The 288358-nt window shown below is 44.5% G+C and overlaps 5 protein-coding genes and 1 pseudogene across 8 annotated transcripts; 3 read left to right on the forward strand and 3 right to left on the reverse strand.

The window, feature by feature from the left end:
• Positions 1-876: 876 nt before the first annotated feature.
• Positions 877-54690, reverse strand: NKAIN1 (sodium/potassium transporting ATPase interacting 1). Of its 2 annotated transcripts, XM_049878551.1 has the most exons (7): positions 54274-54690; positions 7082-7219; positions 4637-4717; positions 2775-2972; positions 1960-2020; positions 1235-1316; positions 877-1077 (listed from the first exon to the last, which is right to left on the reverse strand). In XM_049878551.1, the coding sequence occupies exons 1-7, from the start codon at positions 54325-54327 to the stop codon at positions 1068-1070; spliced, it is 624 nt and encodes a 207-aa protein (XP_049734508.1). In that variant the 5' UTR covers positions 54328-54690; the 3' UTR covers positions 877-1067. The 2 variants fall into 2 exon arrangements, with proteins under 2 accessions (XP_049734508.1, XP_049734509.1); XM_049878552.1 differs by lacking the exons at positions 7082-7219; positions 54274-54690 and adding an exon at positions 6898-6955 and having other exon boundaries at positions 2775-2988.
• Positions 54691-67612: 12922 nt separating this feature from the next.
• On the reverse strand, positions 67613-111865 carry SNRNP40 (small nuclear ribonucleoprotein U5 subunit 40). The gene is made up of 10 exons (XM_049878553.1): positions 111686-111865; positions 106270-106399; positions 105455-105548; positions 104155-104320; positions 84723-84845; positions 76674-76794; positions 74789-74871; positions 73839-73900; positions 69060-69163; positions 67613-68098 (listed from the first exon to the last, which is right to left on the reverse strand). Exons 1-10 carry the CDS (start codon positions 111818-111820, stop codon positions 68049-68051), a joined length of 1068 nt encoding a protein of 355 aa, XP_049734510.1. The 5' UTR covers positions 111821-111865; the 3' UTR covers positions 67613-68048.
• Positions 111866-112066: 201 nt separating this feature from the next.
• Positions 112067-204457, forward strand: ZCCHC17 (zinc finger CCHC-type containing 17). 2 transcript variants are annotated; one of them, XM_049878554.1, is made up of 8 exons: positions 112067-112140; positions 122799-122922; positions 149043-149100; positions 164701-164801; positions 166144-166235; positions 183919-184019; positions 185809-185963; positions 203511-204457. In XM_049878554.1, the coding sequence occupies exons 2-8, from the start codon at positions 122857-122859 to the stop codon at positions 203670-203672; spliced, it is 735 nt and encodes a 244-aa protein (XP_049734511.1). In that variant the 5' UTR covers positions 112067-112140; positions 122799-122856; the 3' UTR covers positions 203673-204457. The 2 variants fall into 2 exon arrangements, with proteins under 2 accessions (XP_049734511.1, XP_049734512.1); XM_049878555.1 differs by lacking the exons at positions 112067-112140; positions 149043-149100 and having other exon boundaries at positions 122836-122922.
• Positions 204458-205045: 588 nt separating this feature from the next.
• Positions 205046-213715, reverse strand: FABP3 (fatty acid binding protein 3). 2 transcript variants are annotated; one of them, XM_049878558.1, is made up of 4 exons: positions 213442-213715; positions 208832-209004; positions 206843-206944; positions 205046-205414 (listed from the first exon to the last, which is right to left on the reverse strand). In XM_049878558.1, the coding sequence occupies exons 1-4, from the start codon at positions 213512-213514 to the stop codon at positions 205361-205363; spliced, it is 402 nt and encodes a 133-aa protein (XP_049734515.1). In that variant the 5' UTR covers positions 213515-213715; the 3' UTR covers positions 205046-205360. The 2 variants fall into 2 exon arrangements, with proteins under 2 accessions (XP_049734515.1, XP_049734514.1); XM_049878557.1 differs by lacking the exon at positions 205046-205414 and having other exon boundaries at positions 206580-206944.
• A 35069-nt stretch (positions 213716-248784) lies between these two features.
• Positions 248785-249505, forward strand: LOC126071690 (ubiquitin-40S ribosomal protein S27a-like; annotated as a pseudogene).
• Positions 249506-260039: 10534 nt separating this feature from the next.
• SERINC2 (serine incorporator 2) lies at positions 260040-281482 on the forward strand. Its single transcript, XM_049878559.1, has 10 exons — positions 260040-260155; positions 266711-266872; positions 267934-268124; positions 268596-268675; positions 269110-269247; positions 270746-270915; positions 272564-272654; positions 272975-273116; positions 279053-279253; positions 280937-281482. The coding sequence occupies exons 1-10, from the start codon at positions 260117-260119 to the stop codon at positions 281070-281072; spliced, it is 1350 nt and encodes a 449-aa protein (XP_049734516.1). The 5' UTR covers positions 260040-260116; the 3' UTR covers positions 281073-281482.
• The last annotated feature ends 6876 nt before the right edge of the window (positions 281483-288358 follow it).

Below are 288358 nucleotides of genomic sequence, written 5' to 3' on the forward strand. Positions count from 1 at the left end.
ATGGTGTTGCTGAAGGGTAGGGGATCATAGATGCAGCCGATCCAGCCTCAGGGACCTGAAGGGGGTGGGGCAGTTGGGTTGTGGCCTCCCCTTTACTAGAGGAGAGAGCTTGAAAGCTTTGCCAAAGGTGGTCAGAGGCTGAGTCTAAGAAGGCTTCCCTGTGGGTTAGGCTGAATTCAGGGCTTTGGGCTCCGTCCTTCTGGTTCCCAAAAAGAGAACGGGTATATTGCTTTAAGAGAGACATTGGCAAGTGGTGTTGGTGGTGTGTGTGTGTGTGTTGGAGATTACATGGGTTCTAGAGTGTCCAAGCTAGAAGGGGGTTGGAAATGGAATTCAGAGACCATCCTCTGGTGTTTGGAGTCTGAAACAACACAAAGTACACTGTGTTCAAGGCCTGGGTCCACCAAATGCCTAACTGTGTGGCCTCAAGCCAACTGTTTCACATCCCTAGACCTCAGTTTTCACATATGCAAAACGGGAATAATTCCAGCCTAGCCCAAGGAATTGAGAGCCAAATGAGAAGGTCAGACAGAGTTCTACCTGCTAAGGGATTATTTAAATTATTCAAGGTGGAAAACTGAGGCCCAGGGAGGACAAACGCTTTGTCAGATGTCACACAGAGAGTCAGGGATGGAGTTGCAGTTAGAACCTAGGACTCCTGCTCTTAGTTCACGGTGTCTTTTCCCAGGGCTGGTGAATGTATGTGCTGAGCCTGTCTTTCCTGCTGTTTGTCTCTGGACAGAAAGCAGGATGTGGGGTGAAGGGTGAAAGGGAGACGCAGGAGGAGGGGGGAGGAAGGCCCCAGAGCACGCCGGGGCTGTGATAAAAAAATACAAACCCCGCGACACCCCTCCCCCGCCCCGCCCCACCCCTGAAGTCCGGGCTGCAAAGAGCCAAGTCCAAGTCCAAGACAGCTTCTCTGGCTGCAAACCCAGGTCGAGCCGGCTCAAGCTGTAGTCGTTCCGCCAGCCGCCAGGGGACGCGCCTGCCCATCTTGGCCCGAGCTAGCGGTCCGCTGTCAGTCCAGCCGCCAAGGGCGTGGCGCCGGGGAGGGCGCGGGGCAGAAGCTACCCTGACCTGGAGGAAACAAAGGCGGGTTGGGGGTTACGGAGTAGAGTCCAAAGGTACGGAGGCGGAGAGACCCGACTGCCTTCTCTCCTCCTCCCTCCGCTTCTTTCCCCCAACACTAACATCCCAGGCCCCCCACCTACCCTGCTAGGAGCCGTTGACTCACGTGTATAGAGGCTGCAGTTGTAAATGCGACGTCTTCTGGGGCGCCTGGTAACCGTAGGAGTCAAAGCCACCGATGAAGTCAACTGCGGATGGGGAAGTGGGGCATGATTAGGGGTGTGTCTGGGGGGAAGGTAAGGTATAGGAATCTGGGTCCTGATAGGGAAGACAGAAGGTGCAGGACCCCTATCCCCTGGAACAGAAGCCAGAGAAGCCAGGGGTGGCGTGGCTCTGAGGGCCAGACCCCAAACAGGGCCTTATAAGCGAGGCTTTGAGGCCAGATCCTGAGGGATGAGCCTATGAGGGCCGGGACTCCGAGGAGCCGAACCACGTGTGGGTCAACGCCCTGAGAGGGTGGAGTCTGAAGGGCGGGACGGGCTTATCAGGGAGAAGGCCCTTGGGGGCGGGGTGGAGAGAGATTGGAAAGGGGCTGGCCAGGCAGAGGTGGGGTTTGCAGAGCCCCTCAGACGGGCAGAGCCTAAGTGGGGAGGATATGGGGCGGTATTGGGGCCATGGAAGGGGTCCCTGGACGTTGGGCCCTAGCCCACAATGGGCTGGCTATGCAGAGTTCCACTCACTCCTGCCACCTTTGGTCTCCCCACAGAGGGTCCCCTGGGCCAACCACGGGTCCCTCCCGCCGCAGCCCGTTCGGGCCCCTGTCCAAGGTGCTGAAGGCGCTAGGTGGCGGGCTGCCAAGCCTCCCCATTTCCCTAGGGGCTCCACACTCACAGCTGTCCTCCTCCTCCAGGAACACTTTGCTCACGTAGCAGGCGAACACGAAGCCGAACAGCTGGGGGGAGGGACAGCACGTCAAGGGGGGTAAGGAGAAGAAAGCCTCTCCTTGACTCCTGCCAGGTCCTTTCCACCTGGCTGGGGGACGGGGTGTCAGGATGAAGGCAAACCCCTAACAACTTCAAGTTAGACGACTGCACCTTAAAGTCAAACATACCTGGTTCCATTCTCTGTTCTGAGAGTGTAAATTTGGACAGGTAATTACTTCACCTTCTTGGGCCTCAGCTTTCCAGATGGACTTGGGCAATATGGCATTGGGTTGCTGAGAGGATTATGTGGCATTATGTGTATAAAGTGCCCAGAACAGGGCTGGCCCAGGGTACCTCTTCTAGAAACATGAACTATTATTATTTTGGAACCATTTTCACATTTTACAGGCACTTCCTTATTTTATTCTGAAAACTCATATGAGATGGGTATTGTCATTCCTCTTTCCAAACAAGGAAACAAACTTGGAGAGGGCAAGTGACTTGTCCAAGGTCACACCTCAGGAGTACTGGAGATTCAAACCCAGGAATGACTCATTATTGGATGCATCATCCTATTCCTTCATCTCCTCACTCCCTGCATGGGCACTGCAGCAGGGGTGAAGGGAGGTGGTACAAGGTATGGACACAGGCCTGGGCAGGACAGGAGGGCTGGAAGGCCCAGATTCATCCCTTTCTTAACCAGAGCTTGACAAAGGGCCTGGAGTGGGAGCTTCCACCTCTGGGGGGTGTGTTTGTGTGAGATAGCAGGACAGGAGGACTCACTGCCAGGAAGATCTGCAGGGCACTGCTGAGTGCCTCAATGTAGGGATAGTCAAGCAGGCAGCCAGTGACGGAGATGACATGGTGGTCCTCCATGGCCAGGCGGGAGTTCAGGACAGGTGTCACCAGGCAGCCTGGACCGTTCTCCATCCACCAGGAACGGTGCAGGGATGTGTTGAAGGTCATGATGAAGTCCCGGTCCTGGGGGCAGAGGGGCCTGGGATACTGAGCAAGGAGGAGAGAGGGATACTCCCCAGGTTTCGGGAGACCCTCTGTAAGGCCTACTTCACACCTGGACTGTTACAGCAGGCTTCTTGCCTGGCCTGATTGTGAAGGGCAGGGAAGTCTGCATCTGTAAGTCCAAATTTGGCCAGTAGGTGGCGCTCGATGACCGTGTAGGCATCATTTTTCTATCGCTGGGAAGGAAGGGGCAGGCGCTAACCTACAGGGATCCCCGAATTTCAGGGCTGGATGGGGCATTAACAGTGACAGGGTCAAATTTCCCACTCACTGGTGTAATCTTCAGTATAGGCCCTTTCACGGCTCATTTCGCCTCTCTACTGCTCTCCCTGCGTTTGACACTGGGCAAACACCTCATTTCTTTGATCCTGGGTCTCTCCATTTATTAAATGGAGATGCGGCTAACTTAAACCAAAAGTTCTTAACCAGGGGTGTGTGTCCATTTATTCATCAATTCACTCACTCACTCAGCTAACAAATATTCACTGTGTGCTGATCAGTTGCCAACCACTTAGTGTATGATATCATTTCACCCTCTTAGCAACCACATAAAGTTGGGGTTGAAATTATCTCCACTTGATAGATGAATAAACAGAAGCTCAGAGAGGTTAAGCCACTTGCCCAGGAAGGAAATGTTAGAGCTAGGATTTGAATCTAGCAGGGTCAGACTACAACGCCAATGCTCTTACTCACATATTTTTGCCTCCCTTAACTCTGAAAAGCTCTCCTGGGCTTGTTCTTCTCCAAGCTAAATTCTCTCTGTCTTCAATAGTTCTTCATGTGGTATAAACCAAACCCATCGCTGTCGACTTTGATTCATAGCAGCCGGACAGGACAGAGTGGAACCACCCCACAGCCTTTTCAAGGCTGTGATCTTTACAGAAGCAGACTGCCACATCTTTCGCCCGCGGAGCGACTGCTGGGTTCACACCAACAATCTTTTGGTTAGGAGCTCAGTGCTTAACCACGGTGCACCATGGTTCCTTCCCCATGACACAAAACCAAACTCGTTGCCCTTGAGTCGATTCCAACTCATAGCAAACCTGCAGGACAGAATAGAACTGCCCTATAGAGTTTCCAAGGAGTGGCTGGTAGATTTGAACTGCTGACCTTTTTGGTTAGCAGCCGAGCTCTTAACCACTGTGTCACCAGGGCTTCCCATACGACAGTCTGCTCAATTTTCCCTGAACAAATGCTAATTAGTCTCTTACCCTTTCACAAACTATTGATCAGAAGTGGACCCAGTTCTCTGTGGTCGAAGCAATAAAAGTGCTGTGGCACCTTTGCATCCCTTGCTCTGAACATTCTATCTCTATTAATGGGAACTAAAGGTAGCTTTCTGGGCCACCACATACTCTTGGTTTTCACTGAGCTTGTGGTCAATTGGGACCCCTGGTCCATCTTCACACAAACTTCTCTTCAGCCTTATCTGCTCCATCATTTGTTTTAAAGAAATGAACAGGAGGCCAGAAACAAAATGTTAGGCTCAGGGCTGGGGAGCACAGATTGGGTGTGTAGAGGGAAGCCTCTCCAACAGGTGATGCCCAAACCCACAGCACACTTGGAACCCTTGGGGTAGGGAATGGAAAGCTCTATCCTATGGTACCGAGAGGTCTGAAGCTTACCTGGGACAGCTGTCCAACCTCCAGGTAGAAACAGATGATAAATGCATTCCAGCCAACCCAGAGCACCAGCCAGGCTGCATACTGGGAAAAGCAGAGGTGGGATCAGGGTAGGGCCTGGGGTAATGGGGATGGGGTGCATCAATGGAGATGGAGCTCAAGGACTGAGGAGACTTTTGCAGGGGAATGATGACAAGACCTCACTTAGACTGCACTTCATAGTTTGCAAATCATTTTTACACCCACTCAGTCCTTCTAACAGCCCTGCCAGGTAGGCACTGTCCTTTCTTTAGAGATAAGTCACTGAAGTCCAGAGAGGTTTAGGTTGTCCAAGATCACACAACTGGGAAGTGTTTAGAGCTGGTGGCTAATGCTATTCACCCTGCAGAGAACACTACCCACTGGAGCACCAGTCTCTAGAACATAGCAGAATCACCTGGGGAGTTTGTTAAAAATCCATATTCTTGGGTCCCACCGCCAGACTTACGGCTTTTGAATCTCTAGCATGGAGCACGGGAGTTTTTAAAACCATCCCTAGTGGACTGTGGTGTGGATGACACTTTCAGAAACATGTTCCAGATGGTTAGAGGGCAAGGACCTTGCCTGCCTTATTCAGCACACAGCAGACACCCAGGAATAGATGGGTCGCTCAATAGCTATACGAAGTGCCTTGGAAAGTGTTGCATGTTAGGCCACAGCTGGTGGCTGAAAGTGGGATGTCAGAAAGCCTGAGGCGGAGGACAGAAATTTTCTAGAGGGGGAGGAAGGAATGGGAGACCTCGTCACTGCCTAGGAAGAAGCCTTGATTCTTGGAAGTGGTTGTGATCCTTTGGGAGAAGGTAAGTAGAAGCAGAAGTTTAAGGATGCTGGGAGCTCCAGGTTAAAACAGACAGGAAGTTATCTCACAGCCTGGTGCCCGAGTATAAACGTACAGCATCATCTCACACATGGCTGTGGCTGGTAAAGCCTGGGTATAAGGGATGAGGGAGGTGGAGGCAGGGCAATGGGTGGGGCCTGGAGAAAGGCTGGGGTGAGCAGACCATGCTGAGGCTACAAAGATGGAAAGGAAGTCACAGCCTGGGCCCTGGAAGCTCTCACTATGTCACTCCCTTCCCTCCCCTCCTTGCTCTAGAAACTATACCTGAGTGACCCAGGCCAGTTGCTGCAGCCCCAGCAATCCTTCCATCTGGTCGGCTGGAGAGGACAGGGACGGAAAGGTCTGGGAATGGCCCTTCAGTTCTCCCACATCCCAGATGTGGCCAGTTCTGGGGAGGAGAGCACCCCACCCATGGCAAAGGGCTAGGGAGGAAGAGGTCAGAGTAGCTTCGGGGGCTGGTTATTTCCACTCAAGTCCTGTGCCTGTGACTCCAGTGGCTGTCACCTGGCAGACAGTGATGTTCACAGTGGTGCCTAGGGCTTACCTGCGAACCAGAGAGAAGGGTTCTCTTATCTTAGGTGAGACAGGGCTTTGGAAGGGCCCTGTTCACCTGGCCCCTTGGAGCTTGGCCTGTGGGAGGTGGGGGGAAGCCCTAGAATGAGTATGAGTGGGCTCTGGTGACAGCATGACATTGGGTGTCATTGTTATTATGGGTGTCAAACATTTACGTAGTAAATCTACCCAAAATGCCTTTTCCCTCAAGAGAGGATCATTGAGGAATAACAGGAGCCATAGGTGACTTTAGCTGAAAACAGGAGCTTGACAGAGACCATGGGTGCCACGGCTTGGAGTGAGGAAGAAAAGCGAGGGCGCTGGGGACAAAATCTGACTCCTGGGATTGGAGTGCAGGTAGACACTGACCTCAAAGCCACACTAGCCACTCTAGACCAGATCCTCAATGAACATTAGCCAGCAGGGACAGACACTAAGTCATCCTGAATGGTCAAATCCATCATGGTAACCAGCTGACAAGAATATGCTTCTGAGAAACTAAAGATGAAGCTCATCACTGGTTCGCCTCTCACCCTGGCTTACTGGGGCAGCATGGTGATGTGGCAAGAGCTTTCCCTCTGGATCTGATGCTCTAATTCTGGCTCTGCCGCTTACTGGCTGTGTGACTTTAGGAAACCTCATGGCCTTTCTGAGCCTCAGTTTTCTCATCTGGAAAATGGAGTGGTAAGACATACCTCACAGGGCTGTTGTAAAGATGAGAAAGCATACAAAACTCTTAGCAGCATGCCTGGCACATGGTAGGCACTCACTAAATTATACATCTTGTTAATAGCCGGATTGTTTCCCTAGGAAATTCTTTAGGAAAAATACCAACCTTGTCTCTGCTGAGCAAAGATGCATTGGGGTTTGGGCATCCACCCCACCAGCTGGGCTGGAGCCAAGACAGAGCAGGAGTCTGGGTGCCTGGGGTCGGGGGCAGTTCTGGCTAGAGGAGCAGGGCGGGGTGGGTAGGAATGAGGAGAAGAGGCCAGCTTAGGGAGGAATTCGGTGAGCCGTACCAGAATGAGGTACCGGGAGCGGTACTGCACTGTGCCAAAGATGCCCAGGATGACTGCCATGATGTGTAGGAAGTTGGCTAGGATGGGGGCCCACTGGTAGCCCAGGAAGTCAAAGATCTGCCGCTCCAGTGCAGCCACCTGTGGGGAGAGAGTAGGCTGAGGTCTTGGTCACAGGGACCCCTCCTTGACCCTGTGGAGCAGGTAACATCAGTTACCACAGTGATGAGGAGCCATGGTCTGATTGTACCCAAGTCCCAAAGCTATCCCAGCCTCTGAGTACCAAAGGGATGCTGGCAGGTGGGGGCAAACCTGGGGTGGGGGGAGTGGTACAAAGTCCTGGTCATCACTTTGGGACAGACTAAAGAGATTTGTAGCCAGGGTTTAGAACACCTTCCTCTCCTCCAAGGAGGCCCTCCTCACTACCAGCTCAAGCTCTTGCACCTTCCATATGCAGCTGTCAGCCAGTGGAGTTAGGATCCAGACTCTCCTAGCCCAAGCTCAAGAGCTGAGTCCTGGCCCTGGAGGGCCCAGAGAAGTCCCTGAACCTAAGCCACCTCTTCCAAGGACCCTTTTCTGGAGGTTGCCCTGGCCCATGAATTCTTTCCATGATCCAAGGGTCACAGAGAAAGGGCTTTTCTTCACTCCCCTTCTAGGAGGGAGCTGCAGTAGATTGCAAAATTCTTCAGTCTTCGTTTCCCCATTTCCATGCTCTTTGGTAGTAAGTACTCTTCTATGCTAACTCTGTGCTTGGTCATGTGACTTGCTTTGCTTAATGGAACTTCAGTAAAGACGATGCAAGTGAAAGCTTGAAAAATGCTTGTGTATTGGAGCTTGCCCACTTGCTTCACTTACAACACAGAGACCACTTTGTGAACAAGCCAAGCTAACCTACTGGAGGATGAGAGGCTGCATGGAAGAGAGAACCAAGGCATCCCAGCTGACAGCCAGTCAACCATCAGATATGGGAGTGAGGTAATCCTAGATCATTCAGAAACCAGCCACAGACTAGAAGATTCTCCCAGCTGACCCACAGAATTATGAGCTAAATAAAACGGTTGTTTTAAACCACTAAGTTGTGCAGTGATTTGTTCTGCAGCACAAGCTGACTGATAAGGGAGTCAATCAACACCCCTTCCAAGCAGCCCATTGGTACAAACTTTCAGCTGACGCGTTTAGGAACAAAGGTGCCAAGGATACTCATTGTTTTTGACTGCTCAACACCCTGTCTTCTGGTGACAAAATGCACCTCTGTTTAGGAGATCCACCTCGCACACACTCCGTCCACGTGCCTGGGGTGGGACTGACTCCGTTTCTAGTTTCTGGGGGTGGCATGGAATCCTGGCCTCGCCAAATAATCAAAGATATTGGCCCTGAGAGTCACCCTAGATATCTGCTGGGGCAATCAGGAAAGAGATGTTCTCTAACTGCTGGGATACCTGAATGGGTATGCTGTCAGCTTGAAGCTGTTGGTGGCTGTCTTTGCCACTTCAGGGGGGCAGCCTGCCTGAGGAGGAAGCCACAACTAAGGGACAGAGAGAGAGAGTGAGGGAGCAAGAGTGAACAAGTTAGAGGAGTGTCTTTATGACATTGTTTTAGGTCCTGGATCTCGCCATGCTTAAAGCTAGTTCTCTCCACTTTTACTTCTGATTTCTGTCACTTCCAAACAAGAATCCTGACTAAAATAGAAGGACAGAGAAGAAAGTCTGGCTGGGGAAGGAGGGGGAAGGTTCCGATGAAGTCAGAAGGTCCCAGAAGCCTTTTTCCCGGCAGGGAGGCAGGAGGTAGAGCTGATGCTGCTGCACAGATGGCAAAGCTTGGGCAGAGACCAAGGAAGCTACAGACTTGGGCAAGGGGGGTGAGGGGAGCCTGGTGGTGCCAAACCCAATCCTGGCATCTACCCAGCTGGCGTCAGCCTGTCTTTTGCTAGTGACTCTCCTCCTCGGCCTCTGCAGATTGTAAAGAGCTTTCCAAGTTCACCTCTCACTGGATATTCCTTGGCAGAAAGGCAGGGTTAGGATCATTATCTTATTTTGAAGAGAAAATGAGGCTCAGAGAGGGGAAGTGACCTGCCCAAGGTCACACAGCAGGTTGGTGGCAGAGCGAGGCAGTCATTCTTCCTTTCTCTGCCACCTGTCCCATCTTGGCACAGATGTACCACCTTTCCCAGTTGGCATTGGCCTAGGAGTCAGAAGTGTGGGTTCTAGTATAAGGTCTACCACTGGCTCCTTGGTGACTTTAAGCAGGCCACCTTCCCTCTGGGTCTCAGGTTCCTCTTTCATACATAGAGGGCACTGGACCAGATGATCTCCAAGGGCCCTTCCAGCTTTGATGGCAATGGCCTGCTGACCCTGGGGGAGAAACTCCCCAGGCTGGCTAAGGGCTCACTGCCAAGGTCTCTGTGCACTGCTCCCTCTCCTGAAGGCTCCTCCTTCACTTCTGTTCTTTCCCCTTCTACCCTGACCCTAAAGCCACAGGAGCTCTGGTGGTCTGGGGTCCAGCTTGATGCTCTTGCTCAGTTGGCACCTGATCTGGGGGAGGAGGTCCCCATCAGAGGATGGAGAAGCAGACTGTGACAGAGATGCTCAGGTTCACAGTGTAGCTGGGGGGGCACCCCACCAGATATGCACACCTAATACATGACATCACCACTACCTTCCCCCGCCCCACTCAAGACCCTTCTCCGTTCCCCACGACCTCACTGACAGGCTGAGCAGCGTGGATAGTTTTTTAAAAAGGAAACTTTGGAGTCACTTAAACCCCAAGTTCAAATTCCAGCTCTGTTGTGTGACTTGGGGCAAGTCACTTTCCCTTTCTGAGCTTATTTGACTATAAACCCATTGCGGTCCAGGTGATTCCAACTCACAGCGACCCTATAGGCCAGAGTAGAACTGCCCCACAGGGTTTCCAAGGAGCGGCTGGTGGATTCGCACTGTCAACTTTTTGGTTAGCAGCTGAGCTCTTAACCACTGTGGCACCAGGGCTCAATGACTATAAATAGGGAAGATTATCCCTTTCCTGAGAAGTTGTTGTGAGACTATGGTGACATCACATAAACTAGCAGACAATTAGATTTAATAAAAACAAAAACAAAACAAAACTCACTTTCGTCAAGTTGATTTTGACTCATAGCAACCCTATAGGACAGAGTAGAAGAGTTCCATAGGGTTTTCAAGGCTGTACTCTTCATGGAAGCAGACTGCCATATTTTTCTCCTGCAGAGTAGCTGGCTGGTGGTTCAAACCGCAAACCTTTTGGTTAACGGCTGAGCACTTTAACCACTGTGCCACCAGGGATCCTTAGGCTTAGTAAATGGAGGCTAATTATTGGAAACCCTGGTGGCATAGTGGTTAAGAGCTACAGCTGCTAACCAAAAGGTCAGCAGCTCAAATCCACCTGGTCCTTCTTGGAAACCAGACGGGGCAGTTATACTGTCCTATAGGGTCGCTATGAGTCAGAATCAACTCAATGGCAATGGGTTCATTTCTTTTCATTCAATTAATAGCAGGCTTATCTAAGCTCCTTAGTTTGGCACTGAAAGCCTGCTAGGATCTGGCTCAATCCCTTACTCTGTCAGCTCCTGTCCCCAAGCAGCTGAAACGACACTTGACGTCCCACCTGCCTTTCCCTTTCCTTTTCTCCAAGTACTCCTTGGTCTCCACAGTGCAGCTCAATCTCTCCTTTTCTAGGAGGGCCTCTCTGACTGCTCTGGCCCAAAGGGATCTCTCCTTCCACTGAACATGGAGCACAGGCTGTCCGTGTGATGCTAAGGGTATCGAGCAGCCATCCTGCCATCCAGCCATCCCTCCAGCTCCCATTGACCAATGATTCATTCACGCCCCACCCACTGCCATTTATCCATCCATCAGTCCAACATCTGACATTCTCTCACCCACCAGAGGTCCTCATTTATGCATTTACAGAATGTTTGGTGTCAGGCTCTGAGCTGGCCCTGGGATGCTGAAGCAGTAAGTAAGTCCTGGTCCCCGCCCTTTGGGAACTCAGAGTCTAGTAGAGGAGATGGGTGGGACAAACCAGTGCAGTCGATGCTCTACCCAGGCCTGCACAATGCTGTCTCTCTCTCTCCAATGGTGAGTGCAGAGATAGGTTTTAAATATATCTTTTTTAAAAATTGAGATTCAGTGTCTTATACGTAACCTCAGTTCCAAAGTTATCGGTATTTTCAGTTAGAAAACGAAGTCAACTATCTCAGGGCTTCTGCAGATAATTAACAAATAAGGATAAACACAGAATATTCTTTGCATGTTGCACCCGAAGAAGTGGCTTTCCTTGCAGCCTTCCTGAGTGACTCTGTTTCTCTTCTCTCATCCCGTTTTTCTAGGGCCCAAAGGTGGGGCTGGTGCTCCCTGGGGTCCCAAGCTGCTTGCAGAACTGTACAGCCCTGTGTCCCTGAGGCTTCGGCCCTGTGGTTATACCACCCTCTTCCCTGCTGCTCTCGGCATCCTCTGGCTTCCAGGTCATGCCTCTCTTTGAAAATGGGTTTGGCCCCTATATTATCCTGGTTGACTTCCACATCAAGGAGCCACCCCATCCGGCACCTTGACCTCCCGGTCTCAAAAACTCCTTCTCTACCATGACCTTCCCCTCTATTCCTCCTTATCGGTGGCCATCTCCTGGGCTGTGTCATCAACCGTAGCTGCTCTGCCTCCAAACCCTCAGTTCGATAGGCCCCTCTCCGACCACCCCAGCTCACTTGCCAGCATCCTTCATGATGATGGCTATAGTCTTGGGCATCAGGTTCCCCACCTCCGCCCCTCTGCTTTTTCTCATTCTGCAGACCTCTCCTTTCTTCACATCCCAACTCACCCTGCTGGAATCCCAGGACCCCTTACTTCAGGAGTGCCCTGAGCTTTGTCCAGAGCCTAAACTCCCTTGTGCCTCTGCCTTTTCATCACATCTGTCAGGAAAACCCACACCTGGATAAATCCAATTGTTTGTTTTCCCAGTGCCTGCAAAGAAGCCAAGTGTTGCTGGAGAAAGTCACTTCACGGGGTGGACTGAGTCCCCATAAACCCATAATTATTGACTTCAAGAGGATCCCCAATATCCTACCAGGTTTCTTTGGGAAACTCACTCTCTTAATGGCTATTTCAGATCTTCTCATTGTCCTCAATCCTCCCCCGCTCCAGCCACTGATGACCTAGTCTCCCTCCCAAAACATTTGTTGCTGTTGCTAAATGCCATTGAGTAGGCCCCCAACTCATAGCCACCCCATGCACAATTAGATCAAACCGTTGTGATCCACAGGGTTTTCATTGGCTGATTTTTTTGAAAGTAGATTGCCAGGTCATTCTTCCTAGTCCATCTTAGTCTAGAAGCTTTGCTGAAATCTGTTCAGCATCTTAGCAACATACAACAAGCTTCTGCTGACAGATGGGTGGTGGATGCACATGAGATATAAGGCGCGTTGGCTGGGAATTGAACCCGGGTCTCCAGCATGGAAGACGCTCTTTCCTCCTGTCTTCTCAGGAGCTCACACTATCTACCAACCCTTCTCTACTATAAGCCCAACTTCTCCCTCTTCCTGGGATCCTTTCTTCTGGCCCTAAACACCCACAAGAGTCTCCCACTTAAAAAAAAAAAAAAAAAGCCCTTCATTCCCCTTCAGCTAATGTTTTACTTCTCTCAACACTCTCACATCTAAAACTGTAAAAGGTCTCCAGAACTTCACCTGCCACTCACTCTGCCCACTATAATGTGGTTTTCTGCTCGGCCACTGAAACGGTCCTTGGTGAGGTCACCAGCGACCTCCCAGTCACTAATCCAGCAGATAAGTTTCAGTCCTCATTTCCTTGTCTCACCTGACCTCGGGTGCTCTCTCCCCTGCTGGCAACACTGTCTTCTTCAGCTTCTGGAGGCAGGATGGCCCAATGGGCAATAGACTCCATCTGCCTGGGTTAGAATCCTGGTGCCACTGGCTATTATACAACTCTGGACAAGTCATTTAACCTCCCTGTGCCTCAGTTTCCTTGCCAACAAAATGGGGATGATTCGCAGTGCCTCCTTGTTATGGATTGAATTGTGTCTCCCCAAAATGTGTGTCAACTTAGCTAGGCCATGATTCTCAGTATTGTCTGGTTGTCCTTCATTTTGCAATCTGATGGAATTATGCTATGTGTTATAAATCCTAACTTCTATGATGTTAATGAGGCAGGAATGAGGCAGGATTAGAGGCAGTTATATTAATAAGGCAGGACACAATCTATAGGGTTAGGCTGTATCTTGAGTCAATCTCTTTTGAGATACAAAAGAGAGACTCGAGCAGAGAGGAGTAGGACTTCATACCACCAAGAAAGAAGAACCAGGAGCAAAGCATGTCCTTTGGACCCAAGGTCCCTGAGCCAAGAAACTCCTAGACACAAGGGAAGATTGATGACAAGGACCTTCCCCCAGGGCCAACAGAGAGAGAAAGGCTTCCCCGGGAGCTAGTGCCCTGAACTCAGACGTCTAGCCTCCTAGACTGTTAGAGAATAAATTTCTGTTTGTTAAAGCCATCCACTTGTGGAATTTCTGTTATAGCAGCACTAGATGACTGAGATACTCCCTCATAGGGTTATTAGGAGAGTCAGCCTGATATAAAATTTTATTCCTCCGCAGCACTCCCTGACTTCCCCTCCCTACTCAACTTTTTTCCATGGCCTCCGTCATTGACTAACGTGCCACCTATGCTGTATTTCCCATCTGTCTCCTGCATTAGAAGGCAGGCTCCTTGAGGGCAGGGAGTCCTGCCTACGCTGCTAACTGCTGTATTTCCCGTGGCGAGAGCAGTGCTCGGCACACTGCAGGTGCTAAAAACTAAACTCATTCTCTGCCCTCCCTGGCCCCTCTTGTGATTCTGGTGCAGCTCAACCTTGGCTGCAGCCCAGGGCCCTAAATATTAGAGTCCCTCAAAGCCACATCCTGGCCCCTTCATGTTCCACACATCCCAGGAAATGCATCCTAGGAAACCTGGCCACTTGCTCGCTCATGCTTCAGCCTCAAGCCCCTGTATAACCAACTACCCAGTTGGATGTCATAAACTCAATACTCCCAAACCTGGTCGATTTCCATGTTTTGGGCCCACATCCACCTTGTTGTATGAGCTAGAAAACCACACCTAAACTTTAGGTCCTGGTCTCCTCCCTGCTCCCTTACCCCCATGACCAGTCTGTCATCAAGCCCTGGCTCTTTGATCTTCTAAATCTCACACCTGGCCACTTTTCTCCATCCACCTTCATCCTCGCCTGGCTGACTGCAATGCCTGCCTCCTCCCCCCAGTCCACTTCAGCCTAACCAGCCCCTCTCCTCTCCAGAGTGAGGCCTCCATGGGGCTCCCCTGCTACCCCTCCCCCTGCCTTCAGCTCCCTGCCCCCACCCCTTATTATTTATTTATCGGGTAGCTGCCAGCTGAGGGGGATGCGGTTGCCATGGGAACCTTCAGCCCCGAGTCAGGGCTGCCTCTGTTCTCAGTAGGATGCTCTTGTCTGTCTAGACGCCAACCCCAGGAGCCCAACACAAGGTGGGGGGCGGGGGGGGTAAGGGATGAACAATGCAGATGGGACCACCCCAGCTCCAGGAAGCTGGCTGTGGAGAGGGCGGGGAGGGGGCTGGGCTCAGGGCCATGGAACCCATCAGAAGGCTCTTGTACCCAAGCCCTTGCCAGTCAGTTCTACAAGTCAACTACTTCCCTGGCCCAAATTCCAGCCATGTCACCGTGGGACCTTAGACACAGAAGTCAGGCTGCCTGGGGAATGGCAAAGGTGGTGCCTCTGAAGTATCTGGAGAAGGGTTGAGTCCAGCCTGGTACCAGACCTCTTCTTGGCTTCAGTTCACAGAGGGATGAGGCAGGAAGAACTCCGGGGCCAGTGAATCACTAACTCACTTGTGTGACCTTGGACAAGTAACTTCCCATCTCTGAGCCTCGGTTTCCTCACTGGTAACACATGCTGAAGATTCAGACTATGTGTGTAGGACCCTCGGCCTGGTGTTGCACACAGTCCATGCTCAGTATACAGTAGCAGCCTTTCTATACCCTCAAACCCAAGCCCCTCTTTCCCAATGGATTTCTGAGGCAGCTGACAAAATTCAACTCGACTCAGCCCCTCATCCGTGAAATGAGGCGGTGGGACCGGAGCCACAGACAGGAGAGCCAGAAGGGCCCCTGGAGATCAGCTGGTCCAACCCCCTCATTAAGGAGGTGAGCAAACCAACAGACAGCTGAGGGGGGCAGTGACTTGTATGAGGGGAGAGTCTTCTCCCCCTCCTGAGCTCTTCTCCCATCTTCGGGTCCTACCTGAGGTGAATGCCCTCAGAGCTGAGCACAAGTTGAAATAAACATCGAAGTATAGATTAAAAGGGGCAGTGGTCTTTGGCAGGGTCAGGGGAGATGGGCCTACTAGGGACTCAATTCAGTGAACAAATATTTCTTGAGCACCTACTATGTGCCAAGCCCTGGGCCAGGTGCAGGGTATATGGTGATGAACAAGCTGCCATGGCTCCTGCCTCAGAGAACTCAAGAGTGGAGACAGATACCAAGATCCTCTGGGAGCTGATGATGGGGGCAGCTTTGCCAGGTTCCCAACCCACTGCTCACAGTGACCAACAGACATACAGACACACACACCACACACACACACACACACACACAGTTCTCTCTCCCTCCCCGCTTCCTATGGCTTCCCTGGGTCTTCTGCCTCCCTCTGTCCCAGCCCAGGTCCCACTGTAGGGAATTATTTGAGGTCTCGGGCTGGGATCTTGTCAGACTGTCCTCTGTGCCCAGCACTGAGCCATGAGAGCTGGAATACAGTTGCTGCTGAATAACTGTATGGGAAGAATGAATGAATGATGTATTATCCACAGGTACTAACATGGGAAAATGGCTGAGTCTCTGTTAAGTGAAAAAAACAAGCCGCAGAACAGTACGATTCCATATGTGTAAAAAAAAGCCCCAAAGACACCGAGGGCGTATGACTGTTTATAAGCGTGGAATGAAGAGCCTGGGAAGCACATGACAAACGATTATAAGAAGCTGTCTCTGGGGAGTGGGGATGCGAAGATGAGAGACTTTTAAATAGACACATTTCTGTATTTCTGAAAATTTGGAACAACAAAGTTAGATTTTTTTTTAAAGTTAAGAAAAAATGCTCAAAATTTTTGATTCATAGTTGGGACTACATGAGTGAGCACTAGGGCAGCTCAGGGGGTCTGAGGTCCCCTCCTTCTCCAACGCTTATACAGTGTGTGACCCTAGGCAAGTCTCTCCTATACTGGGCCTCAGTGTTCTCATCTGCACAATGGGGCCTCTGCAGCTCCCAATAACTATGTAGGCTTGCAGTTGCTTCAGCCTGCAGGGGAACCGACCTCGGGGGCCCACTGACCTCTGCTGAGGGCTTAACGGCCCTTCTCCAGGAACACGTTCTGTGGTCCCTGGTCTGGCCTATCCTCAGTTCTGCCTGGGTCATCACAGACCTGCCTCCCCCTGCCTGACTATACCAAGATCTGTCACCTTTCCTCCTCCAGGGTCTGCCAGCCAGGGGCACCCTTTCCCCATGATCCTAGTGTGGCCACCTTGATATGAAGGTCACTCTTTTGCAGAGGAAGCTCAGGCGGTCACCTGAGTTTCCTGAAGTCGCACAGACAGGAAATGGGAGAGCGGGGATCTGAGTCCTTGCCTCTACACCCACTGTTCTTCCCACGCCCCAGATGCTTGCAGACATAGGGGAGAGGAAGGGGCAGAACCTGCTCTGGGTCAAAGGGCCTCTCATGAGTCACCCAGCCCAACCTCCTGTGGGCAGTGACGTCACAGCTCACATGTATTAATCTCCTCTTCCGTGCCAGACACTGTTCTGTGAACTCCATTGTGAACACACCGGACCCAGTTCCTGTCCTCATGGGGATGAGAGTCTTCCCTCCTCAGTGCAAACACCATTAACATCTATCGCAGCCCAGAGGAAAGGCAGGAAGAGGAAGTTCTATCCCATTAAAAAACAAAACAATCCCAGAAGGAGGTTAATAACCTCTCTCGATGAGTCAAAGAGTTCCTGGGTGGTGCAAATGGCTAAACTCAGAGATGTCAAAAGGTTGGAGGTTTGAGTTCACCCAGCGGTACCTTGGAAGAAAGTCCTGGCGATTTACTTCAGAAAGATCACAGCTACTGAAAATCCCATGGAACACAGTTCTACTCTGACACACGTGGGGTCACCATGAGTCTGAACCAACTCAATGGCAACTGGTTTGGTTTTTGGTTTTCTTAATGGGTCAGAATTTTAGACTCATTAAACACTTCTTGTGTGTTAAACCACACACTCAAGTCACATCTCTTAATCCTACCTCCACTGAGAGAGAAGGAAACTGAGGCTCAGACAAGTGAAGGCATTTGCCCAAGAGGACACAGACGAGCTGAGACTTCAACGCTATCTGTTTGTGGGCCAAGCACGTGGCTCTGAGCCTGTTTGTGTACCCCCACATTTGGGGGTCTCCCCCTTTGCAGCCCTGTTGGAAAGCACCTCTGCTCTGCGGTGGTACTCTCCTCCCCAGTCCTGCTCCCTTCTCCTCAGGACAGGCCCCCATGTCCCCAACCCCCCAGGCTGCCATCTGTCTCTTAGACAAGAAGTCTGTCCTCACACCCTCCTGCCTCGGCTGGGCCTAGGGAGCAGCTGGTCACTACCTTCCTGATAATTAGCCTTCAGAGACCATAGCTTGGAGCTATCCTGTTCTTGGCAGGGCTTGGAACCAGTTTGTTCCCAGGTTTGAACATCTGCTTAAAATTTGCATCTCTAGCAAGTTCCCAAGTGATGCTAACTAATGCTGCTGGTTAGGCACTAATTCTGAGAACCACTAGTAGAACAGTGGTTCTCAAAATTTACTATACATAAGAAATCACCTAGAGACCTTGTTAAAATGCAGATTCTGATCTGGTATATCTGGGGGTGGAAGGGCACATTCTCAGCAGGGGTTAGAACCAGAATGAACCGGTTCAAAGCCCTGGTTCTTGGAGCTGCTCTGTTCAGGGAGCCCCAGGACCATGTCAGCAGCCGGCCCTAGCCAGCCCTGGACCTGTCAGGAGGCAGCGGTGGAGCCAGCCTCTGTCCCCATGGCAATCCACCCCACCTCAGCTAGATGACTACTGACCCATCCACAATCCTTCCCCAGCTGCAGGGCTCCCCAGGCCCCTTCTGGACAGATCTATCCCTCTATCCCTCAGAGGTGGCAGCTCCATTAGAAAAATGCTTGCCCCATAGTGGTCTAATTAGCATATATCTACATTAATTTGCATAAACCCTGGGCCAAGCAGCCCAGGGCACCACCAAGGGGAAGTCTAAAAAAAAATCAAAGGGCCCCCTCACCCCACCTGGTCCAAACCCATGGATGCCTCGGTGACTCTCTAGGACTCAGTTCCCTCCTCTGTAGAATGGGGACAAGGATGCCTGTTTCATGGTGATGTTGAGAGAATGGAGGGGTCTTCTAGATCATTGCCAAGCCCAGACCTTATTCCCCACCCTTCACCCCATCTCCACTCTCGGAGTTTCTTGTTTTATGCCTCTGGGGCAAGCCCCTATTACAGGTTCAGAAAAGTCCGAAGGAGCCAGCAGAGCCTGTTCCTTGGATCTGGGGCTACTATGCCACCTGCCTCCCACCAGGCCTTTCCTCTCCCTGATTTCTGGGTCTGGCGGGTAGTGGATTAGAAGCTTGAGAAGACTTGTATCAACACCACCTCCGATATGCCTAGCCCTTGTGCTGGGGCATCACCAGTGAGCAGAGGCATCCGACCTGGCTCTGGCCCCAGCACCACCTGGCTCCTGTCCACCATTTGGAAAACCATGAGAGGCAGTTTAAGGTAGTAGGGTAAAGGGCATGCTCTGGAGTCAGGCTGTTTGGGTTTAGGTCCTGGCTTTGCCACTCACCAGCTATGTAACCTTGGGTTTTATCGTCTATAAGCCTTGGTCTCCCCATCTGCAAAATGGGGATAACAATAATCTCCACACTTCCTGGATTTGTTGGGAAAATTAAATGAGATAATGTATATAATTGCTATTACTATGTTAGCTATTACTATTAAAATAATGACGTTGTTGTTGTGTGCCGTCAAGTCAATTCTGACTCATAGCCAGTCCACAGGACAGAGTAGAACTGTCCCATAGGGTTTCCAAGGAGTGGCTCGTGGAAGGCTGGTGGCCTTTTGGTTAGCAGCCTGAGCTCTTAACCACTGCGCCATCAGGGCTCCATTAAAATAATGATAGTAATGAGAAAAAAACAGACCACCTGGAGGGTCAAGGAAGGCTTCATGGAGGAGGTAATATTTAAATTTGGCCTTGAATTGACTATAATAATGAAACACTGGAGATACTATGGATGTCCCTCAGAAAAGGACACAATAAATTATGGTACCACCACACCCTGGAATACAATGGCAGCCATTACAACATGATGTGGAAAGAGGGCCAGGCTATGTGGGGTGGATGGCCAGGCTGCAGAACCACCCTCCTGTCAGCTTGTCGTACTGTGGAGGCTTGCATGCTGCTGTGATGCTAGAAGCTATGCCACTGGTATTTCATGGTAGACAGGTTTCAGTGAAGCTTCCAGACTAAGACGGACTAGGAAGAAAGGTCTGGCAATCTAGTTCCAAAAATTAGCCAGTGAAAACCCTATGGGTCACAACAGAACATTATCTGATATAGTGCTGGAAGTTATGAGCCCCTAGACTGGAAGGCACTACACAGTGAACTCAAACATGCCAAGGATCATGAAGATGGTGCTGGACCGGGCAACATTTCATTATGTAGTACATACGGTCACCGTGAGTCAGAGACAGCTTGACCACAACTAACAGCTACAAGAGCAGAACCACTAGATAGTACAATCCTATTTTTGTGAAGACAAAGAAAAAAGAATCATCAAACTGTTAACTCTGGGGGGCGGGATTATGGTAGCCTTTGAGAGTCAACCAGATACATTTCTGTAATGTTTTTACACTGAGGAACAATAGTTTTAAAAGGAAGATAAGGATGTTAAAAGAAAAAAATGGTCTGCGACAAATGAGTTAGGTAAAACCCCTGACATGAGGGTGGAGTGAACAACCGTCCTGGGTTGCCCGGCCTGAGGGTCTCCCAGTACGTAGGACTTTCAAGGCTAAAACCAGGAAAGTCCCAGGTAAACCAGGACAAGCTGGCCGCTGTAGGTGTGGGAAGTACAGGTGACTTAGGGGCCTGGGGCAGCTCTGGATGAAGTGAGGGGTGGCAGGTGGGGAAGAGATGCAGCCAGGCCTCAGTACCAAGGCTTTATCCTGGTGGCCCATAGAAGCCAAGGAAGATTCCAGCAGGCTGACATGGAAACTGGGTGCTTTGGACACAGTCCTCTCCAGCTGGGCGAGGAGGATGGGCTGGAGGTGGGTGATCAGGTAGAGATGCTGAGGTCTTGGCAAGCTGAGGACAAGGAACAGAACCCCTTCTCCATTCTCGGTGTACCACTCTCCCAGGACTCCCATCCACTCTGCCTCTGTCCACGTCCTCATGTCTAAACTGTTAGGGCAACTCCAGTTCCATCCCCCCAGATGCCAGGACCCCCAGCAGGCTCTGGAGTGGGCACTAAAGGACTGGGAAGTGGGTGTCCTCCAAAGAGAAGTGCTTAGGACAGGGGTGGAGGGGAGGACAATCCAGGTAGGGAAAAGACAGCAAAAACAAGGCTCTCCCAGGAGACGCCAGCTGCAGACAAACGAACATTTGGGTAAATAAAATGGTGATTAATCAGATTCCCCGATTAAGTACAATGAACAATGCCATATAATTAAGCCAAAAACTCATGGCAGAAAGCACTTTAGTGGAGCAGACACTTAGGAAGGGAGAGTTAATTAAGACAGTTTTAAGAATTTCCGGAGTGGCTAGAAAGGTGGAGGTGGGTGGGGAAGACCAGGCTGACAAAAACAAAAGGGAGTTAACATCTACCTGGCAAGAGACTGAGGCTAGAGAGCCCAGGGGTTATCAGCTCAGGCCCTGGAGTCAGGCAGGCCTGGAATTGAGAGCCCGCTCTCACTTACAAGCAGTGGCATACAGGAAAGTCACCTCCAGGAGCCTCAGTTTCCTTATCTGTAAAATGGGAATAATAATAACATCTTCTGAGGTTGTGTGAGGACTCAACGAGGTAATGTAAGTAAAGGACTTTGCATACAGTAACGTTCAACAAATTACCACTGATTGGGTGTATCGCTTTCCCTCTCTAGACCTGAATAATGTCTGGATAATAATGTCCTGACTTCTTCACAGAGAAGCTGCAGAGTCACTAAGATTACAATCATGAAAGCAATTTATATACTATAATCTAAGCTTTGGAAACCCTGGTGGTCTGGTGGTTAAGAGCTACGGCTGCTAACCAAAAGGTCAGCAGTTCGAATCCACCAGGTACTTCTTAGAAACCCTATGGGGCAGTTCTACTCTATCCTATATGGTCGCTATGAGTCGGAACTGACTTGATGACAAAGGGTAACGATAATGTTATTTTTACATTGCAACATGCTGTGCCCCTAGCAGCCATTACTAGGATAATTACTAAGTCCTTGGCTCCATACCTAGGTCAGTGTCTTGTTTGTTCCCTGAAGGCTGAACTGTATAGTGGTTAAAAGTGAGGTCTAGGAGCCAGACTACCTAGATTTGCATTCTGGCTTTAACACTTATAAGCTGTGTGACCTTTAGCAAATCATTTAACCTCTCTGTGCTTCAGTTTCCCCATCTGTAAAATGGGGCTGATGATAAGAATATCCATCTGATAGGGTTGTCAAGCCAACCCATTGCCATAGAGTCGATTCGGACTCATAGCGGCCCTATAGGACAGAGTAGAACTGCCTCATACGGTTTCCAAGGAGCACCTGGTGGACTCAAACTGTCAACGTTTTGGTTAGCAGCCGTAGCACTTAATCGCTATGCCACCAGGGTTTCCCATAGGGTTGTCAGGAGGATTTAATAAGTGAATATGCGTAAAATGTGCAGAACACTGCCTGGCTCACAGCCACACAAGTGTTAGCTGTGATAATTGTTATCTACGGCTGAAGGAGAAGGGGCCACAGTTGTCCTCATGTGCAGGTCACTTTGAGGCCAGGTAGCACTTTCCCCATCCATCTCCATCTACCCAGCAGCTTTCTGCCCCAGCCTGCCCCCTCGCTCTACCCTTGTTCTTTTTTTTTTTTTTGGTAAAAATATACACAGCAAAAAATCCACCATTTCAACAATTTCTACATGTACAATTCAGTGACAACGATTACATTCTCAAGCTGTACAACCATTCTTGCTATCCTTTTCCAAATTATTTTCCACCACCATTAACTTAAACTTACTGCCCCCTAAGCTTATCATCTAACCTTTGGAGTTGCTGTTGTCAACTGGATCGGACAAACATAGTTCTTTAAAAGAGCACAATGCTCAAGGCAAACATTCTTTACTAAGTAAGCTGATCTACTGTTTGATTCGAAACCCTGGTGCCGTAGTGGTTAAGTGCTATGGCTCCTAACCATAAAGGTCAGCAGTTCAAATCCACCAGGTTTTTTACTGTTTGGTTCAAAGAAGGTTTCAGGGGATGGTTTTGGTTTGAGGTTTAAGGTTTAAAAATTATCTCAGGGTAATAGTTTTGGGGGTTCATCCAGCCGTCATGGCTACAGAAAATCTAGATTCCATTGAGAATTTGAAATTTTGATCCTTATTGTACCCCCCTTTAGATCAGGATTCTTCTATAGAATCTTTGATCAAAACGTTCGGTAATAGTAGTCAGGCTTCATCCAGTTCTTCCAGTCCTATGGCATGGGAGGCAATTGTTCATGGAGGCAACCAGACACACGTTCCATCTCCTCCTCTGATTCCTAACTCTCCTTTCTTTGCTCCTCCAGGTAAATGGAGACTAACTGTTGTAGCTTGGATGGCCCGCTTGTAAGTTTCGAAGACCCCAGGCACTATGCAACGAGCTAGGATCTACCCTTGTTTTTCTCATTTACCCACCAAGCATTCATGCACACTGACTCTGTTCCTCTGGGTGCATGGAGGGAACAGTCCCTGGCCTGTCTTCAAGGTGCTTCCAGTTCTGGTATACAGACAACTGACCTCAAGTGGAACTGACACGGCCTCCCTACCAGTCACGCACGCTGAGCCGTCCTGAACCAGCGCTTTATGTCCATTCCTTTATTTGCATCTCTCAACTCTAGGTTAGGTGTCATTTTACATATGTGGAGGCTCAGGGAGGTGATGTAACAGGCCTAGGGTCACCCAGGAAGTAAGTGGGAGAGTCAGGATTCGAACACAGACTTGCTGGGCTCCAAAGCCTGTTCTCTTCCCACTGCCCTCGATGCTTCTCCACTAGCACTTCTGGTCCACGAATGGCTGCCAGGCCCCCAAAGCATCACTCACGTGCCTGACTCTTCACGCTGCTAAAGCCCACAGCCTTCTAATGGATTCACTAGTGCCACCGATGATGGCTGAGACGGGTTCTGTTCAAACCCCAGCTCCATCATTTATCAGCCGTGTGACCTCCGGCAAGTGTCTAAACCTCCTTAAGCCTCCGTTTCCTCATCTATAAAAATGGAAAAGAATAAAACCGACCTCTCGGCATTGTTGTAAGATTAAAGGACACAAAGCATGATGCCTGGCACTGGAGAAGCACCCAATAAATGCCATTCTTTCTTCTCCTCTGAGTCCAATTCTTCCATTCCTCCTCCCCCCGCTTCCCGTGCTGGCTTCTGGATGTGTTCTAGTCTAGCTCTGCCTCTGCTGAGGCTTTCTCACTCCCAGCTTCCTTTTGTGAAGGTTTATTTCATTCTGTCTAGAGGCCTTTCTTCCTTGCTAATAAGACACAGAAAGTCCTTTCTGCAACAGTTTTGCTCTCCCCTCAAGCAGGGCAGCCGGCCTGTCTTCACAGTGCCTCTGGGGTGAGGGCCCCAGCCAGGGAGACACCAAAGCTCACAGGACCCCTATAGTTAACCCAAGGTTCACCCACAGGCCTTTGTGGGGGCCCCTGGAAACTGCAGGTGTTAAGCGCACTGTTAGCCGGGCCATAGGGCACTCTCAAAATGCTCCCTTGAAGCTGCTCCGATGTTTCCTCCTCAGGAGCCCCAGCTGACCCAGCCTTAGAGAGTGGTCAGCCCTCGTCTGTAGCAGAGCAGCTTCAACAAATACCAGACAAGATGCCTCTAGACAAAAGCCTCCCGACTTCCAGTGCCTCCTCCCCACTCTCGTTGTTCCCATTTCTTACTCAGGTCTGGCATGGGTCTCTGACACCCTGTCTGACTTAGAGAATTATGATTTAAGACCTTGGGCAAATCTTTTGATCTTTCAGGGCCTCGGGTTCCTCATCTGTGGATTGTAACCCCTACCCTTCTTGCCTCCCAGGTGGTGGGGTGGATCCAATGGGAACCATGAAGCTCTCTACAGGGAAAGAAGGGTGAGAATGGTTGCGCAACTTGGAGAATGTAATCAAAGTCACTGGATTGTACATGTAGAAACTGTTGAATTGGTATATGTTTTGCTGTGTATATTTTTAACAACAACAAAACAAATAAAATTAAATTAAAAACAAACAAACAAAAAAAGCTCTCTACAGAGAGACCCTCAGGGCTCTCACAGGAAGCCTGTCCAGCCTGGGCCAAGAGAAGCAGCAACAGAGTGCAGGTCTACCCCCTCCCATATGGACATCTCCAGAAGCAGACTCCACCTCCAGGGAGTCCACTGCAGAGAGGAATCTCTTAGAAGTCTGTTTCTTTCCCCCCTTCCTTTTTTATTGTTGTAAAATATATATATAACACAACATTAGCCAATTTAATGTTTTTCATGTGTACAACTTAGTGACCTCAATTACATTAATCACGTTGCGTACCCATCGTCAATATCCGTTGCCACATTTTCCATCTCCATCAGCAGAACCTCAGTGTTTCCTAAACAATGACTCCCCTCCCCCTCCTCTCACCCCTGCTAACCACTAACAAACTTTGGTCTCTATACGTTTCCTTATTCTGGCTATTTCATATGAGTGACAGCCTATAATATTTGTCCTTTGGTGACTGACTCCTGGAAGTCTGTTTTAACTTAAGGAATTGGCTTCTGGCATTCCACTCTGAAACAGCGCCTTCTCCTTGGTTCATCCTCCCCCAAATCAGGATAGAATTGATGCTCTGCAGACAGGCATTTTATCTTTATCCTGTGCCTTAGCATCCCCTACTCCCAGCCCGGCAGGCACTAGAACTGCAGTCTAAGAAGCCAACCAGCAGACCGGGTGTGAATCCTGAGCCCAGCACTAGCCACAGGTCACACAACTAGTAAACCCACTCAACGTAGCTGAGCCTGTTTCCTCATCTGAAAATGGGATAATTTATAATAGAGCCTAGTCTATGGGTCAGGCTAGGATTAAGGCTAAGAGTGATCGAGGAGAAAGGGCCCAAGCCTGAGATTAAGAACATGGGCAGCTAGAATCCTTGTACAAAGGGTTTTGGGAAGGTTGGGCTCTAATCTACCATCATTAGTCCTTTTCCTTCTTATCTCCTTTATTCAACCAATAAATATTTATTGAACGCCTGGCACAATGCTAGGCTTTGGAGATAACGTGGTGAGCAAAAGCAAAGCTGACACAGTCCCTTTCGTGACATAAACACTCAACAAACTAGGGTTAGACGAGAACTTCCTCAACCAAATTAAGGGCATCTATGAAAAATCCACAGCTAATACCATACTTAATGGTGAAAGAATAAATGCTTTCCTCCTAAGATCATGAACAAGACAAGGATGTCAGTGCTTGCCACTTCTATCCAACATTGTGCTGGAGGATCTAGCCAGGACAACTAAGCAAAAAAAAGAAATAAAAGGTATCTGTGCTTGGTAAAGTAGAGGGTCAGCGAAAAAGAGGAAAACCCTCAAAGAGATGGATTGATACAGTGGCTGCAACAATGGGCTCAAGCATAACAAGGATTGTGAGGATGGTGGAGGACTGGGCAGTGTTTCATTCTGTTGTACATAGGGTCGCTATGAGTTGGGACCGACTTGATGGCAACTAACAACAACAACAACAACATGTTGGAAAGGAAGAAGTAAAACTATCTCTATTCACTGAAGACATGATCTTACACATAGATCATGAAATTCTAAAGAATTTCCACACACACACACACAAAACTATTAGAGCCAGAAAAACAAATTCTGCAAGGTTCTAAATACAAGATCAATATACAAATATTGGACGTATTTCTGTATACTAGCAATGAACAATCCAAACAGGAAGTTAAGAAAATAATTCCATTTGCAATAGCATCAAAAAGAATAAAACTTTTAGGAATAAATTTAATTAAAAAGTATAAGGTGTATACAGTGAAAACTACAAAACATTGTTGAAAGAAATTAAAGAAGATCTTAATAAATGGAGGAGTCCGGGGTGGTACTAATGGTTAAGCACTCAACTACTAGCCAAAAGGTTGACTGAGCCTACCCAGAGGCACCTCAGAAGACAGGACGGGCTATCTCCTTCTGAAAGGTCACCATCCTGAAAACCCTATGGAGCAGTCCTACTCCGTACACATGGGGTCATTATTAGCCCAAATCAACTCAATGGCAACTAACGACAACAAATAAATAGAAATATATCACATGTTCATGAATTACAAGACTTAATATTGTTAATATGGCAATACTTGCCCAAATTATTTACAGATTCAACACAATACCTATCAAAATTCCAGCTACCAAATTCATAAGGAAATGTAAGGGAACCCAGAATAGCCAAAACAATCCTGAAAAAGGACAGAGTTGGAGGACTCACACTTCTGACTTCAAAACTTACTAAAAATTTACAGTAATCAAGGTAGTGTGGTATTCACACACAGACAGGTAGGTAGATGAAATAGAATTGAGAGTACAGAAACAAACGCATATATCTACGCTCAATTGGCTTTCAACAAGAGTGTTAACATCATTTAACTTTTTTTAAAAGTCTTTCTCCAAACGGTGCTGGCACCACTTCACACCAAATACAAAAATTAACTCAAAATGGATCAATGACCTAAATGTAAGAATCAAAACCGTAAAACTCTTAGCAGAAAACATAGGGGTAAAGTTTCAAGGCCTTGTTTTTGACAACGGATTCTTAGATATGACACCAAAAGCATGAGCAACAAAAGAAAAAATAAACTGGACTTCGTCAAAATTAAAGACTTCTGTGCATCAAAGGACACTATCAACGAAGTAAAAAGATAACCCATTGAATGAGAACAAATATTTGCAAATTATTATCTGATAAGCGACTAGTATGTGGAACATATAAAGACTCTTACCACTCAACAATAAAAAAGATAAAAATCCAATTAAAAAATGAGCAAAAATTTGAACAGAAATTTTTCCAAAGATGAACCATAAGCATACTAAAAGAGGTTCAGCATCAGTAGGGAAATGCAAATCAAAGCCACTATGAGCTACCACTTCGCACCCACTAGGATCGCTATAAGCAAGTGTTGTGAGGATGTGGAGAACCTGGAACCCTCACGCCTTGCTGGTGGGAGTGCAAAATGGTGCAGCTGCTCTGGAAAACAGTTTGGCTGTGCCTCAAAAAATTAAACATAGAGTTACCATATGTCCAACAATTTCACTCTTAGGAATATACCCAAGAGAATTGAAAACAGGTGTTCAAACAAAAACTTATACACAAATGTCCACAGATACATTATTCATAACAGTCAAAAAGTAGAAACAGCCCAAATATTTGTCAATGGATACATAAAATATGGTATATCCATACAATGGAATATTATCCATCCCTAAAAAGGAATGAAGTACTGATACATGCTACAACGTGGATGAATCTTGAAAAGTGAGAGAAGCTAGTCACATAGATTGTATGATCTGATTTATACGAAATGTCCAGAATAGGCAAATCTATAGAGACAAAGGAGCCCTGGTGGCGCAGTAGTTAAGAGCTTGGCTGCTAAACAAAATATCGGCAGTTTGAATCCACCAGCTGCTTGCTGAAAACCCTATGGGGCAGTTCTACTCTGTCCCATAGGGTCGCTATGAGTTGGAATGGACTCAACAGCAATGAGTTTGGGGTTTTTTTTTTTTTTGGTATAGAGACAAAAAGTGATTTCCAGGAGCTGGACAGAGGGGCAGATAAGGAGTGACTGTTAACTAGTGTGGGGTTTCTTTCTGGGGTGATGAAAATGTTCTGGAATTAGACAATGGTGATGGTTGCACAACCTTCAGGAGCTGGACAGAGGGGGAGATAAGGAGTGACTGTTAACTAGTGTGGGGTTTCTTTCTGGGGTGATGAAAATGTTCTGGAATTAGACAATGGCGATGGTTGCACAACCTTATGAATATGCTAAAAACCAATGAACTGTACACTTTAAAGTGGTGAATTTTATGGTATGTGAATTATACCTCAACTAAAGAGAAGAAGAAACAAAAACAAAACAGCAACAAGAAAAAACAAGAAAACCCAGACATAGCACCTGCCCTCGTGGAGCTTACATTCAGTGCGGAGGGAAAGACACTAATCAAACAGAGCCCAAACACATACATGCACACAAGCTTACCACTGTGCTAAGTGCTCTGAAGGAGGGTGGCAAGATGGGAGTGGTCAGGAAAGACCTCCCTGAGAAAGTGATGCTTAAGCTAAAATCTGAAGGCCGAGGGGTCAACAAGGAAAGGAGAAGAGAGAAGATTCAGGCAGAGGAAAGAATGTGTACAGAAGCTCCATGGCGGGCAGGAGCTGGGCAAGTAGAAGTGACTAGAAAAGATCAATGTGCCCAGATCAGGGGAGCCCCTGAGTGGTGCAAATGGTTAACTGCTTGGCTACTAACCAATAGGTGGAGGTTCCAGTCCACCCAGAGTTGCACCTAAGAAGAAAGGCCCAGCAATCTACTTTCAAAAAATCAGCCATTGAAAACTCTATGGAACCAGAGGCTCCATCAGCCCGAGACCAGAAGAACTAGATGGTGCCCAGTTACCACCAATGACCGCCCTGACAGGGAACACAACAGGGAGTCCTGATGGAGCAGGAGAAAAGTGGGGTGCAGAACTCAAATTCTAGTAAAAAGACCAGACTTAATGGTCTGATTGAAACTGAAGGACCCCGGAAGACATGGCCTCCAGACTCTCTGTTAGCCCAGGACTGAAACCATTCCCAAAGCCAACTCTTCAGACAAAGATTAGACTGGACTATAAGACATAAAATGATACTTGTGAAGAGTCTGCTTCTTAGCTCAAGTAGATACATGAGAGACTACATGGGCAGCTCCTGTCCAGAGGCGAGATGAGAAGGCAGAAAGGGATAGGAGCTGGTTGAATGGACACGGAAAATCTGGAGTAGAAAGGAGGAGTGTACTGACATGTTATAGGGACAGCAATCAGGGCCACATAACAACGTGTGTATAAATTTTTGTATGAGAAACTAACTTGAGCTGTAAACTTTCACTTAAACCATAATAATAATAATAAAAAGAAAACCTGTGGGGAACAGTTCTACTCTGACACACACGCATGGCGTCTCCAGGAGTCAGAATCAACTTGATCATGGCTGTTGGTTTATTTATTTCTTTATTTAGCCTAGAGCAGCAGTGAGAGATAGTGGAGAACCAAAGGGAAGGGCTGAGAAGGGCTACTGTACCCTGTGGCCCAATACAAACATGTCAGGCCTGAGACTGAGCAGGAAAGCAGCCTGAGGCTGAGGAGGGGGCACCAGGCACCCTGAGTGCCTCCTTGGGCCAAGCGTCATGCTGGTAGCCCCTGCAGGGATCAAGGGCTTTTGGTCCACTTCTGGAAGGCATGAAGGGGGTAGGGAAGCCTCATTTTGGTTGAGGCCACTCTACATGCAACCCAATGGAGGGAGGAAGAAATCCAATGCCCTGACTTTTTAGTGGCGCCTCCTGTACTGATGCTCCCAAGAAGGAAATACTGATTAAAAACCAGCCTCACTGCCATGGCAACAGCAAGCACTCTGATGCCCCTCCTTCTGACTACAAAAAAAAAAAAAAAAACCAGGTGGAAAAATCTGCCTAGCAACAGCAGTGGGCGTCAGGAACCAGTGGGCAAAGGTGCACAACAGCCCCTCCCCACCAGGACCTGGGGATCCCCCTTCCCATTAACAGCCCCAGCCTTGGCTCCCATCCCAGTTTCACCACTTCTTCCAACAGCCACCAACAACTGAATAGCCGTTCACAGCTCAGATTGTGATTTATGCCACCACCCCGTGATGTGGGATTTCTAGCTCCACTGGACAGAGGAGGACACTGAGGCTTATAGAAGTGCTGTACCCTCCCCTTTGCACTGCCCCGATTCTCTCCTAAGGCTGTTTATTTGCACACTTCCAGCTCTGATTCATTCCTGGGGCTCCTGGGACCAGCAAGGAGGAGGCAGAAGTAAGCCTCAGGAAATGTCAGTGGCATGAAGGAATAAATGAATGGAGGGGGTGTAACTCTCCCCACCCCCTTCCCCAGTAATCTTCCAGTTCTGGCGGGTTGGGTGCTCTGTTCTGGTCTGGCCCAAGAAAGCATTTTGGAGGGGTCATTTCCAGCTGAAGCGGTACGAAGGGACTGCTGGAGAGGCCCTGCCCAGGACTCAGCCCTGGCCCTGAAGAGGGGGTATTTCCAGGCGACCAGGCTGAAGGGTTTCCCTTCAAAAGGCCTGGCTCTAAATTTCAATAAAAGTATTAATAACAATGGCCAATGTTTTATGTGCACTTACTCTGTGCATCGGAATCGACTCGACGGCACTGGGTTTTTGGTTACTCTGTGCCAGGCTTTGCGCCAACCGCCTTGCATGCACCGTCTCATCTAGCCCTCTCAACTACGGATAACGGAAGGGTCATCACCCCACTTCTACAGACAGGCGCTCAGGCACAGGGAGACTGAGTCCCTTGCCTGGAATCTCAAGCTGGAGGGAGCAGATCTTAACCAGATCTCTGCAGGCCCCTCTGCAGCCTCAGGAGGAGCTGTTTCTTCTCCCCCACCTCCTACCCACACCCCCCCACCCCAGGCAGGTTGGGAGGATTAAAGGCGAGGGCAGGGGAGCAAGTAGGAGGAACTCGAGTAGTGGTGCCCCCTTCTGCAATCACTTCCTGGCCCTGGGCCAGAAGGCAGCTGGTGGAAACTTGCTAAAGAATGAGATGAGCTATCTGCACCCAAGAGCTAGGGTGGAGGGAGGGCCCCATCCTGAGGACTAGGCTGCCCAGATATCCAGGCCCAGGGCTTACAGGAGGAAGGAACAGGAACAATGGGTTAAGTGCCTACTCTGTGTATATGCAGAGCATAGGGCTTTATACCAAAACCAAACCAAACCAAACCCACTGCTGTCGGGTCGATTCTGACTCACAGCAACCCTACAGGACAGAGTAGAACTGCCCCATAGGGTTTCCAAGGAGCGCCTGCTGACTTTGAACTGCCGACCCTTTGGTTAGCAGCCATAGCACTTAACTACTACACCACCAGGGTTTCTATAGGGCTTTACAGGTAGAATTTTATTTGATCCCAGGATGACACTAACCCATTCAGACTCATAGTGGCCCTATAGGACAGAGTCAAACTGCCCCATAGGGTTTCCAAGGCTGTAATCTTTATGGAAGCAGACTGCCACATCTTTCTCCTGCAGCGCACCTGGGGGGTTCAAACCGCTGACCTTTTGGTTAGCACCCGAGTGCTTTAACCACTGTGCCACCAGGGCTCCTTCAGGATGATGTTAACCCGTTGCCATTGAGTAGATTCTGACTCCTAGCGACCCTATAAGACAGAACAGAACTGCCCCATAGGGTTTTCAAAGAGCAGATGATGGATTTGAGCCGTGGACCTTTTGGTTAGCAACCGAGCTCTTAACCACTGCTCCACCAGGGCTCCGAGGACAACGCTAAGATGTGATAATAGCTAATACTTGTACGCCAATGATCATGCATAGGCTTAACATGCTTTAAGTCACTTAATCCTCCCAGAAACCTGCCAGGTAGAGACCAAGGTCATCCCCACTTTGCACATGGGCAAACTGAAGCACAGAGAAGTACCTGCCCAAGGTCACATGGCTGGTCAGGATTTGAACTCAGGTCCCCTAGCTCCAGACAGCATGTGTTCAAAAGACTGACAATGATGCTAGAGGTGGTGTCCCCATCTGCCAGAGGAGGAAAGTGACCCCTTGTTTGAGGTCACACAGCTTATAAGCCATGTCAGAGCTTGGTTTGAGCCCCATCTCCTGGGAACAGGCACCCTTGTCGCTGCTCCCAGGGAATCCCCAGGCAGAATAAAGGCACGTGCTGCTGGGGAACACGGAGACCATCAGGCAAGGCTCTTGCTGCAGACTCTTGCCCATGGCAGCCCAGAACTGAGCAGAGAGGAGCTGACAACTTCCACCCACCTGGGGGAGCTTATTTATGTTCAGGTATTTTTTTTTTTTTTTGTCTGGCAGCATCTGAAATCACACACTGAACCACAATTCCTCCCAGAAATGGCATCAGCCTGCTTGCTGGGGGCAGTCCACGAAGGGCCCAGACGCCAGGCTCACTGTCTTCTCCTGGGCAGTGAGGAAAGGAGATGGACTGAACCCAGTGGGTCCCACTGTCTCCCTGGGCCTCAGCGTACCCATCTGTACAAAGGGCTGGACGGATGGTTTCTGGGAACCTCCCAGCTCCAGCATTCCAGGAGGCCTCCTTTGGCAGTCATGACTATTCCTGCTGGATGCCTTCTCAACACACCTCTCCCCAAGGAGCCTACTAATGATGTGTCGTAACCCTAATTACAACAGCTACCATTTTCTGACGTGAACCGAGTGCCAGTGTGCCATGCCCAGTGCTTTTTGTGGGTTCTCTCACTGAATTCGCTTGGCAGCCCTAAGCAGCAGATGTGATCATTGCCACTTTACAGACTGCCCACACTCCTGGAGAGCAGCAGAAACAGAACTCCAAACTCCTCAGTTTCCTCTTCTGCAAAACGGAAGGCAATCTCACTATCACCTGGTACAGCTGGGACGGTGAGCGTTGATCACGTGTGTCAAGCATTTTGTCAAAGCAGGCCTTGAAAAACTGCCCGCTACCTCCCCACGTCCCTGCTGCCTCTTCCATCAGGCCAGGGGTGCTGACTAGCCCAGCCTGTCATGCTATGATTCACAGGCTGGCCCCAGACAGCTTCTCACTTCAGTGAGGATCCCTGCGTTCCTCCCTGGTGGCCTATCTTGGGGATGACAGTTAGTGGCAGCTTGGGGACGGCAGCTCACTCAGATCTCTCACTGGGCTGCTGACCAGCAGACAGGCAGTGACAGGCTGGAGCAGCTGGCATCACCCTCCAGGCAGATCAGGCACCCCAGGAGCGGCTGCCTGTGCACCACCCCCAAGTCCAGACTCTTCTCTAATGTTGGGGAGGGGGAACCTTAGAGATTGGGGCCAGAGTGCAAATGGGGTCCTACACACTATGGATCTAAATATTTAAAAGTTACAAAGCAAGCTAACAAACTAATAAATAGGTTCTGTCTTCCTACCTAGACACTAATGGTCTGGAAAGCCAGGCTTGAATTTAAATTTCTCCAACTCCTCAGAAGCCTGCACAGAATGACAGCAGCGTGTGGGGGAAAGCCAGCCCTAGCTAGCAGCCTGCCCTCCTTCTCTTCCCATATTGGGCAGCTTCCGGAAACCGAAGGCCTTGTGCACAGGTCTGAACACCTTAAGACACATGAGTAAGCAACATCCACACCTGCCCCCCCTCCTCAGTCAACCCTCCTCTATCTTTGGATCTGGGGTGCACACATACCCCAGCACCAGACTGTACTCTGGAGAAGCCTCGCTGGTACTGAAAGTGGGTTTGGGACTATTTGGACAAGGGATCTGGGATCCTGGGTATCCAGTGTGGGGTCTAACGTGGGATTTAGCACCAGGAAATCCAAGTTCAAATCCCAGTTCTGTCACATGCCCTCTCTGTAACTCTGGCCCAGTGAATTCCCCTCTAGAGTCCCATCTCCTCATCTGTAAAAGAGAGGCGACAGTTTCTGCCAAGCAGGGTTATCATGAAGAAGAAACATGATAAAGTCTGTGAAAAGGTTTGTGCCTGGCTAATGCAAACTGATAAAAATCCTCTATTTCTTCATCTTTAGCCCTAGTGGTTGGTGCGTAAATTCGAATAATAGTCATATTAACTGGTCTTCCTTGTAGGTGTATGGATATTATCCTATCACTGACAGCGTTGTACTTCAGGGTAGATTTTGAAACGTTCTTTTTGACAACGAATGCAACACCATTCCTCTTCAAGTTGTTATTCCCAGCATAGTAGACTATATGATTGTCTGATTCAAAATGGCCAATACCAGTCCATTTCAGCTCACTAATGCCTAAGATATTGATGTTTATGCGTTCCATTTCATTTTTGACGATTTCCAATTTTCCTAGATTCATACTTCATACATTCCAGGTTCTGATTATTAATAGATGTTTGCAGCTGTTTCTTCTCATTTCAAAGTGTTGAAGAGCAAAGATGTCACCCTGAAGACTAAGGTGCGCCTGACCCAAGCCATGGTATTTTCAATCGCATCATATGCGTGTGAAAGCTGGACAATGAATAAGGAAGACCGAAGAAGAGTTGAAGCCTTTGAATTGTGGTGTTGGTGAAGAATATTGAGTATACCACGGACTGCCAGAAGAAGGAACAAGTCTGTCTTGGAAGAAGTGTGGCCAGAATGCTCCTTAGAGGCAAGGATGGCGAGACTGGGTCTTACATACTTTGGACGTGTTCTCAGGAGGGATCAGTCCCTGGAGAAGGACATCATGCTTGGCAGAGTACAGGGTCAGCAGAAAAGAGGAAGACCCTCAACGAGGTGGATTGACACAGTGGCTGCAACAAAGAGCTCAAGCGTAACGACGACTGTAAGGCTGGCTCAGGACCGGGCAGTGTTTTGTTCTGTTGTGCATAGGGTCGCTATGAGTCGGAACCGACTGGACGGCGCCTAACAACAACAATGCAAACTGTTCCATTTCACTTTTACTGCCACCTCTAAGAAGCCCTGTCCATCACACCGGGCAGATCCCACAGTCTTCTTTTCCTGTATTTCACTGTTAGTTGCCGTCAAGTTGGCTCCAACTGAGGGGACAAAACATTGCCCAGTTCTGCATCATCCTCACGGTTGCTGGTATGCTCCAGTCCATTGTCGCAGCCACTGTGTATTTTGAGTGCCTTCCGGGGCTAAACTTCTAGCACTATATTGAACAATATTCTGTGGTGATCCACAGGGTTTTCACTGGCTAATTTTCAAAAGTAGATCACTAGACCTTTCTTCCTTGTCTGTCTTAGTCTGAAACCACTGGTGAAACCTGTCGACCATAGGTGACCCTGCTGGTATGTGAAATACTGGTGGCATAGCTTCCAGCATCATAGCAATACTCAAGGCACCACAGTATGACAAACTGACAGACAGGTGGTGGTGTTCCAGTATAGCACTCCCCATATCCTGACAGGATGAGTTACTGTCAGCCTCCCCTTGGTAGCATGTGAGCCCCACGTGGGCAAGGACTTTGCCACTGCCACTGCTGTATTCCTAGTGCCTAACACAGTGTCTATCTGACTGGCCGAATAAAATATGAAGCTTTGTTATTATTTGTCTGGGCTTTCTACCTGCTTGTGGGATTCATTCCAGCCTCACACATTCACTGAGTGTCTTCTAGGGGCAGGTCAGGGTAGTTCAGACATCTTTCCAGGCCTCAAGTTACTCACGGGTTAGGGGGAGGGATTAGATGTGGAAATAGGAACAGAATTAACAGAAGTGTGATACCTGCCATGATGGAGGCACGTGGGGCAAGGCGCTATAAGAACCCGGAGGACAGAGTCAGTGTGTGGTGGGGACATTCCAAAGAGGAAACAATGGAGTAGCTGGCCTCAAGGAGATAAAAGGAGTCCCTGGGTGGCATAAACAGTTTAGCGCTCAACTACTAGGCAAAAGGTTGGTGGTTCAAACCCACCCAGAGGTGCCTTTGAAGACAGGCTTGGTGATCTGCTTCCGGAAGGTCACAGCCTTGAAAACTCTATGGAGTACAGTCCTACCCTGCACACACGGTCACCGTGAGTTCGAATCGACTTGACGGCAACTAACGACAACAAGGAGATGAAGGGAGTCCCTGGGTGGTGCAAATGGTTAACGCACTCAGCTACTGACCAAAAGGTTGGAGGTTCGAGTCTACCCAGAGGTACCTAGGAAGGAAGGCCTGGTGATCTACTGAAAAATCAGTCATTGAAAACTCTACAGAACACAGTTCTACCCTGACACACATGGGGTCACCATGAGTTGGATTCAACTCGGTGGGCAACTTGTTTTTTGGTTTTAAGGAGCTAATGAAAGAAAGGAGCTCCAGGGGCAAGAATAGCAAATGTAAAGGCGTAGCATGTAAAAGGCCTGGTACGCTCAGGTCAACGTGGCTGGAGCATAGGGACATGTAAGAGACGGGAGCTGATGCTGACAGGTAAGCCTGCATCAGCTTTCAGGGTCCCATTAGTCTAGATCAGCAATCCTTGGAGTGTGGCCTCCAGACCAGCAGCATCAGGGTCACCTTGGAACTTAACAGAATGCAAATTCTCAGGCCCCCCACCCAAAAACCCATTGCTGTCGCACCAGACCTACTAAATCAGACACTCTGGGGTAGGCCCAGAAATCTGTCTTTTAACAAGCCTCCAAAGGATTCTGACGTTGGCTAAAGTTTGAGAACCACTGCTTCACACCAAAGGCAATACAGAGCCATGGACTGGTTTTAAACAGTGGGAGGCAGGATCAGAGCCACACAGGATTAAGATCACTAATCACCAGGTGAAGAGGATGGCTCCAGCGTGGGGAAGGTTTGGTAACATACTCACGCTAGAAAGTTGGCCCCACGTGGACCCTCACCCGCAGGTGGACAGAGCTGCTGTGTGCTGCAGGAGAATAATGTATCTTCATGTGATAGGGAAGGGGCCACTGAGAAGTCAGAGGCCCCTGCTGAGCACAAAGCTTGTTGCCAGGGTGACCACCTGTCATTCAGAGGAAGGGGGTAGGGCCCTTCAGAAGGTCAATGAAGGGGAGCTGGTTGCCATGGCAATATCCCCTCAGGTGGGACAGGGTAGTGAAGCAGGAGAGCCTAGTTGTCCCCAGGCACCCCACTCCATTCCCAGCAGGAGGCACCACTGACTTACAGTCCCAAGTTCCCCCTCTGACCTTATCCAGCCCATCATCCCCTCCTCTGTCCATCTGGGCCCAGGCTGCAGCTTCCTCCCCTCCCCATCCAGAAGCCACACTTCTTATCACTCAGCCTAAGGGCTGGGGGACTGTCTCCTTGGTTACAGCCTAGGCTCTTGTATCCAGAGTAGCCCTCTCTCAAGAGGCCAGAGACCTTTATCTGCCAAGCCTTCACCTTCCTTTGCCGGTGCTGGGTCTGGGGGCTGCTGGCAGTGACCCAGGCCAGTGGCAGGGCTTCCCCACTCGATCTTCAGTGGCACAGGGTGAGAAGAGGAATAGGAAGACTCAGGGTGCTACTGTCAACCAGGTCTGTGTTTCTGGAAGGGTACATTAAACAGCTTTCAAAGCCCCCCAACCAGGAAGCTCAAAACAACTGCGGCCCAACTGGGATCTCAGGAGAGGGGAAAGCAAGGGGGCAAATCAAGCTCTCAAACCTGGTAAAGAGCAAAGTGCAAGGGTTCTGGGTTCCAGGAGGCCTGGGTTCTAGTCCTGCATCAACAGTGTTTTATCTTGGGCAGGTCTGTCACTTCCTGAGCCTCAGCTTCCTCATCTGTACATTGGAGATAATCTTAGTACCCACTTCCTAGGGTTACTGCAAGGATGAAGTGAGGAAACGCATTTGAAGTGAGAAGCACAGTGCCTGGCACCTTCCTGTGTCTTCTCATCCCTTTCGTCAGAGTGGGGAGGGAGGGATTGCCCACCCTTGACGGTGGCCTCTCTTTACTGGTGGTACACCAGGTGAGGAAGAGCAGCAGCTCTGGGGTCAGAAATGCTCTCTAAACACTGACTGCTGGTCCTGTTATTATTACTATTAATCACCTGGAAATGAATGGAGTCTTGCCTGGCACACTGCTTCCTCTGGGTAATTTACGTTTCCTATTGTCATACTCTTCATTTGCTATAATCTGCTAAATGGATGGTTTCTAGAAAGCAGAAGTCATATTGTGCTTCTTCCTTCTTCCGCAATGCCTGGCCCAGTCCCTAGCAGGGAGCACCCAAGAAGCTCAACATGGAAGGGACATGCAGGAGCAGATTATCCAATAGGCAAGGTAAGCACTGTGCTTACCTTGCTTACCAGGTCATCTGTAGTGAACAATTTCACATTTTTTCACCACATCAAAGATTCTGCTTTCAGGTATGGCTGGCATCTGTCTCTCTCCCAGCCCCACAGCACCTTCCTACAGAATCAAAGCTTCTTTTCAAATTTACAATCCCTGCCAGGGGCGGATGACCCAGTAAGCACAGGTAAGCACAGGCTTACTTGTGCTTACTGACTAATCTGTAGTGAACACTTTCACTACAGATGATCTGGTAAGCAAGGTAAACACCATGCTTACCGTGCCTATTAGATAATCCTCCCCCAAGGACTTGCAAATCATCCACTCTACCTCTGTACGCAGGACAGAAAGCTCTCCTTCCAGCCTTACCAAGCTGTTGAATGCCTCCAGGGACGAGGCACTTATTTCCCGCCAAGGCTGGTCCAGGTCTCCAGAGAGGCCTAGCTCCATGGGGCAAGCAGGCGCTGAATGGGCAGCTGTAGGGGTTGAGGCTACGGGGAACTCCCAGGGCTATCCCCCCCACACCCCAGCAGCCCCCCTTCCCTCCCGCTGAGAGCTGATAATAGAAATGGTTCTAATTATGCTCTAATTGCTTTCTTCCAGGCAGTTTCTCTGGAGCCAAGGAGTTCAGAGTTCATGAATAAATGAAGAGGGAGGAAGTGGGAAGGGATGTTTATTGATCCACAAATCTCTGTGTGCCAGTGTCTGCCCCACAAATGCTTGGGCATGCAGCTGCGTGCAGTTTTGCATACACACGCCACGGCCCCCAAACATCTCTCTCCAGCAAGCAGGTCGGGTGTAAAAGGAAGGTGGAAAGAAGCAAGAAGTGTCCTAAACTGGCGTTGGGTCCCAACTGTCCCCCTGACTGGCACTGTGGCCTTGGACTAATCATAGGCCGTTTCTGGGCCTCAGCTTTCCACCTATAGAGTGTGGGGGTGAGACTGATGTCAGACAGCCCCCGCTTGCAGAATTCAGACTTGTGGCATGTCATCCTAAGGAGACTTCTAGACAGAACCCTGAGCTGTGCCGGGTAGGCACTGTCTCCCGATTGTCCCCTCCATCCAGATACCTGATTCCCTAAGAGAAACCGGCAGAGTGGCTGGAGGCTCCAGGGACATAGCAGGAGGAACACCCACACTTGGGTGACATCTCCACACTGGTGGGAGACCTGGTGAGGAGGCACAGGGGCTCTGGAGTCAGATGTCTCCTCTGCCACTTACCATCTGTGAGGCCCTGGGCAAGGCACTTAAGCTTCTGAGCCTCAGTCACTTCATCTGTTAAGTGGGAATCACAGATTATGTGTTACGAAGTTTCAGCCAAGGCACATAATGGCCTTCGCTGAGTGCTTGGCACACAGTAAGCATTTGATAAGTGGTAGTTGTTATTGTGGAGTCCCTGGTTGGTGCAAATGGTCAACATACTCAGTTGCTAACTAAAAGGTTGGTAGTTTGAGACCACCCAGAGGCACCTTGGAAGAAAGGCCTCACAATCTACTTCCAAAATATTACAGCCAGTGAAAACCTTATGGAGCACAGTTCTACTCTGTACACATGGGATTACCATGAATCGGCTGGAGCCAATTCAACTGCAACTGACTTGGTTTGAAGTTGTTTCTATTAATATTTCCAACAACCTTGCAAGGTACACACTGTTGTCTTCTTTACTGAGAAAGAAAAACCAAGGCAACTTCCCCAAGATCATGCATTGAGCTGCAGAATTTGAAACCAGGCCCATCTGGCTCTACAGTCTCTGTGCCCCAGTCTTGCTTCTCCACTAAGTCTGATTCACATGTGTCCCCAGGACTGGCACACAGTTGTTGTTGTTAGATGCCATCGAGTCGGTTCACTCACAGCGCCCCTATGTGCAACAGAAAGAAACATTGTCCAGTTCTGAGTCATCCTCACAATCGCTGCTAGGTTTGAACTCATTGTTGCAGCCACTGTCAATCCATCTCATTGGGGGTCTTTCTCTTTTTCACTGACCCTCTATTTTACCAAGCATGATGTCTTTCTCCAGGGACTGGTCTCTCTTCATAACCTGTCATATGTACATGAGACAAAGTCTTGCCATCTTTGCTTCTAAGGAGCATTCTGGCTGTTTTTCTTTCAAGACAGATTTTTCCTTCCTCTGGCAGTCCATGGTATATTAAATATTCTTCATCAACACCATAACTCAAAGGCATCAATTCTTCTTTGGGTTTCCTTATTCATTGTCCAGCTTTCACATGCATATGAGGTGACTGAAAATACCATGGCTTGGGTCAGGTGTATCTTAGGCCTCAAAGTGACATCTTTGCTTTTTAACACTTTATAAAGAGGTCTTTTGCCACAGATTGGCCCAGCAATGCATCTTTTGATTACTTGACTGCCACTTCCACAGATGTTGATTGTGGATCCAAGTAAAATGAAATCCTTGACAACATCAATCTTTTCTCCATTTATCATGATGTTGCTTATTGGTCCAGTTGTGGGGATTTTTGTTTTCTTTATGTTGAGGCACAATCGATGCTGGAGGCTGTAGTCTTTGATCTTCATCAGTAAGTTCTTCAAGTCCTCTTCAATTTCAGCAAGAAGGTTGTGTCATCTGTATATTGCAGGTTGTTAATGAATCTTCCACCAACCCTGATGCTACATTCTTCTTCATATAGTCCAGTGTCTTAGAGAAGCAAAACCAGTAAAGCATATAAATATATATACACCGAGATTTATATCAAGAAATGGCTCATGAAATTGTAGAGGCTGGAAAGTGCTAAGTCCGTTGATCAGAATAGAGGCTTCTCCTGATTCACATAGCCACATGGGCTGCTGAACCCAAGATCGGCAGATCACAGAGCAGGACTCTTGCTCACAGGCTGCTAAGACCAAGAAATTCCAAGATCAGCAGGCAACACAGCAGGTGAGCTGTTAGATCAAGTCCCAAGAACCAGAGGGCAGATGAACAGGAACCAGCTACAGAATCCAAAGTGGGCAAAAGCCCCCAAGCCTGGCCAGAAGGTTCACTCCTCCAAGGAAACTCCCTTTCAACTGATTGGCTACTCACAGCAGATCTCATCATGGAGGCAATCACATTATATCAAATCTCATCATGGAAGTGATCACATCAGCATACTACTGCCAAACTGCATCATAACTGCCAAACCACTGAGAATCATGGCCCAGCCAAGTTGACACACAACCTTAATGATCACAATCCAGTTTCTCGGATTATTTGCTCAGCATACAGACTAAGCGTGATGAAAGGATACAACCTTGATGCACACCTTTCCTAGCTTTAAACCACGCAGTATCCCCTTGTTCTGTTCAAAAGGCTGCCTCTTAGTCTACGTACAGGTTCCGCTTGAGCACAATTAAGAGTTCTGGAATTCCCATTCTTTGCGATGTTATCCATAATTTGTTGTGACCCACACAGTTGAATGCCTTTGCATAGTTAATAAAACGCAGGCAAACATCTTTCTGATAGTCTCTGCTTTCAGCCAGGATCCATCTGACATCAGCAATGATGTTCCTTGTTCCATGTCCCGTTCTGAATCCAGCTTGAACTTCTGGCAATTCCCTCTCGATGTACTGCTGCAACCACTTTTGAATGATCTTCAGCAAAATTTTACTTGTGTGTGATATTAATGATATTGTTTGAAACTTTTCGCATTCTGTTGGATCCCCTTCCTTTGGAATGGGTACAAATATGGATCTCTTCTAGTTAGCCAGGTACCTGATTTCCAAATTTCTTGACATAGATGAGTGAGTACCTCCAGCGCTGCATCCATTTGTCCAAACATCTCAATTGGTATCCCATCAATTCCTAGAGCCTTGTTTTCCACCATTCCCTTCAGTGCAGCTTGGACTTCTTCAGTACTATCAGTTCTTGATCATATGCTACCTCCTGAAATGGCTGAACGTTAACCAATTCTTTCTGGTACAGTAACTCTGTGTATTCTTTCCATCCTCTTTTGATGCTTCCCATGTCATTCAATATTTTCCCCATAGAATCCTCCAATATTGCAACTTGAGGCTTGAATTTTTTCTTCAGTTCTTTCCGCTTGAGAAATGCTGAGCGTGTTCTTCCCTTTTGGTTTTCTAACTCCAGGTCTTTGCACATGTCATTAGAGTACTTGGTCTTCTTGACCCGCCCTTTGAAATCTTCTGTTCAGCTCTTTGACTTCATCATTTCTTCCTTTTCGCTTTAGCTACTCTATGTTCAAGAGCAAGTTTCAGAGTTTCTTCTGACATCCATTTTTGTCTTTTCTTTCTTTCCTATCTTTTTAATGACCTTTTGCTTTCTTCATGTATGATGTCCTTGACATCACTCCACAACTCATCTGGTCTTCAGTCATTAGAGTTCAATGCATCAAATTTACTCTTGAGATGGTCTCTAAATTCAAGTGGGATATATTCAAGGTCATACTTTGACTCTCGTGGACTTCTTCTAATTTTCTTCAGCTTCAACTTGAACTTGCATGTAAACAATTGATGGTCTGTTCTGCACTCAGCCCCTGGCCTTATTCTGACTAATGATATTGGGCTTTTCCATCGCCTCTTTCCACAGATGTAGTCGATTTGATTGTTTACAGAGAGAGAAACCAAGTCAAATTGCCTAAGATCATCCATTAAGTGGCAGGATTTGAAACCAGACCCATTTGACTCTGAAGCCTCTGTGCTCATCTTGCTTCTACACTGAGTCTGATCCATACATGGCCCCAGGACTGGTACACAGTAAGTCTCCATAAATACTATGTGGGATGACAGAGAAATGGAGCAAAAAATGAGTGTAAAAATAGGCCCTGCTTCAGGTGGCGTAGTGGTTAAGTGCTACAGCTGCTAACCAAGAGGTCGGCAGTTCAAATCCGCCAGGCGCTCCTTGGAAACTCTACAGGGCAGTTCTGCTCTGTCCTATAGGGTCACTATGAGTTGGAATCGACTTGACGGCAGTGGGTTTTTGGTTTGGGTCAGGGACTATGGTGTCAGTGGGCTGACGGAGGGAGAACAGGACTAAGATTTCCTTCAAAGCCAAAGGGAAGTGCTAGGTTTGAGGGACCCCTGGGCTCCTTGCCTTCTCAGCGGCCAGGGCCAGTCTTCCTCCCGTGATACGTAAGGATGATGAGATCCTTGGTACATGCTCACTGAAGGAAATCTTTTTACCCCTTCATGACTTCAACTAAGAAGCCAAAGTTAGGAATCCTGGCTTTTGGCATCAGCTGTCTTGCTATGTAACTTGGGGCAAGTGGCTTCTGCTCTCTGAGATCAGAGTCCCATCTAGGAAATGCGGACAACAATGTTCTACCCTTAAGGCATTGCAAGGATGATAAGTGATGGCACATGTGAAGCCATATGGCATAGAGATTAGCGGGGGAGGTCTCCGAAATCAGACTGTCTGGGTTTGTATTCCAGCTCTGCCACTGCCTAACATAATTGCTCTCAGTCTCAGATTCTGAGAAAATGGGAATTCTGTAAAATGGGGATAATAACTGTACCTACCATACAATGGTGTATTAAGGATGAATGAATGAATGACCACAGGTAAAGCACTTATAACAATATGAGGCATATCATAAATGCTCAATAAATCTCTCTTAGATTACACCACATATAGAGACTCTGCAGGCCATTTTACATACGGGGAAACAGAGCATCAGAGTGGGGCTGGGATTTGCCCAAGGTCACAGGGCCAGTTTATGGCAAACCCAGGCCTATCTGGGAGCCAGGGGTATGCAGGGTCCCTGCTTGAGGAGGTCTCAGCTTCCCCAGTATGAGATGCTTGAATGGATAACCATGAGACCATTCACAGCACCTCTACCATCGTGTTCATGGCTTGAGGACTGTGGGGGTCGAAGCCCCCTTCCCCACCTTCCTGGTAGCTCCAAAACTGTCCAGAACCAATGGGACTCCCAGTGGGGTGTGTCAGAAGGCAGGGAGGCTGGCCCATGTTCCTGGTCCTTCCACTCGAGGGCTGGATGCAAAAGCCTCAGAAACAATCCAGGGGCCCGGGACCAGTACATCATTTATCAGTCCTGCATGGTGGTAGCAGGCTTGTCTCCATGGCAACAGTGCAGTGTGAAGGCATCCTAGCATCATTAGGGAGCGCGCTGAGTAGTATAAACAGAGGCTGCAGTAGATTACACGCCTATTATGAGCAGTCTCGGGCTCTGAGCACTGGTAATTATGCCTAATTGTGCATTTAATTGTGTAATTGAAAACCCACATCTCTGGTTCAGGCTGGGGCTGCAGAACCTCATTCTTCCCCAAAATAAAATTCAGGGCTGTCTTCTCTTCTAGGGCAAGAGATGGCCAGAGCAGGCAAAGGGGTAAAATGCCTATAGGCTCCCATTTTCCCCAGATCCTGTGTCAGGAGCTCAGCCAGGCTCTGTGATTTGGGGCAGTGGGCAGGCAAAGATCATGGAATGTTAGCTCTGAAAGGGCTGTCCACCAATTCTTCAGTGGGCAGCAAGGAGAGTGAGGCTGGAGACCAGGAGAGCCTGGCCAAGGTCACATAGCATTTTGGGAGCTGGGCTGGGCTCCAAGGCCAGCACTGGCATGGGTTTTGAAGCCAGACAGACTGGAGTTCAAAGCATCGGTCTGTGCTTGCCAGCCTTTGAGTTGAGTTAATGTGTGCCTCAAGTTTCCTTATATATAAAATGGGATCATAATAGGATCTAAACCAAAAAAAAAAAAACAACCCAGTGCCTTCGAGTTGATTGCGACTCATAGCAACCCTATAGGAGAGTAGAACTGCTCCACAGAGTTTCCAAGGAGCGCCTGGTGGATTCAAACTGCCAACCTTTTGGTTAGGAGCTGCAGCACTTAACTATTACGCCACCAGTAGTGATTAGGAATCTATTTCTGTGTAGAGGCTGCATGACCACTTGACCGTGTGATGGGTTTAATGGTGATCCAGTTTCCTGGAAGCCACAAGATGTTCGGTCTAGGTTCTGAAAGAAGATTACCAATAGCACTAAATGGAATCTACTGTGAATAATGAAAACAAGGAGTGTTTCTGAGCCTTCTTAATAGGATCTACAAGGCTCAAAAATGAACTGGATCACCATTAAACCCATCACATGGTCAAGTGGTCATGCAGCCTCTACACAGAAATAGATTCCTAATCACTACTGGTGGCGTAGTAGTTAAGTGCTGCAGCTCCTAACCAAAAGGTTGGCAGTTTGAATCCACCAGGCGCTCCTTGGAAGCTCTGTGGAGCAGTTCTACTCTTGTTCTATAGGGTCACTATGAGTCTCAATCAAATCGATGGCAAGAGATTTGGTTTTTGATTTTTTAATTACTACCAGGGACAAGGAACTCACCACTTGGTTATCGTCCCCACCCCTGAAGAGCCTCTGTAGACAGGCAGTTTGAAAGCCACTGATGGAGGTCAACACCTCTCCCACCTAATTTTAGACTGGAGAAAATGAGGCTCAGAGAGGACGGGGCCAGTAAGTGACTGCCATAACCCTGGGATTCTGACTGGCAGCTGAGGGCATATTTTGTACCTTAAGGAGACTCAGCACTTAGAACTGGGCCCAGCACATTATGGGTACTTCCTAACTCTGACTTATGGGTTGTTGTTGGATGTGTTGATTCTGACTCATAGTGACCCTATATGACAGAGTAGAGCTGCCCCATAGGGTTTCCTAGGCTATAATCTTTACAGAAGGAGCCCTGGTGGTACAGTGGTTAAAGCACTCGGTTGTTAACTGAAAGGTCAGAGGTTTGAACTTACCAGTTGCTATGCAGGCGAAAGATGAGCCAGTCTGCTTCCATAAAGATTAGTATAGCCTTGGAAACCCTATGGGGCAGTTCTACTTTATCCTATAGGGTTGCTATGAGTCTGAATCAACTCGACAGCCATGCGTAATCTTTATGGGAGCAGACTGCCAGGTCTTTTCTCCCTTGGAGCCACTGGGTGGGTTAAACAGCCAACCTTTTGGTTAGCAGCCAAGCACTTAACCATTGTGTGACCAAGGCTCCTTTTGGATTATAGGTCAGCTGATGGCAATTCTTACACCCTAACCCAAGAGTATTTAGTCTTTCTGGAGTTCAGGAGGCTGACCTGTGGTGGATTAGGTGTTAATGACTTGTGAGAACCCCTTGGTTCTGAACTTCTGTGGTCAGCAACTTGATTTTATAATCCAATATGTCATGTGGGTATTTGGTATGGAGATGGTACGGACGCTTACACAGAAAGAGGAAAGAAGTCACCTGAGTCTCTGACACCTGGCACCCAGGTGTAAAGCCTTGAGGAGGCCATCAGAGGCAGGGGTCTCCTTTCCTCAGGGGCAAATACCTCCATCAGTCACTTCTGCCCGCAGCAAGGTGGGCCAATGGCAGCAACTCTGATCTCTACCTGGGAAGGGTGAGAGGTCTTCGCTGACTCAGAGCTGGAAGGGACCCTTGAGACAGTGAGTCTGACTCTCCGCCTTTACAGAGGGGGACACCAAGGCCCAGAGAAAGCCACGCCTTCCTCTTGGGTTCCCTCTCAGTGCCAGGCCCTGTGCTCAAAGCTCTCCCTGCATCATCACATCACCCTCGCCACAGTTCCATGAGGTGGGTGCTTTTATCCCCATTTTACAGAAGAGAAGACAGAGGTACCACAAGGCTAAGGTCACAAAGAATACGCAGAATCGCCGCTCCAATTCGGGCCTTCCCCTGGTTCAGAAAGGGGACACGTCCCATTTCCTAACCCTCTGGATGCAGATTTGTGGAATGTCCTGTCTCGTTTCCCAGGCATTCAGGAAGGGAAAGGGCTTGAACCTTTTGTTAGCTCCTACCAGCATATTTTATCTCAAAGGAGCCTCCCAACAGCTCTCTGAGGCTGATTGCTATCTCGATTTTAGAAATGGGCAAGTGGACACTCAGAGAGGTTAAGCCTCTTGTCCAAGGTCACCCAGCTACAAAGTGGCAAAGTTGGAATTCAAACTCCAGCCTGACTCCAAAGCCCAAGCTCTTCCCACTCTACCTCCCTGCCTCTTGATTTGCCAGCTGCCCAAGGTAACGCATTAAAGCCTGCCATAACAGTTAAGAACCCCTCTAAAAACCTCAGCACTCCTCCTGCGCCACTGGAGGAGCACGTATCTTGGGGAGGCTTGCTTTGCTGCCTGAGGCTCTCTCTGCCTCCCAATCACCATCCCTCTCCAGGTCAGGGCAGGGGACGATGATGACATTGGGACTGGGCTCCATGGCCTGGAACTAGCTTTTAAAACCACACCTCTGGTCCTAGCCTATCATCCTCTGGTCACCCACCTCTTCCAAAGATCAGAGCAGACCATCTCCACTTGGTCCAGATTTCACAACAATCATTCTCAAATCCTTTCTCTTTGATCATTCTCCTGAAGCCCAGAATGCGTCTTCTGTTTCCTTGGTAACAAGTCACTTCACTCCTCTGAGCCTTGGTATGCCCATCAATAAATGGGTATATACACCATGCCCACCTCATAGGGTTGTTATGAGGATTGAGAAGTCCTCAATACAGGTTTGTTTCTTTCCTGGATAACTTTCGCCTCAACCTGAATCATGGCTCCCTTAAGTTCGATACAGGGTTTGGGGTAGGAAGAGATAGTTGGGGGTGGGGGAGAGGGGCTCATAAGATCTGGTATCTAGTAACAACCCCTTATAGCCAAGGAAAGACTTAGATCCCCACAGCATCCCCACAACCGAATGGGGTATAGAATGCAGGGTATAGGCTGTGCAGTCCCAGATCTGGGTTTGAAACCTCATTCTGCATACACTATATACGTGGACATGGATAAGTGAGATAGTAACAACAGACAAAGTATATAAAGCACCTAGCAAAGTGCCTGGCTCCTAGTAGACAGCAAACCAAAGGAAGTTATTATTGCTAACATTCCCCACCAAACCTCACATTTTCCAGATAAAGAACTAAGGCTCTAAGTGTTTATGGGAATGACCCCGGTCACTAAAATCCTTAATCCAGGCAGAGATGCAGGCTAAAGTGACTTGTCCAATTCTCCAGGCAAATAACCACAGCTAGCCACAAGGGGCCCAATCACTAGAAAAGGACATCACGTTTGGTAGAGGGCCAACGAAAATGAGAAAAACCTTCAGTGAGATGGAGTGACCCAATAGCTGCAACGATGGACTCACATACACCAATGATCATGAAGATAGCAGGACCAGGAAATGTTTCATCCTGTTATACATAAGGTTGCCATGAGTCAGAGCAGCTCCCAACAACAGCCACAGGGAACCCTTCCCTGGACCAGGCACTGTGCTCGGCACTGTCTGGCCGTCATCTCATCGAGCCCCCCAACTACCATAAGGCAGGAGCTGCTGTTCCGATGTATTTATAGGCAAGGACTTGGAGGCTCAGACAGGGTAAGGGACTTTTCGGAAGTTGTAAAGCAAGGCAGCAACACCTGTCTGATCGAAGACAGTGCTCCTAACCCCCATGCCAGATCTCAGAGCAGCTGCCAATTCTGGGGCAGTTACTTAAAAAACAACCCACCCCTGCAAAGAGCAGAAGCAGTGCTATCCCTCTACCACTCCCCTGGACCCTCTTCTCCACCCCACCTTGCTCTGCCTACCTCTTAAGGACCATGAGGGCTATGCTTGGCCTCAGTCTGTCCATCCGCAAAAGGGAGCTGGTCACTCCAGGCCCACGGTGTCCATAGGGGTGTGAGGATGAAAAGGGGTCAGTGCCCTGGCTAGCGTTATCCTCCTGACTCTAAAGGGTCTGGGATGGGCGTTTTATAATCACCCTGGCCCAAGGACCTCAACCATCCAGAGCACAGCGAGACCCTCCCGAGGAAACCGAGAGCTTGCAGACACAGCTGCTTGGGAGTGCAGGCCGCCCCAGCTGTCTCCTTCCAGTCTTCGCCATCACTACTGCTAATAACGACATCAATCAGGTTGACCACGTTTCACACCATTACTTGCAGCTCAGCCGGAAGCGACATATTTCCCCCCTCACCCACCACCTTCCACAAAGCAAAGAGCTTTCCAGAAGGGAAGAGAAGGAAACCAATGTTTTCTGAGTGACTACTACATGCGCTTTTGAATGATCTTCAGCAAAATTTTACTTGCATGTGATGTTAATGAATTGTTCGATAATTTCCGCATTATACGCTTTGGACTTGTTGTCAAGAGGGATCAGTCCCTGGAGAAGGACATCATGCTTGGTAAAGTACAGTGTCAGCAGAAAAGAGGAAGACCCTCAATGAGATGGATTGACTCAGTGGCTGCAACAATGGGCTCAAGCATAACAACAATAGTGAGGATGGCGCAGGACCAGGCAGGGTTTCATTCTGTGGTACGTAGGGTCGTGAGGAGTCGGAACCAACGTGATGGCACCTAACAGCAATGACATGGAGGCGCCTGGCTGCAGAAAGCCAGGTGCTCTGTGAGGCAGGGATGATGCTTCCTCTTTTGCAGAGGAAGAAATGGGTCCAGAGGCCTGAATGCACATGTCCAAGGTCACACACACAGTCAGGACAAGAACAATCGTGGCAGTGATGTGTCACCGAGTGCTAAACTGGCTCACAGTGCCAGGCACTGCCCATGATTCTACTGAAATATTATCACTTTCACTTTCAGATGAGGAAACTGAGGCTTGGAGTGGTGAACAGGCCTGTCTGAGGTCACATACTGGTTAATGGTGAGCAGCAGAGAGCTCAGGGAAGAGAGGGTGGCTCTCTGTGCAGACAAAGCATGCTTGCACCCTGGTTCTGTCACTGACTAGCTTAGTGACCTTGGTCAGACCTCGTCCTCTCACCGAGCCTCAGTTTCCTCACCTGAAAAAGGGGATAATAAAAGCATCTCTCCTGTTGTGTGGAATAACAATAATAATAAGGAGAAGGATAAAAACGGTAAAATAGCTAAGGTTTACTGATCACTTAACATACACCAGGCACTTTGCCAAGCGCCCTTCACATGTAAGCTCATTTGGTTAAATGAGGTGATGCATATCAAGAGCTTAGCACAGGACTCCAGAAAGGCAGTGATAATGATGATGGTGAAGAAATTCACGGTGCTTCCCTTGGGCAAACCTCAGGTCGCCCTCTTACAGGAAGAACAGAGTGGCCTGTGAGGTTTCAGGAAGAAGGCGGACCAGGAAGGAAGGGCTGGGTTTGGGCAGGGGAGGGAAAAGGGAAACACATACTAATTAGAGAGTGAACATGGTTAATAATGTTGCCAAGATGATGCAGCAAATAGAACCCAGGAAACCAAGGAACCCAAGGGGTTCTACAGAACGGAACCAGAGATGCACCGGAGCCTCCATGCCAGCTCCAACACCATTCCAGAGTCCTAGGAGGGCAGAGCTGGCAGGGCTTTAGAGAGCCAGACCAATGGTTCTTCCCAATTTACAGACGGAAAAGTTGAGGTCTCCACTAGGGAAAGGTCCCTGGGTGGCACAAATGGTTTGCTCTTGGCTATTAATTGAAGAGTTGTTAGTTCAAATTCACCCAGAAGCACCATGAAAGAAAGGCCTGGCGATCTGCTTCTGTAAGATTACAGCCAAGAAAACCCTATGGAGCAGTTCTACTCTGTAACACTCGAGGTTGTCACAAGTCCGAATCAACTTGACAGCTCTGGGTGTTTTGGTTTACACTGGGGAAGAGGCTTGCCCAAGTTCATAGGAGTCGGTTTCAGAGCTGGGTTTGAATCCAGGCCTCCTGCCTCTCAGTTCAGTGCCCAACTACCACTGCGTCCCACAAAGGAGTGTGCAGGGGGCACCTAGATATGTCTAGGCCACAGTTCCAGGACAGCATCCCAGGGTATAAAACCATTAAGAAAATGACGATAAAAAGCAAGAGTTTATCTAGCACTCACTGTGCCTGGCACAGTGCTAAAATTCACTACATGCATTTAATCCTCACAACAACCCTAAGAATTAGAAATTGTTTTGATAAACAGTCTGGTAGTCTCTGTTTAACAGACGACAAAACTGTGGCTTGCACAGCTAGGAAGTGACAGAGCTGGGACTTGAACCTAGGTCTGTTCTGTCAGACTCCAGAACCCTACCTACTTGTCTACCTGAATGGCAAAACCTCCCACTGCTTCCCGCCCCCAGCATAGCCTTACCCCCTACTCTGCCACACAAAGCATGTCTATCCCAACTACAAAAGATTGTTTAGAATTGGCCTGTTTATGCTTCAGGTGGACACTTGAGACAATGTTGGCATCTCCTGCCTGGAGGGGAGATGCGAGGGTAAAGGGGCTTACAAGCTGGCAAAATGGGCACGAAAAGAGAGAGTGGAAGGAGGGAGCGGGCTGTCTCATGGGGGGGAAGTAATTGGAGTATGTAGCAAGTTGTGTACGGGTTTTCGTGTGAGAGACTGACTTGATTTGTAAACCTTCACTTAAAGCGCAATAAAAATTATTAAAAAAAAAATTGGCCTGTTTTACTTTCACGATCAAACCCCATTCAATAAAGAAAAGTGACACCGTTCCTCCTCTTTTTCAATTTTCGACTGGAAGACATTTAACAGCCTCTTCCCTCTCCTGTCCCTTTATGCTGGATGAGAAAACTGAGGCTCTCTTCTCGCCTCAGGCTGATGAATTCCACATCCCAGTAGCACATTACAGTTTCAGGAGCTGCCAGGCAGCAGAGGCTCCTGGGAGTTAGAGACAGATGGAGGAACCCACTCCACCATCAGCCCCAGCTTAAGAACCCTGGGCAAGTTACTTTGCCTCATCTATAAAATGCCAGTAATAACAATAATAGCTTTATAGCGTTATTATAAAGTCCCTGGGTGGCGCAAACAGTTTGTGCTCAGATGCTAACCTAAAGGCTGGTAGTTCAAACCCACACAGCAGCGCTGTGGAAGAAAGGTCTGGGAATTTGGTTCTGTAAAGGTTACGGCCAAGAAAAGCCAATGGAACTCAGGTCTACTGTGTAACACATGGGGTCGCCATGAGACAGAATCGACTCGATGACAGTGAGTTTGATTTTATTTGGTTATGAGGCTTAAATGAGTTAAAACATACAGAAAGCACTTACAAGAACACCTGGTGCCCAGTATGTGTTCTCCACAGCTAACCACGGTGACTATCATGAACAGAGAATGAGCAAGGGAACAAACTGTTAACAGCACTTATCTTCGGGGAGTAGGGACAGAGCATAAAGGGAAGGAACCTTACTTTATCTTCTGCTATCTGATGATTTATTGATTTATTCATTTTTACCATACAGGTGTATAACTTTCCTAATTAAAAGAAAAAAAACCTAGTTAAAATTTAAAAATAAAGAAACACAGAAAAAGAACCTGTAAGGTATTCTCTGAAAGGCTTCAACATTTCTTGGCATTTTATGTTATCAAAGTAGATAAAGAAGGGTGTTTCTATGATGAGCCAGGAGTTGCCAAATAACTGATTCATTCATTTATTCTACAAATATTAATGGAGGCCAGGCACTGTTCCAGCTGCTGGGGATTACACAGGGAACAAAACAGACAATCTTGGCCCTTCTGGAGTTTTCATTCTACCTGGACTTAATTTTCCAAGGAGTGCCTGGCGGATTTGAACTGCCGACCCTTTGGTTAGCAGCCGTAGCACTTAACCACTACGCTTAATTACTCCCCTCTGCAACCCTCAGGATTGAGCATTTTACAGAGAGGCAGACTGAGGCGGCCTAGCCAAGGAGGTCACTTGTCCAGCATCCCAGAGCTGGGAGCAGGGCTGTAATCCTCAGAGACTGAGCTGCTCCTACCACTGCCCAGGAGAGCAGGTCTGTAGATGGCAAGTTTGGGGCTGGGGTCCCCCAGGGAGAGAAGCAAGATGAATGAGACATATATACAATTTTATGTCTGCACATCCAACTGAAAGCTTCACTCTGCCGTATTACATGCACCTTGGGGTGAGGGGTGGGGCACCAGTGAGGCTCAGGCTCCCCCAGCTCGTGCTCACACCTGAGTTCTGCCCATGGACGTCTTCATGCACCTCTGCCTAGAGAAGTACAGCTTCAAAGCTCCTACTTGTTGGGTCTCAGCTATAGGGTAGGCAGGAGACCCTGGTTTCTCCTTAATTGCCTCCCAAATTCACCTACCAGGGCCTGACTTGAGGGGCAGAGCCAGTCCAGATTCACTCCACTGGCCTTACTAAGATAAGGTCCTAAGCACCCTAAGCTGGGGGTGGGTATAGTGCCCGCAGTTGCTCCAGTCCTTCCAGGGCACCCAACTGTCCCCATCACCACCAGTGCCAGGCAGGGCAGAGGAGCTGGTCTGCCTGTCCCCACCCCTGCAGCTCTGGTGGAGCGGATGCCTGATAAAACACCGATGGCCACAGTGGCCATAGCCAAAGCAGAAAGGGGGTTCCAGTGCCCAGCAGGGTCATGACCTGGCAGCTCCTGTGACCCTCTTAGGGGAGGCGGCTCTCTACTCCCGGGCCTGCCGAGTCAGGGGGGTAAAAGGAAGCAGAGACCACACAAAGGAGGGCTGAACGGTTCTTGAAGTCTAAGATCCCAATTAACACAGTGAAGAGGGACTTGAAATGATCAGAGATCTAGAGACACACCGAGGAGAAACCCAGCGAGAGGCACACAGGAGCAGAGACTTTGTGAGAAATACTCACATGGGGTGGGGGGCGGGGGCCAGAAACAGACCCGGAGGGAGACCCACGCAAGGAGCGATTTAGAGGGAAACACACGGTGGGGACCTCCACAGATTCACTGACCAGCCTCGGACACACCCCCAGGTCCAGAGAACCGTAGCTCCACAGCGTATCCCTAACCAGGGACCACTCATCCAACACGGGGCAGACGCGCAGAGCGGGGCGGGCGGGGGACTCGCGCACAGGACGCACTCAGGGAACGGGGGAGCGCCGGGCACCGCGGCGAGAAGCGCACACAAAGAGACAGCCCGGCCAGCAGGAGCAGGCTCCGCCCGTCCGCTCTGTGACTCCAGACCACCCCCCACCCGGGCACTCGCACCAGACACGCACACACAAACACCTAACCCCATCCTCATGCCCCGGGCTCCCGCTCCGCCGCGCCCCACCCTGCCCCGGCCACTCCGGCGCCCGGCGCTCACCAGCTGCAGGCAGCAGAAGGCGACAAGCGTGCAGCGCCCGCTGCACTTGCCCATGGCTCCCGGGGCCGCGCGGGCCGTCCGCCGCGTAGCCCCGTCTTAGTTGGCGGCCGCCGCCTCGTCCGCACCGCGCGGGCTCCGCGTCTCCCCGCTGGGCGGCCCGGACGGCGGGGCCGGGCGCCTAGGACTGGGGCCGGGAGCGCCGGGTCCTGAGGGCTGGGGCTGGCTGCCTGCGCTCCGAGTCCATGGTCTGTCCGCCCGCGCTCTGGTTCCGCCGCGCCTCGCCTCCTTTGTCTGGCCGGCCGGCAGCCAGGCGCGCCTCCTGCCCCGGGGCGGCTGGCGGGGAGCGCGGAGCGCAGGCACCAAGTGCCGCGCAGTTCTGCCCAGCTGAGGCAGCCGCCCGGGCGCTGGGCGGCCACGGCTTCCCGGCCCCACCACGTGGCTCCGCCGCCGCCACCACCTAAAGGGAGGGAGGGGAGAGAAAGAAGGAGTGGGGCGGGGCAGCCGAGGGAGCGGAGGGGAGGAGGGCCAAGAAGGAGGAGAGCTGGGGAGAGGCCGGGACTGAAGGGGAAGAGCGCGGGCTGGGGCCTGACAACTCTGGATCAGACCTGGACTTCGCTGCCTACTCGCTGTGTGACCTTGGGCAAATCATATCACCTCTCTTGAGCCTCGATTTTCTCATTAACAAAATAGAAATAATTATGTTTCCTTCAGTATTGATGCTTGGATGAAATGTGGTCATGTGAATGAAACACTGGGACCTGGCTGGCATCCAGAGGGCTCTGGAGCACTCCTCTGTCCACCTGTCTCTAGGGCCCCAGGGTTCCAACCTTGGCTTCCACTCCTGCCCCAGATCTGCTTCTCATTCAAGCCTCCCTCTTTTGCCTGACCACATCCTTCTGTTCATCTTTCCTTCTATTGGCATTTACTGAGCCCTGACTGTGTACACACTCCTGGGGACCCTGGGATTTGGAGATGAGCCTCAGCTGGAGCTTCACAGCCTAGGGAACAGACAGGCTTCCAAGCGCATGCCAGTGCGAAGAGAGATGGCAGAGGTCTGCCCAGAGGGCTGGTATCAGCCCCTAGCCCAGGATGCAATGGAGAGGGAGTTTAAAAAGCCTTGCTGGCAGAGACTGCCTTCTCCAAGCCACCTCTAAAAGCACTCAAATGCAACACATCCCAAATCCTTTTAATCATCCCCACCCTACATCCCAACTTCCTATGTTCATCTTGGAGCTTAGCGTCTCCCAAGAGGAAACCCCTGGGTCATCCTCAGAATCTCCCTATTTCATCGGGTCTGTGATCACTTTCTGTGTACTTTCAAAACTAATATCAATGGAATTCCTATTACCGAGGTCCTTAGGTGAAGCAAACAGTTTGCACTCGGCTGCTAAGTGAAAGTTTGGTGGCACAAACCCACCCAGAGGTGCCTGAGGAGAAAGGCCTGGAAATCTGCTTCCGAAAGGTCACAGCCTTAAAAACCCTGTGGAGCAGTTCTACTGTGCAACACGTGGGGCTGCCATGAGTTGGAATCGACTTGATGGCAGCTGGTTTTAAGGAGTTCTGGTGGCACAGTGGTTAAGGCCCTTGGCTGCTAACCAAAAGGTCAGTGGTTCAAATCCACCAGCCGCTCCATGGGAGAAAGATGTGACGGTCTGCTTCCATAAAGATTACAGCCTTGGACACTCTATGCAGCAGTTCTACTCTGTCCTACAGGGTCGCTATGAGTCAGAATCGACTTGACAGTAGTGGGTTTGGTTTTGGGTTTTACTAACCTAAAAGTTGATGGTTTGAACTCATCCAGAGTTACTGTCAAAGAAAGGCCTGGCAGTCTGCTTCCTTAAAGATTATAGCCAAGAAAACCCCATGGAGCAGTTTTACTCTGTAACACATGGGGCCACCCTGAGTCAGAAATCAACTCCACAACAACAGGTTTAGATTGTTTTGTTTACTATGTGCCAGCCTCTCAGTAGGGACTAAGGAGATGAACCAAATAGATATAATCTCTGCCCTCATTATGAGAACAATCTGGTGTGAGATTGTCATTAAAACAAGCAAACATACAAATAAATACATAATTGTAAATTCTGAAGAATGCCTTGAAGGAAAATAAAAAGTATGAGAGAATAAAGAGGGGGCAAAACTTAGATTTGGAGGCCAGGAAACACCTCCTCAAGGAAGTGACATTGCTGCTGAAAGGACAACAGGAGGGAAGGAGGGTGGGGGAGGGGAGGAGAGGATTCCGGGGAAGGAAGGAGACAGTGCTTATTTCTTTCCCTTCCGCTCCACTCTCACTGGCCCACTTGATTCAGGAGGCGCTGTGATGTGCTGTTTAAGACCCAGGGTTCTGGATTCAAACAGCCTGGGTTCTAGTCACAGCAATGCTGCTTGTTTGCTGCTCACATAGTAAACCCTGAAAATTTGTGGGGTCCAGTGCAAAATGAAAATGTGGGGCTCCTTGTTAAAAAATTAAGAATTTGACTTAATGGTCTGACTAAGACTAGAAGGACCCCAGAGGTCATGGTCCCCAGAACTTCTGTTAGGAACCATTCCCAAAGCCAACTCTTCAGACAGGGATTGGACTGGACTATAGGATAGAAAATGATACTGGTGAGGAGTGAGCTTCTTGGCTCATGACACATGAGACTATGTGGGCAGCTCCTGTCTGGAGGAGAGATGAGAGGGCAGAAGGGGACAGAAGCTGGCTGAAGGGACACGGAAATACAGGGTGGAGAGGAGGAGTGTGCTGTCTCATTAGGGGGAGAGCAACTGGGAGTACATAGCAAGGTGTATGTAAGCTTTTATGTGAGAGACTGACTTGATTTGTAAACTTTCACTTAAAGCACGATAAAAATTAAAAAAGAAAAAAAGACAGAGAAAGAAAAAAAAAAAAAGAATTTCAAGATTGTGACAGAGCAGAGCATAAACCAAGGTTGGGGCTCCAGGCCACTACAGAGGTCGCCCGTCCATGAAACCATTTCACTGACTTCCCGCCTCCACCCATTCCTCAGCATGCCACTTTTTATCTTAAAACAGAGAGGATACTCCCAGGGTTGAAACTACACTGCTGAGGTTCTCACTAGGAGCAACAAGCTGAGATAACAGTGGGAACTTTTCTCGGCCGTGCTTGGCAAGTAACAGCTGTGTCCAACCAGATTCTGTGTAAGCCAGGCTTCCAGGAGTCTGTGAAGTCCCTGAAATAATATGCAAAGCTTCATGTGAGCAGATGTGCCTTTTATTGGGGGTGAGGATCCACAGTTGCTGTCAGATTCTCCAGAATCCATTCTCCACAGAAGAGTAAGAACCAGCCGCCACAAGAGCTCAGCCCGGATGTAACCGTGAGCCGCTTCCAGGTGTAGTCTCTGCCAATTCTCTCTGTGGCACTAACAATGCGAGTCCATGATAATAATAATAATAATAGCTACAATTTACTGAGTGTTTACTCCGAGCCAGGCACTGCCCTAAGCATTAGACACACATCATTTTACTTAATCTTTATGGTGGATTTGCCTGGGATTCTGACCAGCCCTTGCCAGGTTCTTGACTGTTTCATGTCATGCCTGAGACACCCCTTGGCCTGGCTGAGTCACTCCTAAGTCCATCTTATTGGACCTGGGATGGCCTGTCTGACCTCAGCAGAATTAGCCTCTGTTCCTGGGTCATACCTGCTTTAGTCCAAATCCTGACCCTGATGAATCCACACACACACCTTGAGTCTCTTATTCACACTTTTCGTGGTTGTTCTTTCAGCCTGAAGTGCGTCTCCCATCCAAATTCTCAGCTGGGAAACTCCTAGCCCCCTTTCAAAATTCAGCTCAGGTGTCACTTCCTCCAGAGGAGGCCACTCTTGACACTCTGCAACCCAGATGAGGTGCTCACACTGCGTCACAGCTTTTACTGGGATTTACTGTACTTGTCTGATTTTGTTTCTGTTTTCCCCAGTAGATGGTGAGCTCTATGAGCACGGTGGCGGTGACACAGATTAGCTCTGTGTCCCACGGGGCGTGGAACGTGGCAGCAGTACACGTGTGGTGAATAAATGATGCACATCACTGCCTTCCTTGCGGCCTCGGGCCCCAGCATACCTTCTGCTGTCTTTACCACCTGGAAAGCCCGGGTTCTGAGGGGAAGGCAGCCTGAGAGTAGGAACAGAAATGTCTTTGGCAGTCAAGCAGGGGTGGGCTGGTGATGATGTCAGGAGGGACTTGCGGTAGCCTACATGAGGGATGACTAAGCCCTGAAAGGGACGGACTGTGGGGAAAGTGAAGCAAGAGTTAGAAATCGAGTAAAGGACAAAGACAGTTCAGATATACCCACGCTTCCTGAGTGAGAAGGCAGAGTCAGGGTCAGGCCTAGAGAGGGGTATGGCAGGAGCTGACGAAGTGATGCCATCTGTGGGATGTTATGAAGTTCCTCCTCAAAGCTAGTCACAATGTCTGAATCTTCCACTCTTAGTCCCTCTGTGGGTTAAAACTCTGAAGGCTTTGGAGAAAGTTCACTCACAGAGATAGCTCAGTGTTAAACCTAATAACTCCCCCTTCCTCCAAGTTAGACGATTGAACACATTCACTAATTATATAAAAGAACAAAACTAGTTGCCATTGAGTCAACCCTGTCTCACGGAGACCCTATGTGTCGTAGTAGGTTTGTGTTCCATTGGGTTTTCAGTGGCTGATTTTTGGGAAAGTAGATCGCCAGGCCTTTCTCCTGAGGCACTTTTGAATCTCCAACCTTTCAGTCAGCAGCTGAGTGTGTTAACGGTTTGCATCACCCAGGGACTCCTCACTAATTATAGCCAACACTTATTAAGCTCTATGTGTCAGAAACTGTTCTAAGCAATTTCTATGCCTTAACTCATTAAACCTCACAACAACCCTTTGAAGTAGGTACTGTTATCATCATTCCCATTTTCTAGATAAGGAAACTGAGGCTCGGAGAGGTTAGATCATTTGCTGAGGGTCACACAACAAGGAAGTGGCAAAACCAGGATTTGGACCCAGGCAGAGCTACTTTACCTACACCATTCCTATACCGTTTCTACAGTTTCAAACCTTTCTAGCTTAGCAGCAGACCCTTTTCTTCAAAAGAAATCATACATTTCTAAAATAAGAAAAAGTGATATTCCTCTGGTTGACTGGGGGAAGAGGACTGGCCGGCAACCTGCAATTTCAGCCTGTCCTCACCTCCTGTGAAGGCTTCCAAGCCAACACCTCAGTCCAAGGTCTCCAAGGAAGACAGTGGAAAAACAGCTGGCCTAGATGATCTTCAAGGTGCCTTTTCTAGAGAGGGGGAAGCTAAAAATGGGGAGAATCTGAAGGGCAGAGTTTGAGTGAGTTCTCTAAAGTCACACAGCATGTGAGTGACAAAGCTGAATCTCAAGACCTCCGAGTCAGTTCAGTGCCATTAATGTGCCTGGCACTGAGCTAGGAGCTCTGGAACCAGAGATGAATAGGATAGGTGCCCTTGAGGGGTCCTTAGGATGAAGGCCTGAGGGTTAGCACACTGGCCAACAGTGTGGCATTGGCCACTGCTTATTTTCTTAAACCCAGCAGCTTTACTGTTTGCTTTTCCTCTCTGCTCCTTGGTGGCATCTAAGTTTGTGACTCTTGGGTCTGTGGAAGAGGCATAACATATAAACAGATAATTACAAGTGATATATAGAACGGCAACAGTGACTATGAGGTCTAGAAACAGAATGGTGGAATGATTAACTTGGCTTGGGCTCAGCTAGCGAAGGAGAAGCTGATGTCTGAAATACAGGTTGCCAGACAGAAAAGGATGGCAGACACAGAAGTGTCTAACACAGGTACACTTCAGAAACTGCGACCTCTTCTTTTCTGTAACTTCTGCCCTATTTCTTACTTCTTGTTACCTCCTTGGGAGTCCCTAGGTAGTGCAAACGGTTAGCATGCTTAGCAGCTAACTTAAAGGTTGGAGGTTTGAATCTACCCAGAGGCACCTCAGAAGAAAGTCTTGGACATCTACTTCTAAAAAGTCAGCCGTTAAAAACCCTACAGAGCACCATTCTACTCTGGCGCACATGGGGTCGCCATGCATTAGAGTCGACTTGGCAACTGGTTTGCTTTTTTTTGTTGCTCCACCTCTCTCCAACCAATTTCCTTCAAAATCTTCTCATTTATTAACTCAGGTCCAGAGAAAACCCTTAAAAGGGGAAAAAAAGTTCTCTGATGAGAAAAAATGGTTGAGGAAGGAAGAGGATAGGACAGGGTATGTACGAATGGGCAGGGTCTAGGTTAGAAAACCCTAAACAACTCTGACGGCAATCAAAGCTTGTAGAAAATTCTACTCTCCTTGTCTGGAGCTATGGGGCCCAAAGTCGCTAGAGTAGAATCTGTTGACAGCCAAGACAGATCTCCCTTTCCACTAGCCCTTGGAGACTACATGGGCTTTCGGTTAAAGTCTGCCCTCAGGCCAGCTGAGCTGAGGACGATGGGAGATGGCAAGAGGCCTCCTCCAGCCCATCCCATACTTCACTGGGCCTTCATTATGTGGCACTGGGCTTGTCTGGGTGCCAGCTGGGAATAAGAAGACAGATGGGGTCAGCTTAGGCCTGGCCCTTCCAGAGGTCCCAAATGCCCTGATAGGATTTTCAAGCCTCTGCTGGCTCCCCACCCCTTTCATTCTCCACAAGCCCTCACCTAGGTGTTCCTTCTCATCTTAGAAAAACGGCATTTTAAAATTACAAAAGAGTAGAGCTGGAAAGGACCTTACCAAAAAACAAAAACAAAAAACCGAACCGGTTGCCGTCGAGTTGATTCTGACTCATAGTGACCCTATGGGACAGAGTAGAACTGCCCCTTAGTTCCATCTCTGGCCTCTACCCACTAGATGCCAGTAGCACTTCTTTAGATATAACAATCAAAAATGTCTCCATGTTCCCTGGGGACCAAAATTACCCAAGGTTGGGAACCACTGTTGTAAAGGATGTAAATTAAAGAAGAATCTAGAGTTCAGGTGGGTTGCAAAGGCAAGTGTGGGAAAGAAGTTGAAGCCTAGAAATGAAGCACCTGGTGAATTCGAACTGCTGACCTTTTGGGTAGCAGCCATAGGACTTAAGCACTACGCCACCAGAGTTTCCGGAAAGGACCTTAGAGATCCTCTAATCGAGTGGTTCCCAAATGCTAGTGTATAGACCACACACCAGACCAACTCAGGTTAAATCTCTGGTTATGGGTATTTTTAACATTCTTCTCAGGAATTCTGATGAGCAACTCTAATCCTCTGAACCCATGACACAGGGATTTCCATCAAATGGTCACCCAGCTTCCGCTTGCATGCTTCTAGAGATGAGTAATTCCCTACCATTCTATCCATGGAAGCACTGATTCAGCTGCTCTTTTATTGTGGAAATCTGCCTTCTGACATTTCAGTTGTCTTGATTCTGCAGTTTGAGGCCTCCCAGAGTGAGTGTTCCCTTCTTTCCAAGTTAGTCTTTTCAATGTTTGAAGACAGTGATTTTGCCTGTCTTCCTTAGTTCCTACAACTGTTCACCACAAAGACCTCCTTAGAGGGGACCCAGAACCAAAAGCCATCCTCAGGTGTGGCAGTACTCGGCTGTGCAAGAAACCCCTCCTGGCTCCCTCTCCACAGGACCAAGCCCGACGCTACCAACCTGGCTTCCAAAGCCCTTCGCAATCTGGCTCCAACACTTTCCAAGGTTTCTACTCACCTGTCACTCCTCCAACACGCTGTGGCCACCGTGGGCTGTGCGTCAGTTTTGAACACTCCAGGTTTGGTGATTTGTGTTTATGCCCATGTTTTTCCACTACCTAGACTGTACTTACCTTCCTCTAAGCCTCTCCCTTCTCCCCGATTTTTGGCCCTCCTTTAAGATTTACCTTTAAGTGTCAGTTCCTCAGTAAAACTTTCTCTAACTGCTCCTAGGCACGTCTCTGAGTTTGTAGGTATGCCTCTGACAGCATCTTATATAGATTGTATTTCAATTGCTTATTTATCTGTTTCTAAAGCAAGTGTACAAGAGGACACACAACACAGGATAAATGTAGTCCGTCTTCCTGGGGTGTCAGTTTTACTCGGTGCTTGGTCATTTAAAACACTTATTAAAGGCAAACAAGCACAGCTATATTATGAAAAAAAAATATTATGAAGCAGTACAGAAAAATCATACACGTAAAAGTCTATTTCATGAGGAAAAAAGGTCAGGGGACTGTTCTACATTAAGAGAAACTAGACAGAATAGTCAAACGCATGAAACTTGATTGGATTCCAGATTGAAAAAAAAAAGCTGTATTTTTGATACTGGGGGAATTTTTAAATGATCGTTAGATGGTATTAAAAAATCCCTGTCAATTCTCTTAGGTGTGGTAATGGAATTGCGGTTATGAAGGAGGATGTTCTCAGGAGATGCTTGCTGGAGTATTTAAGAGTACTTGGGAGCAAACAATTACGTCTCCATCTTACTTTCAGTGGCCAGTGAGAACTGTACGTGTGTATACGTGTGTGTGTATTTATATGTATGTGTGGGTATATATATACGGAGCCCTGGTGGTGCAGTGGCTAAGAGCTTGGCTGCTAACCAAAAGGCGGGCAGTTCAAATCCACCACCTGCTCCTTGGAAACTCTGTGGGGCAGTTCTGCTCTGTCCTGTAGGGTTGCTATGAGTCAGAATCGACTCGATGGCAACAGGTTTGGTTTTTTGGTTTTGAATTGTTACATTTAGGTGGAACATATATTCATTACCCTAATCTTTCAAGGTTTATGTTTGAAGTTTTTCAAAATAAAAAGTTGGGGGGAATCATATTTTACAGATTCAAGGCAAGATTTCAAGGTAGTTAATTTCAGGATCATAAGGACACTTAGAGGGAAGCGTGAACGGTCCCAATTATTATCTCTTTCCCAACCTTCTGCCCCTCCCCCCAGCCTAAGAACCCCCGAAGAGGCCATAACTCAAGTCATCTCTGTATTCTCAGAGCCCAGCACAGGACCTGCTAGAGTGGGGTATTTAATAAATGTTCCCTGAATTAAGAACAATGAACATAGGTTCTAGGTCTATCATTAACTTGATACACACATGACCTTGGGAAAACTATATCCTGTTTCCCCTCTGTGAAGTGAGGTTGGACTAGGTGACCTAAGGACCAAAAAGGTCCTGTCAGCTCTAGCACTTTGGATGCTATTCTTGAGGCTTTGAAGAAATGTCACGGCCCTTTTATCTGAACAAAGTCCCACGGTCCCACCACGCAGAGCTGACTGCAGTGGTCAGCCTCTGCTCTCTGGCCAAGCTCCTAAAAGCTTTAGCTCAGCCATGGGCTTTGGGAGAAGTGTTCTCTAGCTCACACTGAGCACTTGTCAGAGCAGGTGGCCTTCTTGAGTGCCAAGGGGTGAAGGGCAAGTCAGTTTGGCTTTAAGCTGCCCTCCTGGCTAGAGTGAACCTTGGTTGCACATTGTACTCACCTAAGGAAGCTTTAAAAAAATATCAGGGCTTCCCACCGGTTCAGTCTGGTTTGAACCCCTGCTGAGAATTTGTATTTCTAACAAGTTCCTGGGAAGTTATACAGAAGAATCACCTGAGGATCTTGTTAAAATGTAGATTCTGACTCAGTGTATGTGGGGTGGAAATGCAAGTTACTTCTCCTTCAACTTGTTGCTCCGTATCTAAGAATCAAGTAAGACAATGCGTGCACAGCACTAAGTCAAAAAGAGCAGCTACTAGTTAAGGCCAATTAATAAGTAAGCAGAAGCCTCTGTGGCTCTCGTAGGAGAGAGAAGCTTTCTGGGCCTCTAGAGTAGTGGTTTTCAAACTTGCACCACACTCACCTGGAGGACCTGTTAAACCTTGCTTGGATCACTGAAAAATACCTCCTCTCCTCCCCTTGCCTTCTGCAGATGAGTTTCTGACTCAGAAGGTCTTAGGTGTCATAATCTGCATTTCTAACAAGTTCTCAGGTGATGCTGCTGATCCAGGGATCACACTTTAAGAATCACTGCTTTATAGTAGGGTCTCCCAACAGGAGCACTAATTACATTTTGGAGCAGCTAATTATTTGAGCATTTCTGGCCTCTACCCACTAGATGCCAGTTATAACAATCAAAAATGTCTCCATGTTCCCTGGGGACCAAAATTACCCAAGGTTGGGAACCACTCTTGTAAAGGAAGTAAATTAAAGAAGAATCTAGAGTTCAGGTGGGTTGCAGAGGCAAGTGTGGGAAAGAAGTTGAAGCCTAGAAATGAAGCAAGTCTAGCCCAGGGCTTGATGCAGAGAGGGTGGGTGCCCACTGAGTGCTTTTTTAAAGAGGATCGTTATGGGTCTTGGGTACAGACAAATGACCACAGGGCAGGCTCAGAGCTTCATTTAGTCCCACAGACTGGCCTCTTCTCTGTCCTACGACCTCAGCTGTCAAGCTCCAAGGTCTCTTGGAAGGAGCCATCCTGTCCTAACCCAAATAGCCAGAGAGCCTTTCCCTAAGGCTCAACTGCCTGCAACCCCACATTGGTCAGAACTGTCTCTCACCTCATTCCCATCCACCCACCTTGAGATATCAACCAGTAGCAGACTCTAGGTCTTTCAGCGAGAAGGAAATACTCTGTAGTTCTGCTGTTAAGAAGCAACTCTGACAGGATCCCTGACTTGTCCTTTCTAGCTGCTAACCAGGCCCCCAGTCCCTGGCCAATATTGTTCTCGTGTCTGAAACAATCAACTCTGCCTATGATCTGTTTGCTTGGAACAGTACACAACGTCTGGAAACCTGGATCTGGCTCCTTACAAGTTTCATCTTTGCACAACTCCATGAGGTTCACGAAGGTCTCCATGGATTTGCAAGTGGTTAAGAGCTCAGGCTGCTAACGAAAACATTCAGCAGTTCAAATCCGCCAGCTACTTTTTGGAAACCCTATGGGGCAGTTCTACTCTGTCCCATAAGGTCGCTATGAGTCGGGATCGACTTGACGGCACACAACCACCTGAAAAGGGGTTAGCCATCCCTGCACGACCAGGGAAAGTAGGTGAGGGAAGACAGCACCAACTTGTGTTTTGATGGGTTAGTTGTAAATAAAGTGTTCAGAGGGTTAGGAGTAGATGGATTAGGGCTACAGGCTAGGAGGAAGAGCAATTATATCAAGACCAAAACCTACATGGAAAAATGGCCTGAAAATTCACTTCCCTGACAATTCGGCCTACAAAACTCAACCACCCAGCGAAAAAGAAATTTGGCTCTTTAAGTGCCAACAGTATTAAGTGCTAGAGACTGTGGAAGCCATAAAGGGAAATTAACTGAAAACCAGAGATGCCATTACTCATTCGGGAGCAATCTATCTTTCCCAAAGTGAGAATACAATTTGCACCCCCTGGGGATGTTTTATACTTAAATCTTTATTCCCCATGCTCAGGGCCTCTATTCCCTTCAAATTCTAAGTGGTGCTGTTATTTCCTGCTAATGGTTCCTACCCAGCCTTTTGAAGAAGGCACTTGGGAGGACTGATGAAGCTGAGGTTAAAGCAAAGCCCTTGCAGTCTCCAGGGCCTCAGTTCTTCCCAATCATTGTCAATTTCTCAAGGGACTGGCAGGCTTTTAAAAGTGCAGGATCAAGGTTCAAGCCTTGTTGTTTTATCCTAAGCCAAGAAAGATGGTTGTGGGGGATGGAGGGCACTAGGCTAACTTTGAGGTATGTGGGCGTGATGTTTTAAAGTGTTGGACGTGTGAAGAGCAGCTTGCATGCCATATTTGGCCAAATCTCTCCCGGTTAATGGCACGGCCATATATATTTGCTCAGACCAGGAATCTGAAAGTCACCATCTCCTCTTTGGAGATACCACTATGCCTTGTATAGTTAACAGCTCTGAGCTATTCTGCAGTAAAGAAACCAGGTTCACTTTATTTAACTGAGTCTTCCCCAAACTTATTTGTGCATGGGATCTTTATTCCCCAGTGTCTAACAACATACAGGGGAAATAGCATTCTATGGAATATGCTTTAGGAGACCTCAACCCATAGGACGAAGTACATGAAGGAGAAGCTCTCTGGGATTTGGCCTTACTTAATTCTGCAACTTTACTGTCTGCTGCTCCCCACCTCTAGCCATACTGTAAGTTCTCCTGGCTCATGAAACACATCATGCTTTCAAGCTTGTGCCTTGCTATTTCTTGGAATGCATATGTTCTTTATGAACCTGACAAAGTCCTACTCATTCTCCAAGTTCTAATCTAAGCATAATCACGTAACGCGTGAAACTTCCTTTACTCTCCCTGGACAATAAACTACTTCCTCCTGTGTTTCCAGTACACTTTATTTAAACTTCATGCACTGTATTAGAAGTAACTGGTTTGACAGCTTTACTACCCTGCTGGTTCCTTCATTAATGAATTAAGTAAATCTTTGACGTGCTCATTAAAAAAAAAAAGTAATCCATTTGTGATGGTCTTTTCTACTGTCTATGCATTCCTTAAAATGGCAAGGACAGTGCCTTATCTCTCTGCCCTGGCAACAAGGACCATGCCTGCCACATAACAGGGGTTGCTGTGTTTATTGAATGATTGTGCCACAAACCAAGGATAATCCCTCCCTCTCTTACGACTCAAGAAAAATAGATGATGAAGGTTTGTGCGCTAAAAGTGTAAAATCGAACATGCTCAGAACAGGTAGGAACTGTGATATGTGATTGCTCTGAGATATGTGATTCAAAAACAACATGCTCCAATCTCAAGTGCCAGATGGGACTGTGTGCTGGACACAGTCACTCCTGATCCAGGGAGACAGGAGCCTGTCCTAGGGGAAAAAGGCAACTAACAGCATTTCTTAATGTTCCTGTCAGTATAAGAAAAGACAGACAAATAAAAGAGAATTATTAGAAAAGTTTCAGACAGTGTCATGGTCTGGGCTCCACTTAAAATTTCTTATATTCCTTTTGAAGTTGAGTCTGATGCGGCATTCCAGGCAACTTCATTTCTACCAGTTGAGATTGCCCAAATATGTCCACTTCAGGAACTCTGAGTGTAGGGAGTGCTGCTCTGAAAAGTACTTCTGGCGAGAGCAGAGCAGCCACCTCTGTTCATTAAAGATCGTGTACAAGTTAAGTACACAAGACCCAAGTTCTTTTAAAACCTTATTTATTACCTCTTGGCTGCTCTGCTTCTAGTAGGAGAAAAGTGTTTGCTACTGATAAATAATTATTTTCTGTCCGTTATTTTCATGGGAGTGAGTAAACCCAAAAACAGAGAAAATGGAAAAAACCCAAGTCAACAGCTCTTAGAAGATGAAGTTGCCACATCATGCCTTGGTCTGGTTTATAGTGATCAAGCTTCAAAGAAAAGACAGCAATAAATCCAATCCACATGACTGTTGTAAAAAGACATCTATTTGGCTTTTAATACAAAATGACTTGGAGAAACACAGCAAGAAAATATCATACAAGCCAGTTACTGAATTAAAAAAAAAATCCCCAACCAAAAAAAAGCTAACGAATTTCAGTTACATTCTCTGTCTTCAGTCTGGATTAGAAAACAGGAAATTACAAACCAATGTCAGTCCCTTTAAAGAAGTTTTATTTAAAAAATAAAACAAAACAAAAATCAGTCCCTAAAATCTGGCAGGTGGTTTTTAGAAGCCACTGGAATCTTGCCTTAATCATCCTGGTGACAGGGGATCCATGTGGTCATTAGAATATGGCCACCTCTTCCTCTGTTCCTTGCTAGTAACAGTCTTCGTCTGAAGGGAGGATGCTGGCCTGGGCACCATTTGATGCCACTTATACAGTCTGAGGTCTTAAGGTCAAGCCGCCTTGGAGTCTTCCATTCCGTATCTTCACTGAATCTCCCCCATATACAGTCTCTTGTCGCTGGATGCTGAGAGAACTGAGGTGAATAGAACAGAGAAGATAACTGGAAATAATGAAGGCTCGAGGAGACTTGGTACTCAAGGGCTCTTATGTCAAGAGCTAATTTTGGTATAGAAGAGCAGTTGGATTTAACTTGAATCCCCCTCCTCCTAAACACCAATCACTGGAAACTATAGTCTGGCTTTTCAATCCAAGCCCTCTCAAAACCATGAGGGTGACTGTGCTTTGGGAAATACATCATCAGGCTCTAATTCCTGATGTCCCTTGTCAGTCAAGGAGTCCCTGGGTGGCGCAAACAGTTATGCATTCTACTAGTAGGTGAAAGACTGGTGGTTCGGACACACTCAGAGGTGCCTCAGAAGACAGGCCTGGTGATCTGCTTCTGAAAGGTCACAGTCTTGAAAACCCAAGGGCACTTCTACTCTACACACATGGAGTTGGAATCGACTCAATGGCAACTAACAACAACTTGTCAGTCAAGCCCTAAGAAAAAGACCTTCTTAGTCATTCTAGAGGAGAGGAATCAATGTCTATGCCATATATTTTGTAAATGTGTTTCTGGTTATTATACTTAGTCCTGGAGAAAGCTAAACATTCTCATTAAATTCAAGGTCCTAGATTATTTGGTTTAGCCAGCCAATAAAATTTAAGTAAATCTGCAATTTATATCTGAATATTAAGAAACATCATTCTTTTATGCAAACCCATCATTAAAACATAGGCTTGAAGCAGGTGAACACAAAAGAACTAGAAATGAATATACTAACCAAATTCTCTTTGAGAAGGAGAAAAAAAATTAAACATTGCTCTTATCCTCACCACTGAAAACAACATGGCAAGGCTATCAACGATACCTGTAAAGACTGTTTGCATGGAAACTATGTAAGACAGATGGCCACTTCCGCCTCTGTGTTACCAGGACCCCTCTAGGAATATTCCCACAGCTTCCCTTTCCCCTCAAGTCAGAACCGACTTACTGATGGGCTCATCAGGGTGGAAAGCCACTTCATTGATGGAGCCAGCATGGCCGGGCAGCTTATACAGAATTCTTCTGCTTGTGGTATCCCACACATACACAAACCTGCAAAGTATCAGGACAAAAGTAAGGCCTAAAGCTGGCAGCAGGGCACAGGCATGGATTTTCAGAAAGACTTTACTGTGGTAAAATATATGTAACAAAGAATATGGTCACTTTAACCATTTTTAAGTATAAACTCAGTGGCACTAATTACATTTGCAATGCTGTAAACTGTCATCACTATTTATTTTCAAGGAAACCCTGGTGGAGTAGTGGTTAAGTGTTACGGCTGCTAACCAAAAGGTTGGCAGATCAAATCCACCTGCCCTATGGGGCAGTTCTACTCTGTCTTGTAGGCCCACTATGAGTTGGAATCGACTTGATGGCAATGGGTTTTGGTTTATTTATTTTCAAGGAGACCTGATAGTGCAGTAGTTAGGAGCTATGGCTGCTAACCAAAAGGTTGGCAGTTTGAATCTACCAGTCACTCCTTGGAAACTCTATGGGGCCATTCTGCTCTGTCCTATAGGGTTGCTATGAGTTGGAATCGACTCAACAGCAATGGGTTTGGTTTTGGTTTGGTATTTATTTTCAAAATTTTTTTATCACTCCAAATAGAAAATGAGTATCCCTAAAGTAATAACTCCCCACTCCCCTTTCCACTCCCTCAACAGCAACTTGTAATCACTAATGAACTTTGGTCTATATGCATTTGCCTATTCTAGATATCTCATATAAGGGAGATCATACAATATATATCCTTTTGTGTCTGACTTATTTCATTTAGCATGTTTTCAAGGTTTATTCATATTGTAGTATGTAGCAGAACTTCATTTCTCTTTATGGCTGAATATTGAGGCATAGCTTTTTAAAAGTAAATGGAAGCAACAATTTACTTATTCACTCCTCATTTATTGAGCTGTGCCTTGCTTTTAGAAATGAGGAATAGGGTTTGCAAAGACATGGACTCTGCCCTTAAGCTACTGAACGAGGAAATAGGAATAGCTAAAAATATAAACATTACCGGTATTTTCAAGTAAAAGTTTCTGAAATAAGAAAGGATATGGCGAGACAAATAGTTTGTCCTATGGGCCCCAAACAGACCTTCTTCAAAGAGTATTCAGTATAATTAGGCTGCGTTAACCTCATATTCATTGTCTTAAAGTAACCCAACTCATGACATGTTGCAGATCCATCTAAACCACAGAGTTCAGAGAGAAACAGGGATTTCTGCAACATAAACATAGCCCAAGCCCAAATCTTGCACTGAATTCACGGGCTGAAAGAACACAGAGTTTTAGAATGAGAAGGGGCCAACAGAAATCAGCAGATCTAAACCCCTCATTTTATAGATAAGAAAACTAAGGTACAGTGACTTTTCCAAGGTGACACAGCTCATCAGTCACTCAGCAGCAGAACTAAATTCAGACTAGAAGTCTTAACATATTCCAGCATTGTCCTTTCTCTCTCTCTCACCATCCTCGAACATCCTGGCCAAAAAGAAAAAAAATTCCTTTGATGCTCAATCTTGCTTGAGTCATTTTAGCTGAAGGTTAAAATAAAGAGACATTATCTTTATATGACTATGCAAAAATAACCTGTTGGTAACTTTAAGGAGCTGGTATTTTTCAAGCAGGTTATAAAAATTATTTACATATTTGTTTTGTTCAGTCCACACCTGAGAGAGTACACTCACCAGAGCTTGATTATAAAACACCTAGCTCTGATCCAACATATTTTTGGTCTAAAATGCAAATAAGCAAGGGCTTCTTAATTATACTATTTAGCTCTCAAGGGCTTGGCTCCAAAGGGTCCAAGCAAGATGGAAGAGAAACATGAGCCCCATCTGTCCACAGGCTCCTTGGCTCTGACGTGCATACCTTCCTACTGTCTCCTCTCCTGCCACGCACAAACAACACCTCGTTAATACAGCTAAGGGAAGTAAGGCATGGCAAAAGAGTGTAGGCGCCGGAGTCAGAAAGGCCTAGGTTCAAATCTCAGTGCGGCAAGTCACTAGCTAAGTAAACTTAGGACATTTAACTTCTCTGAGCTACTCTTTCCTTTGTTATAATAATGGAAACAATACTGAACTCAGTTTGCTGAGAGAAATAAATGAGATAATATATGCAAAATGCCTGGCACACAGAACTAATGGTAGCTATTGTTAAGGTGAATAGATTATCAAAACAAAATCACATGAAGTCCAAAGATGAATAAATCACTCATGGCAGAGACTGGTGTCTTCCTGCAGTCCTTGATAGAATTGTTGAAGGGTTTCAAGTCTGAATACGAGGAGGTGATTCGCAAGTAGAGAGAAGAAATTTGCCAAATCCAGGCCAAGATGAAAAGCAGTTTGCTGAGAAGGAAGGATACATTTTCCAGGCATATAAAAGCCAGTAGAACCCCAGATCTCCAAGGGCTTACTTCAAGGCCTCACTCTCAATGGCTGCCAATTACATGCTAAATTTAGAGGGGTTCCTTGTCCTCTTCTTACTCTGGCATGACAACCTACAGCAGGAACCAGGCTCCTTATGTAACAGAGCTACTGTCGACTTGGGGCTAATTGGCGAGGTGGCCTGTGAAAACTGGTCAACCCCCAGCAGGTAGACAGGCAGGCTTTCCCCAGACCAGAGCCATACTTGCACATGTAAACTTTAAAGGAACAGTAGGAAGGGTAAGGGGGTAGAGAGGACACTGCAAATCGGAAAAGGCCAATGTCAGAAACAAACTGCTCTTGTCAGAAGAAAAGCTTATTAAGCAAATGTAATTTAAAAGCTTCATCTTTGTTGAAAATTACATAAAAAGAATTGTTCCTACTCAGTCAGAATTCAAGATACCTTCATCTGTGGACCTGTTTCTTAAGGTCTTCTTTAGTAACCTGATAACTGAAAATCCTTTTCTTTTTGAGGGCAGCTCTCTAAGCCACCAGTACTTAAAACATCAATGTGGCACTGCTTCACCTGGACTCTCTTTTCCAGAAAATACCTGATTACTTGTTCATTTTTCCTGGCATTAAACTTGTCAGGGGAGGGGGGAGGGCCCTGGCATATCCAAGTACGTCAGCATTGTTCACAAATAGGAAGAGGAGGGAGAGAATGAAAGTGAGCCTTCCCCATGGCGGCACAGGCAGCCCCTGGGTTACCAACGAGGTCCATTCCTAAGTGTGTCTTTAAGTCGAGGCTGCAGGTTCAGCAGGGACAGGTGCCTCTTGCTCTCACTTAGCCCCACTTCAGTGTGAGAAAAAGCCTGAAGCCTTTCCAAAGATGTAAAAGCTGCACGTGCAGCAAGTGAAGGTGACTGTGATGACGTATCTGGTGTAAGCAGGGGTCAGTTCAATCATTTCAAAGTGAGGGCAAATTTACCTAACACTAAAGGGCACGGACAAGCTGTCCATCAGTTGGATATTAGTAAGCCGGGGACTTACTGTATTAGAGCCCAAATAGGCGAAAGCCCTGGAATATGCTGAAAACCCTAGCTAGCCCAGGAAAGGGTTCCTGGTGACAGAATGGTGCTTGTTTTGGTAGGTAGCAGGAGATCAGTAAAGGGGAGAAAAACGGAGTTAAGCTCAAAAGGATCAAGATATTTCCTAATATAGCTAAACCCAGGATTCGCCATCAGTGAGAGTCACCATTCTTTACCGTCTCATGTTTGTAGTCTATCACTCCTGGCACCTGGATATCCTACTCAACCTCTGAATCCCTCCCAAGTACAGGTCACCAAGGACAGAACACACACAACAGCATCCTGACAGAATTCTCTCCCTATGTTTGTAGTTCATCAAATAATGAGTGTGTCAGTTTAAATTTGCATTTAAGAAGGCCTCACAGTCTCTTAGCTCAGAGTTGGAAAACACCTAACCCACAAGTTGCCATGCCCTCACTCAGCAATCACAGCACTTTTCCCGCTGACCCCGATCTACCTCTGACTCATACTCAACAAAAGGCAGTCATCACCAACAGCTGAGCTGATAGGTAAGGTAAAATCTGACTGCCATCCTTGAGCCAGGAACTCATTCATGCAATACTCAGTAAGTGCCAAGAATATGTCAAGTATTGTCAAGCACTCCCCTGGGTTCAAAGATGACTGAGACCGAGTCCCTGACCGCTAGGAGTAAATAATTCAGTGGAGGTTCCCCACTGTGTCTGACTGTAAGATGTAATATATGTTAATAAAGTTTAGCTGTGTAAAGTGTGAAAGCAACACAGAAAAAAAGAGCAACTGGTTCTGCCTGAGAGGTAGCGGGGAGACAGGATCAGGGACATAACATTGAGGTGGATATTAGAGACATGTAGGAGTTTGGATAATGGAGAAGAGCAGGTATGAGAGATGCTCCGGAGGTGAGAACACACAAGTGAGCTGGCATAGGAAAAGTTCCACGTCAACGAAGCACTGTGATTACAGTGGGGAGGTGAGTGCTCAGTATGTATTTGAATGGACTGAAGTATGGCAGGAGATGGGTCTGATAAGGGAAACCAGTACCAGATTACGAATCTGAGTTTTATTTTGGTGGCAAAGGGAATTCGACAGAAACAAAATATTTACCCTTCAGGTCTAAAATGCATCCAAAGGGATAGAAATGAAGTGTTTGCCCGACATGATCTTTAAACCCTTCATTCTACATCTCTGAATACAGCTCTAACTCTAGGTCTGCTCCAGCTTAGTATCCGTACTTCGTGTATTAAACATAAGATACCTGCATAGCTCCATCATTCTTTACCCCACACCCAGTAATCCTTACCTGTCCGCTGAGCCAGCTGCTATTTTGCTTCCATCAGGTGACCAAGAACATCTAAGAAGATTCTGCAATGATGGATAAGCAGGAATCCACTGAATATAGCAATACACCGAAACCCTTCTTTACTAGACTACAGAATCACTGAGAGACTTTAAATTTCTTAGGTAGAGTTTTAATTATTCTTCCCAGAAAGATGATCAGCAATTATCTTACATTCTGTGGCCCAAAACAGCATACTTTGTTATTTCACACCATATAAAAACTATCTGTAGAAAACGCTTAACACATAGTTAATAACAATGGACCTGGCAACAAAATTTTATTCTGTTTACAAACGGAGGTTCCCTTTGCTGCACTTACCTTGATCCTCATTACATTTTTTTTTCTGTTTATCTTGAAGGAAAATATAACCAAACCCCCCCCAAAATAAGATTTGATTTATGAAGTGAAACTGAATTTCAAGGAGCTCTCAAATGAAAAAAACATCTCTACTAACAACAGAGATTTATACCAGGGGAAAGCTACTTTCAATAGAGCTGTCTTGGGAATTTGAAGGTTTGGAAAAAATTTCTGTCTTTCAGAACTAGGTTTATTGAAGGGAGGATGCAGTCTCAGGACTCTAACAGCTGGTCACTGGGAGATTAAGGGAGACCATCTGGGTAACAGTCATGGGAGCCTGGATCTCACATGGGACACTGATCTGAGGGTCAAAGTTTCCAAGGAATTAAAGGGATAGGAGTGTCTTGTTGAGGGTGGACTAAAGTCAGAGTTTTTAGTTTGAGGGCTGGCCCCATGACTACCTATATGACTGCCTTCTTCCCTAGGCTTCTGTTAGTTTTACTTCTGGCAAGAAGAGTTTTGATGAAGAACAGCCTTACTGGAATACAGCCTCTTCTTAGCAGAGCTACTGCTCTCTATTCTTAGCACCACCTTGTTTGCCATGCGGAACTCACCTTTTCAAAATTGTGCACATTTCCTTGAAATATTTTCACACATCTCTCTTTGGGGGCAAATGGCCGGACATCCCAGACACGCACTGTAAAAAGAATCCACACGAACAAACCACCTAAACAGCTATCAGCCAGAAGCCTCCTGAGAACCCACTTGAAACTAATGTTATGTCAATAACAGATGCTGTTTCCTGGTTGGAGGAGATCCAGCATGGCACACGAGGCACTTGCCACTTGCCACCAGGTAAGGTTTTTTTCTTTTTCTAACGGGAATGAAATGGATCCAAGTCCCATCAATAGGGGCTAAGGCACAGAGGCAAGCTGAGGAGTAGGAGGGAAAAGTAAAACATATTGCTGGGGACTCGCAGTGGGAAAACGTTGAGTGTGACACTAATTTCAGCAAACCATTTTGTAATGATTCCTCCTCTGTCAACTCAGTCACATCCTGCAAAGCTTCAATATGACCCTCTAAATACCGCTGACCACTGTGACAATCAATCCATAAATACCACACTTAGCAGTGACCTTTCCCTAATGTTGCACTTGACAGTCTGAACTTGAACAGTCAAATATAACAAAAGAGCACTAGTTAAACCTCAGATAAACAGTGAGGTTCTTTATGCCTTGGTTTCCTCCTCTCTAAAATGGGGAGAATACCACCTATTCTTCTTTTTTTAAAAAAAAAGAGTATTTTAAGGATCAAATGAGATGTATGTGAAAGGGCTCTAAAAGGTTGGAAGCAACAGCGGAAATAAAGAATTTATCATTTTATTATGCAACCACAACAAGAAATTCTTTTAATTATTTTAATAACTATTTATGGAATCTTATCTTTCCTCACCGTGAACAATGCTAGAATTGGTCAATGGTAACCCACTGAAAACAGGATACATGTATAAACACCCGCTGTAAGCAGTAGGTATAGCTGTTGAACTGAAGTTGTACCTATTGTGGAATCTGAGTAATATTTTATTTGAGAATGAAAAAAATAACACCAGCCTTTGGGGTCAGACAGGCATAAAAAGGCAAAGCTATGCGTGAAAGTTTGCTTTGAGCTGAGGATACAGTAAGAAGGTAAGGATGTTCATTCATTCAACAAGTATTTATTGAGCATCCATTGAGTGCTAGACACTGTGTTTATGTTACAAAATGTCAGTAAAGTGCATTTTAGTTCCAGACAATTCTGTGAGATTGTGTACCAGGGGGTGTTTCCGAATTTCCCAACATTAAGTATATATTCCAATAAGTCAGCTTCCTTTTTTTTTCTGTAGTAAACTCATCCTCCTACCCTACAACTCAAATACCAACAAAGGCCCGAAGCATGTGTGTCTGTGTATAAACTCAGAATGTTGGGATGTTTTAATGAGGACCTCTTGTGACACCAATGTTTTTGGAGTGGGGAAGGAAGACATTCTGGCAGAACAGGCACAACTGAGATATCAACAGGCCTATTGATCACCTAAGCTTGGTGCTCTCTGAAAATGCCCTAGAACTGCACTGTATGGCATCTCCAGATTCATTTTTCTCGATAAACTAATCACTAAGAGTTTCTTGTACCCTGTGTGGATCTACTGCCTTGCGCTTATAGCATGCCAGAGCTTAAATAGACCTTAAAGGTGAAGTCCAATTGTCTTACTTTAACAGTGTAAAAACTGATGCCCTGAGAAAATAAATGTTATATGCAAAGCTGTTCAGGGACTAGCTGGCAGATCTGGGTCTGGAACCCTGATTTCTTGACTACCTGGTCTAAAACTTTTTTTACAACGTATCAAGGGACTCTTTCCATGGACCCTCATTTATCCTGGCACACATTTCTACCACCCAATGCCCACTTTCTTTAGGGTTGATATTGACTGAGCACTGGGAGAGTATTCCTCTCCAAAGTTACCTGTATTGTCCATTGCATTGGACAAAAGATAAGAGCCTTCAGAACTTAAACTCAGGCCAGTCACTGAATCTGCATGGCCTCTCATGGTGTACGTTAACTTGTTTTGGCGCAGGTCCCAGACCTGCAAAGACAAAAAGGTGCTCCCAGAAATCAAACTGAAGAACAGCAGAGAAAAAGAGTTACTCAACAGTCAATTGCGTGGAGAAACTGACCGCTCTTCTTAGTCTGGCTCTGGGCCAATTATTACTTTATTACAAAATACAGGGTTTCTGTCAAAGAAGAAGAGCCCTTACCTTTCTAAATAGGAGGCCAAAAGTTACTGTGTTTGACTAGATAGATATAAACCTAATGAATGCCAAATATTAAGATAAAGCTTAACAAAATAGAATGACAGAATTAACAGATTATTTTCAAATCATAACAAAATATATTAGGCATTGAAGAAAAAACTAGCATTTAAAACACTTAGGTTATGATTGTTAACCACTGAAAATAAATTATTAAAACCATTTAAAAATAAACATGTCATTTGAAAAAGGCGTCAACATTACATGTAAAATGTGTATACACAGACAACAATTATACGGCAACATGCAAAAACACAGATGCTTACAATTTTTCCTTTACTGTATGTATATGTGTATGTGCATGGATGTATATGGAAGAACATTTTCATTAAAAGACAAATAAGTTATTATAGATTCACTGTTGCCTGGGTAGGAAAGGCAGGATGAACAGTTCAACTGGAAATAACCTGAATGTCAAACAGGGAAAATAAATGGCTTAGTAAGTTATGGATCATGAACACACTGTAATACTACGAGTTCTCATGGAGGAGATGGCATAGCAGAGTAGAAAGAATGAACTGGTGTCTCCTGCTTAGAGCTATGGTGTCACTGGGCCACTAAACCTTTCTGGGACCAGTTGCTGGTCTGGAAGATGTGGCCAACAGCACCTACTTGTTACGGCCATTGTGAAGACTATGAATAGAATGCTTAGCATATGCCTGGCACAGAGCAGGCCCTCAATAACTCTTAGCTATTATTATGCAGCTCCTAAAAATAACTCTGAAGACCAAATATAAAAATGTTTATGTAATAAGCTATTAAGCAAGAAAGGAAAATACCAAACAGTATTCATATTCATATTTACATAGATTACAACTATGTAAAACATATTAAAGCCGAGAGAAATGGTCCGCAATGTCACATGAAAATAGAACAGCAATTCTGTTAAGGTCGTTCTATTATACAAAACTTTCCCCAAATTTTATTTAATATTGCCATGTAGTTTTCTAAGTGAAAAAGATTTTTTTTTCTATGCCTTTAAGCAAGGCACTTTCCCTCATCCAGAAAGGAACTAGGTGTTGTATGTCAAAGCAATACATAAGGCAGACAACTCCACTTTTCCCAGCAATAAATCATTCATGTGTGGAGCCCAGCACACTTTATATACAATCATTTCTGTGTCAGGATGTTTGCTGCCTCAGTAATCAGGAATGCCTGAAATGGCTGACATTTTGCTCAAGCTGTTCTCCCTCTTCAGAGGAGGCACTGTTGAAATCTTCAGCTTTGCAACAACTACAAAAGAATGCAATCCGCCATCTTCCACAGCACTCGTGTGCTATCTCCAGACTTTCTTCCTTACCGCCTGCACCCCTTGTTTGTGCAGGGCCAGAACACATCTGGGATTTGCCACAGAAAGAGTGAGTATGGCACGAATTAAAGTAAAAGATTTTGCAACTGCCCTTATCAGCTCTTCAGTGAATATTTGGGCAGGCGCTGTTGGAGATGAAAACAGTCACAGTCCCTGCTCTCAAGGAGTTTTCAGTCTAGTAAGGAAAACAAACATATAAACAAGTGATGAGGCCAGTACCAGGTAAAGTAGTAGCTGGCAGAGGGATTAACTCTCCTGTGGAACAGAGATGGAAGTAAGAAAGCAAAGGTTTCAGAGAGTAAAGCATATAAGCAGGGTCTGGAAGGAAGGGATATGTTTTATTTAGACAAAGTAGAAGGGGATTTCCAGGCAAAGGTACTGTGTGAAAGCAGAGGCATGAGAACGCTGGGGGCTATACAGAATGAGGCATGGGGTGGCAGCAGATGATGCTTGCGAGGTAGGCACGTGGAGGCCAGCTCATGAAAGATTTTCAAGGCCTAGCTATAGAGCTCAGACTTTATCTTAACCACTTTCACTGAAGAGCCACAGGAGGGTTTAAGGTAGGGGAATGAACTGGTCAGATCTGTATTCTACAAAGATCTTTCTGGCCTGAATATTTTAAAGGATGAGACCAGAGGCTGGGAAATCAGTGAGTATCTATTCTATCCTCTTACCTGCTACATTAAAAAACAAAAACACTAAACAAAAAACAACTAAACTTCAATTCTGACTAGAGCTCTGGATTACAAGAAATGCCAAGCAACTGCCAGCTAGGTCTTCAAGCCATCAAGCAGCTGAATATTTTCTTCTTTTATCATTTTCCTGACTCTTCAATCTTGCCCCCAGTAAAAAGTTCCAAGAGAACGACAGGAACATCATGTTTAATAACGAACATACACAGAGTGTGTTCACCTTATATTTTAAAAGGGGTCCCGTTCCCTGTGTGTTCCTCATTTCTTAGAACAGACAGTGCTATGTGAAATAGACTGAGAAGCAAACAAAAAAACAAGCTCTTTTAGGAGTACTTCCTTATGTAGCGAGGCCGTGTAGTGGTGTGTCAACCAAGTGCTCAAGATTGGTAAGTGCTTAAAAGCTGCTTGTTATTTGACTAGAGGGAACAGGACAGAATGGGAACAATTTTGGCTCCTCTGGAGATAAAGTTCTGATCTGGGCTACACCACTGACCAAGTGACTATGTGACCTTAGCCAAATCACTTAACCTCTTAGGGCCTCACTTTGATTATCTATAAAATAAGGGACAGGCTAGAAAATGTCTAAGGTCTCTTTCAGGTTTGACATTCCCTGAGTCTACTTCTGATTGAAAAAGAGCCTCTCCTTTGCAATTTAAAAGAAATTTATGAGAGCCTGAGACACTTAACACTTCTTCTGGGTCCAGCTGCTGTTACTCTCAAGACACTTAGTATGTAAGAACAGAATGTCAGATAGGGAGAAGACAAATTCTGAAACGATCTCACAGGTTCCTAGCGTAAGATTATATAGTAGGCACACGAGGTCACACAGCTAGCAATTAAGTGGCAGAACCAGAAACATGATCCTAATTATAGCACTGTGAAAAAATAAGAGTGATGTACCAGAGAGCAACTAGAAGAAGGGCCTAGGAAATCTTCTCTGAAGAGACACGAGCTGAGACTGGAAGACAGGAGTGACACAGCCATGGGAATATCTAGGGCAGGGGGATTCCAAAAGAACTAACTACATGACATTAAGAAGAAAAAAAAAAAAAAAGCATCATACAAGATTTTATCTGAAATGTGAATATTAACATGTTTACATACGAAATACTATCTTCAGAAAAAGATGGAAGGAAACACACTGAAATTTCAATAGGTACTGCTGAATGTAGATGATGAGATTACAAGTGATTATTTTTCTTTTTACATTTTCCAAAATTTCTTCAATAAATTATTACTTTTATAATGGAAAACATTTATATTGTAATAAACGATTATCTTAATTTTATATGATTTTAGTTTCAATAAAGTTCATTTGTTAAATATACATTTAAATGCAATTTTTACATCTCTGCAAAACTTTTAGGGTAAATAAATAAGCCAACCAGAAGTCTACACTGATTTTTAGTCTGGACAATAGGATACACTCTGCAGTGCACAAAGAGGGAGCTCCCAGTGCCGACGAGAGGAGGTAGGGATCCTGATCAGGTATACCACAAGGATGCCAGAGTCTTTGGAGCACCATGTGCAGTTCTTACAAAAACAATCCTTGAAAATGAAGCCCTGGCAGAAAAGTCTGAATGTTTGAGAACTAAACACTTTTTTTTTTTTTAATTAACTTTTATTAAGCTTCAAGAGAACGTTCACAAATCCAATCAGTCTGTCACATATAAGTTTACATACATCTCATTCCCTACTCCCACTTGCTGAACTAAACACTTTTTAATTTGGAAAGAAAAAGACTATGAAGCTAAGATGTAAACTTGTAACTTATAGAGAATAACCAGGAATTAGTTCACCAAATTCTATAAAACTAGAGTCAGCGGACATCCCCGAGAATTATGAAGGACGAGGCTTTAGGAAAAGGTAGTGCTGTACGTAACTTCTGTAGATATGAGGCTGTATTTACACCTCTCCATGAGGTGATATCCCCGTGAGAGTAAAATCGGTGTATGTCAACAAATCCACAGAAATCACTTACCCTAAGTAGATATATAGTGTGTATCTGAGAAGATATGGAAAACCTTCAAATCCTAAAAGGGGGCTGGGTATACCTTCAGGACTAGAAACGCACTGAGTGTATCTGTCTACAGAAGGCCCAGGAACAGACTAGATAAAGAATCCAGGAATAAGTCGCACTATTTGCGGTAAGACTTTACTATTTACTAGCACAAGAGTCGTATTTCTAGGTGAGTCTCTAAACAGAGTGGAGAAGAGGGCATCATATTCTTGAAGTAAAAACACAAACAACAGCAACAAAAAAAACCTAGCCTCAAAAGGTACTGTATGATTCCATTTACATGACATTCTGGAAAAGAAAAAAACTATGAGGACAAAGAACAAATCAGTGGTTGTTAGGGGTTAGGCATGCGGAGGTTTGACTACAAAAAGGAGTACTATGGAATTTCTGGGGTATGGGAATTTTCTGTATTTGTTTAGGGTAGTTCTATGATTCTATGCAAGTTTAAAACTCATAAAACTATACACCAAAGAAAGTTAATTTCACTATGTACATTTAAATATATCTTAAAAGGTATAAAAATTACCATAGTTTGATGATACTAACTCACTTTGATCTGCATAAGAAGCCCTCTAGTGATTATGATGCCAGTGGGTCCCCAAACTTCACTCTGGGAAATACTACACAAGCTATTAAGATAATCTAAGTCCCTATGTTCTTAAGTCCACACTCTCCAAATAGTCACATGGGGGAAAAGGGAGGGGAAGATAAGTTTAATTTTGGAAATGGTGGATTCTGAGGTACTTATGTGATAACCAAGTGGGGGATGCTGAGTAACTGGTTGTACATAGGGGCTCAAGATTTGGGCTGGGAATATAGATTTCAGAGTCAGCACCACAGAGCTGGCACTTAAAGCCATGGAAATTGATGACGTTGTCCAGGAAAAATGTATATAGTGAGAAGAGTGGTTAGGAAAGAATGCTGGGGAATAATGACATTCACAGAACACACAGAGGGAGTAGCTTGTAGAAGCATTTGAGAAGGTGCTGGGGTGAAAAGTTATGTCGTCAAAGAACTCAGGAAAGACAGGTCAGGTCAAATGCTGGTCACATAAAAAAAAAAAAAAAGGGCTAAGAGGCATCTACTGGATTTAGTAACAGAGATCACTGGTGACCTGGAAGGGAACAGATTCAATGGGAACGATGGAGATAGAGCCAGAATGCTGAGGAGTGATGAGGAGATAAAGAACTGAGGAATGAATGGGAGGTAGGGAAAAGAGGCAATGCAGAAAAATCTTCAGGGGATTTATCGCAGAGGTTAAAAGCATGACTATAGAACCAAACTATTTGGGTTTTGAATTGAGATTCCATCACTTATTAGCTGTATAACGCAAGGTAAGTTGTATTTTTCTCTAGCTCAGTTTCTTCATCTGTAAAATGACACTGTTGTTGTTTTATGCCGCTAAGTCAATTCTAACTCAGAGTGATCCTATATGACAGCACAGAACTGCCCCATAGGGTTTCCTAGACTGTAATCTTTATAGGAGCAGATCTCCAGGTCTTTTCTCCTGTGGAGCTGCTGGTGGGTTTGAACCACCAACCAGAAGAGAGGAAGAGGTTGAAAATAGGAGCTGGAAAAATTGATGGTGTGAGGTCCCTGAGAAGGAAAGAAGGGTTGAAATCCTTCCATTTAAAGGACTGCCTTTAGACAAAAGCAAGGATGCCTCATCCATAGCGTCATGGATTGAACTGTGGCTCCCAAAAACATGTGTCAACTTGGTTAGGCCATGATTCCCAGTATTGTGTGGCTGGGATTTTGTGATCGATGTAATTTTCCTATGTGTTATAAATCCTGATCTCTGCCTGTGGTTAATGAGGCAAGACAAGATTATGTTAAAGAGAGTTAGGTTGGGATGTAACACCCTTACTCAGGTCATATCCCTGATCCAACGTAACGGGAGTTTTCCTGGGGTGTGGCCTGTACCACCTTTTGTCTTACAAGAGATAAAAGGAAAGAGAAGTGAGCAGAGGGCTGGGACCTCATCCGACCAAGAAAGCAGCACCGGGAGCAAAGCACAGCCTTTGGACTCAAGGTCCCTGAGCTGAGAAGCTCCTAGACCAGAGGAAGATTGATAACAAGGACCTCCCTTTAGAGCTGACAGAGAAAGGCCGCCCCTAGAGCTGACGCCCTGAATTTGGACTTCTAGCTTACTAGACTGTGAGAAAATAAATTTCTCTTTGTTAAAGCCATCCATTTGTGGTATTTCTAGATAACTAAGACACATAGTGACAGCAAAAGACACAAGGAAAGGGAATACAGTACAGATTCTAAGTAGGGGCAACACAGGAAGTTGAGTATTTACCTATGTTTACTATGACGAAGCAGAAGGTGAGTTCCAAGTCTTTGAGATCCTTAAGGAAGTTAGTAAGCGAAAAACAGACAAGAATTGTGTAACTCCAATATAACACCTCACATTTACTGGCACTGACTGTGGTGCGATTCATTACTTTTGTGTGTGGCCTTTCTAGCCATGGTCTTGTAACCCCCACCCAGGTGATTGTGTGATCGGGTAATTGTGCCCTACCAAGGGGACTGGTCAGTTTTGCTTTAAAAGAGAGCCAATTCCAGAGCAGAGGGGGAGAGCCCACCACCACCAAAGAAGTGGAGACCTGCAGGAGAGACCTGGCAGCAGGAGATGGCAAGGTGGGCTTCCCAGCCACAGAGATAGATGAGTGCCTTTGGGCAGAGGCCTACAGCCAGGGAGAATTGTGCCTGTGAGAGGCTGTCTTGATGGAAGAACTGTATCTTGAGTGTTCCTGAGCCTGAACTGTAACTCTTACTTCCCTAATAAACCCTGTTAATTGTGAGTATGTTCTGTGAGTTCTATGTGGCCGCTGCCATGAATTATCAAACCCAGTAGAGACTGCTGTGGTGGGGCAGTTGGTGTCAGAATTGTTAGAGATGGTGTAGGGGGGAGGCATGTCTGACCTCCACCTCATAGGAATCAGCCTTGGGCTGTTGATCTTGGTTCTCCTTCCCCTTCGTGGGGTTGGAGGAGGTCAGATACCGCCTCCATGCCATTTTTACACTTACTATGTCTAGGAGGAAACCCTCCTTGGAAACTCTATGGGGCAGTTCTACTCTGTCCTACAGGGTCGCTATGAGTCGGAATCGACTCGACGGCACTGGGCTTGGTTTTTGGTTTATGTCTAGGAAGTCTGTTAGGTGCTCTAATGCATTAGCTCATTTAACCCCCACAACAACCCTATGAGATAGGTATCATTATTATGACCCCCTCACTGTTCCAAAACAGAAAATGGAGGCTTAGCTATATACTTCAAAAACTTTCTTCTCACATTCCCCAAAAGAAAGACCACATGGAGAGATCAGGGTATAGAATCACAAACGGATTCACTCCTATTATTAGATGTCTCATTAGGCCAAAACAATTTTTTAAAAATTGATTTTGAATGTCTTTAGGCAGGAACTGCACTCTTCTTTTCCACACAGTCCCCACCCAGGGATTTCACATTATCTGCTTGGTCCCTGAGGGCATTTATATGGGTTGCAATGCAATCCTTGATTTAGGAAGTCAATGAGGAGAGGAGAGAAAGTTCCTTCCAAGTTATTATCTTCCTTTCAACAGGTATTAAGTGCAAAGCTACCACAATCTCAGAAGTTTGAAAAGATTCGCTTGTGAGTGGAGGTAAGTGAGAGGGAATGATTAAGCATCAAACATACCTTGATATCATTGTCTATGCCACCAGAAATAATCTGATCACTTGTGTCATTGAAGGTCACAGCTAACACCTGGTAGGTGTTCTGAAATGTCTGGATGGCTGCTTTCTTACGGATGTCCCAAAGCTGAAACAAAGGAACAGGAGTCTATTAGTAATGTCATTCTAAGATATAATTGGACAGTGCATGCTGAAGTCCAAGGACTTTGTGGAGGTGAGCAATCACTAAAAAGGGCCCCACTCAGAAGCTTTTCTGGATATTCTGGTAACATACATCATGAGAAGCCACAATTCTGCCAGCATCTGCGAAAAGGTTGGTGGAACGAATCACTTCAGTTGTATTTCCAGACTTCTTTGTTAAAGTTTAAATAAACACAGTTAATCAACATGTCTTAAAGTAGCAGTCCTTCTACCTGCTTAGTTTGTATATTTTTAGGACAGCAAGGCTATTACACCAGTGTTTTTCAAACTGTAGATCCTAACTCATGAGTGGACTGCAACCTACATTAAAAAGCAAACCAACCAACCAGCCAAACCAACCAACCACCCACCCACCCACCAACCCACCCAACATTATAGAGGAAGGTATGTCAGTAGAAATGGAGAAGTAGAGAACTGCAAAAAGGAGGCCTAATGGCATAAATAGTTAAGTGCTTGGCTGCTAATGGAAAAGGTTAGCAATTTGAACCCACCAGCTGCTCCATGGAAGAAAAGGCTTAGTGATCTGCTCCTGTAAAGATCACAGTCTAGGAAATCCTATGGGGCAGTTCTACCCTGTCAGATAGGATTGCTATGAGTCAGAATTCACTAGATGACACACAACAACAGTACCAGAAGGAGCAGAATGGACCTCATTTTCAAACAGGTTTTGGTTGTTTTTTTGGACTCTCTGGCTCTTTGAATGACCAGCTCAATAGTCTTGCCTTTATTGTGCCCAACTTAAAACTCTCCAAACGGAGTTAGGGGGAAGGGTACATCATTTGTCACAGATTTAAAGGCAAATATATTAGCACTTGCTGCCTGGGGCAAGGGATAACTGTTGGGGCAAACAATGTTGTTGTTAGGTGCCGTTGGTTTCAACTCATAGCGACCTGATGTACAACAGAATGAAACACAGCCCGGTCCTGCGCCATCCTCACGATCGTTGTTATGACTGTGCCCATTGTTGAGGCCACAGTGTCAATCCATCTCACTGAGGATCCTCCTACTTTTCGCTGACCCTCTACTTTACCAAACATGATGTCCTTTTCCAGGGACTGATCACTGCTGATAAACTTGTAAATAATAGACAAACCAAAACTTGGGAGAAAACGCTAGGGAATAAGATGCTTTGGAAATAAAGGTTTTGAAAAGCTCACACATTTTACTGGTAATCTAGAAAGACATGCACAAGCCTAGGGCTGGGCACATACTCAGAAGAGACCTGAGAAGGCCCGAAGCTGTCACTTCTGGCTGACTTTCAAGTGTACAAGCAGGAAGTAAAATCTAAGGCAGTGCTGTAAACTGCCCGGTTGAGTGTTGAAGGTGTGCCCCAAACACACGCACACACACACACAAGTCTGTCTGCAAAGATTGGGAGTTTATTTTTGGTTCCAGACATTTAATCTCAATTGAGATTACCCAATTTGAGGAGCAGAAAGAAAAAGGAACAAAGAAAAATGAAGAGAGTCTGAGTGCTGGTGGGACACCGTCAAGCATGCCAACATATGCATAATGGAAGTTCCAGAAAGAGAAAATGGGACAGAGAGAATATATGAAGAAACAATGTTCAAAAGCTTCCCAAATATGATGAAAGACATTAATCTATGCATCCAAGAAGTTCAATGACCTCCATGTAGCATAAACTCAAAAGACAACCATCACAAGATAACAAAATCATACTGTTGAAAGCCAAACACAAAGAGAATCCTGAAAGCATCAAATGAGAAGCGACCTATCATGTATAAGGGACCATCAATAAGATTAACAACTGATTTTTCATCAAAAGAAATGGAGACCAGAAGCGAGTGGGGTGACATAGTCAAAGTGCTGGAAAAAAACAAAAACAAACAAAAACTATCCACCAAGAAATTTACATCCAGCAAAACAGACCACAACTACTACAGCCTCTACCAGACTAAGTCCAGCACAACTAGATGGTGCCCAGCTACCACCACCAACTGCTCTAACAAGGATTACAATACAGCGTCCTGGACAGAGCTACAGAGAAATGTAGAACAAAATTCTAACTCACAAAACAACACTAGACTTACTGGTCTGACAGACAATAGAGAAACTCTAAGAGTATGGTCCCCAGACACCCTTTTAACTCAGTACTGAAGTGACTCCTGAGGTTCACCCTTCAGCCAAAGATGAGACAGGCCCATAAAACAAAATGAGACTAAATAGGCATACCAGTCCTGGGGCAAGGACGAGAAGGCAGGAAGGGACAGGAAAGCTGGTAACGGGGAACCCAAGGTTGAGAAGGAGAGAGTGTTGACAAGTTATGGGGTTGGCAACCAATATTACAATATGGGTATTAACTGTTTAGTGAGAAACTAATTTGCTCTGTAAACCTTCATCTAAAGCACACACACATAAAAAAAAGATGAAGAAATTAAGACATTTCCAGATAACGAAGCTGAGGGAGTGTATTACCACTAGATCTTCCCTATAAGAAACGCTAAAAAGAACCCTTCAGTAATGCTTCTGTTATACCTCCTAGTTTGTTGTGCAGTTCCTGGGGTCTTAAAAGCTTGCAGGTGGCCATCCACGGCACAAAAACGGGTCTCTACTCACATAGAGCAACAGAGGAAGCAGAGTCAGGAATAGGAGGAGGATATGCAATGTGTAGCTAATGGATTCCACGAACAACTGCCTCCTTTGCTATGAGACCAGAAGAACTGGATGGTGCCCATATACCATTACTGAACATTTTGCTCAAAGATTCTATAGAAGAATCTGGATCAAAAGGGGGAAAATGTAGAGCAGAATTTCAAGTTCTCATGGACTCCTGACTTTCTGGAGCCATGGAGGCTGGATGACCCTCCAAAACTATTGCTCTGAGGTAATCTTTAAACCTTAAACCAAAAATAACCCCTTAAGTCTTCTTAAAACCAAACAATAGTTTAGCTTAACTAGTAAAAAATGTCTGCCTTGAGCATTATGCTTTTCTAAGATCTATACGAGAGCAATATTACAACAGCAACTCAAAAGATTAAATAGGAACCTTAGAGACCAGTGAGGTCATGTTAATGCCAAAGGAACAACTCAAAAGGAGAGTGAGAATGGTTGCATAACTTGAAGAATGTAATCAATGTCTGAGTTGGTGCATGTTTTGCTGCGTGTATTAACAACAGCAGCAGCATCAACAAGAGTCCTTCAGACTGAAATGAAAGGATACTAGATAGTAACTTGAATCCACAGGAAGAAATAAAGACCACTAGTATAGGGTCGCTATGAGTCAGAATCGATTCGACGGCACTGGGTTTGGTTTTGGTTTTTAGTAAAGAGTGAAAGGACAAATATAACTAAGAGTCTATGGCAAAGTTCGGAGCCCTGGTGGCCCAGCAGCTAAAAGCTCGGCTGCTAACCAAAAGGTTGGCAATTCGAACCCACCAGCCAGCGAATCCTTGGAAACCCTATGGAGCAGTTCTACTCTGCCCTACAGGGTTGCTATGATTCAGAATTGACTCGACAGCACACAACAGTAAAGATAACTACATACGTAAATATAAAAGTCAGTATTAATGTAGTTCTGGTTCATAACTTTTTTTCCTTTATGACTTAAAAGACAACTACATAAAACAATAATTATGAATCTGTCCTGAAGCTCATACAATGTATAAAAGTTTAATTTGTGTAATAATAACAACATACAATGGGGTAGGATGGAAGTAAATATGAAGAAAGTTTGTGTATACTATATAAATTACATTGGTATTAATTCAAACTGCTGTCGTCAGTGCCATCGAGTTGATTACCTCTCATAGTCACTACATGTGACAAAGTAGAACTGCTCCATAGGGGTTTCCAGGCTGTAATCTTTACAGAAGCAGATCGCCATGTCTTTCTCCTGCACAGCTGCTGGGTGGGTTTGAACCAACAACCTTTTGGTTAGTAGCCGAGCACTGCACCACCAGTGCTCCTTAATTCAAACTAGATTGTTACAAACAAAGCTTCAAACCAGTTCAGCCATGGCCAATGAAGTAAAATCAGAACAGAACTTAATTTTTAAAATTACGGTGATCGGGAATGATAACTGGAACAAGAAAAATTAGAGGTCTGAGCTCTGGAACGGGAAACTTAGAAGAGGCATAGTGAGTACTTTCAGGAGCCTGATGCATGACACTGGATTACTGGCAGGACTGTGGAGAGTGACACACATTGAAAGCAAGGTGGTCTGCTGCCATCTTTGAGTAGTGCACCACTGTTTCTGATTCTACTCAAAATCCAGTGGGCAATAGATTTGGTTGCTATGCAACATGTACGTTGCATTTGTTTTCTAATAGGGAGATTAGGTTTCTAGCAAGGCTTTGACCCATACTTTTCCCTGTTCCGGTTATTGTTCCAGTTCACCCAAATTTTAAAAATTCAGGCCTTTTCTGGTTTTGCTTCCTCGGCCACGACTAAACCAGGAAGAATCGGGTCAAAGCCCTGGTTTTAAATGAAAATGTTAATTGTAACCCCAAGAGCAACTGGTAAGAAAATAACTAAAAAGTATATAGTAAAAGAAATGAGAAAACAAAAAAACATCATTGCCATCAAGTTGATTCCGACTCATAGTGACCCTATAGGACAGAGAAGAACTGCTCCAGAGGGTTTCAAAAGAGCAGCTCGTGGATTCAAATTGCCAACTTTTTGGTTAGCAGCCTAAGGCTTAAACACTGTGCCAACAGTGCTCCTGAAAAGAAATGACAAGGGAATCATAACAGTACACTAGGAAATATCTAATACAAAAACAAACAAACAAACAAACAAAAAACCCCAAACCCATTGCCCTCCAGTTGATTCCGACTCATAGCAACCCTATAGGACAGAGTAGAACTGCCCCATAGGGTTTCCAAGGATTCGAACTGCTGACCTTTTGGTTAGCAGCTGTAGCACTTAACCACTACACCACCAGGGTTTCCTCTAATACAAAAGAAGGCAGTAATTGAGGAATTGAACAAAACAAATATGCCATATAGAAAGCCAATAGCAAACTGGCAGAAATCCTTCCTTATCAGTAATTAAATTAAACGTTGTTGTGAGGTGTAATCTTTATGGAAGCAGATCACCAGCTTTTTTCCCCACAGAGTAGCTGAGTGGGTTTGTACCTTCAGGCTTTCAGTTATCAGCTGGGCAGTTAACCATTGTACTACTAGGGCTCCTAAATTAAATGTAAATGGACTAAATTCTCCAATTAAAAGGCAGGGACTGGTAAAATGGATTTAAAAACAGGTTCAACAATATGTTGTCTACAGGAGACACATTTTAAATTCAAAGACACTAATAGATTTAAAGTGAAAGGATGGAAAAAGGTATTTAATGCAAGCAGTAACCAACAGAGTTAGTGCCTATACTAATATCAGACAAAAGAGATACTTGAAAAAATGTTACAAGAAGGACATCATAAAATGATTAGAGGATTAATCTATCAAGAAGATATAACAATTATAAACATATATTCACCTAACAACAGAGCCCTAAAATACGTGAAGCAAAAACTGATAGAATTGAAGGGAGATACATACAATTCAAGGGAGCCTTCGTGGCACAAAGGTTAAGTACTTGGCTGCTATCAGAAAGGTAGGTAGTTTGAACCCACCCAGTGGCTCTGCTGGAAAAAGATGTGGCAATCTGGTCCCATAAAGACTACAGCCAAGAAAATCCTATGGGGCAGTTCTACTCTGTCACATGGGGTTGCTATGGGTTGGAATAGACTTGATGGCACACAACAGCAACAACAATACAGGCAGTCCAACAATAATAGTTGGAGATTTCAACATCCTGCTTTCAATAATAACTAAAACACCTAGACAAAAGAGAAAGAAGAAAACAGAAAACTCAAACACTATAAACCAATTTGACCTAATAGATATCTATAGACCATCCCTCTAACAATAACAGAACACTCACTCTTCTCTCCCAACCCCAGTGCCGCTGCGTGGATTCCGACGCATAGCGACCCTATAGGACAGAGTAGAACTGCCCCATAGAGTTTCCAAGGAGCGCCTGGCAGATTCGAACTGCTGACCCTTTGGTTAGCAGCCGTAGCACTCTTCTCTAGTGGGTGTAAGACATTCTCCAGGATAGACCACAGGTTAGGTCACAAAACAGGTATGAATAAATTTAAAAAGAAAATTATCTTCTCTGACCACAATGGAATAAAATTAGAAATCAACAGCAGAAGGATCTCTGGAAAATTTACAAATAAGTGGAAACGAAGCAAACTCTTAACCAACAGGTCGAAGAAGAAATTACAAGGGAAATTAGAAAACAATTTTGAGAGGAATGAAAATGAAAACACAACATACCAAAACTTATGGGATGCAGAGACAGCAATGCCCAGAGAAATTTATAGTTGTAAATGCCTATATTAAAAAAGAAGATTTCAAATCAATAACCTATATGTCTACCTTAAGGAATTGGAAAAAGAAGAGTAAACTACCCCAAAAGCCAGTGGAAGAAAGGAAAATTAAGAATTTGAGCAGAGATAAATGAAACAGAGAATTAAAAAAAAAAAGTCAGTAATGCCAATAATTGGTTCTTTGAAGAGATCAACAAAATTGACTCATCTTTAGCTAGACTGACCAAGACCAAAAAAAAAAAAAAAAAAAAAAAGAAGATGCAAATCACTAAAATTAGGAATCGGGGTGGGGGCACTATTACCGACTTTACAGAAATGGAAAAGTATTTTAAGAGACTACTATGAACTATCTGTACACCCACCAACAAATCAGATAACCCAGATGAAATGTACAAATCCCGAGAAACCCCAAAATCACCTGACTCAAGTAGAGATTGAATCAGTAATCAAAATATTTCCAACAACTAAAAGCCCATTAGATAGCTTTCACTAGTGAATTCTACCAAATGTTTAAAGAATTAACACTCATTCTTCTCAAACTGTCCCAAAGAATAGAAGAGGGGACACTTCCTAACTCATTTCAAGAGGCCAGTATTATCCTGATACCAAAGCTAGACAGACATTGCAATAAAAGGCTACAGGCCAGTATCTCTAGTGAATATAGATGCAAAAATCCTCAACAACATAGAAGCAAACCAAATCCAGCAGCATATTAAAAGGATTATATACCATGACCAAGTGGGATTTATTCCAGAAATGGAAAAGTGGTCCAACATACAAAACCAATCACTGTGATATACATTAACAGAAGGCGAAAAACGCACCACAGGATCATCCTAGCTGATGTAGCAAAAGCATTTTTAACAAAATCCAACACCTTTTCATGATAAAAACACCCCACAAACTAGGAAGAGAACTTCCTCAACCTAAAAAAAGAGAAATTTATGAAAAACCAACAGTTAACATCATACTTAATGATGAAAGACTGAGGGCTTTCCCCATAAGAAACAAAATAAGAACAAGCCTCCTCTTGCCACTTCTATTTAACATTATATTGAAAGTTCTAGCCAGGGCAATTAGGCAAGAACATGAAATAAAAGGACCATTGTGATCCACAGTTGTTTTAATTTTATTTTTGTTGTTATTGTTGAGAATATACAGCAGGACATATACCAATTCAACAATTTCTACACATACAATTCAGTGACAATATTTTTCAAGTCGTGATCCATAGGGTTTTCACTGGCTGATTTTCAGAAGTAGACTGCCAGACCTTTCTTCCTAGTCTGTCTCATTCTGGAAGCTCTGCTGAAACCTGTTCAGCATCACAACACACAAGCCTCCACTGACAGACAAGTGGTGGTTGCACTTGGGGTCCGCTGGCTAGGAACTGAAGCTGGGTCTCCCTCATAGCAGGCGAGACTTCTATCACTGAACCACTACCCTCTTTCACATCCCAGTAAAATGACTTTAATTAAAAACCAAATCAAACCCAAAAAACCAAACAAATGGAAAATAACAATACTGGTGACAACGTGAAGAAATTGGAACCCTTATACATTGCTCCTCATATACTGCTGAAAATGACTTGAAGCACTTAGAAGCACTTATAGATGAAGATCAAAGACTACAGTCTTAATTATGGATTATACCTCAACATAAAGAAAACAAAAACCCTCACAACTGGACCTATAAGCAACATCATGATAAATGGAGAAAATACTGAAGTTGTCAAGGGTTTCCTTTTACTTGGTTCAACAATCACTGCCCACAGAAACAGCAGTCAAGAAATCTAAAAAGGTACTGCATTGGGAAAATCTGCTGCAAAAGACCTCTTTAAAGTGTTGAAAAGCAAAGATGTCAGTTTGATAACTAAGGTGCGCCTGACCCAAAACATGGTATTGGTGAAAAATATTGAATACACCATGCACTGCCAAAAAAACAAACAAATCTGTCCTGGAGAAAGTAAACCCAGAATGTTCCTTAGAAGAGAGGATGGAGAGACTTCATCTTGCTTACTTTGGACATGTTATCTCAGGATGGTCCAATTCTGGAGGATATCATGTTTGGTAAAGTAGAGTCAGCAAAAAAGAGGAAAACCCTCAATGAGATGGACTCACATAGTCGCCGCAACAATGAGCTCAAACATTTTTGAGGATGGCACAGGACCAGGCAACATTTTGCTCTGTTATATGCACGGCTGCTACGAGTCGGAGATCACTCGATTGCACCTAAAAACAACAACATACACTGCTCCTCATATATTGCTAGTGGAAATGTAGAATGGTGCAGCCACTGTGGAAAACACTGTGGAAAAGTTTAGTGGTTCCTCAAAAAGATAACATAGAATTATCCTATGACCCAGCAATTCCACCTATTCATAATTGTCACAAGGTAGAAACAACTCAAATATCCGTCAACTGACTAATGGACCACATCTACCACAGCCTCCACCAGACTGAGTCCAGTACAACTAGATGGTGCCCAGCTACCACCACTGACTGCTCTGACAGGGATCACAATAGAAAGTCCCAGGCAGAGCTGGAGAAAAATGTAGAACAAAATTCTAACTCAAAAGGAAAGACCAGACTTGCTGGCCCGACAGAGACTAGAGAAATCCTGAGAGTATGGCCCCCGGACACTCTTTCAGCTCAGTAATGAGGTCACTTCTGAGGTTCATCCTTCAGCCAAAGATTTAACAGGACTTTTTTTATGGAAGAAAACAAGACTAAAGGTGTATACTAGCCCTGGGGCAGGGACTGGATGGCAGGAGGGAACAAGAGAACTAGTAGTAGGGAGCCCAGGGTTGAGAATGGAGAGTGATGACATGTCGTGAGGCTGTTAACCAATGTCATACAACAATGTGTGTACTAACCGTTTGATAAGAAACTAGTTTGTTCTGTAAACCTTCATCTAAAGTATAATAAAAAAAAGAAAAAAAAAATCCATCAACTGGATGGATAAACAAAATATGGTACAGCCATACAGTGGGTTATTATTCAGCCATAGAGATGAAGTACTGATACATGCTACCACATACATGAACCTGAAAACATGCGGTGCAGTGAATTACTTAACACGGCTCTTCTAGCCACTGTCTTCCCCTGTGTGTGTGTGTATCACCCATCTGTCAGTTTGTTGTACTGTGGTGGGTTGCATGTTGCTGTGATGCTGGAAGCTATGCCACCAGTATTTGAATATCAGCAGGTTTCAGCTGAGCTTCCAGACTAAGACAGACTAGGTAGAAGGACCCAGCAGTCTACTTCTGAAAAGCATTAGCCAATGAAAACCTTATGAACAGCAGTGGAACACTGTCTGAAATAGTGCTGGAAGATGAGCCCCTCAGGTTGGAAGGTACTCAAAAGATGACTGGGGAAGAGCTGCTCCTCAAAGTAGAGTCGACTTTAACGATGTGGATGGAGTCAAGCTTTCAGGACCTTCATGTGCTGATGGCGTGTGACTTAAAATGAGAAGAAACAGCTGCAAATATCCATTAATAATCGGAACGTGTAAAGTACGACGTATGAATCTAGGAAAACTGGAAATCATCAAAAATGAAATTGAACGCATAAAAATCTACATCCTAGGCAAAAGTGAGCTGAAATGGACTCGTATTCGCCATTTTGAATCAGACAATCATATGGTCTACTATGCCGGGAATAAGAAATTGAAAGGGAATGTTTGCATTCATTGTCAAAAAGAACATTTCAAGATCTATTCTGAAGTACAATGCTGTCAGTGATAGGATAATATCCATGCATCTATAAGGAAGACCAGTTAATACGACTATTATTCAAATTTATGTACCAACCATCAAGGCCAAAGATGAAAAAAAATTAAAGATTTTTACCAACTTTTGTAGTCTGAAATTGATCAAACATACAATCAGAATGCATTACTGTACTGGTGATTGGAATGCAAAAGTTGGAAACAGAGAAGGGAGAGCGGTAATTGGAAACTACAGCCTTGGTGATAGAAATGATGCTGGAGATCCTGTGACAGAATTTTGCAAGACCAATGACTTCTTAATTGCAAATACATTTCTTCAACAACATAAAGAGGCGACTATATACATGGACTTCGCCAGGTGGAATACGCAGGAAACAAATTGATTACGTCTGTGGAGACAACTGAAAAGCTCAGTATCAGTGGTCAGAACAAGGCCAGGGGCCGACTGCGGAACAGACCATCAATTACTCACATGCAAGTTCAAGCTGAAGCTGAAGAAAATCAGAACAAGTCCACGAGAGCCAACGTACGGCCTTGAGTATATCTCACCTGAATTTAGAAACCATGTCAAAAATAGATTTGAGGCACTGAACACTAAGGCACACCTTAGTCCTCAAAGTGGTATCTTTGTTCTAAGCTGCACTGAAGGCACTGGCAAAAAACAAGGCTCTGGGAATCGAAGGAATACCAACTGAGATGTTCCAACAAATGGATGTAGCACTGGAAGCACTCACTCATCTATGTCAAGAAATTTGGAAGACAGCTACATGACCAACCGGCTGGAAGAGAGCCGTATTTACGCCTATTCCAAAGAAAGGTGGTCTTGCTAATTGTGGAAATTACAGAATATCATTAATCTCATATGCATATACAACTTTGCTGAAGATTATTCAAAAGCCATGGCAGCAATACAGGGAACTGCCAGAAATTCAAGCCGGATTCAGGGGAGGACGTGGAACGAGGGATACCATTGTTGATTTCAGATGGATCCTGGCTGAAAGCAGAGAATACCAGAAAGATATTTATCTGTGTTTTATTGACTACACATAGGCATTTGACTGCGTGGATCATAACAATTTACGGATAACATTGGGAAGAATGGGAATTCCAGAACACTTAATTGTGCTCATGAAGAACCTGCAGATACATCAAGAGGCAGTCATTCGAACAGAACAAGGCGATACTGTGTGGTTTAAAGTCAGAAAAGGTGTGTATCAGGGTTGTATCCTTTCACCATACTTATTCAATCTGTATGCTGAGCAAATAATCTGAGAAGCTAGACTATAGGAAGAACGGGGCATCAGGATTGCAGGAAGACTCGTTAACAACCTGCGTTATGCAGATGACACAACCTTGCTTACTGAAAGCGAAGAGGACTTGAAGTACTTACTAATGAAGATCAAAGACCACAGCCTTCAGTATGGATTACACCTGAACATAAAACAAAAATCCTCACAACTGGACCAGTAAACAATACCACGATAAACAGAGAAAAGATTGAAGTTGTCAAGGATTTCGTTCTACTCAGATTCACAATCAACACCCATGGAAGAAGCAGTCAAAAAATCAAAAGATGCATTGCATTGAGCAAATCTGCTACAAGAGGCCACTTTAAAGTGTTAAAAAACAAAGATGTCATCTTGAAAACTAAGGTGTGCCTGACCCAAGTCATGGTGTTTTTCAATCGCATCATATGCATTCGAAAGCTGGACAAATGAATAAGGAAGACCAAAGAATTGAAGTCTCTGAATTGTAGTGCTGGAGAAGAATATTGACTATACCATGGACTACCAAAAGAACAAACAAATCTGTCTTGGAAGAAGTACAGCCAGAGTGCTCCTTAGAAGCAAGGATGGCGAGGCTACGTCTCACATACTTTGGACACATTATAAGGAAGGATCAGTCCCTGGGGAAGGACATCATGCCTGGTAAAGTAGAGGGTTGGTGAAAAAGAGGATGACCCTCAACGAGATGGACTGACACAGCGGTTGCTGGGCTCAAGCACAACGATTGTGAGGACGGCTCAGGACCGGGCAGTGTTCTGTTCTGTTGTACCCACGGTTGCTATGAGTTGGAACTGACCTGATGGCACCTAACAAAACAGCCATAGTCTTTGTGATTTCCATACAAGGATTGAGTTGGACTATGTAAATAAGGTGTTTGTGGCCCACCAAGGGAATCGGACAGCATTGTCCATGCTGCCGTGGTAGAACCACGTAAATAAGTTGTATGGAACCCGAATGAGGGGACTGGTCAGTTTTGACATCCCACAAGCCTTAAAATGAGCTCATTCCAGAGGCAAGGAAGAGGACTTCACTACCATCAAGAAGAAATATAACCAGGAGTGGTGCAGGTCCTTTGGACCCCGGGGTTCCTGTGCTAAGAATTTCCTAGATATAGGAGACAGAGCCTTAATACTCGAGATGGCAAGAAGCTACAGCAAGCAGAAACAGCAGCATTAGAATCAGGAGACTGACAGAAGACAACATGGTGGGCTTCCCAGCCCATGGAGCGAGGCACCTACAGAGGGCATGCTGATCCATGAAGTGAGAGAGCTGAGTGTCTTTGGGCAGGAGGCTTTCTGGTGGAGTGGGGTGCCCTCAGGCACTTACTGGCAGAGCTAAAAGAGCTTGCCCAAGCAGGGCAGAGGCCAGGCTGATGGTTGTGGGCCAAGAGACAAGGCCTGTCCTGAGGGCGCCAAGAGGAGCCTGTTCTCTGGAGGCCAAGCACCAGGGCCCAGGCCCAAGTAGGGCCTTGTGGCAGAGGTCTGCCTGCAGGCATGGCTGGAGAAGAAGCTGTCCTGATCCAAGAACTGTAACCTGGGTCATTCCTAATCCTGAATTGTAACCTGTTACTTTCCTAATAAGTGCCATAACTGTGAGTACGGTATATGAGTTATGTGTGGCCATCACAATGCACACTGAATCCAGCAGAGAAACAGAGAGTGCTGTGGGAGGGATGGCTGGTGTCAGAATTGGTAAAAAGGTTGGAGAGAGGAGCTATGTCTGACCTCTGCCTCACAGGCATTAGTTTTGGGCTGACGCTGCTCTGATTCTTTCTCCTCCCGTTTGTGAAATTAAATAATGAGGTCTGACACCACCACCACACCATTTTTATAAAACATTGTGCTAAATGAAAGAAGCCAGATACAAAAGGCCACATAGTGTATAATTTCATTTTTTACGAACCACACAGTATACGTAAACCCATAGAAACAGAAAGAGGATTAGTGGTTGCAGGGACCAGAGGCAGGGAGAATGGGGAGTGACTGCTTAGTGGGTATGGGGTTTTTTTTTTGCAGTGATGGACATGTTTTGGAATTAGATAGTGGTAATGGTTCACGACATTGTGAATGTACTAAAAGCCACAAACTGTACACTTTAAAATAGCTAATTTAATGTGATGTGAATTTTACTTCAATAAAAAAAAATCATAGAAAACGTCACATTTAGAATGGGTTGTTCCATTCTAACGTGTATACTGGGTCACATACAAAATGTATTCCTTAATGTGCACTGTGGTCCAAAAAATGTAAAGGCTACCATGCTGGGACTACCTAGCTTAACTGCATCTTGTATAGAGGAAACTGAAGCTCAAAGAGGGAAGTGACTTGATAAAGGAGAACAGGAAGTCAGCAGCAAAATAAGGACTAAAATCTAGGATTGTCTGATTCCATTACACCAATGCTATATTAACTCAAAAAGTAATAAATTTGTGTTAACTTTTTATAATTGCTAAAATAGTATATGCTTGTTTTAAAAAATTAACACATACCTTAATTTTTAATGGCTGCTTGATACATTACTAATGGGGAAGAAGGGAGAGGATCACTGTAACAACCCCAGACCTCTAAACTCAACTGTAGCTAGACAATTTTTCTCTACTTTTTAAAAAATAAACTTAGAGTTCAAGATAATTTACATTTTGAAAAGTGTGGACAATATAAAAAGGGCTCAGAGGAATTTCAATAAATGACAGATTTGAGAAGAAAAACCATGAGAAAATGTTTAGAGAGTACAGGTTATTTCATTCAGAAAAGAAGGGCTGTGCTTCAAGTTTAGAGGGTTATCATGAAAAAGAAAGGGATCAGCTGGGGAATCTTAGTAAAGGCTATGGCTTAAATTCAATCCTGTGGTAAACAAGTCGAGTCTGAGGAAGACCTGAAACAAGATGCCTCTTCTTCTCTACACTCACAGTTTAGGATGAAAGGTTGTTGTTGTTAAGTGTCACTGAGTAGGTTTCGACTCATAGCGACCCTATTAAAACAGAACAAAACACTGTCCAGGCCTGTGCCATCCTCACAATTGTTATGCTTGAACCCACTGCTGCAGCCATTGCTTCGATCCATCTCGTTGAGGGTCCTCCTCTTTTTCACTGACCCTCTACTTTACCAAGTGTGATGTCCTTCTCCACGAACTGGTCCCTCCTGATAACATGTCCAAAGTATGTGAGACATAGTCTCGCCATCCTTGCTTCTAAGGAGCATTCTGGTTGTACTTCTTCCAACAAGTTTGTTCATTCTTTTAGCAGTCCGTGGTATAGTTAATATTCTTCACCAACACCACGCTTCAAAGACTTCAATTCTTCAGTCTTTCTTATTCATCGTTCAGCTTTCGCGTGGAGATGAAGTGACAGAAAATACCATGACTTGGGTCAGGTGCACCTTAGTCTTCAAGGTAACATTTTTGCCTTTTAACACTTCAAAGAGATCTTTTGCAGCAGATTTGCCCAATGCAATGCGTTTTTTGATTTCTTGACTGCTGCTTCCATGGCTGTTGAGTGTGGATCCAAGTAAAACGAAGTCCTTGACAGCTTTAATCTTTTCTCCATTTATCATGATGTTGCTTATTGGTCCAGCTGTGAGGATTTTTGTTTTCTTTATGTTGAGGCTTAATCCATGCTGAAGGCTGTGGTTTTTGATCTTCATCAATAAGTGCTTCAAATCCTCTTCACTTTCAGCAAGCAAGGTTGGGTCATCTGCATAACACAGGTTGTTAATGAGTCTTCCTCCAATCCTGATGTCCCATTCTTCTTCATATAGTTCAGCTTCTCAAATTATTTGCTCAGCATACAGATTGAGTAAGTATGGTGAAAGGATCCAACTCTGACGCACATCTTTCCTGACTTTAAAGTATACAATATCCCCTTTTTCTGTTCAAATGACTGCCTTTTGATCTACGTACAGGTTCCTCATGAGCATGATTAAGTGTTCTGGAAATCCCATTCTTCCCAATGTTGTCCATAATTTGTTAGTATCCAAACAGTCGAATGCCTTTGCATAGACAGTAAAACACAGGTAAACATCTTCCTGGTATTCTCTGCTTTCAGTCAGGATCCACCTGACATCAGCAATGATATCCCTGGTTCCACATCCTCTTCTGAATCCGGCTTAAACTTCTGGCAGTTCCCTGCTGATATACTGTTGCAGCTGCTTTAGAATGATCTTCAGCAAAATTTTACTTGCGTGTAATATTAATTATATTGTTCAATAATTTTCACATTCAGTTGGATCAACTTCCTTGGGAAGAAGCATAAATATGGATGTTTTCCAGTTGGTTGGCCAGGTAGCTATCTTCCAAATTTCGTGTCATAGACGAGTAAGCACTTCCAGTGCTGCATCAGTTTGTTGAAACAGATGATAGGTAGTTTCTACCTAATTCATGGAAACATGAGCTAAAAAGGGCTTTGATTGTAATTCAGGATTACTAGTTAAAAAAAAGTGCTTCATTTTTCTCCTAAAAGACAAACAGCTTCCCTTACCTCTGGCTACAGAATCAAGTTCAAACCTCTTAGCTTAGAATTCAAGGCTTTAAGAATCCAGCTCCTACATTCTATCAGTCTTATTACGATCTTAGTCTCAACAGATACTCTCTACGTAGGTGAAATCAATGTTCATCTTCATTCCAAAAGCTATGGAAGCCAACTAAAGTTTGATTAAAATAATTCAGAATTTGTGTTGGAGATAACCATCACTTAAATTTTTTTTTTTTTTGCAATAGTCAGGTATTTACAGAAAAGTTGAAAGTATAAGGAGCATTCTTTGCCTAATCATTGATAGTGAGTTGCTGACTCCTGAATGCCTCAGTGTTTTTCCTATAAACAAGGACATTCTCTTACCTAATCTCAATACAACCAGCAGAGTCAAGATTTAACCCTGATATATAACTGCCAGTTGATTCTCCAATCCCATTCAAGTCTCACGATGTGTCCCAAGCATCTCTTTTTAATAGCAAAAGGATCGAGTTCAGAATCATGTGTTGAATTTAGTTATCATGTCTCGTCAGCCTTCTTCAGCATAATAGAGTTCCTCAGATTTTCTTTCGATTGCGTGACCCTGACACTTCTAAAGATTACAGCACAATTATTTTGCAAAATGCCCCTCAATGGGGGTTTGTGTGCAAATTGCATCTTAGAAAGGAGTATCACTGGTGATACTGCATTTTTACTGTATTCCATCAGGCGGCTCACATTTTGGATTTGTTCCATTACTAATAATGTTTGGAGCCCTAGTGGCACAGTGGTTAAGAGTTCACGCCGCTAACAAAAAAGGTTGGCAGTTTGATTCCAACAGCTGCTCCTTGGAAACCCTATGAGGCAGTTCAACTCTGTCCTATAGGGTTGCTATGAGTTGGAATCAACTTGACGGCAATGGGTTTGGTTTTTTTTGGTTTTGACAATCCCATCATTCTTTGAGCACATCCTTGCTTTCTCAAACCAGATATTCCAGGCTCATCTTGTACCTTCCTTGCCCCAATCCTGAAATAAGGAGCCCTAGCTCCTTTTAGTGGTAAATGGTATTTAAAGGCCAAAACAATGAGGTGTGCTCATTGCTATTGGGGTATTGTTGCTCCTAAACCCCCTCAGTGGACAGTGAGGCAATGTATACATATAGAGATACACATAGAACAATACACTCAGACATGCACATCTATTTTTTCCTATATCTACCCATTTATCGGCACTGGTTTGTTTGTTTTTTATATATTGAAACTCATGAATTCACACTTATACTTCCAATTTGAATCCAACACAGTAAGATTCATTAAAGTTTCTTCCCTTTCTGTATTGATGTCACCTTTCTCTGACAATGAGAAATAAGACTAACTATAATACGCCAAGGCTAAGGGTTTTGAACTTTGGACCCATTCTGCACCTCAGCAAAGTATCATGCAGCCCCAAGTGACCAGGCATAGAAACCATTCAGTAGAATAGTGCCTCAAAGCATGGAATACTACACGATAAAGAACAATAACAAATCTGCAACAAATCGCACAAAATGGATAAACCTTGAAGACATTATGCTGAGTGAAATAAGTCAATCGCAAAAGGACAAATACTGTATGAGACCACTATTATAAAAACTCATGAAGAGGTTTAAACACAGAAAACAATTTTTGATGGTTCGGAGGGAGGGGCAGGGTGGGGAGGGAAATAGATGCAAAGTGGTAACTTTGGGGACGGGTACGACAGTACACTACACTGGGGAAGCCAGCACAAGCTGACCAAGGCAAGATTATGGAAGCTTCATCGACACATTCAAACTCCCTGAGGGACTGAATTACTGGGCTGAGGACCATGGTCTTGGGGGACATCTAGCTCAACTGGCATAACATAGTTTATAAAGAAAATGTTCTACATCACACTTTGGTGAGTAGTGTCTGGGGTTTTAAAAGCCTGTGAGTGGCCATTTAAGATACTCTACTGGTCTCACCCTGTCTGGAGCAAGGGCGAATGAAGAAAACCAAAGACATAAGGGAAAGATTACTCTAAAGGACTAATGGACCACAAGTACCACAGCCTCCAGCAGACTGAGTCCAGCACAACTAGATGATGCCTAGCTACCACCACCGACTGCTCTGACAGAGATCACAATAGAGGGTCCTGGAGAGAGCTGGAGAAAAATGTAGAACAAAATTCAAACTCACAAAAAAAAAAAAAAGGCCAGCCTTGCTGGTCTGACAGACTGCAGAAACCCTGAGAGTATGGCCCCCAGACACCCTTTTAACTCAGTACTGAAGTCACTCCTGAGGTTCCCCTTCAGCCAAAGATTAGACAGGTCCATAAATAAACAATAATACACCTAGGTCAACTATGTATACGAGACTAAATGGGCACACTAGCCCAGGGGCAAGGACAAGAAGGCAGGAGGGGACAGGAAAGCTGGACAAATGGAAATGGGGAACCCAAGGTCGAGAAGGGGAGTGTTGACACCTCACAGGGTTGGTAACCAATGTTACAAAACAATATGAGTATTAATTGTTCAATGAGAAACTAATTTGCTTTGTAAACCTTCATGTAAAGCACAATTAAAAAAAAATCTTAAAGCAGATAACCGACTATGTACCACCACCTTTAATTATAAAAAACAGCATATTCACTTAAAAAAGCAACGGACACAAGTTCAGTGTGATTTAGCCTGTTTAGTCATTAAAATACCACCCTAGAGTCCAAAATTAATGCCAAGGAATAAGATGGTTGGTACTACAAAGAAGTGTGTCCTTGTATGTGCTCTTGAGATAAGTTACTATTTTTAAGACTCATTTTCCTCATTTATAAAATGAGGATGCTGGACAAAATCAGTGGTTCCCAAATGTAAGACCCACTACATTTAAATCATTTGAGAAACATGTTAAAAATTCTGATTCCCATTCCAGACCTACTAGATCTTTGGGTATTTTTAACAAGCTCTTTAGCTGATTCTGAAATGCAGACAGGTTGGAACCCATTGGACTAAATTATTCTTAATTTCTCATCTTGTGTTACTAACACCATTAGTTGAGCTTTACATATATTTTCTGTAATCTCACAGCAACCTTGCAAAGCATGTATATTAGTGCCACTGTTCTAAACATTAAGAAATCAAGGCTCAGAAAGGTAAACTGTCCAAAGTCACACAATTAAGTACACAGCTGAGCCAAGAATCCAATCCGCTTGGTCCATTTTATTCCAAATAACAATTTCCTCTGTGGTTCTAATGTTATTCTGTAGAGTACTTAAAACATTGTCTATTATTTTAAATTTATTTTTAAAAGGAGAAAAATTTCAAGTGTGCTCTTAGAAATGACTGCTAAACCAAGTTGTGGAGAAGAGGCTACAGCACTGGTGGGAAGGCAAGACGAGGCTTACATTACGTTACCTCAGAAACTGCAACACCTACCTTAACTGTACCATCGTCACTGCCAGTGCAGACAAGCTGGGGACCCCTCCTGGCTGGATAACAGGAATTCACAAAGGAAGTATGTCCCTTCAGTCTTTTAACCCTCTCGCCTGTCTCACTATCCCACACAGCTACAGTTTTATCTGTGGATGCTGAGAAGAGCATACTAGAAGGTAAGAGGGAGAATGAAAAAAGAAATTAAGTGGAAACAATAGCAATCTATCTTTCCTACTTGCCAAAATTCTGACAGTTTTGCCCATGATGCTATCTCTGCTTAGAATACCTTACCCTACCCACAAAAACCCTGATCATGCTCTAGATCCTATTACAAGATCTACTTGATGAGGTTTTAAAAAGTATCCTTCTCTGACTTATGACATATTACATATCTATTATAGCAGTTTTCTCAATGTTTACTCCTCCTTTGTGATAGATAACATTTTACACAGAAGACATACTCCATCTGGAAATGTGTAACTACTCTGTGATGCTGCAGAGATAAAACTGACTGTGGCAATTCCTGACCTGATAGCTATTCAATTCCAACCCTTTCTCCAAAAACCAACTTTTATTTTGCCTCTGAGTGCTTTCTTTACTTAAATACTAAGAGGAAAATGCATAGTGGCTGTATACTAGTTGACCCAGGGCACCCTAAGATTTTAGAGGTCAGAGGTATAAAAAAAACAAAAAATTACCAAAATACATAACAATGGAACTAACTTTGTATAACCAAATTTCTATATTATCAATAGGTATTCTATAATTACATAGTCATTAAAATAATGATTGTGATAACCAGAGATGTTAGGCGAATAAGGATAGGGGAAAAAAGCCCCAGACAAGATGGTACATGCGGCTCTAACAAATATATAAAAACCAAATAGCTTTGAGTAGATAAAATGGGTCAAGGAAAACGTCATAATGTTAACAGTGATTATCTTTGGAGTGGTAGGAATATGAATTATTTTTTCATCTTTCTGCTTTTTTGGGATTCTCAAAATAAATATTTTATTACTTTTTTAGAGAAAAAAATTAATTTCTACACACAAAAATCTCATTTTGCTTTATGTTTTAAGAAGAAAACAAGCTTGTCTGGGCTGGTAATAAGGTAGATGACAGAGATGATATATTGCATACATGGAACAATAAACATTTTACTTGGGGTGACAATGACAAGGACAAGGTAGTTACTCAAAATGCAGAGTCTCCTAAGAGAAGAAACTCAAGAATGACAGATAAAGTGATGCTGAGAAGAATTAGTATGAGAAGCAGTTGCCCTTCCAGTATGCAGAATACTCACCTGCCATCTGTGTTATAATGCAGTTCCATCACGGCTCCACTGTGTCCCTTCAATGTAGCATAGTTATCACAGTCACCATAGACATTCCATAACACTGTTAGGGAGACAGGAATTTCATCTCACAACAGGGCAAATGATACCAGAAGAAAAGAAAGTCAAAGGTAAGATGAAACGAGTCTTTGGCTCTTTTCTGATAACACTACGCCTCAGGGTGAATGATACGTCTTCGCTGCCCATTTTGGTTTAGATGCTCTAGTTCTGTGATTCTTAAACTTACTGGTGGTCAAGCATCTGGAAGGCATGGGAAGCTTTGCAGATTACCCATGAATTGCTGATACATTTAATTTCATCAAACAAACTAGGAACGGTTTAACCAGCAGAAAAATAACTATTGCATATGTGTACTTTATTATCTATATGGCTACTCTTTAACAACACTCAGCAAACTTCTATCCACGCTGGACCAAACTCCCTGTGGATAGGAACTGTGTTACCCTGTTGAGCCTAGATCTCTTGTCTTGCTAAATCAGTTCAAAATTTGCCTTAATGAGGAAGATATTCTCCAGCTAGAGCAACTCACTTTCCAACTAGTTACATAATTCCTTCTGTACTTACCACACAGGCCCTAAGTTCTACACCCAAGATCATTCGGCATTTTCATGCCCCATTTTATTATGTTAGCCATGTAGTTTGTTATGTTGCCACATCTTCAGAAATTACCAACTTAGAGGATACCTTCTGTGGTACCCAAGGTTTTAAAAATAATCACTATTTGGCAGAGAGCAATTACATCAGATTAAAAAATTACGCCTTACATATCAGTCGGTCAAATCCTGCAGATGCTAAGGTGGATCCATTGGGGTGAAACTTGCAACAATACACTTCTCCTTCATGTCCTGACAGCAGCATGATTGGGGCTTGAAGGGAGGAACACCTTGGAGGCCCCTAAACAAAAGAAAGACATACATACAGAGTAACCACTGCATACAGGCAAAGGAGGCTGCAAAACTGGTGGTGAGGGGAAGAAAAAAATAACGATCAAGTGGACTTCAGCTTTTCTCACATCACTCATGACTCCAATTTGATTCTCTGCTGCTGGACTTTCCAATGTCTACCTATTATGCTAACTTTCTTCCCTGGTGGCATAGTAGTTAAGAGCTTCGGCTGCTAATCAAAAGGTCAACAGTTCAAATCCACCGGGCGCTCCTTGGAAACCCTATGGGGCAGTTCTACTCTGTCCTATAGGGTCGCTAGGAGTTGGAATTGACTCGATGGCAATGGGTTTGGTTTTTTTGGTGGCTTCCTACCTCACTCTGCTTCTGTCCCATAGCCAACTTACAGTTCAAACATTTAAACTCATTTTACCTGAGGATCTTTACATTTGTAGTTCCCCCTAACTGGCATCTTTTTTTCCCTAGATCTTTACATGTTTGGCTACATTCAAATGTTTCCTTCTCAGAAAGTCCTTCCTTGATCATTCAAACTCAAGTAGCATTACTGCATTCCCATCTATATTCCATTAACCATACTGTTTGCCTTTACAGTATTTATTGTTACCTGAAATTACCTTGTTTGTGGATTTGTTTACATATTTCATCTGTTATCCCACTAGAAAAGAAGCTCCATGAATGCAGGGATCTTGCCTACAACATCATAATACTGCTTTCCCATTGTTTGCCACATTTAATGAATGAATCATTGAACTGAGTTTCTAACAACCCTGTAGAGTAAGGATTACTGGAGAAAGTAGGTTTATGTCCTTGGACACTAAGCCTAGGCTTGAGCAATTCACTTTCTAAACTTGAGCTGATACTCCCATTTGACAAACAGGAAGGGCAGCTACACTACAAAAAATCCCCACATCTTTTCAGTGGTTTCCAGTTTATTCATTTATTCAAAAAATGCTATGTGCCAGGCACTGTTCTAGGCACTGGGGAAACGGCATTAAATAAAATAAACAATGGAGCTCACATTCTAATGGGAAGAAGGGAGGGAAGGAGAGAGAAACAGTAAAATAGAGGACAGGAGTCCCTGGGTAGTACAAACGGTTAATGTGTTTGGCTGCTAACTTAAAGGTTGGTGGTTCAAGTCCACCCAGAAGTGCATCAGAAGAAGGGCATGACTACCTACTCCCCAAAACATCAGTCACTGAAAAACCCTATGGAGCATAGTTCTACTCTGACACACACGGGGTTGCCATGAGTCAGAGTCAACTTGATGGCAACTGGTTTACATGCTATGGAGAAAAACACAGAAGGAATGTGGGTTAGAGAATATGGGGTTATTGCAATATAAACCAGGGTGGTCAGGAAAACACTCACTGAAAAAATGATATTTGAGCCAAGAAAAGGAGCTAAGAGTGTAAGCCATATGGACATTTGGCAGAAGAACATTCTGGCAGTGGGAGCAACAAATGCAAAGGCCCTGAGGCAGGAGCATGGAAGCCAGCATGGCTGGAGTGAGTGAGCAAAGGAAGACTGGTAGACCGAAGAGGTAAAGGGAAAGAGGGCAAAAGAGTGTACAGATTTCGACTGTTACTCTGAGTGAAGTGGAAGGTCACTGAAAAGTTTTCATTAAAGGAGCAAAGATCTGATGTACGTTTTACGAATCTCTGGCTGCTGATTGTAGATAACAAAAACAGAAACAGGAAGACCAGCTAGAGCCTGTCTACTGCAATAATCCCAGAGGAGACAATAGTTTGAGCAAGAAGGTTGTGATGGAGGGAGGAGGTAGAAGCGGTAGCACTTCTAGGTATATATTGAGAGTAGTGCCAGCAGGATTTGCTGACGGGTTGGTTGAGGAGTCGAGAGAAAGACAGAACACATATATTTCCTCATCTGTATCTCACAACAATGCAGTAGGAGAGGTATGGTCACTACCTCTATCTTATAAGAAGAGTAGCTAAGAGCATGGATTCTGAAGTCAGGCTGCCTGGGTTCAAAATCTATTTCTGTATGCATACCTATGTTCATCGCAGCACTATTCACAACAGCAAAAGGATGGAAACAACCTAAGTGCCTGTCAATGGATGAATGGATAAACAGAATACAGAACATACACATAATGGAACATTATACAGCCATAAAGAATAATGATGAGTTCTCAAAATATATTATAACATGGATGAAACTGGAGGGCATTATGTTGAATGAAAAAGTCAATCACAAAAGGACAACTATATGAACTTACTGTTATAAAAAGACAAGAATAGGTAGACATACTGAAACCAGTGTTCACTGGTGGTTACCAGAGATGGGGAGGGTGGAGGAAGAGATCATTCCCTAGATAGTAAGCAGACACTTGTTATTTTGGGGGATGGGAAATAAAACACCAAATATGGGTGAAGTATGCAGAGTCTAACCCCAAGGCCGTTGAGTCGATTCCGACTCATAGCGACCCTATAGGACAGAGTAGAACTGCCCCGTAGGCTTTCCAAGGAGTGCCTGGTGGATTCAAACTGCCGACCCTTTGGTTAGCAGCCGTAGCACTTAACCACTATGCCACCAGGGTTTGCAGAGTCTGACCAGGGCAAATGATGTCATTAGAAGTATGCAAGGAAAAAGGACGTTTTTGGTAAACGCTAGGACATATACAACTGTGCAACAATAGGAGTGTAGATACATGTGTATGCATACAAGTGCACAGGTATGTATATTTACGTATACAGTGGGCATATACGTTAAAAGCTACAGCTGCTAACCAAAACGTTGGCAGTTCGAACCCACCAGGCACTCCTTGGAAACCCTGTGGGGCAGTTCTACTCTGTTCTATAGGGTCACTAAGAGTCGAAATCAACTCGATGGCAATGGGTTTGATTTTTTTTTTTAATATGCAGGTGTATATCGGTGTGGGCGTGTAAGTACGTATCCATATATATTCATATACACAATAAACCACATAGGCAGCAAAAACACAGATACTTATAAACATGTTGCAGGATTGGTTTACGGGGTGAAGGCTTAGGACCATAGTCTTGGGGGACAACTCGGTCAGTTGGCATAATAAGGTACATAAAGTTTATGTTCTACACCCTAGTTTGAGAAGTAGCGTCCAGGGCCTTAAGAGCTTGAGGGTGGCCATCTAAGATACAACTATTGGTCTCTACTCATCCAGAGAAAAAGAGAATGAAAAAACCAAAGACTCAGAGAAGAAACTGGTCCACAGGACTAACAGTCTGAACAAACCACAATCTCTTCTACCCTGAGACCGAAAGAACTAGATGGTGCCTGGCTACCACTACTCACTGTTCTGATCAGATCCACAATAGATAGATCTGACAGAACGGGAACAAAATCTGGAACGTAACTCAAATTCTTAAAAAGTCAGACTTACTGGACTAGTTGAGACTGGAGGACTCCCCAAGACTATCGCCCTGAGATATTCTTTAAACCTGGAACCAAAACTATCCCGTGAGGTCATCTTTTAGCTAAGTAATATATTGGCACATAAAATAAACAACATCTTCCGTGAGTACTATGCTCCTTTAAAAAAATCACCTATATGAGACCAGATGGTCAACACTTACTCTAAAACAAAGATGAGAACGCAAGGGGGCGGGAAACTAGACCATCGGAAGCACCGAGAACAGAAATAATGTGCAGTCATGGCCGATGCAGTGAAACCCAAACGGACTTGAATTTTTAAAATGTGAGTGAAGCGGATTGGGAAAAATTACAGGTTGAAGCCCTGCTAGAAACTTAATCTCCCTCTAGAAAACAAGGACAGCATGCACATTACATAACAACCAAGTATTTTGACTGTCAAAACTGGGAACAGCAGTGCCCAGCTCAAAGACGGTAGCCTGTGCCACTTTGAAAGTGTGTCACCCTCCACAGTCCTGGCAATAATTGAATCTCCCGATAAGGCTCCTGAAAAGGCTCACTATGCCTCTTCTGAGTCTCTGATCCCAGGGCTTCGATCCATAATCTTTCCCATTCTACTTCACCCAAATTTTGAGTCTTTCAGTTCTGCTTCCTCAGCCATGGCTTGAACCGGTTCAAAGTCCTGATTAGGATAAAGTAGACACAAAGTGTAAAATGTAACCAAGATCGCTGAACAAATTTTGTAGAAGTTGTTAAACGGGAAACTACTAGTTAAGTCTGTTTTCTCATCTGCAAAATAGGATAATAACAGTTCCTAACTCTTAAGATGCTACCATTATTAGCGGGGATTATATATACAAAGCACTCGGCACAGGAGCTCAGTGAATGTTAGCTATTGTTAATAATACTACTGTTGTTGTTAGGTGCCCTTGAGTTGGTTCCAACTCATAGCAACTCCATGTACAACAAAATGAAACACTGCCCAGTCCTGGGCCATCCTCATACTTGTTGCTATGTTTGAGCCCATTGTTGCAGCCACTGTGTCAATCCACCTTGTTGAGGGACTTCTGCTTTTTCCGTATCTTCTACTTTACCAAGCATGACGTCCTTCTCCAGAGACTGGTCCCTCCAGATAACAAGTCCAAACTAAGCGAGACAAAGTTTCACTATTCATTTCTAAGGAGCGTTCTTGGCTGTACTTTTTCCAGACAGGTTTGTTTGTTCTTCTGGCAGTCCATGGTATATTCAATATTCTTCACCAACATCATAATTCAAATGCATCAATTCTTCAGTCTTCCTTATTCTTTGTCCAGCTTTTGCATGCACACGAGGCCATAGAAAATACCATAACTTGGGTCAGACATATCTTAGTTCTCAAGGAGACATCTTTGCTTTTTAACACTTCAAGGAGATCTTTTGCAACTGATCTTAATTGACAAGAGTACTAGTAGTTAATACCAGTGCAAAGAAATAAAGGGAAGTTGAAAAAGAAAAAAGCAACTTGTCCTAAGTTCCACAGCGAGCCAGTATCATTCATTTTCTTCCTTACCTCACTCATTCATTCGCTCTACAAACTTTTACTGAATGCTTATTTTATGCCAGATCTCCCGAAATTTTAGGATGCGTAAGTTCGGGTCCCGACAATAAGCCCAAGGCTCTTAAACTACAATTCTAACGCCACCTCACAGGGCTGTCGAGACGGTGACGAGGTGTCAAACGCGAAAACACATACTGAACGTATGCAGGTTGTCAAGCGCTTTTACAGAATTTCCTGCTTTAACTCCATATACAGATTCTCATTCCTCCCCTCTCAGCGTGTGGAAAGGCCGGTTCGGGGCCACCTAGTGCAGAGGTCCGAGGAGAGAGGAGGATGAGCTGAGGGCCGAAGGCCGCCTACTCCTTCACTTACCGCTTGCAGCAAAGCTCCTTGCTGCTGTCCAGCTCCGGGGCCCGACCCCGCCGCTCCCAACAGCAAGTCATGCCGCTGCCGCTTGACTGGAACCAGGGGTAACTCTGGGCCCTTTCGCTTCTGCTGTTCTATCATGGCGGCAGCCACTCTCCTCAGCACCGGCACTGGCCGCGCCGACACACACAGGGACCAAGCGATTGGTTCCTACTTAGTTCTTCCCCCGGAACTTCCGGCTTGGAGAAACCAATCGGTTTCCAAGGCTCCTACCTGCGCTCTTTCCGGATAGTCTCTTGTTATTGGGCGGCTCTTCCTGACGTCGCTAGAGTACGGCTCCAGGATTGGCGGATGGAGCTGGAGTCTCGCCTAGGCGCGCTGTGTCTTGTGGGTGGAAGCGCGCTGAGAGGGTTTGGCTTTTCGCGCAGTGCAGTGGCTGGGCGACCTGGAGCTAACAGCGAGTAAGTGTAAGGAAGATCGGGGGTGGCTGCGGGACTCTGGAGGTCGCATCTCGGTAGTAGGGTCTGAGTTTGGCTTTTTTCAGGTGAAGATGCAGGTTGAAAAGGGTGGGAGGCAGGCCCGAGTTTGGAGCCCTGGTAAGTAGCAGCCTCAATTCTCTTTCCAGGCAGGAGCAGAGCTTTGGGGTCTCTTGGCGGCAGGACCCAGATCCTGCGGTTTCCCGGGGGTCCTTGCTGGCTGACTTTTTCAACAAGGGACTAATTGTGTTCAGCCCTGGGAGAAAAGGCCTGTCTCCCTGCCTCCACCAGTGTTCATTCTGACTGAGGAGGCGACACTTGTTTCTGCCACTGACTATGCAGCTTTTTGTTATGGCCTGCTGTGTGCCTCTGAGAGAGAGAGATGAAGAAAGGGTTCACCTCCGACTTCTTGAGAGGCCAGTATTGTTTAGATATTTGAGACCCATACCTGTGAACTAGGCCTTCTCTTAATCATCCAACAGATATTTATTGTGCAAAGCACTGGGGATACAGTATGAACCAACATGATCCCTGACCTCAGAGAGTTTGAGTCTGGTGAGGAAAAGGAAGTGCTACCTAGGAGAGGTAGCTGTTGCTCTGAGTGCCTGAAATAAGCAGGAAGACTTCTCTGAGAAAAAGATGCTTAAGCTGGTATCTGAGGGAAGAATTCTAATTAGGTGAAGAAGGGAAGGCGAAACATTCCATACAGAACGGCATGTGTAGAGGCCCTATGGTGGTGGGAACAAAATGACTAAAAGGCACGAACAGGCCAGAGTGGCTGGTACAAAGCGAATGAAGGAGAGTATGGCAAGATGAAGTGGAAGGTGGTTAGAAGATCACACTTTATAGGAATTTGTAGTTTTGCTTTAAGACTGATGGGCAGTCATTGAGGGTTTTGCGGGTGGCTTGATCTCTGGGTTAGTGGTGTGAATAGATTGGAGGGGAGCCCTGGGAGATGCAGATAGACCACTTAGAGGGATATACAGTAGTCCTTTGAGAGATGTTGGCAAGGATATTCTAGAGATTTATAGAAGGTGAAGTGGGTAGAACCTGGATTCAGGGAGAGAAGAGAGGGGAATCAAAGATAACGCCTAGGTTTCTGGCTTCTACAGCTGAATAGATGGTGTTACCGTTTCCTGAGGTTGGGAGAGTGAGTTCACCAGAGAAATGTAGGATTTCCAGGCAGAGTTAAGAACCCATTTTGAGACTGGAGATCATAAATTTTTTTCTGGCAACACCAGGCTTTTTAGTCCAGGCATGGAGAAAGCATATCCAGGTATGGCAAGGACTGTGGATTTGGCTCACACAACACACGTTCCAACTTCTAATGTACTGTATCTTACTGAAGAGCTGGAAAGCTAAAAACTATTTGACTCTTGAAGCTGAGAATTGGATTTGGAACTGAGCTAAATGTAGAGAGAAGCAGAGTTCAAGGCATAATTTGCTGACAGTTAATGGCAGAGGCAATGAGTTTTTCCAGTCAACAGTTCGCTGGTTTGGTGACTTTATGCAGTGATAGCCATTAGTTTCTTGATCTGGGTGGCAAAGCTGGTGTGCTTTGTTGTAGGTTAGGAGTTGTTCCTGCAAGTTCTGTCAGAGCCTGCTTCTATCACCCTTCTAGTAATTTTGAAAGCCACATAATACCTGGCAGTAAATCTCTTCTTAACCTAGCTACAGTTGATTCTGTTGTCTGCAACTGTTCCCCAACAGAGTAGGGGTACTGCCAGATAGGTAAGCTATAAAAAGGTAAAGTTAAGGGTATTACTTGAATGATGGACTGGAATCTAAGATGGACAGGGAAGAAAGCGAAGAAAAAGGCGAGGGCTGATAGATGGGAAGAAAATAGAGGCCAGTACCTCAGGGTTCTTATGTGGTCAAACAACAGTAGTCTCTTCTTGGAGATACCCATTTATCCTTAAAGGCCTACTTAGTTGTCATCTCTGAACTTCCCTGCTTCTCTCAGGTCTTTTCTTTGTTCCTTGTTTGTTCATTATCTTGAACCTAGCCATTACTTTAGCACTGACCACGCTGTGTTATAAATAGTTTCATCATCATCCCTACCAGACTAGGAGATTTTAGAGGATAGGGACTGCGTTGAAAGGGTAGTTTAGTGGCACGTGTGCTTAGCCTTTGGAATTGCCTGAGATTTGTTTCTTTCTAGCTGTGTGGCTTTGGACAAGTTACTTCATTTCTGCAAAATGGAGATACCTATTTTGTAGAGTTTTTTTAAGAATTAAAATTAGGTTTGTAAAGTACCTAGCACAAGGCCTGGCATATAAGCATCAATAAATATTGTGCTGAGTTGATGAATTAACTAACAATTTAAAATAGGGTAACATCAAGTACTTCAGTATTTTCAGCAGCCAGTTATGAATTTCTATGTGCCTTATTCTGTGTTAGGCACTGGGGATTGGGGGCGGGAGGATATGGTGATGTGCAAGACAAGGGCATGCCGACAAGAATTTCACAATCTAGAAAGGGAGGAAAACATGTTCACAAAGAGGATGATAGGATTTGAATCCCATCTCTATCATTCATAGTTTTGTAATCTTGGGCAAGTTACGTAGCTTTTCTTGTGTCTTAGTTTCTTTATCTCTAAGATGGCAGTGATAATTGCCATCTCATAGGGTGGTCAAAAAGAGGATTAAATTGGTTAAGACAAGTAGAGCTCTTAGATTAATACATGGCAAATCGGAAACACTCAAATTTTAACTGTTGTTATTAGAGTACTTGGAAGGGACCTTAGGGATTATTGCCTGAAAGAACAGTGTGAGGCAGTAGAGTAAGTACTGGTCCTGGGTTTAGTAACAACTCTGGTAACTCAGCAGCCTTTTTCAAATCACTTGACTTCTGTTAGCCTCAATTTCAGTTAAAAAAAAAAAAGCTTAATAATATAATTCCCTTCAACTTTTACATTTTATGAGTCTACCTTTTGTGCTTTTCCTGGCTTTTTACTATTCTTCTTCCCTCCTTTTGACTACTTTCTTAAGGAAGAAACACCTGTATAAGATAGTGAACTTGACAGGGAAGAAGCACGTGTCTAGGATAGTCATTTTAGAAATTTGGTGGGAAGGAGGAAGGTTAGGCCACCAATTTGGCATTTGAAAGTTTCCCATCTGCTGGCATATCCAACATGTGGGACTCAAATTCCTTCTCCTCCTGTATCTTTTAGACACTAGAACGCTTTCTGCCTTCTTTCTTTACCTCTGCTTGATTTATAGTAAGCTTTGTTCGTTCATTCAAGAAGTCTTTGAGTACCCACTGTATATCAGGACCTCAAGATTAAATAAGAAATGGTCCTTGGTTTCATGTTTGAATGAATGAATCCAGACTCTGCTCATCCTAGCTTTCTCCATGAACGATGCCCTTCTGATTACTCTATATTGATTCCTCCAGTGGTGGGACCTAGTTAGTGTTAGAGCTGTACTCTACAAAATTTAAATGTGGACTATGCATTCTTTTTGAGGCAGTGTAGCATAATGGTTAAGAATGTAGGTTCTGGAATTATTCTGTCTTTGTTTATATCCCAGTGTTAGCTGATACTCCTCTGAATTCTTTTACTTAGGTTAAAGTTAACATCTCTTTAATTCCTTCAGGCTTCTAGTTAATTAGTGTTATAAAAAAACAACAAAAAGAAATCTAAATCAACGCAGACTTAAAAACAACAACAAAAATCTAGACCAGGTCAGTATGGTAACACATGAAATGACATTCCAAAGAAGCTGTAGAGTATCTCACTAATTTAATATTATTCTAAAAACTTCTTATTTCTTGTTGGAAGGGAGGACAGGCTGTGTTTTTTTTTTTTTTTCCAAATGCGTGCACTTTTTTTTTTTTTTTTTAACTTTGAAACAATCACAAAATTATGGAGGTATAGTACAAATAACATTGAGAGTTAAGTTGTTGACCTGGGGCCCCATCACCCCTGAATGATTTAGTTTTTCCTACAAACAAGGACATTCTCCTACATAACCACAATATACTATTAAAATCAGAAAATTAACATTGCATTACTATCTCTAATCCTCCTCTCCACGTTTAGGCTCTGGATGTCCATTCTGGGCCACCCCAATGTGTGGACACCTTATCAGTTACCTTGCTCCTCCCCACACTGGGTTGCTCGTCTTTGCAGATTTCCTCTACAGCCAGCTTTGACCTGGCTCTGGGCTACCATTTCTCTACTGTTCCCCCTCTCCCTGACACTTTCCTTGCTGTGCCCCTTGAGGGTAGAAAAACTGAGTCTTTGTTGCTTCCCGACATTGTACAATTGTTTAAAGTGCTCAAATGAAATGAAGCACTCAGGGAAGATTTTCTGCCTTGAGAACTATTGCAAGGCAACTCCTAATGGTGCAAGTAAATTGACAACGATGAAAGTGCACCATTTGGAGTGGTTCTTTCTGACTAGACTATATCTCAAAGTTTTGGTTTTTTTTTTAACTTTTTTTAAAGAATCAAAGCTTTTTTTCCAACTGAAATCTTATACAGAAGCTTAATATATATATAAACTGGATCAAAGCAGAATATTCTGTCAAGCAGGCATTCCTCCAGTCACATCCACTTGCCCCCACCAGGGCCCACTCGAAGGCTGGAAGAGCAAGTAGGAATCAGCAATAATCAACCTCTGCCCAATTACTAAGGATAGGCTCCTACCCTCCCAATTGCTCTGGAGTGGTGCCTCCCTAACTCTTGTTTCTTTGGGGGCTCTACCCCTGCCACCATTTGAATGAAAGCCCCCGTTCTGGTTTGGTTGGCTGGCCTAGAGCCCTGCCTCTTTGGCTTTCTTCCTGAACCCTGTGGTGACCTATATATTTCAGAACTGACTTTTTAAAAATAAACTTGAATTAGCTGAGGAGCCTCTGAATAATTTCTACAGAACCCTAGGGCTTCACAGAACGTAATTAGAAACTTTAAATGCCATCTTAAAAATGGCAACCCTCTGCTTTCCTGATATTGTGAACCTGTTACTGTTGTATTTTGAGGCATTCCCTCAAAGATGCATGCCAGTTTCCTTCTTGAAAAATCATATAGGGTTTTCCATGCTACAAGAGGAGGAAGCAGGAGAGTTTTAGACTCACCTGTTCATTCACTTATAACAACAGAAATCTGTAAGAAACAAGATCATTTTCACTTTTATTGCCCTTTTCATAGCCTTTGTTTGGAGAGGAACAGGTGGTAGAGTAGCTTGACTAAGATGTTTGAGTTCAATTTAGATGCCCCAGCTGCTGATCTTCTATAGATTTTCTACCCTACTAATGCTACAACAGTTGGCAGGATAATACAGGTCTCTTTGTAGAGCCATTAACCTCAGGTTAATAACCCCTGTTCTGGGGTGTGAGGTGAGGGGTGCCAGGCAAAGGGAAGGGAGGACAAGAAATGAGAAGAGGCAGAATCCATCCAGGTTTTGATACTTGCAAGTTTGCAGGTTGGGTTCACTGTATATTGGGTTTAACCTGTTTACTAGCCAATTCTTAAGAATTGACAAAGCTGCCTCCATTCTATCCATTGCTTTTAGTAAGGTAATAAAAACCAACTTTGGTGGCTTAAACAGAAAAGGGCAAGTTTACATATGAGAACGCAGGTTGTCTCACGGAACTCAAGGATAGGGATGTTCCTGGGCGTTGGGATGATCCTAGAAGGAGGGTTTGGAAACGTGATAGGATTTTCTCTTATTTCTGTTTTTTTAGTGAGGAGATCAAGTTAATCCATTGTAAGTCAGGAATACATTCCAAAAGTAGGACATGAAGTCATCATCTGAAATTGAGGGGGCTGAGCTGGGAGTTGAGGAGAGAAGAAATTATATGGCTATGAAATCCCAAGGAGACTAGAGTTTCAAGACTTACTAGTATCAAGTGAAACTAGGAGGTCATGAAAAAGAGCTGAGGACAGAGCCATTTATCTTTATAAAATAAAGATACCTTTTTTTTTTTTTTATATCTAGCAGTGATTTATCCTGCAGAGTAAAGGGGCATGGTTAAGAGCTATTAGAGATTGCTAACTTTCTGTCTGTTTAAAACAAGGACATTAAACAAGCATATCTCTAAGGTCCCTTTCAACTCTAAAGCTCTAAGACTTGCTACTCCAGTGACATCAGTATCACCTGGGAACTTGTTAGAAATGCGGAATCTAGGGCACCGCCTCAGACCTATTGAATCATAGTCTGCACTTTAACATGATTCATATGCATAGAAAGGTAGAGAAGCATTGTTAAGAGTCTGAGTTTCAGAGTGGAAGGGGCTACTAGCCTATTAAAGTGTCAGACAGTGACTTTTCATTTCAGGATGACAGCCTATTAATTCATCTTTCCTGTTTCTCAGTGATCTATTGAAACCTGTTGCCGTCAAGTCAATTCCAACTCATGGTGACCCTATAGAACAGAGTAGAACTGCCCCATAGGGTTTCCAAGTAGCTGCTGGTGATTTGGACTGTTGACCTTTGGTTAGCAGCTGAACTCTTAACCACTGTGCCACCAGGGCTCCTTGAAATGACCAGGGATGTAATGAAAAAATCAGATAAGATCTACGGTACCGTAGGAAATGGGAGAAAGGTGCCATCAGTGGACCTAAATATTTGATGAACTCCTGAAAGGTATGAATGAGACGGGACTGGGTTGAAGAGAAAAATGAATCGGTACCGAAACCCCCAGGCTCAGTTTTAAGAGATTTGCAGCAAGAATATGGGAAAGTGAGCTGTAGGAGATGGAGGTTGTCTAAGGCTGAGTTTTCTAGAGAAGCAAAACCAGTGAAGTATGTAAATACAAATATATAGAGAGACTTATATCAAGAAAATGGCTAATGTGATTGTAGAGGCTGCAATGTCCCAAGTCTGTGGGTCAGGATAGAGGCTCCTCCTGATTCATGTAGCCACAGGGGCTGGCGAACTCAAGATGGGCAGATCAGACATCAGGGCTCTTGCTCACAGGCTGTGAAGATTGACAAACCCCAAGATTGGCAGGCAAGACTGCAGGTAAACTGCTAGCTCAAGGCCCAAGAACCAGAGGTCAGACAAACAGGAGCCAGCTGCAGGATCCAGAATGAGCAAAAGCCCACAAACCTTGCCAGAATATCTGCTTATATTCAATGCAGGCCACATGTCCAAGGACACCCCTTTCAACTGATTGGCTACTCACAGTAGATCCCATCATGGAGGTGATCACATCATATCAAATCTCCTTATGGAAGTGATCACAACATCATACGACTGTCAAACTACTGAGTATCATGGCCCAGCCAAGCTGACACACAACCTTAACCATCACAGAGGTAGAGATGGAGAGCAGCACTGAAAGGTTTTAGGAACTCAGAGGTGTTCATCCCCAAATTGGGATTTGTGGAAGAGTCCAAATCTGGGAGATCCTGCCTGTGAGAAGCAGAGTCAAAATTCAACTAATTTAAGTATAGGTGGTATAGCATAGCAGTTAATAGTGTTGCCTCTGGAGTCAGAATGACCTGGATTGAGCCATCTAGAATATAACTACTGGTCTCTACTCCTCAAGAGCAAGAGAGAAAGATGGAGACCAAAGTCTCAAGAAACTAGTCAACAGGGCTGATAACCTACACAAGCCGTAGCCTCATCTACCCTGAGAACCAGAAGAACAACGGGGCCACAATGGATAGACCATGATTGAACAGGAGAAGAACACGGAACAGAACTCAAATTCTTAAAAAGTCCAGACTTACTGGGCCAACTGAGACTAGAGGACTCTCTGAGACTGTCACCCTGAGCAACTGTTTAAACCTTGAACTGAAACTGTTCCCAGAGGTCACCATTTAGCAAAGTAACATTGGCACACAAAATAAAGGAGTACCTGTGTGTTTTATTGTGTTTTCGGTGAAAGTTTGCACAGCAAATTAGGTTCTCATTTGACAATTTCTGTGAGTACAGTGCTCCATTGAAACACTCTGTGAAACCAAAAGGTCAACAATTACTCTAAAGCAAAGGTGATGTCATGGATTGAATTGTGTCCCCCTAAAATATGTGTCAACTTGGTTAGGCCCGATTCCCAGTATTGTGTGGTTGTCCATCATTTTGTGATTATAATTTTATGTTAGGATTAGGGTGGGATTGTAATACCACCCTTACCCAGGTCACATCCTGATCCAAAGTAAAAAGAGTTTCCCTGGGGTTTGGCCTGTACCAGCTTTTGTCTCTAAAGAGATAAAAAGGCAAAGAAAGCAAGGAGAGAGTAGGGAACCTCATACCACCAAGAAAGCAGAGCATGTCCTTTGGACCTGAGGTCCTGAGGTTCCTGTGTTGAGATGCACCCAGACCGAAGAAAAATGGATGACAAGGACCTTCCTCCAGAGCCAACAGAGAGTTTCCCTGAATTTGGACTTGTAACCTCCTAGGCTGTGAGAGAATAAATTTCTCTTTGTGAAAGCCATCCATTTGTGGTATTTTGGTTATAGCAGCACTAGATGACTAAGACAGACGAGAAGATAAGGGGGAAGAAACTAGAGTACTGAAAACAGAACAAGCAGAACACAATTAAAGAGAATGCTGACACATTGTGAAAAGTGTAACTAATGTCACTGAACAGTGTGTAGAAATTGTCCAATGAGAACCTAATTTGCTGTGTAAACTTTCAATGAAAACACAATAAAATATTACTTAAAAAAAAAAAAAAGGCCTGGATAGAAATTCCAGTTCTTACCACTTACTAGCTGTGAAACTTTGTGCAAGCTATATAACTCCTCTGCTTTGATGCCATCATCTGTAAAATAGGATGAATAGATTTGTTGTGAGGTTTAAATGAGATAATTTGTGTTAATTTGCTGTTCTTTTTTTGAAGTCACTTCAGATTTAATACCTAGCACAGTGATTAAGGACATGTTACCAGGTGGGATCAGTCCCTGGAGAAGGATGTCATGCTTGGTAAAGTAGAAGGTCAGTGAAAAATAGGAAGACCCTCAATAAGATGGATTGATACAGTGGCTGTAACAGTGGGCTGAAGCATAACAACGATTATGAGGATGGCGCAGGACTGAGCAGTGTTTTGTTCTGTTGTACGTAGGGTTGCTATGAGTGGGAACCGACTCTATGGCACCCAACAACAACAACAACAATAGTGGTTAAGAGCATGGACTTGAGTCAGCCACAGTTTGACTCCACTATTTGCTGGCTTTTTGACATAGTCCTAGTAATGTAACCTTTGGCAACTTTGGTTTTCTCATCTATGTAGTATGGTAATAATGGAACCTACATCGTTAGAATTTTTTTTTTTTTTAATTTTTATTGTGCTTTAAGCGAAAGATTATAATTGCTCTCCCCCTAATGAGCCAGTCCACCCCCTCCCTCCAACTCTCCTTATGTGTCCATTTTGGCAGCATCCAACCCCCTCTACCCTCTCATCTCCCCTCCAGGCAGGAGATGCCACCATAGTCTCAAGTATCCACCTGATCCAAGAAGCTCACTCCTCACCAGCATCCCTCTCCAACCCATTGTCCAGTCCAATCCATGTCTGAAGAGTTGGCTTTGGGAATGGTTCGTGTCCTGGGCCAACAGAAGGTCTGGGGGCCATGACCACCAGGGTCCTTTTAGTCTCAGTCAGACCATTAAGTCTGGTCTTTTTATGAGAATTTGGAGTCTGCAACCTGCTGCTGTCCTGCTCCTTCAGGGGTTCTTTGTTGTGTTCCCTGTCAGGGCAGTCATCGGTTGTAGCCAGGCACCATCTAGCTCTTCTGGTCTCAGGCTGATGTCTCGGGTTTATGTGGCCCTTTCTGTCTCTCGGCCTCGTAATTATCTTGTGTTCTTGGTGTTCTTCATTCAACTTAGGTCCAGGTGGGTTGAGACCAATTGATGTATCTTAGATGGCTGCTTGCTAGTGTTTAAGACCCCAGATGCCACTGTTCAAAGTGGGGTGCAGAATGTTTTCTTAATAGATTTTGTTATGCCAATTGACTTAGAAGTCCCCTGAAACCATGGTTGCCAAACCCCTGCCCCTGCTACGCTGGCCTTCGAAGTGTTCAGTTTATTCAGGAAACTTCTTTGCTTTCGATTTAGTCCAGTTGTGCTGACCTCGTCTGTATTGTGTGTTGTCTTTCCTGTCACCTATCTTTAGAATTTTGAGGATTAAATGAGATATCGCACATGCCTGGGCCCAGTAAGCAGCCCTGGTGGTGCAGTGGTTAAGAACTTGGCTACTAACCAAAAGATCGGCAGTTTGAATCCACCTGCCACTGCTTCGAAACCCTGTGGGGCAGCTCTACTCTGTCCCATCGCGTTGCCATGAGTTTAAATCAACTCGATGGCAACAGGTTTAGTTTTGGGTTTGGACATAGTAAATGGTTGATGATTGTTAGTTATTATTACTATTATCGTTCTGTTTTTTTTTTTTTTGAGATTTGTTCTACCACTCTCTACCACACACACACCAGACACCTTCCCTTGGCCAAAAAAAAAAAAGGCAACAAAAGCAATAAAAAATATCAGTAAACTAAGGGCTTGGGTAAATAACAAACTGAAAAGAAATTAGATAATAGATCCTACAATTAGAGTCAATAGTAAGACTGAGATTTGGATAAAAGTACATGGTGTTAAATCTAAAGGTATTATTCTGTAGACTGGCTGTAGATTCTCTGCTCATTCATTTCTTGTTTAATGCACATATCTCTCTAATTGTTGTCTGTCTTATTTCTTTGTGACAGGACACTTGAATTATTAGCCTTAGGAAATGAGAAATGGAGGAGCCATAGAACATTAAGGATGAATTCAGGAAGGCCCGAGACCATGGAAAACTTGCCTGCTCTCTACACTATTTTCCAAGGGGAGGTATGTTGTTTTGTACTTTGAACCTACCATTTATATTAACACAGATTTAGGGTGAAAAGCAGCTGCATTTGGAGCTCCTGTCCACGGGAGAATATCTTGAGCGTTTGAGGCCGAACAGGAAGGGCTAGTGCAACATCTGGCTATCACACATACCTCCTCCAAGCTCTGGACTCTAACTGTACACTTGACATTTTCATTTGAATATCTCTTAGCATCTCAAATTTATGTTTTAAATTAAATTCTTGATTTTTTTTCTTAACAAACCTGTTCCCCTTCTAGTCTTTTTCTGTCTCAGCAAGTGGAGCCACTATCCATTCAGGTGCCCAAGCTAGAAATCTGGACATCATCTCGTATGATGGGAGAAATCTTGTTTTCCCCACTCGATTTGATCTTGATTTTCCTTCCCTCTCCAGTCTGTCAGTAACCCTATCATTTTTACCTCCTAAGTATAACTCTGGTTTGTATATTTCTCTACTCCCTTGATACCCCATTAGTTCAAGGTCTCCATTTCTTAACTGGCCTACTACAGTGCCCTACCGCCTGTGTCTTTTATAGCCCCTTTCCTACCTGTTCTTCATAGTTTAACCAGGATAACATTTTAAAAACACAGATTGGACCATGCTGCTTCTACTCACAGCTTCAGATGCTTCTTATTGTACTTGAATGGATCCAATCTTATTTTCATGGCCCTTCCATGACTTGGCCTCTGCCTCCTCTGACAGTGTTGACTTGTTCTGCTCTGCTCATACTCCAGCCACACTGGCCTCCTAACAGCTCAGAACATTCTAAGTTTGCTTCCTCCATCTTTTAGATCTCAGCCCTAATATTATCTCCTCAGAGGCCTTTTTTTTCCACCCTACATAAATAGGTCCACCCTGTTTTTATTTATGTACTTATTTAATGTCTGCCTTCCTCCCAGAACTGTTAAGTTCCACCAGGGCGGAGCTGTGTGTGTTTTGTTCACTACTATATATCTCAAGCACAGGTAGGTGGGTAGAAAATAGTAGGTGCTGAATACTTTTTTTTTTTTAATTAACTCTTATTGAGCTTCAAGTGAACGTTTACAAATCAAGTCAGTCTGTCACATATAAGTTTATATACATCTTACTCCTTACTCCCACTTGCTCTCCCCATAATGAGTCAGCCCTTCCAGTCTCTCCTTTCGTGACAATTTTGCAAGCTTCCAACTCTCTCTATCCTCCCATCCCCCCTCCAGACAGGAGATGCCAACACAGTCTCAAGTGTCCACCTGATATTATTAGCTCACTCTTCTTCAGCATCTCTCTCCTACCCACTGTCCAGTCCCTTTCATGTCTGATGAATTGTCTTCGGGAATGGTTCCTGTCCTGTGCCAACAGAAGGTTTGGGGACCATGCCCGCCGGGATTCCTCTAGTCACAGTCAGACCATTAAGTATGGTATTTTTATGAGAATTTGGGGTCTGCATCCCACTGATCTCCTGCTTCCTCAGGGGTTCTCTGTTGTGCTCCCTGTCAGGGCAGTCATTGATTGTGGCCGGGCACCAACTAGTTCTTCTGGTCTCAGGATGATGTAGGTCTCTGGTTCATGTGGCCCTTTCTGTCTCTTGGGCTCTTCGTTGTCGTGTGACCTTGGTGTTCTTCATTCTCCTTTGCTCCAGGTGGGTTGAGACCAATTGATGCATCTTAGATGGCTGCTTGTTAGCATTTAAGACCCCAGACGTCACATTTCAAAGTGGGATGCAGAATGTTTTCATAACAATTATTTGGCCAGTTGACTTAGAAGTCCCCTTAGAGCATGGTTCCCAAACCCCCGCCCTTGCTCCGCTGACCTTTGAAGCATTCATTTTATCCCGGAAACTTCTTTGCTTTTGGTCCAGTCCAATTGGGCTGACTTTCCATGTATTGAGTGTTGTCCTTCCCTTCACCTAAAGCAGTTCTTATTTACTAATTAATCAGTAAAAAACCCTCTCCCTCCCTCCCTCCCTCCCCGCCTCGTAACCACAAAAGTATGTGTTCTTCTCAGTTTATACTATTTCTCAAGATCTTATAATAGTGGTCTTATTCAATATTTGTCCTTTCGCCTCTGACTGATTTCACTGAGCATAATGCCTTCCAGGTTCCTCCATGTTATGAAATGTTTCACAGATTCCTCACTGTTCTTTATCGATGCGTAGTATTCCATTGTGTGAATATACCATAGTTTATTTACCCATTCATCCGTTGATGGACACCTTGGTTGCTTCCAGCTTTTTGCTATTGTAAACAGTGCTGCAATAAACATGGGTGTGCATATATCTGTTTGTGTGAAGGCTCTTGTTTCTCTAGGGTATATTCCGAGGAGTGGGATTTCTGGGTTGTATGGTAGTTCTATTTCTAACTGTTTAAGATAATGCCAGATAGATTTCCAAAGTGGTTGTACCATTTTACATTCCCACCAGCAGTGTATAAGAGTTCCAATCTCTCCGCAGCCTCTCCAACATTTATTATTTTGTGTTTTTTTGGATTAATGCCAGCCTTGTTGGAGTGAGATGGAATCTCATCGTAGTTTTAATTTGCATTTCTCTAATGGCTAATGATCCAGAACATTTTCTCATGTGTCTGTTAGCTGCCTGAATATCTTCTTTAGTGAAGTGTGTGTTCATTTCCTTTGCCCACTTCTTGATTGGGTTGTTTGTCTTTTTGTGGTTGAGTTTTGACAGAATCATGTAGATTTTAGAGATCAGGCGCTGGTCGGAGATGTCATAGCTGAAAATTCTTTCCCAGTCTGTAGGTGGTCTTTTTACTCTTTTGGTGAAGTCTTTAGATGAGCATAGGTGTTTGATTTTTAGGAGCTCCCAGTTATCTGGTTTCTCTTCGTCATTTTTGGTAGTGTTTTGTATTCTGTTTATGCCTTGTATTGGGGCTCCTAGGGTTGTCCCTATTTTTTCTTCCATGATCTTTATCGTTTTAGTCTTTATGTTTAGGTCTTTGATCCACTTGGAGTTAGTTTTTGTGCTTGGTGTGAGGTATGGGTCCTGTTTCATTTTTTTGCAAATGAATATCCAATTATGCCAGCACCATTTGTTAAAAAGACTATCTTTTCCCCAATTAACTGACACTGGGCCTTTGTCAAATATCAGCTGCTCATATGTGTTTGGATTTATATCTGGGTTCTCAATTCTGTTCCACTGGTCTATGTGCCTGTTGTTGTACCAGTACCAGGCTGTTTTGACTACTGTGGCTGTATAATAGGTTCTGAAATCAGGTAGAGTGAAGCCTCCCACTTTCTTCTTCTTTTTCAGTAATGCTTTGCTTATCCGAGGCTTCTTTCCCTTCCATATGAAGTTGGTGATTTGTTTCTCTATCACCTTAAAAAATGACATTGGAATTTGGATCGGAAGTGCATTTTATGTATAGATGGCTTTTGGTAGAATAGACATTTTTACTATGTTAAGTCTTCCTATCCATGAGCAAGGTATGTTTTTCCACTTAAGTAGGTCCTTTTTAATTTCTTGTAGTAGAGCTTTGTAGTTTTCTTTGTATAGGTCTTTTACACCCTTGGTAAGATTTATTCCTAAGTATTTTATCTTTTGGGGGGCTACTGTGAATGGTATTGATTTGGTTATTTCCTCTTCAATGTTCTTTTTGTTGATGTAGAGGAATCCAAGTGATTTTTGTATGTTTATCTTATAGCCTGAGACTCTGCCAAACTCTTCTATTAGTTTCAGTAGTTTTCTGGAGGATTCCTTAGGGTTTTCTGTGTCTAAGATCATGTCATCTGCAAATAGAGATAATTTTACTTCCTCCTTGCCAATCCGGATGCCTTTTTTTTCTTTGTCTAGCCTAATTGCCCTGGCTAGGACTTCTAGCACGATGTTGAATAAGAGCCGTGATAAAGGGCATCCTTGTCTGGTTCCTGTTCTCAAGGGAAATGCTTTCAGGTTCTCTCCATTTAGAATGATGTTTGCTGTTGGCTTTGCATAGATGCCCTTTATTATGTTGAGGAATTTTCCTTCAATTCCTACTTTGGTGAGAGTTTTTATCATAAAAGGGTGTTGGACTTTGTCAAATGCTTTTTCTGCATCAATTGATAAGATCATGTGGTTTTTGTCTTTTGTTTTATTTATATGGTGGATTACATTAATGGTTTTTCTGATATTAAACCAGCCTTGCATACCTGGTATAAATCCCACTTGATCGTGGTGAATTATTTTTTTGATATGTTGTTGAATTCTATTGGCTAGAATTTTGTTGAGGATTTTTGCATCTATGTTCACGAGGGATATAGGTCTGTGATTTTCTTTTTTTGTAATGTCTTTACCTGGTTTTGATATCAGGGAGATGGTGGCTTCATAGAATGAGTTGGGTAGTATTCCGTCATTTTCTATGCTTTGAAATACCTTTAGTAGTAGTGGTGTTAACTCTTCTCTGAAAGTTTGGTAGAACTCTGCAGTGAAGCCGTCCGGGCCAGGGCTTTTTTTTGTTGGGAGTTTTTTGATTACCGTTTCAATCTCTTTTTTCGTTATGCGTCTATTTAGTTGTTCTACTTCTGAATGTGCTAGTTTAGGTAGGTAGTGTTTTTCCAGGAATTCATCCATTTCTTCTAGGTTTGCAAATTTGTTAGAGTATAATTTTTTGTAATAATCTGATATGATTCTTTTAATTTCATTTGGTTCTGTTGTGATGTGGTCCTTCTCGTTTCTTATTCGGGTTATTTGTTTCCTTTCCTGTGTTTCTTTAGTCAGTCTAGCCAATGGTTTATCAATTTTGTTAATTTTTTCAAAGAACCAGCTTTTGGCTTTGTTAATTCTTTCAATTGTTTTTCTGTTCTCTAATTCATTTAGTTCAGCTCTAATTTTTATTATTTGTTTTCTTCTGGAGCCTGATGGATTCTTTTGTTGCTCACTTTCTATTTGTTCAAGTTGTAGGGACAGTTCTCTGATTTTGGCTCTTTCTTCTTTTTGTATGTGTGCATTTATCGATATAAATTGGCCTCTGAGCACTGCTTTTGCTGTGTCCCAGAGGTTTTGATAGGAAGTATTTTCATTCTCGTTGCTTTCTAAGAATTTCCTTATTCCCTCCTTGATGTCTTCTATAACCCAGTTTTTTTTCAGGAGGGTATTGTTCAGTTTCCAAGTATTTGATTTCTTTTCCCTAGTTTTTCTGTTATTGGTTTCTAGTTTTATTGCCTTGTGGTCTGAGAAGATGCTTTGTAATATTTCGATGTTTTGGATTCTGCAAAGATTTGTTTTATGACCTAATATGTGGTCTATTCTAGAGAATGTCCCATGTGCACTAGAAAAAAAAGTATGCTTTGCAGCAGTTGGGTAGAGAGTTCTGTAGAAGTTAATGAGGTCAAGTTGGTTGACTGTATAAATTAGGTTTTCTGTGTCTCTATTGAGCTTCTTACTGGATGTCCTGTCCTTCTCCGAAAGTGGTGTGTTGAAGTCTCCTACTATAATTGTGGAGGTGTCTATCTCACTTTTCAGTTCTGTTAAAATTTGATTTATGTATCTTGCAGCCCTGTCATTGGGTGCATAAATGTTTAATATGGTTATGTCTTCCTGATCAATTGTCCCTTTTGTCATTATGTAGTGTCCTTCTTTATCCTTTGTGGTGGATTTAAGTCTGAAGTCTATTTTGTCAGAAATTAATATTGCTACTCCTTTTTTGCTTATTGTTTGCTTGATATATTTTTTTCCATCCTTTGAGTTTCAGTTTGTTTGTGTCTCTAAGTCTAAGGTGTGTCTCTTGTAGGCAGCATATAGACGGATCGTGTTTCCTTATCCAGTCTGAGACTCTCTGTCTCTTTATTGGTGCATTTAGTCCATTTACATTCAGCGTAATTATAGATAAATAAGTGTTTAGTGTTGTCATCTTGATGCCTTTTTATGTGTGTTGTTGACAATTTCATTTTTCCACATACTTTTTTGTGCTGAGACATTTTTCTTAGTAAATTGTGAGATCCTCATTTTCGTAGTGTTTGACTTTGTTTGTTGAGTCGTTACGTTTTTCTTGGCTTTTATCTTGAGTTATGGAGTTGTTATACCTCTTTGTGGTTACCTTATTATCTATCCCTATTTTTCTAAGTAAAAACCTAACTTGTATTGTTCTATGTCGCCTTATATTACTCTCCATATGGCAGTTCTATGCCTCCTGTATTTAGTTCCTCTTTTTGATTATTGTGATCTTTTACAGATTGACTTCAGTGATTCCCTGTTATGAGCCTTTTTTTTTTTTTTTAATCTTAATTTGTTTTTGTGATTTCCCTATTTGAGTTGATATCAGGATGTTCTGTTTTGTGACCTTGTGTTGTGCTGGTATGTGATGTTATTGATTTTCTGACCAAACAATATCCTTTAGTATTTCTTGTAGCTTTGGTTTGGTTTTTGCAAATTCTCTAAACTTGTGTTTATCTGTAAATCTCTTAATTTCGCCTTCATATTTCAGAGAGAGTTTTGCTGGCTATATGATCCTTGGCTGGCAGTTTTTCTCCTTCAGTGCTCTGTATATGTCGTCCCATTCCCTTCTTGCCTGCATGGTTTCTGCTGAGTAGTCTGAACTTATTCTTATTGATTCTCTCTTGAGGGAAGCCTTTCTTTTCTCCCTGGCTGGTTTTGAAATTTTCTGTTTATCTTTGGTTTTGGCGAGTCTGATGATAATATGTCTTGGTGTTTTTCTTTTTGGATCAATCTTAAATGGGGTTCGATGAGCATCTTGGATAGATATCCTTTCGTCTTTCATGATGTCAGGGAAGTTTTGTGTCAGGATTTCTTCAACTATTTTCTCTGTGTTTTCTGTCCTCCCTCCCTGTTCTGGAACTCCAATCACACGCAAGTTATCCTTCTTAATAGAGTCCCACATGATTCTTAGGGTTTCTTCATTTTTTTTAATTCTTTTATCTGATTTTTTTCCAGCTATGTTGGTGTTAATTCCCTGGTCCTCCAGATGTCCCAGTCTGCATTCTAATTGCTTGAGTCTGCTCCTCTGACTTCCTATTGCGTTGTCTAATTCTGTAATTTTGTTGTTAATCTTTTGGATTTCTACATGCTGTCTCTCTATGGATTCTTGCAACTTATTAATTTTTCCACTATGTTCTTGAATAATCTTTTTGAGTTCTTCTACTGTTTTATCAGTGTGTTCCTTGGCTTTTTCTGCAGTTTGCCTTATTTCGTTTCTGATGTCTTGAAGCATTCTGTAAATTAGTTTTTTATATTCTGTATCTGATAATTCCAGAATTGTATCTTCAGTTGGGAAAGATTTTGATTCTTTTGTTTGGGGGGTTGGAGAAGCTGTCATGGTCTGCTTCTTTATGTGGTTTGATATGGACTGCTGTCTCCGAGCCATCACTGGGAAACTAGTTTTTCCAGAAAATCCGCTAAAAAAAAAAATGCAGTCAGATCCCTATCAGAACTGCCTTTGGATTTTAACCACCACCTTCTTCCCTGTAAGGATGAAAGCCTGAGATTTGGATCATATCTGCTTGGCTGTAGCTGGTTCTGTGTTTTTAGTCCAATTAGGGGTGGATTTTTGGTCCCTGGGTTTTTTGTGTTTCCTTCTCTCAGGCCGGAAGAGTGGGTTAGGAAAAGACCAAAAGAAAAAAAAAAGAGGAGGGGGAAGCAAAGCTGCTGCGGAGCCGGAGCCGTTCTCCCTCTGGCTCAGGAAATTCCAATGTTAATGATGCCGCCTGGGGAGGGTGGGGGAGGGATCAGTGAGATAGGAGAGTAGCACCTCAGAATATAGCCAGAGTTGCTTGTCTTGCTTGGAATGACTATTTTATCTGAGATTCCCGAGGGGCGTGTCGCCTATGTGTGCTGGCTGTGTGGAGATTGCCCCCGAGGGTCTGGCCCACTGAAGCCGCGGTCAGATCCTCCGCTGCCAGTCCAAATCCTAGCGTCAAGGTTCCCCTGCTGGGACGCTTTACTCCCGGCTCCAAAATCAGTGGCTGCCTCCGGGGGATTTCTCCTCCCGCCAACCGCGTCGCTTCGCCGCCCCCGCGGACCGGCTGGGCCCTGTCCCGGGGTTAGTTCAGGGGAGTAGGGCTGCGCCCCGTGCTTGCTCCGTGACAGCACCCAGTCAAATACCTGGCGCCAGGGTTCCCCGGCTGGGACGCAGCACTCCCGGCTCCAAAACCAGTCACTGCCTCCCGGGGAGTTCTCCCACCAGCTGCATCGCCACGCCGCCCACGCGGACCGGCTGGGCCCCCTCCCGGGTTCAGTTCAGGGGGGTAGGGCTGTGCCCCTTGTTTGCGCCATCACAAGATTTATGAGTTCAGCTCCCCTGGGCCCAGATGCCCGGCGCCAAGGTTACCTGACTGGGACGCTGGCTCCAGGGTCTGAAAACAGTCGCTGCTTCCCTGTATTTGTTCGTTTTCCGTCTCTAAATCTGTGTTTGTTGTTCAGGGTTCTTAGATTGTTATGTATGTGATTGATTCACTTGTTTTTCCGAGTCTTTGTTGCAAGAGGGATCCAGGGTAGCGTCTACCTGGTCCGCCATCTTGGCCCCGCCTCTGCTGAATACGTTTTTGATGACTAACTGAATGATCAACCTTTGAAGGAGAAGGCATTGTGTTTATTTATAGAGCAGAGACTTTGGAACCAGATAGAACCTGAATTCCAGGCCCAGTTCATATACTTACTCACTAAGCCTCAGTTTTCTCATTTGTTGAATAGAATTACTGTAATGGTTAAATAAGCAATCATCTTATTAACATAGCAGTTGCTCATTAAAGTTATCTTTTTTGTCTTGAAGCAAAAGTGAAGCCAAAATATCGTTTTCCATATCTTTTGAGTGCCTGTAGTATTTTAACTCTCATTCTTACAGAATTCATACTTGCTTCACGGCTAAGAGGAATTTTGCTTCCTAATGGTGTCAGTTCTCTGAGGACAGCCTTTGTGACCGTCAGTGTTTATAGATAGTCGTGGCTCTTGACTCTGCTAAGTTGATCCCAACTTGTGTTAAAACAGGCAAGATACAAAGGATAATAACACTAACAGCAAACAATTTCGCTTTGTTGGAGCCTCTGTCCTCTTCCTTGAAGGCTCGTGGTTTCCCCAAGGGTTGGTGAAGTACCAGAGCTCACAAAAAGGAAGTGGTAGCACTGAAGGTGAAATGATTTCTCTGATCCTGAAGCCCTCACTTGTCAGGTGCTGTGCAAAACAGAGAGAAGAGCACTCTGCCCTCCACAGACTGACTTCGAGTTCTAGTAGAGTGGCTCCTGACCTACAGCTTTTCTTAGATGAGATGAGGCTTGAACTAATATAGGTTTTATATTTTATCTTACTATCAAGGAATGTTACCAGAGAGAACTTTAGTTCTAGCTTAGTATTTCAGGAGCACTTTTTGAAAACCCATGGTTTAGAAGTGATTGAGATTAGGGAAAGAGAAGTTTCGTGTTAAATTGGAAAGAAGAAACTATTTTCAGAATATTCATTCAGCAAACATAATGAGTGTCTAATATTTACAAAGAAGACCTAGCTACATTATAATTAAAAAAATTTTAATGTATGTCAGGTACTATATTAAGTACTTTCACACACATTCTGTCTGAATCTCTTCAAAGAAGTTGTGAAGTCCACTTTATGGATAAGGAAAGTCTTCCTAGAGGTTAAGTAAATTTTCCAAGGTCACATGGTTAATAATTGGCAAAGGTAGGAATCTAAATCAGGGCCTTTCTCCAAGTCCACGTTCTACTAAACTGCAGCTGGGATTGCTTAGCTGTACGTAAATGCAGGGAGGAACCGAAGGGCCTATAGGAGAATTCTTTTAACTGAATTGAGGTACAGGCAGAAGGTAGATGGTAAATTTGATTATTCCACAGTCATTTGTTTGTACCTTTGTTATGGCATCACAGGCTGCCTTGATTTATTGTTACTTATGTTTTTTTTTTTTTTTTATGTGTGTATCTGTCTCCTCCACTAGATTGTGAGTTACTGGAGAGCAGGGGCCATGGTTGTCTCATATATCTTGGTAACTACAAATTCATTTTAAAATAGACTAGACATCTTTTTTTTAAGTTGCTTTTATTTCACAGTACCTGACATGGTATCTTGCATGTAGTGTAGGTGGTTAATAAATGTTTGAATAAAGTTGAATCCAAGTCTTTTATGACCAATTGTCCTTGAAGACACTGGTGAGGTAGCCCATATCCTAGGAATTCTTCTCTTAGCGGGCCCAGCAGGAATGGCATTCAGTAACTAAATAGCTGAGAAGCCAGTATTCATCTTTCTTTTGTCCTCTGAGAGGCATCTTGGTGCTGGAGTCTTTTAAGCATGGTAAGGAGTACAAGCATAGCAAGTGGGAGTTGGGATTTAGCCTGGCCCTGCCATAGCCAAAGAAATGCTGAGGGGAGACTCGTATTGGGAAGGTGGAAATAGCACTGGGTTAGAAAAACAAACAAACTTCTATACCTGCCACTTCCTAACTTTGTATCTTTGGGCAAATAACTTAATGTTTTTAAGCCATAAATTCCTCACTTGCATTATAGGGATAACTAGTTTCAAGGCCAGTGCAACCTCTAATCTGAAGATGGTATATTCATTTCACCCAAGCCCAGAGTTCAGTTGAGATAATTACTGAATTTTTTCCCTAAGCCATTAGACTAATTATTTTGGGGACACCAGACAGACTGTGTGATCATCTATGACAGGTGCCATCCTGTTAATTTTAACTCTGACTGCACCCTAGGAGACACAGTATTAGAAACACCTGGTGCTAGAAACAGGCAAGAATGCCTTTTCCTAACTGAACAGTGGAGTGCATTCATTCTGGAGCATATTAACCTTTTCTTTTGGGACAGACCAAATTAAGGTCTGTTATAATATTTCCTCTAAAGACCGTAATGTGATACTGGAGTTTCAGGATTGAAAAGTGAGATTGTCTTACTTTATAGAGCAAGTGATTTGGGCCCCAACTTCCAGATGCTGCTTTTAAGTTTGTTAGATAATTATACTCTTAAATGGTGTTGTTATATAAAATGAGAAAGCTCAGCTCTCTTTCTAGAACCCTGGAGCAAAAGCCAGTCAAAGTACCTTCACTGGGCCCAGAAAGAAGGGATTTGATTTTATGGTAATTAAAAATGGAAATTCTTACCTTCTTTATCCATGTGGCCCTGTTTTACAGAGAACAAATTGCTTTATGAACTTGGGTAAGCACTTTGTGTCTCTGGTCTTCAGTTTCCTCACTTGTAAAATGACAGGATTGGACCAGCTAATCTCTAAACTCTTCCCTCCAGCTCCACCTTGCCTTGATTTTAAGTACCAGTGGCTGCTTGATTGTACTTTATCTTTGGGACTGTTGGTCCCTACCCCAGCATAAAGATGTCGATAAGTGTAAAATAGGAGTTTAGAACATTTTGGTTCTTATCCCATTCTTAATGGTGAGTAACCCTGGATATCTAGATCAAGTGCTGTATCCCAATATGCATATTGAAAAATAGGAAGAATGAAAGTTTGTGCCTGTTTCCTAACATTGAAGTGAGTAATGGTGATGTTTGGTAAAATAGGAGGCAATGGATTAGAAAGCAAGGGACCTAGGTTCTCTACCTAGCTTGTGTCTAATTCAGTTGTCCTTTTCTACTAGTCACTAATCTTTTTCTCTGTGTGTGCTTTAGGTGAAAGTTTGCAGCTCAAGTTAATTTCTTATACAAAAATTTATACACATATTGTTATGTGACTGTAGTTGCAGCCCCTGTAATATGACAGCACACTCCCCCTTTCCATCCCACATTTCATGTGTCCATTCAACCAGCTATTCCTTTCTGCCTTTTCATCCCACCTCTGGACAGGAGCTGCCCATTTAGCCTCATGTATCATGAACTAAGAAGCATACTTTTCAGAAGTATTTTATATTTTATAGTCCCATCTGATCTTTGTTTGAAAAGTTGGCTTCAGGAATAGTTTTAATTCTGGGTTAACAGAGTCTGGGGCCATGTCTTTGGGGCTTCCTCTAGTCTCACTCAGATCATTAAATCTGATCTTTTTATGTGAATTTGAGTTCTGCACCACTTTTCTCTTGCTCTATTAGGGACTCTCTGTTGTGTTCCCTGTCAGGGCATTCATTGGTGGTAGCCAGGCATCATCTAGATCTGGTCTCAGGCTCATATTACCAGTCACTAATCTTTTACGCTTCAGTATCTAAAGCGTAAATTATTAAAAAGCTACAGTTTATTGGATGTACATTAGGTGCCAGATATTGGTGCCTTGCACTTTATTTATATCATCTGTTATCTGCAGCAACAAAATGAGTATAAATGGGAATTTAGGCCCTTACTAGCAAGTTGTGTTGAAGATCCCACAGATAGGAAGTAGCAGAGCTGGGATTAGGAGACCCATTTTTAACTCTACAGCTCATGCTGTTTCTACAACTACACTATTTTGCCCCATCTACAATGTAGGGACCTACCATGCACACTTTTAAAGATTTTTGCCAGGAACAAATATCAGATGTCACTTTGGAAAAACCTACAAACTGGGAAAAAATTTTTGGCTATGACAAGTCCTGCAAAGGTCAAATCTCTAAAATCTGCAGGAAAATCCAACACCTTTACAACAAAAAGACAAATAGTCCAATTAAAAAATGGGCAAAGGATATGAACAGACACTTCACCACAGAGACATTAAAGCGGCCAACAGACACATGAGGAAATGCTCGCGATCACTAGCTGTCATGAATTGAATTGTGTCCCTCAAAAATATCTGTCAATTTAGCTAGGTCATGATTCCCAGTATTGTATGATTGTCTTCCATTTTGTCATCTGATGTGATTTTCCTATGTTTTGTAAATCCTGTCACTGTGATGTAATGAGATGGATTAGTAGCAGTTATATTGATGAGATCTACAAGATTAGATAGTGTCTTAAGCTAATCTCTTTTGAAATATAAAAGAGAGAAGCCAGCAGAGAGACATGGGGACCTCATACTACCAAGAAGGCAGCACCAGGATCAGGTTGCATCCTTCGGATCTGAGGTTCCTGTGCAGAGAAGCTCCTAGTCCAGGGGAAGATTGATGACAAAGATCTTCCTCCAGAGTCGATAGAGAAAGCCTTCCCCTGGAGCTGATGCCCTGAATTTGGACTTGTAGCCTACTAGACTGTGAGAGAATAAATTTCTCTTTGTTAAAACCATCCACTTGTGGTATTTCCGCTACAGCAGCACTAGATGACTGAGACACTAGCCATTAGAAAAGTGCAAATTAAACCGCAGTGAGATACCATCTCAACCCCAGCATTACTGGCATGAATCAAAAAAAGAGAAAATAACAAATGTTGGAGAGGCTGCGGGGAGATTGGAACTCTTATGCACTGCTGGTGGGAGTGCAAAATGGCACAACTATTTTGGAAAACAATATGGCACTTCCTTAGAAAGCTAGAAATAGAAATACCATATGATCCAGCAATCCCACTGCCAGGAATATATCCTAGAGAAATAAGAGCCATCACACGAATAGACACCCATGTTCAGTGCAGCATTGTTCACAATAGCAAAAAGATGGAAACAACTTAGATGCCTGTCAGCAGATGAATGGATGAACAAACTATGTTACATACACACAGTGGAGTACTATGCAATGATAAAGAACAATGATGAATCTGTGAAGCATTTCAAAACACCATAGATGAATCTGGAAGGCATGCTGAGTGAAATAAATCAATCACAAAAGGACGAGTATTGTACGAGACCACTACTATAAAAACTCATGAAAAGGTTTACACACACAAAAAAACAATCTTTGATGGTTACAAGGGAGGGAAAGGGTGGGGATGGAAAAACACTAAATAGACAATAGATAAGTGGTAACTTTGGTGAAGGGTAAGACAAGTACACAGTACTGGGGAAGCCAGTACAACTTGTCCAAGGCAAGGTCATGGAAGCTCCATAGACAAATCCAAACTCCCTGAGGGACTGAATTGCTGGGCTGAGGGCTGTAGGGAGCATGGCCTTGGGGAACATCTAGCTCAATTGGCATAACATAGTTTATAAAGAAAATGCTCAACATTCTGCTTTTGTGAGTAGCATCTGGGGTCTTAAAAGCCTGTGAGCAGCCATTTAGGATACTCCACTGGTCTCAGGGAGCAAGGAAGAATGAAGAAACCTAAAGATACAAGGGAAAGATTAGTCCAAAGAACTAATGGACCACATCTGCCATGGCCTCCACGAGACAGTCCAGTCCAACTAGATGGTGCCTGGCTATCACCACTGACTGCTCTGACAGGGACCTCAATAGAGAGTCCCGGACAGAGCTGGAGAAAATGTAGAACAAAATTCTAACCAAAAAAAAAAAAAAAACCAGACCAGACCTGCTGGCCTGACAGAGACTGGGGAAACCCTGAGAGTATGGCCCCTAGATACCTTTTTAGCTCAGTAATTAAGTGACTCCTGAGGCTCACCCTCTGGCCAAGGATTAGACAGGCCCATAAAACAAAACGAGACTAAAGGGGCATACCAGCCTAGGGGCAAGGACTAGAAGGCAGGGGGGGACAGAAAGGCCGGTAATAAGGAACCCAAGTCCAGAAGGGGGAGTGTTGACACGTGGGGTTGGTAACCAGTGTCACAAAATAATGTGTGTGCTGTTGAATGAGAAGCTAATTTGTTCTGTAAACCACCCAAAGCACAATATTTTTTTAAGGAAAAAAAAAATGGAAAATTGAATCCAACTTAAAAACAAAAAAAAAAGGGGAGCCAAGATGGTGGAATAGACAGACGCTTCCATCGAGCCCTCTTTACAACAAAGACCCGAAAAAAACAAGTGAAACAAGTATATTTGTGACAAGCTGGGAGCCTTGAGCATCAAAGGTTCAGAAGCGGAGAGGAGTTACCAGACCTGAATTGCAGGGAGCCCTCAGGCAACATTCCCAGAGCTGCACCGGCAGAGGGCTGGTACTAGCCTTCGGCAGCAGTTTCCTCAGGGAGAAGCAGCCAGCCACACAGCCCACTCACACCTCCGGAACCTGAACAGAAGGGCACTCTCGGCAAAAGCTAAGTACTTGCGTATATTTTACCTGAGGAGAAGGGCGCTCTTGGCAAAAGTTTATATATTTGCATATATTTTACGGCGCCCCCCATCCACCCCAAAGCCAGCTTCAGTGGCTGAATCCCTGGGCCTGAGATAGACCCTGGTGAGCACCTAGAGCCGTCCTCCCGGCCTTGGGGAAGGAAAAAATTTGCAGCTGGGGGGAAAAGATAATTTGCTACCTCTGTTAACTGGGGGAGCTCAGGACAGAAGTGGCTCCTGTCCAGGCATAAACCGTCCATGGACCTTGAGCACCTTTTCGTTCTACATGGACCTGTGTGGGCCTATTTCAGGAGAATAGGCCCTTGTTGGCAAACTCCAACCATTTCAGCTCTGTGGTGGAGAGGTGGGTGTTTGACGTTTGACATTGCTTTGCCTATTAAACAAGGTCCTCACCTACCCACAATAGGGACCTAAGGACTGGTGGCTCCACTCAGGTCACCCAGCCACCCACGACAGGGGTCCAGGGATAAATGGTACCTCCCAGTCCTTACAACAAAAACTTTGGGTGCCCATGGTCCCTCTGCAGAGCCCACCCACCAGCACACTCTGGGGAACAGAGATGCGTTTTCCTCAGAGATTCTTGGGGGTCCGTTCTCAGCCCCCTGCCTTGTTCAGAGCATGACCCCCTGCTACAATCAGATACGGGTATATACGCCAATCACCCCCGCCCCTCTAAGACTGTAGGACAGAGCCTATACCACACACTTGATATCAGCTACCTGGAAACCTGAGCTGAATTCATACAAGAAAACTGAATGGACTCCTAGTCTGATATACCTGATAACAGCTCTAGCCAGCTGGGGACAGGACACCAGAGCTCCAAAGGCAAAAATAATCAAGCTAGCTCACTCAAGCAACCCATAGGGGTATACCAAAACAAAACAAAGCAAACAGCTACGACACAGTAAGCAAGCATAAACTAAATACAATAACTTATAGATGGTTCGGAGACAGCAGTCAATATTAAGTCACATAAAGGGACAGACCATGATCACCGCAACAGGCTCTCAAAACAAAGAATCCAGGGGTCTTCTAGATGAAAGTGCATTCCTGGGATTACCAGATGCAGAATACAAAAGTTTAATATGCAGAACCCTTCAAGACATTAGGAAGGAAATGAAGCAATACGCAGAAAAAGCCAAGGAACACACAGATAAAGCAACTGAAGAAATTAGAAAGATTATTCAGGAATATAATAAAAAGTTTAATAAGCTGGAAAAATCCATAGACAGACAGCAATCAGAAATTCAGAAGATTAACAATAAAATCACAGAATTGGATAACTCAGTAGAAAGTCAGAGGAGCAGAATTGAGCAAGTAGAAGCTAGAATTTCTGAACTCAGATAAATCACTTGGCACTAATATATTTGAAGAAAAATCAGATAAAAGCATTTAAAAAAATGAAGAAACCTTAAGAATCATGTGGGACTCTATCAAGAGAAATAACATACGAGTGATTGGAGTACCAGAACAGGGAGGGATAACAGAAAATACAGAGAAAATAGTTGAGGATTTGTTGGCAGAAAACTTCCCTGATATTGTGGAAGATGAGAAGATATCTATCCAAGATGCACATGGAACTGCACATAAGGTAGATCTTAAAAGAAAGTCACCAAGACATTATAATCAAGCTTGCCAAAACCAAAGGTAAAGAGACAAGTACAAGAGCAGCGAGGGATAAAAGAAAAGTCACCTACAGGGGAGAGCCAATAAGAATGAGCTCGGACTACTCGGTAGAAACCATGCAGGCAAGAAGCCAATGGGATGACATATTTAAAAAATTGAAGGAAAAAAATTGCCTGCCAGAAATCGTACATCCATCAAAACTGTCTCTTAAATATGAAGGTGAAATTAAGATATTTCCAGATAAACACAAGTTGAGGGAATTCGTAAAAACCAAACCAAAACTACAAGAAATACTAAAGGGAGTTCTTTGGTTAGAAAACCAACAATATCAGGTATCAACCCAAGACTAGAACACTGGGCAGAGCAACCAGAAGTCAACCCAGACAGGGAAATCCAAAAAAACAAAGCAAGATTAAAAAAAAAAAAAAAAGCCCAACACAGGGTAACGGCGATGTTATTATATAAAAGAAGAAAACATTATAATAATAAAGAGGGACTAAGAAATGTAATCGTACACTTTCCATATGGAGAGGAAGATACGGCGATACAAAGAAATAAAAGTTAGGTTTAAATTTAGAAAAATAGGGGTAAATAATAAGGTAACCATGAAGGAGACAAACTATCCTACTCATCAAAATAAAATACAAGGGAAAAATACAGACTCAGCAGAAACAAAATCAACAACAACAAATATGAGGAAAGGACAATATATAAAGAAAATCTACTCAGCACATAAAATCAAGTGGGAAAAAGAAGCTGTCAACACACAAAAAAAGACATCAAAATGATAGCACTAACTTCATACCTATCCATAATTACCCTGAATGTAAATGGACTAAATGCACCAATAAAGAGACAGAGAGGGGCAGAATGGATTAAAAAACAAGATCTGTCTATATGCTGCCTACAAGAGACACACCTTAGACTTAGAGACACAAACAAACTAAAACTCAAAGGATGGAAAAAAATATATCAAGCAAACAACAATCAAAAAAGAGCAGGAGTGGCAATATTAATTTCTGACAAAATAGACTTTAAAGTTAAATCCATCAGAAAGGATAACGAAGGACACTATATGATGATTAAAGGGACAATACACCAAGAAGATATAACCATATTAAATATTTATGCACCCAATGACAGGGCTGCAAGATACATAAAACAAACTCTATCTGCATTGAAAAGTGAGATAGACATCTCCACAATAATAGTAGGAAACTTCAACACACCACTTACGGCGAAGGACAGGACATCCAGAAAGAAACTCAATAAAGACACGAAAGATCTGAATGTCGCAATCAACCAACTGGACCTCGTACACATATACAGAACATTCCACCCAACAGCAACCAACTATAGTTTCTTTTCTAATGCCCACGGAACATTGTCTAGAATAGACCACCTATTAGGTCATAAAGCAAGCCTTAGCAGAATCCAAAACATTGAAATATTACAAAGCATCTTCTCTGACCATAAGGCCATAAAAGTGGAAATCAATAACAGGAAGAGCAGGGAAAAGAAATCAAACACTTGGAAACTGAACAATACCCTGCTCAAAAAAGACTGGATTATAGAAGACATTAAGGATGGAATAAAGAAATTCATAGAATCCGATAAGAACAAAAACACTTCCTATCAGAACCTTTGGGACACAGCAAAAGCGGTGCTCAGAGACCAGTTTATATCAATACATGCACACATACAAAAAGAAGAGCCAAAGTCAAAGAACTATCCCTACAACTTGAACAAATAGAGAGCAACAAAAGAAACCCACAGGCACCAGAAGAAAACTAATAAAAATTAGAGCTGAACTATATGAAACAGAAAAACAGTTGAAAGAATTAACAAGACCAAAAGCTGGTTTTTTGAAAAACTCAACAAAATTGATAAACCATTGGCCAAACTGACAAAAGAAAAACAGGAGAGGAAGCAAATAACCCAAATAGTAAATGAGATGAGTGATATTAGAACAGACCCAACTGAAATTAAAAGAATCATATCAGATTATTATGAAATACTGTACTCAAACAAATTCGAAAACCTAGAAGAAATGGATGAATTCCTAGAAACACACTACCTACCTAAACTAACACAAACAGAGGTAGAACAACTAAATAGACCTATAACAAAAGAAGAGAGTGAAAAGGTAATCAAAAAACTCCCAGCAAAAAAAGCCCTGGTCCGGAGGGCTTCACTGCAGAGTTCTGCCAAACATTCAGAGAAGAGTTAACACCACTACTACTGATGGTATTTCAGAGCATAGGAAAGGATGGAATACTACCAAACTCGTTCTATGAAGCCACCATATCCCTGGTACCAAAACCAGGTAAAGACACCACATACCAAAAAAAAAACACAAGAAAATTATAAACCTATATCCCTCATAAATGTAGATGCAAAAATTCTCAACAAAATTCTAGCCAATAGAATTCAGCAACATATCAAAAAAATAATTCACTACGAGCAAGTCGGATTCGTACCAGGTATGCAGGGATGGTTCAACATTAGGAAAACAATGAGTGTAATCCACCACATAGATAAAAGACAAGAATCACATGATTTTATCAATTGATGCAGAAAAGGCATTTGACAAAGTTCAACACTCATTCATGATAAAAACTCTCAGCAAAATAGGAATAGAAGGAAAATGTCTCAACATAATACAGTGCATTTACACAAAGCCAATAGCCAACATCATCCTAAATGGAGAGAGTCTGAAAGCACTCCCCTTGAGAATGGGAACCAGACAAGGATGCCCTTTATCACCACTCTTATTCAACATTGTGTTGGAAGTCCTAGCCAGAGCAATTAGGCTAGATTAAGAAATAAAGGGCATCCAGATTGGCAAGGAAGAAGTAAAAGTATCTTTATTTCCAGATGAAATGATCTTATACACAGAAAACCCTAAAGAATCCTCCAGAAAACTACTGAAACTAATAGAAGAGTTCAGCAGAGTATCGGGATACAAGGTAAACATACAAAAATCAGTTGGATTCCTCTACACCAACAAAAAGAACATCAAAGAGGAAATCACCAAATCAATGCCATTTACAGTAGCCCCCAAGAAGATAAAATACTTAGGAATAAATCTTACCAGAGATGTCAAAGACTTATACAAAGAAAACTACAGTACCCTTCTGCAAGAAGCCAAAAGAGACTTACATAAGTGGAAGAACATACTTTGCTCATAGATAGGAAGACTTAACATTATAAAAATGTCTATTCTACCAAAAGCGGTCTATACATTTAATGCAATTTCGATCCAAATCCCAACGACATTCTTTAATGAGATGGAGAAATAGATCACCAATTTCATATGGAAGGGAAAGAGGCCCCGGATTTATTTATAAGGCATTACTGAAAAAGAAGAACAAAGTGAGAGGCCTTACTTCACCTGATTTTAGAACCTATTGTACCACCACAGTAGCCAGAACAGCATGGTACTGGAACAACAACAGATACATGGACCACTGGAACAAAATTGAGAATCCAGACACATAAATCTATCCACATATGAGCAGTTGACATTTGACAAAGGCCCCAAAACAGTTAAATGGAAAAAAGACAGTCTTTTTAACAAATGGTGCTGGCATAGCTGGATCTCCATCTGCAAAAAGATGAAACAAGACCCATACCTCACTCCATGCACAGAAATGAACTCAAAATGGATCAGAGACCTAAATATAAAATCTAAAACGATAAAGATCATGGAAGAAAAAATAGGGGCAATGTTAGGAGCCCTAATACATGGCATAAACAGTATAGAAAACATTATAAAGAATGTAGAAGAAAAACTAGATAACTGGGAACTCCTAAAAATCAAACACTTATGCTTATCCAAAGACTTCACCAAAAGAATAGAAAGACTACCTACAGGCTGGGAAAAAGTTTTTAGCTGTGACATTTCTGATCAGTGCCTGATCTCTAAAATCTACATGATACTGCAAAAACTGAGCTGCAAAAATACAACCCAATTAAAAAATGGGCCAAAGACATGAATAGACACTTCACTAAAGAAGACATTCAGGTAGCTAACAGATACATGAGGAAATGTTCATGGTAATTAGCCATTAGAGAAATGCAGATCAAAACTACAATGAGATTTCATCTCACTCCAACAAGAACAAGGCTGGCATTAATCCAAAAAACACAAAATAATTAATGTTGGAGAGGCTGTGGAGAGATTGCAACACTTCTACACTGCTGGTGGGAATGTCAAATGGTACAACCACTTTGGAAATCGATTTGGCGCTTTTTTAAAAAGTAAGAAATAGCGCTACCATACGATCCAGCAATCCCACTCCTTGGAATATATCCTAGAGAAATAAGAGCCTTTACACGAACAGATATATGCACACCCATGTTTATTGCAGCACTGTTTCCAATAGCAAAAACATAGAAGCAACCAAGGTGCCCATCAACGGATGAATGAATAAATAAATGATGGTATATTCACACAATGGCATACTACGTGTCGATAAAGAAGAGTGAGGAATCTGTGAAACATTTCATAACATGGAGGAACCTGGAAGGCATTATGCTGAGTGAAATTCGTCAGTTGCAAAAGGACAAATATTGTATAAGACCACTATTATAAGAACTTGAGAAATAGTTTAAACTGAGAAGAAAACATTCTTTTGTGGCTATGAGGAGCGGAGGGAGAGAGGGTGGGAAAGGGGTATTCACTAATTAGATAGTAGATAAGAACTGCTTTAGATGAAGGGAAAGACAGCACACAATACAGGGGAGGTCAGCACAATTGGACTAAACCAAAAGCAAAGAAGTTTCCTGAATAAACTGAATGCTTTGAAGGCCAGCGTAGCAGGGGCGGGGTCTGGGGACCATGGTTTCAGGGGACATCTAAGTCAGTTGGCATAATAAAATCTATTGACAAAATATTCTGCATCCCACTTTGAAGAGTGGCGTCTGGTATCTTAAACGCTAGGAAGGAGCCATCTAAGATGCATCAGTTGGTCTCAACCCACCTGGAGCAAAGGAGAATGAAGAACACCAAGGACACAGGTGATTACGAGCCCAAGAGACAGAAAGGGCCACGTGAACCAGCAACTACATCATCCTGAGACCAGAAGAACTAGATAGTGCCCAGCTATAACCAGCCGACTGCCCTGACAGGGAACACAACAGAGAACCCCTGAGGGAGCAGGAGAGCAGTGGGATGCAGACCCCAAATTCTCGTAAAAAAAAAAACAGACTTAATGGTCTGACTGAGACTGGAAGGACCCCGATAGTCATGGCCCCCATACCTTCTGTTGGCCCAGGACAGGAACCATTCCCGAAGCCAACTGTTCAGACATGGATTGGACTGGACAATGGGTTGGAGAGGGATGTTGGTGAGGAGTGAGCTTCTTGGATCAGGTGGACACTTGAGACTATGTTGGCATCTCCTGCCTGGAGGGGAGATGAGAGGGTGGAGGGGGTTGGAAGCTAGCGAGAAGGACATGAAAAGAGAGAGTGGAGGGAGAGAGCAGGCTGTCTCATTACGGGAGAGTAATTGGGGGTGTGTAGCAAGGTGTATATGGGTTTTTGTGTGAGAGACTGACTTGATTTGTAAACTTTCACTTAAAGCACAATAAAAATTATTAAAAAAAAAAATGTCACATTGGTTTTGGCCACTAGAATTTTGTAGTTAAAGGGAATCCTTGAGCAACTCCAGTATAGTTAAGATGTCCTGGGTTCAAATCCCAGCTCTGCTACTTACTAACTTTGGACCTTGAATGAATTACCTAATGTACCCATGCCTCAGTTTTGTCACCTGTCAAATGAGAATAATGATAATACCAACTTAATATGGTGTTATGATGTAAAACACTTTGAATAGTGTGTTGTACATAGTAAGTATTCAATATATATTAATAGTGTAGCAAGGATTGTTTTTATTCAGCCCACCTGTGAAACAAACCTAGAGAGATGTGATTGCTCAAAATGAAACACTATTTAAAGGCACTAAAAAGAATAAAGTTTATATGTACAGACTGTTAAGAATATTTTACCAAGTAATAATGAATTTAGTGATGAATACAGTACATATTGGTAACTTTAATCCTGATCCGCAGGTGTGGGGGTGGGCTAGAGGATAGAAGGGAAAGAGGGGGTAGAGCCTGGGATAATGATGTCTGGCAGGGCTCTTGGACCTTTTATTGCTAACATTTATTGGTTGCCTGTTACACAGACCCATCAGTCCTCTAACTTCTCCATCTTAGATTAGCTCTGTAAAAGAGTTAAAACAAATCTTTTACTCTCTGATTACATCTTTTTAGGTTCTGTTAGGTGTCTTTGTGTTGGCCTTTTCTCTGGTTGTCTTGATTAGATCCAAGACTCAGGTTTGGAATAAAATAGAACAGGTTATATGGTCTGTTTCGGTTTGAAATTTAGGGAAAAGGAATGTCCTCTGTGATTTATCCCAACTTATTAAAATTCTCTGTATGGAATTTGAGGCCCCATCCCCAGCTAATATAAAGTATAAATTTATTATTTGGTTTTCTTCCTTGGTTTATTTACTTCCTTTAGGAATTTTGATAGGTGTAGAATTTGGGCATTCCTGGGTACTGTTGTACTGTCTGACACACCATATTCTCATCAACTTTTTTTTTTTAAATAAATAAATTTATTTATTTATTGTGCCTTAAGTGAAAATTTACAAATCAAGTCAGTCTCTCGTACAAAAAATTATACACACTTTGCTATGCGATCCTAGCTGCTCTCCTCCTAATGAGACAGCACATTCCTCCTCTCCGCCCTGTATTCCCCTTATCCATTCAGCCAGCTCCTGTCCCCCTCTGCCTTCTCATCTCGCCTCCAGACAGGAGTTGCCCACCTAGTCTCATGTGTCTACTAGAGCCAAGAAGCTCACTCCTCATTGGTATCATTATCTATCTTATAGTCCAGTCCTTGTCTGGAGAGTTGGCTTCAGAAATGGTTCAATCTTGGGCTAACAAAATGTCCAGGGGCCATGACCTCCAGCATCCCTCTAGTCTCAGTCAGGCCATTAAGCCTGGCCTTTTAGAGAATTTGAGATCTAACATCCCACTGTTTTCCTGCTCCATCAGGGATTCTTTGTTGTGTTCCCTGTCAGGGCAGTGATCAGTGGTAGATGGGTACCATCCAGTTCTTCCAGTCTCAGGCTGAAAGAGCCTCTGGTTTATGTGGCCCTTTCTGTCTCTTGGATACCCGGGGGTGGCGTAGTGGTTAAGTGCTACGGCTGCTAACCAAAGGGTCGGCAGTTCAAATCCACCTGGTGCTCCTTGGAAACTCTATGGGGCAGTTCTACTCTGTCCTATAGGGTTGCTATGAGTCAGAATTGACTGGACGGCACTGGGTTTGGTTGTTTTGGTTGTTGTTTTTTTTTGGTTCTGTCTCTTGGGCTCATTTTTATCATATGTCTTTGGTGTCCTTCACCCTTCTTTGCTCCAGGTGGGTTGAGACCAACTGATGCATCTTAGATGGCTGCTTGCTAGTGTTTTTAAGACCCCAGAGGCCTCTCACCAAAGTGGAATGCAGAACATTTTCTTAATACATTTTGTTATGTCAGTTGACCTAGATGTCCCCTGAAACCAAGGTCCCCAGACCCCTATCCCTGATACTCTGGCTTTCAAAGCATTTGGCTGTATTCAAGAAACTTTGCTTTTGGTTTAGTCCGGTTGTGCTGACTTCCCCTATATTGTGTGTTGTCCTTCCCTTTACCTAAAATAATTCTCGTCTACTATCTAATTAGTGAATTCCCCTTTCCCTCCCTGCCCACCCTCATAACTGTCAAAGAATATTTTCTTCTGTGTTTAAACTTTTTCTAGAGTTCTTATAATAGTGGTCTCATACAACAATTGTCCTTTTGCAACTGACTAATTTCACTCAGCATAATGCCTTCCAGATTCCTCCATGTTATGAGATGTTTCACAGATTCATCGTTGTTCTTAATTGTTGCGTAGTATTCCATTTTGTGAATATGCCATAATTTTTGTTATCTATTCATCCGTTGATGGACACCTTGGTTACTTCCATCTTTTTGCTATTGTAAACAGTGCTGTAATGAACACGGGTGTGCATATATCTGTTCGCGTCAAGGCTCTTATTTCTCTAGGATATATTCCAAGGAGTGGTATTGCTGGTTCATATGGTAGTTCCATTTCTAGCTTTTGAAGGAAGTGCCAAATTGATTTCCAAAGTGGTTGTACCATTTTACATCCCCACCAGCAGTGTATGTGTTCCAGTCTCTCCACAACCTCTCCAACATTTATTATTTTGTGTTTTTTGGATTAATGTCAGTCTCGTTGGGGTGAGATGGTATGTTATTATTGTTTTGATTTGCATTTTTCTAATGGCTAATGATTGTGAACATTTCCTCATGTTTCTGTTAGCTGCCTGAATGTCTTCTTTGGTGAAGTGCTTGTTCATATTCTTTGCCCATTTTCTAATTGGGTTATTTGTCTAGTAATGTCTTATAGTTTTCTTCCTATAGGTATTTTACGTCTCTGGTTAGATTTATTCCTAAGTGTTTTCTCTTCTTGGGGCTGATGTAAATAGTAATGACTTGGTGATTTCCTCTTTGATGTTCTGATTGTTGGTGCAGAGGAATCCAACTGCTTTATGTATGTTTATCTTGTATCCTGATATTCTGCTGAACTCTTCTATTAGTCTCAGTAGTTTTCTCAAGGATTCTTTAGGTTTTTCTGTGTATAGGATCATGTCATCTGCAAATAGAGATACATTTACTTCTTCTTTGCTAATTTGGATGCTCTTTATTTCTTTATCTAGTCTAATTGCTCTGGCTAGAACCTCCAGCACAATGTTGAATAAACATTCACCCATGCTTTTAATGTATATCTTAGTCATCTAGTGCTGCTATAACAGAAATACCACAAGTGGATGGCTTTAACAAAGAGAAATTTATTTCCTTACAGTAAAATAGGCTAATAGTCCAAATTCAGGGCGTCACCTCCAGGGGAAGGCTTTCTCCGTCTGTCGGCTCTGGAGGAAGGTCCTTGCCCTCAGCCTTCCCCTGGTCGGGGAGTTTCTCAGCCACAGGGACCCCGTGTCCAAAGGACGTACTCTGCTCCTGGTGCTGCTCTCTTGGTGGTATGAGGTCCCCTTGTCTCTCTGCTGGCTTCTCTCTTTTATATCTCAAAAGAGATTACCTCAGAACACAATTCAATCTTGTAGATTGAGTCCTGCCTCACTAACACAACTGCCACCCCTCTTCCCTCATTAACATCATAGGGACAGGATTTACAACATACAGGAAAATCACACAATATTGGGAATCATGGCCCAGCCCAGCTGATTCACACATTTTTGGGGGACATAATTCAATCCATGACAATGTGTACACACATACTTGCCAGTCTAAATTTTGAAAAGAACAGAAAGAATCTTTGATAGACTATCACATTTAGTCAGTTTTATAGCAGGCAGAGGCAGCCAGTACCAAGTAAAAATTCGAGGAGACTAGGTTAAATGCCACGGAAGCGAGGTTCTCACTTGTGTGACATATTGATTTTTTTCTTTATAGGTTGCTATGGTCACTGACTATGGAGCCTTTATCAAAATCCCAGGCTGTCGGAAACAAGGTGGGAGCCTATAACTTGAAATTCCCATTCTACTGTCTCTGTGTACATTCTTTGCTGTCACCCCACTGCATCCTAATTTTATAGGCTGTACATTTTTCTGACAGTAGTTTATTTGTAGACATAAATACAGACAAGTGATGACAGTTCACTTTGAGCAGGCTTTAACTCGGGAGATGATGCTATCTTATTTGGGGGAAGGGCTGGGGTGTAGCTACTTGGGTTCACCTCTGGAACCAGCTATTCCCTGGACTTCACCTGTGACCCTAGGCAAGTCACTTGGCCTCTGTGGACTTAGGATTTGGGGAACGGCAAGCTTCTTACACTCTGAGGCTCTCTAGTTTATGGCACATAAAATGGGAATAGTATTGTAACCAATGTGAATATATACTATATATATATATATATATATATATATAATGCCTTAAATTATTTTCATAAGTTGATAGGCATTTGTTGAGCATTTTTGGAGAATCCCTTTTACATCTATATTCTTACTTGTTTCTCGGAACAGTTCTATTAAGTAGAAAGGGCAGGCTCCATAGGTTAGTGACCTGCCCAAAGTGCCATAGCTAGGTAATGCCATAGTTAGAACTCCTTGTGCTAAAGCAAATTAAAGGTTTTAATGTAAAAAAAGAGCCATAAGAGTATTAGAAGAAAATATAGAAAAGTATCTGACTACATAAAAGTCAGAAATTATATTAACAAAGTTAAAGTGGGAAGAAGAATTTGCAATACATATAACAAAGGTTAATTAAAAAAAAAAAAGGATAAGACAGTTCACAGAAGAAAAAATATCATTTGGTCAATAAATATATTAAAATATGTTTATTTTCAGTATTAATTAAAAAATAACTTAAGCTGTGGTAATCCATACCATGGAATAGTATTCAGCAGTAAAAAGAAATGAGAATGGTGTATTAATAGATGCAACAAGCATCCAGTCTCCGTAGAATTATGCTTAGTGCAAGAGGCAATCCCAAAAGATTACACACAGTATGATTCCATTAAATACCATTCTTTTTTTTAAACAGTATCTTTATTGAGATGTAATTCATATGCCACATATTTCATCCATTTAAGGTGTACAATTGAATGTTTTTTTCATATATTTCTGCTTTTGTAACCATCACCACAATCTAATTTGAGAACATTTTCATAATTGCAGAAAGAAACCCTATACCCATTAGCAGTCATTCCTGATTCCCCCCCATTCTCCCAGTTTTAGGCAACCACTAATCTACTTTCTATTTGCGTGTTCTGAACATTTTTTGTAAATGGAATCATACAATGTGTAATCTTTTGTGGCTGGCTTCATACATTTAGCATAATGTTTTCAAGGTTCATTGTGTTTTTAGCATGTATCAGCACTTCATTATTTTTTTTGCCATTCCAAAATACGGTATGGATATACCACATTTTGTTTATCCGTTCTTCAGGTGGAGGACATTTGGGTTGTTTCTGCTTTTTTGCTATTGTGAATAAGGTCACTATGAACTTTTTTTACAGGTTTTTGTGTGGATGTAGCTTCATTTGAATGGAATCGCTGGGCCATATGTTAACTCTTATACTTTGTCTTTTTAATTGTCCTTTAGATGAAGGTTTACAGGGCAAATTATTTTCTCATTAGACAATACTCATATTGTTTTGTGACATTTCGTCAGCCCTACGACATGTCAACACTCTCCCCTTCTCGATCTTGAGTTCTCTATTATTAGCTTTCTTGTCCCCTCCTGCTTTTTCGTCTTTGCCTCTGGGCTGGTGTTCCCATTTAGTCTCATTTTGTTTTATGGGGCCTATGTTTAACATTTTGAGGAACTGCCATACTGTTTTCCAAAGTGATTGTTGTTGGTGTTAGGTGACAGCGAGTCAGTTCCGACTCATAAGTGACCCTATGTACAACAGAACAAAATACTGCCTGGTCCTGCACCATACTCAAAGTTCTTGTTTTGCTTGAGTCCATTGTTTCAGTCTGTCTCATCAAGGATCATTGTCTTTTTCACTGACCATCTGCTTTACCAAGCATGATTTCCTTCTCCAGGGACTGGTCCCTCCTGATAACATGTCCAATGTATGTGAGATGAAGTCTCACCATCCTTGCTTCTAAGGAGCATTCTGGCTGTATATCTTCCAACACAGATTTATTCTTTCTTACGGCAGTCCATGGTATAGTCAGTATTCTTCGCCAACGCCGTAATTCAAAGGCATCAATTCTTCTTCGGTCTTCCTTATTCATTGTCCAGCTTTCGCATGCCTATGAGGCGATTGAAAACATTGTGGCTTGGGTCAGGTAAACCTTGGTCTTCAAGGTGACATCTTTGATTTTTAACACTTTAAAGAGGTCTTTTCCAGGAGATTTGCCCAGTGCAATGCATCTTTTGATTTCTTGACTGCTGCTTCCATTAATGTTGATTGTGGATCTAAGTAAAATGAAATCCTTGACAACTTCAGTCTTTTCTCCGTTTATTATGATGTTGCCTATTGGCCATTTGTAAGGATTTTTGTTTTTTTTATGTCGAGGTGTAATCCATACCGAAAGCTGTGGTCTTTGATCTTCATCAGTAAGTGCTTCAGATCCTCTTCACTCTGAGCAAGCAAGGTTGTGTCATCTGCGTATCTCAGGTGGTTAATGAGTCTTCCTCCAATCCTGATGCCCCATTCTCTTCATATAGTCCAGTTTCTTGGATTACTTGCTCACCATACAGAGTGAATATGTATGGTGAAAGAATACAAACCTGACACACAGCTTTCTTGACTTTAAACCATGAAGTATTCCCTTATTCTATTCGAATGACTGCCTCTTGATCCATGTATAAGTTTCCCATGAGCACAATTAAGTGTTCTGGCATTTTAATTCTTCCCAGGGTTATCCATAGTTTGTTACGATCCACACAGTCGAATGCCTTAGCATAGTCAGTCAAACACAGGTAATCATCTTTCTAGTATTCTCTGCTTTCAGCCAGGATCCATCGGACATCAGCAGTGATATCCCTGGTTCCACATCCTCTTCTAAATCTAGCTTGAATTTTGTCAGTTTCCTGTGGATAATACTTCTGCAGCTGCTTTTGAATGATCTTCAGCGAAATTTTACTTGCGTGTGATAATGATATTTTTCGATAATTTTTGCATTCGTTTGGATTACCTTTCTTGGGAATAGGCACGAATATGGATCTCTTCTAGTCAGTTGGCCAGGGAGCCGTCTTCCAAATTTCTTGGCATAGATGAATGAGCACTTCCAGTGCTGCATCGGTTCGTTGAAACATCTCAATTGGTATTCTGTCGGTTCCTGGAGCCTTGTTTTTTGCCAGTGCCTTCAGTGCAGTTTCAACTTCTTCCTTCAGTACCATTGGTCCTTGATCATATGCTGCCTCCTGAAATGGTTGAATGTTGACCACTTCTTTTTGGTATAGTGACTCTGTGTATTCCTTCCATCTTCTTTTGATGCTTCCTATGTCATTTAATATTTTCCCTGTAGAGTCTTTCAGTATTGCAACTCAAGGCTTGAATTTTTTCTTCAGTTCTTTCAGCTTGAGAAATGCTGAGCGTTTTCTTCCCTTTCAGTTTTCTGTCTTCAAGTCTTTGCACATGTCATCATAATACTTTACTTTGTCTTCTGGAGACACTCTTTGAAATCTTCTGTGCAGCTCTTTTACTTCATCATTTTTTTTCCTTTTGCTTTAGCTACTTGATGTTCAAGAGCAAGTTGCAGAGTCTCTTCTGACATCTATTTAGGCTTTTTCTTTCTTTCCTGTTTTTTTAATGACCTCTTGCTTTCTTCATGTTTAGTGTCCTTGATATCCTTCCACAGCTCTTCTGGAGGTATACTTAGCCATCCTAGTGGGAGTGAAATGGTATCTCTTGTGGTTTTGATTTGCATCTCTCTAATGTCTAATGATGCTGAGTGTGTTTTCACGTGTTTGGTGGCCATTTGAATGTCCTCTTTGGTGAAATGTCTATTCAAACCCTTCGCCCATTTTATGATTGGGTTTTTTGTCTTTTTGGTGTTAAGTTGTTGGTTTTATATATGTTTTGATTATTAGATTCTTGTCAGATATATGGTTTCCAAAGATACTCTCCCAGTTGATAGCTTGTTTTTCACTTTTTTGATAGTCTTTTGATGAACAAAAGTGTTTCATTTTTATGAGGTCCCATTTATTTATTTTGTCTTTTGCTGTTTGTGCTTTTGTTATATTTGATAATCCGTTATTAAAAGCTAGGCCAGACAGTGTTGTCCCTGCTTGTTCTTCTGGGAGTTTTATGGTTTTAGTTTGCACATTTAGGTTCTTAATCCATTTTGAATTTATTTCTTTGTATGGTGTAAGGCAGGAATCCTGTTCATTTTTCTGCATGTGGAAATCCAATTTTCCTGGCACCATTTATTGAACAGACTCTTCTTTCCCTATTGAATGAAACTCAGCACCTTTGTCAAAAATCAGTTGACCATAGATGTGTGGGTTTATTCCTGGACTCTCAGTTCTATTCCATTGATCTGTTTGCCTATTATTATACCAGTACCAGGCTGTTTTGATTACTGTAGTTGTAGAGTATGTTTACAATCAGGAAGTGTGAGTTTTCCTACTTTTTTCTACTCTTTCAACATTGCTTTAGCTATTCCGTGCGTTTTGCCATACTGTATAAAGTCAAGGATTGGTTTTTCTGTAAAGAAGGCAGTTGGAATTTTGATTGGGATTGCATTGACTCTATCGATCTCTTTGGGTAGTATTGACATCTTAGTAGTATTAAGTCTTCCAGTACATGAACATGGAACATCTTTCCATTTATTTAAGTCTTTTTTAATCTCCTTCAGCAGTGTTTTTATAGTTTTCATTGTATGTCTTTCACATTCCTGGTTAGATTTATTCCTGGGTATTTTATTCTCTTAGATACTATTATAATTGGAATTGCTGCCTTAATTTCCCTTTCAGATTTCTCGTTTGCTAGTGTATAGAAACCCAACTGATTTTTGTTTGTTGATCTTGCACCCTGTAACTTTGCTAGATTCCTCTATTAGCTCTAGAAATTTTCTTGTCGACTCTGTGCGATTTTTTTTTTATAAGATCATGTCATCTACAAATAGAGGTAATTTTACTTCTTTTCCAATCTGGATACCTTTTATTTCTTTTCCTTGTTATATTGCTCTGGGTAGGACATCAAATACAATATTGAATAGAAGTGGTGAGAGGGGCAGCTTTGTCTTGTTCCCTGATTTCGGGGGGAAAGCTCTCAGTCTTTCTCCATTAAGTATAATGTTGGCTCTTGGCTTTTCATATATGCCCTGAATCATCGTATCAAAGAATTTCTCTTTTATTCCAGTCATCTTTAGGGTTTTTATTAAGAAAGGGTGTTGGATTTTATCAAATGCTTTTTCTGCATCCATAGAGATGGTTGTGTAGTTCCTATGTATACTATAATTTTGCCAAATGTTACCATTTGGGTAAACTGAGTAAAGGGTCTATAAGACCTCTCTCTCTGTATTTCTTACAGCTACGGTACATATGAATCCACAATGATCTCAAAATGAAAAAATTTTGAAAAGTAATTTAAAGCTTTCATAGATCTTTGAAACCTATGAGATTAACAAATATTAAAAAGATTGTTATTAAAAAGTACATTAATGCACACTTTTGTTCATTATTGGGAGCATAAATTGTTACAGACTTTGGCCGTACCTAGTAACATTTTTAATGTGCTTACCCTTTAACTCAAGCAGCAATGATTGTGAGGATGGCACAGGACCAGGCAATGTTTCAATCTGTTGTACTAGGGTGGCTAACAATAACAACAACCTTTTAACCCAGCTATTCTTTGGCGATTTAGCCTGTAGTGGAGAATTATATAAATTATACACGTTTGTGCAGTGGAAACTATGAAGGCGATAAAAAGAATGGTAACTGTATTTCTAAGTCACTTTGTTGCTGGTGCTTTCTTCATCTTACCAGAAAAAGCTAGTGGAAAGTTTTTAACACAGTTATAACATGCTGCTATCTGATGATAGCAGTTGTAAGACACCATTAATTATAAGAAGCATTCCAAGTTCAGAGATGTTAAAATGTTGGAGGAGGAGTGCATCTTAGGATCAAAGAAACAGGGTAGATCTCAACTTATTGACCTGGAAAGATGTCCAAGATAATAAATGAAAAGGCGTGTTGCAGGAGAGTTTGTGTGCCATAACCCTTCCTCCCTTTTTAAAGTATGTGCGTGTATGCCTACATATTTTCAAAACTACTGCCTATGTTTGTTTATACCAAAGACTGGAAGATATTCAACCAATTTTTAACAGTGGAGTTAGGTTTGCTAAGGGAAGGATGTACATGGAAGAGGGACTTTCACTTTTTACATTTTTTTTTTTTAATAAAAATTTTCTTACAAATAAAGTCCAGCAGCCGATCTTTGAATGATAAAGCCCTGCGTACGCTGCAAATTGCCTCTCTGCGTTAGAAGCAGCTTACCAGTAGTTTTCAAGCGGGCAGTCAGCAATCTGTAATAAAGCTTCTCGTCTTAGGTTGGCTGGAATGTAATGAGGTAGAGTTCTTCCCCATCCCTATAGGATTTGCACCTTTTTCGGTCTGAAGACAGATTTTCTTAATAGTATACTTGCCATGGCTGCTAGTGCCTGAAAGTCCCATCCTTACTTGGGCACTTACATGACACTTTGGGACCCATGTGGGGATTTAAGGCCTGCCACCTTCCAGCAGTCAGTCCTCAACTCAGTTGTGTCCATACCCTGTCAGATGATTCCCCTGATTGTGGCTGACAGTTTAGAAGTGATTCTGTCAGTCTGGCGGCTCTTCTGAGCTAGGCTTGGAGGGAGAGCTCAAGGAGCCAAGCAATTTGACTGAGTAATCCTGGGGTCTTCTATAGGTTTATTGGATAACTAGGACAGTTGACTTCTCTGCGCTGTACCTTAGGTTCTCCGCATGTAAAGGGGGAAAGACTATTTATTAAGTCCCATTCTGAAAGGACTGGGTTATGAAACAACTCTGGCCTGATTAAATCTTTACATTTTTAATTCAGAACTGTAGACCCTAATTTGAATTTGTTTCCCCAGCCTATTCTCAGAAATCTTTAACTACTGTGGAGTTCAGGACCCCTTCTTTTTTTTTTTTTTTTTAATTTTTATTGTGCTTTAAGTGAAAGTTTACAAATCAAGTTGGACTCTCATACAAAAATTTATAAACACCTTGCTATATACTCCTAATTGCTCCCCCCTAATGAGACAGCACACTCCTTCCCTCCACTTTCTGTTCGTGTTGATTCTCCCAGCTTCTGACCCCTTCCACCGTCTCATCTCCCCTTCAGACAGGAGATGCCCACATAGTCTCGTGTGTCTACCTGATCCAAGAAGGTCGTTCTTTCCCAGTATCATTTTCTATCCCATAGTCCAACCCAATCCCTGTCTGAAGAGTTGGCTTTGGAAATGGTTCCTGTCTTGGGCTAACAGAAGGTCTGGGGACCATGAACTCTGGGGTCCTTCTAGTCTCAGTCAGACCATTAAGTCTGGTTTTTTTAACGAGAATTTGGGGTCTGCATCCCACTGCTCTCCTGCTCCCTCAGGGATTCTCTGTTGTGTTCCCTGTCAGGGCAGTCATGGGTTGTAGCTGGGCACCATCTATTTCTTCTGGTCTCAGGCTGATGTAGTCTTTGCTTTATGTGGCCCTTTCTGCCTCTTGGGCTCATAATTCCCTTGTGTCTTTGGTGTTCTCCATTCTCCTTTGTTCCAGGTAAATTGAGACCAATTGATGCATCTTAGATGGCCACTTGCTAGCATTTAAGACCCCAGATGCTGCTCTCCAAAGTGGGATGCAGAATGTTTTCTTAACAGATTTTATTATGCCAATTGACCTAGATGTCTCCTGAAACCATGGTACCCAAACCCTTGCCCCTGCTACGCTGGCCTTTGAAGTGTTCAGTTTATTCAGGAAACTTCTTTGCTTTTGGTTTAGTCCAGTTCTGCTGACCTCGTCTGTATTGTGTGTTGTCTTTCCCTTCATCTAAAATAGTTCTTATCTACTATCCAATTAGTGAAAACCTTCACCCTCCCTCCCTCCCTCCCTCCCTCCCTACCCTGTCTCGTAACCATCAAAGAATATTCTCTATTTAAACTATTTCTCAAGTTCTTGTAGTAGTGGTCAGGACCCCTTCTTAAGTATCCTGGAGAAGCCAGAACTTTCTGTGATGGTAAAAATGTTCTGTACCTGTGCTGTCCAGTATAGTAGCCACTGAATCTTTAATATTATTTATTTTAATTAAACTTTAAACTTAAAGCAGCTGCAGGTGGCTGGTGATTATGGTAGTAGATGGAGTAGCCCTACAAGATTATAAGGTTCGTTTTTCCTTTTTTCCGCTCACCAGCGCAAAATTCTGAAATTTTGAGAGCAGAGCTTGTTGTTCAACATTATACTTTTAGAGTATCCCTGACTCTGCCTTGCTTGTGGTAGAAGCTCAGATATTTTTATCAGTGGATTCAGTTTAGCAAATATTTATTGAGTTACATTTCCTGATCACAGTGTTAGGTGGGAACACAGGAAAAAAACAAAATTATAGTCTCTGCTTCCCTCAGGTTGTTCATATTCTAGAGTGGAAACAAATTCCAATGTAGGGTTGCACCTTAGTCCAGTGAGCTGTGGAATAGTTAGGCTGTTTGAATGAGGCAAGGCCTAAACGAGTGCCTGGGGTATACTGAGTATTCAGTAAATTTTACTGAATGAATAAATATAGTCCCAGCTCCACCATTGACTAGCTTCTTGACTTGGGCAAGTTGCTTAATCCTTGCGCCTTAGTTTTGTCATCGGTGAAATGGGAATGATGTGCATATTTTAGACTCTGGAGTTTCTTGATTGGCAGGATCATGTTTTACTCAAACTTGGAACCATTTTGCCTACAATATAGTGGATATTTTAAAGAGGAAAGGTGTGCATCAGGCTTGTATCCTTTCACCATACCTATTTACTCTGTATGCTGAGCAAATAATCTGAGAAGCTGGATTATATGAAGAAGAATGGGGCATCAGGATTGGAGGAAGACTCGTTAACAACCTGTGTTATGCAGATGACACAAACTTGCTTGCTGAAAGTGAAGAGAACTTGAAGCACTTACTGATGAAGATTAAAGACCACAGCCTCCAGTATGGATTGCCTCTCAACATAAAGAAAATTAAAATCCTCACAACTGGACCAATAAGCAACATCATGATAAACGGAGAAAAGATTGAACTTGTCAAGGATTTCGTTTTACTTGGATCCACAATCAACACCCATGGAAGCGGCAGTCAAATCAAAAGATGCATTGCTGCAAAAGACCTCTTTAAAGTGCTGAAAAGCAAAGATGTCACTCCAAAGACTGAGGTGTGCCAGACCGAAGTCATGGTGTTTTCAATTACCTCATGTGCACACGAAAGCTGGACAGTGAATAAGGAAGACTGAGGAAGAATTGATGCCTTCGAATTGTGGTGTTGGTGAAGAATATTGAGTATACCATGAACTGCCAAAAGAACAAACAAATCTGTGTTGAAAGAAGTACAACCAGAATACTTTTTAGAAGCAAGGACGGTGAGACTGTGTCTCACATACTTGGGACATGTTATCAGGAGGGATCAGTCCCTGGAGAAGGATATCATGCTTGGTGAAGTAGAAGTTCAGCGAAAAAGAGAAAGACCCTTAATGATGGATTGACACAGGGGCTACGACAACGGGCTCAAGCATAGCAATGATTGTGAGGATGGCACAGGACCAAGCAGTGTTTTGTCCTGTTGTACATGGGGTCAGTATGAGTCAGAGCCAACCTGACTGCACCTAACAACAACAACAACAGTAAACATTTGAATGATCCATAACTGAAACAAGTTAAAGGACAGGAAAGCACTTTATTAACTTAGGTGTCTACGTTATTGTCTTCTACCATTGATTGGAGACTACTTATTTGAAAAACCTGGAGAGGAAATTCATCTCCCCTAGAGGTAAAGGAAACCTTTCATTTTGATGCTTTTTCGCTGCAGCTATCCTCTTGTTTGAAATTTTCACCTTTGTTACCAGTCGAAGTTGTGAAAGAAATGAATGTTGAATGCTGAACCTGTTAAAAGAACAATTTCAAGGAGACTGTAATAGACTTGCTCTGTTTCTCTTTTATGATTTCCAAGTTATCAGAATTTTTTTTTTCTTTTTACCAGCTGACACTCAGATGGGACTCATTCCTTTTAAGTGTCATTTGGGTTTAATGACAAAGATGATGGACTCGATATACCCTTTGGGCCGTTATGGCTTGATGCAGAAATCCAAGCACAAACTGGTGTGAAGAACTGCCTTCCATGTGGCCTGGCAAGCAAAGCATTTTTGTTTCTGTTTTGTTTGGAGCATGTGCTAGAACAGAATTAGATGTGTTACTACTATCTGTAGATGAGCTCATCTTTTTTCTCAATTGTAAAGATAATGTAAGATCAATAATAAAGAAAAAATGGGAAAATACCAGTGTAATGTGGGAGACCTGTTAGACTCATATTTGAATTGTAGTTTTGTTATTTAACATCTTTGTGACCTTGGACAATTTCCTTAACTTCTAGACTGTTTCCTGATCTGCAGAACGAGGATGTGAACCCAATTCACAGGCTTGACGTGGGGATTCAATGAATGTATGTCTGTAAAGTGTCTAGGGAGGTACCCAGCACAGAGTGAGGGGTTCTAAACTGTTTTGTGCATTCTACTGTATGTATGAAATCCAGCTGTTGGTAGTATGTGTGTGTGTCTGTGTGTGTGTTTAGGGTGGGGGGTGGGTAACAATAAAGTGCCTCCCAGCAATTCAGACTGCCTTCTGAGAATTAAACTAGTGAAAAGCATATACAGATTATGGGATTAAAAATAGATAAAATAAACCAGATGAAATTGCCTATAAATATGTAACTGACAATGTGAGTACTCAAGACTGAAACGATAATCTGGAGATAATTCCAGGGAAAGGGATTGTAAAGGTAGACAGAAATCTAATTGATTGTATCTTATTCCATTTAGGGAAAGATTATGTGAACAGGATGGGGCTATTAGCCTGGTACACAGTAAAAGAAAGCCTGAGAGCCTGAAGTTGGCATTGCTTATCTTGCCTTATCTAGGGCAGAAATATCTAGAGGATGGATTCTTTTGTGAGGAATAATATTCCATTAAACCATCATGAAATAGAAAAGTACCTCAAAACATGTGTCTTCCTTTTGTTCTGATTCCATGTTGAAGCAATTTCTAATCACTAATTTTTTGCCATGAGTCAGAATTGACTCAATGGCAACTAACGACAACAACAATCATTTAATTTTTCAGATATTTGATACCAGGAGCAGCAGGTATTTTAACTAGATGAGGACTGGAAACCTTCCAGGTGTAAGACAAGTATACCATCTAATGTAAATTAATAAATTAGTGTCTTGTGTCTGTCCCTGAGCCAGTCCCTAAACTGACAGTCGCATTAATATATTTTAGTATGTAAGCACCTGTATGCTGAAGACTCCCAAATTTATATCTCCAGCCCGTACCCCTACTCTGAGCTACACAGTTACGTATTCATCTGCTGGCCTAACCTTTGCATTCAAGACTGAGGGCTATACCGTATCCCCTTTTTTAATTTACACTGTAAGCTAAGGCTCCTTGGTAATAAGCCATTGATCTCTCAACTCTAAAAATCCTGTATCCCAGCATAACTATTTCTATATTCCCTTCTGGTCTCTGTCTTAGTTACCTAGTGCTGCTGTAACAGAAAACCTGAAATGGGTAGCTTTAGCAAACAGGAATTAATTTTCTCACAGTTTCTAGGAGGCTAGAAGTCCAAATTCAAGGCACTGGCTCTAGGGGAAGGTTCTCTCTACGCTTTGGGGGAAAACCCTTGTATCTTTCAGCTTCTCTTCCTTGGTGATCTCCACATGGCGTCATTCTTTCCCCATCTGTGCTTCCTTGTTTCTGTACCTAATCTGCTTTTATATCTCAAAAGTGATTGGCTTAAAACATACCCTACACTGGTACGGCCTCATTAATATGACAAAGAAAACCCTATTCCCAGATGAGATTACATCCACAGGTATAGGGATTAGGATTTACAACATAATTTTGGGGGCTACAGTTCAGTACATATGAGACATACTTTTACAGAAATGCTATCATAGTGTATATATTATTCTACATTTTTCTTTTTAATATTTTTATGATTAAAAATACTACATGCTAAATATATATAAAAATATATATATAGAAACCAAAAATTATTAGTGGTTATGGGGTGAAAGGGAGGGAGAGAAGTTTTTGCTTAGGGGGCAGTGGGTTTGTTAATGGTGCAGAATAACTTGGAAAAGAATAGTGAGAATGGTTGTACAACTTGCAGAGTGTAATGAATGTTACTAAATTATACATGTAGAAATTGTTGAATTGGCATATGTTTTATGTATGTTGTCACTACGATAAAAAAATAGTGCATGCTTGTTATATAGAAATATAGGAGGGAAAACAAAAGAAAACTATCATGATATTACTACCAGGTAGAGATAGGCGCTATTAACAATTCGGTGTATTTCTTTGTAGTCATGTATGTATAAAATTTAACATATTTAGATTAAGATTATACTCTGTGTTAGTTTCTTACACTTAGTGATGCTTAAACATTTCCCCATCTTTTAAAGTACTTTTTAAAAAGATTTAAATGACTTTATTCTATCATTCAGATGTACAACATACTCATTTTAAGTTGTTCCCAATTTTTCACTATTAATGCTTTGAGAAATAGCATATTTATCCAGGAGAGAGATGCCTGGACCATAAAAGTATCCTACTTTGGGATCAAGTGGGAGAAGGGCAAGTGATTTATGCCATTATTTTTTAGTTGACGGCAATGGGTTTTTTTTCTGTTTCAGGAAAGGGAAAAAAAAAAAAGTTCTCCCGACTATATTAGGTTCAACATTAATTTTCTTCACAACTTTCATTGGCAATATAGGAAAGAGGTAAATTCTTATCTATTAGAGGACAGTTGCAGCAAAAGAAACCTAAAGTGAAAGGCTCCTCTTCCCTTTGGGGGATCTGGATTTCCTCTCCAGACTCTCCAGTTAGGCATGTCTGCTCATTATACTCTGGTGGGGGAGGGAGGGAGGGAGGGACAGCTACATTTTACTCAATTTGGTCTAAAATTAAAAACATGGGTATATAGTGTGATGTATATAAGATATTTTGGGGACCCCAGAGTTATTCAGAGAGATAAGTTAGCAACCTCAGTATCAGCTGAAGTAGCTGTGAGAGACCCTGTGGTATAGACAGGGAAAGCAATGGGTTCCAATAGAAACCCCAGACAGAAAGGGCAGACACTTTGAGTTGCAAGTATGTGCAGATACCCCTGTGCATGCACGTGAGAGAGAGATAGAATATAAAGATTAGCAATCTACCTAACTCCAGGGAGGAGGACAGTTGTTTTGAACATAAATCTGTGTAGTCCTTATCATTTTTTTTCTTCAGGTTATACTCCCGGTTTATGTTCACTCAAAATAATTGCTTATTATATTCATTTTCTCCAGAATAGAAGTAATTTTCTCTATTATGAAATTATTTGAAAATAAAAGAAAAAATTAGCTTGTAATTCTACCCTAGTATAACCATTGTTAGCATTTTGGATCTTTTCTTTGTTTTTTTGTATTTTAAGCATTTGTCATCAAACCTTACAATTTTGCATCCTGCTGCTATTAGTTAGAAACCCTGCTTAGTGGTTAAGAGCTACAGCTGCTAACCAAAAAGTCAGCAGTTTGAATCCACCAGGTGGTCCTTGTAAACCCCTTGGGGCAGTTCTACTCTGTTCTATGGGATCACTACGAGCCAGAATCGACAGCAACAGGTTTGGGTTGTTATTTAGCATGAGAAGATGCTAGATGCCTAAAGTACTTGGCACGTAGTAGGTACTCAGTAATATTTACTAATGAATGAATTATTGACATGTTTTATATAATCCTTTGAATATCATTTCTAATGAGCTATCAAGTGACTAATAGTTGACTTAACCATTACCCTTTTGTTGGGTATAGGTTGTTTCCTCATTTTTTTCTATTTTAAAAATACATTGCATATTTTGATATAGGTAGCTTTTCCTGATGCGTATACCTTTTCCTGTTGCATATAGCTTTTCCTACGTATAAGGGTTTTTCTTTAGGACAGATTTCCAGAAGTGATTATGGATCAAATTAATTATTAGTTAGAACTTTTGGTTGCAAAAGACAGAAACACAGTTGAGGAACTTTTTGGCTAATATCACTGGGGACTCCAGGAAAAATCAGCCACCCCTGGCTATATCAGGTGCTCCAGTGCACAGCTTGGGCTTTGTCTCTTGTTTACCAATGATCTTTGCTTCCCTCTGGTAGCTTCTTGCCACCCGGTGATAAAGATGGACATTGGTAACTTTTTATAGTTTATAATCCTGACGAAAGTGTTGAGAAAGATGGCTTGATTTATCTAGTGTCTTATGGTCTGTCCCTGAACCAATCAGTTACTGAAGCCAGGAAGATGAAGTACCTTGATTGACTAAGCCTGTGTCATGTGCCCAGCGTTGAGAGTTAGGTCAGGTCTACCCAAATCCCATGAACCGACCAGATTATTATGGAATGTGAGGAAGGTAGTTCTCCCAAGGAAGGAAGCTTGGGTAGTGAGAAATATGTGTGTACTATGAAGAGTTTGAATATTTTTATCATTCTTGATATCCATTGCCAAATGATTTCCAAAAGTTTAAACTAGCCCTAGCAATATTTCTTATTTTATTATACCCTCACCATCACTGGAGCCCTGGTGGTGCAGTGGTTAAGAGCTTGGCTGCTAACCAAAAGGTCGGCAGTTCGAATCCACCAGCTGCTCCTGGGAAACCTTGTGGGGCAGTTCTCTTGTCTTATAGGGTCACTCTGAGTCAGAATCGACTTGACGGCAGCGGGTTTGGTTTTGGTGTTCACCATCGTTGGATATTGTTGTTTTCTAAATATTTTTCTAGGAGCCCTGGTGGCACAGTGGTTAAGTGATCGGCTGCTAACCGAAAGGTTGGTGGTTTGAACCCACCATTTGCCCAGCAGGAGAAAGATGTGGCAGTCTGCTTCAATAAAGATTACAGCGTTGGAAACTGTACGGGGCAGTTCTGCTCCGTCCTATAGGGTCACTGTGAGTCAGAATCGACTTGATGGCAGCGGGTTTGGTTTTTTCGGTTTTATATTTTTTAACTTTAAATGTAATAATACTGTATTTTATGCCCAGAGGTTTTTGTCTCTATTATTTTTTTCAGAAAAAAATTTTAGTGATTGATTGGAATGTTCTTCCATCAAAGATATAAACATCTTTATACTCTTTGCTTTAGGAGAATTTTACCAACTTGTAATTCTACCAGTATTATGTGAGTGTAATAATTGTATCATATCTTTACTAGCATTGAGCATTTTAAAAAATGTTTACTAGTTGGTTAGGCACACAAAGCTATCTCAAATTAATTTAATTTGCAGTTTCATATTAATGAACATTTTATTTTTCATTTGCATTCCCCAGCTCTCATCTTCTCCTCACCCAGTCATTGATAGTATAAATATCAGATATACCCTGTGCTTCATTTTATTTCTCTTGTGCCCAGGTCTTGTCCACCGAACTCACATGTCATCCTGTCGGGTAGATAAGCCCTCTGAGATAGTAGATGTCGGAGACAAAGTGTGGGTGAAGCTTATTGGCCGAGAGGTAAAGTGTTGTGCAGTTTTCATGTGGTTAGAAAGAATTAAAAATGGCCGGGGTTTTCCTGGTTCTTTATGATAGTGAATGTGTATATATTGTTAACTGTGACAGATAATCTTCTTTTTGAATCTTACCACTGTATAATCTGTCCTGAATTTAAAACTTTTGGCTTCTGTCCTACAAACTTAGAAGGAACAGTATAGTTTAGGAGAAGTTTTACAAACATACACTAAGTACATGTTTGTAAAACTTCCCTCCTTGAAGCTTATCAAAATGATTGGTGGGAGAAAAAGAAGGTAAGAAAACAAAAAAAGAGAAGAAAACATATTCTATGGGACAAGTCTTTATTACAGGCTTCAAAGAACATCTGCCAGGTATATTTCAGTTTGGACCCAAGAGAAAAAGGACACAGAGAATTGACACTCCTTTCTTCTAATCTCTGGCACCATGCAGTATGGAAGAGGTGAGAAGGGTCTGTAGGACCCTGTTAACAATGACTCACTTGAGGACAGGAAAAATATGAACATACAATGGAATTGTGCTCTAAGAGAATAGCAGGGAAGACGGGCCTGAAGGAGAAATCATTCAGCAATATTTGAGTGCCGACTAGGTGTTAGATTCTGAGGATACTAGAGTGAACGAGACATAAATAATCCCAGCTGTTATGGAGAAGACAAATAAAAAATATAAACAAATGTATACATAAAATAATTGCAAATTATAACAAGTGCTGTGATGGGTTCAAACAAATGGAGGTAGATTTAGATAAAATGGTCAGAAAAGGCCTCTTTAAGGAGATGACATATGAGCTGAGACTCAAAGGAAAAGGAACTAGTCATGTGAGGAATTAGGTTAAGAATATTCCAAAGAGAATAGCTGATGCTAAGACCCTGAAATGAAGAAGACTTGTGTGGCTAACAAGTGTCTTCATGCTTAAAAAAGCTCTAGACCAATTCTAAAGGAAAATCTAGTTTGTGAACATTCTAAAACCCATCCTGGGCTTATGGAACTCTGAACTGATTGCTGCACTTACCTGGAAGAAATACCTTTTACATTCTGCCTGGTTATATCCACAGACCTTCTATTTCTCAGCAGCCATTTCCATCTTTATTCTAGAGGGACAGGAATGAGATGAGGACCATTTCCTAGAAGTCTCCTGCTGCAGGGTTTGGATATTATGTTTCTTTGTTCCTGCAAGCAAGGCTCCTAGCATGATACCTCATTCATTAGAGGAGCTCAGCAAATGTTTGTTATGACAGTGAAAGGCTTTGATTCTTAGATAATTTTAGACCAGTGGTCTCTAGATGTACTGAGAGCTTTTGGTGACTTTGTTTTTGTCTTTTTTCAGATGAAAAATGATAGGATGAAAGTATCTCTCTCCATGAAAGTTGTCAACCAAGGGACTGGGAAAGACCTGGATCCCAACAACGTTATTATTGAGTAGGTAAAATATTCATGAAGGCTAAAATCATTCTACTTCCCAAACCACAGAATGCCCTAGTGAGTCAGACTGAACAGGGAACTTGTCATTTATAGACTTTGTAAAATTGATGAGTTATGTGACCTTTATGATCTTTCGTTTTTAGAGCTATAAAATATAGATAATAATGTTTTACTTCATAGAGATCTAAGAATACAATTAGTTAACATGCAAAACTCATAGCATAGGGGTGTTCCATCAGTGGTTTTGTTTCCTTCCCCTTAGTCCCTTTCTATTTCAGTCCTTTAACCGGTTAGCCAACAATCATCCATGAAGTACCTATTATTTGCCCCTCTCCTAGTGATTTCTGCACTGGGGCTTAAAAAGGTAGGGACCATGTGAGGGGAGAAGTAGCAACTCCAGTGGGGTTTAGATTCTGCCATCTTGCTATACAGTGTTTTCTCAACACAGAACCTTCTTTCAGTTGGTTCTCCTGACCTCTAATTTAGGAATAGAAGATTTTTTTTATCCAAATAGGATAACATCTGGTTTTATAGGGAATTTGCTCTCTGTCTCAAAGCCTGTCTTGAATATATGCCAGTGATTTTTAAGCAGGGACTCCTGAACCCCTAAGAGGTCTTGAAAGTGTCTTGGGGATTATACAGACAAACTTCTGCCTTGGTAACTGATTGCACCATAGAGGCTGCTTCAAACCAGGGGTGTTTTTTTATCCCATCCAGAAGCCAGAGTTTTCTTATCCCATGTCCACTTATCCTTCCTCCAAAACCCCATGTTTTCTTGAGTCAGGAGCCGTTGCAATGAATCCCACTCCTGACATCAGTTGTAAAAGGGTAAGAGTAGTAGTAGTATCAGTAGTATTAGAACCTGTCTAACTTCAGGGGGATTAATGCGAATCAAGATCAGCCCATGGCTGATCCCTATGAGGTGAAGGTCAGACATACCTCCACTCTTCAGCCTTTTACAGTTCTGACACCAGCTGTCCCTCCCACACACTTATTACTACTCTTCTGGATTCAATAATCCATTGCAGGGGCCACACACAACTCACAGACCATGCTTACAGTTAAGTGGTTTATTAAGGAAGTAACAGGGTACAACTTGGGATCAAGATCAATAGACTACAACTCAGGATCAGGCAGCATGCACGCAATGTCTCCCTTTTCTCACCGCAGGGCAGCTCTCTTGGCCATGCAGGCCTCTGTCTCTCTCACTGTCTCTCACACGGCAAGCCTTGTCTCGGGTCCCTCAGGACAAGCTCCTCCCCCTCTTTTATTTATTTATTTATATTGTGCCTTAAGTGAGAGTTTACAAATCAAGTCAGTCTCTCATACGAAATCTTATACACACCTTGCTATATACTCCTAGTTGCCCTCCCTCTAATGAGACAGCACACTCCTTCTTTCAACCCTGTATTCCCATGTCCATTCAGCCGGCTTCTGTCCCCCTCTGCTTTCTTATCTCTCCTGCATACAGAAGCTGCCCACGTAGTCTCATGTGTCTGCTTGAGCCAAGAAGCTCACTCCTCACCAGTATCATTTTCTGTCTTGTAGTCCAGTCCAATCCCTGTCGGAAGGCTTGGCTTTGGGAATGATTCCAGACTTGGGCTAACAGAAGGTCTGGGGACCATGACCTCCAGGGTCCTTCCAGTGTCAGTCAGACCATTAAGTCTGATCTTTTTACGAGAATTTGAGGTCTGCATCCCCCTGCTCTCCTGCTTCATTAGGGATTATCAGGACAGGCTCCTCTTGGCCCTCGGAGGACATGCTCCTCTTGGCCCTGCCATCTGCCACTGCTGGTTCTGCTGCTCAGCCACTTCTGGGCCTGTCATCACTAGCTCTCCTGCTGGGCCTCTTTGAGGCCTCTCACTGTCTTCAGTGTTATAGCCTTTGACCCATATTACGGGTCTTTTAGTAGGTTCCTTGCCTCTTCTCTCTTTCTCTACTTCTTCCTGCTATTTCTCTTCCTGCTTCTTTTTGACTCAGAAACCTCTGTGGGTTGACTGCTTATATACACAAACTCCACATCAATTTCAAGGCATAGCCCTGAAACTGTGGGGCCACAAACTGACCGACCCCTTTCCATAGACCCAGACACTTCATTTGCATAGTGGGCTACAGACAATTTCATTTGTATAGTCTATGACCAATCCCTGCAAGGTACATACCAATCACAGGGCAAGATACAACCCAGGACCAGATAAAAAGTGTTAAACCAAGTTGTTTACAGCTTACCCAGGAATTGTTAATCAACCTAGCCAAAAGTAACAAACCCTCTGGGGTAGAAAACTAGGGCAAAGGTAACTCCTCAGGGCTTAGGGGAAAAAATCAAACTGTTTTTCCAAAGAACCAAGGCAGAAGGCCACCTTGTTGTTGTTAGGTGCCATCAAGTCAGTTCCTACTCATAACGACCGTATGTACAAGGAATGAAACACTGCCTGGCTCTATGCCATCCAGACAATAGTTGCTATGTTTCAGTCCATTGTTGCAGCCACTGTGTCAGTCCATCTAGTTGAGGGTCTTCCTCTTTTTCTCTGTCTACTTTACCAAGCATGATATCCTTCTCCAGGGACTGGTCCCTCCTGATAATATGTCCACAATATTTGAGAGGAAGTTTTGCCCTCCTTGCTTTTAAGGAGCTTTCTGGCTTTACTTCTTCTAACATAGATCTGTTCATTCTTCTGGCAGTCCATGGTGTATTTATTATTCTTTGCCAACACCATAATTCTAAGGCATCAATTCTTCTTCAGTCTACCTTATTCGTTGTCCAGCTTTCACATGCATATGAGGAGGTTGAAAATACCATGGCTTGAGTCAGGTGCACATTAGTCCTCAAAGTGCCCTCTTTGCTTTTTAACACTTTACAGAGGTCTTTTGCAATAGATATTGCCCAATGCAATATGTCATTTGATTTCTTGACTGCCGCTTCCATGGGTGTTGATTGTGGATACAAGTAAAATGAAATCCTTGACAACTTCAATCTTTTCTCTGTTTATCGTGATGTTGCTTATTGGTCTAGTTGTGAGGATTTTTGTTTTCTTTATGTTGAGGCGTAATCCATACTGAAGGCTGTGGTCTTTAATCTTCATCAGTAAGTGCTTCAATTCCTCTTCACTTTCAGCAAGCAAGGTTGTGTCATCTGCATAACACAGGTTGTTAATGAGTCTTCCTCCAATCCTGATGCCCTGTTCTCCTTCATATCGTCCAGCTTCTTGGATTATTTGCTCAGGATACATAAAGGCCACATAAAGGAACTCATTTCACCACAGGGCCTTATGAACTGTTTTTAGTATATCAGAAAGCCAACCAAAATCATACACTTATTCTCAGGCTAACCATGAAATCAGTTTGTTGTTCTTGACGATGATATATCGCACTGCGTATCTTATGCCAGTCAAGTACTCTCAGTGGCAGTTATATCACTCAATAATAAAAAAAAGTGAGAAAAATAATAAATTTTGTCTGAGTAGGATATTGGTGATAAAAAGTTTGGAAACACTTATGTTTATAGTTCTGAGCAAAATCACCTCAAATATGAAGGAATTTTACCTACGGGAGGGAAGTGATATTTACTGAGTACTTATTATGTGCCAGGCATTGTGCGAGACAGGTTACAAACATTGGTGCATTTCTTACACCAACCTCCAAAGTAGTCTTAACCCCATTTTACTTTATATTCCTAGCATCTAACTTGGTGCTTGGGGATAAGTAACTTGCCAATAAGCTATATAGCAAATTATACGAATGTAAGGACTTTTTAAGGACTTGAATTTTGATCTTTCTTATATTAAAGCTAATGCCCTTTCACCTCATGGTACTTCTAGCTGTTGCATGTGACTTGTGGGATTTTTCATATTTCTGTCATTTAGACTCTAAATAGTGACATGTTTGTAGGACTGAGTATTGACAAAACACTTTCCAGTTACAGTCGAAATCTCTTATAACTCAGAGCTCAGAAATGTTATTTATTTCTGGCACTTACTGATGGCATTGTAATAAATTGCTTCTGATCCAAGAGAAATCCTGTTCTATACAGACTCATTAAAAAGCAGTGACATTTCTCAAAGCCACCATTACAAGGGTAAAATATAAAACAGGTAAGAACAAAGGCAGTTAAGGGAAAAGACTCTGGTTTTGCTCTGTACTTGTCTGTATGTGTAGGCTATTTCTAATAAGAGCCAACTGGCTGAAACAGTAACTTGTGTATGTGTGTGTGTGTGTGCGCTTTAGGTGAAAGTTTACAGACGAAATTAGTTTCTTATTAAACAATTAATGTACATATTATTTTGTGGCACAGGTTGCCAACCCTACGACGTTCCTCCACTTCTCAATCTTGGGTTCCCTATTTCCATTTGTCTAGCTTTCCTGTCCTCTCTTGCCTTCTTGTCCTTGCCCTGGGCTGGTGTGCCTATTTTAGTCTCGTATAAATGGTTGAACTACCTGTGTTATTGTTTGTTTTATAGACCTGTCTCATCTTTGGCTAAAGGGTGAACCCCAGGAGTGACTTCAGTACGAGTTAAAAGGGTGTTTAGGGGCCATACTCCAAAGGGTTTTTGCAGTCTTTTCCAGATCAGTAAGTCTGGTCTTTTTTTAATTTGAGTTTTGTTCCACGTTTTTCTCCCACTCTGCCCGGGACCCTCTGTTGTGATTCTGGTCAGAACAGGTGGTGGTGGTAGCAGGGCATCTAGTTGTTCTGGACTCAGTCTGGTGGAGGCCATGGTAGTTGTGGTCTATTAGTCCTTTGGACTAATCTTTCCCTCATGTCTTTTGTTTTCTTCATTCGCCCTTGCTCCAGACAGGGTGGGACCAGTGGATGTATCTTAGATGGCTGCTCACACGCTTTTAAGACCCCAGATGCTACTCACCAAAGTAGGATGTGGAACATTTTCTTTATAAACTATGTTATGCCAATTGAGCTAGATGTCCCCAAGACCGTGGACCCCAGCCCTCAGCCCAGTAATTTGGTCCCTCAGGGAGTTCGGATGTATCTATTAATCTTCTGTGACTTTGCCTTGGTCAAGTTGTGCTGACTTCCCCAGTATTGTATACTGTCTTACACTTAACTATTGTCTAGTTAGTGTTTTCCCCTCCCTACCCCTCTCCTCCCTTGTAACTATCAAAGATTGTTTCTTTCTGTATGTAAACCTTTTCATGAGTTTTTATAATAGTGGTCTCATACAATATTTGTCCTTTTGTGATTATTTCGCTGAGTATAATGCCCTCCAGATTCATTCATGTCGTGAGATGTTTCACAGATTCATCATTGCTCTTTATCATTGCGTAATACTCCATTGTGTGTGCGTACCATAGTTTTATTTGTTCATCCGTTGATGGGCACTTATGTTGTTTCCATCTTTTTGCTATTGTGAATGATACTGCAATGAACATGAGTGTGCATGTGTCTGTGTGACAGCTCTTATTTCTCTAGGATATATTACTAGGAGCAGGATTGCTGGGTGAAATAATAATTTTGTTGTAAACTATTTCTATAGCTGCATCCAGGAAAGAAGCATGGGATAATGGAATGATTATGGGTGTTAGAGTTAGACTTGGACAAGAGTCCTAGTTCTGCCCCAAAGTAGATATGACCTTGAGCAAATTATTTAACGTCTCTTGAACTTCAGCTTCCTCACTATCAGATGGAAATAACAACACATAGTTCTCAGAAATTATAGGGTAATTTAAGTAAAATCTTGTTTGTAGAGAGTCTAGCTGAGTACCTAGTCTATAGTAGATATTTAGTATATTGTAGCTACTTGTAGTTATTGTTTTAAAATCCCTCTTTGTTTTTCCTCTAATATCTAAGATGATCACATCTTTTTTCTTGAAAGAATGTGTATGACCCATGAGAGTACGGACTACATCTTATCTTTCTTATCTCCCATAGTGCCTGATTCATAGCAGTCATTTCTTGTTGTGAGCTACCACCGAGTCATCCTCCATCTTATTGCAACCACATGCACAATGGGAGTGTATCATTGTGATTCACCGGCCGAATTTTTTTTTTGGAAGTAGATTGCCAGACCTTTTTTCCTGGAAGCTGGAAAGCTCCGCTGAAGCCTGTTCAGCATCATAGCGACAACCAAGCCTCCACTGACAAGAGTGTGGCTGAGCTTGCGGTGCCTTGGCCAGGAACCGAACTCAGGTCTCCTGCATGGAAGGCAAGAATTCTACCACTGAACCACCACTGTCCCCTAATAGTCATTTACTTAGTGATTCTTTTACACATTTATTCAACAAATATTTATTAAGCTCATATTCTGTCTGAGGTACAATGGCAATACCAAGGTTTCTGCCTAAAGACCTTACTGCCTAAGCTAATGAGACAATTATGCAAATACCTTTTAATACAAGCAACATATAATAAATTTTAAAAGAGTGATTTAAAGAAAGGGTTCTTAGTGTTAGTTTCAGGCCATGGTGATCAGAGGGGTTCACACTTGAACTCAGTCTTGAAAAATGAATGTTTTTGTCAGGCAGCAGGAGAAGGAATGGTATTTCAGGCAGAAGAAATGGTTTGAGGAAAGTCATGATGCGAGAAAACACATGGTACAGTTGGAGAGTTTTGTTTCATGAAAGGAGAGGGTATGGTCAGGTATTAGAATAGAAGGCTAGAAAGATATGTTGGGGTCAGATTGTGAAAGGCCTTGAGTATCAGTCAAAATATGGATTTCTTTAAAAGCCCATGAGCAGGAGAGGCTCCCAATCAGATTAGCCTCCCCAGGGACCCCATTCTCTAGCCTCACCTTCTTATGTTCATTGTCCTCATGCTGTCTCCAGCCACCTTTCATTTTTCATCAAAATCTGTCTTTTACTTCATCCCCTCAGGCCCCAAAGAATTAACAAAGTCACCTAATAAATGGCTCTGTAAATGGAACGGAGTTAAAGGCAGTTTCCAATTAGGTGTAGCCAGTGTAGTACAGTCTTTAGAAAGAGCACTTACGACTCACCACAGTATAATTATCTATTTATGTTTCCTTCTGCATGACTACATAAGCTTCTTGAGGACAAGGCCCATGTCCTATGCATTTTTGTATACCTACTCCTAGCACTAGTACTAATACTGGTACTTGTCAGTTAATAGTCATTTAAATATTAGTTGAACTGAAAAACAAAAAAGATTAATCTGACAATTTGTGACAGAAGGATTAGAGGAGAAATCGGAGGCAGGGAGACCAGTGAGGGGATTATTATTTTCTAGGTGAAATATAAGAAAGCCTGAACTGTCGTGATGGCCGTGAGAACAGAAATGGAGGCATGTGAATGAGTGAGACATGTGAATTGAGTGTTAGATGGGAGGTGTGATTTGGCTTGCAGTATGTTAGAATCTACAGACTACTGGCGTTATAATGATAAATTGCTTAAGCTGCAACTCACAACCACTTGAAATGCCGCTGTACAAATAAGGACGTCTGGGAGCTGCCCAGTTTATGACTTGCTCAAGTTACATCCTAAGTTCCTGCCTTGCTTTTTGTTACTTCAGCTTTACTCTTGGTTGGAAAGGGTTCTCTCCCATGGTCCATATTGGACAATTGACCCTCTGTTCCTTGAGTAAGATTCTTTTAGGGCAAAAGACAAAAATTTGAGTAGACGTTTTCAAAAATTAAATTATATTCACTGTCTAGTTAGGTAGCCATCAGTCATATATGGCTTTTAGCTTTTTGTGTTTTTTTTTTTTTTTTGCTATTTAGTTTTAGAATTAGTCAGTTTTTCAGCCACACTAGCCAGATTTTAAGTGCTCAGTAGACACATGTTCAAGCAGTACAGAATTATATAACTTTTTTATCATTGTAGAGTTCTGTTGGATAACAGTGTGCTAGATAGCTAGACAGCGTGCTTCCGGCTGGGATAGAGAGAAGAATATAATATAGCTTTTACCTTTGAGGTGCTGTTCATGGTGCAGAGGATGAAGCAAAATGTAATCACATCTAACAAAACAAAATGATGAAATACTCTGTACGAAACACAGTCTCATCTACCCCTAAGACCAGAAGAACAATGTAGATGGTGTCTGTGTACCACTATTGACTGTTCTGATTAGGAACACAGTAGATGGATCCTGATAGAATGAAAGCAAAATATGGAACAGAACTCAAACTCTTAAAAAAAGCCCAGACTTACTAGACCGGTTGAGACTGGAGAACTCGCCAAGACTGTCGCCCTGAGATATTCTTTAAACCTTGAACCAAAAGTAATGCATGAGGTCATCTTTTAGCTAAATAACAGATTGGCTCGTAAAATAATATAGTAAGTACTATGCTCCTCTAAAAAGTCATCTATCTGAGACCAGACAGTCAGCACTTACTCTAAAGCAAAGATGAGAAGGCAAAGGGGAGGAAAACTAGATTACTGGAAATGGAACAACCAAAATGGAAATAATGGGAAAGTTGACACACTGTGTAAAATGTAACCAATGTCAGTGAACAAATTGTGTTTGTTGATGTTGTTCAATGCTCTACAGTGGGTTCCTACTCATAGCAACCCTATTACAACAGAACAAGACACTGCTCGGTCCTGTGTCATCCTCATAAGGGTTGTTATGCTTGAGCCCATTGTTGCAGCCACAGTGTCAATCCATCTCACTGAGGGTCTTCATCTTTTTCACTGACCTTTGCTTTACCAAGCATGATGTCCTTCTTCAGGGACTGATCCCTTCTGATAACATGTCCAAAATATTTGAGATGAAGTCTCGCCATCCTTACTTCTAAGAAGCATTCTGGCTGTACTTCTTCCAAGACGCATTTGTTTGTTCTTTTGGCAGTCTGTGGTATATTCAGTATTCTTTGCCAACACCACAATTCAAAGGCATTAATTCTTCTTTGGTTTTCCTTATTCATCGTCCAACTTTCTCATGCATATGTGAAAATTGAAAATACCATGGCTTGAGTCAGGCATATGTTAGTCCCCAAAGTGACCTCTTTGCTTTTTAACACTTAAAAGAGGTCTTTTGGAGAATATTTGCCCAGTGCAGTACGCTGTTCAATTTCTTCACTGCTGCTTCCATGGGCATTGATTTGTGGATCCAAGTAAAATGAAATCCTTGACAACTTCAGTCTTTTCTCCATTTATCATGATGTTGCTTATTGTTTCAGTTGTGAGGATTTTTGTTTTCTTTATGTTGAGGTGTAATCCATACTGAAGGCTGTATGTAGTCTTTGATCTTCATCAGGAAGTGCTTCAAATCCTTTTCACCTTCAGTAACCAAGGTTGTGTCATCTGCATATCACAGGTTGTTAATGAGTCTTCTTCCAGTCTTCCTGATGCCACGTTCTTCTTCATGTAGTCCAGCTTCTTGGATAATTTGCTCAGCTTACAGATTGAGTAAGTATGGTTAAAGGATACAACCCTCATGGATACGTTTCCTGATTTTAAACCATGCAATATCCGCTTGTTCTGTTCCAGTGACTGCCTCTTCGTCTATGTACCAAGCACAATTAAATGTTCTGAAATCCCCATTCTTCACAATGTTATCCATAATTTGTTATGATCCATATAGTCGAGTGTTTCTGCATAGTCAATAATATACAGGTAAACATCTTTCTAATATTCTCTGCTTTCAGCCAGGATCCTTCTGACATAAGCAGTGATATCCCTTGCTACATGGCTTCTTCTGAATCTGGCTTGAATTTTTGGCAGTTTCCTATAGATGAACTGCTACAACTGCTTTTGCATGATTTTCAGCAAAATTTTACTTGTGTGTGTGGTTAAGTGCTATGGCTGCTAACCAAGAGGTTGGCAGTTCAAATCTGCCAGGCGCTCCTTGGAAACTCTATGGGGCAGTTCCACTCTGTTCTATAGGGTCGCTATGAGTTGGAACCGACTTGATGGCACTGGGTTTTCTGGGTGTGTGGTATTAATGATATTTTTTGGTAAGTTCCACATTCTGATGGATCTCCTTTCTTTGGAATAGGTGTATATATGGATCTCTTCCAGTTGGTTGGTCAGGTAGCTGTCTTCCAAATTTCTTGGCATAGAGAAGTGAGCACTTCCAGTGCTGCATCTGTTTGTTGAAACATCTCAATTAGTATTCCATCAGTTCCTGTAGCCTTGATTGTCACCAGTGGCTTCAGTGTAGCTTGGACTTCTTCCTTCAGTACCATTGGTTCTTGATCATATGCTGCCTCCTGAAATGATTAAACATTGACCAATTCTTTTTGGTACAGTGACACTGTATTCCTTCCATCTTCTTTCTGGGTCATTCAATATTTTGCCCATTGAATCCTTCAGTATTGCAACTTGAGGTTTGAATTTTTTCTTCAGTTCTTTCAGCTTGAGAAATGCCGAGTGTGTTCTTACCTTTTGGTTTCTATCTCCAGGTCTTTGCACATGTCATTATGATACTTTACGTTGTGTTCTCAAGCTGCTGTTTGAAATCTTCTGTTCAGCTCTTTTACTTCATCCTTTCTTCTGTTCACTTTAGCTACTCGACGTTCAAAAGCAAGTTTCAGTCTCTTCTGATATCCTCTGATATCTATTTTGGTCTTTCTTTCCTGTCTTTTTAATGACTTCTTTTTGTTTTTTTTTAAATAATTTTTATCGTGCTTTAAGTGAAAGTTTACAAATCAAGTCAGTCTCTCACACAAAAACCCATATACACCTTGCTACACACTCCCAGTTACTCTCCCCTAATGAGACAGCCTGCTCTCTCCCTCCACTCTCTCTTTTCGTGTATTTTTCGCCAGCTTCTAACCCCCTACACCCACTCATCTCCCCTCCAGGCAGGAGATGCCAACATAGTCTCAAGTGTCCACCTGATCCAAGAAGCTCACTCCTCACCAGCATCCCTCTCCAACCCATTGTCCAGTCCAATCCATGTCTGAAGAGTTGGCTTCGGGAATGGTTCCTGTCCTGGGCCAAGAGAAGGTCTGGGGGCCATGACCACCGGGGTCCTTTCCAGTCTCAGTTAGACCATTAAGTCTGGTCTTATGAGAATTTGGGGTCTGCATCCCACTGCTCTCTTGCTCCCTCAGGGGTTCTCTGTTGTGTTCCCTGTCAGGGCAGTCAGTGGTTGTAGCCGGGCACCATCTAGTTCTTCTGGTCTCAGGATGATGTAGTCGCTGGTTCATATGGCCCTTTCTGTCTCTTGGGCTCGTAATTACCTTGTGTCCTTGATGTTCTTCATTCTCCTTCGCTCCAGGTGGGTTGAGACCAATTGATGCATCTTAGATGGCTGCTTGCTAGTGTTTAAGACCCCAGATGCCACTCTTCAAAGTGGGATGCAGAATGTTTTGTTAATAGATTTTATTACGCCAATTGACTTAGATGTCCTCTGAAACCATGGTCTCCAGACCCCTGCCACACAGGCCTTCGAAGCATTCAGTTTATTCAGGAAACTTCTTTGCTTTTGGTTTAGTCCAATTGTGCTGACCTCCCCTGTATTGTGTGCTGTCTTTCCCTTCACCTAAAGTAGTTCTTATCTCCTATCTAATTAGTGAATACCCCTCTCCCAACAACTTCCCTCCCTCCTTCCCCCCTCTCGTAACCACAACAGAATGTTTTCTTCTCAGTTTAAACTATTTCTCGAGTTCTTATAATAGTGGTCTTATACAATATTTGTCCTTTTGCAGCTGATGAATTTCACTCAGCATAATGCCTTCCAGGTTCCTCCATGTTATGAAATGTTTCACAGATTCCTCTCTGTTCTTCATTGATGCGTAGTATTCCATTGTGTGAATATACCATAATTTATTTATCCATTCATCCGTTGATGGGCGCCTTGGTTGCTTCCATCTTTTTGCTATTGTAAACAGGGCTGGAGTAAACATGGGTATGCATGTATCTGTTCGTGTAAAGGCTCTTATTTCTCTAGGATATATTCCGAAGAGTGGGATTGCTGGATCGTATGGTAGCTCTATTTCTAACTTTTTAAGGAAAGGCCAAATCGATTTCCAAAGTGGTTGTACCATTTGACGTTCCCACCAGCAGTGTGGAAGTGTTCCAGTCTCTCCACAGCCTCTCCAACATTTATTATTTTGTGTTTTTTGGATTAATGCCAGCCTTGTTGGAATGAGATGAAATCTCATTGTAGTTTTGATCTGCATTTCTCTAATGGCTAATGATCGTGAACATTTCCTCATGTATCTGTTAGCTACCTGAATGTCTTCTTTAGTGAAGTGTGTATGCATATCTTTTGCCCATTTTTTCATTGGGTTATTTGTCTTTTTGCAGTTGAGGTTTTGCAGTATCATGTAGATTTTAGAGATCAGGTACTGATCAGAATATCACCCATCTCATTTCTTATTCGGGTTATTTGCTTCCTCTCCTGTTATTCTTTTGTCAATTTGGCCAATGGTTTATCAATTTTGTTGAGTTTTTCAAAAAACCAGCTTTTGGTCTTGTTAATTCTTTCAATTGTTTTTCTGTTTTCTGCTTCATTTAGTTCAGCTCTAATTTTTATTATTTGTTTTCTTCTGGTGCCTGTGGGTTTCTTTTGTTACTCTCTTGCTATTTGTTCCAGTTGTAGGGATAGTTCTTTGATTTTGGCTCCTCTTTTTGTATGTGTGCATTTATTGATGTAAATTGGCCTCTGAGCACCGCTTTTGCTGTGTCCCAAAGGTTCTGATAGGAAGTGTTTTTGTTATCCCTCCCTGTTCTGGTACTCCAATCACTTGTATGTTATTTCTCTTGATAGAGTCCCACATGATTCTTAAGGTTTCTTCATTTTTTTAAATGCTTTTATCTGATTTTTCTTCAAATATATTAGTGCCAAGTGATTTATCTTTGAGTTCAGAAATTCTAGCTTCTACTTGCTCAATTCTGCTCCTCTGACTTTCTACTGAGTTATCTAATTCTGTAATTTTATTGTTAATCTTCTGAATTTCTGATTGCTGTCTATGGATTTTTCCAGCTTACTAAACTTTTTATTATGTTCCTGAATAATCTTTCTAATTTCTTCAGTTGCTTTATCTGTGTGTTCCTTGGCTTTTTCTGCGTATTGCTTCATTTCCTTCCTAATGTCTTGAAGGGTTCTGCATATTAAACTTTTGTATTCTGCATCTGGCAATTCCAGGAATGCACTTTCATCTAGAAGATCCCTGGATTCTTTGTTTTGAGAGCCTGTTGAGGAAATCATGGTCTGTTCCTTTATGTGACTTAATATTGACTGTTGCCTCCGAACCATCTATAAGTTATTGTATTTAGTTTATGCTTGCTTACTGTGTCGTAGCTGTTTGCTTTGTTTTGTTTTGGTATACCCCTATGGGTTGCTTGAGTGAGCTAGCTTGATTATTTTTGCCTTTGGAGCTCTGGTGTCCTGTCCCCAGCTGGCTAGAGCTGTTATCAGGTATATCAGACTAGGAGTCCATTCAGTTTTCTTGTATGAATTCAGCTTAGGTTTTCAGGTAGCTGATATCAAGTGTGTGGTATAGGCTCTGTCCTACAGTCTTAGAGGGGCAGGGGTGATTGGTGTATATACCGGTATCTGATTGCAGCAGGGGGTCACGCTCTGAACAGGGCAGGGGGCTGAGAAACGACCCCCAAGTATCTCTGAGGAAAACATGTCTCTGTTCCCTAGAGCATGCTGGTGGGTCGTGGGTTCTGCAGAGGGACCATGGGCACCCAAAGTTTTTGTTGTAAGGACTGGGAGGTACCAGTTATCTTTGGAACCCTGTCGTGGGTGGCTGGGTGACCTGAGTGGAGCTACCAGTCCTTAGGTCCCTATTGTGGGTAGGTGAGGACCTTGTTTAATAGGCAAAGCAATGTCAGACATCAAACACCCACCTCTCCACTGCACCACTGAAATGGTTGGAGTTTGCCAACAAGGGCCTATTCTCCTGAAATAGGCCCACACAGGTCCATGCAGAAGGGAAAGGTTCATAAGGTCCACAGACGGTTTATTCCTGGACAGGAGCCGCTTCTGCCCTGAGCTCCCCCAGTTAATGGAGCTAGCAAATTATCTTTCCCCCCCAGTTGCAAATTTTTTCCTTCCCCAAGGCCGGGAGGACGGCTCTAGGTGCTCACCAGGGTCTATCTCAGGCCCAGGGATTCAGCCGCTGAAGCTGGCTCGGGGGTGGGGTGGGGGGTGCGGTAAAATGTACGCAAGTACTTAGCTTTTGCTGGGAGCACGCTGTTCTCTTCAGGTTCCGGCAAGTACTTAGCTTTTGCCGGGAGCGCGCCGTTCTCCTCAGGTTCTGGAGGTGTGAGTGGGCTGTGTGGCTGGCTGCTTCACCCTGAGGAAACTGCGGCCGAATGCCAGGACCGGTCCACGGCCGCTGTCGCTGCTCCGGGAATGGTGCCTGAGGGCTCCCCATGATTCAGGTCTGGTAACTCCTGTCCGCTTCTGAACGGCCTCTTCCTCCCCCTTCCCCTCAGATCGTTGTCTAAGCTTGCCTTTGATGCTCAGCGCTCCCAGCTTGTCACAAATATACTCGGTTCACTTGTTTTTTCGGGTCTTTGTTGTAAAGAGGGCTCGACGGAAGCATCTGTCTATTCCGCCATCTTGGCTCCACCTTAATGACTTCTTGCTTTCTTCGTGTGTGTCAGTTGATGCCAGTTCACAACTTCTCTGGTCTTGGTCATTATTGTTTAACATGTCAAACTATTTTTGAGACGGTTTCTAAATTCAAGTGGGATATACTCATGGTCGTACTTTGGCTCTCGTGGACTTGTTCTAGTTTTCTTCAACTTCTACTTGAACCTGCGTATGAGCAGTTGATGGTGTGTTCCACAGCTGGCCATTGGGGAAGGAAAAAATTTGCAACTGGGGGGGGAAAGATAATTTGCTAGCTCCATTAACTGGGGGAGCTCAGGACAGAAGCGGCTTTTTCTGACTGGTAATATCAAGCTTTTCCATTGTCTCTTTCCACAAATGTAGTTGATTAGATTCCTGTTTATTCTATACTGTGAAGTCCTCGTGTACAGTGGCCATTTATGTTGTTGAAAAAGGTATTTGCAATGAAGAAGTCATTGGTCTTGAAAAATTCTGTCATGTGATCTATGACATCGTTTCTCTCACCAATGCCATATTTATCAGCTACTGATCCTTCTTTCTTTCCAGCTTTCACATTCCAATCACCAGTAATTATCAATGCATCTTGATTGCATGTTTCATCGATTTCAGACTGCAGATTGTGTAGAAATTGTTAAATGGGAACCTGATTTGCTATGTTAACTTGCACTGAAAGCACAATGAAATATTATTAAAAAAATAAAATAAGAGGGTAAAATGCCATGGAAGCACAAAAGAGTAATTAACTCTGCATGTGGTAGCTGGAAACATTTCATAGACGATGTAGTATTCGAGATGAACTTTGAAGAATGAAGTGGACAGAACATGGGGTGTCCGTGTCCTCTCATGAGCCTGCATGTCTTATGAAACTGTTGAGTAAAATATGTGAAGAGGGTTGCCTTGTTCTGCTTTGATATTTCTATCCTGTATTTTTCTGGGTAGTGTGATTGTTTTTGTAGAATATTTCTGTTTTTCTTCTGGACTCGAGAGTCCTGGGAAATTGCTCGACAGTCTTAAGTGAAGTCACAGCTCAAAGTTAAAGAGGCACAGGTAAAGAAAAAATATTTTGGGGCAAAGAACAAAGAAATTGCAGCAAACATTTATTTGTTTATTTTTATTGTGCTTTAAGTGAAAGTTTACAAATCAAGTCAGTCTCTCATGCAAAAATTTATATACACCTTGCTATGTACTCCTAGTTTCTCTCCCCCTAATAAGACAGCACACTCCTTCTCTCCACCCTGTATTCCCTCTGTCCACCCAACCATCTTCTGTCCCGCTCTGCCTTCCCATCTCTGCCTCAGACAGGAGCTGCCCACACAGTCTCATGGGTCTACTTGAGCCAGGAAGCTCACTCCTCACTAGTATCGTTTTCTGTCTTATAGTCCAGTCCAATCTCTGTCTGAAGAGTTGGCTTTGGGAATGGTTCCTGTCTTGGGCTAACAGAAGGTCTGGGGACCATGACCTCTGGGGTCCTTCTAGTCTCAGTCAGACCATTAAGTCTGGTCTTTTTACGAGAATTTGAGGTCTGCATCCTACTGCTCTTCTGCTCCATCGGGGATTCTCTGTTGTGTTCCCTGTCAGGGCAGTCATCAGTTGTGGCTGGGCACCATCTAGTTCTTCTGGTCTCAGGTTGATGTACTTTCTGATTTATGTGGCCTTTTCTGTGTCTTGGGATCAAAAATTACTTTGTGTCTTTGGTGTTAACAAACATTTATTGATGTGTATTGTATTTCAAGCCTTGGGCTAGGTGCTGAGGAAGCAAACACAAGTAAGATATTGTAACTCTGAGGGCTCACAGTCTAGGGAAGAAACATATATAAATATATGGTTCAGTGATGTGTGATACATGCTAGGACTAAAGTGTGTATAAGATACATTTGGAGTTCCAATAAGAGAGTGATCCAGGGCGATGACCTTCAGTTAAATATTTTTGGAATACCCACTCTGTGTTGGTACTGTGTGTTATAGTAGCAGTAAAAGGTAAGAGCTCTGATAACTGGGATGCTTCTACTGGGCTGGTAGGAGCGTAAATTGGTGATAACGAAACAAAAAACCACATGGAAAACGGTTTGGCAGTTTCTGCTAAAGTTGATAGCCTAAAAGGTCTAGTGGTTCTACTCCTAGGTGTGTACCTAACAGAAATACATATTTTTGTCAAAAGGCAGGTACTAGATAGTTCATAGAAGCACTGTTTATAAGAGAAATTACCCAGTGCTGAATAGTAGAGTATTTTATACAGCAGTGAGAAGGAATGACCCGCAGCTAGACGCAAGATGAATGAATCTCACAAAGATAATGTTAAGTGATTGAAGCCAGACAGAGAAGGACCCATACTCTGTGGTTCCATTTATATAATTTACACAAACAGGTAAAACTACTCCATGCTGATTAGAAGTCACAATAGTGGTTGACCTTAGGGGAGGCATGGTGATTGAGAGGGGCTTCTGAGGTGCTGGTAATGATCTGTGTCTTGATCTGAGTACTGGTTACATGGGTATGTTCAAACTGTGAAAATTCACCGAGCTGTGTACTTACAATGAACACTTTTTTGTATGTATATTATTCTTTGGTAAAAAGTTCAGAATTTTTAAAAAGTTCTATGGAAACGTGAACAAAGATTAATTCTGGCTGAGGGGCCCAGAGAAAATGACTTGATCGAAGCAGGAATGGTAACTGAGCTGAGCCTTGAAATGTTTGGATGTAACCAAGTAGTGAGGTGGTAGTAAAGAGGGGAAGCAGAGCATTTCAGAGAGAGGGAACTACCTGAGCAAAGGCACGGAACCATTTGTTGAAGGTAAAATAATTTGGTTTGGCCAGAGCATTTTGTACAAGTAAAGGTGAGATTGGAGAAGTAGGTTACAGACAGACTGCAAACGGCCTTGCATGCCAAGGTAAGGAATTTGGACTTGATTTTCTACAAGCCTTTAAAGGCTTTTAAACCCAGGGTGACCTAGTAAGGGTTGTAGGGAGTTTAGCAAAGTGAGAAATTTTATTTTTATGCCCTGTACATCATTGAGATGAGGCATAATCTCATTCGTAATTGTTAATTCAGAGCTTTGTCCTGAATGAAAAAACTGGGCTATTTCACACTGTTGCTTTTATTGCCTGTCTCCTTTTGCCTGGCGCTTTTTCTTCTCTCTCCCTGTTAAATACAACAAAAAAACCAACATACATTGCCCTGTAGTATCTCAGGCCACATCTCTTAAAGGGGGCCAACAGTCAGTATCCTTTTCATTACAGGCAAGAAGAGAGGCGGAGACGGTCCTTCCAGGATTACACTGGGCAGAAGATCACACTCGAGGCTGTCCTAAACACTACCTGCAAGAAGTGTGGCTGTAAAGGTAAGGTGAAGTCTCTGCCAGCCCAGTCTTTCTGTCCTTGTGAATGGACCCTTTACAGGATGAAGGTGGCAGCCTAGTGTGAATTTTGCTCCCCCTGGTTTTTAGCCAAGTGTTGGCCTCTCATGCTCATGCAGTTAACTCCTATCGGACTCACGTCGGAGATGGACGTTCATGACTTGATACTTTTCTCTGTTCCCTTTCCTGAATGCTCTCCTTGCCAGATGCTATATCACCACCACCACCACTCCTCCCTCTCTGTAGCTAAGGACCTGCCTTGGCGAAGTCCCCATTTATTATGGCAGGGTAAGACTGTGGGATTATGATTAACACCCTAAGTTTTATCTCCAGGGACCGACCACTAGTGTTCTGCTGCAAAAATGGAGACTTGGAAATACACTCCTTCAGAATCCAAGCTAAACTCTTTATTTCTCATCTTTATCTCTTTTAACTTAAGAGTTCTGAATATAAAATCCTTTTAGTAATAAGAATACAGGATACTCAATTCCTTTTAGTTCTGTTTCTTCAGGTTTTCTCTGGTCTTACTCAAATATTAAAGAGCTCTTTTAGCCTGACTTCCCTTGTTGGAGCTATAATGAGAGAGATTGCCAGCTTCTCATTTACAGAGTGACCTCAATTTGTCACCTCTTTTCCCTAGCCTTCCACCCATCCTGCTCTGTTGATTTTTTTTTTCTCCAAAGACTGGTAGCAGATTTGTGGCCTGGTTGAGTTTTGGGGGCTTTACACCCCTGTTTAATATAGAAGGAGAAAGGGAAAAGTAAAATTGAAAGAGAATACCTCCTCAGGGAAATTGTGGGAGCATTCCAGATGCTTGGAAAACTATGTTGTATTCCCCTTCCAGGGATCTTTTAGCTTCTAGACCAAGAGGTGCAAAGTAGTTCACACATAGCTTTTTGATTGTCTCATACAATTCCTTTGTGTCCCTGAGGCAGGATCTAAAACAAACTCAAACAGTTCTGAAAAGCATAGTATCTGCAAAGGCCACCTTGACAGCACTGTGGGCTTAAGGAGAGTAGGGGTCCTCTTATCCTCTAAATTTCACCCTGTGTCCATCAGGTGTTACCTGAGGCAGAGGAGAATAATGAGAAATTAAATTTGATGCAGTCAGCAAAGGTAATGCCAAAGGTGGTTGGTTTTGGTGCAGCAGAAAGAGCACAGGGCAAGGGAGCATGGAGCCTGGAATAAGCTTTAGTTCTGTTCTGCTCTCTGTGTGACCTCGAGCTACTTCTCTGCCCTGGGCCTTCATATAGTCTGCACTGTAGAGTTGTGTGATGATCTCTAAGACCCTTGCCAGACCTGACAATCTCTGAATATTCAGTGCCCCTAGGTGCCTCTTTCTGTGTGTGTTAGCTTGGATGTGAGTGCCTCCATCCTGCCAAATGCCTAAGAGCTAGCTTCCTTTAGGGGCTGGCCTGCCACTCATCTCCCTCTGCTAAGCATTCTGTTCTCTGGAGCAGCCTTTAATTGTCAGGAGTAAGTTCCAAAATAGATCTATAAGAATGAATAAGCCCTGTTGCTAATGGAGGGCAGTGCGAGCCTACATACTCATGTCCCGAGCAGCGCCAGTGTTCCCACAGCCCTAGGACCAGCTGCTAGTCTGACTGTGGTTGAGTGAGCAATGTCATCTTGAAGTGATAGGAAATTTTTTCTGAATGAATTCAGTAGTACCTCCTGAACCAGCTAGCCCCTTTCAGGAGCCCCTGGGGAAGATAAACCTGCTGAGAGGAGAGACTGCCTCCTCCTGCTCTATCTTTTCTACTTCCCTTCACAGGCCACTTTGCAAAGGATTGTTTCATGCAGCCAGGTGGGACCAAGTACTCTCTGATACCTGATGAGGAAGAGGAGAAGGAAGAGGCAAAGTCAGCGGCAAAGTCAGCAGAGTTTGAGAAGCCTGACCCCACGAAGAATTCTAGAAAAAGAAAGAAGGTGAGTTCTGCCTTGCTTTTATTTTATATATCCTATTTTTCTAAGTTTTAAAATGAAAGTGTTATTTGCTGAAATTTTGGAAGTACTGAAAAACAAAGAAGAGCATTTAAATCCCCTGTAGCCTTTCCACCCAGAAAGATTACTAGTAGTGTTTTTGGTATATTCCAAACTTCTTTGTAGGTAATAAATGTAGACATATAGATAGAGATAGCCACACATACATATAAATACAAAATTATGGTTATGCTAGGTATAGTTTATTTTCTGCTCTTCATTTTACTTATCAAAAGCATTTTCTAATATCCTTAAGTGTTCTTCAAAAACAGTGTTTAAGACCAGACTTAATGGTCTGACAGAGACTGGAGGATCCCTGGAAACTATGACCCCAGGACACTCTGTTAACCCAAAACTAAACCATTACTGAAACTGTTCTTCAGACAAAGATTAGACAGGCCTTTAAAACAAAAAATAATACATGTGAGGAACGTGCTTCTTAGTTCAATCAAATATAAGAGACCAAATGGGCAGCTCCTATCCAAAAGCAGGATGAAAAGGCAGGAAGGAACAGGAGCTGGACGAGCAGACACAGGAAACACGGGGTGGGAAGGGGGAGTGTGCCGTCACATTGTGGGGATTGCAACCAGTGTCACAAAACAATATGTGTATAAATTTTTGAATGAGAAATTAACTAGAGCTGTAAACTTTCATCTAAAGTGCAATTAAAAAAAAAAAAAAAACCTTTAAGACCTGTACAGTATTCTGCCCTGTGTATGTATGATGATTTATTTAATAATTTCCCTGTTGGTAGACATTTGAGTTACTTCCAGTCTTAATCTTTGGCCACATCTCTTGTTTTCTTTGGATAAATTCCTAAGTAAGATTGCTGAGTTCAGGCTTTAAGGTTGTTGATAAGTTTTATCAAATCGCCTTCTAGAAAGTACTTGTCTGCCCTCTGGCAGTGTATAAAAGTGCCTCTCTCTCTGAGTTTTGTCTCCTGTTTACTATAGGGAAATTCATAAAACAGACATTATTGTGGTCCAAAAGCCTGCTACATAGAAAGGAAATAAAGAAACTATGCTATAGTTTGGTCAAAAACTTGTTGTTCTTCTATTGTGTAATATTTTTCTGACTGTGGCCAGTTATTGTTTTTTTTTTTTTTTTAAAAGCTTTGGAAAACTTCTGTTGAATGGTCATTTTTACCAGGCATTGTGCAAACCTAGGAATACAAAGACCAAGATGAGGTCGTTACTCTTACTGGGCATTGCCTACAAATTAAGTGTTGTCTTCATTTATAGGTGAGAAAAAAGGCTCATTGCACCATTATAAGAATTAACCGAGTATATGAATAATGGTTTATTGATCTATTGATTTATTTACTGATTGATATTTTCTCCCTGGGTGATCATCTCCCTCCTTAGACTTTAGCTCCCTTGGTGACGTCTACATCCTTACGTAGTATCCCACAGGTACCTCAAACATTGGCTCAGAGTTAAACAAACCTAGTTTGAAGCTCTTTTATGCTACTTACCAGCAGTTTTTTTTTTTTTTTTTTTTTTTACCAGCAGTATGAATTTAGGCTAAGTTCAGTTTCTTAATTTTCAAAGTGAGATTCTTGTGGTTATGATAAGAGTGATTTTGAGATGCCCAGCTCCGAAAAATATATATAAAAGCACTGAAAAATAAGTCCTTACCATAATCAGTGTTGGCTGTCAAGACTATTATGTCTTCTTCAGCACCTCCACCCCAACACACCGTAAAAACAACCACCACCAAGACCCTGTTTCTATCCTCATTTCTATTGAACTTGTTTTAATGGCACCAACACCCTCCCAGTCTCCCAGTAAAGAAACCAATATGACTTTTTTTTTTTTTTTTTCTCTGCTTTCCATTTCATATCTAGTCAGTCACCAAGTCCTGTCAGTAACTGTCTTGGTCATCTAGTGCTGCTATAACAGAAATACCACAAGTGGATGGCTTTAACAAAGAAAAGTTTATTCTGTCACAGCCCAGTAGGCTAAAAGTCCAAATTCAGGGTGCCGGCTCCAGGGGAAGGCTTTCTCTCTCTGTTGGTTCTGGAGGAATGTCATTGTTGTCAGTATTCCCTTGGTCTGGAGGCATCTCAGCACAGGAACCTCAGGTCCAGAGGACACGCTCCACTCCTGGCACTGCTTTCTTGGTGGTATGAGGTCACCATATTTGTCTGCTCGTTTCTGTCTTTTATATCTCAAAAGAGATTGACTTAATACACTATCTGATCTTGTAGATCTCATCAGTATAACTGCCACTAATCTATCTCATTACATCATAATGATGATAGGACTTACAATGCAGGGGAATCCCATCAGATGGTGACAATCATACAGTAATGGGAATCATGACCCAGCCAAGTTGACACATATCTTTGGAGGACACAGTTCAACCCATGATGGTAACTTTTTTTTTCCCCCCTTCAACCAGTGCCTGAGCTGGTGTGGTTTTTTTTTTTTTTTTGTTTGGTGCTTTAGTGAAAGTTTACAGCACAAGTTAGTTTCTCATACAAAAATCAGACACACATTGTTATGTGACCCTAGTTGCTCTCTCTATAATGTGACGGCACATTCTTCCTTTCCACCCCAGATTTCCCATGTCCATTCAACCAGCTCCTGTCCCTTTCTGCCATCTCATCTCGTCTCCGGGCAGGAGCTGCCCGTTTAGTCTCATGTATCTACTTGAGCTAAGAAGCACACTCTTCACGAATATCTTTTTTTTTTTTTTATTGTGCTTTAAGTGAAAGTTTATAAATCAAGTCAGTCTCTCATACAAAAACATAAACACACCTTGCTATGTACTCCTAGCTGCTTTCCCCCTAATGAGACAGCACATTCCTACTCTCCAGCCTGTATTCCCCGTGTCCATTCAGCCAACTTCTGTCGCCCTCTGCCTTCTCATCTCCCTTCCACACAGGAGCTACCTGCACAGTCTCATGTGTCTACTTGAGCCAAGAAGCTCACTCCTCACCAGTATCATTTTCTGTCTTGTAGTCTAGTCCAATCTCTGTCTGAAGAGTTGGCTTTGGGAATGGTTCCAGTCTTGGGCTAACAGAAGGTCTGGGGACCATGGCCTCCGGGGGCCTTCTAGTCTCAGTCAGACCATTAAGTCTGGTCTTTTTACATGAATTTCAGGTCTGCATCCCACTGCTCTCCTGCTCCTTCAGGGGTTCTTTGTTGTGTTCCCTATCAGGGCAGTCATCGGTTGTAGCTGGGCACCATCTAGTTCTTCTGGTCTCAGGCTGATGTAGTCTCTGGTTTATGTGGCCCTTTCTGTCTCTTGGGCTCATAATTACCTTGTGTCTTTGGTGTTCTTCATCCTCCTATGCTTCAGGTGAGTTGAGACCAGTTGATGCATCTTAGATGGCTGCTCGCTAGCATTTAAGACCCCAGATGTCACTCTCCAAAGTGAGATGCAGAATGTTTTCTTAACAGATTTCATTATGCCAGTTGACCTAGATGTCCCCTGAAACCATGGTCCCCAAACCCCTGCCCCTGCTACTCTTGCCTTCAGAGTGTTTGGTTTATTCAGGAAACTTCTCTGCTTTTGGTTTAGTCTGGTTGTGCTGACCTCTCCTGTATTGTGTGTTGCCTTTCCCTTCTCCTAAAATAGTTCTTATCTACTATCTAATTAATGAATACCCCTCTCCCTTCCTCCCTCCCTCCCCACTGTCATAACCATCAAAGGGTATTTTCCTCTCTATTTAAACTGTTTCTTGGGTTCTTAAAATAGTGGTCTCATACAGTATTTGTCCTTTTGCAACTGACTAATTTCACTCAGTATGCCTTCCAGATTCCTCCATGTTATGAAATGTTTCACAGATTCATCATTGTTCTTTATCAATGCGTAGTGTTCCATTGTGTGAATATACCATAATTTATTTATCCATTCATCCATTGATGGGCACCTTGGTTGCTTCCATCTTTTTGCTATTGTGAACAGTGCTGCAGTGAACATGGGTGTGCATATATCTGTTCATGTAAAGGCTGTTATTTCTCCAGGATATATTCCAAAGAGTGGGTTCTATTTCTGGCTTTCTAAGGAAGCGCCAAATCAGCTTCCAAAGTGGTTGTACCATTTTACATTCCCACCAGCAGTGTGTAAGTGTTCCAGTCTTTCCACAACCTCTCCAGCATTTATCATTTTGTGTTTTTTGGATTAATGCCAGCCTTGTTGGAGTGAGATGGAATCTCATTGTTTCATGAATATCATTTTTTGTCTTGTACTCCAGTCTAATCTTTGCCTGAGGAGTTGGCTTTGTGAATGGTTTTAGTTCTGGGTTAACAGAGAGTCCGGGAGCCACGTCTTCTGGGGCTCCTCCAGTCTCAGACCATTAAGTCTGGTCTTTTTATTAGAACTTGAGTTTTACATCCCACTTTTCTCTTGCTCCATCAGGAGCTCTCCATTGTGTTCCCTATCAGGGCAGTCATTGGTGGTAGCCAGGCACCATCTAGTTCTTCTGGTCTCAGGCTGATGGAATTTCTGGTTTATGTGACCCTTTCTGTCTCTTGGGGTAATATTTTCCTTGTGTCTTTGGTGATCTTCATTCTCCTTTGCTCCAGTGGGTTGGGACCAATTGATGCATCTTAGATGGCCGCTCGCTAGCTTTTAACACCCCAGACTCCACTCACCAAAGTGGTATGCAAAACATTTTCTTAATAAACTTTGTTATGCCAATTGACCTAGATGTCCCCTGAAACCATGGTCCCCAGCCCCCTGCCCCTGCTACTCTGTCCCTCGAAATGTTTGGTTGTATTCAGGTGACTTCTTAGCGTTTGGATTAGTCCACTTGTGCTGACTTCTCCTGTATTGTATGTTGTCCTTCCCTTCACCTAAGATGATTCTTTTCTACTATCTAGTTAGTGAATACCTCTCACTCCCTCCCTATCCCCATAACCATCAAAAAGAATGTTTTCTCCTGTGCTTAAACCTCTTCTCGAGTTCTTATAAGAGTGGTCTCATACAATATTTGTCCTTTTGCGACTGACTAATTTCATTCAGCATAATGCTTTCCAGATTCATTCATGTTATAAGGTGTTTTGTGGATTCATTGTTCTTCTTTATCATTGCATAGTATTCCATTGTATGAATATACCATAATTTATTTATCCATTTGTCCACTGATGGGCACTTAGGTTGTTTCCATCTTTTTGCTATTGTGAATAGTACTGCAGTGAACATGGGTGTGTATATATCTGTTCGTGTAAAGGCTCTTATTTCTCTAGGATATATTCCAAGGAGTGGGAGTGCTGGATCGTATGGTACTTCTATTTCTGGCTTTTTAAGGAGGCGTTAAATCGATATCCAAAGTGGCTGTACCATTTAACACTCCCACCAGCAGTGTGTAAGTGTTCCAGTCTCTCCACAACCTCTCCAACATTTACTGTTTTCTCTTTTTTGGATTAAAGTTAGCCTTGTTGGAGTGAGGTGGTATCTCATTGTAGTTTTGATTTGCATTTCTCTAATGGCTAATGAACGTGCGCATTTCCTCATGTATCTTTTAGCTGCCTGAATTCAACCTATGACAGAAACTTTTTAAGTATCTCAAAATTCTTGCCCTCCCTCCCACTCCCACTGTTACTGTGCTGCTTATCTCCTCACATTTCTCACTTACCTTCAGAATATTGAACTAGCCTAGGAAGTTTTAAAAAATACATATTTGCCCCCCTCTTTGGGTACTGGATCCACAGGGCCTAGATCTGGGCATCGGATTTTTTTTCAAGTGCCTTCTTTACCCCGCTGCCTACTTCTCTGCATTGTTGGTTTCCTACCTCTGCTTTAATGTCGGAGTGCTCCAGGGCCTTCTTAGACTCCCTTCTCTTCTATATCTGCCTTCTTCCTAGGTAATCTGATTACCTCCCACAGTTTTAAATACAATCTATATGTTAAGTATATTTTTGTCCAAATCTCTATTATTATCTCTGACTTTCTCTCGAACTCCAGATTTAGATATCATACTACTTGACATCTCCATCTGGTTGTCTAATTAGCTTCTGAAGCTTAACACGCAATTGATTTTTCTTCCTAAAACAACTCCTCAGTGAGTGGATTCACCCGGGTGCCCAAGCCAAAATCCTAGGAGTGATCCTTGACTCCTTTCTTTTCCTCATCCACCACATCGAATCTGTCACCTTACTCTAGGTCTTTGCTCAGAGGTCACTTTTTCAGAGAAGCCTTTCCTGATTACCCTATTTAGTATATTGGGCTCTCACCCAGGGCACTCTATTCTATCAGTGAGTGCTAAGGAATTGTTCTTTTGGGTGTAGTAGAGGGTGTGTAAGAAATGGCTGTGGAGTTGGACAACCTAGGTTTCTATCTCAGCTCTGCCACCTCCTTACTATGGGAACCTCGGCCAGTTACTAAACTTCTCTGAGTCTCTGTTTCCCTCTTTGTAAAATAGAGATAGCAAGCATCTACCTCATAAGGTTGTTGTAGTGAGGTGATGCATGTAAACTGAGAACAGGGCCTGGCATGCAGTAAAGGCCCAGTGAATGTCAGCTACTAGTAACTGCTGGCTAAGAGCAGATGCTTTGTGGTCAGAGAGACTGGGTTCAAGTACAGAATTTGGCACATAATAAGTACTCAACCTCATCAAACAAGGGAAGGAATAACTCACCCAGGAATCCTTGGGTAGTACAAACAGTTAAGCCTCAACTATTAGCCAAAAGGTTGGCAGTTCAAACCCACTAAGAAGTGCCTTGGAAGACAGGCCTGGCAATCTGCTCCTGAAAGTTCAGAGCTTTAAGAACCCTGTGGAGCAGTTCTACTCTGCACACATGGAATCACGATGAGTTGGAATCAACTTGATGGCAACCAACCATAACAAGCACTCAGTAAATGGTAGCTATTACTATTACAGGAGCCCTGATGGCACAGTGGTTGAGTGCTTAGCTGCTAACCAAAAGGTCAGTGGTTCAAACCCACAAGCCACTCCACGGGAGAGAGATGTGTTAGTTTGCTTCCATAAAGATTACAGCTTTGGAAACCCTTTGAGGCAGTTTTACTCTGTCCTGTAGGGTGGGTCACTGTGAGTCAGAATTCAACTCAACGGCAGTGAGTTTGGTTTTTATTACTATTGTGATTACCACCTAATCATTTAGTTATTGTTGGACATTGAGTTTGTTTCTTTTAAAAAATATATTATAAATAATAATTCTGTGGTTATCTTTATAGATTTTTCCATATTTGAAAATATTATTGAAACTATTACTCTGGGATAGTTTTCTATCTATCTACTATTGTTAGGTGCTCTCGTGTCGATTCTGACTCATAGCAGCCCTATAGGACAGAGTAGAACTGCCCTGTGGGTTTCCAAGGCTGTAATTTTTAGGGAAGCAGACTGCCACATCTTTCTTCCTCGGAGTGGTGGGTGGGTTCAAACCGCTGACCTTTCGGTTAACGGCTGAGCATTTAACCACTGCACCACCAGGGCTCCTTTTATCTACAGTTGTTATTGTTAGGTGCAATTGAGTCGGTTCTGACTCATACCAACCCTGTGTACGACAAAACAAAACACTGCCCAGTCCTGTGCCGTCCTTACCCTTGTTATGCTTGAGTCCATTGTTGAAGCCAGTGTGTCAATCCATCTCGTTGAGGGTCTTCCTCTTTTTTCTTGACCCTCTACTTTACCAAGCATGATGCCCTTCTCCAGGGACTGCTCCCTCCTGATAACATATCCAAAGTATGTGAGACGAAGTCTTGGCAATCCTTGCCTCCAAGGAGTGTTTTGGCTGTACTTCTTCCAAGACACATCTGTTCAATGCCCCTAGCGGTCCATGACATAACCCACATTTTTCACCAACACCACAGTTCAACAGCATCAGTTCATCTTTGATCTTCCTTACTCATTGTCCAGCTTTCACATGCATATGAGGTGATTGAAAACACCATAGCTTGGGTCAGGCAGACCTTAGGCCTTAAAGGGACATCTTTGCTTTTTAACACTTTAAAGAGGTCTTCTGCAGCAGATTTACAATGTGTCCTTTGAAATACAATGTGTCCTTTGATTTCTTGCCTACTGCTTCCACGGGCATTGATTGTAGATCCAAGTAAAATGAAATCCTTGACAACTTTAGTATTTTCTCCATTTATCGTGAAATTACTTATTAGTCCAGTTGTGAGGATTTTTTTTTTATGTTGAGTTGTAATCCATACTGAAGGCTATAGTGTTTTCATCTTCAATAAGTGCTTCAAGTCCCTTTCACTTTCAGCAAGCAAGACTGTGTCATCTGCGTATCTCAGGTTGTTAACGAGTGTTTCTCCAATCCTGATGTCCCATTCTTCTTCATATAGTCTAGCTTCTCAGATTATTTGCTCAGCATACAGATTGAATAAGTATAGTGAAAGGATACAACCCTGACGCACACCTTTTCTGACTTTAAATCATGAAGTATACCTTTGTTCTGTTCGAACAACTACCTCTTGATCTATGCACAGGTTCCTCATGAGCACAATTAAATGTTCTAGAATTCCCATTCTTAGCAATGTTATCCATAATTTGTCATGATCCACACAGTCGAATGCCTTTGCATAGTCAATAAAGCACAGGTAAACATCTTTCTGGTATTCTCTCCTTTCAGCCAAGATCCTTCTCAGATCAGCAATGTACATTGCTGCTTCCACATCCTCTTCTGAATCTGGCCTGAATTTCTGGCAGTTCTCTGTAGATGTACTGCTGCAACTGCTTTTAAGTGATTTTCAGCAAAATTTTACTTGTATGTGATATTAATGATATTGTTCGATAATTTCAGCATTCTGTTGGATCACCTTTCTTCGAAATAGGGAAAAATATGGATCTCTTCCAGTAGGTTGGCCAGGAGGCTGTCTTCCAAATTTCTTGGCAGAGATGAGTGAGCACTTCCAGTGCTTCATCTGTTTGTTGAAACATCCGAATTGGTATTCCATCAGTTCCTGGAGCCTTGTTTTTCTCCCCTACCTTCAGTGTGCAACTTAAACCTCTTCCTTTAATACCATTGGGCCTTGATCATGTGCTACCTCCTGAAATGGTTTAACTTTGATGAATTATTTTTGGTACAGTGACTCTGGGTATTCTTTCCATCTTCTTTTGATGCTTCCTGCATTGTTTAATATTTTCCCCATAGAATCCTTCAGTATTGCAGCTTGAGGCTTGAATTTTTTCTTCAGTTCTTTCAGCTTGAGAAATGCTGAGTGTTTTCTTCCCTTTCGGTTGTCTAACTCGAGGTCTTTTCACATTTCATTGTAATACTTTGTCTTCTTGAGGAGCCCTTTGAAATCTTCTGTTCAGCTCTTTTACTTCATCATTTCTTCCTTTCACTTTAGCTACTCTAAGTTCAAGCACAACTTTCAGAGTCTCTTCCGACATCCATTTTAGTCTTTTTTTTCCTTTCCTGTCTTTTTTAATGCCCTCTTGCTTTCTTCATGTATGATGTCCTTGATGTCTTTCCACAACTTATCTGGTCTTCGGTCATTAGTGATCGATGCATCAAATCTAGAAAAAAAAAAAAAAATTCTTGAGATGGTCTCTAAATATAGGTGGGATGTACTGAGGGCCATACTTTGGCTGTCATGGACTTGTTCTAATTTTCTTCAATTCCAACTTGAACTTTCATATGTGCAGTTGATAATCTGTTCCACAGTCGGCCCCTGGCCTTGTTTTGACTGATGATATTGAACATTTCTACCATCTCTTTCTACGGGTGTAGTTGATCCTGTGTATTTCATCCAGTGATGTCCATGTATATCATCGTTGTTGCAAAAAAGACATTTGCAGTGAAGAAGTTGTTGGTCTTGCAGAATCCTGTCATGTGATCTCTGGCATGGTTTCTGTCACCAAGACCATATTTTCCAACTACCAATCCTTCTTTGTTTCCAACTCTCACATTCCAATCACCAGTAATTATCAATGCATCTTGGTTGTTTGATCTATTTCAGACTGCAGAAGTTGGTAGAAATATTCGATTTCTTCATCTTTGGCATTAGTGGTTGGTGGGTAAATTTGAATAATAGTCATATTAACTGGTCTTCCTTGTAGGCATATGGCTATTATCCTGTCACTGAGAACATTGTACTTCAGGATAGATCTTGGAATGTTCTTTTTGACAGTGAATGCGATACCATTCCTTTTCAATTTGTCATTCACAGCATAGTAGACCATATGATTGTCCAATTCAAAATGGCCATTACCAGTTCATTTTAGTTCTCTAATGCCTAGGATATTGATGTTTATGTGTTCCATTTCATTTTTGACAATTTCCAATTTTCCTAGGTTCATACTTGGTACCTTCTATGTTCTGATTATTAAATGTTTGCAGCTGTTTCTTCTCATTTTGTATCATGCCACATCAGCAAAGGAGGGTCTCGACAGTTTGACTCCACGTTGCTAAGGTCAACTCTACTTTGAGGAGGCAGCTATTCTTCAGTCATATTTTGAGTGTCTTCCAACCTGAGGGGCCCATCTTTTGGCACTATATCAGACAATGTTCCGCTGCTGTTCATAAGGTTTTCCCTGGCCAGTTTTTTCAGAAGTAGACTGCCAGGTCCTTCTTCCTAGTCTGTCTTAGTCTGGAAGTTCAGCTGAACCCTGTCTACCAAGGGTGACCCTGCTGGTCTTTGAAATACCAGTGGCAAAGCTTCCAGTACCACAGCAACAGGCAGGCCACCACAGTACGACAAAATTATTTAGTTAGCCAACAAATATGCATTGAATGCATTTGTATGTATCTAGCATTGTGGTAGGTGCTGGACTTCTTAGGGCCCACTCGGTCACTTCTTTGCCAATTTTTGCTTTGTCACTAGCTACTCTTACCAGCCATATGACATCATCCATTTATCTGTTTCTGTTCACAACCGTAAATCAAGACTCCAGGCCTCTAGTCTGTTTCCTTTCAGCCTCTACATCTTCAATTCAAATAGGAGGTTGGCTTTCCTTAACAGTAGAAAATCTTACCTGAGATAGATTTTTTGGATTATTGTGAGAGTGGCAGACATCTGCCACCAGATAGATTCAGACATGTATCCCATCACTAGTCAGCTCTAGGAGTCAGGTGTAGAACTGAGTAGCTTCATCTGAAGGGGAATGCCTTCAGCCGTCCATGCTACCAAGTCGGTCAGTGGGTAGCAGGAATTCTTGGCATGTGGAAGGCTCACGTGATAGGCTACTCACATGAAATAAAGGTCGAAGCACCTACACTCAAGCAGCTAATAGTAAGTAAAGAAAGATAAGCAGCCAAGGTATAAGTGATAGCAAAGGACAGAAACTCACTTGAACTAGCACAAATAAAAAGGGGCTTATAGTATCTCTTGGAGCCCTGGTGGCACAGTGGCTAAGAGCTTGGCTGCTAACCAAAAGTTTAGCAGTTCAAATCCACCAGCCACTTCTTAGAAACCCTGTGGAGCATTTCTACTCTGTCCTCTGGGGCGACTATGAGTCAGAATTGGCTTGATGGTGACAGGTTTTTTGATAGGATCTTACAAGCATCCAAGATAGGAAATGAAGTATAGCTGGGCTACTTACACATCACTCACTTTTTCTGAGTGGAAAGTGAGAAACTGAGGCTGTTAGTCTCTCACCTCTGCTTCTTACATAAGTGAGTTTTGTTGTCCTGCTTTTTTCTGTGGTATGGTATGGAAGAGAATGGATAATGCAGGGCCTTTAAGACAGGAGCAGATGGCATATCTTAGAGCCAGGAAATGGCCCAGGATAGAGGAAGGATGTCACCTGTTCCAAATAATGCCTGGTGCAGAATAGGTCGTCACTAACTACTCCACTTCTAGCTGTAGTTCCTTGGGTTTCTTCACTCAGTGAAACCTGGTCTCAGCTATGGAGTTAATAAGGACTGACTTCTGCTGCTCCTGCTGCTGGTGGGTAGTACCAAAGGAACAGCAGCAAAAGTAAGAGATCGTCCTACCTTGAACCCCCACCTCTTTTCATCAAACATACATGTATTGAATGTATGACCTTATCCGGAAATTTAGAATGCATTGGTTTAGTTCCGTATGCCTATTCAGTACCTGTGACAGTTTTTGTCCTAGTATCTGAAAATTGCAAGTCATTTTTACTGGGCATAATTAGAAAGAGAGGAAACTATGTCGTGAATGGAAATGGGATATCAAATAGGAGTAAAGGTTTTTGCTGTGAAGACCTGGATAATCTTACTATGAATTTGTGGTCTGTTCTTTGCTGACCTCTTTCATTTGTTGTATGCCATCATGGGTCTTCTTGAATCATTGGTATATTGTGAGGAAGAAGCATGTGCCTCGAGGATCAGGCTGACCACCGATTATAGTGAAGTTTAGCTACATGTGATCAGTGTATCATTTTCCCCTTTTAATGTGACTACTGCAGTTGTTCTCTGCTGTACCATATACATGAGAACGAGAATAGCAATGACAAGAACAGTCATTTCTTGGATGCAGGGCTGTGACTCTGCCCCATTGTCTAAAGAACTCTATCTGGTTCCTACCTAGAGAGAGGAAGCCATCCTCCAATTCCTTGGACATAATTGATTTCTTTCCCTTGTGTGTCCATGGCACTTTTTTTGTACTTTTCTTACACCACATACATGGACTGCCTAGTATGTTCATTAGTCTTTTTCCCTGACTAGATAATTTGTTCCTTGAAGGCTCGTGATCCCTGATTTCTGATCTCACTTAATTAGTGTGAGACAAATTAATTAATGATATTCCTGGCTTATAGAATGTACTCAGTAAATATTTGTTGAATGAATGTACTGTGTGATTATAAGGAGCTATTCTTTGCCTTGTTTAACGAGGTTGACTCAGGTTGGGAGGGGGTGGTGCCAGGCTCCACTACCGAGTGTGTTTACTTTACATCCACCAGCACCTGCATTGTGCTTTGCACTAGTATGTGCTCTCCGTCTGTCTGAATTATATTAAGAATCTGTGTGTTCTCTTTATCTCCTAGGCAACATTGTATGTAACTACGGTGCTCCAAAGTGCTTTGTAGCCATAAAGTTCAGTAAATATTTGAGAGTTGATTGATAAACCTTTTTTCTTCTGGTCCTATCCTCTGCTTTCCAAGTTATAGCATGCTAGCACCTTAAGGCAAGTTCTAGCCAGGAATCACCTTCTGTCCCACTTCCCAACATTCATCCTAGAGATTCAAGACTTTTTGAGACTGAGTGAACCTATGCTTGCTTGCTTGCCTGATTTCTGTCTAGCCAGATCTGTGCCTTTTGTTGCAAAGTGCTAAGGTAGGTAGGTGCTATAACACAGGGTTTTAAAAAGCATCTCTTGTGTAACTCAGCCTGAGTCAAACCAAAGTTCTGTTACTTACTTAATGTGTGATCTTGGGCAAGTCACTTCATCTCTCTGAGGTTACAGCTTTTTTCCCTGAAAATAGAGGGATAATTATGCCTATTTTTAGATTTGTTTTGAAGGTTAGATGAGGTAACTATGCCAAGTGCCTAGCCAAGCATCTAGCAAATTAAGTACTCAATAAATGTTAGCTACTGTTATTCCCCTTCTCATTTTTGTTTTTCTCCCACACTGGGCTGCTCTTAAAGGGTCGCTAGGAGTCGGAATCAACTCGATGGCAGCGGGTGAGTGGGTGGGCTGCTCTGCCCTGTTTTGGAACTAGAGAGAAAATGGATGGGCTGGCACCTGTAGCAAGGGCTATGTGATTTCCTCTGAGAGAAGACTTGCAGGCCTTTGAACGATGGCTTCTCTTCCATGTCCATCGTGGTCTCTTCACCATTAACTCGATCCCTGGGTCATGTTTTTGCCCTTTATCTTCTGTCCCACTTCCTTCATGAGTGCAGTCGAGGGACCATACAACCAGTTTCTTCTGGGTCTTCATCTACCTCTCTTCTCCCCTCACCCCAAGTTTCTGGAACTGCAACTTCTGAAGCAATTGTTCATTGTTCTCTAGCTTAAGGCTAGACATAAATTGAAAGTGACGCCACCTGCCGGAGGATTGGTTTTTCTTGGGTTCAGGCTGTAAAAGAGCTTTTGCATCAAAATTGATGTCCAGGAGAAGGCCATATCCCCCCAAGTCCTCCTTGATAGCTAGAGATCACCTTCCAGCGTGCCAGGGTTCTCAAGTGATTATTTTTATAGTAACAAAATAAGGGATGCGGAAAGCTTTGTAAAATGTAAGCCTGTATCTGGATGTATAGAAGTGTTATTACTCTCCTCCCTCATTTGTTTACCCAGGCTAGGTCAGGCTTGGAGGAAATTGGTGCCAGACTCTACATTTGCTTACTTAACTTTCCCAGGACTCTACGCCACCTAAAGGGCAGAACCTGGTGATTTCCTGTTGTGGGCTTTCATGGTCTTACCATCCAGGAAGGTGCAGCAACGTAGGCCAAACCATTGTTTTGCCAGCTCTCAGGCCCTCTTGGCCATGATTTCTACATCGTGGTAATGTGGGTCTAGGAAGCTTTTCTCCTTCTCTCTGCTCCCTTGGAGACCCTGGGAAATAATTTGCTTTAATCTCCCCTCAGAACTTTGACTCATCTGTTGTAGATAGTTGACTAGTCTCTTAGACATTCAGAAATTCAGATTTCTGTGAAATGAGAGGATAATACTTCCAGCTACCACAGAGTATCTATACCATATATCAGGTACTATAGTTAGTGCTTGTTTAATCTTCATTGTGTCCTTAGAAGAAGGTATTTATCATTCTCATTTTATTCAAAAGAAAACTGAGGTTCAAAAAAGTTGAGTGACTTGTGTTATTCAAGCTAGTAAGTGGCAATCTGTAATTTGAACTTAATTCTGTCTTATTCCAAAGTTGTTCTGACCACCATGCTATGAAGCCTCCTGTGTGCTACAGAGGAAAACTTAGGAGATTTCCAATCACGTGATCTACATTCAGGTCCCAACCCAGCCTGTGTGATCTGGGACAGGTGGCTCTCGACTTCCCAAAGCCACAGTGTGTTCATCTGTAAGAGGGAAATGTTATTTTCTGCTTTACTGTGGTAAAGGCAGTTCAGTGGCAGAACACCGAGAGCGTGTGAATTTGCAAAGCTGGGGCCTCTGGTTCATTAGCAATACTCAAGGAGCACACTTTCCAGGCCTCCTTGCTTTCTGAGTCCCCAAAGGCAGAGCAATGATTTAGAAAAAAATAATAGGTACCAGATACGTGCATTTCACTGAATATAACTTACACTGTCTCATTACATCCTCGCCACAGCCATATTATTCTCATTTTATATTTGAGGAGACTAAGCTTTGGTGAAGTGAAATGACTTACCCAAGGTTACAGAATAGTAAGTAGTAGAGCCAGAACTCAAATCTAGGTCTCTCAGACGCCTGATTCTGCTCTTTCCACCATTTCTTACAGCTGGCTCCTGAGACCTGGTGTATCATTTGGGCAAACTGACAGCTTTTAGGATGCTGGGAGGAAACCCATAAGAGGAACAGGAGCCTCACCCTCTTCAGCTCTTTTCTTCTGGTCATCTTTCCCTTGTCCTAGAAACCTTATTGAGCCAATATAGATACTTGGAATTCAAAGAAAAGGCTTATGCAGTGGCTGAAAATTGTCCTGACACTCCATAGAAGCCTGAGGACCTGTCTCTCATACTTTGTATGGGTTTATAATGTCACTTTGGTAGCATGGTGTCATGGAGAGACCCCTGCTTAGAGTCTAGATGCTGGAGTCCAAACTCTAGTTGCCCACTGATAGTTTTGCAAAAGTTCTTTCTGAGATTTCTTCTTCATCTTCATAACCTTGTGAAGTTGTTGTAAAGGTTAGAGGTGATCAATATTCAAGGCTAGCAGGTAGAAGCTCATTAATTCATGGCAGCAATTGTTTTCCTTGGCAACAGAGTGTTCATAGAAATCAGGCTGGCAGTCAGGAGTCCTATATCTGTCACTCTTGTTTTGTGACTTTGGGCATGTGGGGCACTCTCTAGGTAGACTAGGTGATCTCCAAGGGCTACTTTGAGCTTTACTATCCTGTTTTTTAAAAATGAAAGTAATGGATGATTTTTCCTTTTTTTTCTAAATCAAACTGGACAGAATTATATAAAGTAAAAGGGAAAACCCTTGTCCTTGCCCATTCAGTTCATTCCCTAGAGGTAACACTTGTTACCAGTTTGCTCTGTGTCCTTTCCCATGTTTTCTGTATATATTATATACAGGTGCGTATAAATATTTATATACACCACATTATATGTGTGTACCTATGTATTTATATATATTATCGTTATGTCTTTGAGCCAGCTCCAACTCACGGCCACCTTATGTATAACACAGTGCAACATTGCCTGGTCAAACCATGTTCATAATCGTGGGGATGTCTGAGTCCACTGTTGTAGCTGTTGTGTTCATTCCATCTCATTGAGGGTTTCCTTCATTGTTGTTCCTGTCTCTGTCTCTGTGTGTGTGTGTGTGTGTGTGTGTAGACACTGAGCATACCAGGGTCTACAATCATACTATACTATGGCTTGATTCTTTCACTTATTTTGGCCATTTTTTTTTTTAATAATTTTTTTTATTTACTTTTGTTGTTGAAAATATACAAACACCAGTTCAACAATTTCTACATGTACAATTCAGTGACATTAATTACATTCTTCAAGTTGTGCAACCATTCTCATCCTCCTTTTCCAAATTGTTCCTCCTCCCATTAACATGAACTCACTGTCCCCTAAGCTTCCTATCTGACCTTTCAAGTTGTTGTTGTCAGGTTAATCCCACGTAGATAGTGCTTTAAAAGAGCACAATACTCAAAGCAGACATTCTTTACTAATTAAGCTAAACTACTGTTTGGTTTAAAGAAGACTTTGGGGGAGATATATATATATATATATTTTTAATTGTACTTTAGATGAAGGTTTACAGAACAAAATGGCTTCTCGTGAAACAGTACACATATTGTTTTACGACATTGATTAACAAACCTATGACATCTCAGCACTCTCGCTTCTCGACCTTGGGTTCCCCATTACCAGCTTCTCTGTCCCCTCCTGCCTTCTAGTCCTTGCCCCTGGGCTGGTGTGCCCATTTAGTCTCATTTTGTTTTATGGGCCTGTCTAATCTTTGGCTGAAGGGTGAACTTCAGGAGTGACTTCATTACTGAGCTAGAAGGGTATCTGGGGGCCATACTCACGGGGTTTCTTCAGTCTCTTGTCAGGCCAGTAAGTCCGGTCTTTTTTTGTGAGTTAGAATTTTGTCCTACATTTTTCTCCAGCTCTGTGCAGGACCCTCTATTGTGATCCCTGTCACAGCCGTCAGTGGTGGTAGCCGGGCACTATCTAGTTGTACTGGACTCAGTCTGGTGGAGGCCGTGGTAGATGTAGTTCATTAGTCCTTTGGACTAATCTTTTCCCTTGTGTCTTTAGTTTTCTCCATTCTCCCTAGCTCCCAAAGGGGTGGACAGTAGAGTATCTTAGATGGCTGCTCACAGGCTTTTAATTGGCCATTTTTTCTTGTCAGTACTTATTTTTTTTTAATAACTGTTTTAGCCCATTATAAAAATGTCTTATAATTTAAGTAGTCCTGTATTGATTACATGTCATGATTTTTTAAAGAAAATACTCATGCTAGTGTTTAGTTTTTAAATTTTCTTTTCAGGAAAAGAAGAAAAAGAAACATAGAGACAGGAAGTCATCTGACTCTGACAGCACAGACTCTGAGAGTGAAACAGGCAAGAGGGCAAGACATACATCAAAAGACAGCAAGGCAGCAAAGAAGAAGAAGAAGAAAAAGAAGCATAAGAAGAAGCACAAGGAGTGAGAGTGGAAAGAGTGGAGGGGGTGGTTGAGAGAATAAGGAACCAAGAGCTTTGTCCCTTGAAGCCTTTGGTCCTGAAAAGGCTCAGTAGTGAGAAAAAGGTCTCCCACCCCATTTTCTTCTCTCCCATGGGAGATGGCTTCCCCTCATGTAGCAGGCATGGTTGGGAGTTAGATGTCAATAGTAGCTGCCTGAATGAGTTATTTCCTTATCACTCCTGGTCCCTTCGCAAGTGACCTCTGCAGCTCACCCATGCACTCACCTAACATCATTCAGCAGGAGATCCCATTGCCCTCTCCAGCTGCAACTGCCAGAGCTGGATTCCTATATAGGAGCCCAGGCTAGAGCCACAGGTACTGCTGTGGAGGTTGAGTCTGGCTGTAGTCAGAGAAGAACAGAGTAATCAGCCGCTCCCTGCTGGTCTGTCCTGGGTTGATTGGTGGGTGATCCTTGTTGCCTCCAGCATGGGGGCAGAGAGAGACTGGAAGCATGAGGGAGAGCATGGTAAGAAGTGGTGCTCACTTCCTTCATTCTCTGTAACATGGCTCTACTCTGTACAAGTGCCAGCCGTTGGCCACAGCCAGAAAATGATAGTTTACAGTGACTGAGCCTGTGTGTGACATTCTGCCAGACCACTGAACCAGACAGCCCAAGCCAAGATCATTGCTCTACTGTGTATTTACTACTGTGCAAGTCAGTCAGTTCCACTTCAGGTCTCTGCTTAAATTCCTGGCATTTGATGGAAATGTGTTTGGTTTTCAACTTACTAAAAGTTCTTATTCCTTTAATCCCTCTTCCTGGGTAACTTACAAACTTAAAGTCACTGAGCTTGCATTAGTCGAGAAACATTTAATATGATACTTTATATGTTGGAGAGAGGCCCAGCTCAAGTACAGAGCCAGGTGCACTAGCAGGTCACAGCCTTCTTGGGACATCACTTATAAGCCCTTCTCTCTAACGATCAGATGACCTCATCCCCCCAGAGTTGAGTAGAGAACCAGCAAGAATTTATAACCAAGAGTACTGGCCTGAGGCATAGGCCAGAGCTCAGCAGTCATCTTGGCCAGTGGTCATTTTCTTCCACTGCCATGGCACAAGCCTGGATATGATGTCCACAGTCTGAGTTCTAGAAAGGGACAGACCAAAGCATTCCATAGAAAAAGAAAACTGCCCAGCTCCAAGAGCATTCTGTGTGGGATAGATGCACTGGGAAGGCTCTCGCACCAAGTTTTCCAGGTTGGGCTAGCTCATCTGACCATGGGGGGCAGTGTAAAGGTAAGGTGTAGGTACAGATGTTTTATTACTGAATGCATAAGGTGATCGCTGACTACCACTGTCCCTGAGACTGTCCATTCCAGTCTCTCATCCAGTGTTTCTGTGTGATCTTCAGACAGTCATTTCTGTCCATGGGCTGACTTACAGGGGAAACAGACTTCCAGACTCATGTCACCAAAGGCAAAAGGCAATTGGGTGCCCTTGGGCTTTGCTTTATTGACCTCAGAGTACCCTTTGGATACAGTTAAAAAATAAAAAAAAAAAGCATACACAATGGGAACCAGAACCAGGGTGGTCCCAGAAGAATTCCCCAAAGTGGATTTATACAAAATGCCAAAGGGAAAAAAATGAGGCAATCTGGTGCTGAGTCCAGTGGTAGCCGATTGGCAGAGCAGTCCGTGGAGGAGTGGGCAGGCTCATGCCTCTTTCTCGTAGGTGCGAGTGCAGACCACACTGCCATGGGTGAGCGTCTGGAAGGAGAGACAGTTAGGTTAGGGTAGAGGTGGGGGCACTCTCCATTCTGATGGAGAAAGCCCTCTACCTTCATCATAAAAACCTTCGTTGATTGAGTACTTATTATGTGCCAGGTTCTTTACATATATTTTTTCTTATCCGTATACCAAGTCTTTAGGATAGGTATTATAATTCTCATTTTAGAGATTTGGAAAAATGAGCCTTGAAAGAGGAAGTAACTTGGTCAAGATCCCAGAGTTCACACTCTTTGCCTTGTACCATTCAGCTTCCTTCATCCTTGGTGCTTAAGACAGCACCTGGCACATGGTAGACAAATAGGTGAATAAAAATGTCTAGAGACTCTTGGGAAAGGGCTGTGCTAGACCACTAACGGTCCGTTCCTTCTTCCCCTAGCTTAGGGTAGTGCCATGGCCAGAGCTCTAGCACCGAACATCCAGTCTGGCTTCTTAGAGCTAGACCCGTGGCCTTACCACTTCCTGGAAGAATATAGTCCAATTCCCAGTATTCAGACCTGCATTCCTGTATCTTGTCTCTCATTCCTAACCCTGCAGAGACGCCTTCCCCTCGTGAGTTCAGTAAAACAGTTAGCTTCGTACACTGACCCAAGGTCTGAAGTTAAAATGCCAAGGCAAAAACATGACGCCTCACAGAGTTAGGAGGCAGAGACCACAGGTGGCTGATATTTCTGTCCCTGGGTCTGGAGGTGTCAGTCAAGGCTACATTCTCTGGGTGAAGTCTTCAGTATGATCTCTGAAAAGACAGATTTGCTGGCCTGGTTGTGTCACTTCCTACCCGGTAGTGAGGTACTTGCAATAGGCTGGTACATGGTAAGTGCAGAGGAGGTGGGGCTGAGATGAGGTAGAGAGGACTGCACTGTCATCTAGAGGATCCGTCACTAGCCTTGTCCCTGCCCAAAGGCCTTGCATGTGTCAGTGCAGTCCTGGGAGGAGAAATGAAGGGAGTGCTGTGATAGGAGAGGGGAGCCTCGTGTAGAGGGCCTGGGGTCAGATTTGGCCCTGCTTTCTCTCTCCCTGGGGTGGAGGCAAAGGGGCAACATAGAAGGAGGAAACTTACGCTATGGAGCAAGTATCTACTGTATTCCTCCCAGCACGCTGGTGCTTTGTGCTATACATATGCTATCTCCTTCAGACCTCCCAGCAGCCTACAAGGTTAGTAATATTAATACTCACTTTATAGTTAGACCCCGAGACGTTGACTTGTCCAAGGTCATGCAGCCTGTAAGCTGAGATTTGAGCTACTACAGAGCTGCTGTAAAGCTACTATACAGAAAATTCCCACCTAATCCTTCACTTTCCTAGTTCCATCATTCCCAGAGGAGGATCTTGGCTTTTTAAAACAGGCTTGGCTGAAGGGGCAGTGTAGTAGTAACCAGTTAGGTAAGGTGCTGAAGTTGCCCATCTTACCAGGATGAGTTTCCCATCGCTTAGTTCCCGCACAAGTGTCGTCTCTTGCCCATCCCACTTCTGTACGTGGACAAGTTTGCCTCCATCCAGCGTCACAGTAGACTGTAGAAAGACAGTAGAGACCTGATTTGTGACCTCGGCCGGGATTGGGGGCAGGATGGGTTCTGGTCACTGGGACCTCAGAGGACGCAGCCTCTGACCAAAACCAGAGGTGGCGCTGGGATCAGAACTCAGGCAACCTGCCTCCATCCTAGCCTGCAGGATGTCTAGTTCATCTCCAGTCTTTGCTCCACTATTGCCTAGATGGGGTAGGGGAGGGCTTTAAGGTATTGGCAGAGTAAGGGAGAGGCAGGCAGTATGCTGGAGCCAGGCAGTCTGGCTCTGAAAAGCACCACCAGCCTTTGAGATGGGCAGTTATCTTGTAGTCTAAGAGATGCCCCAGCTCCTCTAAGATACAGAGGGCATGTATCAGTCTATGTCCCTGGACTACTGGCTGAGGAGTAGTAGTCCTGAGTATCTCTCTCTGGCCTTGTGGTTACCACATAATATCTAACAGTCACACCCCTGGTGATGAGACGTATTGGAAATTTTGACTTCCCACCCCTTTTCTACATCCACATCATTTGACCCTTTCAGCTGACAAATGGGAAGCAATTGTAGGGTCCCAGGACTGGGTGCTCTTGAAGTGTTCCACTTCCCAAGGTCAAAAGCACGCTCAGTCCCTGGGCTCTTCCAGCCTGCATCTGCTGGTTCTCAATTGGCAGCTCTCCCAGGCATTTCTTCTCTGTGAATTGGGGGGCCAGCCTATAGGACCCTGACTGGGCAGGATTCAATAGGAGAATCTGAGAAGGAGGTTTTGTGTGTGTGTGTGTGTCTGTGTCTGTGTCTGTGTTACAGACTGCTTTTGGCCTGGGTGCCCTAGGACTACTATTGGATTTAACTGGAGTTCTTGCCTCTCAAGAAGGTGGGCAAGGCCAGGGAGGTAGGCGAATGTATTGAGACAGCCACCTTATCCAAAGCCGGCTGCCAGGCTCCTATGTGATCCTGGGCTGGGCTCCAGCTCCTGTTTCTCTACAAGAAGACCAGACCCTCCTTTGTCCTTCCTGGGACAGCTTGGAGGAAGAGGAAACAGCTAAGAGGGTGACAGGGTGAAGGTGGGAAGGATACTGCTGTAGGGATACCCTGTAGGGGTCAGATCCCCTTAGTTCTCGCCCTCCTATGCCTGGCCCAGGGCTAGGAAGCCTGAGGCAAGCTGCCAAGACAGACAGAGCCACAGCAGCTTGACAGAGCCCTGACGCTGAGGGCTTAAGGCTTGGTGAGAAGACACTGCAAACACCCAAGAAAATGTGAATGCCCCATCCTAGAACCTCATAGCTCCTCCTGCCTGTCCGCTTGCAGCAACAGAACTTGTTCAAGGTCATTGGTCAAGCCCAGGAGTTGGGGGTTGGAGAAGATGAAGCATTTGAGTAGGTCTCAACCTCTTGTCCCTAGCTGCCTCCTTTGCTGCTGGAGGCCAGGATGACCTTGTCACTAAGTAGAGGGCTCTGATTTCTGGGCATTGTTCCCAAAGCATTCCAGGTCACAGCCATAACCATGTAACTCTCCCATCTATGTACGGAAGGGGACAGAAACCCAGAGCTATTGCATGCCTTGCACAAGGTCACCCAGCTGGAGCTGTAGTTGACACTGAGGTCAGAAGAACATCTTGGCTCTGTGCTGCCCTCAAGGCTAAGATTTTTGCCCTGGCACTCCCAGAGGCAGCTAGTGGATGCTCCCTGAGAAGTAAGGGAGGAAAATAGAAGAACTAACATGCATTTAGCTCCTGGGACATTCCAGCCCTGCACAGGTTTTATGAACCTTGCTTTACTTTAATTGCCTATAACAGCCTGCCCCTCAGGGTGCAATGACAGCTAGTCAAAGCTACCAAACCAGCCTGTTGTCCTCAGGGTCCTAGCACCCTGTACCTCAGTGCCCTTTACCCTGACTCACCTTGACCTTCCTGTCATCTGCTGTTGTCTCATCAAACTCCACTCCCAGCTTGAAGCTGATCTCCGTGCTCTTGAAGGTACTCTGTGTCTTTAAGATGATGGTGTCCCCATTCACTTCGATGATTGTGGTAGGCTTGGTCATGTTAGCTACCTGCCTGGTAGCAAAACCCACACCTGAGAAAAGGGGAAGATTACAGGTATATGAGCTGGAGAGGGGAGGCAGGTACAAGAAACTCAAGAAGCAACTCTTAGGCTTGCGTGTGGAGAAGAGGGAAGAGGAGAACTAGCTTTCAGAGGCTTTGCATGGCCGTTTTCTTAATTCAGTCTTCCTCTTTGCTGTGTGCAGTGAACAGATACTATTGATCCCATTAGACAGATGGGAAACTTTAGACATGCCACAGCAAGTCAGAGGCAGAGCTGGGATTAGAATACGCTGTCATCTGTTGAAGGAAACCCTGGTGGCGTAGTGGTTAAGTGCTACAGCTGCTAACCAAAAGGTTGGCAGTTCAAATCCGCCAGGCGCTCCTTGGAAACTCTAGGGGCAGTTCTACTCTGTCCTACAGGGTCGCTATGAGTCGGAATCAACTCGAGGGCAGTGGGTTTGGTTTTGGTTATCATTTATTGAATGCTTTCTGTGTGCTAAGAACTGTACATTATCTCCTTCAATCCTTCCAGCCTCCCTGAAGGGTTATCTCCATTTTACAGATGCAAGAACTGAGATAGCATTGAAGCCCAGAGTCACATATCTGGGATGCAAACCCAGAATTGTTTGACTCTAAAGCCCACTTAGCTGCTCAGCTGTACCGCCTCCCAAGGCTGGAGTGCAGGGCTTCCTTCTAGGGTACCTGAGCAACTTTCAAATCACAGGCTAAGGAAGGAAGAGGAATGTGGACTCAGCCTACCAAAGCCTTAGGAACAAGAAATTTTGACTTTGGGAAGTATTCAGCCTGAAACCTAAGGAGAACTGGTACTCCTGTCCCCCTAGACCTGGCAACAATGCATTTTCAAAGCCTCCTCTCATCCATTATTTGGAAGGTAGGTAGAAAGGGACTGTTTGTCACATTGTACAGGTTTAGAAGAAGCCAAAGGTGGTATTGTCAGTGGGCGTGGCCAGGACTCAAATCCTAGTCTTCTACCTTCTAGTCTAATACCCTGTGAGGACTCCCATCCTGACCCAAGCATGGCTTCCCTGGGAGCTGGGCAAAGTCCTAAGTGTCCTGCCAGCAAGTGAGGTAGAAAGAGCTTTTAAGCAAAGCCTTCACCCCTTCAGGTTGTGGCTTCTGTGGACATCTGTCCTTTTGCCACTAACCTCTCATGACTGCCCTGTCCCTCTGTTCCCCGCAGCCTATGCTGAGCCATTCTCCAAGACAAAGATGAGGCAGGAAGCAGCCCAGTGTGATAAAGTGGTGTGTGTAAAATCCCCAAATGTGCCTGGCACATTTTACCAGCAGCCAGCTCTGATCATGAAAACCATTCTGGTTTCTCCTGTACCAGCCTGGGGGTTGAGGATAATCTCATAGGTGGGGACTTCAGAGAAAGGCTGTCACCATCTCTGTCTAATCTGTTCTATCCAACAGCCAGGAAAGGTAGGTTTTATTATCTCCATTTTACAAATGAGGCTCAGAGAATGAACTAACTTGCCCAAAGTCAAACCTGGATTTGAATCTAGGATTAACTGGCTCCACAGTGTTCATTATTCTTCTGGGCCATTCTGCCTCCAGGACACACTCAGCCCAGGCACCAAGGCCACCAGGTGTGCCTGCAGTTGCTGGTGCCAGGCTGGGCCTCTTTGCCCCCTAATCCCATGGTCTAAAGCAAGAGGGGCAAGGGCTGATGCCCCCACACTCTGCCTGGCCTATGAGGCACTGGGCCTCACCCCAGGCCAGTCACACACACAGCACAAAGCAAGCCCTTGGGCTACACTGGGAGCTCTGCTTGCTTAGGACTCACCCAGAGGTGCGGAGTGTTTGAGGAGGGGAACTACTGTGGGGTAAGTGTGCAACTGAGCCAAGAGAAAGTAACTGGAATGACAGTTAAGGAGACTAGGGAAGAGCCGGTTTCTTTTAGAAACGAAGCTAATGCTGTTTACTGAGAGGTGAGGAGGGTCTTTATCCCCACTGGGCCTCAGGTTTCTGTACAGTGAGAAGAGCAGGCTGGATGGAGTCTCAGTCTCCTAATACGAGCTGCCCAAAGGCAGTAGGATTTTAGGGAGACCTGTTCCCTAACCCAAGTTAGGACCTAATAAGGGAACAAGAGTGGTAAGGATGTTGCAGTCCCATTTAGGACTCTACTCTTTGGTCCAGATGTCTGCTATGGGAATCTTTGGGAGGAGGAAGTAAACCTGGTTATTCCAGCCTTCCCAACAGCTGCCCGGCCCCCCCCCCCCCTTCTTCTCCAAGAATGGCTGGAGTCACTGGGCATAGTGCCCAGCATAGGGTAGGGGCAGTTCAGAGCTTTGGCCTCAAGAGCCAACACTCATGGGCTCTTTTTCATAAAAGGGTTAGGAGCAGAGTTGAAAGGTGCCAGAAGTGGACCTCCCCCACTTCTCTGGGTATCTGCCACAATCCAGCCTTCTGCCTTGGGAGGAAGGCATGGAGCCCAGCTCTTGACTGAACACTCCTCTGGTTTCCCCTGTCCCAGCCTGAGGGTGTAGACTAATCTCATAGCAGGGAACTTTGGAGAAAAAATATCTCCCTCTCCATCTAAGCCCAAATCTGGAGGGGAAAGGTTGAGGTCAAAGGACTAAGCAAATCTCCCATTTCCAGAGCCTATAGAGTAGTGGGAAGAGCTCTGGATTACAGCTCTAGAAACCTAGGTTTTCACATCAGCTGTGTTGTAGAATTGCTATGTATGCTTTCTCTGGACCCCCCTTTCCCCATCTGTTGAACTAGGCAAGGTATGGAAGATCTCCAAGGTTCTCACCTTTGTAAGATTCTTTGAATCTTTATTCTTACCCATCCCTAACACCACACAGCTATCCCCACCCTCCTAGGCCCTCCCTACCTTTAATAGGGCATGACCTTGCTCTGGGACCCTCTGCTACACCCCACAAGACCAAAGGTCTTCTCCACTTCTCTGCAAGGGGTGCCCGGAGGCCCTGAGTGGTGCAAATGGTTTATGCACTTGACTGCTAATTGAAAGGTTAGAAGTTTGAGTCCACCCAGGGAAGCCTTGGAATAAAGGCCTGGCCATCTGCAGACTAAAAATCAGCCATTGAAAACCCTGTGGAGCATAGTTGTACTCTGACACATGGAGTTACCATGAGTTGGAATCAACTCAAAGACAATGGTTTTTGTTTTTTTTTTTTAAGGAGTGCTGAGTCTTGGGAGGTAAGATATGCCCAGCTGGTGAGCAGCCCTCTTGCCCCGCCCTAGCACTAAGCTCACTGACAGTGATTAACCCTTTGGTGACCCAAGTATTTTCTGCTTTGAATTTTTTGTCGATACCGTGTGTGTTCACTAATGGGAACATGTGGAATCATGAGTGAGTTTTTGGTAGGTAGTACAGATTTTTTTTCTTGCCCCCCCCACCCCAAGTATACCCTAAGTGTTTAGTGGTACATATGAGGTTCCACTAATTATGCCCCAGAATCACCACCGGGGTCTTATTAGTACATATATGAAACAAAATTTAAAAAAATTTGTTTTTCTTATTAAAAATTCAGACACTTCATACAAACCCCATAAAGACTAATTGGCGGCACGTGTGTTTCCTAGCTTTTAAGCGCTCATAAAGCCCCTGTCTTGCTGCAGCCTGCACAGTCAGCGGTGCAACAGCTTCCCAATAAAGCCCTGAGGCTGAAGAAGTTCGTGGTCAGTATTTGTACCACCGAGCACTGGTAAAGCCTGGTTACACACCACTGCACAAGGTCAGAGACTAACTGGTGAGAAAGACGGCATTCTACGTGGACAGTCCTTTCCCCAGCCCAACATGGAGGGGCAGGGATTGTTGCTAATCCGGGCAGCCCCTATCTCACCTCTTCCCACATCTGATTCACGTTCTCCGCTCCGTTTCCCTCCTAGGCAAGTCCTACTTTAGGCTATGCTCTAATCCCTGTCCACCCCGCCGCCCCATCCTGGCTGGTGCTCACCAAAAGCCAAAACCCACTGCCGTGGAGTCAATTCCGACTCAAACAGAACGTATAGGACAGAAAAACTGCCCCACGGCATTTATAAAGAGTGGCTGGTGTATTCAAACTGCCGACCTTTTGGTTAGCAGCCAAGTTCTTAACCATTGAGCCACAATTCCTAAACAACCCGTGGCCCTGTTTTTCTCCCCTAGCTAGCCTCCCACCTGATGCCGTTAATGCTCTCCTTTGATCCAAATCCCCTTCCCGCCTCCAGAGCATATACCCCTCTTCCTGGAAAGCGCCTCCGTGCTCCCATTTGGACTAGCATTATCTGCCTCCTTGCTAGCTGGGTGTCCCTCTCCGTGGTTCAGACCATGGAAGCGCCCTTCCAAAAGTCCCCTGCATGTCCCGCCCCGGGTTGCTACGTTCGCGTCCCCCTACTTCCCAGCCTTTACCAGGAGGGATGCAGCCGGCGCGCAGGACAGCACCTAGGGCAGGAGCCTCCAGCCCCTCCTTAGCTCAGCATCCCGAGCCCCGCTCACCGAGCGACTTCATGTAGTCATCGAAATTCTTGCTATCCACTAGCTTCCAGGTGCCTACAAAGGCTTCCACCATGGTGAGACTGGGCTACGCAGGGGGAGAAGCGACAAGACAGCAGGCGTGCGAGGACCCCGGACCGGCAGCTCCCTGCCCCAGGTGGCGCTTTAAATAGCCCTTACATCACGTGATGTAGACGTGACCCACGCCCCCGGCTCCCGAAATAGGAAGCCTGAGGCCGGCGCGCGCTAGCAGGGGCTAGGCGCCCAGCCTCCTGCCTGCCTGGGGGGAGGAGGGGGGGAGGTGGCCGGGACGTGGCGCCTCGCTCGCGTGCGTCAGCATCTGCGCCTGGTAGGACCTGCTCCCGTCCCTAGCCTCCAGGCGCTCGTCTGAATCTGAGAAGGAAGCGGCTGGGGGCACGGTTCCCGGGAGGTAGGGCGCAAGCCACGGACATCTGCCCTCCAGTGCCTCCCCGTGCTTGGGGCCCGAGCAGAGATGAGAGGCTAGAGGAGAAAGGAAACTTGCCCTTGGGTGGATGCCCCGGCCAGGGAGAGCTCTGGTGGCAGGCACCATTGTCCTCATTTTATACGTGAGGAGCAGAGGGGAACGGACAGGGCCACAAGGAGTGAGGAGGAGGAAGTTAATTGGCGTCCAGATTGCAAGCCTGGTCTAGCTGGCTCCAGAGCCCGCGCTCGCCTGCCACTGCCCCTGTCCCTCCACCTCCTCTGGGCCAAAGTGTAACCCTTCTCCTCCTCCCCGCCCCACACGTGCTCGCCCCTCCCTGAGGAATGTCTCCTGCGGGTGCTTTTTTGCAGCGCAGTCCAGCACCCCACCTGCCCCTCCAAGTGTTCCAAGTTTTTTTGACCTCCAGGTACTTAGCGGAGCTCCTGTTCAGGTTGTTCCCTCTCCCAAACCCTCAGAAATTCTTTTCCCTCAACCAGCTCCGCTCTCCCCACGGCCCGTTCTCTGACCTCTGCACAGGAGCATTCACAAGTGAGCCTGCACTTTACTAGAACTTTAAAGAGTTGTTTCACACAGTATAGGACAGACTCTTAATAAAAATAAGACCCACTTTATACGGAGTGCTTATTGCACTATGAGGGCTTTAAGTACATTGTCTGATTGAACTGTTAAAGTCAATGAATTAGGTGTGTTGAGATGAGGAAAACTCAAGTCAAACCCATTGCTATCCAGTTGGTTGCAACTCATGGTTACCCTATAGGACAGGGTAGAACTGTCCCACAGGGTTTCCAAGGCTGTAATCTTTACAGAAGCAGACTGGCACATCTTTCTCCGGAAGAGTAGCTGGTGGGTTCAAGCCACCAACCTTTCAGTTAGCAGTTGAATACTTAACCACTGGGCCATCAGGGCTCCTGAGGAAACTGAGGTATTATTAAGCACCTGTTTTGTGCTGAGCCCTGGTTGAGGCCATGGAGGGACAACCGTAAATGAGATGCAGTCTGTAGCTCACAGACTCTGAGAGGCAGACATAAAGTTAGGGTGTTGACTTAATGGGAGACCTGTCCTGATCTGGGGGTTCAGGGAAGGCTTCCCAGAGGAAATAAGGTGCAAGCGAATTCCTGATGGAGGGAAGGAGGCTTTACACTGTAGGGTGTGTTGCAGCGCTGATGTTCGGCTGAGCAGAGGCCGGTCCAGGGTGGACATGTGCCACACACACGCACAGTGTGGCAGGCCTTCCTTCCTGAGCCTCTGCTTCTTCATGTAGAAGGAGAGAACATCTGCCCTACCCTTTCTTCCCCTGGCTGTCCTGGGAAAGAGGCCAGGGAGGAAGAGCCTCTTCTTTCCAAAAGGCCTTGGTTTCTTTGGACAAGTCCAGTTGCCAGAGACAGAAGCCTGTTTCTGCCCAAGCTACAGGGACAGGCCTCAGGGCTGGGCTTGGAGCCCTGGTGACCTCACTGCTGGAGCAGGTGCAGCGTGTGTGTGGGGATGGTTTCTGACTCACCGTCACCACTTTTAGGCACCGGGCTTCCTCTCTCAAAGACTGAGTGGCCAAAGACCCAGGGACCAGAGCTGTCTTCCATGGTTCTTACAGTGCAGTGGTGGAAAGCTTGGGCTGGACAGAGCCGGGGGCAGGAAGATAAGTGTTTCACTCCTGATTGCATTGTGTAAACTGTGTGACCCCCAGGCATTTCACTTACACAAGGCTGAATTTTTAAAATTTTATTGTGTTTTAAGTGAAAGCTTATAAATCAGGTCTGTCTCTCATACAAAAATTTACATATACCTTGCTAAAAAAACCCATTGCCGTCGAGTCGATTCCGACTCATAGCGACCCTATACCTTGCTATATACTCCTAATTGCTTTTCCTCTAATGGGATAGCACAGTTCTTCCCTCCACTCTCTCTCCTCATGTCCATTTGGGTAGCTTCTGGCCCCCTCTGCCCTCTCATCTTCCCTCCAGACAGGAGTTGCCAACATAGTCTCATGGGTCTACTTGATCCAAGAGCTCATTCTTCACCAGCATCATTTTCTATCCCATATTCCAGTCCAATCCCTGTCTAAAGAGTCGGCTTTGGGAATGGTTCCTGTCTTGGGCTAACAGAAGGTCTGGGGACTGTGGTCTTCAGGTCCTTCTAGTCCCAGTGTGACCATTAAGTCTGGTCTTTTTTATGAGAATTTGGGGTCTGCATGCCACTGCTCTTCTGCTCCCTCAGGGGTTATCTGTTGAGTTCCCTCAGGGCAGTCATGGGTCGTGGCCAGGCACCATCTAGTTCTTCTGGTCACAGGCTGATGTAGTCTCTGGTTTATGTGATCCTTTCTGTCTCTTAGGCCTATAATTACCTTGCATCTTTGGTGTTCTTCATTCTTCCTTGCTTCAGGTGGATTGAGACCAATTGATGCATCTTAGATGGCTGCTTGTTAGCGTTTAAGACTCCAGATGCTACTCTGCAAAGTGTGATGCAGAATGTTTTCTAAATAGATTTTATTATAAGGCTGAATTTTTTAAGTGGACATAATAACAGTATTTACCTGATAGAGGTATTTGGGGGTCAAATGGGACAATGCTAAGCATAGTAGACTTGGTAAATGCTAGCTACTGCTGCACCTGTGGTTATTATTATCCTCCTGGATACTGCAGGACACCTAAGACCTAGTCTCAGCTCTGCCCTTCACCCAAGGCAAACTGCTTTGCTTCTCTAATCCTCAATTAACTGAATTCTGAGACAGAATTAGAAATTGCTCCAATTCTGAGGAAGTCTTCAGTCCTGTTGCTCCCCCTGTTAAACCTTGCCCCTCCATTGAACAGTATGATGTTTTGAGAAACTTGAGACTCACTACCTTCCACTTCCTAGCCACCTCTCCCCAACATGCCTAGACCCAGCATCAAGATTGGCTCCTAAGCCTCACCTCTTCATCCCCCTGAGTACCTGCATCCTCCTTGCCCTGTTATGCTTCCTACATTTGGGGGGAGAGGAGCAAGGAGGAGGAAATGTGAGCCCTGTCCCTATCCATATTCCTGCTCCCCTTTCTTGCCCTGGGCAGACCCAGGTGTGGATATAACTTCTGGCAGGCAGCAGGACCAGTCTCTGCCAAAAGAGGCATCTCCTCAGCCCTCCCCCATGGTGATGTCACTGCTGTATGTTTCCACGGCAACCACAGGCTGGGAAGAAGGAGGAGAGATGAGTAACCAGGGGAGAGCCAATGAGATGAGCTGGCAACACCGGGTGATTCGTGGGGCCATGGGGAGGGGGAAGAGGGGGGCCTGGTCAGCATCTTCAGCTCTTCCCTGGATCCTCCGTGCCACCCGGAAGCCTCAGCTATAGAATGTGTTACAGGCTTGGGAGAAGATCCAAGAAGTGGAGGTCAAAGAAGCTGGGCTGGAGTCACCGCTGACCCAGGGATATGGAGACTTCCTTTTGCCCCTCTAGGACCTAAGTTTGTGGATGCTCACCCCTTTCCCATCCCCAGTATTTGGAACTGGGAATTTTTCTCTTTTGCTGGTGATGGTGGTGGGGCTGTTTCTGTCTCTGTCTCTGCCTGCCATAGATAACCGTTCTCTCACCTTCCATACCCCAATCCTTGGTGCCTGGTGAAGCTATATCTTTGGGAAGAAGCCTGGATCTAAATCCCAGGCCTGCCACTTTCTACCCTTGCAAGCCTCTTTTTCTCCCAAAAGAAAGAATGTCATCAACTTTTCAGGAGTGTTCTGAGGATTAAGAGATAACATACGGAATGCCTAACACACATACCAGTACTCAGTAAATGGTATCTCCCTTACCCCCTGGGCCTTCACCCCAGGGCAGTCATTCCAGAAATGCAATAAGAATGAGTCAAAGCCCTTTGAGGCCCTGAATCAATAGAAAAGGACCCAAATTTATCATCAACTCCTCCTGACTGAGAATTCCAATGTCTTTCAGATATTGCAGATAAGTTTCCTCCCCTCCTTTCTCTCTTTAAATAATTCATCTTTAAATAATTCATTGCACCAATTTCCATCGAGCACCTCCCATGCCCAGGCACTGTGCTGGGCTCGGTGGGGATCAGACTGAAGGTAAAGAAGAGAGCCGAAGCCCCTGCCCTGACTTAGCTCACAATGTAGGGGAACTTCAGCCACAATGGGTGGATTGGAGTGTTCTTTCTGCCACTACGAAATTTGCTTCTGAGAGTTCTAGATACTGTGGATCAGAGAGAACAGATGATGGCAAAGGTAGAGGTTTACTCAACACCAATTTTCTTCTGAGAAACTGCTGCTTGTAGCAGGATGCTCCCTGGAAGGAGAACAATGGCCCTCCCTGTCCAGGGGGTGGGGGGTGTAAGAGGTGGGGTGCAGCTCCGAGTAGAGGGGTGGTCATATAGGCCTTCCCAGAAACCAGCTCTCCTCCCTGTTGGTGGCAGAATAAAGCCCAGTCTCTTTAGTCTCATCTGGTTTGTTGGTCTGGTTTATTACTGAATTTTTGTTTGAAGAACCAAACCAGTTGACATTAAGTCATGTCAGAGTAGAATAGTGCTCCATAGGGCTGTCAGTGGCTGGTTTTTTTGGGAGCAGATCACCAGGCCTTTCTTCTGAAGTGTCTCTGGGTGAATTTGAACCTCCAACCATTTGGTTAGCAGCCAAGTGCATTAACAGTTTGTACCACTCAGGGACTTTGTTCTAGAACAGTACCTGGCAAATAGTTATTAATTGCCGTCAAGTCTATCCTGACTCATGGCAACCTCATGTATGCAGAATAGAACTGCCCCATAGGATTTCCAAGCCTGTAACCTTTTGGATGCAGTTGGCCAGGCGTGTCTTCCAAAGTACCTCTGGTTGGGTTTGAATAGCCAACCTTTAGGCTAGTAGTTGAACGCTTAAGCATTTGCACCACTGAGGGACTCGGAAAGCGCAATTATGGCTACTTTATAGCCCATATCCTGCTTTGGTGTGGTCCGTTTGTTTCAGAGTCTTTCTCCCCCGTTACACTGGAAGCCCTGCAAGGGTCAGGACGAGGTAGGTGTTGCTCTGTGTGTATCTTCAGAGCTTAGCACAGAGCCTGGGAGTATATGTGGAGTGGACAGTCCAGAGCAAAGAAAAGCCACTTGGCCTCTTCAGTATTCTTTCCCTGTTAAAATTCTGGTCCCCCTTCACCTTTCCCATTTCTTTCAACTTTCGTCCTGCCAAAGTATCCTGTCTTGTTTTCTTCCTCCACCCCTTAGGGCCAGGCAATTGGACCTTTCTGTGATGTGGTGGGCCCCAAGTTCTCTCAAGTGTGAGGTGCCCTTCTGGAAGTATCTGTACAGCCTGGAAGGCAGAAGTAGCTCTCTTTGTGGTCAGGGCCTTTACCAGGAAGTAGCCCAACCAGATCCCACACATGGGACTGCCCCTGGCTCACTTCTGCAGAAATGCAAATGATGTTCATGTGCCATGTGGTGTGGCCACCATCCCCTCTCCTGGTGCCAAACAGATGGTTCAGTGGTCACCCTCAGGGTGCCTACTACCCACCTGGACAGTCCATCCCAGGAGCAACCTAAGTTTTGGAAGGATTCAGGCAGCTCCAGGAGCCTTGATGGGCACCTGATTGGTGAGGACAGGTGACACTGTATATCCCTGTGTGACGAGAACTGGCAGGCCAGGGCAGAGGGGCTGGTAGGGGGCATCTTGACCTCAGAGTCTGGGGGCAGGTGTGTTTCAGGAAGCAGATACAGAGCCAAGGCTGTCAGCCTGACTTGGGCTGTTTTAGGGGTCTGAGATACTGGAGATTGGCTGGGGGTCTTGTGGCGGGGGGCAGCATCCCTGGGCTAGTTACGGGGCTGAAGTAGTAAACAAAAGCACTGGGTAGGAAAAGGGTGGGACCCTGTTTGCAGGAAGGACTAGGTGAGCTGGTGGGTGACCAGGACTAGAGCCTGGTGAGAGAATTCCCCTTCTGGAGGTGGGAGGTGGGAAGACTAAGAGGCTGGAAGGATGGGATCAGGGTCAGGAGGGGGATGAGGTTAGATGAGTAAGTTTGTCCTCCTGGGAATGGGGGTGCAGGGCTGAGAAGAGCCCAGGACGACCTCAGGAGCTGAGGACCTGGCTTATGCCTAGCCACCCCTACTCTACCCGTCTGATGAACCAGCGTATGACCTGTTGCAGGTGTGGAAAGACCACTGGCAGGGCAGTTGGGAGACAAGATCTTGTCTATACTTGATGCCAGCTGTGTGGCTTTGCGGAAGTCAATCCCTCAGCGCCTATTTCCACCCCTGCACAATGGGGATGGTAATGCTCACCTTGCAGGGTCGTTGGGAGGAACAAATGAGATAGTTGATGTGGAGAAGCTTTGTGTACTCTAAAGTGCTCAGCAGAAAATGATTGCTGTCTCAGTTTCTTAGTATTGCTGTAACAGAAATGGTGCAAGTGGGTGGCTTTAATGAACAGAAATTTATTTCTCACAGTTTAGGAGGCTAGAAGTCGAAATTCAGGGCACCGGCTCTAGGGGCAAGGCTTTCTGTCTCTGTTAGCTCTAGGGGAAGGTCCTCATCTCTTTTCAGCTACTGTTCCTTGGTTCCTCGGTGAGCTTCTTGCGGAGTGGCATCGATCTTCCCATCTGTGCTTCCTTGCTTCTGTGCCTAATCTGCTTTTTCATATCTCAAAAACGACTGGCTTAAAACACACCCCGCAACTGATATGGCCTCATTAACGTAACAAAGAAAACTCTATTCCCAAAGGGGTTACATCCACAGGTATAACCTAACCTACCCCATTGCTGTGGAGTCGATTTCAAGTCATAGGGATTAGAATTTACAACGCATATTCTGGGGGGATGCCGTTCAATCTATAACAATTGCCAACATTGATGCAGCACTTACTACGTGCCAGGCACTGGACTTAGCAACTTGTGGACTTAACTCATGTCACCCTCACAACAACCCATCGATATAGGTTCTAGCCCCAATTTACAGACGAGAGCCAGGATTTGAATCCAGGCAAACTGGCTCTAGAGTTCATTTGGCTGAACCACTATTCTGCACTGACTTTCCCTGTGACAGTCTTACCTTTGCCTTGCTTTGTGACCTTGGGCCAGTCTCTTTCCTTCGGTGTCCCCAACTTCATGGTAGACGGTTGGACCAGATGATCTCTTTAGTCCTTCAAGCTCTGGCAGGTGGTGGGTGGTTCAGGAAGGGGTCTTCCAAGTGGGGAAGAGGGCAGGGAAGGGACTGTGTATGCCAGATGAGGCCGGAGAGGACAAACTTTTCCAGTGTCGCTGCCCCAACTCTGCTCCCTCATCAGTGGGGAGTCTAACAGGCTCCCCTTTGCCCTACAAGCTATCGGGCCAAGGAAGCAGGTGATGCTCAGCCTCAGCCTGAAATACTTACTGGTCACTGAAGGTCACTGAGATCTGAATGCCAGAATTACTCACCAACAGTAGCAGGGCCTATCCTGCCTCCTCTAGCTGACCCCGAGGGCTGGTGCCCAGGTAGCAGGGCCACAGCCTGCCTGATGCACATGCCTTAGTCTCCACCACCCATCCTGGGCCCCAGCCCCACACCCCACGTCAGTTTATCTGGGCATCAGGCCTGGTCTGGAGCCTGGGAATGGGGTTATTTCTAGATGTCCTCCCTGTCTCCTTGGCCTGGGCAGCCAGCCAGATCAGGTCATTCACACACACATTCCGCCCCCCCCCCCCCCCCCCGCCGCCGCCACACACACACATTCACTCAAATCACTCATTGAACTTGACTGCCACTGGTTTGTTGTCTGGCCGATGCTGGATACTGACAACGAACAGATAACCCAGAATTGGTCTCTGCCCTCATGGAGAAGTGGCAAGGTGGATGCATCTACAGACTATGACAATACAGAAGGCAAGCACTATCACAGAGGGTTGTACACAGGCCATGGGAGACCAGAAAAGGGGCCAGTCACTCTCCCAGGAGAGCCGGGAAAGGCTTCACACTGGAGGTGACCTTTGGGCTGGCCTTGAAGGATACATAGTAGTTTGCCAGCTGTGGGAAGAGAAATTGGGAAGGCAGAGGAAGAAAGAATAGTTAGGGAAGGATGAGATATTCCTGGTAGTTAGCCTGGGATGAGAACAGAGGATGAAAGTGGCAGATGATGAGGCTGGAAAGATGGTTTGGGGCCAGACAGGGAAAGGCTTCAAACATCATCGAAGAAGTTGGCCTTTCTTCTGAAGGCAGTGGGAAGTTTTTGAGGGTTTTGAGCAGGAGAGTACCATGCTCTGATTTGTATTTTGCAAAGAGTTCTTTGGCTGTTGTGTGGAGGCTGTGCAGCCATTCCAATCTGCATGGTCCATAATGGCTCACCCACGTCCACACTGCTGCCAGCAGGAAGTGGGTGGGGGCACACCTCTCCGAATTAAAGGCCTGACCTGGGTGCTGCACACATCACTTCTCTCTTGGCCAGAAGTTACGACACATTCACACCTAGCTGCAAGGAAGACAGGGAAACATGATCTTTATTCTGGGCAGCCTGTTACTCTAGAAAAAGGAGAGAATGGACATCAGGGTCTGGAAGTCTCCGCCACAATCATTATAGAAGTCTCTCTCTGTAATCAGATTTCCTGGGGTTAAGTCCTGCCTCACCACTTACCAGCTGTGTGGATGAGTTACTTAGCCTGTCTGTGCCTCAGCTGCTTCATTTCAGGTGTCAGTGAGCTAACACACACCAAGTGTGCAGAGTAGAGCCTGGCACATAGTGGGGCCCAGAGCTGTTTTTAGTTTCTGAGAGAAGGAGGTATTCAGGGGACAAGTCTTGCCTGGGTTCCCAGGTAGGTCTGAGGCACCCATATGGGGGTTGATGTCTGATTCTGACTAAAAAAAAAACAAAAAAAAGTTTTTTGTTTTTTTTTTTTGTTTTTAGGGCAGCCAAAACAATGAGTTGTGCCATTCAGCCCCTTCCCCCAAACCCCATGGCTTAGTTGATGCAAAGGACGCTGGGATCAGGGCATAGGGGTCCTGGGGAAAGAAAGCAGGGTCAAGTCTTTTTGTTTGTTTGTTTTTTAATTGTGCTTTAAGTGAAAGTTTACAGCTCAAGTTAGTTTCTCATACAAGCATTTATACACACATTGTTGTGTGACCTTAGTTGCTATCCATATAATGTTAGCACACTACTCCTTTCCACCCCGGGTTTCCTATGTCCGTTCAACCAGCTCTTGTCCGTTTCTGCCTTCTGATCTTGCCTCTGGATAGGAGCTGCCCATTTAGTCTCATGTATGTTAGCGATGGGGTTTTTGTTTTTTTTTTTTTTTTTTGGATGTACTTGAACTAAGAAGCACACTCTTTATGAATATCAGTTTATGTCTTATAGTCCATTCCAATCTTTGTCTGAAGAGTTGGCTTTGGGAATGGTTTTAATTTTGGGCTAACAGAAGCCAGAGGCCATGTTCTCTGGGGTCCCTGCAGTCCTTGTCAGACCGTTAAGTAAAGCCTGGTCTCTTTACTAGAATTTGAGCTCTGCACTCCACTTTTTTCCTGCTTCATCAGGGACTCTCTTGTGTGTTCCCGATCAGGGCGGTCACTGGTGGTAGCTGGGCACCATCTAGTTCTTCTGGTCTCAGGCTGATGGAGTCTCTGGTTTATGTGGCCCTTTTTGTTTCTTGGGCTGATATTTTCCTTGTGTCTTTGGTGTTCCTCATTTACAATTCTTATTTATTTTTGCCTAATCAATTTTGTTGCCCAGTCTTTTTTTTTTTTTTAATTATTGTGCTTTAAGTGCAAGTTCATAGTTCAAGTTAGTTTCTCATATAAATATTTATACACGCATTGTTATGTGACCCTAGTTGCTCTCCCTATAATGTGACAGCATACTCCTCCTTTCTATCCTGGATTTGCAGGGTCAATTCTTGAAAGAGTGCAAGAACGGATGGCTCACAAAAAGCTACCCCTGGACCCAGGAGCTTCAGAGGCAGCCCAGCCCAGAGTCCCTTCCCCTCACAGCACAGCAGACATCTCCCGGTACCAGGGGGAGGGAGCTAGTTTTGACTTAAGGTCACTCGAAGCAGGACTCAGACTCGCAGCTACTGTGTGACCTCAGGCCTCTGGCACCATTGCTCTTCTCTGGATCTTGGTCTCCCTATCCAGAAGCTGGGGATCACTTATCCCTGCTTTTCTGCCCCATGGCTGTGAAAATTAGATACAGTCCTCTGGCAGTGGGTAGCTATGGAAAACAGCACCTATGACAATTAGTTTTCAATTGCTGAATGATCTTTCACAGCTGGCAATGGACACTGCGATGCCCGATAGGAACAGCTCATTGCCTGTACCCAGGATGCTGAGTCCTACCTGCCATACTTTAGAGATGCCTCAGTAACCAGGTGCCTGGGGCTGGGTGCAGCAGGGCGGGTGGGAGGGAGTTGAGTCCTGGCCAGGAGTTAAGTCCTGGCCCTGGAATTGGGTTGCAGCCTGCAGGGGCCAGAGGCCTTGGAGAGATGTGTAGTCTGCAGATGACAGCACAGCCCTCCTGGGAAGGGGAAGCATTGCAGTGCTATCTGGCTAAGCCTGTCCTGCCTGTCCTACCTTCTTCTTCATTTGACCTGTGCTCCCTTTCCCAGTTGCTGGCTGTAAAACAGGTTGAGATAAGAGAGCTAAAGTAGGAGGAAGAAGACAAGAGCCCAGAAGGATAGGGGTGGGAGGAAGGAGAGGGGAATGAGAAAAACTTCAGGGAAAAGGCAGAGTGGCAAGATGGAGGGCTCAGAGCCAGAGAAAATGAGAAGCTTAAGGTGATGGGAGTTGAGGGGGAAGGGTTATGGCTGCGACTTCTAGAGTCAGCTTTGGAGGGTCATATGGTAGAAAATCACTCGTGCTGGAGTCAGATGGACTTGGGTTCAAATCCTACTTACCCAGTTTCTTTCATTTATTTATTTTAAATTAATTTTTATTGTGCTTTAAGTGAAAGTTTACGAATCAGGTCAGTCTCTCATACAAAAATTTACATACACCTTGCCATACACTCCTAATTGCTCTCCCTCTAATGGGCTAGCACAGTTCTTCCCTCCACCCTCTCTCTTCATGTCCATTTGGGTAGCTTCTGGGCCCCTTTGCCCTCTCATCTCCTCTCCAGACAGGAGATGCCAACATAGTCTCATGTATTGGCTTTGGGAATGGTTCATGTCTTGGGCTAACAGAAGGTCTGGGGACCATGGCCTTCGGGTCCTTCTAGTCCCAGTGTGACCATTAAGTCTGGTCTTTTTATGAGAATTTGGGGTCTACATCCCACTGCTCTCCTGCTCCCTCAGGGGTTCTCTGTTGTGTTCCCTGTCAGGGCAGTTATCGGTTGTGGCTGGACACCATCTAGTTCTTCTGGTCACAGGCTGATGTAGTCTCTGGTTTATGCGATCCTTTCTGTCTCTTAGGCTCATAATTACCTTGCATCTTTGGTGTTCTTCATTCTTCCTTGCTCCAGGTGGGTTGAGACCAATTGCTGCATCTTAGATGGCCACTTGCTAGCATTTAAGACCCCAGATGCCACTCTCCAAAGTGTGATGCAGAATGTTTTCTTAATAGATTTTATTATGCCAGTTGACTTAGATGTCCCCTGAAACCATGGTCCCCAACCCCTGCCACCCTGGCCTTTGAAGCATTCAGTTTATTCAGGAAACTTCTTTGCTTTTCTTACCCAGCTTCTTACCCTTATGGCTTATTCATCTCTGTCCCTTTTCCAGAGCACACCATAAGCCCCCACAGAAAACAGATCTGCTGTCAGAGTTTGTTAATTGAGGCCCAGAGGCCTCCCCAACCCAGCCTCTGCTTAGGGGAGGATCCGAAAGGCAGCTTGCAGGGAGGAAAGAATGCAGCCAGGAGGGAGGAGCTGGGGTCCCATTGCCACGCTGTGTGACCCTGGATGAACCATTTACCCTTTGAAATTCTGTCTCTCCATCTGAATAAGGAGGGACTGTGGTTTTGAGAAATATTTTTACACCATAGAATCCTATCTTCAAACAAATCCTTAGGTGGAAATCCAGGAGATAAGACAAATAGAAAAGAGATGCTCTGGTGGGAGGTGGGAAGAGGGCCTGAAACCCACTGGGGGACCCTGGGGAGGCCAGCTTAAAGAGTGCCAGAATGGAGGTCCTTCGAGCCTCTCCTGCCCCAAAGTTCTGGCTGCCCATCCCACCTCAGTCTGTTCCCCCAGCAGCCCAAAGAGCAGGTGGAGCCCCTCCAGGGTTCCTCTTCCCTCCCTGGGATCTGGCACCACCCGCTCATCCATCCCTCCCTGAAACGTTGGACCTGCCTACCCTGTTCCCTGGCCTGGAGGGAGGGGCCCCAGATAGCCCTGAGATTCCAGGGCCTTAACCAGGTGGGTTTGGAGTCCTGAGTAGGGGACAGAGAGGGGAGAAATGGGGAGAACTACCAGATCTGGAGTCAGGAGGCTCTTGAGGCTGCCTGGGTAAGGAATCTGGAGCAGCCCCTGCACCTCCCTGGGTCTCAGTTTCCCCATATGTTTTTGGAGGAAGAGGGGGCAAAGATTGTGCTGTGGGTGCTGTTTCTCATTTCTCTCGTAGTTCAGAGGGTGATGATGGGAGCACAGCAGCAGAGGCATGGGTTAGGGAGATGGTATGGATGGCAGGAAGCCTTTCATGTGAGCCTGGGCTCAACCACTAAACAGGTATATGTTGTTCCCTCAGGCTGCACAGCCTCCATCTGTCAAATGTACCAGATGTTGTCAGATTCAAGAGTCAGTAACTGTGTCTGCAGCCCGAGACTGGGGCGGGGATCCTACCGTGCAAGATGGGATGTAAGGGCCTCTTTACCCAGACCAGGGCACTGTCACAAGGAGGGCGTAAGTGCTAGAGGGAGCTTAGTGGTTATAACATCCAAACTCTTTGTTCTACAGATGGGATAACCGAGGCCCAGAAGGGGGAAATCAGTTTTCCAGGGTCCCAGCATGGGTCAGGGTCAGAGTCAGGACCAGAATCAGCACTCCTGACCACCTGTTTCAACTTCTCTCACAAGAAATCCAGATTAGGAGGTGTGGGGACTAGCCTAGTCAGGGAAGTGGGGAGACCTTTCCCCGATCCCTCCTGGAGTGGACAGGAGACTGTGATAACCCATGTGAAGATCTTTACACACAGTGTGAGCTCAGCCATTGTAGGCTCCCTTCCTCTCCCCTCTCTGTGGTTGTCCTGTGCTCTCCCCAGGACTGGCAAGCTCAGAGGTCCCCAGTTGCCCTTATTCTCAGAAATTAATGAAAGTGCATTTGTTCTGACAAAAGTTATTTCAACAGCGATTATGTTTTGTAATATGTCAGCTTATAGACAGTTTCCAAGATCTTTTTGGTAACTTAAAATCTTGGACTTAGCCTAGATTAAGTTGGTAAGGTATGCAGGATGTGTTGTGTTTAAAATAATAACTAAAGAGTAATTTTGTCCTAAGTAAAAAGACTGGTTGTTCAGGAACGAGAAAGAGGAAAGTACAGGATAAAAACCTGAATGAATATGGAAGGTTGTAGAAGGTTTGTGGAAAACGAATGTTATTTTGTAGTCAAAGCTAGCTAAGATTTGACGGGTTTATAAGATTTTAAAAGAGCTTTAGTATTAAATAGTATACTTTTTTTTTTGATGCAAAACTAGAATTTTATTTCTCTCTGTTAAGATGACAAAATTTTCTTGAATTACTGGGTTGTTGTTAGTAAGAGGTTATAAAAGGTTATCTTTACCTTATCCTAATCTGCCTAGAAGGCAAATATTCTGTGTTTTATTTGAATAATTTCCTGAGTTTATGTTGATCTTATCATGTCCTTGATTGATTGACTTCTGAAAGAGCTAAGGTTTTTACAATCATGTTACCTCCTATATTTACTTTTAAAATCTTTTATCCTCATTCTGGTTAATAGATGTTCAAGTGTTGTTTCTCACTGACTCATCATCCTATTTCACCAGATGTTAAAACCCCCTGACAAGTTTTTTATATTTTTCCCCTCCCAAAGTGATATTTTTCATGCCTAAAATTTATTTTTTGAGATTTCTTAGAAGGTGTCTGGAAGATCACAATCACAGGATTTCTTCACTTGGTAAAAAGAGAGATACTAGAAATAATTAGGTTTATTTGATATGAGTTGCGTGGACAGTGTTAGCAAATCAGAAGAGGTGGCTAACTTTCTCTAGGTTAAATTTGTAGGGGTGAAATGTTATTAATATGTTTTAGAAACTGTATAAAGCTCCTAGAGATTTTTCAGTGCCCTCACTGTCCATGGTGTGTCTTGGTGCTGCTTTGCCTGGCATTAGACAACAGTGTAGTGTTAGCAGCCATACTTTTAGTTTTGGAAAGTTGTTGAATGCCACAGAAACAACCAAGTTTCTTTGTCAATTGTATTACTTTTGTAATAAATTCTTGTCAGATCTTTCACTTTTAAAAATTACTAGTAAAAAGTTAACCATGGCCATTGCCATCTACAGATAGTATTTATTCTATTTCCTGAAGGTGCTTGCACTCAACCATAGCTCAGAGTATTTCAACAAAAGGGACTGTTTCAGAGAGCCACGAAACTGACTGTTCCAGCTATTTTGGACATGGACTTCTAATGACATTGCGTAAATAAATTTGAGAGCATACCACTGGACTGAATCAGGATTTCCAGAACTGTCATGGAGAAGTGATGAGTTCATGCCACTGTGAACCCAAGATGTAGCAGAACAGGGATTAATTATATAATTTGCTGCAGCAATTTAGTTTACTCCCAAATAAAATCTTCTTTAAAATTTTTATAACTCGACTCTAGAATCTGTCATTTAATAATATGAAGTCATTTAATCTCCACAACCCTATTTTACAGATGAGGAAACTGAGGTACAGAACAAAGTTAAGTCACTTGTCCAAGATCATACAGTTAAAATTTATTGACAGTTAATAAGGGAGCTGGGATTTGAATCCAGGCTATTCTATCAGTTATTGACACAATATGCTCTGTCACTTAGTGATGTGACTGTTACTGGGAGTGTGCCAGGCGCTGTGGACATAGTGGTTGTAGGCATGCCCTTGAATTGCTCAGAGCTCTTGGGAAATGAAGAAAAAAGATGATTATGATGCAGCATATGAAACTCAATATCATCAGTCAGAACAAGGCCAGGGGCCAACTGTGGAACAGACCATTCATTGCTCATATGTAAGTTCAAGTTGAAGCTGAAGAAAATTAAAACAAGTCCATGAGAACCAAAGTATGAACTTGAATATATCCCACCCATCATGCATTTAACACTAATGAATGAAGACCAGATGAGTTGTGGAAGGACATCATACGTGAAGAAAGCGAAGGGTCATTACAAAGACAGGAAAGAAAGAAAAGACCAAAATGGATGTCAAAAGAGACTCTGAAACTTACTCTTGAATGTATAGTAGCTAAAGCAGAGGGAAGAAATGGTGAAGTAAAAGAGCTGAACAGAAGATTTCAAAGGGTGGCTTGAGAAGACAAAGTATTATCATGAAATGTGCAAAGACCTGGAGTTAGAAAACCAAAAGAGAAGTATGTGCTTAGCATTTCTCAAGCTGAAAGAACTGAAGAAAAAACTGAAGCCTCAAGTTGCAATATTGAAGGTTTCTGTGGGCAAAATATTGAACGATGCAGGAAGCATCAAGAGAAGATGGAAGGAATACACAGTCATTGTAACAAAAAGAATCAGCTGACGTTCACCATTTCAGGAGATAGTGCATAATCAAGAATCCATGGAATTAAAGGAAGAAATCCAAGCTGCACTGAAGGCATTAGTGAAAAACAAGGCTCCAGGAATTGGCAGAATACCAGTTGAGATATTTCAACAAACACATGCAACGCTAGAAGTGCTCACCCATCTACATCAAGAAATTTGGAAGACAGCTACCTGGCCAACCAATTTGTGCCCATTCCAAAGAAGGGTGACCCAACAGAATGGGAAATTATCAAAGAATATCATTAATATCACACCCAAGTAAAATTTTGCTGAAGATCATTAGAAAGCAGTTGCCGCGGTACATCTACAGGGAACTGCCAGAAATTCAAGCTGGATTCAAAAGAGAATGTGGAACAAGGGATATCACTGTTGATGTCAGATGGATCCTGGCCAAAAGCAGAGACTACCAGAAAGATGTTTACCTGTGTTTTATTTACTATGCAAAGGCATTCAGGTGTGTGGATCATAACAAATTATGGATAACATCTCCAAGAATGGGAATTCTAGGGCACTTAACTGTGGTCATGCAGAACCTGTACATACATCAAGAGGCAGTTGTTTGAACAGAACAAGGGGATACTGGATGGTTTAAAATCAGGAAAGGTGTGCATCAGGATTACATCCTTTGACCATACTTATTCTTTCTGTATGCTGAGCAAATAATCCAAGAAGCTAGACTCTTTGAAGAAGAATGGGGCATCAGGATTGGAGGAAGACTCATTAACAACCTGTGATATGTATATGACACAACCTTGCTTGCTGAAAGTGAAGAGGACTTGAAGCACTTATTGATGAAGATCAGAGACTACAGCCTTCAGTATGGATTGCACTTCAACATAAAGGAAACAAAAATCCTCACAACTGGACCAATAAGCAACATCGAGATAAACGGAGAAAAGATTGAAGTTGTCAAGGATTTCAGTTTACTTGGATCCACATCCATGGAAGCAGCAGTCAAGAAATCAAACAAGAAAACCAAAGACATAAGGAAAATATTAGTCCAAAGGACTAATGGACCTTATGAACCACAGCTTCCACCAGCCTGAGCCCAGAAAAACTAGATGGTGCCTGGCTACTACTACCAACCACTCTGACAGGAATCACAGTAGAGGGTCCTGGACAGAGCTGGAGAAAAAATGTAGAATAAAATTCAAATTCACAAGAAAGACCAGAATTACTGGTCTGAAAAGACTGGAAGAATTCCCAAGACTGTGGCCCCCGGACCCCCTACTAACTCAGAACTCCTTTCAGCCAAAGATTAGACAAGCCTATAAAACAAACAATAACACACGTGAGGAATGTGCTTCTTAGAAATTTAATCAAGTATACGAGACCAAATGGGCAGCACCTGCCCAAAAGCCAAGATGAGAAGGCAGAAGGGACAGGCAAACGGGATGAATGGACATGGGGAATCGGGAGTGGAAAGGGGGAGAGTGCTGACACATTGCAGGGATTGCAACCAATTTCATAAAACAATTTGTGTATAAATTTTTGAATAAGAAACTAACTTGCACTGTAAACTTTCACGTGAAGCATCACAAAATTAAAAAAAAAAGAAAGAAATCAAATAACATGTTGCATTGGGCAAACCTGCTGCAAAAGACCTCTTTCAAGTGTTAAAAAGCAAAGATGTCACACTGAAGTCTAAGGTGCACCTAATGAGTTGGAATCAACTCGGTGGCAGTGGGCCTGGTTTGGTTCATATGCATAGGAAAAGTGGACAGTGAATAAGGAAGACAGAAGAAGAACTGATCCGTTTGAATTTTGGTGTTGGCAAAGAATATTGAATATACCATGGACTGACTGAAGAACAAGTAAGTCTGTCTTGGAAGTACAGACGGAGTGCTCCTTGGAAGCGAGGATGGTGAGACTTCGTCTCATTTACTTTGGACATGAGAAGGACATCATGCTTGGTAAAGTAGAGGGTCAGTAAAAAAGGGGAAGACCCTCAACAGGATGGATTGACACAGTAGCTGCAGTGGTGGGCTAAAGCATAGCAACGATTGTGAGGATGGCGAAAGACTGGGCAGTGTTTTGTTCTGTTGCACATAGGGTTGTTATGAGTCGGAACCAGCTTGAATGGCACCTAACAACAACAATATGGTGCAGCATTACCTTGACTGGGGTCCAAGGACAGATCCAGGTGCCCCAGGATAGTCACCAGACTGGAGAAATCAAGGATAATTTTCTTTTATTACAATCTCAATATTTGGAAAATGCCTGTATTCCTTTTCACAAACAAAACTATCAAATATGTTATTAAGGCAACACTGTACATGGTCAGATTGGGTAGCCCTGCTGGTGGTCGGGGACCAAGCCTAGAGGACTGCCTGACCAAGGGGAATGAAAGGAGACCTGCCCTGCAGTGAGTTCTGGCTGTCTAACTGGCCTCACGTATGACCTAGTTTAATATGAACCTTGGGGAATGCCCCACCCTCCTCCTCCGAAAGTTGCCTCTCCCAGGTAAGTGTGGTCCCTGAGGCTATGCTTGTATCCTGTGATACCCCCTCCTCTGGTTATGAGTGACTGGTCCAGAAATGCCTACCTGTCCCAATGGGTTAGTCAGATCCTTTTTCTGGGGATTGTGGCTAGGCATCTTAGCTGGCTTGGTCTGGTCACCTGAACTAAGAACTGGGAACTGTGAAGCACTTGCCCTTCACCTTTACTGCTGTGTCCACAAAAGAAAAAAGGCAGAAAGCTGTGTACAGGGGAAGAGAAGAACGAAATAGCCATGGGGGATGTGTGTGTGTGTGTGTGTTGGGGGGGAATCTTCCAGGTCATATGGACTGAACGTTCCTAGTTCTATTTGATGATGGCCACAATTGCTTTTCCTCCCCTACATCTTTATTATGTTGTTGTTAGGTGCTGTCAAGTCAGTTCCCACTCACAGTGACCCTGTGTACAACAGAATGAAACACTGTCAGGTCCTGTGCCATCCTCACAATCGTTGCTATGTTTGAGCTCATTGTTGGAACCACTGTGTCAGTCCATTTCGTTGAGTGTCTTCCTCTTTTTCACTGCCCTCTAACTTACCAAGCATCATGTCCCTTTCCAAGAACTAGTTCTCCTGATAATATGTTCAAAGTACATGAGACAAAGTCTCACCATCCTCGCTTCCAAGGAGCACTCTGGCTGTACTTCTTCCAAGACAGACTTGTTCGTTCTTCTGGCAGTCCATTGTATATTCAATATTCTTCATCAACAGCATAATTCAAAGACATCAATTCTTCTTCAGTCTTTCTTATTCACAGTCCGGTTTTCACATGTATATGAGCCAATTGAAAATATCATGGCTTGGGTCAGGTGCACCTTAGTCCTCAAAGTGACATTCTTGCTTTTCAACATTTGAAAGCATTTTTATGCAGCAGATTTGCCCAATGCAGTACATTGTTTGTTTCTTGACTGCTGTTTCCATGGGTGTTGATTGTGGATCCAAATAAAATGAAATCTTTGACTTCAACCTTTTCTCTGCTTATCACGCTGTTGCTTATTGGTCCAGTTGTGAGGATTTTTGTTTTCTTTATGTTGAGGTGCAATCCATACTGAAGGCTGTGGTCTTTGATCTTCATTAGTAAGTGTTTCAAGTCCTCTTCACTTTCAGCAGGAAAGGTTGTGTCATCTGTATATCACAGGTTGTTAATGAGCCTTCCTCCCATCCTGATGCCCCATTCTTCTTCATATAGTCCAGCTTCTCGGATTATTTGCTTAGCATACAGATTGAACAAATATGGTGAAAGGATACAATCCATTATGCACACCTTTCCTGATTTTAAACCACCCAGTATCCCCTAGTTCTGTTTGAATGACTGCTTCTTGGTCTATGTGCAGGTTCCACATGAGCACAATTAAGTGTTCCGGAATTCCCATTCTTTGCAATGTTATCCATGATTTGTTATGATCCACACAGTCTAATGCTTTTGTATAGTCAATAAAACACAGGTAAACATCTTCCTGAAATTCTCTTTCAGCCATGATCCATCTGACAGCAACAATGATATCCCCCAGTCCACGTCTTCTTCTGAATCTGGCTTGAGTTTCTGGTAGTTCCCTATCAGTGTATAGTTGCAACTGCTTTTGAGTGATCTTCAGCAAAATTTACTTGGATGTGATATTAATGATATTGTTTGATAAGTTCCCCGTTTTGTTGGATCACGTTTCTTTGCAATGGGCACAAATATGGATCTCTTCTAGTCAGTTGGCAAAGTAGCCGTCTTCCAAATTTCTAGGCATAGATGAGTGAGCACCTCCAGCGCCGCGTCCGTTTGTTGAATCGTCTGAGTTGGTATTCTGTCAATTCCTAGAGCCTTGTTTTTCACCAATGCCTTCAGTGCAGCTTAGACTTCTTCCTTTAACGTCATCAATTCTTGATCATATGCTATCTCCTGAAATGGGTGAACGTCGACCGATTCTTTTTGGTACAGTGACTCTGTGTATTCCTTCCATCTTCTTTTGATGCTTTCTGCATCAGTCAATACCTTGCCCATAGAATCCTTGTTGTTGTTAGCTGCCGTCAAGTCAACCCTGACTCATGGCAACCCCTGTATTACAGAATAGAACTGCTCCATAGAGTTTTCTTGGCTGTGATCTTTATGGAAACCAATCGCCAGGCATTCCTCCCTTGGAGCTGGTAGGTGGGTTCTAGTGAGCAGCTAATGGCAAACTGCTTGCACCAACTAGGTTCCTTAAATCCTGATAACTCTTGCTTTTTGTGTCAGCTAGCTTGAGTAGGTTTCTGTTACATGTAGCCAAACAGTCTTATCTAAGACACTTGAATTGGAAAAAGTCAAAGCAAAGAAAGTAAAAGAAAGCTCCTGAATGTGTTGCTTTTATTGTCATTTTTGAAAGTGACAGACCTCAAATCCACAGAGCCACCTGTGTGACGGTGGTGTCTTCAGCAGAAGCACGAAACCATCTGTCTGTTTGTCCTGAAAATACTTCCCACGTCGAGATTGCTTCCCCAAGGAGAAATTTATTTTGAAAAGGACTTTGTTAAACGTGGATTTGTCCAGTGGTGTGCGTTTAAGTGTTTGACAACTGGCTCTTCAAAGGTCCAAATGTATACATTATATGTATGTACATACTGGTATTATAAATTTTATTGATATGAAGAATATATAGTACAAAATTTACAAATAACACTGTGTACAACACTTTTGGTTGTAAATTCCTTATAAATAGCTCATCGATTCTCACAGAATGCTGTTGTTGTTTTTCACTGAATTCTTGTATCTGTAACCAGCCTATGGCTGCAATTCAACCATATTTTGAAATGGAGTTGCATCCCAGTCTGCTCACTCTTTTCCTAGTAAATGTATTGACATTAAATCAGATACGTGATTTCCATTATACTGTTTCCTACCCTGCTACAAATATATTCACGGAGCTGAAATCTCTTTCAGTTTCAGCACTAGGCACAACAAGCTGTTGAGTTTAAGCTGCCTTATTAACATTTTGTCCAACACTTCTTCATTTTAGAAAATCAACAAAACCAGAAATCAGACCCTGATTTGTAGCCTTTGCTAATATTCATGATGGCCAGTGTCGAGCTACCAACGTGGTGTCACAGAACGTGAAGCTGGAAAGAGATGTGCAGAAGCACTCCGTTATGTAATAGTTCCACCCTACAGATACGATAGACCTAGATAACCTCAAGAGCACAGATGATAGTGAAATGTAGTAAAATCATGAGGAAGCAATGGGCTTTAAGTATTTATTACCTTTATTTTAATAGAACTTTACACAATTGAATTTTTAATAACAACTGTTCAATAGCCTGGAGCCCAGGTGGCACAGTGGTTAAGCATCCAGCTGCTGAGAAGCCAATCGTTCCAATTCACCAGCTTCTTGTTGAAAACCCTGTGGGGCAGTTCTACTCTGTCCTATAGAGTCACTATGAGTCAGAATCGACTTGAAGGCAAACGGTTTGGGTTTTTTTGTTTGCTCAATAGCCAGCTTGCAAAACTCCTGACAATTTAGCAACTGGCACTTGTAAACTGGTACAAGCCAGCTCTGGGGCACAGCTGGACTTGTCCCAACTCAAAGGCATCTCATGGGACATTGTCAACAAAAGAGCCACCCTGTCTGGAGAGACTATGATGAAGCCATTTGCCCTCGGAAAGTTTGAGCTGGTCTGTTCCTTGAAGCAGAAGACTCATGAAGCAATGACTCTTGTCGAACTTCAGGGCAGGACACTTCAACCGTTTGGCATGACTGTTTTGATCCCTCCACATCAAAATGTGAGAGCGTTGTTTTTTATTATTATGTGCTGAACAGACATCCCCGACTCTTGGCCTCAGCCTGTCTCTGCACCCCACCCAGTCTCTGAGATGCGTTCCACTCATCACTGCCATGAGTTGTCTTATTGCTTCCTTAGGTCTTTCCACCGCCATCAAATCTTGCTGTTCTCTTTCCCAGTGAAAGTTGGAACTTTGACTAAGATCTTTGCACAAGTCAATGTGACTATAAAAAGTGTTTAATTTTGAAAGAATGGTTGTCTGTTTAAAATCCTGTCTATAAGCCTTCAAAACTCTGCTCACATGTCACTTCCTTTCTGGTAGCTTACCTCTCAACAGTCCTGTGGCTATGATTCTCCATATTCCTGTTTTTACTTGTTCAGACTGGAGTGTGAATGTTTGTTTATGAGTCAGTCCCCTCCACTAGGTTGTAAATTTTTCCTCAAGGGCAAGGATTGTGTCTGTCTTATATACTATTGTGTGACCAGTGCCCAGTGCAGGGCTTGGCACCAAGTGTAAATATGTTAAATTTTAAACCCGATGTGCATTCAATGCCATGCGACTTTCCATTATCCCTGGGAGATGATTCTGAGTAACCTTTCCTTCAAGGAACTCTGCTTGGGACCCCTTACATCTCCTCTTAATTCTCCTGAATTCATAGTTCCCACCTGGACTCTAGGATGTCAGAGCAGAGGGATGCTGAGGCCATTTGGTCCCATCGACTTGTGTCGGTGGGGAAACTGCAGCCCAGGGGAGGACAGGGGCTTGCCTAAGCTCCTAATCACTAATGGGATGAAACCAAGTCTTACACCTCCCAGATCAGGGCTCATCCTATTAACTTCCTTCTTAGAGACTGGGACGCTGAGGCCCAGAGAGGGAAAGATGAGCACAGGTTCACGCAGCAAGTGAGGGGCAGAGCCAGAGTCTGGGAATTCTCTTGGCACACCCACATCTCCTGGGGACCGTCCCTTTCCTCTTGGGGACTTGAAATGCGGCTCAGTGGTGTCTCTTCCTTGAACCCAGGAACAAGAATTAAGACAGGAGAGGCGATTCAGGGGCCCTCTTCTGCAAGCTGATGGAGGCATGCACGAGTTTGTCCACCAGGGGGCACTACAGAGCCTCATCTGGAGAGTATCCTGGCTTCTTGAGGCTTCAGAGCCCTGGTTCAACCGCGCTTGCCCCAGAGGGAAAACTTGAGGCCCAGGGAGAAGGACTTGCTGGGGGTCGGTCACCCAGAGAGCTCGAGACAGACCCTGGCCTCCTGACACCAGTAGCTGCATCCCTGGGTGGCTAAACGGCCCTGCTCCCACCTCTGGGGGTGGGACTTCTTTCCTTCCTGGTCAGCAGGTGTCAGTGAAGGCTGTACTGGGTGGGCTGTGCTGAGCCAAAGCCCTGGCTGGCATGGCATGTGCTGAATCACACCCCATTACATTCCCTCTGTCCAAGGGTCCCTGCCCTCCGCCTACGCCCCTCCCCCCACCCCAGCATTGGCACAGGCCTTTGTGGTTTACAAAACACCGTCACACTCTCTGCATGTGAACTTTGTGCATGAAGACAAAGAGTGTGGGCCTGAGTTAGACAGGCCCGGGGTCCAGTCTCAGTCCAGCTACCAGCTGGTTGTGTGGTCTCAAGCATGTCATGCAATCGCTTTGTGCCTCAGTTTTCTTCTCTGTAAAGCAGGGATAATAGTAGTTCCCATCCCACAGCGTTGTTCAGATATTAAATTAGGTAAACACATCAAGTCATTGGAATGTAGTAAGTGGGAGATTTTTATCATGACTGAAAACTGGAGCCCTAGTGGCTCAGTGGTTAAAGCACTGGGTTGCTAACCAAAAGGTCAGCAGTTCGAACCCACCAGCTACTTTGTGGAAGAAAGATGTGGCAGTCTGCTTCTGTAAAGATTTAAAAAAAAAACCAGTGCCCTCGAGTCGATTACGACCCATAGCGACCCTATAGGACGGAGTAGAACTGCCCCATAGAGTTTCCAAGGAGCGCCTGGCGGATTTGAACTGCCGACTCTTTGGTTAGCAGCTGTAGCACTTAACTGTTACGCCAGCCTTGGAAACCCTTTGGGGCAGCCCTATAGGGTCACTATGAGTCCTAGCAGTGGGTTTGGTTTTTTGGTTTAAAACTGTACAAGAGTCCTGGGTGAGAGGCGATATTTCCTCTGCCTTACCAATGACAGAACTGTGGCTCAGAGAGGCCACACAGTGAACAATAATAATGTCACTTCATGCTTGAGTGCCAGGTATGATGGCCAGGCCACAACTCAGGGTACAAGAAATAGATGCTCATTTTTCTTCAGTACAGGGCTGTGTCTAAGTGGGGTGGGGGGTGAATTTAGGTAGAGCCAAGGCTTGGGTGAGCCCATGTGTTTCCCAGTCATGTGTCCTCACAGGTCACCTTGGGGACATCATTGTCCCTTTTGCTTTGAATGGCCCTTCTGGGGCCAGCGTCTCCCTCACCCCTTCCATGTTATTCTGGAGGGCAAGAGAAGTATCTGCAGAGTTCGGGTCATGCTGTGTGGCTCATGGTCTTCTGGTCTGTCTTCCTCTGGGCTCTGGCCACTATCCCCAGGCTCTACTCTAGGAGTGGATGGAGAATCCTCCTGGGGCCTCCCTGCCCTCACCATGCTCTCATTATCCCATCATCCTTCCTCTCCTTCCAGCCTAGAGAAGCCTTTTTCTAGCTTGCATAGCCCTGTAACCCCGTCTGCTGGCATTGGGAGGGGGACAGTAGGAAAAGGGCAAAATACCAGGAGAGAAACAAACGGATTAAGTCATTATTTCAATGCATACGTCTGGAGAACCTTTTTTGTAGCAAACACTATTCTAGGCCATGGTAGAGGGAAGGTCACAGCTATGAACCAGCAGACATGAACCTTGTTAAGGAGGACAGGAAGGGGCAAACAACGGTGGTTATTTTTGTTGCTGTTAGGTGCCGTCGAGTCCATTCTAACTCATAGTGACCCTACAGCAGAACAAAACACTACTCGGTTCTGTGCCATACTCAGAATGGTTGCTATGTTTGAGCTCGTTGTTGCAGCCACTGTGTCAATCCATCTTGTTCAGGGTCTTCCTGTTTTGCACTGACCCTCTGCTTTATCAAGAATTATGTCCTTCTTCAGGGACTGGTCCCTCCTGATATCATGTCCAAAGTACATGAGACCAAGTCTTGCCATCTTTGCTTCTAAGGAGCATTCTGGCTGTACTTCTTTCAAGACAGATGTGTTCTTTCTTCTGGTAGTCCATGGCTATATTCAATATTCTTTACCCACACCATAATTGAAAAGCATTGATTCTTCTTTGGCCTTCCTTATTCATTGTCCAGCTTTCACATTTGAAAATACTGTGGCTTGGGTCCGGCTCATCTTAGTCCTCAAAGTGACATCTTAGCTTTTTTAAGAGGTCATTTACTGCAGATTTGCTCAATGCAATGCATCATTTGATTTCTTGTCTGCTGCTTCCATGGGCGTTGATTGTGGATCGAAGTAAAACGAAATCCTTGCAACTTCAATATTTTCTCCATTTAAAATGATGTCGCTTATTGGGACAATTGTGAGGATTTTTGTTTTATGTTGAGATGTATTCTATACTGAAGGCTGTAGTCTTTGGTCTTCATCAGGAAGTGCTTCAAGTCTTCTTCACTTTCAGCAAGCAAGGTCGTGTCACCTGTATATTGCAGGTTGTTAATGAGCCTTTCTCCAGTCCTGATGCCCCGTTCTTCATACGGCCCAGCTTGTCAGATTATTTGCTCTGTATACGGACTGTATAAGTATGGTGAAAGAATACAACCCTGATGCATACCTTTCCTGATTTTAAACCACACAGCATCCTCTTGTTCTGTTTGAATGATGCTTCTTGGTCTATGTACAGGTTCCTTATGAGCACAATTAAGTGTCCTGGAATTCCCATTCTTTGGAATGTTATCCATAACTTGTGTGATCCATGCAGTGAATGCCTTTGTAAAACAGAGGTAAACATCTTTCTGGTGTTGTCTGCTTTCAGCCAGGGTCCATCTGACATAAGCAATGATATCCCTCATTCCATGTCCTCTTCTGAATCCAGCTTGAATTTCTGGCAACTCCCTTTTGATACACTGTTGCAACTGTTTTTGAATGATCTTCAGCAAACTTTTACTTGCGTGTAATTTTAATGATATTGTTCAATAATTTCTGCATTCTGTTCGATCACCTTTCTTTGGAGTGAGTACAAATATGGGTCTCTTCCAGTTGATTGGTCAGGTAACTCTCTTCCAAATTTATTGGCATAGATGAGTGAGCACTTCCAGTGTTACATCCATTTGTTGAGACATCTCAACTGCTTTTCCACTGAGCCTTGTTTTTCCACCCAGCCTTGTTTTTCGTCAATGTGTTCAGTGCAGCTTGGACTTCTTCCTTCAGTACCATGGTTCTTGATAATATGCTACCTCCTGAAATGATTGAAGGTCAACCAATTCTTTTTGGCACAGTGACACTGTGTATTCCTTCCATCTTCTTTTGAGGCTTCATGTGTCATTCAACATTTCGCCCATAGAAACCTTCAGGATTGCAACTTGAGGTATGAATTTTTTCTTCAGTTCTTTCAGCTTGAGAAATGCCGAGCATGTTCTTAACTTTTGGTTTCTATCTCCAGGTCTTTGCACATGTCATTATAATACTTTACTTTGTCTTCTTAAGCCACCCTTTGAAATCTCCTGTTCAGTTCTTATACTTCATCATTTCTTCCATTTGCTTTAGCTACTCGATGTTCAAGAGCAAGTTTCAGAGTCTCTTCTGACATCCATTTAGGTCTTTTCTTTCTTTCCTGTCTTTTTAATAACCTCTTGCTTTCTTCATGTATGATGTCCTTGACATCATTCCACAACTTGTCCGGTCTTGGTCATTAGTATTCAAGGCATTGAATCTATTCTTGAGATGGGTCTCTAAATTCAGGTGGGATATACTCAAGGTCGTACTTTGACTCTTGTAGACTTGTTCTAATTTTCTTCAGCTTCAACTTGAACTTGCATTTGAGCAATTGATGGTCTGTTCTGCAGTCAGCCTCTGGCCTTGTTCTGACTGGTGATATGGAGCTTCTCTATCGTTTCTCTCCGTAGATGTAGTCAATTTGATTCCTGTGTATTCCCTCCAGTGAGGTGCATGTGTATAATCTCTGTGGTGTTGGAAAAAGGTATTTGCAATGAAGAAGTCATTGGTCTTTCAACATCCCGTCATGCGCTCTCTGATGTCCTTTATATCATTGAGGCTGTGTTTTCCAACTACCAATCCTTCTTTGTTTGCAACTTTCACATTTCAGTCACCAGTAATTATCAGCGCATCTTGATTGCATGTTTGATCAACTTCAGACTGCAGAAGTTGGTAAAAATCTTCAGTTTCTTCATCTTTGGCATTAGTGATTGGTGCATAACTTTGAATAATAGTCGTATTAACTGGTCTGCCTTGTATGCATATGGGTATTATCCGATCACTGACAGAATTGTACTTCAGGGGACATCTCGAAGTGTTCTTTTTGATGTTGAATGAGACGCCATTCCTCTTCAATATGACATTCCTGGCATGGTAGACCATTTGATTGTCTGATTCAAAATGGCCAGTGCCAGTCCATCTCAGCTTACTAATGCCTAGGATATCGATCTTTATGTGTTGCGTTTCATTTTTGACGACTTCCAACGGTAGTCATAATGGCTAGCATTTACAGAGCCTTAGATCCCTGGGTGGTTCAAATGATTTGCACTTGATTACTAACCTAAAATTTGGTGGTTCAAACTCACTCAACAGCACAGTGGAAGAAAACCCTGGCTATCTGGGTCTGGAAAGATTACACCCGAAGAATCTCGCTGGAGAAGTTCTATTTCATAAAACATGGATCACCATGAGTCAGAATTGACTCACCTATGTGCTACCACCCGTCTATCAATTTGTCATGCAGTGGCAGCTTGCATGTTACTATGATGCTGGGAACTATGCCACCAGTATTTCAAATACCAGCGGGGTCACCCACGGTAGACAGGTTTCAGTGGAACTTCCAGACTAAGACAGACAGCTTGGAGATCTACTTCCAAATATTACCCAATGGAGATTTTATGGATCATGATAGAATATTACCTGATTAGTGCTGGAAGATGAGCCCCTTATGTTGAAAGGCAGTACACAATGGCCACAACAATGGTGCTGGACAAGTCAATGTTTTGTTATGTTGTACATAGGGTCACCACAAATCAAAGTCAACAGCAACTAACAGTAACAACCACCCTGTATGCCAGGCCTTGTGTCATCTTATTCACTTCTTCCAACAACACAATGATAAAAGTGCTGCTATTATCCTACTTTATAGGTGAGAAAACAGAGGCAGAGAGAGGTTCAATAACTTGCCCAAGCTGGTAGCTAATAGAGGGAGGATTCCAACCCAGGTAGTCTGAAAATAAAATGAAGTCATGGGATGGAGAAGGACTACTATATGTCAGCCGGTGAGATATATATATGTATATACATACATATATATGTATATATATTTAATTTTATTGTGCTTTAGGTGAAAGTTTATAGTGCAAATTAGTTTCTTATTCAAAAATGTATGCACGAATTGTTTGTAACATTGGTTACAATCTTAACAATGTGTCAGTACCCTCCCTCTTCCCATCGTGTTCCCCAGTTTTCCTGTCCCTTCCTGCCTTCTCGTCTTTGCTTTTGGGCAGCTGTTGCCCATTTGGTCTTGTATACTTGACTGAACTAAGAGCACATTCCTTATGTCTGTTATTGTTTGTTTTATAGGCATGTCTAATCTTTGGCTGAAAGGTGGACTTCGGGAGTGGCTTCCGTTCTGAGTTAGCAGGATATCCGGGGGTCACAGTCTCAGGGGTTCCTCAAATCTCTGTCAGACCAGTAGTCTGGTCTTTTTCTGTGAATTTCAAATTTGTTCTACATTTTTCTCCTGCTCTGTCTGGCACCTTCTATTGTGATCCCTGTCAGAGCAGTCAGTGGTGGTAGCCAAACCAGAACTAGTTCTTCTGGGCTCAGGCTGTGGAGGCTCTGGTTCATGTGGTCCATTAGTCCTTTGGACTAGTATTTTCCTCATGTCTTTGGTTTTCTTCACTGTCCTTTGCTCCAGACAGGATGGGACCAATAGGTGTTTCCACTTAGATAGCTGCTCGAAAGGTTTTAAGACCTCCAGACGCTACTCACCAAAGTAGAATGTGGAACATTTTCTTTATGAACTATGTTATGCCAGTTGACCTGGATGTCCCCCAAGACCATGGTCCCCAGCCCTGAGCCCCAGTAACTTGTTCAAGGTGTTTGGATGTGTCTAGGAAGCTTCTACGACTTTGCCTTGGCCTTGGTTGAGTTGTTCTGACTTCCCCTATATTAAGATTTTACATTGAGTTTTTATAATAGTGGCCTCACACAATATTTGTCCTTTTGTGGTTGACTTATTTCACTCAGTATCATGCGTTCCAGATTCATCCATGTTGTGAGATGTTTCGTGGATTCACCATTGTTCTTAATCTTTGCGTTGTATTCCATTGTGTGTATGTGTTTATCCATTCATCTGTTGATAGGCACTTAGGTTGTTCCCATCTTTTTGGTGTTGTGAATAATGCTGCAATAAATGTGAGTGTGCATATGTCTACTCGTATGATGGCTCTTATTTCTCTAGGATACATTTCTAGGACCAGGGTTGCTGGATCGTATGGTATTTCTATTTCCAGCTCTTTAAGGAGCCGTCATATCGTTTTCCACAGTGGTTGTACCATTTTACATTCCCACCAGCAGTGCATAAGAGTTCCAGTATCACTGCAACCTTTCCAACATTTGTTATTTTCTGTCTGATTTTTTTATTAGTGCCAGTAATGTTGGGATGAGATGGTATCTCATTGTAGTTTTGATTTGCATTTCTCTAAAGGCTAATGATAGCGAGCATTTCCCCAAGTGTCTGTTAGCCATCTGAATATCTTCTTTGGTGAAGTGTCTATTCGTATCCTTTGCCTGTTTTTAAACTGGATTATTCGTCTTTTTGTTGCTGAGGTGTTGAAGTATTTTATAGACTTTAGAGATTAGACCCTTGTTGGGTATGTTGTAGCCAAAAATTTTTTCCCAGTCCGTAGGTTCTCTTTTTACACTTTGGTGAAATCTTTTGATGAGCATAAGTGTTTAATTTTTAGGAGTTCCCAGTTATCTAGCTTATCTTCTGGTGTTTGTGCATTGTTAGTCATGGTTTATATTCTATTTATGTTATGTCTTACGGCTCCTACCATTGTCCTTATTTTTTCTTCCATGGTCTTTATCATTTTAGGTTTTATATTTAGGTCTTTGATCCATTTTGAGCTAGTTTTGTGTATGGTGTGAGGTATGGGTTCTGTTTCATTTTTTTACAAGTGGACATCCAGGTTTTTCAGCACCATTTGTTAAAAAGACGGTCTTTTCCCCACTTAATGGGCTTTACTCCTTTGTTGAAGATCAGCTGTCCATAGGTGGATGGATTTAAATCTGGGCTCTCGATTCTGTTCCATTGGTCTCTGTGTTTGTCATTGTACCAAGCTGTTTTGACTACTGTGGTGGTATAGTAGGTTCTGAGATGAGGTAGTGTGAGGCCTCCTACTTTGTTCTTTTTCTCCCATAATGCTTTGCTTCTCTGGGGTCTCTTTCCTTTCCATGTAAAGTTGATGGTTAGTTTTTTCATCTCATTAAAGAATGCTGTGGTATTTGGATCAGGATTGCATTATATCTATAGATTGCTTTGGGTAGAATTGATATTTTCACAACGTTGAGTCTTCCTATCCATGATCGTGAAATGTTTTTCCATTTATGTAGTTCTCTTTAGGTTTCTTGCAGTAGAATTTTGTAGTTTTCTTTGTATAGGTATAGGTCTTTTACCTATACCTATATAGGCGAATGTTTCCAGGATATATATATATATATATATTCCTAAGTATTTTATCTTTTTAGTGGCTATTGTAAATGGTATTACTTTCCTGATTTCCTTTTCAAAGTTCTCTTTATTGGTGTATAGGAATCCAACTGATTTTTGTGTGTCGATCTTGTATCCTGCTACTCTGCTGAATCTTTCTATTAGTTCCGGTAGTTTTTTTGCAAAATCTTTGGGATTCTGTATGTATAGTATTATATCATCTGTGAATAGGGATAGTTTTATTTCTTCCTTTCCAATTTGGACTCCCTTTATTTCTTTTTCTTGCCTCATTGTTCTAGCTAAGACTTACAGCATACTGTTAAATAGGAGTGGTGATAAAAGACATCCTTGTCATGTCCCCATTCTCAGGCGAATCATTTGAGAATGATGTTGGCTATTGATTTTGTATGGATGTCCTTTATCATGTTGAAGAATTTCCCTTCTATCACAATTTTATTGAGAATTTTTATCAGGAATTGGTGTTGGATTTTAGCAAATGTCTTTTCTGCATTGACTGAGATGATCATGTGATTATTTTATTTAATTTATGTGGTGGATTAAGTTGATTGATTTTCTAATGTTGGACTGTTCTTGTGTACCTAGTATGAATCCCCCCTGGTTGTGATGTATAATTTTTTTATGATGGTGAATTCTATTGGCTAGAATTTTCTTGAGAATTTTTGTATCTATAGTCATGAGAAATATCGGTCTGTAATTTTCTTCTTTTTTGTGGGGTCTTTGCCTGGCTTTGGTATCAGGGTTATGCTGGCTTCATAGAATGAATTCGGGAGTATTCTTTCCTTTTCTATGCTCTGAAATAGTTTGAGTAGTACTGGTGAGAGCTCTTCTCTGAATGTTTGGTAGAAGCTCCAGTGAAGCTGTCTGGACCAGGCCTTTTTGTTTTTTTTTTGGGGGGGGGGGTGGGTTTCTTTTATTACCTCTTCTATCTCTTCTCTTATTTTGGGTCTGTTCAGATTTTCTATCTCAGTTTGTGTTAGTTTAGGTACGTAGTGTGTTTCTGGAAATCTGTCAACTTCCTCTAGGTTCTCAAATTTGTTGGAGTTCATAGTACTCTATTATCATCCTTTTTATTTCAGTTGGGTCTGTTATAATGTCCCAATCTCATTTCTTATTTGGGTTGTTTGCTTCCTCTCCTGTTTTTATTTTTCAGTTTGACCAGTGGTTTGTTGATCTTTTCAAAGAACCAATTTTTGGTCTTCTCGATTCTCTCTGTTGTTTTTCTGTTCTCTATTTCATTTATTTCTGCTCTAATCTTTATTATTTCCTTTCTTCTGGTAGCTGTGGGCTTCTTTTGCTGTTCTCTTTCTATTTGTTCTAGTTGTACGGCTAATGTTTTGATTTTGGCCCATTTCTATTTTTTGATGTGTGTGTTTATTTCTGTAAATTGACCTCTGAGCACTGTCTTTGCTGTGTCCCAAAGGTTTTGGTATGATGTGCTTTCAGTCACATTTGATTCTAGGAATGTTTTGATTCCACCTTGATTTCTTCTATTACCCAGTTGTTTTTAAGCAGGGTGTTATTCAGTTTCCATGCATTTGATTTTTTTCCTTGCTCTTCCTGCTATTGGAGGTGATCTCTGAGCCAAGACCTGCCTAAGGATAAGAAGCAGCCATGCCTAGATCTGAGGGCCAAGCACTGCATGCAGAAGGAACACCAAGTGCAAAGGCCCTAAATGGAAATGAATTTGATCCTGTCAAGGGCCAGAAAGGAGGTCCCTGAGGCTGGGGGGCAGGAATGAAGGGGAGACAGTGATAGGAGGTGAGGGGAGGAGGACACAAACCTAAATGTGAAGGGCCTTTGTCAGCCCTGTGAGGAATATAAAACCTTCCAGGGGTTCACAGCCATCTCGGCCTCTTCCCTAGCTCTGGGCAGGGTCAAGTCCTATGCCTATAAATCCCAAGAGGTCATTATCTCTGCCTTGGCCAAAGCACCCACTGCATGGACCACCTTCAACTTCCCATTGGCCCTGGAACCCTGAAGACCTTCCAGTTTCCACGGGGCGGAGGACCAGAGGGTGGACTGGGACAGAGAATCTAGGACCAAGAGAAGCCCTTCCAGCTGATGGGCTGCTAGGAGGAGGTTCTGGCCCCTGAGTCAGAGGCCCTGAGCATTGGCTCAGTGGTGGTAAAAGGTACTTTGACTGGGGTCATTAAGATCCCCAAGCCTTGATCACCTGGCCCTGAGCCAAACTGCCCCATTGGCCCCACCCTCAGCTTGCTGGCCTGACCTCTCCCCACCCCCTAGTGACAGGAGAGTCCCCTCTGAGGGCCCTAATTAGTGCCTCCTCTCCTGGATTCCAGGGCTTTGTCCCTGTCCCCAATCAGAGGAACAGCTCCTTCCAGGGACCAGGAGTTGATCCCACCCCTCTCACTTTCCCAGATCCTGGAGGTTCAGCTTAGGCCAGTGCAACCACTGCTACCAGTACCTCAGGTCCTGCCATGGTGAATTTTCACCCATGGGTGTCTTTGCCCATGCTGTTCATTCTACTTGGAATGCCTTTTTAACTTCTGTTTACAGTGAAAATTCCTCCTGCCTTATTCTTTAAGAGGTCCCTGGGTGACACAAATAATTTGTGCTCAATTACTAACCTCAAGATTGCAGGTGTGAGCCAGGGACAGATTGATTACCCAGTAAGCAGGGAAAGTACGGCCTTACTTGTAAGTATTTACTAACCTGTAGTGAACAGCTGGTAATCCATCTGACAGGGATCATGAATTTGAAAGGAGGCTTTGTTTCTGTAGGTAGGTGTTGTGGAGTCGGGAGAGAGACAGATGCCAGCCATACCTAGAAGCAGAAGCTTGGACGAGGTGAAAAAATGTGAAATTGTACACTACAGATTAGTAAGTAAGCCTGTGTTTACCTTGCTTATTGGGTAATCCGCCCCTGGTTTGAACCTACCCAGCGGCACCACAAAAGACAGTCCTGGCAGTATGCTTCCGTAAAGATTAGAGCTAAGAACAGTTCTACTCTGTAATACGTGGGTCACCACTAGTCAAGATCAACTCAACAGCAGTGAGTTTGGTTTTTATTCTTCAAGGTATGACTTAGGTGTCATTTCTTACATTCATTCATTCTTTTATTTCATTTCATTAATATTCGTATTCATTCATTGAATGTACATTCATTTCATTCATACAGTTCCTCTCTCCTTCCTTCCTTCCTTCCTTGCCTCTTTCCTTTCTTCCTTCTGTTTTTGCCAGGCACTGGGGCACCAGAAGAGGCAGGACAGATTCTGAGGTCAAGGAGTTTATTGTCCTGGATGAGCGGCAGAAGGTAAACAAGGAGGACTTACATGACACGCTTTGCAGGGCCCAGGGCAAAATGAAAATGTGGGCCCTTTGCTCATAAATTATTAAGAATTTCGAAACAGTGACAACGGAGCTTTAAACCAAGTATGGGACAGTGTGCGACTGCACACATCACACACCAATGAAGCTGGTGCTGTAAACAAGTCATTCCATCACAGAGAGGTGGAGAGTGAGCCCAGAAGTCACTGGGGAGAAGGTGACGTGCACAATTGCCAGGCCATTAGGAGAGAGGTCAGATGGCTTCTTTTGGAAACTGCAAGCTGTCCAGACAATGGTAAGAAGGGGCCAGAGGAACGACTGGCATCAACCATGCAGGTCTTTATTCCATGGGTGATAGGAACCATCCATAGTTTAAAACAAGCAAGTGATCATATTTGTCTTTTAAAAAGATTATTCTGATAGCAAATAAATAATAAACACCAGTAAACATATGAAAAAATGTTCAACCTCACTGAAAAAACAAAACCAGTTGCTGTTGATTACGACTCATGGTGACCCCATGTATGTCACAGTAGAACTATTGTTCTGTAGAGTTTTCAGTGGCTAATTTTTTTGGAAGTAGATCACCAGGTCTTTATTCTGAGGCTCTTCTGAGTGGATTCAGACCTCCAACCTTTCAGTTAACAGCTGAGCCTGTTAACCATTTCTTGTAGAGATTAGTCCCAGGGATTCCTTCAACTTTAGTTAAAAAAAAAAACCTTCAGCTTTACTAAAAAAAAAAAAAAATAGTAACCGAAAATTAATAGAAAAACAGTCAAAACAGCTTTCCAATCCACCATCTGTTGTGGAACTTCTCTGCCAAAATGCAGATTTTTGTAAAAACCCTAATAGGGAAGACCATCACTCTCGAGGATGAAACCTTGGCTACAATAGAAAATATATAAAGGCCAAGATCCAGGAAAAGGAAGGAATTCCTCCTGATCAGGAGGAACCTTTGCCAGCAAGTGACTGAAAGATGGATGTAAGTTGTCTGACAGCAATATTCAGAAGGAGCCCACTCTTCATCTTGTGTTGAGACTTTGTAGTGGTGCAAAGAAAAGAAAGAAGTCTTACACTACTCCCAAGGAAAATAAGCATAAAAGGAAGAAGGTTAAACTGGGTGTCCTAAAATACTATAAGGTGGATGAGAATGGCAAAATTAGCTGCCTTCGTTGGGAGTGCCCTTCACGTGAATGTGGCTATGGCTAGTCTCTTTGATAGACATTGTCACTGTGGCGAGTGTTGTCTGACCTATTGCTTCAACAATCCAGAAGACAAGTAATTATGTGTGGGTTAGTAAAAGACATGAGCTAAAAACAATACAAGAAACAGAATACTATGGCGCAAACAAAAAAAGTAATGTGGCAAAAATGGTGAAAAGGAAACTCTCTCCACTATGGTGGGCTTATAAATTGGTACAGCTTTCTGGTGGTGCTGTGCTTGAAAAGCCCTGAAAATGAGCATCCTAACATATTTTGGGAAGGATATTTAAGAAACTGGTTCCCAGGGCTGCTTCTGGGGAGCGGGGTGGCTGAGAGCAGGGAAGGGAGCAAGCTTTACTTTTCATTGCACACCATTTGGGACTTCATACCATGTGCATAGGTAACCTTTGCAAAAAATTTTAAATGCATATTCTTTTACCAGGAGCCCTGGTAGCACAGTGGTTAAAATAATTGACTGCTGACTGAAAGGTCGGCAGTTCGAAACCACCAGCAGCTCTGCGGGAGAACAATGTGGTAGTCTGCTTCCGAAAAGATTTACAGCCTTGGAAACACCATGGGGTTGCTGTGAGTTGGAATCAACTGGACGGCAGTGGGTATTCTTTAACTAGATAACCCCATACCTATGAGCTATTCCTAAACCAACCAAAAAACCAAACCTATTGTCATCAAATAGATTCTCACTTATAGCAACCCTATAAGACAGAAATCCATAGAACTTCCAAGACTATAACCTTTATGGAAGCAGACTGCCTCATCTTTATCCCGCAGAGTGGCTGGGGGTTCGAATGGCCAACCTTTTGGTTAGCATGTGAGTGCTTAACCACTGTGCCACCAGGGCCCCTTGAGTTATTTCTAGAGTTGCAGAGTCTATACAAGGTTGGTTAAAAAAAACTTTTTATGAGGTTGGTTACCACTGCATTATTTACATTTATTTACGTTATTGAAATATTGGAAATGGCTTTAATTTACACACATCAAGCTCATACTGCACCCTTGTCCAGAGGTACTGAGAGGGGTGTTGGGGTGCTCTGAGTCATGTGCCAATATGGTGTACATTCACAGGGAGTTAATTTTATTTGTTGATAAATTAAAACCAAATTTTTATATTAAGACAAACATGGCACTTCATACCATTAAACCAAAAAACAGCAACAAAACAAACTTATTGCCGTCAAAGTGATTTTGACTCATGGCGACCCCACCTGTTACAGAGTAGAACTGTTCCCTAGAGTTTTCTTGGCTGTAATCTCTATGGAAGCAGATCACCAGGCCTTTCTTCCATGGAGCTGCTCGGTAAGTTCGAACTGCCAACCTTTAAGTTAGCAGCCAATCACAAACCACTTGTACCACCCAGGAGCTTTCATACCACTAAAAAAGGTATGGCTAAAATAAAAAAGGTAGACAATAACAAGTGTTGGTAAAGGTGTGGGGAAATTGGAACCCTCATAAATTGCTGGTGGGAATGTAAAATGGTGCAGCTGCTTTGGAAAGTTCCTGAAAATGTTAAATGTAGTTTTCATATGACCCATCAGTTCCTCTCCTAGTATATACCCAAGAGAGATGGAAACATACGTCCACACAAAGACTTATACGTGAATATTCAAAGCCGTTATTCACAATGACCAAAAAGTGGAAACAACCTAAATGTCCATCAATTGATGAATGGATAAACAAACTGTGTATCCATACAGTGGGATTCAGCAATAAAAGGGAATGAATGAAGTACTGACATATGCTGTAACATGTGAGAACCTGGAAAACGTTATGCTAAGTGAAAGAAGCTGACCACAAAGACCACGTGTTGTATGATTTTTATCATACCATTTATATTCTGAATCTGCCTGTCCAGAATAGGTAAATTCACAGAGACAGAAGGTAGATGAGTGGTTACTAGGGCTAGGAGATTGAGGGGAAACCCTGGTGGTGTAGTGGTTAAGAGCTATGGCTGCTAACCAAAAGGTTGGCAGTTCAAATCCACCAGGTGTTCCTTGGAAATCCTATGGGGCAGTTCTACTCTGTTCTTTAGGATCACTATGAGTCGGAATCGACTTGATGGCAATGGATTTGGTTTGGAAAGAGGTGGGTAATTTGTCCTGAGTGGTCCCAGGAGCCTTGCTAAGAAGGTGACTTCTGTGTGGAGGGTGTCCACCGATAGAAAGAGTGGAGCACTCCCATTGCTGTTAAGAAAACATTTTAGTGGCACAGAAAAGTGCTCATGATGGAATGTTACTGGAAAGAGAGGACACAAAACTATTGTGGTGTGAGTCCATGTTCTTAAAAAAAGTTTTTATGTATTAAGATAGATTAAACTAAGATATATTAAAATATGTTGAGGGTGGGAATCCACAGGTAATTAAAAAAATTTTTTTTAAACATTCCTGTATTTTGCCAATTTTCTAAAAATCACTTATTCAACCCGTGCAGTGCCCTGCCAGACACAAATCTGGGAGTTGGGGATCCTCTGGTGGGCCAGACAGATGAGGTCCCTGCTTTCGTGGAACATTGTAAAACCAGGTGCCATCCAGTTGACTCCGACTCATGGTGACTCCATGAGTGTCCAAGTAGAACTGTGCTCCACAGGGTTTTCATTGGCTCATTTTTGGGGAGTAGATCGCCAGGCTTTTCTTTTGAGGCTCCTCTGGGTGGACTTGAACCTCCAATCTTTTAGTTAGCAGCCGAGGGCAACCCCATTTTATAATTGAGGAGAAACAAAACCCAGAGTAAAGGATTAAAGTTATTTTTGGAAAGACGAATAACATGGCTGTGGCAGGTGTGCCGAAGGACCACGGGGAGGAGCTGGAAGCTTGGAATTCACTCAGAAGGCAGTTGCTGCAATTGGGCGGACTAGAGGGAGGAGGCGGGGGCCTTGTTTGGAAGACACAGGAACCCGGGCCCACCTCTCAACACACACCCATGTGTGCGTTCAGGTAAGTCTTTTCGCCTGTCTTACTCAGGTGAGTCAGTTTCCCCGTCTGTTAAAGTGAGAGGAAAGCGCTAGATGGTTTTTGAGCTCCTATGAACTGGAATCACTCAATGGCAGTGGGTTTGTTTTTTTTTTCAGCTTCAACACCACAGGATTCTCAGCACTGGTTCTCTGTCCTCTCAGGGGGCTGTCTGCTGCTTGGTGGGGTGGATGGGGGCCCTGACTGCGGACAGACTTCCCCTCCTGCTTGTGTTGCCAGGCACCCTTCCCTGAACTCAGTGGCCCTGGGGAGGCTCCTGCTTCCTCTTTGAGGCTTTAGCAGCCAGGTCAGGGACCTGGGCAGAGTGAAGCTGGCTTGAGGACTAATGATGGCATGCCCAGGACTTCATTGTCCAGATAAAACGGGCCGTGCTGCGAGGCCTGGCCTGATTACAGGGAGCACAATATTCCCCTCCCTGGGGCGGGGCCTGGCCTAGCAGCAGCCCCTGCATACCAGCTGTTTAGGGGCAGCTGTGGAGACAAGCAGGGCTGAGGAATTTGGGGTAGCAGCTGCCACAGTGCATTGGCCTTGGGTCTGGAACAACAGATACAACTCATGGTAAAGCTAGAGGGCTCATGGGTGGTTCTCGTCTGGGGGTAAACAGTCATAACAGCCACCGTCGTTTGAAGTTTTAATATGTTTGTGCCAAGCACTGGACATGGATTAATACATTTACTTGTCACACAGCCCTAGGAGGTGGAGATTGGTATTGTTACCCCTATTTTACACAGGAGCAAACTGAGGCTTGGAGAGCCATGCCAGAGACTGAGCAGCTGGCAAGTGGCCCAGCCAGAAGTGGGTTCCAGTTCTGTGCTGATGTTTAGCCTCTTATCCACTGGGTTCTGCAGTTTTGTGGGACTTTCCTTGGTGAGCTTCTTAGTGGAGGGAGAATAGGGAGACCCAGTGGGCAAGCATCCGCCTGCCTCCCTTACTTGCCTAGGTAGCTTCTCTTATAGCTGCTTAGTGGTTCTGCTTCAAAACATTATACCAAAGTCACTGATGTAGTTGAAACCATTTATTTTGCAGATGGAGAAACTGAGGCCCGGACAAGGGTGCAGAGAGCTATCCAGGGCCACCCTGCATGTCCATGGCAGAGTTGGGGTTAGAACCTGGGTCCTGCCTCCTAGTTGTGAGCTGTTTCTGGTGTGCATGTTGCCTCCTGGATCTTGTGTGTGACCTGCCCAGAAGGAGAACACTCTGGGGCCTCACCTGCTGGGTCATCTGGTGGCAAGTGACTGCAGGAGGGAGATGCAGATGGAAGCAGGGGTACAGGGAGTAGAACCCAGTCTGGGTCTCAGTCCTGGCTCTGCCTGAGACTTGCTGTGTGGGCTGGGCAGCTCCCTTCTCTCCAGGCCTCAGTTTCCCCATCCCTACAATGAGGGGGTACTGACGGCTTAGGTCTGGGGGGGTGAGGGGGGTGGGGGCAGACAGGAGGTAATGAATCTATGGGGAAGAAGAGAGAAGCCTCTGGAGCCTCTGGGCACCTCCCTCTGCCCCACCTTCCTCCAGGAAACACTGAGTTTCAGCCACCCACACTCCTGCTGCTGGCCCGGGGGCGCCGCTTGGCCTGAGCGTGTCCAAGCCACAGATGACAGAGCTCCTGGTCCCCAAGACTGCCCTGGGGCTGGTAGTGGCTTTCCTCAGCCCCAGGACATACCCCTTACCCCAGGAACGGTGTCAGCCTTATGGGGGCTTGGAGGAGGCTGAGCCCCACAGATGAGCACTCTTATGGTATCTGACCCCTATACGTGCACAAAGACACATGCAGACCTAAGCACAAACTCTCCAGGGCTGAGGGAGGCCCAGGCAACTTCAGTTTTTTTGAGGCTCCTGGCATAAGCGATTTGTGATCGGCTGCTAACTGAAGGGCTGGAGATTCTAACCCACGCAGCGGTGCTGCAGAGGAAAGAAAGGCCTGGAGATCTGCTTCTATAAAGATTACAGCCAAGAAAACCCTGTACAGCAGTTCTACTCTGTAACACAGAGGATTGCCATGAGTAGAAATCAACTCAATGGCAATGGGTTTGGTTTTTTTTTGTTGTTGTAAATTAAAAAGAAGAAATGCCTAACTAGGATGGCCACGAGTAGGTATGTTTACATGTTCTCATTTAATAAATTAACGTCATTAACACACACACGTACATACACAAATCCAATGCTATGCAATTGAGAGAGTCACAAGATTCACAGGAATTATAAAAAATATGAGTTCACAGTGCTGTGTGGTCTGGGATGGGACGTAAGTTTAAAATTGTATGATAAGCACCCTGTTCTTTCCATTGCATTCACGGTTCTTTGGGATTAGAGATCCAGCCCACTTTGATTGTATATTTTTTCTAACATTTTATTATGAAAATTTTCAAACATCCAGAAAGGTTTTAAATAATTGTATGCCCATGTATCTACCACCTGGCATCTACAATTAACATTTGAAATATTTGTTTCATCATATATCCATCCTTCTATCCATCCAGCTGGAAACCCTGGTGGTGTGGTGGTTAAGTGCTACGGCTGCTAACCAAAGGTTGGCAGTTTGAATCAACCAGGCGCTCCTTGTTTACGTGTTCTGAATTCTATGGGGCGGTTCTACTCTGTTCTATAGGGTCGCTATGAGTCGGAATCAACTCGACAATCTTTTTTTAATCTATCCATTTATGCATCCATCCATCCATCCATCCATCCATCCACCCCCCCACCCATCCGTTGGTCCATCCATCTGCCCATCCATCCGTCCATCTATCCGTCTTGTTTTTTAATGCGTCCTTAGTCTAATTTGAGGGTTCTGAATGTGAGGCTTGGGCCAAATGACTCTTCTTTTCTCCTCCCTCAGAGTAATAGATTCTGCTGCGCACACATACACGTATGTACCTGCACGTATAACCCACATGTACACACACTATGTATGATTTTCCCAATTCCCTAAATTCACACATGTATACTCCATATACATATCACATGTAACCACATGTGCAAACACCACACACCATTGCTCGTGCACACAGACAAAACCCCCCCTCCACCGTCCACGCATTCATGGCAGACCCTTGTCGTCTTCCCCACCCCCCACCCCATGTATCCTCACCTTTTCCACTTTCCCCAAAATCTTCTCTCTCACCCCATAGCCACTTCTGACAAAGAAATGGATTCCTTCTGGAGCGTCACTGCGTCAGGGGAACCAAGCCCACCAGACTCTGCTCCAGGAGGCGGGGCTGTGCCTGCCTTATTCATGCCTCTTTCCCCACACTTGGCACACAGCCAGCCCTCTCTAGGTGCTGGTTTGAAAAAAAGAACAAAAGAGGCAGAGGTGCAGACACTGGGCAGCCTCAGGGACGTGCCTGTCACACACACTTGTGTGTATACATCCACGTACACACAAGACACCGTGCACACATCCATGCTCACACATGCATCATGCACTGTGTGCACACAACCGTCTGCCTGTCTCCATACTCTCCAGATGGGGTAACTTCCTGGACCCGGGTCCTTTCCCAAGGCCTTGGTCACCTAAGGCTACCATGGGCTTATCTGCTGAGGGCCAGAGATGAGGAGGGTTCAGATGGGATCCAGATGTGGCCCCATGACCAAGTGCTCAGGACTTCTGTCTAGCTTGGCCCTGAGCATTTGAGCAGCAGGGGCTACGAGCACTACTTCTGGAGTCAGACAAACCTGGGTTTGGATCCTCACTCTGCCACTTAATCACTGTGCTCTTCCCATAAATGATTTCTGTGAGAGTTACTTAGGAGCATTAGTTTCCTTATCTGTTATGTGGGGAGAAGGAATTCCTACTTCAAATGTATCTTACCTGAGATACACTTGGCCAGGGCCTGACATGATGTAAACACTTAAAAATGGTAGCAGTGGATATTATTGTTGTTACTTCGTCATTACTTCAGCCTTTGCCCCTTTGGGAGGGAGGGCAGCCTTGTTGGTGAGTATGTATGGGGAGAGCAGAGCAGATGGTACCCACGCCAACACCTCTCCCCAGGTGCTTCCCCAGTCCCAAGCCCTCATTATCCCACGTGCATATTCATAAAGGATGGCCTCATCTGCCTTGTAAATGGGTCAGATGCAGGAAGTGGAGGCCAGTGCAGAGAGCAAGGCCCAGGGGACTGGAGGTTCGAAGCCAGAGTATCTAAGTCCTCATGGACGGGAGGATGGTGAGTAGCGATGGGAGAAGAATGCACTGGGAGGCATTAGGGGGTACCGGTGATTTGGGCAGTGTTTGTTCCTATATTGCAGATTTAGAAACTGAGGCCCAATGAGATCAGATCAGAGAATCCTTGCAGTGAGTGGTCCAAGAAGCCTGCTTCCTTTAGAGATTGGAGAGTCGAGCATCTGTCTGAGCTGGGTGATGGGTACAGAGGAATAGACCGATTGACCCCTGCATGTTTCTCTCAGTGGACATAGTTTAATGGAGTTAGTTGGAAGAGCTGTTGTGATCCTGAATCCCAGCCTCTAAAGAGGCTGAGGTTGAGTGACTCCCCAAGCTCTGACTGTGATCTTGTCTTCGGGGGTTTGCGAGAGAGAGTTTGGTCCCCAGAGCTGCAAGTTTAAGACTGGAGACAGGCTGACGGACTGGTCAGGACACCGGGAAATGAAGCCTTTTTATATCTGTTTCCTCATTTCATCTCCATCATGATCCCCTGAGATAGCTGGAGCAAACATGATTATCTCCATTTTACAGATGAGAAGCACGAGGCTGAGAGAGGATGAGTCACCCGGACAAAGCTACACAGTGAGTTATTTCCAGAGCGGGTCAGCCCATCCTTGGAGGGTGGGGAGAGGGACGTGAGAGCCCTGCTCCTCTTGGGTAGGGCTGGGGCCAGGGCAATGGCAGCATGTTACCTGCTCTGAAAATTTCCATTCTAAGGTCAGATGAGTTGTCTCTTTATACATGTAATCATATCAATCCCTCCCTCCTTTCCTATAACTGCCTATTCCTTAGGAGCTGCTTTCTTGGATGCTCACAGTGGCTCGGTGAGGTTAAGTAGGATCACCATCCCCCCTTTAGGGAGGGGATAGAGATACTGAAGGGTGAAGGGGCTGGCCCAGAGGACAGGGGCTATGCTAGAACAGGCATTTCAGGTCTTGGGCACTTTCTACTATACCACAATGGAAAGGGTTCAAAAGTTTGGCTCCTGGGGCAGAAGTGACAGAGGGAGGTAACCCTGGGGTGGAAAGGCTGTGACAAGGGCTCACTTCAGACTCCTTGATTTGCACTGAAGATGCCTAAGATGAGAAATGCCAGATTTTCCTGGGCGGCTGGCCTTGGCAACTGAGACCCTCGCGAAATAGTGAGTGCCACAATTTGTCTCTTCAGAACCTCGCCCTCCCCCCCGCACACACCTCGGCCTTCCCTATGCCCACAGTTGCCCCTGTAGTTTGGTCCCTAAGATTATCTTCCTCCTCCCCTTTCCCTTGCTTTTAAGAAGGGTTCTAAGGGGCCTATGCTGAGAGAGAGCCTACTTTTTCCAGGAAAATTTGTATTTCCAAAGGAAACAAAGCCTTAAGTCAGAGCAGTGCATTCGATAGTGGCATTTCAGACTTAAAGGATTGCAGAGCAGGAGGGAAGTCATAGCAGCATGAGGAAACTGGGCTTGTTGTAAAAGCTCATACATTCACTCATTCAGCAAGCCTCTACTCCCTACCATATGCCAGACTGGTGGCGTAGTGGTTAAGAGCTATGGCTGCTAACCAAAAGGTCGGCAGTTTGAATCCACCAGCTGCTCCTTGGAAACCCTGTGGGACAGTTCTACTCTGTCCTATAGAGTCACTAAGAGTTGGAATTGACTTGGCAGCGGTGGGTATATGCCAGACAGGAGCCCCGGTGGCACAGTTGTTAAGAGCTCAGCTGCTACCCAAAAGGTCAGCAGCTTGAATCCACGAGGCGCTCCTTGGAAACCCTATGGGGCAGCTCTACTCTGTCCTATAGGGCTGCTATGAATTGAAATTGACTAAATGGCAATGGGTTTGGTTTTTTCTTTTTTGGTATATGCCAGACAAGGAGCCTTGGTTGTGCAGTGGTTAAACTGCTCGGCTACTAAATAAAAGGTCAGTGGTTTGAACCCACCAGCTGCCCCACGGGAGAAAGATGTGGCTGTCTGCTTCTGTAAAGATTTACAGCCTTGGAAACCCTGTGGGGCAACTCCACTCTATCCTATAGGGTCACTGTGAGTTGGAATCAACTTGACGACAGTGGGATTAGTTTTTTTTGGATACGCCAGACTCAGTGGGGGTGGGGGAGTGGGAAAGCCAGGGATGAATCAGACAGACCTCGGGTGGCTCAAAGCCTGAGGGACCCAGTCTAGGTAAGGACTGAACATATTACTGGATAGAGAGGTAGGGCTGGCTATTGTCAACTCCACTTTCCAAGAGAGGCAGTGAGATGTCAGGGACTGGCCTCCAGGTCTGAGGTCAAGGCCAAACCCGTGGCCTTCCAGTTCTGACCCTTACGAGGTGTGCAACCTTGAGCAATGATAACAACCACAATAATCATAAAAAAAAAAAAAATTTTTATAGTCAACGTTTATTCAGTGCTTAGTTCCTGTATAGCAAGTCACTTTACTTCTTTGAGCCTTAGTTTCTTCATCTGTAAATTGGGGTGAGGGAAATTAATGTACTTCTCAGGGCGGCTGTGAAGCTTGAATGGGACCATGTTGGTGGAAGAGTTTTGTACATGTTTGAGTTCCATGGTGACCTTCGTGATGTGTGAGGCCTTAGTGGGGGAAACACAAGCGAAGCAGGAGGATATTCCTTCCTCATGGGGCCAGGAGGTGGGCTAGGATGGGGTGGGAGTTCTCCTTACCGAGAAGACATGGGATGTGAGCAGCATAGGAAGGACAAGGGAAGGAAAGACTTCCCAGGAGGAGCGCACTGTGTGGGTGAAAGTGTGGAGGAGGGAAAGCGTGGGGTGTGTTTGTGGAACAGTCCTGGCACCATTAATAGCTAAACCTGGCGCCCGGTGAATCACCCAAGATTGTAGTCAGGCCAGATTTTTGGCCCTGGGGTCAGCTGTGAGGCAGACAAACTTCCTTCTCTAACATTAGCCTGTCTAGAGTTGGATGGGGAGAGGGCTGGAGGGTGAACCAAGACTAATTACAGAGCCTTACTTCTGGGTCTCTCCACCTACACGGGAGGGGTCTGCCAGGAATGTGACCCAACCACCCCTTCTGACCTCTTTAGCTGAGGGCCGTGGATTGAACATTCTGGAAGCACCCAGACACCAAGAGGGGGGTGGCTGTGGGCAGCTTGTGGCCTGAGACAGGCCGCTGGGAGTCAGTAGAATTTGAAGAATGGTTGGATGGAGGGGAGGATGGGGCTGAAAGAATGTGAGGCTGGGACTTTAGGGGAAACAGGGACGACAGGGAGCTCACATTTGTCAAACATCCACTTAGTGTTGCCCCACTTATCCTGGTAACAGCCCTATGAGGTAGGTAGGTATGAGTATACCCTCATTTTACAGATGGGGAAACTGAGGCTCACGCAGGCGAAGTGACTTGCCCAAGGTCTTTATCTAATCATTCATCATTCATCATTCAACACCTCTGTACTGAGCACAGGCTCTGCACCAGGAGCTGGAGGAGCACTGGGAATCGCTTCTTGGCCTTTGCCCTCAGGGCTGACAGAGTCGTGAGGTCACACTGTAATCTCCCTGCGTCTGGAAACCAGATCTTATTAATTCCAAACCCTTGCTGTGGACCAGGACGCGAGCCCGGGCCAGAATCAGGTGGTGTTGCGTGGCTCGCGTCGTCGCCCGAGTCCCGGGCACTCCCACTTCCCACGGCCCCGCCCTGCGCACCTGCCCCAGGTGAGCCCGAGGAGGCCCCGAGCGCCGCCGGAAAGCGTCGAGTGGTTTCGGCAGGTGGGGCGGGGTCGGGGCGGGGCCAGGCCGGGGCGGGGCCAGCCGGGAGCCCGGAGTCCGGCGGGATCCCAGGCCCTCGCCTCGCCCGGGCCCCCGCCGCGCCGCCGCCATGGGAGCCTGCCTGGCAGCCTGCTCCCTGCTCAGCTGCGTGAGTCCCACCCGGGCGCCCCCGGCCACCCGCGCCGCTGGCTCCTTCTTTGGCCCCGCACTTTTTTCTTATCTTCTTCCTCCACATAGTTTCTTCTTTTTCCTTCCTCCAAACTTGTCTTTCGGGCCCCGCATCTGCCTCTTTACCCCAAGGGCCCCCTTTCTAACTTGGCACCCCTTTGCCTCCCTTCCCCGCCATTCTGGGCTCGCGAGCGCCCTGGGCAGCTGGTGTCCGGGGCTCGGGTTACTGCGGGGGAGGGGTTGGGGAGCGCCAGGGAGACGGGGTGTGCCCTCGGCAGGCGCCCTCTTAGGAACTAAGGAGACTGAGGCCCAGAGACCAAAGAGGGACTGAGCTTTGGGGTCCCGACCCTGCCCGCGATCCCACCCCGCCAAACTTGGAGTCCGCGGAGTGCGTCTTTCCTGGCCTCTCCGGCTTGGGCGTTCTGACTCAAGGCTGCCTGGTCCGGGTACCTCCGTGCCCCTGTGTCCTTCTATCTCTTTCCTTCTGGCAGTCCGTTCGTCCGTCTGGCTCACCGTCCATTTGTGTTTGTCTGATATCTGTTGTTGGTCCGACTGTCTTTCTTTCTTTGTCGCCTCTCTGTCTGTCATTGTCTGCTTCTATGGCTCTCTGTCAGTCCGCCTGTCTTTGTGCGTCCTTGTCTCTGTCCCGTTCAGTCTGGCTCACGCTAACTCCTGGCCACTTCCCCAGCCAGCCCCAGACCCTTACCCTCTATGCCCCAGCACTGAGATGGGGTGGGGAGGAAGCCTCCATCTGGTCTTTCTGTGCCACCCTTGGGTGAAATTGGCCTGGGTCGCCAGTCACAACCTGGGCCAACTCAGGGCTGGGAGACCAGGAATTTAGGAAACGCTGGAGTGTGGGGGGTAACTCGTCTCCTGGAGTCAGGAGCCTGGGTGGGGTGGCGCCTGCCTCTGTTTTGGGGCTGCAGCCAGCACAGGGGAGGGGCTTCAGGCAGACCCCGCTGGGAGGCCCCCTCTCCTTTGCCTCTTCCCAGCCTCCCAGCCCCCTCTCCTTTTCCTGTTCCACTCATTAAATCTTTCTGAGGCTTATTCAGGCAGCCCCTCCTCCTCTGCCTCCACACAAAGAGAACCAGAAAGGGAGAGGGGGGTCCGATGGCTGCTGAATCTTAGACTTGGCTTTCCTTTGTCCCTGGTTTGTGTGTGTGTTTGGGTGGGGGTGTGGGGCGGGGGAGTGGGGACCTGGAGATGTACTGAACAGCCCGTTCTGAGAATGAGATCTGCACAGGGAGGTGGGGAGTGGCCCCTGGACAAGCCTCTTGTCCCTTCTGCACTTCTGTTTCCCATCTGTGAAGTGTGTGTATGTGTGTGCAGGAGGAGGAATCAAAGCTGGTCCCTGAGATCCTCCTGCCCAAAGTCAAGGTTTGCACTGGGTCTCTGGCCCAGAAAGGTTTACTTCCTGGTGAGGGAGGGAGATATTCCTCGGACTTGACTAGATTTCTGTTCGGTGGAACCTGGTGAGGCTCAAGCCCTGGCTGGGCCTGTCTGGGTGCGGAATGTTGAGGGGAGACCTGCCAATCCCCTGTGCCTCTGTCTCCCCATCTGTAAGCTGGGGACAGTAACAATGTCTCTGCCATAATGGTGTTGGGAAGATTAAATGGTATAAGCATGTAAAGTGCCCAGCACAGCTCCTGGCATAGAGCAAGTGCTCATACATGGGAGCTATTGTTATTATTATCTAGGAAAGGTGGGTGGAGAGTTCCTGCTGGAGATATAAAGAGCTAAACCCTGGTCTCTGAGTCACACAAGGCACTGACCAGTCTGCTCACACCCTCATTTTACAGATGAGAAAACTTGGGCCCAGAGGGGTTAGTGGCCTTGCCTAAGGATGCACAGTGAGGGATGGGGAGGTGCACAGTGTGGATTAAAATCTGGTTCCTGGTTCAGGCTTCTGTCCACACCTCCTTCCTTCCCCCACATCCTGGGTGCCTCAGGGACTGGGCTGGCCCAGGGTAGAATTGGGAGGTATCTCAGTGAGTATCTATTATCTACGAGAGACTTGCCCTGCCTTTCAGTGCCCTCCCCTTGGGGTCCTGGCCTCTGACATTTACTGAGCTCCAGCTGCATGCCAGGTGCTGTGCTGAGCCCTCACCCATCCTGTCCCTTTGGTTCTCTCCAGCCCTGCTGAACAGGAGTCCTGCTGTGGGTGGGGAGACAAGATGGGCCCTCAAGGGCATGGGGGTCATCAGGAGGCCAGTATATGGCCAGTTGGGTGGTCAGCAAATATTCAGGGAGAGCCTTCTATATAAGTGGAGAAGGTGCTTGGATCCTGGCTTAGCCTCTTCTCAGTGTGTGACCATGGACAGCCACTTTGCTTCTCTGACCCTCCGCCCCGTTGTCTATGAAGTTGAGATAACAAAGGTACCTGCCTCTCAGAATATTGTGAGGATGAAGTGGGACTGAGTGCACTAACATGCTTAGCAAGAAACTGGCACGCAGTGGCCACTCCATAAACCCCCCAGGAGTGGTAAATTGCTTGAGACCACATGTGAGGAAGTGGTGAGGCTGGTGGAACCCAGAGCAGTCTGACTGCAGAGCCTGGGCTCTGAGCCACTTTAGTGTCCTGCCCCAGAAGCCTGTTTTACAGATGAGGAAACTGAGTCCCACTGAGGAACTTCCCTAAGGACATTCTGCAGGTTAGTAGTGGCAGAGCCAGGATGAGGACCTGTGCTCTTAGCACCGCACTGGGAAATAAGTGCGTATTGAGTAGTTTGGGGCTGACCTCTTCTGTCTTGTGTTTTGTCTAGTCCTGGGGGGCTCAGACACTTATGGGATTCTTCATGAAGTCTGCAGGGTGCATCCCGTCCTTACCTGGGCCAGTTTGTTTTAACAAAAGAAAATAACTAAGCTGTGGCCCCAGCCCTCAACTCCTCTCACCCATTGACCCATGAGTGGTTCTAATAATTATTTCTGTAGCCCTAGGGGCAACCAGGAGGGAGTGTAAATGGTGCATGACAGCCTGTCCCTACCACCCCAAACCACTCACGGGCCTAGAGCTGTCCAGTAATGGCTCAGCTTGCCTTGGGAGGTAGTGAGCTCCTTGGTACTGGCAGTATATAAGCAGCAGAGGATGGCTGGCTGTCTTCCCGGTGATTCTTCACTGGGGAGGGGCTGGTCTGGCTGAATGTCTAGGCACCTTGTGGCATTAAGACTCTATAAGACCCAGGGCTTCTTAAGTTCTGTGAGTTCTCTATTTGGGGAACCTGGGCTGCTGCTAAGACACAGGCACTGTGAGTGTTCTGGTGCTTTTCTATCACTGCTTCTCGCCCTCCCCTCTCTTACCCCCAGTGCATTTTTCTGTGGGGATAGAGAGGAAGAGTGGTTGTAATCTCAGTGCAGAAGCAGGTTTCTAGTCTGCCCTGGCCGCTCACATCGTGTCATAGGCACTAGTCCATGTCGCTCCACGGGCTAGTGATTCTCATCTACGACATTCCAAGGGGTAAGTGGGCCACCACTGTCACCAGCTTTTGGACATTTAAGTTATTTGCAGTTTCATGAGATTCTAATAAGCTCACAAAACGTAATGCTTTGTGTCTACCTTAGTTTTCCTCTTTATTTAAAATCTTTAATTTTTGGTACTTATGAAATCAACCTTAACCAAAAAACCACACCATACCCATTGCCCCTGTAGAGTTGATTCCGACTCATAGCGACCCTGTAGGACAGAGTAGAACTGCCCCATAGGGTTTCCAAGGAGCGGCTGGTGGATTCGCACTGCTGACCTTTTGGTTAGCAGTTGAGCTCTTAACCACAACCTTATTGAGGTATAATTTCTACACAGTAAAATGCACCCATTTTAAGTGTTACCTACACATCTTCACTTGGCAGACAATTCTCTATGCTGGGAGCACCATGTTACATTGATGGGTATTTAGTTATTTCTACGTTATGAACAGTGCTACAGTGAACTTCCGTCTGTGTGTACATGTGTACATGCACCCATCCTTACCCCCTTGGGCTGGTATTTCTGTAGGAAGTGCTTCCTGTTGGAGGGATCCCCAGAGGTGGAGTGGTGGGGTCAAAGTGTATGAACATTTCCGAGGAGGTTCTGCTTCCCCCCTGGAAGCAGCTGGGAGCTAGCGTGTATTTTTCTCTCCCTGGCCTGGTCTTTCTGGCTGCCAGCCAGGCCCTTGGAAATGCTGAGGTTTCAGGTATCAGGAACACCTGGATTTTGATCTCCAAGAACTGCAGTGAATTGAAAGGCCTGGCTTCCAGCTTTGCCTATGTCTCGAATGTGCTAAATGGAAATGGTAACAAGCCGAGTCGGGGCTTGACCTGGGCCCTTGGGCGCCTGGTTCCTGGTTCCTTGGTTTTCTCTGTCCTTGGAGGGATTTCTCTTGTCTTCGGGGTGTTTTGAAATTAAATGAGACTGCCTTCGATGAGTTAGTGGGCTGGGAGGTAGCACTGCTCTGTGGACCTAGCCTGGGCTTTGGCACAGACAGACCTGAGTTTGAATCCCAGCTCCTCAGCTGACTTGCTGCATGACCTTGGTCATGTCACCTCTCTTAGTCTCAGTTTCCCCTTTGTAAATGGGAGGCTACAGCAGCACTTACTTCATAATGTCAGTGAGGCTTACTGTAGATCAAATGCTTACCACAGGGCCTGGAACTGAGTAACCCTTGGTAAATGGTAGCTATCATTATTACTTGAACTCCAGCACTGCTAGTGACTTGCTGTGTGACCTCTGGCAAGTTTCTTAACCTCTCTGGCCTCAGTTTCCTGATCTGTAAAAGGAGAATGATAACCTGCTCTATCTGATAACCAGAATGCTCTTTGCGGTTACAGAACACTTTTCTGGTGACATTTTGCGTATCTCCTCACCTCCCAATGGTGGCCATGGGTAGGAGGCAGGACTTGAGGTCAGGGGCTGCAAGATGAAAGGCCCGGCTTTAATTTGGTCCATGAGGAATAATTTCATCCCACGTTTCACTGAGCATCTGTGCTGTACTTGGCTTTGTGAGTGATAGAGAGATAGGTAAGAAGGAGGCTCCTAGGGCATTTCCAGGCTGGGGGAGAAGTGGGGGGAGACGGAAGGTAGCTACACCTCAAGTTAGACTGTGCTATATGCCTTGTGACCAGTCTGGAAAGAAGGCTGTGGACTTTCAGACCAGCAAGGGGGCCCTTTCAACCTGTTCTCCACAAATCTGATTTTTTTTTAAGTATAAGACTCTTCCTGGCACTCCTGTCTTAAAACTCTCAAGTAGACACCTGATGCTGTTAGGATGAAAATCAGGGTCCTGTACTTAGCTGCCAGGGCCGTGCCAGCCTATCCAACCTCGCCGGTCACTACTCACCCGCTGCTTACGAGGCTTTGGCCACAAAGTTCCTTCCCGTTCTTCAAATGCCCCCAGCTCCTGCCCACCCCAGAGCCTCTTCAATCTCTGGTCTCTCTTCCGGAACCCTCTTTACTGCCCTTTCGTCTGGCAAGTACCTCCTCATACTTCTGCTCTCTGCTTTTATGTCACTTTTTGGTGGGGGGTGCCTTCCCTGACCTCCCACCCCAATCTAAACCAGGGTCCCCCGTTAGTCACTCTCACGGCAGCGTGTACATTTTCTTCTTAACACTTATAACACCTGTCATTTGTTTGGTGTCTTTCCTGCCCATGGAAGCTCTGGAGAGTGAGGACTTTGTCTCTTGCTCTCCAGACCCCTAAATACCCCAGTGAGGAGTTGGGACTGTTTAAGGGAAGATAAATAGTTTCCTCAAAGACTGGGCTGTGGATCCACATCCCAGAGGCATGAGTTTCTAACTGCGAATGGTATGGTTCACCAGCTTCTAAATGATTTCAGCCAGCCGGAGGGAAAGGACGGACTCCTGCTTGGGCTGAGGAGCCGGGGGCGCGAAAGCGTTAGATCGCCACCTGCTGTCCAAAAATGGTACAGCCCCAGAGTAAAGAAATGGTTAACAGCCACTCCCGGGGAATAATACCTCAGTGAACAAAACAGACAAAAATCCCTGCTCTCCTGGAGCTTACCTGCTAGAAGGGGGAGACAGACAAACAAATATAAAGTATGTCATGATTTCCAATTCAGCATCCTGTTTTGAATTCTCGCACCTGTTTAATTCTCACAACTGCCCTGTGAGAAGTAGGTGCCTTTATGATTCTCATTTTATAGAAAGGAAACTGAGGTTCAGAGAGGTTGAGGGAGTTGTACAAGGTCACACGGCTAGTCAGTGACAGAACTGACCTGATTTTTTTCTTTTCTTTTTTTTTTACCACTTTGCTTCTCCCAAGCAAGAACCTCTGTCCCCCACTCTCTCCAAAGCCATGGTAACACCAGAGATATGTCTGAGTTTGAATCTGGGTTTTGCTGCTTCCTGGCTCTGTGACTCTGTGTGACCCAGCCTCTCTAAGGCTTGGTTTCCTTACCCCCCCCGCCCCGCCCCCTGGCCTTGAGAGTTAAACGTCTGGGGAAGAGGTGTGCCCCTGCCTGGACAGATACAGAGACATGCAGTGGGCAGGTGGGACCGGAAGGGGAGAGGAGGCAGAGTAACACGTGTACCCTGCCCTCCCTGCAGGCGTCCTGCCTCTGTGGATCTGCCCCCTGCATCCTGTGTGGCTGCTGTCCCGCCAGCCGAAACTCCACGGTGAGCCGCCTCCTCTTCACGGCCTTCCTCTTCCTGGGGGTGCTGGTGTCCATCATCATGCTGAGCCCGGGCGTGGAGAGTCAGCTCCATAAGGTGAGCCAGGTGGGGTGGGGAGGGGAAGCCGTCTGCCAGGCCTGCCACTAGTGAGGGGCACAGCTGCTCCAGGCCAGAGGGCCTGGGCTGGGGGTTACAGCTAATTAACAAGAGGTGGGCAGGAGTGTTGGGGCACAGCGATGCTCCAAATCCAAGGTTGGCGATAGGGTGTGTTTCTTTATGTGGGTAGGAAGATTAACCCTTGCATGGAGAGTCTTGTTTCTCATAAACCATGGTCCCCTTGGAAAATCTCATTAATCATTATGGTGCCCTGGACACTGGCCAGGGGCTGCTCTTCCCCTCTTTAATGCTCGAGCCCGGTTTGGGACTCCCAACTCTTCCCTTCGTCTCAATGTGTCATAGGCTGGCGTAGGCCCAGGGGACATTTAGGCCAGTGGTTTTCCAATTTTAGTGTGTGTAAAGGTGTGAATCACCTGGGCAGTTTGTTAGAAAGGCAGATTCTCAGACTCTACGTTAACCAGCTGCGGTTGAGTCGACTCTGACTCATGGTGAACTCGTGTGTGAGTGGAACTGCACTCCATGGGGGATTTTCGGGAAGTAGGTCACCAAGCCTTTCTTCCAGGGTGCCTCTAGGTGGACTCGAACCACCAAACTTTCAGTTGGCAGTGAGTGCGTTAATCATTTGACCACCCAGGGACTCCAGACCCCACCTTAGAAGTTCTGATTCTATAGGGTAGAGGCCCGGGATCTCACCTTTCCCCAAGCACCTCAGGGGATTCTGATGTAAGGGGTGGGTGGAGAATGCTCTGGGAAGTCCTGGAGCACACAATGCAGTGCCTTTCTGGGGTTTTGTGCTTGAAAACAGCGAAATAAACAGTAAGATATAACCAGCCCATCTGCCTCTAGCGGGGAGCTCATTCCTCAAACTTCAGCCAGGCAGTGGGGTGGGGGCTTGGGAGTGGGAAGGGAGATGGGGGACAGTGGGGATGGGGAGCTTCCTTCCTGGCCTGCCTTGGCAGGGTGGTGCTGTGGTTCACAAAGGGAGCCTCGAGGGTTCTGTGTGGGATGGGAGCTTCAGCCTGCTCCGTCTGACTCCACAGCTGCCCTGGGTGTGTGAGGAGGGGGTCCAGAACCTCGTCGCCCTGCAGGGCTACATCGACTGTGGCTCCTTGCTCGGCTTCCGTGCCGTCTATCGCATGTGCTTTGCCACGGCCGCCTTCTTCTTCCTTTTCACCCTGCTCATGATCTGTGTGCGTAGCAGCCGGGACCCACGGGCTGCTATCCAGAACGGGTGAGAGAGGGGCCCCTACCTGTACCTGGAGACCCTCCCCCACAGGTTTCCCTTCCTCTGCCTGCCTCCAGGGACCCCCAGATCCTACTCTCAGACTCAGGAGCCACCAAAGTCAGGAGGGTGCAACACATGGGTCAGCTCAGTCAGTTATTCCCATTTCTCAGATGAGGAAAATAAAGCTCAGAAAGGGCAGCAACTTGCCTAAGGCCACACAGCACTTCAGTGCCATGATTGGGGCTAGAGTTCAGGTGACCACCCTCACCCCTGCTCTGGCCCTTCCCTCTGTCCCTCGGGGTTGGTTCTAGGACCAGGACAGCCCTTTTGTGCCCATTAGTCAGAAATTCCCCTTTTACCTCTCTTGGTATCTGTTCTTTGGGAGTGGGGGACCTGGGGCCCAGGCACAGCCTGGCTTCTGGTTCCCCTCCCTCAGTCCAGCTTTCTCCTCCATCCCTCCCCCTGCCCCTACCATAGGTTTTGGTTCTTTAAGTTCCTGGCCCTCGTGGGCATCACCGTGGGTGCCTTCTACATCCCTGACGGCTCCTTCTCCAACAGTAGGTGGACTTGCGGGGAGGGAGGTGGGGCTGCAGGCAGGGGAGCATTGGTGGGGCCTGCCCTGGCGCACAGCCCCCAGGCCTCAGCTGGGTCCTCGCCCCACCCCCTGCCACCCATGAGACAGCTCTAGTGGCCTCTGACACTCAGCTGCGTGGTATTTGGTCACCTTTGGGGTGGGGTGAGGGACCACCTCCCCCGACCACACCCTGCCACACTGTGTCTGTGCATGGCTGAGGGCTCCCTGAGGGCAAGGCCTTTGCTTCTTTTCATGGCGCAGATGATCACTGAATGAATAAATGCGTGTAAGAGAGAGAGCACAGGGAGTGTACCTGCCCCGGAAGCCTGGGGGGCCTCAGGGGCCCCAGGCTTGCCCCCAGGCTGCTGCCCCCCTTCATGGTGGACCTGCTCACCTCACTCCCCTCTCCCACCCTAGTCTGGTTCTACTTCGGCGTCGTGGGCTCCTTTCTCTTCATCCTCATCCAGCTGGTACTGCTCATCGACTTTGCGCACTCCTGGAACCAGCGGTGGCTGTGGAAGGCCGAGGAGCGTGACTCCCGTGCCTGGTACGCAGGTCAGTGCCACCTGCCAGGCCTCCGCACCAGGAGGATGCGAACTCAGGACCAGAGTGGGGCTACCTGAGAGACAGGGCTTCCCGAGGGTCGGCACAGAGCAGGGAGGCGGAAGTTAGGCTGGAGCCTGGAGGGTATCTCGGGCAGCCCCCTGACTTTGGTAGGAGATGGAGGGGAGAGGTTGGGTGGGGGGAAGAGGCAGCTGGTCCTGGGGTGACTTTAGAGGATCAGAGGAGAGGCGACCTGGAAAGCTCTGGGGGAGGGGGTCATCTGGTCCAGTAGTTCTTACAATAGTGGTGAATAAGGCCCTTTCAGTGGTACCCAAAGTCCCTAGGTGGTGTAAACAGTTTGTCCTTGGCTACTAACTGAAAGGTTGGCAGTTCAAACCCACCCAGCAGCACCACGGAAGAAAGGCCTGGTGGCCTGCTTCCATAGAGATTACAACCAAGGAAACCCCAAGGAACAGTTGTCCTCTGTAATACACGGGGTCACCATGAATCAGAATTGACTCGACAGCGACAGCAACGGGGGACTGGGGGGAGTGGTATCCAGAGACCAAACTTCAGATGACACTTGGTCTTTAAAGCCACTGCGGCCTGGAGCAGCGATGCTCTGAGCGACTGGACTGTTTTTCACACGTCATCGCCGCAGCGGTGGGAAGGAAAGGCAGATGTACGTGATGTCCTGGTTTACAGGGTGTATTTTTATACCTTCAGTGAATTAATTCAGATGTTTCATGCAAGGAGGGACTTACCCAATATTACTGCTGCTGTGTTTTCAGTCTCTACTGGCTGTTCAAGAGCCGTGTGCAGGCGGAGGGGTGGGGGCACCAGCTGCAGCCCTCTGTCCGGCCTCCCTCCCCCTCCCTTGGGCACAAACCTTGGTGGGCGTTCTGTGGCCACCGTCTGCTCATGACGGTGTTCTGTCATTTACACACATTCTGATTCAAAAGTTAATTATACTCGGAAACAGAAACAGAAACTTCTGCAGCAGGCTGCCATTCCTTTGGTTGTTGTTACGTGCTCTTGAGTCAGTTCGGACTCATAGTGGCCCCATGTGACAAGGTAGAACTGCCCCATAGGATTTTCTAGGCTGTAATCTTTATGGGAGCAGATCACCAGGTCTTTCTCCTGCGAGCCGCTGGGTGGCTTTGAACTGCCAACCTTTCTGTTAGCAGCTGAGCACTTAACTCTTGTGCCGCCAGGGTTCCTGCCATTCATCTAGTTCCATTTCAATAAGACTCCTATGTTTGTTGTGTTTATTTTTATGGGTGCCTTATTTATACCAATTGAATCATTTTAGTTCAGGAGTTACACGGATGGCGCAGAAATCACAAAGGTGTTGGTGAATGCCTGAAAGTTAGGAAACACTGATGTCATTCCTCGGGTGAGGAAACTGAGGCCCAGAGAGGGGCAGGATTGTTCACTGTGCCCCCACAAGGGAGCAGGGGTCCCTGTGCCTCCTGCCTCCCCACCCACCGCTCGCTGCCCCTCCTCCCAGGCCTCTTCTTCTTCACTCTCCTTTTCTACTCGCTGTCCATCGCGGCCGTGGCGCTGCTCTTCCTCTACTACACCCAGCCTGGTGCCTGCCATGAGGGCAAGGTCTTCATCAGCCTCAACCTCATCCTCTGTGTCTGCGTCTCCGTCATCGCTGTCCTGCCCAAGGTCCAGGTGAGCCTCCCTGTTCCCTCCCAGTGTGTGGAACCCCTTCTAGGAGCCTTGGAGTCCTGGGCAGGGGCTCTCAGTCATGGAGGCTTGGGTTCAGAGGGTGGGCTCCCAAGGCAGCCTCCCTGGGTTAGAGTCTGGGCTCTCACGTCTATATGCTGGGTATCTTTGGGGAAAGTGTCTTAACCTCTCTGTGCCTCTCTCTTCTCAAATGTAAAATGGGGATAATGCATACTATCTGGAGTTATTCTCGGGATTGAGATCACATTTGTGAAGCACATAGAACAGTACTTAGCATATAGATGTCAATCAGACATTAACTATCATTACCATTATTGTTATTGTCATTGTTATTTTTATGGGAATCAGGTGAATGTTAGGGAGAGTCACTGAGTGACTTGAGTAGTGGTGTGGAAGGCTCAGTTCCATGATTCCTGGTCCCAGACCTTCTGGGACAATGGGTAGAGGCCCCTGAAGTTACCTTCTTTTGTTTAGAAAGCCTCGTGGGTCCAGTGGCACTTCACAGTTTGGAATCTCAGTCCACTGGGGGTTTCCAAGATAACTTAGGTAGTCTTTGGGGCTTCTGAGTAGAAAGGTTGGAGACGGCCTTTCTGGTCCATTTCCCAGTGGGAAAACTGAAGCCCAGAGAGGGTAATGCCCATCTCAGGTCACACAGCAATTTGTGTTAATTCGGCAAATACCTCTTGAACACCTACTGTGTACCAGACTCTCTTCTGGATGTTGGAGATACAGATGTGAGGGAGAGAAGAAGAAATAATAATAGTAGCGAACAATCAGTGGCATCTATCATGTCATTTAGTCCCCACTTTACAGATGAGGAAATAGACGCTTAGAGAAGTAAAGAGACTTGCTGGAGGTCACTTGGCTAGTAAAAAGGGCAGCTGGGGTTTGAACCCAGCAGGCTGGCTCTAGAACCTGTATTCTTAATCACAGAGTTTAGATTTATATTTTTAAGTGTGTGTGTGGCTAGGGGCAGTGAAGGACAAGCAGTAAGAGAGTATGAAAATAAGGCAATTTTGGATAATAAGTACTATATGGAAAATAAAAGGGTGTGGGCTAAGGGTGGGTCAGGTGGCAGGGGTGGGGGCTGCTGTAGTCAGGCATTTCAGGCTGGGCCTCACTGGGAGTCCTGTTTGAGCTGAAGCCTGAATACTAAAGAGGGGCTGCCAGCTTGGAGAGATGGAGAACCATGTCAGGAAGAGGTCACAGCAAGTGCAAAGGCCCTGAGGTGGAAAGGGTTTGGCTGATTTCAAGGAGAGAGGAGGCCACTGTAGCTGGAACGTAGACAGCAGGGAAGAGCGTGGCGGTGGATCAGGTGGAGATGAAAGCAGGGGCAAACCAGGGAGGCTTTTATTCAGAGTGCAATGAGACCACGCCCTTGAAGCATCTTCAGCAGGGGACGAAGGGGGTAACTAGAGGGGTATTAGAAGAAAGAAGAATAATTAGAGCTCTAGCTTTGGGTGGGCAAGGTGGGTAGTGGGTGGCCTGGTTGGTGTTTTCCCAGAGGTGTAGGTGGATAGCTCTAGGATGGTGAGAGTTTTGGAGGCCCCTCAGTTGGGAGTGAGTGGGCTGGGTGGTGGTGGGGTATCCTTGGGCCTGGTAGGGGTCTTACCCGGGAGCTCACTCTTTACAGGAAGCCCAGCCCAACTCGGGTCTGCTGCAGGCCTCAGTCATCACGCTCTACACCATGTTTGTCACCTGGTTGGCCCTGTCCAATGTCCCAGGTGAGTGCAGGCCAGGGCTCAAGGAGGTCTAGCCTTGTTCCTGGGCCAGTAGGGACCAGTCGGGGGGAGCTGGGGGCCCTCACAGGTGACAGGGACTTCCAGCTTCAGCCCATTCTGAAATTCAGTCCTTTAGGAAGATGGGGGATCCCATATGTTCCTGGGGCTTTCTCTTTGTTGTTTTGTAAGCGCTGGCTGTTCCTGGGACGTTCTGGTCAATAATCTGTCTGTCCATTTGGGTTGGTTTCTGCCCATCCTCAGAGCTACCTGGCTACTCAGACCTGGCCTGCATGGGCTGAGGGTGACTGTGCTCCTATCCCTAGACCAGAAATGCAACCCCCACCTGCTGACCACTCTCGGCAATGAGACAGCCCTGGCAGGCTCCGAGGGTTATGTGAGCCATTGGTGGGATGCACCAAGCATCGTGGGGCTCATCATTTTCATCCTGTGCACCCTCTTCATCAGGTATGGCAGGGGTCTGCTCTCTGGGTAGGGGTTGTGATTGGGGGGCCAGAGCTGGAAGGGAGGGGAGGAGGTAGAAGCCTGATGCTGAGTTGGAAGGTGTTCTCAGCCAGCAGCATGTCCAGCCTGCACACTGTGCTGGGGGGGAACCGAGACCTTCAGAGAGCTCACTGAGCGTGGGCAGCAGAGGCAAAGCTGGCACCCTGGCCCCTGCCTCCTGGCCCAGTGTCCAGGCTGTGTGTTCCCAGCTCAGAGTCAGGTACAGGCAGCTATGGGGTCAGGGAAAGATCTGGCTGTGAAAGGCCACTACTGTGTGACCTGGGGTAAGTGGCTTAACTTCTCTGAGCTTCGGTTCCCTCCCCAGTAAAAGAAGGACAGTAACCTCCACTGTTCAGGATGGCTGTGACAGCACAATCTCACCTAAGAGATGATAGCCTTGTACTTAAGATCACATAGCCACTTGTTCTTAAAGGGACATCTTAGCCAGTGCTTATCAGTGTAGACTCAAGCCAGGATGTCTGGGTTTGAACCTGGCACTGCCACTTACTAGCTGTGACATCATGGGCAAATCACCTAACCTCTCTGTGCCTCAGTTTTTCTATCTGTAAAATGGGATAAAAATAGTAATTACCTCATTGGGTTGTTGGAGGGTTATAGATGAGTTAATATGTATAAAGCACTTCAAAAAGAACATGGTAAGTAGTAGATGCTATATACGTGTTTGCTATTATTTCAGGTAGTAGGTGCTGTATAAGTGTTTGCTATTATTTTAAGTCACTGTGAACATTTCTACAACTGCATGGTGTGAGTGCCTGATTTGTAAGAGTCACTTGTTGTTGTTAGGTGCCATTGAGTCAATTCTGACTCATAGCGACCCTATGCACAACAGAATGAAACACTGCCTGGTCCTGCGCCGTCCTTACAATCCTTGTTATGCTTGAGCTCATTGTTGCAGCCACTGTGTCAATCCACCTCGTTGAGGGTCTTCCTCTTTTCCGCTGACCCTGTACTCTGCCAAGCAAGATGTCCTTCTCCAGGGACCGATCCCTCCTGACAACATGTCCAAAGTATGCAAGACCCAGTCTTGCCATCCTTGCTTCTAAGGAGCATTCTGGCTGCACTTCTTCCAAGACAGATTTGTTCATTCTTTTGGCAGTCCATGGTATATTCAATATTCTTTGCCAATACCACAATTCAAAGGCATCAACTCTTCTTCGGTCTTCCTTATTCGTTGTCCAGCTTTCACATGCATATGATGTGATTGATAATACCATGGCTTGGGTCAGGCGCACCTTCGTCTTCAGGGTGACATCTTTGCTCTTCAACACTTTGAAGAGGTCCTTTGCAGCAGATTTGCCCAATGCAATGTGTCTTTTGATTTCTTGACTGCTGTTTCCATGACTGTTGATTGTGGATTCAAGTAAAATGAAATCCTTGACAACTTCAATCTTTTCTCCGTTTATCATGATATTGCTCTTTGGTCCAGTTGTAAGGATTTTTGTTTTCTTTATGTTGAGGTGTAATCCATACTGAAGGCTGTGGTCTTTGATCTTCATTAGTAAGTGCTTCAAGTCCCCTTCACTTTCAGCAAGCAAGGTTGTGTCATCTGCATAACGCAGGTTGTTAATGAGTCTTCCTCCAATCTTGATGCCCCGTTCTTCTTCATATAGTTCAGCTTCTCGGATTATTTGCTAAGCACACAGATTAAATAGGTATGGTGAAAGAATACAACCCTGACGCACACCATTCCTGACTTTAAACCAATCAGTATCCCCTTGTTATATCCGAACAACTGCCTCTTGATCTATGTAAAGTTTCCTCATGAGCACAATTAAGTGTTCTGGAATTCCCATTCTTTGCAGTGTTATCCATAGTTTGTTATGATCCACACAGTCGAACGCCTTTGCATAATCAATAAAACACAGGTAAACATCCTTCTGGTATTCTCTGCTTTCAGCCAGGATCCATCTGACATCAGCAATGATATCCCTGGTTCCACGTCCTCTTCTGAAACAGGCCCGTATTCCTGGCAGTTCCCTGTCGATATACTGCTGCAGCCGTTTTTGAATGATCATCAGCAGAATTTTGCTTGCATATGATATTAATGATATTGTTCTATAATTTCCACATTCAGTTGGATCACCTTTCTTGGGAATAGGCATAAATATGCACCTCTTCCAGTCAGTTGGCCAGGAAGCTGTTTTCCATATTTCTTGACATAGACGAGTGAGCACCTCCAGCGCTGCATCTGTTTGTTGAAACATCTCAACTGATATTCCATCAATTCCTGGAGCCTTGTTTTTCACCAATGCCTTCAGAGCAGCTTGGACTTCTTCCTTCAGTACCATCGGTTCCTGATCATATGCCACCTTTTCAAATGGTTGAATATCGACTAATTCTTTTTGGTATAATGACTCTGTGTATTCCTTCCATCTTCTTTTGATGCTTCCTGCGTTGTTTAATATTTTCCCCATGGAATCCTTCACTATTGCAACTCAAGGCTTGAATTTTTTCTTCAGTTCTTTCAGCTTGAAAAACACCGAGCGTGTTCTTCCCTGTTGGTTTTCCATCTCCAACTCTTTGCACATGTCGTTATAATACTTTACTTTGTCTTCTCGAGAGGCCCTTTGAAATCTTCTGTTCAGTTCTTTTACTTCATCAATTCTTCCTTTTGCTTTAGCTGCTCGACATTCAAGAGCAAGTTTCAGAGTCTTCTCTGACATCCATCTTGGTCTTTTCTTTCTTTCCTGTCTTTTCAGTGACCTCTTGCTTGCTTCATTAATGATGTCCTTGATGTCATTCCACAACTCGTCTGGTCTTCGGTCACTAGTGTTCAATGCCTCAAATCTGTTCTTCAGATGGTCTCTAAATTCAGGTAGAATATACTCAAGGTCATATTTTGGCTCTCGTGGACTTGCTCTGATTTTCTTCAGTTTCAACTTGAACTTGCATATGATCAATTGATGGTCTGTTCCACAGTCGGCCCCTGGCCTTGTTCTGACTGATGATATTGAGCTTTTCCACCATCTCTTTCCATAGGTGTAGTCAATTTGATATCTGTGTGTTCCATCTGGCAAGGTCCATGTGTATAGTCGCTGTTTATGTTGGTGAAAGAAGGTATTTGCAATGAAGAAGTAGTTGGTCTTGCAAAATTCTATCATTCGATCTCTGACATTGTTTCTAGCACCAAGGCCATATTTTCCAACTATTGATCCTTCTTCTTTGTTTCCAACTTTTGCATTCCAAACACCAGTAATTATCAATGCATCTTGATTGCATGTTCGATCAATTTCAGACTGCAGCAGCTGATAAAAATCTTCTATTTCTTCATCTTTGACCCTAGTGGTTGGTGCGTAAGTTTGAATAATAGTTGTATTAACTGGTCTTCTTTGTAGGCATATGGATATTATCCTATCACTGACAGCGTTGTACTTCAGGATAGATCTTGAAACGTTCTTTTTGACGATGAATGCAACACCATTCCTCTTCGAGTTGTCATTCCCAGCATGTAGACTATATGACTGTCTGATTCAAAATGGCCAATACCAGTCCATTTCAGCTCACTAATGCCTAGGATATCGATGTTTATGTGTTCCATTTCATTTTTGAGGATTTCCAATTTTCCTAGATTTATACTTCGTACATTCCAGGTTCTGATTATTAATGGATGTTTGCAGCTGTTTCTTCTCATTTTGAGTCATGCCACATCAGCAAATGAAGGTCCCGAAAGCTTTACTCCATCCATGCCATTAAGGTCGACTCTACGAGGCAGCTCTTCCCCAGTCATCTTTTGAGTGCCTTCCAACCTGAGGGGCTCATCTTCCAGCACTATATCAGACAATGTTCCGTTGCTATTCATAAGGTTTTCACTGGCTAATGCTTTTCAGAAGTAGACTGCCGGGTCCTTCTTCCTAGTCTGTCTTAGTCTGGAAGTTCAGCTGAAACCTGTTCTCCATGGGTGACCCTGCTGGTATCTGAATATTGGTGGCATAGCTTCCAGCATCACAGCAACACGCAAGCCCCCACAGTACAACAAACTGACAGACACGTGGGGGGTAAGAGTCACTAGATCATAATATTAAGTATAATGATTATTTACACTGAGTCTGGCAGGCTTGTAGTTTGTCTCCCCATAGCCCAACATTTCCCCAAGTGCCACTTTCTTAGTCTCGCCTTTACTGTCTTATGGAATCTTTGTCCTGCACCTATGTTCTCCCCAGTCATCCATCCTGGGCAGTACCAGTTTTCCTAAGAGCAGCACACCTGCCTCTGGGCTCCTGGTCTAGAACATTTTGAGGCTTTTTCACATTTTGTTTTGTATTAGCCTTTTTCAAATAATTTTCTCCGAGTCTAGCCTGTACAGTTCACAAACAACTCTCTTCTTTGTCACCTCGTTCAATTCCTTTTTTCAACCTGGAAAGACCTGTATTAGCTCCATTTTTATAGATGAAGAAACTGAGACTCAGGGAGGAGCAGCCATGAGCCGCTGTGTCTGAGGCCATGAGCATGCAGTGACCGCAGAGCTTGAGCACGCCTGTCCTGATCTCTGCCTCTCTATTCCTCCCCATCCCCACTCCAAGCACTATGGCTATGCTTCTTAATGTTCCCGTCCTCATACCTCCCATACTCACACTGTGGCTACCCAGCAGCTCTCCTGTTTGGGGGCACAGTTCTTAAAACACAGGAAGTGGAGAAACATAAGCAGCTCCATGAGGTCAGGGGCCACACCTGGCTCTTCCCCTCCAGCTCTAGATGCTGTAGATGTGGGCTCAAATGCAGTAGATGTCAGCAAATTTTTGGTGATTATGTGGAAGGATGGTTCTGACCGCTCGGCAGAGGGGTCAGCTGAAGTCAGCATGGGGTGATTTCTCTACTTGATGAGGTGGGGTTGGAATCCCACGTCTTCCCCTTTTTCCTCTTTTTTTTGAAATACAAGTTGTTTTTTCAAAATTGTACATATGTCTCACTATTAAAACATCAAGACCTCATAGAGAAACAATGACATACAATCATTATTATTATATATCATTTTTCATGTAGATATGAAGAAAGGGGAGGTAATTGGTAAAGGATCAAAAGGAAAGCTTAAAATTAATAGCCTATGAGCATTATTAATTATAAACATTACTAATTAGTGAGTACCAGGTATGGTGCTTGATAGTAGTAGGTGCTCAGTAAATATTTATTGAATTGGCAAATGAACAATCATAATACACCCGCCTCTCACTTTTCAACTATCTCATTATCTGACATTTCACATTTACAACAATAGTAAAAAATCTCCTGTCTGACTGCTTTGCACATTAATGACATATGTCTGGCAGTAACGAATGTTGAAGTGTGAGGCAAGAGTAATGCTGGTTGTAATGGTTATGTGTCAGCTTGGCTGGGCCATGATTTTTAGTGTTCTGGCAGTTATGTAATGATGTAGTCATCCTCCATTTTGTGATCTAATGTGGTCATCCTCCATTTTTGCATAATGACCTGGTCTTGGAACCTAACCGTGCCATTAAGTGAGGAGTGGGTATAATAATGACTTTATTTACTCTGTGCCAGGAGTGGGTGTAATAGTGACTGTTTATTTGGTTTATACTCTGTGCTAGGGACTTTACATGAATTATTCCAGTTAATCCTCCTAGCAATCCTAAAAGGAAAATACCATTATCCCTGATTTTTACATATGGGTAGTTAGAGGCTCAGAGAGGTTAAGTGTCTTGCCCAAGGTCACACAGGGAGTGGGGGTAGAGTTGAGAGTCAAAGCAGTTAACTCCTGGCCCAGGGCCTAACCGGTAGGCCACCAGCTCCCAAGGCTCTTGGACCATCTACACCCAATGTTGTTAAGACCAATGCCATAGTTCATGAGGCCCCTTGCCACTGCCTGCCTACCCACCTCAGGCAGCAACAGCCCTGATAGCCCACACTCCTTGCACCCCCCACAGTCTGCGCGCCTCGGACCACCGGCAGGTGAACAGCCTGATGCAGACAGAGGAGTGTCCGCCCGTGCTGGAGGCCACCCAGCAGCAGCAGGGCCGGGCCTTCGACAATGAGCAGGACGGCGTCACCTACAGCTACTCCTTCTTCCACTTCTGCCTGGTCCTCGCCTCCCTGCACATCATGATGACGCTCACCAACTGGTATAGGTGTGTGCACCTGGTCAGACACGAGTAGGCCTGGGGTGCCTGGGGTGGGTGTGCTACACACTTCCTCTCCTCTGCCCATCACTGGGTTTTTCCTGACCTGAACAAGGCTTGGGAGTGGGAGTGCCTCTCTAGGGCCCTCTGTAAAGCCTGCCCCACCTCTGCCCCAGTTTACCTGCCAGGTGCCTTATCTGCTCAGCTCCTGGCCCTTGACTAAGTGACTGAAAGGTGGGGCCACAGGAAGTGGGGCCACAGGAAGTGGGGCTGGGCCTGTGCAGGGCATACAGGGTTTATGGGATCAGGGATGGTGATTGGGTTATGGGGTCAGATTTGGGTTGGAATTAGGGTGTAGAGGTTAGGATCAAAGTCACAGGATCAAAAATAGAAGTCATGAGGTCAAGGTTGGAGCTGGAATTGGGGTCATTTAAAGTCATGAATTTGGTTGTTTGGTTAAAACCGGAGTTAGGAGGCCATAAAGCCTAGATTGAAATGTCAAAATCAAGCAGCTAAGATAACCAGGCCAAGACTGGGGCCCCAGGGGCAAGGGTCAGAATTGAGGTCAGGCTGCTTTGACAGGGATCACAATAGAGGGTCCTGGACAGAGCTGGAGAAAAATGTAGAACAAAATTCTAACTCAAAAAGAAAGACCAGACTTGCTGGCCTGACAGAGACTGAGGAAACCCTGAGAGTATTGGCCCCTGGACACCCTTTCAGCTCAGTAATGAGGCCATTCCTGAGGTTCACCCTTCAGCCAAAGCTTGAACAGGTCCGTGGAACAAAACAAGACTAAAGGGGCACACAAACCCTGGGGCAGGGACTAGAAGGTAGGAAGGAACAGGAAAGCTGGTAATAGGGAACCCAGGGTTGAGAAGGGAGAGTGTTGACATGTTGTGGGGTTGTTAACCAATGTCATACAACAATGTGTGTACTAACTGCTTGATTAGAAACTAGTTTGTTCTATACACCTTCATCTAAATTTCAATTAAAAAAAAAAAGTGGTCAGAAAAAAGAAAAAAAGAATTGAGGTCAGGGTATCAGAAATGGGGTCATAAGATCAGAGGTCAGGACTGGGGTCACATGAAGGTAAAAATCAAAGTTAGAAGTCAGAACCAAGGTCAGGAGGTCTAGGGACTAGGGTCATGGAATTGGGATCAATAGGTTAGGACCAAGAGTCAAGTTATAATTCCAGGGGCTAGGATGGGCTACAAGATCAAGGACCAGGACTATGGCCATAAGGTCACAGTCTAGGACAAGGGTCAATGCTTGAATTGGGGTCAGGAATTAGTTTTGTGATACAAGGTCAAGAGCTATGTCCAGGGTCACAAGGCCAAGTGCCAAGATTGGGGACAAAAATGTCAGAGATGAGGACTAGGGCTACAGGGTTGTTGGGTGCCGTTGAAGCAATTTTGACTTCTAGCGACCCTATAGGACAGGATAGAACTGCCCTAAAGAGTTTCCTAAACTGTAGTCTTCAAGGGGGCAGGCCTTTTCTCCCACTGAGCTGCTGGGTGAGTTTGAACCGCCAACCTTTCAGTTAGCAGTCACGCACTTAACCACTGCACCACTGGGGCTACAGGGTAAGAGCCAGAATTGAAGTCAGGGATCACAACTGTGGCCATAAGGTCAGTGCCAGGACCGAGGTCACAAGATTGAGGGCAAGCTCATGGGGATGACGGTGTGTTCCAGACCCAGCGAGACCCGGAAGATGATCAGCACGTGGACTGCGGTGTGGGTGAAGGTCTGTGCCAGCTGGGCGGGGCTGCTCCTCTACCTATGGACCCTGGTCGCCCCCGCCCTCCTGCCCAACCGAGACTTCAGCTGAGGCAGCCTCCCACGGCCAACCCACCTGGTGCCTGGGGTCTCAGTGACAGCCAGCCTTCTCCTCCCCCTGCCTCCACTTCCAGGACTTGGCCTGAGCTGGGCCCCTCCATTCTTAGTGCCTTCAGTGTGAGCCCACCCTCCTGCTACCCCAGACCCATGGGGCTCCCTCTTTCCCTTTCCCCCTGACTGCCCACACTCACCCTTTGGGGAAAAGGGCCCTTGTTCTCAGGCTCCCCAGGGGAGGGGCTAAAGGAGAGGGCTGCCGCTGAAAGTGCAGGAAGCACCTACTGTGATGGGTACCCAGCCCTGAGGCCTGGGTATTCCTGACCACACCCCCCAGGGCACCCAGCCCCTAGACTCTGTGCCTTATAAAGTCTCTAAGACTTTGCCCAATAAACGAGCCCATGCGTGTGCCTTCTCATGCTCTGTGCCCTCTCACCCTCAGCATGGGGCCCTGGGGTGGGCTCCTCCCATCTGGGGCTAGGCCAGTCTGGGGCTTGGGGATGGAATGTCAGAGGTGAGGGGCTTTGTCTTCTGGGTCATGGGGTGAAGGCTGTAGAGGAGGGAAAGGTGCACCAGGGCTCTAGAAATAGCACTCTGGGGACCAGGAAAGGGGAGCCTGGAGAAAAAGAGACCAGTAGAAGGCTGGGGAAGTGTCCACTTGAGGGGTGGTGAGGCCAGGGTCAGGGTGGTGGGGAGGAGGCGATGCCGCCCAAGGCCTGCCCATCTCTGACCCACCTCCAGGGTTCTGGGGAGGAGCTCACCACTGGCCTCTCCTTCCCTCCCTCCCTCCCGCCCCCAGTAGGAACTGTACCTGCTCTGGGCTGGGTGCCACTGGGGCCCGAGACTACCATGGGGAAGAGTGGGTGCTCTGGAGTTGGCCAAGCTGGCCTTGGTCTCAGCCACACCATGGAGCTGTGGGGCTCTGGATTCTTCCTCCATCATACAGGGAAAATGCCACCCACTTGAAGGCTGTTGGGAGGGTCAAGTGAAGCAGCCTGTGCAAAGCACCTGGCCCAGTGGGTGCTCAGTATTGTCAGTTCCCGTCTTGAAAAGCACAGTGATGCAGGGGACAGATAGGCTCCTGGCCGAGGCCCCAAACCTGGTCTGGACCTTATGATGAGTGTGGACCATTCACCCTTTCCACCTGTGGGTGTAACAGATACGTATTAACATAATAGGGGTTTGTAGGGTGCTGGATTGTGGTGGGCGGGGACACGGCCCGCTTCTAAGGAGCTCCTGGTCTGTGGAGGAGGGTGCAGTCATGGAGGCAGCACAGGGGCCTGTGGGGTCACAGAGGAGACACCTGACAGACCACGATCAGGATAGGCATCCTGGAGAATGAGTAGGAGTCAGCTAGTCAGGGGGAGCAAAGACGCTCAAGATGGAGGAGCAGCACATGAGCAAGAGAGAGGGCGGGGGGGTTGCGGACCCGTGAGAATTGTAGGGTGGCGGGGTGCCAGGGAGGAGTGTGAACCTGGAGAACTGGGCCACGGTGGGATCAGACATCGCCCCAAGGGTGAAGGGGAGCCATTGGGTTTTCAGCTGGGGAGAAGCAGTGAAGCTGATCATGGGGAGCCCCTGGGGTGCAGAGCAGAGCAGCAATGTGGTCAGATTGGTATTCCAGGAAGGTTTCCTGGGATGGAGTGGAGGGTGGAGCAGCTGGAGACTGGTGCCAGGGCCTGGGGCGGAGGGCATGGGGCCTAAGGATGGTGCCTCACCCTGGGGCAGATCTTGTAGATGTCCTTGCGCCCTGGCGCCTTTTGGCTAAAGGAGACCTCTCCATGGGGTGCAAGGCTGAGCATCCTTGCCTCAACACACACCCAAGACCTCATTTTTTCCTTATTCCACATTGTGCTTCTCGAAAACCTTTTATTTATTTATTTATTTTGGAAGATGATTTTTCAGAGCATTTTCGGTTTACAGAAAAATTGTGCAGAAAGCACAGGGAGTTCCCATGTCCTCTCTCCTGCACTGTTTCCCCTATCTTGCATTTGTGTGATGAACCAATATTGATGCATTACTATTAACTAAAATCAAACAGAAAAACCCAAACCCGTTGCCGTCGAGTCGATTCCGACTCATAGCGACCCTATAGGACAGAGTAGAAGTGCCCCATAAGGTTTCCAAGGAGCACCTGGTGGATTCAAACTGCTAACCTTTTGTTTAGCAGCCGAGCTCTTAACCACTGCACCACCAGGGCCCCCATCATTAGCTAAAGTGCATAGTTTATATTAGGGTTTACTCTGTGCTGTGTAGTCCTGTGGGTTTTCACAAGTGCATAACGTCTATATTCACCCTTACAGCGTCCTATAGAATAGTTTCACTGTCCTAAACCAATAACCTTTTTTTATACATTTGGAAAAGTGGGCAATTATGTATCTCTGTTGCTCTGTAGTTTTCAAAGTATTCACTCAGCAAGCATGTACTGGGTGTGAGGATGGGCCAGGGTCTGGGCCGGGATGGGGTTGGCAGGAAAGGAGGCAGGGCCAAGCTGTGAAAATCCTTGAAAAAAACAAATTGATTGGAGGCGGGGCCAAGATGGCGGACTAGGTGGACGCTACCACGGATCCCTCTTGCAACAAAGACTCGGAAAAACAAGTGAATCGATCACATACATAACAATCTACGAACTCTGAACAACAAACACAGAGACGGAGAACGAACAATTACAGGCAGATAGCGATCGTTTTCAGAACCAGGAGCCAGCGTACCAGGCAGGTGACCTTCAAAGCCCGATCTGGGGCAGAACCCAGGGGGGCAGATGGCACAGACAAGGGGCCCAGCCCTACCCCCCCCGAACTCATCCCGGGAGGGAGCCTAGCTGGTTGGCGCGGGCGGCGTAGCGGCGCAGCTGGTGGGAGAAGCACCCGGGAGGCAGTGACTGATCTTGGAGCGGGGAGAGCAGCGTCCAGCCGGGGAGCCGTCCCGCTGGGAGTTTGGCGGGAAGCGGGTGTGGTGCGAGCGTGGGGATCAGCTATATTTCCCTAAAGCGACCCCAGGGGCAGGCCCAGCCGTTCGTGCGGGCAACGCCCACCCAGTTCGCGTGAGCGGTGCGGCGCACCGAGGGAGAAGTCCCCGGGAGGAAGTGACTGGTCTCGGAGCGGGGAGAGCAACGTCCCAGCTGGGGAGCCGTCCCGCTGGGATTTTGGTAGGAGCGGGCGGGACATGAGCGCGTTCCCCTGAATAGACCCCGGGGGCGGGCCCAGCTGTTCGTGAGGGCGACGCCCACCCAGTTCGCGCAAGCGGTGCGGTGCACCGGAGGGAGAAGTCCCTGGGAGGAAGTGACAGGTCTCCGAGCGGGGAGAGCAGCGTCCCAGCCGGGGAGCCGTCCCGCTGGGATTGTGGCGGGTGCGGGCGGGGCGTGAGCGCGGGGACCAGTTATATTTCCCTGAATTGACCCCGGGGGCGGGCCCAGCCGTTCGTGCGGGCACGCCCACCCAGTTCGCGCGAGCGGAGCGGTGCTCTGGAGGGAGAAGTCCCTGAGAGGAAGTGACTGGTCTTGGAGTGGGGAGAGCAGCGTCCCAGCCGGGGAGCCGTCCCGACGGGACTTTGGCAGGCGTGGGTGGAGCGTGAACACGGGAATCAGCTCTATATTCTGAGGTGCTACACTCCTAGCTCTCTGATCCCTCCCCCACCCTCCCCAGGCAGCTCCATTAACATCCGAATACCCTGAGCCAGAGGGAGAATTCAGATAGGGATCTGACTGCATTTTTTTTTTAGCTGATTACCTGGAAAAACTAGTTTCCCAGTGATGGCTTGGAGACAGCAGTCCATATCAAACCACATAAAGAAACAGACCATGACAGCTTCTCCAACCCCCCGAACAAAAGAATCAAAATCTTTCCCAAATGAAGATACAATCCTGGAATTATCAGATACAGAATATAAAAAACTAATTTACAGAATGCTTAAAGACATCACAAATGAAATTAGGCTAACTGCAGAAAAAGCCAAGGAACACACTGATAAAACTGTTGAAGAACTCAAAAAGATTATTCAAGAACATAGTGGAAAAATTAATAAGATGCAAGAATCCATAGAGAGACAGCATGTAGAAACCCAAAAGATTAGCAATAAAATTACAGAATTAGACAACGCAATAGGAAGTCAGAGGAGCAGACTCGAGCAATTAGAATGTAGACTGGGACTTCTGGAGGACCAGGGAATCAACACCAACATAGCTGAAAAAAAATCAGATAAAAGAATTAAAAAAAAATGAAGAAACCCTAAGAATCATGTGGGACTCTATCAAGAAGGATAACTTGTGAGTGATTGGAGTCCCAGAACAGGGAGGGGGGACAGAAAACACAGAGAAAATAGTTGAAGAACTCCTGACACAAAACTTGCCTGACATCATGAAAGACGAAAGGATATCTATCCAAGATGCTCATCGAACCCCATTTAAGATTGATCCAAAAAGAAAAACACCAAGACATATTATCATCAAACTTGCCAAAACCAAAGACAAACAGAAAATTTTAAAAGCAGCCAGGGAGAAAAGAAAGGTTTCCTTCAAGGGAGAATCAATAAGAATAAGTTCAGACTACTCAGCAGAAACCATGCAGGCAAGAAGGGAATGGGACGACGTATACAGAGCACTGAAGGAGAAAAACTGCCAACCAAGGATCATATATCCAGCAAAACTCTCTCTGAAATATGAAGGAGAAATTAAGATATTTACAGATAAACACAAGTTTAGAGAATTTGCAAAAACTAAACCAAGACTGCAAGAAATGCTTAAGGAGATTGTTTGGCCTGATGACCAATAATATCAGGTACCAGCACAATACAAGATCACAAAACAGAACATCCTGATATCAACGCAACTCAAATAGGGAAAGCACAAAAACAAACAAATTAAGATTAATTCTAAAAAATAAATAAATAAACAAAATAATACACATAACAGGGAATCATGGAAATCAATAGATAAACGATCACAATAATCAAAAAGAGGGACTAAATATAGGAGTCATTGAACTGCCAGATGGAGAGTGATACAAGGCGATATAGAACGATACAAGTTAGGTTTTTACTTAGAAAAATAGGGGTAAATAATAAGGTAACCACAAAAAGTAATATCAATTCCATAAGTCAAGAAAAAGCCAAGAAAAACGTAACGACTCAACTAACATGAAGTTAAACATTATGAAAATGAGGATCTCACAATCTACTAAGAAAACCGTCTCAGCACAAAAAAGTATGTGGAAAAATGAAATGGCCAACAACCCACATGAAAAGGCATCAAAATGACAGCACTAAAAACTTATTTATCTATAATTACGCTGAATGTAAATGGACTAAATGCACCAATAAAGAGACAGAGAGTCACAGACTGGATAAAGAAACACGATCCATCTATATGCTGCCTACAAGAGACACACCTTAGACTTAGAGACACAAACAAACTAAAACTCAAAGGATGGAAAAAAATATATCAAGCAAATAATAAGCAAAAAAGAAGAGGAGTAGCAATATTAATTTCTGACAAAATAGACTTTAGACTTAAATCCTCCACGAAGGATAAAGAAGGACACTATAAAAAACAAAGGATGGAAAAAAATATATCAAGCAAATAATAAGCAAAAAAGAAGAGGAGTAGCAATATTAATTTCTGACAAAATAGACTTTAGACTTAAATCCTCCACGAAGGATAAAGAAGGACACTATATAATGATAAAATGACAATTGATCAGGAAGACATAACCATATTAAATATTTATGCACCCAATGACAGGGCTGCAAGATACATAAATCAAATTTTAACAGAATTGAAAAGTGAGATAGACACCTCCACATTTATAGTAGGAGACTTCAACACACCACTTTCGGAGAAGGACAGAACATCCAGTAAGAAGCTCAATAGAGACACGGAAGACCTACTTACAACAATCAACCAACTTGACCTCATTGACTTATACAGAACTCTCCACCCAACTGCTGCAAAATATACTTTTTTTTTTCTAGTGCACATGGAACATTCTCCAGAATAGACCACATATTAGGTCATAAAACAAATCTTTGCAGAATCCAAAACATCGAAATATTACAAAGCATCTTCTCAGACCACAAGGCAATGAAGCTAGAAATCAATAACAGAAAAACTAGGGAAAAGAAATCAAATACTTGGAAAATGAACAATACCCTCCTGAAAAAAGACTGGGTTATAGAAGACATCAAGGAGGGAATAAGGAAATTCTTAGAAAGCAACGAGAATGAAAATACTTCCTATCAAAACCTCTGGGACACAGCAAAAGCAGTGCTCAGAGGCCAATTTATATCGATAAATGCACACATACTAAAAGAAGAAAGAGCCAAAATCAGAGAACTGTCCCGACAACTTGAAGAAATAGAAAGTGAGCAACAAAAGAACCCATCAGGCACCAGAAGAAAACAAATAATAAAAATTAGAGCTGAACTAAATGAATTAGAGAACAGAAAAACAATTGAAAGAATTAACAAAGCCAAAAGCTGGTTCTTTGAAAAAATTAACAAAATTGATAAATCATTGGCTAGACTGACTAAAGAAAAACAGGAAAGGAAACAAATAACCCGAATAAGAAATGAGAAGGACCACATCACAACAGAGCCAAATGAAATTAAAAGAATCATTTCAGATTACTACGTAAAATTGTACTCTAACAAATTTGAAAACCTAGAAGAAATGGATAAATTCTTGGAAAAATACTACCTACTTAAACTAACACATTCAGAAGTAGAACAACTAAATAGACCCATAACAAAAAAAGAGATTGAAACGGTAATCAAAAAACTTCCAACAAAAAAAAGTCCTGGCCCAGACGGCTTCATTGCAGAGTTCTACCAAACCTTCAGAGAAGACTTAACACCACTACTACTGAAAGGTATTTCAAAGCATAGAAAAAGACGGAATACTACCCAACTCATTCTATGAAGCTACCATCTCCCTGATACCAAAACCAGGTAAAGACATTACAAAAAAAGAAAATTATAGACCTATGTCCCTCATGAACATAGATGCAAAAATCCTCAACAAAATTCTAGCCAATAGAATCCAACAACACATCAAAAAAGCAATTCACCCTGATCAAGTGGGATTTATACCAGGTATGCAAGGCTGGTTTAATATCAGAAAAACCATTAATGTAATCCATCACATAAATAAAACAAAAGATAAAAACCACATGATCTTATCAATAGATGCAGGAAAGGCATTTGACAAAGTCCAACACCCATTTATGATAAAAACTCTTACCAAAATAGGAATTGAAGGAAAATTCCTCAACATAATAAAGGGCATCTATG

This window comes from Elephas maximus, chromosome 3, assembly GCF_024166365.1.
Source record: "Elephas maximus indicus isolate mEleMax1 chromosome 3, mEleMax1 primary haplotype, whole genome shotgun sequence".
Lineage (NCBI taxonomy): Eukaryota > Metazoa > Chordata > Mammalia > Proboscidea > Elephantidae > Elephas > Elephas maximus.

Bases quoted from the DNA above. Each gene is read 5' to 3' on its own strand.
- NKAIN1 (XM_049878551.1), bottom strand. From the start codon at position 54,327: ATGGGCAAGTGCAGCGGGCGCTGCACGCTTGTCGCCTTCTGCTGCCTG. The intron at 2,021-2,774 runs GTGAGTCCTCCT...CCCTCCCCCCAG, and splicing joins CCCTGCAGATCTTCCTGGCA to CTGTTCGGCTTCGTGTTCGC. The intron at 1,317-1,959 runs GTGAGTGTGGAG...CCCCATCCGCAG, and splicing joins CCTGGAGGAGGAGGACAGCT to TTGACTTCATCGGTGGCTTT.
- SNRNP40 (XM_049878553.1), bottom strand. From the start codon at position 111,820: ATGATAGAACAGCAGAAGCGAAAGGGCCCAGAGTTACCCCTGGTTCCA. The intron at 106,400-111,685 runs GTAAGTGAAGGA...TCTTTTGTTTAG, and splicing joins AAGGAGCTTTGCTGCAAGCG to GGGCCTCCAAGGTGTTCCTC. The intron at 74,872-76,673 runs GTAACTTTGGAG...TTCTTTTTACAG, and splicing joins CAATGCAATGGACAATACAG to TGCGTGTCTGGGATGTCCGG.
- ZCCHC17 (XM_049878554.1), top strand. From the start codon at position 122,857: ATGAATTCAGGAAGGCCCGAGACCATGGAAAACTTGCCTGCTCTCTAC. The intron at 149,101-164,700 runs GTGGGAGCCTAT...TCTTGTGCCCAG, and splicing joins CCCAGGCTGTCGGAAACAAG to GTCTTGTCCACCGAACTCAC. The intron at 164,802-166,143 runs GTAAAGTGTTGT...GTCTTTTTTCAG, and splicing joins TGAAGCTTATTGGCCGAGAG to ATGAAAAATGATAGGATGAA.
- FABP3 (XM_049878557.1), bottom strand. From the start codon at position 213,514: ATGGTGGAAGCCTTTGTAGGCACCTGGAAGCTAGTGGATAGCAAGAAT. The intron at 209,005-213,441 runs GTGAGCGGGGCT...CCCTTTTCTCAG, and splicing joins TGACTACATGAAGTCGCTCG to GTGTGGGTTTTGCTACCAGG. The intron at 206,945-208,831 runs GTGAGTCAGGGT...GTCTTTCTACAG, and splicing joins CAGATGACAGGAAGGTCAAG to TCTACTGTGACGCTGGATGG.
- SERINC2 (XM_049878559.1), top strand. From the start codon at position 260,117: ATGGGAGCCTGCCTGGCAGCCTGCTCCCTGCTCAGCTGC. The intron at 268,125-268,595 runs GTGAGAGAGGGG...CCCCTACCATAG, and splicing joins CGGGCTGCTATCCAGAACGG to GTTTTGGTTCTTTAAGTTCC. The intron at 279,254-280,936 runs GTGTGTGCACCT...GGTGTGTTCCAG, and splicing joins ACGCTCACCAACTGGTATAG to ACCCAGCGAGACCCGGAAGA.